This window comes from Lutra lutra, chromosome 15 (assembly GCF_902655055.1).
Source record: "Lutra lutra chromosome 15, mLutLut1.2, whole genome shotgun sequence".
Classification (NCBI taxonomy): domain Eukaryota; kingdom Metazoa; phylum Chordata; class Mammalia; order Carnivora; family Mustelidae; genus Lutra; species Lutra lutra.
This window is the reverse complement of record NC_062292.1, coordinates 40,470,785-40,720,921: the sequence shown is the minus strand read 5'-3', so window position 1 is coordinate 40,720,921 and position 250,137 is coordinate 40,470,785. Positions and strand designations below refer to the sequence as shown.

General features: G+C 53.8%; 6 protein-coding genes and 1 long non-coding RNA gene across 17 annotated transcripts; 5 read left to right on the top strand and 2 right to left on the bottom strand.

The window, feature by feature from the left end:
• The first annotated feature begins 20,590 nt into the window (after positions 1-20,590).
• Positions 20,591-40,071, top strand: TMEM9 (transmembrane protein 9). 4 transcript variants are annotated; one of them, XM_047705208.1, is made up of 6 exons: positions 20,591-20,708; positions 21,208-21,309; positions 22,423-22,514; positions 28,057-28,165; positions 30,523-30,654; positions 39,038-40,071. In XM_047705208.1, the coding sequence occupies exons 2-6, from the start codon at positions 21,244-21,246 to the stop codon at positions 39,188-39,190; spliced, it is 552 nt and encodes a 183-aa protein (XP_047561164.1). In that variant the 5' UTR covers positions 20,591-20,708; positions 21,208-21,243; the 3' UTR covers positions 39,191-40,071. The 4 variants fall into 4 exon arrangements, with proteins under 4 accessions (XP_047561164.1, XP_047561163.1, XP_047561165.1 ...); XM_047705207.1 differs by having other exon boundaries at positions 21,208-21,318; XM_047705209.1 differs by lacking the exon at positions 20,591-20,708 and adding an exon at positions 20,738-20,794.
• A 16,936-nt stretch (positions 40,072-57,007) lies between these two features.
• On the top strand, positions 57,008-57,936 carry ASCL5 (achaete-scute family bHLH transcription factor 5). The gene has a single exon (XM_047705082.1). It carries the CDS (start codon positions 57,334-57,336, stop codon positions 57,904-57,906), a length of 573 nt encoding a protein of 190 aa, XP_047561038.1. The 5' UTR covers positions 57,008-57,333; the 3' UTR covers positions 57,907-57,936.
• Positions 57,937-59,606: 1,670 nt separating this feature from the next.
• On the top strand, positions 59,607-128,811 carry CACNA1S (calcium voltage-gated channel subunit alpha1 S). 3 transcript variants are annotated; one of them, XM_047705016.1, is made up of 44 exons: positions 59,607-59,875; positions 61,561-61,666; positions 76,736-76,875; positions 78,573-78,715; positions 78,895-79,047; positions 81,675-81,880; positions 83,254-83,357; positions 85,211-85,356; positions 85,791-85,872; positions 87,775-87,935; positions 91,013-91,238; positions 92,008-92,215; positions 93,221-93,341; positions 94,202-94,316; positions 95,352-95,445; positions 96,105-96,174; positions 98,432-98,564; positions 99,204-99,333; positions 100,282-100,341; positions 101,953-102,059; positions 102,521-102,608; positions 102,856-102,963; positions 105,459-105,511; positions 105,798-105,944; positions 106,416-106,617; positions 107,093-107,251; positions 108,586-108,696; positions 109,423-109,506; positions 114,953-115,009; positions 115,860-115,988; positions 116,185-116,250; positions 116,828-116,919; positions 117,642-117,801; positions 118,737-118,864; positions 119,869-119,965; positions 120,294-120,396; positions 121,374-121,475; positions 121,775-121,899; positions 123,066-123,194; positions 124,027-124,262; positions 125,523-125,608; positions 126,389-126,480; positions 128,015-128,079; positions 128,640-128,811. In XM_047705016.1, exons 1-43 carry the CDS (start codon positions 59,724-59,726, stop codon positions 128,039-128,041), a joined length of 5,238 nt encoding a protein of 1,745 aa, XP_047560972.1. In that variant the 5' UTR covers positions 59,607-59,723; the 3' UTR covers positions 128,042-128,079; positions 128,640-128,811. The 3 variants fall into 3 exon arrangements, with proteins under 3 accessions (XP_047560972.1, XP_047560970.1, XP_047560971.1); XM_047705014.1 differs by lacking the exons at positions 128,015-128,079; positions 128,640-128,811 and adding exons at positions 126,689-126,832; positions 126,956-127,523 and having other exon boundaries at positions 59,609-59,875; XM_047705015.1 differs by lacking the exons at positions 114,953-115,009; positions 128,015-128,079; positions 128,640-128,811 and adding exons at positions 126,689-126,832; positions 126,956-127,523 and having other exon boundaries at positions 59,609-59,875.
• Positions 128,812-133,172: 4,361 nt separating this feature from the next.
• On the top strand, positions 133,173-138,686 carry LOC125085418 (uncharacterized). The gene is made up of 3 exons (XR_007122919.1): positions 133,173-134,029; positions 137,877-137,913; positions 138,399-138,686. It is a non-coding gene; the product is annotated as an uncharacterized LOC125085418 (long non-coding RNA).
• A 713-nt stretch (positions 138,687-139,399) lies between these two features.
• Positions 139,400-187,165, top strand: KIF21B (kinesin family member 21B). Of its 4 annotated transcripts, none has more exons than XM_047704915.1 (35): positions 139,400-139,751; positions 153,124-153,346; positions 153,676-153,858; positions 155,940-156,089; positions 156,173-156,307; positions 156,718-156,885; positions 157,220-157,335; positions 157,838-158,033; positions 159,169-159,358; positions 160,288-160,351; positions 160,467-160,685; positions 161,014-161,095; positions 161,531-161,648; positions 162,411-162,602; positions 164,382-164,581; positions 166,256-166,363; positions 166,848-166,916; positions 167,291-167,523; positions 167,895-168,042; positions 168,279-168,473; positions 168,575-168,676; positions 169,873-170,038; positions 170,243-170,294; positions 170,480-170,537; positions 171,234-171,439; positions 171,521-171,595; positions 173,269-173,382; positions 175,294-175,332; positions 177,273-177,409; positions 178,330-178,510; positions 179,678-179,842; positions 180,165-180,282; positions 181,069-181,239; positions 181,791-181,990; positions 182,511-182,740. In XM_047704915.1, the coding sequence occupies exons 1-35, from the start codon at positions 139,711-139,713 to the stop codon at positions 182,608-182,610; spliced, it is 4,914 nt and encodes a 1,637-aa protein (XP_047560871.1). In that variant the 5' UTR covers positions 139,400-139,710; the 3' UTR covers positions 182,611-182,740. The 4 variants fall into 4 exon arrangements, with proteins under 4 accessions (XP_047560871.1, XP_047560873.1, XP_047560874.1 ...); XM_047704917.1 differs by lacking the exon at positions 182,511-182,740 and adding an exon at positions 183,119-187,165 and having other exon boundaries at positions 139,401-139,751; XM_047704918.1 differs by lacking the exons at positions 175,294-175,332; positions 182,511-182,740 and adding an exon at positions 183,119-187,165 and having other exon boundaries at positions 139,401-139,751.
• A 3,824-nt stretch (positions 187,166-190,989) lies between these two features.
• Positions 190,990-222,419, bottom strand: LOC125086453 (maestro heat-like repeat-containing protein family member 7). Its single transcript, XM_047705819.1, has 22 exons — positions 222,241-222,419; positions 220,287-220,351; positions 219,489-219,611; positions 219,287-219,366; positions 218,750-218,879; positions 217,995-218,081; positions 216,337-216,444; positions 215,731-215,866; positions 214,891-214,979; positions 213,250-213,399; positions 211,074-211,228; positions 202,522-202,666; positions 201,867-202,039; positions 201,226-201,363; positions 201,013-201,127; positions 198,051-198,191; positions 197,318-197,494; positions 196,820-196,978; positions 195,804-195,905; positions 192,442-192,544; positions 192,077-192,136; positions 190,990-191,266 (listed from the first exon to the last, which is right to left on the bottom strand). Exons 1-22 carry the CDS (start codon positions 222,332-222,334, stop codon positions 191,133-191,135), a joined length of 2,664 nt encoding a protein of 887 aa, XP_047561775.1. The 5' UTR covers positions 222,335-222,419; the 3' UTR covers positions 190,990-191,132.
• Positions 222,420-224,067: 1,648 nt separating this feature from the next.
• On the bottom strand, positions 224,068-244,919 carry INAVA (innate immunity activator). Of its 3 annotated transcripts, none has more exons than XM_047705552.1 (10): positions 244,744-244,919; positions 238,511-238,659; positions 237,661-237,785; positions 237,013-237,129; positions 236,048-236,270; positions 231,291-231,344; positions 230,209-230,419; positions 229,809-229,982; positions 227,270-227,933; positions 224,068-225,997 (listed from the first exon to the last, which is right to left on the bottom strand). In XM_047705552.1, the coding sequence occupies exons 1-10, from the start codon at positions 244,902-244,904 to the stop codon at positions 225,905-225,907; spliced, it is 1,971 nt and encodes a 656-aa protein (XP_047561508.1). In that variant the 5' UTR covers positions 244,905-244,919; the 3' UTR covers positions 224,068-225,904. The 3 variants fall into 3 exon arrangements, with proteins under 3 accessions (XP_047561508.1, XP_047561510.1, XP_047561509.1); XM_047705554.1 differs by lacking the exon at positions 244,744-244,919 and adding an exon at positions 241,429-241,611 and having other exon boundaries at positions 229,809-229,979; XM_047705553.1 differs by lacking the exon at positions 244,744-244,919 and adding an exon at positions 241,429-241,610.
• Between the last annotated feature and the right edge of the window lie 5,218 nt (positions 244,920-250,137).

Genomic DNA, 250,137 nt, shown 5'->3' with positions numbered 1-250,137 from the left:
TCAGTCACTTTATATAAAGGCAGGACAAGAATTCTTTTTACAAGAATTTGTCCTTACAAGGCATTTGTCCCCACACAGGGTGGAAAAGCCAACCTTGTGAGTGAGATTTTATTTAGATAAACATCAAATTTTTGACTTCCTCCAAATATTTTCCCCACAATTGATCCCCCCTCATTTAATTTCCCAAACATGGCTCCAATACGTGTTTGATTTCTTTTCCAAAGATGAAATTCAACATTCCAGGAGGTATGAGCTGCTGTCAGAGTCCAGTGACTGACGGAGTAATCAGATGGATGTGAAGACCTTCACCAGGCTAGTGACCAAGAGCCTTGACTTAGTGACCCTGGACTCTTCCACCTATGGCCACCTTTAATCCCACAACTGTCTTATCCCCATTTTACCTGGAGGAGACCTGAAACATTGAGAAGGGAGTGAGTTGAGTTCACAGAGCAATAGTTAAGTGACGCAGTGGCAGAGCTGGGAAGGCAGCCAGGCAGGCAAGCCTATTTGCCCCTCAAAACTTGGGCTGCTCCATTTCTAAAACAAGAGAGAGATCTAGATCTGACTGCAACCCTGTCCAGTTTGCTCTGTGGAGCTTCCATGGAGAACCCAAAAAGACAAAAAAGAAAGAGCAGGAGGGAGGGAGGGAGGGAGGAAGGAAGACAGAAAAGAGAGAAAGAGAAAAGGGAATTCCACCAGAGAAATTCTTTAATATCAGTTACAAGGGAAGGTGACAGACCCTTTTGGTTTAGCTCAGTGTCATACTTTGGTGCTGTTCTTTCTAAAAGCCCAGGCTGCCTCAAGAGACTTCAGGACCCAGAGTGCGTGCCTCCCCATCCTGTCTCCACTTTCCTTTTCCTGAAGCTCTCATGCCTCCCACCCTCCCTGCAGTTAATTCTGGAAAATGCCCCGGGGAAGTCCCTGGTCTCTACTGTAGACCATATCCCAGGGGCCACCTGTCAGCCTAGGTTGTTAGATGCTTGCTCCTGGGAGATTGACAGGAGCCGGCTGGATCTCATTAATGCCTAAAGCGGAAGAGGGATTTATTGCCTGGTGACTGACTTGTGCCCCTGGAGGAACTCAATCAGGAACCACTTGACAGAGCACCAGCATCGTGGCTCCATGGACCCAAGAACCTGAAGACCTGAGGTCCCTTGGTCCAGTCTTGTGTCCATCCTGGAGATAGCAATGCTGGTGTTCATCTCTGTGCTGGATAAAGCTCTCTGGGACCCTCTGGTCTGTTTCTTCTCTTTGCACGGTTGCGATCTGACCCACAGGAGGGGAAGACAGTGCCCTGAGCCTCTTGGTTGTCCCCAGGGCTGATGGGATGTCTGGTGGGATTTCCTCTGTTCCTCCACAGCAGTTTCACTGTCTGTACAGTGAAGGGGTTCACTGGTTTCTCCTGAACCTGGCCCTGAGGACCTCTCCAAAGGAGGCTCTGGAGGGGAAGATAGGATCTCAGACTTCCTCAGCTTTATTTACAATAATTATGGGGATGAAAAATTATCCCTATGCTGTGGGTAGCATGAGAATTTAAAGGAAGAAAACTTCATTTCCTGGCTGACTTTCTGAGATAAATTTAATGATTTTTAGGATTAAAGGACCAAGAGCACAGCTCAGTAGAACTAAAAATTGAGGGGAATTTGTTATGGTGGAAGTGACTTGAATTGGAACAGTATTATTTCCCGGTCTACACTGGCGGACACTTATGGCCTCCCATGAGAAGTGCTAGGGGGTCTATCTTGGATTTGCCATTATGCAGATAATTACAGATTCAGTTTGCAGTAATAGTCACCTTTCTTAGTCACGTGACTCCAGCCTCATCTTAAACTTATTGCACGTCTGTTTCCTCATTTGCAAAAAGGGGATGATAATGTTGTTAGTGGAGGGGACATGGACTCTTGAATTCAACAGACGCAGGTTTAAATACCCCTTCTGCTGTCTGGAGGCTGTTGGCCTGGAGTGGCTTGAGCAGAGGGAGAGTGGGAGATTTTATCAAAGAGGCGAGGGGTCATCAGTCACACAGGGCCATCAGCCATGACAGTGACTTGCCTTTTACCCTCAGATGGGCGGCTGCTGCGGTGTTCTCAGCAGAGGCATCATAAGATCTGGCTCACGTGTGGAAAGGACCGCTCTGGCTGCTGGGTTGGTAACAGACTGCAGGGAGATAAGAGTGGAAGGAGGAAGACCAGACAGGTGGCCCCCACCATGACCCAGGGAGAAGAAGATGCCTTGGAGCCTCTTGGAACTGTGGGGCTGTGGGCAGTGGTCAGATTCTGGATGACTCTGCAGGGGGCCACGGTAGGATCTCCTGACTTGTCCTGGTTTATCATTATATATTCGAACAGTTATTTTTAAGTATTGTTGCAGTAGACTAGTCTCTATGGGGCACAAATCATACGTGTATTTTCTTTATTGATGGATTTCCCGGGTTGAGCCCAGTTTGGCAACATCTGAGGGAGAAATGGAGGATCTGGGGCCTCTCCTTGACGGCCTTTGCCTGTGGTACCCCCGACCAGATGACCTGCTGCCTACCCTCCCTACTCCTGCCAGCCATCCTCTGAGGCCGGGGAGGGGTTGCAGGCATCTGCGGAAGGGACTGGAGATGATGGAGCCCCTGGGAAGGGATGGGAGAAGGATGCCTGAAGAATCACAAGGCCGAAGAGAAGGAGTGGGCGATGAGAGAATGAGTCAGGAGGAAGGAGGAGAGAGATGGACCTTTCCCAGAGAGTCGCTTGTCTGTGCACATGCTCCTCTGAGATGGGCCCACCAGCGACATGGGGTTGGGGGCAAGGTGGGGATGGACTTCACAGCAGGAACCCCGCAAGCCATGGGCCTGGGGGCTGTGCTCCTCCCCCAGCGCCAGGGTCAAAAGTCTGCCCCTTCTGTAGCCCGGTGGCTCTTGGGTGGGATGGAAGGGGATGTGGGTGGCTGGAGATGTGGCAGGGGCCTAGGTGAGGGAAATGGGAGGTACCAGCGGAAGTGCAAGGAGGACAAGGGAGGGACCCGTGGTAGGAATCTGAAGAAGGCAGGAAAGGGGTTTGCAGGTCAGGGACCTGGAGGTCCAACACTGCCCCTCTCCTGGCTGACTTTCCATACTGTTGTCTTTTAAATTAGTGATCCTTCCGCGTGGTGCCAGGGTCATCACTTCTGGTCTCTGCCCTCCATGGCCATTCCCACAAGCTCACGATCTCGCTCTCCCCCTCGCTCTTCTTCCCACCCAGCTCACCTGTAGCACACATGTGCACCTGACTTGCTTCTTCCACTGCCCCACAGAAGAATCCATACATTGGATTGTCCAACATGCATGAGTGCCTGTGCGCGTGCACACACACACACACACACACACACACACACACACACACATCCTGGGCTCCAGGTCAACAGGCACCAGGCAAGTTAATCTTAATGATCCTAAGTCCTTCCCTGAGATGTGAAGTCTTTCTGGATCATTCTTCTAGCTCTGATCTAGAGAGGGAAAACTTTTGTGGTTCTGTAATTTTATCCTAGCCCCTATACATACTCCAAGGACTTGACTTTACTGGTCCTTCCCATCAAAGGCCCCCTCTGCTGCCTCTGAGCCTTGTGTTGAGGCCACGTGATCTGTCCTGACTCTGGATCTCTTTCTTTCTTTCAAGCGTTATTCAAAGCTGGTTGAAAGCCCTTCTCTGCCAGAAACTTTCCCGGCTTAATTCCTCTTGGCTCTTTCCCTCCTGCCCTCCCCTGTCATCTGCTGCCATCGTAGCATCCCACAAACGCAAGCAAGTTTGCCAAGGACTGGGCCTGTGTGTCTTTCTTGTGCCCCCTTCTCTCCCTCTATGTATTTATACACAATCTCCGTGAACTTCCTGAGGAGAGGACGACGTCTCCTTTTCCCTCTGGTTATCCCCGTACCACCCCATCCTGGGTTCTGCCCAGGAATTACTCAGCCTTGGGTGTTCTGCCAAGAGACGGGAGCCTTAAAGCGGAGACCTGAGCAGGCTCAGCATATCGCATGTTCACAAGTGACTGCATGAGGCATGGGGAGGCCGGGGTATGGGGGCGGGAGGGTAAGAGGCTGACTCGTTCAGGACTGTGGGTGCTGGGGTCAAGCTCCCCACCCAGCAAGGCCAGTCTCTGTACTTGAAAGAGATCTTTCCTATTGAACGACCTACAGGTTGCCCTTGACAAGTTGGAGAAAATTTAGCACCTGTCAGCTCTAGCATTTAATGAGCTGCCCAGGCTGTTAATTGCCTTGTCAGCTTTCCTGCCAGAGACATGCTCCCTGGTGAGGAGAGAAGGTGAGAAGAGCCTAGAACAACCTGGAACAGGGAGGGCAGGTGCCCTAAGGCAGGGAGTTGGGGAATCAAAGGGAATCTGGGCAAATCAATTCTCAGGAACGCCCCCCCCCCACCCAGAGGTGTGAGAGCAGAGGCGAAAGACCAAGAGTAGAAAGAGAATAATACATTTGCTTGCAATCTATTTTTAATAACACACAAGCATGACTTGCTTGTAACCAAGGCCCAGCTAAGTCAGGCAGGCTCATTCCAGTTGCCCCTCAAGAATACCTCAGAAGTTATCCCTTCGAAGGCACAAAATCCTGAAATCAAGAGAGGTAGCAAGTCCCCAGTCACAGGCCTGGCACGGCCCAAGGGCTGCGGCTCTGGCCGTTTACAGCTAACTCTAAAGCAAAGGGGGAAAGAGCAGAACGGGTTTTCTAAAGAGTTGGGGAGAGCTGGGCATGGACATGAGAAAACCATTAGGATGGAAACACAGCTCTCCTCCTCCCCTCCCCAGTGTTGGCGTCTGTCCAGCTGGGCAAGGGACGGCGAGGGAGGGGGCTGCTGTTTGGTTTCAGATTCTCTCTGGCTTTCTGACCTGATCTTCCTCCACCTGGGTCCTGGTTTCCCTGGCTTTACAACACCCATTTCTGTCTCTTCCCTCCATCTGGAGGGAATGGGGAAGGTTGGTATGGTGATATCTGGGAAGTTCTTCTCGTTCTTTGGGAGCTAGTTGCTGGGCCCAAGGGGTATTATCAAAACCTTAGACTGCAAATTTGGCCTGTGTTCCCCTAGCTGGCAGGGAGGAGGGGGTTTGCCGTTAATTTTCAGTTTTGTGAAAATCCCAATCCCAATTACAGTTGGAGTGTTCTGAAGAAAATGTGAGCTCAGAAACTCCCCTTTCCAAAGAAAGCCCCTCAACTGCTCTAGAGGTAAACATTCACTCTCTCAAGGGTTCCGTCCCTCATTTACCCCTCCCTCCCACAAACATGGCACCCTCCTATTTATAAAAAGTCATAGAGAAATAATAGGGTACATTATTTTAGCACAATATTTTATATTTAGCACATTTAGCACATTTATTTTATATTTATTTTAGTACATTATTATAGCATAGAGGAAGACAGGAAGTCCCCCTTCCAGAGACCAGGGAAATAGTCCTCCTGTCACTTCTCTCCCCAGACGAAGGCTAAGACAAGATGTCTGCCTCTGTTCAAACAACCCTTGGAATTTATGATGCACAAGTGTTCAGACTTAATGAACGGAAACAGAATCTCAGGGGGAAAGACCGTTTCTATGACCACAGGAAAGGACCTCAGCTCCCTCAAACTTCTCGGGAAGTTTATAGAGAATGTGATGGGCACATGTATTCCCACAGTAGTTAAGGGAAAGCCCAGCCCAGTGACATGGGTGCGATTATTCCTTTGATAAATATTTAATTGACCAGCTACTGTATGAATATTAACTGGGCAGCAGGTCTCACGCCGGGTGCGGGGGGCCCTCTAACAGAGGATTCAGGCAAGCCAGTGGTCACGATGAAACACAATAAAGGCTGTGCTCGGGGACTGTTAGCGTTTAACAGGAGCACAGGTGGTGAACCCAACCCAGAGCTGGGGAACAGGAGCAATCGGAGGAGGCTTCCTGGAGAAGGCGACAGGATGATCAGGCTAAGTGAAGAAGATGGAGGAAGAGTGTTCTGGGTAGAGAGAACAGCACATGTAGAGGTGCAGAGGTGGAAAAGAGAGGTGCCCGAGAGGCAGTGAAATAATTCTGTGACATCTGAGATGATTCTTCAAGGCCCATCCCCATCAAGGACTTCTCAAAGGCCATTGAGCACCAAGTCCCAGACAGGAAGCACCTCACAGCCACACACAGCTGTATGGGTTTGGGTTTTCTCCTAAGTGCATCAGCCTCGGGCCTCTGTAGCTCCAGCTGGAGAAGACAGAGGTGTTAGTCAATGAGAAGGCTTGTGGGAACCCCTCTCTTAGGAAAACACTGTCTGCGCAGGGCATAAGGACTGAATACATTGGTTAGAAGGCCAAGGGGGTTGGGAGGGCTCTTCCCTCTTAAGACAGGATCCCAGCGCCCCATTCCAGGCCGCTGCTGAGACAGCAGTCCTGACCCTTGGTCAGTGCTCTCCCTTGGCCTCTGTCTACACATGGCCTCTGGTGGGGTGGGTGAGGTAGGTGTCCCTGCTCGTGCACGTCAAGGGTGCTCCCTAGCCAGTGGGAGATATGACACAGAAGCTGCCCACTGCTGCCTTCTCTCAGGGATCAGCAAACCCTAGCCCATAGCCCGTTTTTGTCAATAAAGTTTTATTGGTAAGAGCCACACCTACTCATTTACTTATCCCCTTGAGGTGCTTTTGTGTTAAGACAGCGAAATTGAGAAGCTGCAACAGAATTTGTAGGGTCTGCATAAAAGGTATTCACCACCTGGCCCTTTGTGCATCCCTGGGCTAGAAGAACTGAATACTTTAAATCTTTGTGTGTGCCCCCAACAAATTCCTGGAAGCTTGCCCCCAGAAATTCCATCTCACCAAATGCCTTGGCCTCACAACTTGGTCAGTGCTGGGACATGTTGACAAAGAACATGAAGCATTTCCTCCCACAGAGATTTGGTTATCTCCGTGGGAGACTTGGGATACTGTCAGGTGGGCACGGAGAAGGGCATAGCCTGCCGAGAAGCAGGACGTGCCCTTCTGAACCTTCCAGCCTCCTCTGGGAGCTGAGACCGGAGGACAGAGGGATGGCTTTGAGGGTCTAACAAAAAATGACAAAAATAGCAGCTGTGAGGGAAGGGGGGGATGGCAACCAGAAGGGCTGGGTCACAGGGAGGCCAGGGCGACCTGAGGAGCAGGAAGAGGGCTCCAGGCTCCGCCCTTGTGACTGCTGACAGAGAGAGGGCTGTCAAGTGATGCTGTTCTCTGGTGGCTGCCTCATCGGCACCCCTAATCCTGCAGGGGTTTGCACGCTGCTCCCCTGGTCCCACGGCAACAGCTGAACTCAATCAGGAGACCCAGACCAGCCTGCTGGACTGGCCAGAAAGAAAAGCAAGTGAAGACCAAGAGGGAGGAATTCTCCAGGGAGAGCTGGAGGCCTGTTTGTGTGAAAGGACCTCCAGAGGTCATCTCGCTCTTCCCCTTCTGCAGGGAGGGCTGCACACACTGGGCTGGAGGGGGAGTCTTTCGAGGGCATGACATCTGGGTCTGACAAGCACACCTGCAAGGTTCTTCCTAGGTCCCTCCTTTCTAGGTGGTTAAGAGCATAGATTCTGGAGCCTGATGGCCTGGGTGTGAAACCCAGCTCCGTCACTTCCTTGCTCTGTGATGTTGGTCAAATAATTTAACCTCTCTTTCCGCACTTGGAAAATGGGGATAAAACCATATCCGCTTCACGGGGTTGTTGGGAGTTCTAAGTAAGGTAATATTTGAATAACGTGTAATGCATAGGTCAGTTCCACATACATGGTAGCCATTAGACTCAATCAAGTTATTAAATCCTTCCCCTCACTTACATTCACTTGGTCTTATTCTGGGCTCAAGCTTTAAAATAAGTAATTGACAAAAGACAACAGATACTTCCTCTGACTTAGACCTCAAGAGGCCTAACAGTATGTTGGGTCCTGATGATTCAGTGTTTGGCACCAGGGCACAATCTGAAACTGGGATAGAACATTCTGGAACGTGACAGCTGGCTTTTCTATCTCCTCAGCACTGAGCACCGAGAACTCTGTTAGGAGGCCTGCCTAGAATAGGGTAGTCCACCAGAATTCTGGTCTTGACCCTGAGTAAATCCAAGAGGGTCTAGAGTCTCCAGGTAGAGATGTTAGGGATGTCCGAGACTCCCAGCAGTATGGGCCCCACCAGAGGCCACAGAAAAAGAAGCAAGCTCTGAGACCTGAAGCTCACATCTTGAGCCCACTGACTGGGCTAGTGCCCCATCCCACTGCTCCCTTGCAAGGAAAACTCTGTCCCCAAGCTATGGACCCAGCAGCAGCTTCTACTGCCCTGGAGACTAAGCAGCAGGCTTCTGCTAACCCAGATGGCAGTGGACACCACTTAAACTTCTCCCTCCCTCTCTCCTGCTGTTTTGGGGCAAGGCCTCCCAAACACCAGACTCTTTCGAAGTACTCATGAAGTACCTAATGTGAGCCAGACACCAGGTCAGGGATTTGACTTGGGTTGGGCATTTGGGAAACTCAGCTGGAAAGATCGAGTCACTGAAGCTATGTGCCAGGGTCACCAGGGTGGGAGCCCTTAGTCCACTGCCTCCTTCCTGGGACAGATTTCTGGGCCTCAGGGGTAAGTGAAGGAGGCCCTGCCTGTGTCCTCCTGCCTGCCTGCCCCACCCGGGCATGGTGAGCCGTCCCTATCCCAGGCAGAGCCAGCTGCCCTTGGCTGTGATTAATGGCGTCTATTAACAGCAAGTTGTAAACTGAGCGACTGCCTGTGAACATCTCACCCCGGCTGAATCCCACACCAGGGAATGCTCTTTAACCCCTGGCACCTCCTGCCTCTTGCAGGTTGAGAGAGAGGATCCGAAAACGGCTTCATGGGGGCAGTTTAAGATGCTTTGGAATCACGAAACTATGCCACGATCCCTTTGGGGAAAAGGCCCACATCCTAAAACCTGAAGATAGGGGCAGGCAAGACTGAGGTCTGGGTCACGGAAGCTAGTTTTAAGAAGCTGCAAAGAAATTCCAAACCGACTCTAGTCAATACCCGGGTGCCCTTGGGCAAGTCCCTTCCCCTTGTCTGCGCCTCAGTTTCTTTATCTGTTACATGAGGAGTTTCCTGCTCTCATCAGCGGACTCGGTAGCATCCTGATTACAGGAATCTTTACAGAAGTCACAAGGCAGGCTTTCCTTTGGTTCCTTCATTCCTTGAGAGAATCCCTACAAATGAAGCAGCCCGTCCAACACCATCATCCCCCAAGCCACCTCCTGGCCTCATCTGGCCAAGCTATTAGCCTAATTTCCTTCAAGTCAATTAGAGACCCCTCCCCCCAAATTCGTGTTCTATGGTGACCAAACACACATGCCAGAGAAAGGGCTGTGAGATCCATAGACTTCTGTTATGTTTTAATTTTCAAACACTCTTTGTTTGGATCCTCTCTTTTGTTCTTAAAAGGCGGTAAGATGCATCAGGCTTAGTTTAACCCATTAAACAGGAGAGAAAACTGAGGTCCAGGGAGATGTTGTGAGTAAGCGGCAGTTTTGGGATCAGAGACGGGCCCCTGGTCCCTCCCTGGAAAGCTCTGGCCCACAGGGCCCCTGAGAACACGAGCTGAAACCTCTGAAACCACTAGTCCTTCCAGCGGTGAGTGCAATTTGAGGTACAGGTACTTAATCTTTCCTGTCTGAAGTGATTATGTGTAAAAACTGCGGATTAGTGTCTCCCATGCTGCCATGCCTCCTGGGATCTGCAGGACACAGCCTCCACCCCCCACCCCTGCAACCCCTCCCGTCCTGGGCGAGAACTCAGAGCCCTGACCTCAGAGCTCACTCAGTACATGCCACTGGCGCCGGGCAGCTCACCCCCGCTGTGGTCCAGGCTCACTTTCTTTGACCTCAGCCTCGTGCTTCTACCTCACCACCTGCTCTGGGCTGGAGCTGCTCTGCAGACCTGGATGTCCCCCCGCGGGCACCCGCACCCCGAGAAAGGGTAGGGTCTGCCCCTCCTCCCACCGGATTGCTCCCCGAAAGCTTCCAGGCTCCCGACCTGTCTAGGAGAGGTTGGAGTGAGCGGCCAGCCGGCTGGAGGGCGGCTGCACCAGAGATTTGTCACATTTTTCCCCCCCGGGGTTAATTACTTCGGGGAGGCAATCTGAGCTGTGCCTGTCCCGGCTACAACAAGCCTTGTCACCTGGTGGGCGGATCTCAGTCTTTCTCAGGTGACAGCTGCTGGCCCGGACTGAAATGTCCTCTGGGGGCGTCACCTCCTCCGGAGGGCTGCGGACGCCAGGGGCTGGCCAGACGGGGTGGGGTCCCTGGCGATTGGACTGACGGCGGGAGCCGGAGGGGGTGGAGCGAGCACGGGCCACCTCGTGACCAGACCGAAGGACTCCCTCCCTGGCCACCCCCACACCATTGAGCCCCAGCGCATGGCCCTCCTCCCCCTGTGCGTTGACACGGGGCAAATATTTAACCTTTCCATTTTTGCACTGGCTTAATAAGTGTTGGTGTCTAGTACAAGGCTTGACACATCGTAGGCATCTGATACCTGTTTGTTGATGTGCAAGCCCACATCAGCGTGTCTGTCTCCCCAGGAGCGTGGGGTTCGTAGGCTTCTAGCTTTTCACCACACAGTTAAAGCATGTGTCACATCTGCTCCTAGTAAAAAACGTAAGCATCCAGATGGGTGCATGTTTCCCTTTTAAAGATAAAGCCGAGTAGGTCGAAGATTGTTTTTCTCATAACATATCAAATACTCACTCTCTTGAGCTCTTGATGTACGATCCTAAGTAGGAGAGAAAGGGGCGATGTATACAGGGGGCACCGTTGGTTGCCCCTTTTGATAATAGCTTCTGATTTCATCTTGGGAGATGACCTTGGGGTGACAACCCATGTGTCCTGAGTTTTCTTGCCAAGGGGCAGGTCTAAGACCTAATTAGGTCCATAGCACCCTCCCTCTCCTGGACTTGGGATACCAAGTAGTGGCTAAGGATGGGGCTGGCAGGGACCATGCGTTGCCATTTCACCCCCGTGGTGAAGCTCTGCGAGGATGCACTACTTTTCTGCTCTCTTTATGCTGTATTCTTCAGCTCCCTCTTACAGTCTATAGATGTTCCCCTTCTTTCCAACAAACTCCCTTTTTTCCTTAAGTTAGCCAATCAGTTAACGTTGCTAACGACCAAAGACCCCTGACTGCTGGGGTCGCAGCTGATGATGGGGAGTGTGTATCATTCACCCACTAGCACTTGTGGGAAGTAGCTCACAAGGAAACGTGTTTGGTGTTGAAGAATCCTTAACCCATCCCCTGTTTTATAAAGACCTGGGGTTCCAGGAAATCCAAAGTCACATAGCCAGACTCACGGGACCTCAGAGCCAAAAGGGAACTTGGAGTCATATGTCAAACTTTTCATCAGATGCTTAAATTCCCTCTGAGGTAGCTTCAGCAAGTCGTTGACCAAAAGATACGTGAACACTGTCAGTGCTAGAACCATCTCCTCGGGCAATATATTCCTTCCTTAGCCAACCTTGGTAAACATCCTTCCTGTTGCCATACTAAAGGTTTTCTCTGTTAGTGCTGACCTTTTGGAGTCATGCACTGTGAATTCTATTCCTCTTCCACGTGACATTCCCTCAGATAGCCAAAGACAGCTGTCATACCTCTGCGGCTTCTCTTTCCCAGAACAATGTCCCATTTCCTACAGCTATTCCTTGCATGGCAGGGTTTCGAGGTCTCCAGTGTGCTGGCCACTGTGCTCTGAATGCCTCCTGTCTGTGCTCCTCATAAGTGTATATCTCCGAAATGGAACAGAACACCCCAGAAGTGGGCTTCTGGTAGAGAGCAGAGCAAAGATAAAATGCTCTCTTCTAATCAAAAGGATTTCGTAGGTCTGCTGCGAATTCAGCCTGAGTCAAATGAGTTTGCCGGTCACTTTACACTGCATTAGTGTAAAGTGCTAACATATCTTTGGCTACATTATATATCTCTCCCATCCTGTATTTGTGTAAGCGGGGAAACCTATCCAGCTTTCATTACAGTGTTACAAGATCTTTTAGACCCTGACTCACTCCACCAAAATATTGCTTTTTCTTGGACCGTCTTCCCCACTCCATCTCTACACAAACACACAGCTTTGTGGTCTCTATATTTTGCTAAGCATATGCTCTTCAAGTTCTTTACCCATATATGTCCCCTGTAAATTCTTCCCTCTAGGGCTGTGTTTACCAAGACACTAAACCCCCCCCCACCCCGAGTCAGAAGATCCCCGCAAAAATCTTAAAAGTTTTGAGATTGTCTCTGTTTCCCCCTCCATCCATGACCACTGTGCCTCCTCAGATTCACACAAGATATTATGTAATAACACTGAGTGTTGGCAACAATGCAGGTCACCTAAAACTCTCATCCGCTGATGGAGTGGGCACTGGTACGTCCAGTTCGGAAAACAAAAGTACTCTATCACTCAGCAATTTCACTCCTAGGAACATACCCAAGAGAGATGAGGACATACAGCCACCGAAAGACATCTACAATAAGAGCAGCTTTGATCACAATAGCCCCAAACTAGAAATAATCCGAGTACCCAGCTGCAATGACATAAATAAATTGTGATATATTCATCCAACGGGATACTCTTTGGCAATGCAAAGGAATGAACTACCACTACACGTGACAATGTGGGTGGTTTTCACAGACACAGTGGTGAACAAACAGCCAGGTAGAGATGAAGAGTAGATACTGTGTGATTTAATTATGTGATGTTCAAGGACAGTCAAAACCCAGTTAATATTGCTAGAACTCAGCGTGCTGGTTACCTTGGGAGCCAGAGATGCATGCTGACTGGGCTGGGGGCACAGAGAGCTTTCTGAGGAGCTGGAAGTGGTTTATATGCATTATTTGTTGTATACCTAGGTAAAAATCCACTGAACTGTTCAATAAAAATTTTGTGCATTTTCTTGTACGTGAAGTATAACTTCACATGGAAGTTTAAAAAAGAAACTGCATACCTAGCAAAGCAAAAAAACTATTCTTCTAGGTATACTTTGAATCATCCTGCCTATACACATCACACTTCAGGAAACACTGATCTAGTTTTTTTTTTTTTTTTAAAGATTTTATTTATTTTTGACAGACAGAGATCACAAGTAGGCAGAGAGGCAGGCAGAGAGAGAGAGGGAAGCAGGCTCCTTGCCAAGCAGAGAGCCCCATGCAGGGCTCGATCCCAGGACCCTGGGATCATGACCTGAGCCAAAGGCAGAGGCTTAGCCCACTGAGCCACCCAGGCGCCCCAATACTGATCTAGTTTAACACTGTTGCCTTATAGTTGGGGCGACTGGAATTCAGAGGAAGGGACATGCCCCCTTCAATCACACAGAGATTTAACAGAAGAGCTTGGGACAGGACCAGGACCCCTGACTCCCAGGCCTGAGTCTGACATAGTAAAAATTGATCAAAATGGACCCTTTATATACTTTACTAAAGATTTGTTTTACCCGCATTAAAAAAGTTAAAGAAAAAAAACAAAATATTTGTCAGGATGAGGTTTCCTTTTCTCCCTTTATGAGTGCTTCTGTGAACTATTGTATTTCTGTTAGACTGACTGATATGATTTTTCTAGGTCAAATTTTTCTAAGTCAAAACCAGTCCTACAAATACATATATATATATATGTATGTATATATATATATATACATACGTATATATGTGTGTGTGTGTGTGTGTGTGTGTATTACTATTCATATAATTGGTAACATTCTTCCTACTTAATTTTCAGCAACTTATCTAGAGGCCAAATTTTAGCAACCTGTGGTTCTCTAAGCCCTCGACATGACTATCATAAAGTATCTGTATTAAAAGAATCAAAAAGTGTGCATGCAGAATTTTGTTTAGAGAAAATGGATTCCAGATGATAGAATCTGATCTGTTAATACTCAGAACAAGTATCCAGGAGTCGCAGGAGCAGCCTTTCCCAAATTATGTTCCCTGTTACACTAGTCTTTAAAGATGCTTCTCAAAAAAAGAGTTTCTGGCTGAAACCAAAGGGAAATCCTATACATAGTCGTATTTTTAAAAGAGATTCATAACATGTATTACCATAACGAAGCATCTAAAAAGTCCTGCAGTAAAATCCATCCAGATAATTTACTTACCTTTTAAAGATTTTATTTCTTTGATAGAAAGAGAGAGCACAAGTAGGCAGAGCGGCAGACAGAGGCAGAGGGAGAAGCAGGCTCCCCACCGAGCAAGGAACCTGACATGAGGCTCCATCCCGGGCTCCATCCCAGGCCCCTGAATCATGACCCAAGCTGAAGGCAGATGCTTAACCGACTGAGCTCCCCAGGCGCCCCCAACATAATTTACTTTAAACCAAGCCTTCTCAAACTAATTTACTCACAGAAACCACAGTTCCCTACATAGGGTAACATCCCATGAAATTATTCCTGGGAGTGTGATCCTCAAAATGTATTCTGAAAAACACTACCACAGAGCGTTCTCAGAAAGACCACAGAATGTCAGATCTGGCAGACGTGTTAGGGTCTCTAGGCCATCAGTTTTCAAAGTGCGGTCTGAGAACCGAGTGGGCCCCCAAGACTCAGGGCAATCACTAGGTCAAATGATTTTCCTCATCACCTTTTCCACTCTCATTTTCTTCCAGGCATACGGGGTGTGGGGGGCAGGTTCCGGAGGCAGAGGCCATGTGCTGACACGTAATTCACAACTGTCTGAGTGCAGAAGCAGATGTGAGAATCCAACTGTCGTCTATAAAACCAGACAATAAGGCGATCGAGCAAAAAATGTAAAACAATACCAATTTCTTTCTCTTTTCTTTTCAATAATACCACTCTTCTCACTGTTCTTTTGAAAAATACAGTTTTTTTTTAATCAAAAGATGTTTATGCACCCCCATGAGTTTATTATTGTTATTTTAAAACAAAATGCTTTTAAAATTTCTCTGTTTTAATTTTAATACTGTAAATACTGATGGAGATGATAACATAAAGCGCTTCGGGGGTCCTCAATAACCTTGAATGTAAAGGGGACATGAAAATAGGGGGAAACTCCTGTTTCCCCTTCTCTGCTCACACTCACACATCAACACTTCAGATGCCAGAAGTGTGGGGCTTGCTCACGCCCAACAATTCTGCGACAATTCTATTCGATGCTGACACTAATCAGTATTAGCGCAGACCCCACAGACTGGGAACTCAGTCCCTCAAGACTGTCCTTTTTGTCCTACTTCAGATGCCAGTTGCAAGTCGCCTGATGTCCCTTGTGTTTCTGGCCAGCCAACTGTAAATCGGGGTTCCCATGACCCCCTCCTCAGGTTCAATAATTTGTTCCCAGAACTCAGGAAAGCACTTGCATTATTAGAGTACCAGTTTATTATAAAAGGACACAAGTGAGGAACAGCCAGATAGAAGAGATGCAGAAGGCAAGGTGTGGAGACATGGGCAGAGTTTTCTGGTCTTTTCAGGCACACGTCCTTCGCCAGTACCTCTATGGGTTCGGGAGCTCGAAAGCTTTCTGAACCTTATACTTTTGAGATTTTTATGGAGGCTTCATCGTGCCGGCATGACCAATTATTAACTCATTTTCCAGGCCCTCTTCCCTCTGCAGATGGTAGGGGATGAGGCCGAAAGTTCCAGTCTTCTAATCCTGGTTTGGTCTTCCTAGTGATCAGCCCTCACCCAGGAGTCCACCAAGAGTCCCTTCATTAGAACAAAAGATGCTCCTATCGTCCAGGAATCCCCAAGAGTTTAGTAATATATACGCCAGAGGTTGCTGACCTTCAGAAAACGAAAAGATTTGAGGAATTTTGTGCCAGGAACCATGGCAAAGACCGATATATATATTTCCTGTTATTTCCCAGGGCATGAGACCAGAAAGATTTAAGCTGCTATTCCAAACAAATCCAAACAAATTCCAAACTGAGACCCTGGCGGGCTAGTTCTTGGACAGGAGTGAGTTCAAATTAGAATCCAGATCTTGTGATTTCCGGTCCAAGGGACTTACCTGCATCCCATCCTGCCTCATGTCCTTTTGGGAGCTGATCAGATAGAATCCAAGATACTTGGTCTGGTTAAGAACATTGAAACCCCAAGTGAACTACCATTCCATACTTCCGTGATGCTGTCAGGCCTGTGTCCAGAAGAGGACATACAGTGGCAGAAGCTGAGCCAAGAAAGGTACGACAGAGCGAGAGGGACAACTTGATGCGAGATCACACACAGAACCGTGCCTCATTAATGACTTCTGGTAGAACGACTGGCATAAAGTGAGTCCAGAATTTAAATTTTACATTTAAATATTTGTGTACTACATACGTGTGTGTGTGTGTGTATGTGTGTATGACTGGACAAAGTTTGCATCATATATTACACTTTAGATGGAATCGTATTTTCATTCAGAGTTTTATTCAATTAAATATAATTCCTCTTTCACGAGCTGTCTTAATCGGTTGGTTTCTGGACAGCAGCCTGACCGTGACTCCGGGGGCCCAGACATAACAGAGTACACACGTTCAGGCTGCCGCCAGCTGGGAGAGTGTGCTACACAGCATGGCACCCTCCACCGTCAGCTCTGGGCCCCCTGCCGCCTGAGAAATCCTGCTGTGGTCAGAGAGAGCAGACCCCACTCAAGAGTGTGTAAGGATGGTTCCCACCCAGTCTCAAGGACATTCCTGGGCCCCTGACCTGCCATCTAGCGGCGGAGGGATGACTTCCCATTAGAGGGGGATCTAGGGCTTCTCTGTACTCCAAATCGCCAGTCACTGCCCCTTGGAGCCTGTTACGGGTGTCTGAATTCTAGCCCTTGAGCTGTATTCTCTGCTTGGGTTGGATGACACCTTAGTGCAGCTATTCCCTGGGTGGACTAAAACATGGGCGTTGGTGTACAAATTAGGAAGTTAATCTTCTCATGGGAGCTGGAGGCTGTAAGGCACTGGACAGATAAGCTTTGCTGGGGGGTAGAGGAAGAACAGGGGCACATTGCCAGTGCCAAGGACAGTAGGCACAGCTTGGGATCCAGTTCCTCTCCAGGAGAACCAAGAGTGGGGCAGGGAGTGAGGAGGACACCAGACCTTCAGTTCTGGCACAGATGTCAAGACCTGGCCTTTTCAGGCCAACTAATATTAGGGTTCTTGGGGTAAAGGCAGCTACCAGGAGGGAAACCAAGGCGCTGGGCTGTGGTCTAAGTTCCAGAGCTCCAAATCTGAGAGTAGGGAGCAAAGCGCATGATGGAGACCAAGATTCCCAGGAGGAAGCAGCAGGAAGCTCGAAGTTACCATTCAGCTTCATTCTGCTGGAAGCAGCACATTCCTGAGGTTGCCTAAGGTCCTAAGGTCCTCCCCCAAGCCAGGGGCCTGGGCTCATTCCCTGGATCACATCAACCCTCTGCTGTCATGAGGTTCTGGCCCCAGTTTATCTTTCTACTCTCCCTTCCCATTCATCTGCCCCGGGTTTGAGCCAAACTGAACTATTCACTCTTCTCCTCCTGTGTCTTCCCAGGGCCATCTCTTTTCTCCTCCTACCCCTGAGCTACTCAGAATATCCTTCCCCACCTTCACTGGGCTCCTGAATTCTGTTCCAAATCTTGTCCATCCTCCTGGCCATATTTGTTTTCTGTTGTTGTTGTAACAAATTACCATGAACTTAGTGGCTTCAAACAACACAAATTTATTAGCTTACAGTTCTGTAGGTCAGAAGTCCACACAGATATCCCTGAATTAAAGTGAAGTTCCTTCTGGAGGCTCTGGGAGTGGGGAGGGGGACAGAGCGAGGAATCCGATCCTTGTCCTTACCAGCTTTAAATGTCACCCTCATTCCTTGGCTCACGGCCCCTTCCATCTTCGACTTCTCCTTCACTGTGTCATCTTCTTCTCTGACCACAACCAGAAGACTTTTCTGACTTTTCTCCTTTTCTGACCACAACCAGAAAAGTCTTCTGGTTGTGGTCATCTGACCAGATTCAGCTCATCTGGATAATCCCAGCTGCTCTCCTCAGCCCAACAAACTTCATTTAACTACATCTGCAAAATCCCTTTTGCCATGGGAGGTACCCTAGTCACAGGTTCTAGGGATCAGATGTGGACACTTTGGGCAAGGCCACTCTTCTGCCTTCCATTCTGGCCCAGCCCCGGCAGATCTTCCCCACCATAGCTCAGATTACCTGGAATTGTAATTACGAGTGGACTTGTCATTTTCCTGCGATAAGCTTCAAGGTCCATGAGAGCAGGGACAGGGTGGTCTTGTCTACTGACACATCCCTGGCCACTAGCACATAGGCTGGCGCACGGTGCTCAACAGTATTCGGAGGGGAAAACTCTCCTGTGACACCTCACTTTCTATTTTAAGTTATATCCTGACCATATGATTTCTCCTCTGTGAGACTACTCACTTCTTGAAAGCAGGGTTCACATGTGGCTTATCTGTTGCATCTTGACATGCTGGGCACATGTTTGTGGAATTGAATCGAATAAATAGGTTCAGACTCATGTCAATGGTCTCATTCTTGAGCAAAGGGCACCGGGAGGAATGGGTAGGGATGGGGTACCCTGGGTCAACTTGAAAGTTTCTGGAAGAGAAACGCTTGGGACAATGGTTGGAAAGAAATGAAGGGTAAGGATGGGCAGGGCTGAGGGGATGAGGACATCCTATGGGAGGACAGGTGTGAGCCAAGTCAAATATGGGAAAGATGGCCGGTGGGGGGGGGGAGTAACCAGAGATGAGAGGGGTGGGGGGCAGCAATGACGGCCAGGGCTTGGATGCCAGGTGGCAAGATCTGGATTTGATGCGAGAGCGTGGTACTGGGATTACTGAGCAATGAGTGTTGTGCTGAAAACAGGGTTGGAGGAAGACGGGATGGAAGCAGGAGGACAGATGAAGGGAGCGTATTTCAGGGAGCGAAGTGCTGGCGGTGGCAGGATGTAGGCAGGGCAATGTAGCTGCCCCACGGGGACACCTAGACAGACTAGATGTGGAGACAGGAGATAGTGGAGTTAAAGATAATTTGACACCACAGTCTGAGGCCTGAGAAAAGCAGGATGAGGGAGACCTGGTTTCCAGTTGGCGAGCAAGATGGTGACTCAGCATTGGGCACCTTTCGTGTTGGATATCAGAAGGGCAGGCCTCGGACATGACGGAGACTCAGCCCCATTGCTGTTGTCCCCGTGAAGACCCTCACCTCCACAAAGCAGATGAAGTGGGAGAAGGAGGGTATTTTTCCAGGGCCTGAACTGTCCCTTCTGCTCCCATGTGGCAGGCACCCTGCCTTTGCCCCAGCCCATTCACCAAAGCAGACATTCTGACCCCCAGAATGAGCTCTCATTTCCATTTATAGATCCCTCCCCCACCTGGGGCTAGCCACTGTTCCTGGGGCTTTGCCAATATTGATTCATTATACTCGTATAACGACCCTGGAAGGTAGGTAATATTAGCCCCATTTTATGATGTGGAAACTGAAGCTCCCCTAGAGGAGAAGCAAACCACCCACATCTTTACAACTAGGAAGGAGTGCGGGGAACCAGGATTCATGCCCTAGTCATTGAGCTCACTGAGCTATGACTTTGTCACACCATTGTGACTCCTGCCTGCTGTCCAGTGAGGTTTAATTTAATTCTATTCAGTTCTGTTTAGCACACTTTTCCTGAACGCCCATGAAGAGTACGGTGGTCTGCCAGGTGGTGAGGAATTAAAGAGGCATGAGACATGAGTAGGAGAAACAAATATAAACCCAACTACCTCCACACAAGGAGCCCACCACAGTCCGCAGTGGCTGAGAGGGGTTTAATTCTGCCAGCACCCACCCCATATGCCGGTTCTAACCCCCAACAGCCGGTGTGGGCCACTCCCAGGAATCCCCACATTTCAAAGCTGAAAGGGACCTTCTATCCAACTGATTGATTTTACAGATAAGGGAACTGAGGCCCAGAAAGGGGCGATGGCTTTTCCAGGCTCACATAGCTGCTCAGTGGCCAAACCAGGGCCAAAGCCTGGGTGGCCTCATTCCACGTCTGGTACCCTGGACTCGGATGGCTCCTCTGTCCTCACGGCTGGCAAGAAGTTCACATCTGCCCCTCAGCACCCCAGACTTCCCTCCTTCCCTCCCCACCAGCTTCCCACTCCCCACTCCCCATGCCAGCCTTGCACACCTCGCCCCAGTCCTCCAGGTCCAGATAGCATTCAGGGGCAGGGAGACCAGGTAAGCAGCAGCTGAACCCGCTCCTAGCAGGCCCAGCGCACCACCTCATTGCCACCCCTGGTTTCCTTCTCTGGGCGCTAAGTGAGGGGAGAGCAGAGGTGGGGCCTAGTTAAAGTCCTCTGCAGCAAAGATCTGCATCCCTAACTAACATTTCCAAATTGGGAGCGAGGACAAAGCCCTTTACTGGGTTTTTAAGGTTATCGTTGTCGTTACTAGCTTATTGTGTATAAAGTGCTTTCTCTTTATAAAACAACACGATGAAACACACTTAGCCCCTCTCCGGACCCCCGAGTTGTGTAATACGAGAAGCGGCGGAGCACTGCTGTGGGGGTTTTACAGGCCTCACAAAGGCAAGACCCTTTCTTGTTTCCGTCTGGAAGATTGACGCTCCCTTTTCTTGTTTGGTCGGGTTTGAGAAATGCCTTCCTCTCCCTTGCGCGGGAGCCTCCAAGCCCAGGCGAAGGTGGGCCTTGTTACCTTGGCGATAGCGAGGTTGGGCTGAGAGGCCGCTTCGGCAGCCAATAGAGGCTGGGAAGGGGCGGGACCAGCTGGATCTTCTGCGGCTGCGGCGGGGCTCGCAGGTTAGCGGACTGGGCGTGGGGGGGTGGGGTACGGGGGTCCCGGGGGCACGCGGGGGGTCCCAGGCCGGCCCGAGACCCTTGATTAGGTGGGCACTGGCTATGGCGGTCGGATCAGGGCTCCCAGCCTGTACCCCGAAAGTTTTCATCGGGCCTTGAGTGGGGAGGAGCTGCTGGGCGAGCGGGCGGGCGGAGGCGGAGATGGCGGAGGGCGGTGGAACGCGCCGCGAGGGTCAGAGCAGGGCCTGGTCCTAGGAACACGAGGCCCCCGGCGGCCGTGGTCCTGGGAGGCCCCCTCTTCCCAGGCGCTCCAGGTGGACGATGGAGAACCGGAGACTTGGGGAGGAAAGGCAGTATTTGGCCACAGGGTTTTAGGAGGCCCTGGAATGCTGAATCCAGCCCCTCACTCCATTCCAACCTCCCGGCGGGAGGGCTCAAGGGCCGAGAGTGCCGGGTATGGTGTGGCCGCCTTCCCCTTCCCGACTTCCTGTCTCTTATGCAGGTGTCCGGTCTGGCTGGCCTCCCAAGCCCGATCAGCATGAAGCTCCTATGTTTGGTGGCCGTGGTCGGGTGCTTGCTGTTGCCCCCAGCGCAAGCCAACAAGGTGAGGGAGGTGAGCCAGCAGCACCTCCTGCGCGACCACCGTGCCTGAGGACAGGGCCTTCCCCCCCCCCCCCCGCCCCCAGAGGGGGCTGCTGCTCTGGCTCTGTCCCTCAGTCATCAGAGGACCATAGGTTCGGGAGTGTTCTCGCGGGTGCCAGACCGCAGGCCTTTGTAAGGGTGGAGTGAGGGGAGAGGGGTGGAGCCCAGAGCAAGGGTTCTGGATCAGACCAAACCTAGGTGGGATCCCAGCGAAGGAATTTGTGTTTGGAGGAGTTACCTAAGTTCCCCACACCTTCCTTTGCCCCTGGATAAAATCGGGGTGGTTATAATGTCTACTGGTCTACTTAAGGAGAGCCAAGTAATATAGTTTGTGGAAATGCTCCTTCAATGTGAAGTCCTACACAGCTGGGAGTTTCTGTTACAGGGAGGGTGACCAACCTAAGTGCTGGGACTCCTGAGAAATTTCCATTCTTTAGGGGTAAATGACCCGGAACTGGCCTTGGGTAGCTCTGTGGAATTTAAAATTCTGAAGGTAACCAAGGTTTTAAGTAAGGTTGAGTCTGAGGGTTTGCTTCCAGCCCCTCTGGGGGAATTCCTGATTGGAATGAAAGTATTTTGGTGGTGTCTTATACCCATTTCAGAGAGGAGGAATTTTCTAAGGGGTTGCTTGGGTATTCCCATGGAAATGATCCACTTTTTGTGTACCCCTGACCTTTACCTCCCCCCAGTCCCAAGCTCCGTAGTTGGAGATGGGATGGTGGTTGGGAAGGGGCTCACCTTTGCTGGACCAAGATGCACACAGCAGGTGTGGGGCCCGGTGTAGAGGGCTGTCACTTCCCTTGCCACACGCACATCCCCTGCTCTCAAGCACCCTGCTAGGGAATGGCATCCCTAGGCAGCTTTCTGTGAGTCTCATTTGCCACCTGGACAGTTTCTGTCTTGAGGGTCCTATGATACTAGCATCCTTTTTGCAGAAGTCCTTCCTTTCTGAACTTGGAGATGGGAGAGGTCAAGAGCATTTACATATGGAACAGGGAACTCAAAGTTGAAAGTCTTGCTAGAACCAGAAGCCAGGGACCCTGCCTACCTGCCTACCATGCACTTTCTCTTCCAGAGCTCTGAAGACATCCGTTGCAAATGCATCTGTCCGCCATACAGAAACATCAGTGGGCACATTTACAACCAGAATGTGTCACAGAAGGACTGGTAAGGCTCCATACAGATGGGCTCATGGTTGCTACCACTAGTTGAAGTTACAAGTGTTTAGTGGGATTCTTGGATCCCTGGAGGATAAGCTTGCTCCTTCATTCCCACGAGAGCATACAATGGACTGTTTTGTCCATGGTCACACAGCCAGTTGGGAACAGGACCCAGTTGTCTTGAATTCTAGCTGAGGGGTTCCTGATCAGAGAAGTGGATTTTGTTATTTTGCTTTGACTTGGGTGTTTCTTAGTAATGCAAAATGGTAACAGAAATTGGGCGAGGTAAATAGCATGCCCACATGCATAGGACCTTTGGTGTACTTTTGCAAAGCTCTGTTACGTGTGTTATTCTGTACCAGTGTCATTAATGCCTTGTAAGGTAGATGGGATAGACTGGGATAGGTAGTGTTTCCTTTTTATAATTGCAGAGACTAAAACTCAGAGAGGAAATTTCAGTTATACTTCTGGAGTCCTGAATTCATTTCTGGATGCTTCTCTTTAAAATGGAGAAAAAGAAGCTCAGATTCTTTCAGAGAAAGGAGACCAGCTTGGGGAAAGGAAGTTTCAGCACCATATCCTAGAAGGAGTGGCTTAAGGGAGGCTTGAAGAAGAAAGGGCTTGGAGACATCTGGTGGCTGACAAAGACCAGGAGCGGTGTTGGCATGCTCTGGGAAGTGGGGCGCATGGCAGTGGGCATCAGTTCTGTTCAATGTGGTTTTTTAGTGTAGAATTGGAGCCAGTAGAAACAGCTTCAGGGGTAGCTTCAGGGAAACAGATTTAAGTGTGAGGTGAGAAAGTGTTTCTAATCCAGGCTATTTTAAGAGCTGGGAAGCCCCATCCTTGGAGGGATCTGAGCACAGATGGGGTGATTCTTTGCTAAGGGCACTGTGGAAGGGATTCACATCACAGAGAGGGGGCGTCCCAGTCAGGTTCCCTGCTTGGTTGTGCGTTAATATCAGGTGGGCTTTGAGGAGATACAGATTCCCAGCACCACCTGCCCCCAAGATTGGGGGTTTCGTTGTTTTCTTTCTTCTCAGGTTTATTGAGATCCATTAGACATAGCACTGTAAGTTTAAGGTGTACAACTTGATGGTCTGATGGACATACGTATGGTGAAATGTTACTACGGTAAGGTTAGTGATTACCTCTGTCACCTCCAATAATTACTGCGTGCATGTGTGCATGTGTGCACGCGCATGTGTGGTGAGAACATTTAAGATCTGCTCTTTTCAGTTTCAAGTATATGATATGGTGTTAATTATGGTTTCCCTGCTGTACATTCAATCCCCTCCCCCTACGATTTGAATTCAGGAAATATCAGGGAGCAGGAGTAACATTTTCTTAAAGTTCCTTAGGTGGTTATGGGGTTGGTTCAGCACAGCCTTTGGGAAATTGGAACTTCTCCAATTCTGAGATAGTCAGTGATTTTCCGAGAGGCAGACTGGCTAGACGTGTGGACTCGGGATCTGGCCTGCCTGGCTTCAAATCCAGGTTGGCCCCTTGTTCATCGTGTGACAGGTGACTTCTTGATGTCCAGTGTACCTCAGTTTCCTCATCTGTAAGATGGATGGCAGTATTTTGAGTACTGAGAGAGTGTGTGTGTGTGTGTGTGTGTGCGCGTGCGCGCACTCGCGCGCTTGTACATGCCTGTGTCATTAGAGCACTTAGGACAATGTCTGGCACATAGTAAGTGCTGTATAAATGTTAGCTAATATTAATATATATTATCAGGCCTTGTTAGAGGTCACACAGATACTCATCATAAGACAGCCCAGCCCCAGAAAACTGGAGCTGCTCGCACAGCAGACTGTTTGCGTCTTGTTTGCCTGTCCTGATGGATTCACAAAGCCCTAAGACGTGAAGTCTTGGAAGGAGACCCTGTGACCTCCTTGTATGTTGCAGTTATAGCTCAAATGACACGAGTAAATAAATTGAGAGACTGTCTGAGCCCCACAGCAGATAGTAAGGCTGCCTCCCAGAGGCAACAGCAGATTTTAGTAGCCCTGTCTCTGGCCCCGGGGGATAGTATGGCCTGTAAACCCAGGCTTGGATGCCCGAGAGAAGGGAGTGCTGTCCAGATCTCTCAGGCTAGAGTTTATTTTCTAATCCTTACAAGTCAGAATCAGGGGATTCCCCCAAAGAACAATCTTCAATTGAGAACTTGGAGACAGTTCCATTAAGGATAGTAGGTAGAAACTGAGCCTGGGCAGGATTCTAGGACCCAGTGACAACATTGGTGACATCCCTGTAGCGGTGGGGTAGGGCTTGACCTGTGGTCTTCCAGCCCCCTGGCATGGGCCAGAAGAGACCAGTCTTCAGGTCTCTGCCACTGTCACTGCTCTGCTTCACTTGGGTCCATGGCTGGGAGAATACTTGCACCCTGTGTTGTGGAGAGCGAAGCCAGAACTGTCTGAGCTGTGGGCTTCACAGGTGACCTCATTTACGTTCCCGCGTTGCTGGTGTTCTACTGTCTAGTGCTGGGAGTTTATAACCACCCCTGCAGGAGGGCAGAAACCCTAACAGTGATGCTCTGTTGGTGGGTCTGCCCAGGAGAGACGTGGCAGAGGCATCCCAGAGTGGGAAGGAACCAAGTAGGTTAGTTCAGTGTCTTTCTGACTTATAGAGATCAAACCTTTCTAGAGACAATCTGCATTGGAAACATAATATGTGAAACAAAATCAGACCTGGCACTGAGAGAGACCGGTCCCTCAGCCCCTCCGTCCACCGCCTTCTTGCCCAGTGGCTCCTGCGGTACCTGAGGGAACACAGCCTGAAAGGCATTGATGAGTTCAGCCTCCGTTTGTAAAGGAGGAAATGGGGACCCAGTGAGTATAAGTAAATTTCTTGCCATCACAGAAGACGTGGCGGAGCAGAGAATTAAACCCAGTTTATCTTTCTCTGTAGACCTTGTCCTTAATGTCCTCTGACCAGTCCTTGAAGTCTTTCGGTACCACTGATCCCCCGGAAGGTAAATGAAATCCTTAGAGAGCAAGATCATGTGTAGGGTTTTACCGACTTGCAAGAGGCCAGAGACAGCAGAAAGATTTCAGCTTTCCATTTACTGTTCCCCGAACCCTTTTACAGCCTATTTCTATAACAGGATTCCAGTTTGAAGAACCTGGGTTCACTCCTCCCAGCTGCCGCTGCCACCCCACCTGGCTTGCCCTTGGGGAGTGCACTGCAGCAGTGGAGTGGCCTTCCAGACCAGAACCCCGTGTGGCTCAGAAAGGGAGGCATCTGGTCCTCAGAAGGCTTACAGGGACTTCCTGGAGAACAGAAGGTCCCAGCAGTGATCATCAGTGCTGTACATGAACCTGGCCTTGTCCATCAGCTCCTCCCAGAGGGGCAGCCTGCAGGGTCTAGAAATGCTGCAGTTAGTTACATAGGAGACCCACTCACGCAGCAGGGAGTGATGTGTTAAAGTTGTTATCCAGAGGTGGAACTGGAATCATCAGGGGTTTAGAGGAAATCATGGGTGCTACATACTGGACTTTTAAGGGGAACAGAGGCTTTTAGAGGACATCTCATTTTTATTTCCACACCTGATCTTCACATCACTTGTCTTTGATGCTTCTGCCAGCAACCCAGCCTGAGTCTGGAAGGACCCTGGGATAGCTCAGAACAGGCATGGTTGTTTGCAGAGACCTGAAGGACCTATTATGCGGTGCTGTTAACTGTAGTCACCTGGCTGTACATTCGACCTGCTGACCACAGGTCAAGGCCCCCGGCCACCACCAACTACAGGGGTGTTGCCAGTGTTGTCGCTGGGGCCTAGAATCCTGCCCAGCCTCAGTTTCCACCTACTACCCTTAATGGAACCATCTCCAGGTTCTCCCCACTGACCCTTGCAGGATTCCTGTCAGAGCTGGAAGGGCCCTAAAGGTCATCTGGTGCAACCCCTGCAACCCGGAGAGGAGGACATAGGCGCAGAGCCCCAGACCTGTCTGTCCTTTGCAGTGTGATGCCTGGTTTGCCTCTGCGAACCTCTGAGAGTGTGGTTGACTCGCGCCAGTGGTAATGGTCAAGGTGCATTCTTGAGGTCATTTGCTTACTGTGGTCTTGAACCGTACCTGTTGAAACCCACTGATCTGAAGAAGGCCGGGACCGATCGAGAGGCCCAACTAAAGAGCTGAGCACAGACACAGGCCCCCTGAGACAGAGTGTCACATGGAAGGATGAGCCGAGGATCGGGATTTGGGTCCTGACCTCATTGTGGTGGCAATGCCACTTTGCCTTCCTGAGCTCACTTCCCTCTTTCTAAATGTGGGGCTTACCTTGGTTGGGAGCACTGTTCGGTAAAGGTGGGCTAAGTGGCCGTGCCCTCAGAACACCCTTGGCAGTAGCTTGCTCACTGGGCCTCCTCCCCGAGCCCTGCTCTGCCAGCCCTGCGCTGGGTGCTGAGGCCTCTGGCCTCAAGGAACTTAGCATCTCCCCAGGGAGACCGTACAAATAAGGGTGGGATGACAGCACAGTTCGGTCAGTGCTGTGACAGGATGAGCATGGGGAGCTGGCCGCTGTGGGGAGAGGTCAGATCTCGGCTGGATCTTGAAGGACGGGACGTATAGGGATTCAGAGCGTGGGAAGGGGAGGTGGCAAAGCCACGGATTCCGGCAGGAGGCAGGAGACATGTCAAGGAGAGGAACATGGCTCATTCAGAGAAGAGTCCAGATCAGCAGAGCTGGAGGAGGGGGTGTGGGGTGAGGAGTGGCAGGGATGGTAGGGAGGGAGGAGATGGAGCCGTGGGCGCCCCAGGGGGAGCAGTTCAGTTGGCCTCAGCCTGGAGGCCCTGTGGAGGCCTTGACCAGATTTAGACTTTAAGCGGGGGTGACGTGACGGGAGTTTCGTTTGCTCACACCGCTCAGCTGCCGGGTGAAGAAGGTGATACAGGCGCAGGGCCAGATGAGAGGCGTGAAGGCGGTGGGGAGTCTGGGGCATTGGTCCGAGGACAGAACGATGAGACCTTGAGCTAAGACAGGACAGTGGGAGCCAATAGAGAAGGTGGGTCTTAGGAATTTTTAAGGAGGTAAAATCACGGGCATTTGGTGGATTCATAGGTGAGGGAGAACGGAGTGTCAGAGGTGGTTGCCAGTTTGGGCTTGGTCAGCGGAGTGGATGGTCGGGGTACTCTGTGCCATTGGGGACATAGCCCCGGGAGCTGGGCCGGAGCGATGGAAGGGTGGCTGGGGAGTATGAGGCCCCTGTGGGCCGTCTCTGTGGTGCCTGGTGGGCAGCTGGACGGAAGGGTGCCAGGGGGTGGTCCTGAGTAGGGATTCCAGTCTCTGACTCCACTCGAGGCCTCCCCAGCTCTGACTTGGAGATCTTGGGACTGGGTGAGCCCACGTGGAGTGGGCAGAGCACAGCATGGGACACAAAGGCAGCTGAGGGCGGCAGGTCCGCATGTAAGTGCACTTCTGAGAGCTGGTTCGGGTGGGCTGGTGGGTTGGGAACAGGGTTGGGAAGGGGGTTTTCACCTGGGCCTCCCCTCCCCTCCCGGGCTGCCGGCTGCTGGTGGCCCTGCTTCCACCACCCCGTCTGTCTCTTTCCAGCAACTGCCTGCACGTGGTGGAGCCCATGCCGGTGCCCGGCCATGACGTGGAGGCCTACTGCCTGCTGTGTGAGTGCAAGTACGAGGAGCGGAGCACCACCACCATCAAGGTAGCCCAGGGCTCGGGGCACGGGCCGTCCCACTCCCTAGCTGCCCGGCACCCTCAGTCTTTTCCTGTATCCTGGAACGTTCCAGTTGGCTGTGGGTCTGGCTTCTGGACTGGCTTGTCACAGACACAGGGGCCTGCTTCCCACACCTGCTTGGAGTCAGCTCTGTCCTCAGACATCTGTCCAGTGGCTCCTGTTACATGGGGGGCTGGGAACCTGGGAGCGGCGCTTCATGTCAGTTTTTTCCTCCTGTTCTTTCTGATTTCCCCCTTCTCTCTTCAATTCATTCAGTAAGCCTCTTTCGGTGCCTTTATGTTCCGGGCAACATGCCAGATGCCGCTAAAAGAGCAGTAAGGCCGCCCTCCCAGAACACCCCATCTAACTGAGCTTCCAGAATGGCCTCAGTCTCCCGAAAAGCTCCCCGAGAGCTGTGCACCAGGGCAAGGTGTCCACATGGTGGGACCTGGGCAGGAAGGGCTTCGGCCCCGAACCTCGTTCTTTCAGGCTGTTGGGTGAATTTGGGAGAGAAGCAGTAGACATGACCACAGTAGCGAGTGAGGGTGGGGAGCTTGTCCTTTCCTCTGCCTCTGGGCGGGCTCCACGGGACCATGGAAAGTGCTAGCAGAAGCTCATCCACCCAGAGCCTCCCCCGGGGTCTCCTAGTCTGGGTTCTAACTCCTGAGCCAGGTGCCACGTACTGATAACTTGAGCTCTTCCTGGCCAGGTTTTCAATTTACTTCTGCTGGTTCTATGGAGAGTTTAAAAATAGCATCCAGAAGGGAATTGAGGAGTTTAAGGCACTGCCTAATCCCTCAGGTTTCTCCTTCTGAGGCTCAGGAAGGGAGGTGATGCTCCCTGCTATTGTCCTGCCCAGACCAGGGAGCTGGCAGCTCCTTCCTTGTCTTGCGGTCCTCTGTGTTCTTGCCTTTCTAATGGGAAGCACCTGCCTGTCCCCCACCTCTCAGTCTTCACCTCATCAAGCTGTGCAGACTCAACTCTTTTTATCTTCCCTCCTGAGCCAGTCCCTCCTGGGGCGTCTTTCTCCTGCTCTGAACATGCTCCAGGGCCCACCCTCTGGGGACCAGATGGCTGAGACTGAATGCTGAGCCAAGTGTCGCCTCTCCCTGTTTGGCAGAAAGGGACTTCCCAATACAGGGACCTCAGCAGACACACCTCCTGATCCCCCAGGTTTCCCTCCAGTCCTCCTCCCTACGAGCCCCCACCATCCCCTAGCTTCAGCCTGCTAGAGACTCCCTTCCCCTTGCCCTTCTCAGGGTACTGGCAAGAGGTCTGACCTCGCCCTATTTAAAGAGGTGTGAACACGGAAGCCCCAGTCAGGAAGCTGGTGCAGTTGACCTTGACCTTTGAGCTGAGCTTTGACCTGAAAGTCCCAGGGTTTTTCTCTTCCTTTTATCGCTCATCACAGTCCCTTTGGGGCCAAGGCTGAAGTCACAAGCCAGTGATGGCCAGGTGTTGTGGAAGTAGAGAAAGCATATGAGCCAGAGTTAGTAAATCTGAGTTCAGGTTTAAAAACCTCTACCATTTGCTGACCTTGGGACCTAGGCTCCTGGTTCTCAGGCGAGTACTGGCCGCTCAATGGACACTTGGATACGAGCAAAGGTGCTTCTTTGGTCTCAGTAACAGGTGTATTCGTGATGCCACTGTAGGGGCTGTGGCGCTGAATGTCTTGGAGAGTTCTGTCTTAAGTGCCCAGAGCACCACACTGGGAAGCACTGAATTCGCCTCACTGACTCTGTCTTTTCTGTGAAATGGAAGTTACTCCAGCTTGTGGGACTCCACGTATGGAAGAGGTTTGCCACTCTGCTACTGCCTGTCACCTCCATCCAGGACCTCCAGCCTTTAGGGCACACCTTCTTGCCAGCCTGTCCCCCTCTGCCCATGGGTGTGTCCTCTCAGGACTGGAGCTCCCCACCCCATCCTGCTCCTGGCAGTGGGGAGTGAGCCCCCATGCCCTGGGGCTTGGTCTCAGGCCTCTCCCCCAGCGGGTACTTTCCTGTTCTTACTTTGTGTCCCTTTGCTTTCCCCCCTTCCTTAGAGATAGCCATGTAGGCCCCATTTCTGCACTCCCCATCCCAGGAGCATCTTGGGGTGTCAGGATCCAGATGCCTTCCTTCATGATCTATTTTTATGTCCGCTGTTCTTGTGGGATCCTCTCAGTTTAGGGCAGAGCTGATAAATATGTGAAATAGGGCACCCCATCCCTTCTTTCTTTGCCTCCAAGCCCACAGCCTCCAGGACCTTCCCCAGTGTGGCACTCGAGACAGCCACTGTCCCTGAATGCGTGTGGCCACCCTGGCCCAGGGCGTTGGTTCACAGGGCAAGCTGGCTCTCTCCCTTAGGTCATCATTGTCATCTACCTGTCAGTGGTGGGGGCCCTCTTGCTCTACATGGCCTTCCTGATGCTGGTGGACCCTCTCATTCGGAAGCCGGATGCGTACACTGAGCAGCTGCATAATGAGGAAGAGAATGAGGTAACCGGGTTTCTGGGTGCTGGGGCCCTGCCAGTCCCTCTGCCCACACACAAGGGAGTCCTGGGCTCCAAGCCTGCAGGTCCCCAGGGCAGAACCACAGTAGCATCGTGGAGGCCCATGCGGGGATCTGTGGCCCTCACCCCCACCATGCTCCAGTTGGCTCTTCTCCTGTTCAGTATCCTACACGTCACCCAGACTCCAGAGTTTTCCTCAGCAGGGAACGGATGAAGCAGGACATGGTCCTGCAGTGTTGCTGATGTCTGGCATCAGCCTCCATGGATACGTGGGGGGAGCCCTCTGTCCCTGTCATGCTGCCTTTCCAGGCTGAGGGGAGACAGACCGAGCTGGGCCAGTCACGCGTAGACAACCATATCCTGGGTGCTCAGACACTGGTGTTGAGTCGGTAGACATGGAGAGGGCAGGTTTGTTCTGTAGGGACTCCGTGGACGTCTGTTGAGCGCCTGCTTGAGGCAGAGTGCAGCCTGGGTGCCTTAAGGGAAAAGCCGGACTTTAAGGGCCAATAAGGAGTAAGGTCGACAGTGGTGCTAAGGTGCTTGAGGAATCTGGAGCATTTCGAGGCTAAGGTAGGCATGTAGGAGTAGTGGCCAACAGAGCCGGCCAGATTAGACCAGATTATTACTGGTCTCGAATGTCAGGCTGAGGAGTTCAGTGCGATTAGATAAAGAAGGTGGGGACCGATTGACTCTATCTAGGCCACCTGCAAATGCCTCAGGTCAGGGTTGCTGGGGGTCAGGCCAGGCCCGGCTAGCAGCCACTGTCACCCTCCTCCATCTGTCCCCAGGTTGAGGGGTTACAGGTGCCCTGCAGAGGAGGCCCTCGGTGGGACCAGGGAGGGGGGCGGTGGTGAATGGCTCTTGTTGGGAGCGAGAGGCGGTGTGCGTGCGCAGCTGGCCTGGCAGGGGTGCGATGAGCGGGCTGTGTGCCGCGTCCTCACCCTGTGTGCCCGGAGCTGTCCCCTTGTGGGACCACACAGCCCCCACAGTGGCCTCAGAGCGGAGGTACCCAGAGGCAGGGCAGGCCTCACTGTCCCGCTGCCCTGAGGACGGGCTCTGGGCAGTTGGGGAAAGCACCGAGCAATCTGTCAGCACCGACCGTAGTGCCTGCCTGCTGCGAGAAGATGCTGTGTGTCTCCAGGCTGAGGGATGGAGTGCGCGAACCTGCACACGTACAGCGGGGCTGATAGGGTGATGCATCTCAGCCACGTCCTGGGAGAATAAGTTGAAGCAACTGAGGCATGTTTAGCTTGAAAAAAAACCAAACCAAACTCCAGGAGGTTCATGATAGCAGCCTTCCGACTTGGTGGGAGAGAGCTTAGTCTTACCTCAATACAGCCAAGGGTACAAGGACCCACAGTTGGGAGCTAAGAGGGAGATTTAACAAGAGTCTTAGTGACTCCTTCTTAGTGACACAGTTAGCTTAGTGCCACTTAGTGACACAGTTGATGATGGGTTGGGTGGGCGAGTGTTTGGGGTCACTGGAAACCACCAGGCATCAGCTGAACTCACAGTTTAGACATGTCAAGCACGGGATTGGATATGGGGAAGGTCGGGTCTCCCACTGAGAGGGTCCTGGGCTCAGATCTCCGTGTGCAGCCACTGGGTGTCGTGGGTCTGGGCCGGCACAAGCAGGAGAACGCGGCTGGCGAGGAGAGAGGCCGGGCCGTCCCATGGGCTCTGTTGCTCGTCCTGGGTGTGTGGCCGGACTGTTCCTGGCCTGCCCCCAGTCACCTGCTGATGCGAGTTTGGCCAGAGCGGGAGCAGGGAGGATGGGCCTCACCCCTTGGAGCTGGGGCCTGGGGGGTTGGCGCTGGCAGTTGGGTGGTCTGTGTTCAAGAGGAAACCTTGCGTGCCTACCTGGTTATTAACGTGTGGTAATAGCAGCTCTGATGGGGAGGAGCTTCGCTAATAACACTCAGCGATTAGGGGTAAGGTGGTAATTGCAGTCCTGGCCGGGGGAGTAATTGAGAGATGCGGCCCGTGATTACACAGCCCATGCTGCGATTGTTCTGGAATGCATGGCTCTTGGGCATGGCCTTGTTGTGTCTCCTGCCGTCCTGGATGTGGTGCCAGAGGGGAGGGCAGCCTGCCGTCTCTGGGTCTGGGCCCTGGCCCCTCTCCCCCAGGAAACTCTGAGGCTTAAGCCAGAGCTGCCTCTGTTTGTGTGAGGGGGCACTCAGGGGAGAGGAAGGGTTGGATGTGGCCATCCGGTTCTGAGAGTAGATCCCCAATCCAAGGGTGTCCATTCCCTGGGTGCAGACTTTGGCTGAGTAAGGAGGATTGTCCTACCAGGAAGTGCTCTCGGGCCTCATATCCTCAGGGCCTGCAGGGGTGGTGGGGGCACCATAGGCAGCTCAAGCCGAAGCTGGCAAGCCCATGCTACCCACTGTGGGGGAGACTCCCGCCCTGGGAGTGGGGGGCGATGACACCCCCTCACCTGCTACCCTGATGTTCTAGAAGGAAATAAAAGGTGTTGAGTTCTGATGCCCCTGACCTGAGGCACAGCCATCTCTGCACAAATAGCGGTGGGCGGGGCAGAGCACAGCTCCCCAGTACCTGGAGGTGATTAAGGGAACCCCTCGGGGCAGCTGTGAGTGGGGTCTGCCTGCCAGCTCAGCACCCTTAGCAAGCGTTCCCCCCCAGCACTTGGCCCAGCTCTCCATCCCCTCACGTCATGATTCCGTGCAGGGCCCCCACCATGGGCATCCCTAGGTCATCCCTCCCGGGGGTTCAGCAGATCCATTTTTCTCCCATGCATGGGGCTTCTCCTCTTCCCGCTGGCCCCTCAACTCCACTATGTGGGTTTATGGAGCTCAGGTGTGCCCTGGGGGGTTGAAGGCCCCAAGACAGAGCCCAAGCCAAGTGAATGAGCCGGGACGCGACGGGCAAGATCAGGATTCCAGCCGTGGCCATTGGGGAGAAAGTGAGGGGCTTGGGAGGCTCTTTATTAGACAGGGACTGGGGATTTCTTCTCTTCTGGTTAGTCTGGGAGGGAAGGCTTCCTGGCAGGGGGGTCTTCCAAGCCAGCTCAGAGGGGGCATAGGGAGAGTGACAGCTCAGCTGCTCTGGGGACACTAGGATTAATAGATCTCATCTCTGCAGAGACCCAGTGGCCCTAACCTTGGATGGTCGGGGGGGAACTCTGCTGACCCACCTGTCTCGGTGCACATGGGGCAGTGGGGTGGGCTGGGGGGCAAGGAGAGCAGGTCCCAAGGCCACCTGGCCAAACAGCGGTAGAGCCAGGGCTGAAGCTGTGTCTTTGGGGTATTAGTGGTCTGGACAGTGTTTCCCTTAAGAAGGAAGCGAGAAGGATGGGGTCTGCCCTGGGGTGTAAGGGATCTAGCGTTCACTCCAAAAAGAAGAAAGTTGGAATGGGACCTCTCAGGTTCTTTGGAAGTTTGCCCAGGCCCGTGTAGTGTAACTCAGTGACCTTGAGGAGGAAACTGTCCAGGCTCCCTTGCCCCTGCCCCACCCCCTACCCCAAATCTGGGATCCAATCAGACATGAGATCTGGGGATTGGACCACTTCCCAGGTTTGGGGGCCCTTGGCTCCATTCCCCCAAATCCTGTAGCCAAGAGCTCTCCTGCCCTGGGGCAAGAGGTCTGGAAGAGGAAGGGAGGCCTCCCCCGCAGCCCCAGCCCCAGCGCCGAGGAGGGAGATGAAAGCCTGTCGTGTTCCCTTTGAAAGTGCTGGCAGGCCTCAGTGGGCCCTGATTGCTGAGCGCTGCCTCCCCTGGGATTCCCGCAGCATTAGGCTTAATCCCCAGGCTCAGACACCCTTTGAAAGGAGGAAGCAAGCGTGTTTGCTGGGACAGAAACGGCAAACAGAGCTTTTTAGATGTACAGGTTTGGCCCTCTTTGAAGAGCGAGAAGTAAGGTTTTCCATGAGGCTCTCAGTGTGTCTGCTACTTGCAGCGTGGGCCCCTTGAGCTCTCAGGGGTCCTCAGAGCTCTCAGCTCTCAGGGCTGGGTACGGTTCTGCCCCCCCACTGCCGGGGTGAGAGGGATGTGTGGAGAACCCAAAGAATGGTGGTGGTAACCTGGGGTCATGACGGAGCCGGGGTGACTAGAAGGCTCAGGGCTTCCGGGACGGCCTTCCTTCCTGTCCAGGAGTGGTCGGGCAGCACTGTGTGCCGAGGGCCCTCTCCCTGGGAGGCTGGCAGAGAACCCTGAAGGAGACACTGATGGGGACAGTTCTCTGGGGACAGACAGAAGTATGTGTGATTCAGTAGCCATTTCTAGAGCGTCCAGTGGGAGGCTCCCAGCACCGTTGTCAGGAGCAGGGCTTTAGAACCACAGCTCTGGGTCTGACTCCGACTCTGCCGTTACTGGCCGTGGCGCGTAATCTCTGAGTGTGCCTTTCCCCATGTGGATTGGCTGTAGTTGTTCTCACCGCGCCTCACCGTGAGGATGTGTCTGCCAGCTTGACAGGTGTTTGTTCGTCCTTAAGAATGAGAGATTCGGTGGGGTCCGAACACATCAGCAGCGCGGTGGTTACTGGAGGGGAGGCCTGGCGCAGCTTGAGCAAAGGCTGGGAGGTGAGGGGCTGCCTTGTGGACCCGGGGGGCTGCGGGGGCATTGAGGCCGGGGGTATGTGCTTCAGCCAGAGCAGGGGCCAGGATGCTGTGCCCACACGGGTTTTATCTGTGGTCGCCGAGTCAGCAAGCAGGATGTCTGCGTGGGGACATGGCATTGTGGGCTGTCCTAGGAGGATGGCTGGCAGGTGTGGGAGTCAGAGCTCTGCAGCAGAGAAACAGTGGGATTTGGCTGCAGCAGGAAGGATTTGGATTAAACTTGGAAAACTGAGGGAGGCCATGTAGTCCCCTTTCAAGAGGGCTTTGTGCCCGGGCCATTCCGAGCTGTGTGAGCGGGTGAGTGACGGCGCTGCCTGTCCTGCCCCCTCCCGGGACTGGGGAGCGGTGGGGGCGCCTCTAAGTGGTGGTTCTTTCCCTCCGTGCCCTTGTCCGCAGCCCGGTGCTGGGTGCTGACTCGGAGGCAGTGCTCCTGCATGGGAAGGCCAGCTGTCCTCCGGGCCGTGTTGATGGTGTTCGTCAACTCTGGCCTGTGCACACTAGGATTTGGGGCCTCCCAGGCCCAGAGAGGAGGGTCCCCGATCCCCGGGGCCTTTAACCAGCGCTTTGTGCTTACTCTGCCCTCGTGGAAAGATACTGGCTTGCTTCTTTGTTTTTGCATGTTGGCTCCCTCCTAGGAGCCACCAGCCAAAGAAGCAGCCAGCAGAGTGCTGGGGCGAGAGAACACAGACATGGGTTCCAGCTCCCACTCAGCTGCCACAGGGCCATGTGACTGGGGCAGCGAGGGGACTGCTCTCCCGTGGCCTCAGCTTCCTTGTCTGCAGACGGGAGTAGTGCCACCCAGTCCCCCCTCGCCTGGCGTAATCCACGTCAAGTACGTAACAGAGCCCCTGGCACACAGTGACACTTGTCCTCACCATGCTATTCTGGTCCCTTTGGGCACCCCTTGACACCCTGTCAGGACCCAGGTGCCTTCCTCCCCTCCGAACGGCCCTCCTGCTGCCCTGTGTTGCCCGGAGCCCCCGCCTCAGAGGGAAGGGGCTCGACGAGGTGTGATTTCTCTCCGGCCTCCAGCTGCCGTTCTGCAGCAGAGCAGGCACAGATGAGGCCCCGCTCTGGGCTTCTCTAGAACAGACGTGGAAGCTTTAATACCTTTTAATCAGACTATTAGCAATGGAAACACGGAGCCTCTCAGCAGCAGCTTTCCCCCACTTAGGAGTGTTTGTTAGGACTTTACATGAAGGGGAAACAAATGACGCTGTGGTCATGCGGTGAGTTTCAGCGTGTTCCCTAATGCTCTGCTCTTGGCTTCCCCTGCCTTCCCCTCCTCAAGACGTTCTCTTGAGCTGCAGAGCCTACAAGGAGGAGCTGGGCTGGAGCAGGCCCATTCCTCCCGGCCTGCCTCCCGGGCTCACACCCTGGGGCTGCTCGTGGGACCCGGAGGGACAGGATGAGAGGTGGGGAGGGAGAGAAGCCCCTCGGGCCCCCGAGGCCAGGACAGCCAGGTCCCGGTGGGCCCACAGCTTCCCCAGGGGGACTGCAGTGCCCACCTCCCCTCCCCGGGCACCCAGAGGCTTGTCCTTGACCCCTCGTAGCTCCCAGCTGGTGCATCCGAACCAGGAAGGGACGGGATCGACAAGTGGTGCAGGGCCGTAGTCCTTCTTCAAAGGTTGCTCCATCGGGCAGTGGTCTGCCAGCATCTTCCCCTTCCTCCCACCTCGGAGACCCCAGAGCTGGCGTGTGGCGGGAGGAGCTGCTGCTGGGAACTGAGCGCGTGCTGTGTGCCGGGCGCCGCGAGACGCTCTCCTTGCAGGGCCTGCTGGAGAGGCAGCCCCAGCTGTCCCCATCCCACCGACAGGGAAACAGCTCTGAGAATGAGCTAGCTCGCCCGGGGTCCTGTTCCAGCAGCTGTGAGACCAAGATTCAGAGCCGGGTTGGTTGGATTCCACAGGTTAGCCCCTGAGCTGAAGTGCAGGGAGGAAGAAAACAAAACCTTTTCTTGAGCTCCTGCTCCGCGATGGCCAGTATCCTGAGAACTTGGTGTATATGATTTTATTTAATCTTGTACCCATCTTCTCATCCTAAACCATGTTTTTCAAAGTACGGGTCGCAAGCCGTTAGGTCATGAGATCAGTTGTGAGTCATAACCAGTGTTTTTTTAAAAACAAAGGAGAGCCTCATATCAGAATGCCTCATACTAATTGTCTCACAAAACTTCTCTATCCTGTGTGCGTATGTGTGTGCACACCCACGGGGTCATAGGGTGCGTGTCGCGCCTGCGGACAGTGCAGTCAGAAAAGTCTGGAAAGACTGGCTATATTAAATTGAAGCTTGGAGAAACAGTCACTTGTCCAGGGACCCAAAGCCGCCAGTTGGCTAAGGCTATCCTTCTGAGATGGGCCCCCAGGGGGGCTGGAGTAGGGTGGGATCTGAGGCTGGGAGAAGTTGGCCCCTGGGAGCCGAGCCCCAGAACCCAGGAGTCCCGACTCTGGGCTCAGTGCGCCCCCTGCCTGACGCTGTGGGCACCTGCGTGCTTGGTGTCGCTGGGCTCCTCAGCTCTGCGGGGCCCAGGAAACCTTCCTCTGGGCCCTGGACCTGGGCCCCCAGGGAGGCAGTGTCCCTCACGAGACAGTGACTCAGAGCTCTACGGCAACAGTGAACTATCTCCCAGCCTCACCCCTAGCTGGCCACCTCTGCAAGTGCCAGCTCTCTCTGCCTTCCCTACCTCTGCCTACCTCCCCCCCAGTGCTCCCCAGCCTGGCAGCTGCAGGCCGACAGAAGCTGTGCCAGCGCGCGGCATCAGAAGCAGAGTTGCATTTACTGGGCGGCTCTGGGCTTAGAGAGGTGTGCTAATCCCTTAAGAGATGTGTGGCAGGAGATGAGAGGCAGGGAGAGCGAGGGAGGAAATCCCCACGGGGGTGTGGGCCTGGCCCTCGGCTCTAATTCCCCCCAAAGATCAGGTTGGGGTCCTGCAGGAAATGCACGGGCTCTGGAGCTTCAGAGGCAGCGAGGTGGTAATTAGGGGAGCTGCTGCTTTTTACAACGCGAGAGGTTCCGAGAGCAGAGGAGAAGGGGCTCAGCAGGGCACACAGAGAAGGAGCTGAGCCACCCTAACCCCTCTCAGAGGAGAGGGGCCAGGGCAGGCTCTGGAATGGGAGTGCTGGGGTTGAGTTCCAACCCTGTCCGACTCCCTGAGTGACATCCCTTCTTTTAGCTGGGTGAAAGTCAGGGGCAGTGAGCTGGGTGTCCCAGCCACTGGTGGAACAGGTCCCATGCATACTCCTCGGTGGGCCCGTCTTCCCCACTGGCACGCATGTGCTCCCTGCCCAGGCAGCTGGGCCCAAGCCCCTTGGCCTCCCAGCTGTCCCTGGGCCGTGGCTGGCAGGATGGGGGAGTTCTGCAGCCTGCTGCCCTCGCTGGGGCACACTGGTGCATTTCCTGGAGCCACAAAGGGCATCAGGCTTCTGCGCTGACCCAATGAGGTCCCGAGTCCCAACAGTCAGTGTTCCTCCTGAGGGTCAGAGCCAGTGGGGTGCAGCCGGGGACCCAGCTTGAACTACAGCCGTGTGGTAACTGGAGCCCCAGATCATACTCCCAGAGCACCCCTGTTTCCCAGGGCCTGCCCTGCACATTCTCCAGACGCCGAGCCTGCCACTGGCCTGGTGTGTGGGGCAAGGCCCTCCAGTAGCACGCAGCTGGCGAGAAGGTCCAGCCTCCCAGTCTGGGGGGGCTCAGCCTCTGGGATTGCTCTAAAGACATTTTTTCCGAGTCAGGCTTCCGAGACCTGCCCTGGCTCACAGAGCTGACTCTTCTGTCCTTTTTCTTCCCGCTGCAGGATGCCCGTTCTGCGGCGGCTGCCACTGCCTCCCTGGGGGGCCCTCGCGCAAACACCGTCCTGGAGCGCGTGGAAGGCGCACAGCAGCGGTGGAAGCTGCAGGTGCAGGAGCAGCGGAAGACAGTCTTCGATCGGCACAAGATGCTCAGCTAGGTGGGCCGCTGAGCTTGGGCCAAGGCCAGAGGCCACGGCCAGCTTCCTGCGCTGGACGGAGCCAGAGTTCCCTTCCCCACCCCTTGGTGCTGCCCTTCCCGGGATTTCGCTTTAGAAGCCCGTGGCCTTTTGCCTTCTCCTCCCTCTCTTTAGAAAAGGTACAGTCAGCTGGTTGAATCTGGGAAGAGTGCTGGGGTCCCTGATCTTGGCTTTGCTGGCTCCAGCACCTGGGCCTGAGGGGACGGGGGTGGCAGGCCCTAACGGAGCAGCGACGTGTCAGGTGGCCTCAGGATTGGAGCAGTCTGTACCTCCTTACTTGCCCCACTGCTACTCCTCCAGCTCCAAATCTTGGGAATGTCCTTACCCTTTGCCCGATGGAGCTGGGTCCTCAAGAGCTCAGTGTGCGGGAGGAAAGCAGTCACCATGTGCTCCGTCTCCGCCGTGGGTCTTCTGGCCACCTTCCTCCCGACCCCGATACCTCAGCCCCAGCTCAGCCTGGTTCCAGCCCTCAGGACGGCTCTGATGGGACAGCTGACGCCACTGAGCTGCACTGTCTTCAGGGCACACCCAGACACTTGTCCCCACCCCCCACACACACGCTGTTCCACCAATGCACGGCAGTGCCGCTGCACCTTGCTCCTGTGGCCCCTGGCCCCTCACTCCCCACCCAGGAGGCCGGGCCGGGTCTGTGGTTGTTGAGCCGGACAGTCAGTGGGAGCATGCGACCAGGAGGCGGAGCAGTGGCTCTGAACACCACGGCTCCCGTCCTGGCACTGCCACTCCTCTCTGAATTTCATTGTACCAGTGCATGGAGAGAAACGTTTGTCCTTCCGTTGTCTGTAAACCAAGGAAGCCATCATTAAATTGTCTTATTTCTCTCACTTTCTGGATTTCAAGAGATCTAGAGAGCTGGGAGTGTTTCGCAGGTCATCTGATAACATGCTGTGTCCCGGAGAGGGGACAGAGAACCTGGTCCTTACTAGGTCTGGGCAGAGAAGCAGAGCCTAGACAGTCCTGGGGACAGTGGCAGGGCCCACAGTGGGCTCCTGCAGAGGCCCGGGGCTCACCAGGATTCCCGCTTGCTTGTCGGGTGGGGACCGCTCCTCCCAAGTTCTCTCCACTGACCCTGGGGAGCTGCCCTGAGAGCTGACTTGTATCTCACAATTGTGGGAGATTCCCCCTTAAACTCTGAACAGTGCCTGCTGTCACTGTCTTACAGGCCCAGTAAAAAGGGCTCCCCTCAAAATCCATACATCTTCCCTAATGAAAGCCCACGGCTCTTCAGAGGAGCAGGGCAGCCAGGAAAGCAGAACTGCCCGCGAGCAGCAAGCGTGCGCACCATCAGGGCCCCCACCCCCGGCCCTCCCGGCAGGTGCCACACGGGCTGCGTCTAAGATGCCAGCAGAAACTGTGCACCTTGAGGGACCAGGCGGGTGTACCCGAAGTTTCTGCCCTTAGGTTGTGCGAGCAGACGGGTATGGAGAAGCTCCGTGTGTGGAGCCCTGTGCTGGGTTCTTGGTGAGGGGGGTACCGGGGGAACAATGTGAGGTGGGGATTTTAGTTTGTCAAGATTTGCCCAAGTTTAAAGTCTAGTACAAGTACTAAAGGGGATGGGAGGGGGTGACATGCAGATGGGGCTTCTGGGAAGAGCAGACACTTGGGAGATGGCCTTGGAAGTAAGCAAGGGACATAGCCGAGAAGGGCCAGAATGACTGTGGGATCCTGAGCAGATAGGCTGAGCGAGCGTGAAGGTTTATGGGGGGAGCTGACAGGAGCTCCATATGCCCCGGTTGGGACGCCAGGCAGAGGAGCCAGCCCTGGTTCCGTTTCCACCCTCTTCATGTGCCTGGCGGAGACCAGCGCCTGCTGGGGCCACCCGCTGCTCCAGAAGCCCAATGGGGGGGCGTTGTGATGCTTACAGAGCGGGGGCAGCGCGGTTTCCAGAGGCAGACAAAAGTGGGTCTTTTCAAAAGTGGGCAGATGGGTATGTTAACCTGTGGAGGATAACCCGTCCAGAAGTGGGTGTCTGACGCTGCCGGGTCCCTGCTAAATGGCACCGCCAAGGGAGACCCCGAGTTCTGCATGTGTCTGAGTTTTGGTTCAGTCCTGTGGTGGACCCAGCCAGTCCTTGGTGGTTTTAAGGATTCGATAGGAAGCAAGCAGCTGTCACCATGAATAAATATTTGAAGATAAATTAATATGAAAAATGAGAATGTTCACTTTCTATAAGAATTCCTGGTAGCCAAATGCCTAAATACACTTCACTTCACACGCATGAACTTGATTTTTAGACAACTTGTGCAGAGCGGGCCTCCTCTTTCTGTGGATGATGGGAGAACGAGGAGCCCAGCAAAGAAGAGTTTGCTGGTAACCCAGAACAGAGGTTAGGATCCCTTCCGTTGGGACAGGAAAGACCAGAAGTGACACCCTATCCCATCTCATGCAGTGCGACATGAATGTTAGTGTTGTACTCGGAAATCCTATGTCTCCGTCGAACCTATAATGGATCGGACCTACCTGGAAGACACTGGGCGGGTTTGGCCCTGGGGACTAGAGCCTTAGAATTGGTCGCCATGCTTTGAGGCTAGCACCCATCCTCGTGTGGCTCCAAGGGAGGTGACACGCAGGGAATGGACACGGAGAGGCCAGCACGCTTCCTGGTGGATTCTCCTCCATCCCTCCCTCAGACCCACTCCATCTCGCCTGTACTCTTGTTTCCATGACCCTACCATACTCCTCACCAGCAAAACCCCAGCCGTGGATCCATAGCCCAGCCTGACTGCTCCTCCCTGCAGCTCTGCCCTGCTTTTGAGAGACTAGAAGTATGTGGTTTCCACCCCCCACCTCCTCTCTACCTTTGGAGGGCCAGCATTAGTCCTTCGGCGGGAGTCCTTTCTCATGACCCACTCCTTCTGGAGGTCACTAGGTCACCTTCCTGTATTTCCCCTTCTCCATACCCCAGAAGAGCTTAACCTTGCTACTTCAAGAAAATCAAGACCAGTAGGTGTGATCTCTCAACTTCCTCACTCCCCCTTGAAAGTTTTTCTGCATACTTATCTTGGCCTCCTTTGCTGTGGTCTTGAGGATAGTATGTCCCTCCTGTTCAAAGCCAACACACCCATCCCCTTCTTCCTGGGGCCTCTGTCAGCTCTCCAACCTCACCTGATTTCCTGGTCCTTCTCAACCTATTAACAGGTGTGGGTCTCCTGCTCTACAAAGAAACTTCCATGGGCTCCACATCCACCTCTGACTACCATGGAGTCTACTGTCTGTCTCCGCGCCCTCCACATTCCCTTTCGGTCCTTCACCCTGAGCCCTCTGGAGGCAGGTCATTGATGACTAGTTGCCAGACCCAGAGGATGTCCTTGGTTCTTCTCTTTCTGCCCCTCTCTACTGTGTTTGATACCATGATCCTTCTTCCTTCATGAATTTCTCACTTGGCTTCTGGGACCTTGCCTCTTTGGTCCTCCTTGCCCCTTCTGACCATCCCTTCACTTCTCCCTAAATATTTGCTATTTCTCAGGCTTCCAGTCCCAGCTTACGTGACTCAATGTAATATTTCATGGCGGGGTGCTCTCTCTTAAAGTCTGTTCTCCTTTGTGATTCTCTGGTATTGACTCTAGAATCTGTTTAGCCCAGACCTGAGGCTTGAGCTCCAGGCGCATCTACCTGACTCTCTGCTGGACCCTCCAACGGGTGCGTCAAGCCTGCCAAAGGGGCATGTCCAAGACTAAGCTCCTCTTTAATTGGCTTTTAGACTAGTTATCTGAATCAGTTGTAGCCCCATCCACAAACTTGTTCAGACCAGAGACCTAGAGATCATTCAGATCTTGATTCTTCCCTTTTTCTGTGGCGCTCAACGCCCAGTCACTCACAGAGTCCCACTCACTTGACCTTCAAGTACATTGACTCTCAAACCGTTTGAACTGCTGTTGGGTCCACCTATATGTGGGTTTTTTACAGCATGGTACCTACTGTAAATGTATTTTCCTTACTATTTTCTTAATACTTTCTCCATCTTTACAGATAAGAATATAGTATATAATACATTTAACGTACCAAGTATGTGTTATCGACTGTTTATGTTACTAGTAAGGCTTCCAGTCAAAGGTAGGCGATTAGCAGCTAAGTTTTGGGGGAGTCAAAAGTTATATGCAGATTTTCAACCATGCAGGGGGTCAGTGCCGGTAACCCCCACATTGCACAAGGGTCAACTGTAGTTCAGGAATCTGTCCCCTTCCTCTACCCCCACTGCCACTCCCCAGTTCACACCGTCCTTTCTCTCAGAATCATGCTGCTTCCCTCCCTCAGAACCATAAAGGGCTCCCCCATCTCCTAAGGCTTGAGGCCACGATCTGCATGTCCCTTGGGCCTTTAGCTCCAAAACAAACTGGTGGAGTTGCCGGGTGGGGCCGTTGGTTGGGAGGAATTGCGGGGCCCTCCACCGACGGGCTCACGTAGCGGGGTACGGGCTGCAGGGGCCAGGGACACAGCTCATCCTGAGCCCCCTGCGAGGCTCTGCATTTTGGGCGGGAGGCACTGGCAGAAGCTCCCACCACCGGCCCCACCCACCCTGGGGGTCTGAGGCCGAAGCAGAGCTTGAAGTGGTTGAAGAACTCCAAGGGGGATGCCTGGACCTTTGCTTCCCTACCATTTCCTGAGCGTTGGCTTTCCAGGCGCGGGTGTCTCAGCCGGGCTCCGGGGAGCCATCAGGTGGGGTGGTCAGAGTGCAGGCCTAGAAGCCGGAATGCTACTGGCTGCTTTGGCCGCCCTCTCTCCCCTCTGAGCCAGTCCTGTCATCTGCAATGACGCCACGGCCCTGGGCCTCGCCCGCGGTAAGCGCTCCTCAGGAGGTGGCCGCCATTCTGAGGGGCTGGACCCAACTCGCCCCCTAAGATCTGGCCTCCACATAAGCAAGCGGGCAGTTAAGAGCACGAACTCAGCCAGTAACCTGGGTGCAGGTGCCGACTCCGCCACCCGCTGGTGAGGCGACTGAGCACGTTTTAAAGCCTTGCATGCCTTTGTTTCCTCACTGTGAGATGGGGGTAATTACATCCTTCCTTGGGTTACCGTGAGGAATAACTTGTTAATGTGTATAAAACACTTACAGCGAGCCTTGCACGTAAATAAGCACCTGGTATTGCCTCTTCTTACTTCATTGTCATTACTAGTACAGCATAACCTGCCCATGGGGTCAAGTTTGTAGATTCAACAGGGAACTCCCACTTAGCGTGATGGGGCCCCCAGGGCTCCAGGAAGCCCTGGCCCCTCAGCTAACCCCACTCTTGAAGTTCTCCTCAGAACTCTCTGGGGTGATTATTTGGTGGCTCCCTTGGCCAGTGACCTCTCTGCTCCCGAAGCACTGAGTCAAGGCCAGAGACAGGCCGACCCTGACTGCCCCGGCTGCTCTGATGACTGCATCCGGGCGGACACGGAGGGCAAGACTCCAGGCTGGGAGTCCAGAGCCCTGGTCCCACCCTGGCTCTGCTGCTACTTGCTGGGTCACCTCCAACAGCAGGCCTCCTTCCTGAGCCTGAGCATCTCCGGATGGAGTGAGGACACCCAGCCCATTGTCGCCCGAAGGGTGGTTCACATGAGCAGGGCGATTGTAGGGGTGCGCCGAAGAATACTTTTCATTCTAGTAGTTATGTAATTATTTTAATGAGCATTAGGGGAAAAAACGCCATCATCACATATACTTGTGATTTCAGGGAAACTGGTGCTAAGGACAAGTGAGAAGGGGAAAGCAAGTGCATATGAAGAAAATATTAGCAAAACAGTCTGAATGGCAGAAATTTGAAAGAAGCTGGGTGCTGACGATGCTGGTTTGGGCCCCCTGAAGTGGTCGCTCTCACAAGCACCATCGGACCTGACATCTGTAAACCACCCAGCCTCCCTAGATTTTGGTCTCCCACTGGCTAAAGGGGGTGCAGTGGGGTGGATGAGTAGTAAGGGAGCAGCGGGGCCAGGGGAGCTCAGAGCAGGCACCAAGGGAACCCACACCCGAAACCCTGGACCCGGCCCCCACCAAAGGACACTATAGTACAGTGGTCAGGGGCATAGACACCGGAGCCAGGTCCCCCAGGTCCCAGTCCCCGCGCTGGCTCTTCCGAGCCCTGTGAACTTGGGCAAATTAATCTGTCTTCGGTTCTTCCACCGAGCAGTGGGAATAGTGGCTTACCTCCCGGGGCATGGAAGGGGTCGGTGTGCGTGTGTGAGCGGAACAGAGCCCGGCAAGAAGTAAGTGCTCTGTGGTATAGTCTGTAACCATGTGAGGGAAAAGAGTGTCTTCCCCAGCTGTTGAGAGGGGCCGTGGGTCCCCAGTCACTTTGTGCAAGGAAACAGTGTGGAATTCACCGCAGGGGTAAGGGGGACGAGGCAGAGGCCAGAACACAGGTCCCCTTGCTTCTACCTCATCTAAGTCAGTGAGCTTTGCCAGAGCTGGGCTCTTGCTTTGCAGAAGGCTAAACCAGCGGACCGTGTGTCTCGGGTAAACCCTGCTGTCTCTGGGTGCCAGTTTCTGTGGCCTGGGTGGCCTCCAAGGGCCCCCTCCAGCTCTGGCACTAGGCAGTTGTGTGGAACAGCCCTCTGCTGGTCCCCAGCGGACGCACGGCAGCCCTGAGCCCAGCAGTGCGAGTAGGCGTCCTGCCCAGCCCTCGAACCGTGTCCCTGGAGGGCCACTGCACCCCGCTTGGTCCCCCATTCATCCCCAGGAGTGCCCAGTGATCACAACAGCTCCCAACACCCAAACTGGGGTTATAAAGCCGCTCGGAAGAGAGGGTTGTCTTCCCCTAAGCATAAGGACTGCCCCCACGAGAAGAGACTCCCTGCGCCTTCCTGGGCTTTGCACCCTGCACATTCAGGAGGCATTTCCTAAGCTCTAATCAAGTCCCTCCTGTGGCACCGATTTCCATTTTAGAGGCCCTCGGAGCCTCCTGGCCAGCCCAGGGCAGGTGTGCCGCTCCCCACCTTGGCCCTCAGCTGGGCAACAGCCCACGAGGACAGCAGCATCCCCACTCGCCCTTGGCTCCAGCTGGAGCTGCATTTCTCTTGCTTGGACTCCGGGCAGCCAATCACAGGAGGCCAAGAGTGGCCCTCTCTCCTCCTTGGGAGTGGATCCCAGATCAGAGGAGCCCCCCACCGCCACCGCCCTCCTCCCTCCCCTTCTGGGTGTGTCGCCGTTTGAAGCTTAATCAGGAAAGTGTACCTGGCTCTTGGTGCTGTGGCAGGGAAGCTGGGCCAGAGGCTGCTCAAGGCACCACAGGGCAGGTGGGCAGCACCGGAGATCCCTCTGTCCCCCGAAGGCCCACAAGCTGCAGATCGCTGTGAGCGGCAGCAGCGGTGCTGGCGGAGTGCTCCTGGGAGAGGTAACTGTGCAGGTCTGGGCTGAGGGATGTTTGAGTTTTGTCCTGAAACAGTGCTGGCCCCACCCGGCCTGGAGGAGTGAGGCTGGGAACAGTTTACTCAGGGCTTATTCACCCCCGAGGGCTTTCCTCCCCAAAGGACAGGAACGCCTGCTGGCTGGCATTAGGGCACCCATCTCTAAGGGGAGCAGGCAGGATTAGCTGTGCTGCCAAGGGCTTTGCTACCAACTGGGAATTTTTTCTGTGGACTTGGTCTTGGGAGAGTCCACTCCCACTGGGTTTAGCCCAATGCCTGATGCCTGCCAGTATACAGAGACTAAAGTATGGGTTTTCTGGGTGGAAAGCAGCTGGGGGAAAGGTCTTCTGGAAAGCAGCTAAAAATGGGAAGGGTCTGGGCAGGGGAGAGCTTGGTTCTGTTTCTGAACATGGGAACAGGCAGGAGGTGGTACAGGGCTGTGGCTGGAGGCACAGCCTCTGGAGCAGAATCAAATCCCAGCTGCATCACTTAGTAGCTGGGTGACCACAGGCCATTTGCTTCTCTGGGTCTCTGTCCCAACCCCTGTGAAGTGGATCAATAATACCTACCTCAGAGCACTGCTGTGAGAATCAAATGAGAGAAGTACTTAGACCAGCGCTTAGCACAGAGTAAGTTCTGTTTAAGTATTTCGTTGCTTTTTTTCATCCTGCTATTTCCCAGAAACATGATCTCACTGAAGCGCTCCCAGCCTCAGTTTCTGCATTTGCAACACGGGAAAAAAGTTAGTACGAGGGGCTTAACTACATTGCTAGCCCATGGTAGGTGTGTTGCAATAAATTGCAGACACTTTCCCTGTGAAGTAAGCCAGGATTCTGTCCCCATGAAAACACTGTCTTTCCTCCTATTCATTCGTATGCTTTTTACGCTGCTGTGAGAGGAAGTTTGGAATGAAAAGTTTTGTACCTTCAGGCCGGGAAGCTCTGTATAGCTGCTCCACCACGGCCATGAGACAAACTAGATGTGGCTCATGAGCGTCTGCGACCCCGCTGCATTCTGTGGATCACGTGGACAGGGCTCACGTAGGACCTCGCACTTGGCCACGGAATCGCCCCTCCACCTTTGGGCTCCTTCCGGGCACCTCCTGGGTGTCAGGGGCAGCACCTGTCCTGCAGGATCCTGAGGGCGTGAGGCATCATCCTGCCTTGCTCCTTGAGAGACCAAGATGCAAACATGTAGCAAAGTCATTGGCAAGGTCATTGGCAAGCCAAGAGAGAAAGGTCCCCAAACCAGTGATGGCAAATGCAAAGGCTTTAGGATTCAGGGGAGACAGAGAATAGAACAGAATGAGAGGGGCAGAGAAGTCTCCACGGACAAGGACAGACTCCAGCTGGTTCCAGAGGGGGAGCTGAGTTTGGATGTGTGGAAAGGCAGGGGCTGAGGCTCTGGGAGGGGAGTGACCTGGGCGTCATGGGGAGAAGGAAGAGGCTGGTGTGGAGAGACCCTGGAGGTAAGGGCTGATTTGGCAAGGTGCTGAGAGAGAAGGTCAGAGGAGGGGGAGGGCGGCATCCCGCTGAGGACCTTCAGGGCCGGCCAAGAAGGTGGACAGTTACAAGAAGAGTTATAAATTGTCTCGGTGGGGGACAACACGACCGAAGTCACACTGTAGCAGACGAGCAGTTCTGCGGAGCTGGAGGATTTGCATGGGGCAGTTCTAGAGCCTGGAGAGCGGCGCGGGGCCTCCCGGACCCGCACAGTGACCTTCGGGAGTGAGTGCCACTGCTGTCCCCCACCTACAGAAGAGAAAATAGAACAGGATGGCTCGGGCTGCATGAGCTGGGAGGTGGCAAAGCCAGGATCCCAAGCCACAGTTGGCCGGGAAGGGCCTCAGGGAACCTCAGACTTTTGTTCAGTGGCCTGGAGGGACTTTTTACCCATGAAATACCCATTGCCTATGAGGGCGACTTTCTTCTGTGACAAAGGGGCGAGAGTCTCTTTTTCCACTGTTCCCTGATTTGGCAATGATATGGGCCCCCAAACGCAGGTCTCTGCCTGAGGTGGGTGCTGGGCTCAGGGCAGGAGGCTCAGGGAGACAACTGCCTTACTCAGGGCTGAGGGGGTGGTTCATGAGAGCAGCACCCACAGTGTCATGTCCCATGGTGCCCCCCAGCCTGCGCACCCTGCCTGCATCCGACTGCTCCCCATTGGGGGAAGGTCAGGCCCAGCTCTAGTTTCCCGGTCCGAGCTCGCCTGCGGAACTTCTGGTTGGTCCTCCCCATGCCTTTAAGGCATCTGTAGGATGATTTTCCTTCCTTGTTTTTGTGTTTGAGACGAACACTGATTCATCACAGGAGTTCAGAGATGCTCTCGTGTGCCGGCTCTGCACAGGCACTGGTCCTAGCGGGCACCAGAGCAACTTGTGCTGGGTAGCTGTTGGTATTCCTTTGGCCAGGAGAATCGGGTGAAACACTGCACTCCCATCAGAATGTTAACCAGGTCCCTTCCCTTTGCCTTTCATTCGCCAGCCGTCCTCATGCAACCCTAACAGCACCCCCAGCCCCACTGTGAGGTTGTCGGGCTCCTGTGAGCTGTTTCTACTCACATGGCCTCTGAAGGCTGGGGAAGGAGCAGCCTTGTCTGACACTGAGATCGCATTAGTACTTACTGGTGGCTTTGGATCCAGAGGAGTCCAGATGTCCTCCTGGCTTCTAGACTATAGCGTCTTTCCTCCCCGTTTGGGGTGTCATTGACCACAGGGGCAAGGGTGGGAGTGTGGGTAGAAAGAGCAGCGACTGTAGTGGTCTTTCTCTCTTTTGAATTTCGGTTTTACTCGTTCTCTTAGTCTGTTAAAAAAGACTCACCCTTGGATGAAATGATGATGCCTAACGGGTCCCAAGGTGTATGCCAGTTTCTCTTAAATGCCAAGTTTGATATTTATCAGCTCTGTGACCTTAGGAAAGTTACTTTACCTCTCTGTGCTTCAGTTTCCTATATGCAAAATAAAGGTAATGAGAATACCAACCTTGTAGTAAGGATTAAATTACTGGCCGTGTGTGTGTGTGTGTGTGTGTGTGTGTGTGTGTGTGTAAGCACACCTATCTGTGTCACTTACAATAGTGGCCAACATGGAGGAAATCTTATATACAGGTTAGCTATTGTCCTCTGGTCTCTGAATTCCAAGCTCTTAATGGCCCCGAGCCAGCGGGTCACTGTTTCTGAAGGTGGTAAATGCAAGAATGAGTTTTTTCCCCCAAAGTTCATTACAGGCCTGAAGGGATATTTGAGAAATCTTCCCAACCCCTTAGCTGTCGTCCTTCCAACATGTATATAGAGATGGCCCCCATATGTGGCTCCTGCTTTTAAAAGGGTGATCACAAAATTAATAATTAGAATCCTTTTACATTTGTCTGGAACTTTATAGTTCACAAAGTGATTTTATGAACTTACCCATTTGATCACCAAACAGATCAGGCATGTGTTCCTGTCCCCCCGTCCCAGTTGTGGGAAGTCAGGAGCAGAGCTGGGACAGAAGCACAGTGCTTTCTCCTTCACATCATGCTGGGTGTCTTTTCCTTCTCTCAACTCCTTTTGGTTTTACTTCTCTGGTGGGGTTTCTCCCTGTAAGTACTATAGTGAGCAGTGCTTACTCCGGAGCCCAAATACCTGGATATGAATCTTAGCTCTGGCCTGAACCGGCTGTGTTACCTTGGGCAGGTTGCCTAACCTCTCTGAGCCTTCTTGTCCTCGCCTGTAACACAGGATACTGTCGGTGCTGCCCCCTACCCCCGACCCCCCGGGCTGTAAGGAGAGCACACTGAGAACCGTGTCCGGCGCATAAGAGGGCACTAGGTATGTGATGGGCACTGCTACCAACATGCAGTCCTTCCTTCCTTCGCCAAGCTGGGGACAGTGGTTGCAGCTGTCCTGTGCTGGGGCCCAGCTCACAGCAGTATCCTGGAAGGAGCTCAGGAGATGCCCGGCGGGTGACCTGACTGGGAGTAGGACCCCTGCCATACCAACCTGACCCGACCCTGGTAAATTGCACCCAAGCTGTGTGACGCTGAGCAGCGTTCTTTACCTCTCTGAGCCCCAGTTTCCTCTTCTGGAAGCAGAAGTGCGAGGGGCCGGTGAGGGTTGCACAAGACTGGGAGAGCAGAGCAGCAAGCAAAGCATCTGACATCAGAAGGCTCCTAATCCCCATTAGCTTCCTTTCTCGCTCCTTTCCTCTTCTTGGAGATGCTCCGCCAGCCCGCGCCAAAACTCTGCAGTGCTGTTCTCTTGCGGGAAGCGCCACAGACAGGCTGCTGGGCAGCCACCAGAGCTTTCCAGAACCTGAGGCAGGAAGGATGGCATGGCGGGCAGTGTGAGGCCAGTTGGCTCTGGGGCCGAGGCCACTGTAGCTCTGTCTGGTCCAGTGCAAGGGGGGAGGGAGGGGAGAGGGCAAGGGGCTGAAATCAACCTGCACAGGCCCTGTTTCTACCCAGAGGCTAAGGCCGTTTCTAACCCCCAAAAGGCACTCTGTGAGCGTGGGGTCCCTGGGCCTGGCGCCCCTTCTCCTTGGTCAGATCCAGCATGACATCCCCGAGATTCTGAGATGATTATGTATGTTACACATGCGTTTGGGGGTGTTGCACATGCCTATCTATGGTGGGAGTGGTGAGGTTATCCTTCCAGAAAGAGTTCCAGGCTACAAGACAGACTCCCAAGGGGGTTATGACATTTCTTACTTTAAAAAGTCAGTGTACGTGTTTATCGTGGACATTTAAGGTACGGCTCCCTGGAATGTATTCTATTTGATGTTAGCAGTCTTAAGGGGAAAAGAAGTGTTCTAAGGTCCATTGGGAATTTCTGAGTTAACCCAAAACAGCTTTCTTTACTCCAGGGCTTTCTCTGGGATGCGAATGGACCCTGTGAATCTCGCAGAAAGGGAGTAAAAGGGGCTGCACTTCTCAAAGTATTTGACTGTGAAGCTTTTGGGGAACAGTTTTATTGACCACCTTGCTGGAGCCCGGGGGATGTCCAAAGTGACAGCACAAAGCCAATGAGTTCTGTCATTAGAAACTTTTTTTTAAATTAACTAATCTCTACACTCAATGTGGGGCTCGAACTCATGACCCCGAGATCAAGAGTTGTGTGCTCCACCGACTGTGTCAGTCGAGCCCCCCACTCTGTCATTTTGAGTGCTTGGTTTCCTTATAAATCCTCCCAGGTTTTGGCAGCGGGGGATGGCGGGGCTGTGCAGGAAGTCCTGATTCAGGTGTTGAAAAGCCTCACCTTGCATCTGTCCACTGTGGGAATCTCTCAGAGAGGCAGGAGAAGCAGAGGACCATGAACTCCCTTTCCCCAAAGCCACTGCTGAAGCCATGCGGTCCATGTTCAGCCAGTTTCTGACCTCAGACACCCCCCTCCGGCTCCAGTCCCAGTGAAGACAGTGAGAGAAGCTACGAAAGTCGAAAATTATGTTACCTGCTCCTTAAGTGGTCCAGCCTGTTGGAAGTTCACGTCTCCGTTTGTTTGATAAATGATGGTTCAGCCCTCCCCAGGGACTCCCAATGTCAATCAACAAACATTTATTGAGCACATACCATTGTCTTAAAAATGAAGCCTAAGACAGGCATTTTTTCACTTAGAGTTGACAACCTGGTTAGGAGTCCGTGTCAGCAGGTGCTCTGGGGAGAGCACCTGCTGGCCACCTGGGGGCCACCAAGAGTATAGCAGGAGGCGAAGTGGGGAGACGGGGCTGAGTAGCCACTGGACACTTGGGAGAGGGCTGGGCCAGGGATTGGCAGGCAGGGCTCAAGAAACCGTCAGCAAGAAGTTATAATCCACAATTCCGGTGGTTGTGACGTTAGCGACTCTGGTAGCATGCGAAAACAAGGAGCTGGTATGGGTGGGCAAATGCTTCTCGCTGCACATTAGGAGCAGCAAGGCTTTGGGAAGGAAGCCCAGGACACCCCCACGGACAACTTACTCTCTCTGTTGCAAGTTGGACTGGGGGTTATGGAGTCCTTTGTATAATACTTCGATGACAGTCGGCCCTTCACAAAGCAGCTGTACGGGGTATCACAATCCTAAAAGGGGAAGCTCGAGGTCTTGCGTCATGACATGAGCTTCATGGAAGAACATCAGATACCTCTTGCCGAGCACATCTGCTCTGCCATGCCAGGGTGAAATTAAACCCGCGTGGGGCAGAACGGTGAGGAGTGGGGGGATGCTATGGGCAAGGAGTGCCCTCAGTCCCAGAGAGGAGCCAGGCCCCCTTTGGAAAGTGGACAGTGTTGCCCACGGGTGCTATTTTGTGGCTACTTAAAGCAATCTGTGGGTTGGTTGAACTTGACCCAGTCCGTAGCCACCACCACTGCTAACGTGTGTGGGAGTGGGGTGGGAGTGCAGGGGAAATCCTATACCTACTTCCGAACCACACTTCTCTCTAGTGAGTTGCCTAATACTGACACAATGTGCTATTTTCTCTTCAAAACAAATAACAAAATATGCTTGATTATACATACTTTATGTATCTGTATAATGAAAGTTTAAGGGATATGAATTGATTCACAAACTCAGGAAGAGAATTCGTGCATGTTAACAGAAAACTGAGTGACTCTTCATTGGGGAGGGTCTTCTTTCCCCCCCAGATTTCCAAAAGATCTGGAAACACGGTTCCCAGGGGGAGTTATAACCGGAAGTTTGTTAAAACTTCCACAGTCATGAGGTCCCAACCTGGAATTTCATTCGTCAACTACTGCCATTGCCTCTCATCGCCACACGGTGGCACTGTTAGCAAATGGTTCTGCCCAGTCCCCTGACCTGGGCGGGAGCTTTGGCAATTCTTGGCCGCTGATCAGATCCGGCCCAGGCTGCAGATCTTTGAGTGAGGACCATGCCACGATACAGGGTGTCTGAGCTCAGGCAAGGGGGCTCTTAATCAGGTTCCCTGGGATACAGATCTTGGTGCTTAACTCAGTCTGATTACATCCCAATTCTTGCCGTCCCACCAACAGAGCTCCGTGGACACTCCTGAGACTATCCTCAAGGGGGCGTTCCCTTCCCAAGGTTTGACCAAGGTGACCTGCGGAACCTCTCGCCAGAGCAGATGCTCAATCACAGCACGATTATTCGAATATGTAGGAGGACATCCCCTCCAACGAGAATCATAATTTAATAAGATGCTTGTGTTAGGCCAGAACAAGCCCCTCTGATCTTTGGTTCAGCTGTGAAGCTGCAGGGAGACATCCTGGGGGAAGGGGTGGGGGGAGAGGGTTCAAGGAGGATATGGCTGTTTAGGTTTGTTGCATTTTTTTTTTTTTTTTTAGTGAACCTCAGGTTCCTCACCTGTAAAACTGGGTGATTTTAGCATCGACTTCACGAGAATGGCATGGGAGTAAAATGGGGGTAGGTCCATGGAAAGCATGGAGCGCAGTGCCTCCCACATCATAAATAATAACTAACAGCTAGAATTATCTTTACTATTATTTCACTATTATTTCACTATTGTTTCGTTCACTGCTCTATCCCACTGCTCAGAGCGACCCCTCGTGTACACAAGGCCCCCAGTTAATAAGTGCTGGGTGAATGGTTCTCTTGCCTCTTGGTGATAACCTAGTGCACCGTGGCCCTAGGCTTCTGGTCTGGGGTGGGGGGTTCGATGGCAGAAGAAGGAACCCAAGGCAGCTGCGGGTGTGTCTTCCCCTGGGCTCCCGGCCAGGTTATCAGCTCTTTCCTCCCAGTAAAGAGAGAAGTGACTCGAGAGTTTGAAGGCTGTTTGTCACTTGTCTGAATAGTTTGATGAAAAAAATGGAAACAGTAAGTCTGGAACATAAATAAGTATTGAATATTGAGTCAACACAAATAGATATTAAATTACTTTTGTAAAATTGTCACTAAACTTCTGACTGTTATCAAATTAAATTTGAATAATTAAATCAAATTTGAATAGACAGGGGTCACACGGGAGAGGACAGGCTGGATCCCATGTTTTACCAAAACAGGGCACTGCTAGCGAATAATCCTCAGCAGAGTTATGTACCCAACACTGGGCAAGGGGCAGCAGGCATTACCTGAAAATGAAGGGCCAAGCCCTGGCCTCTGGTGGCTTACAATCTGGCTGAAGATTCAGAAGACCCTGGAAGTCCACGGTGGGAGCTACAGAGCTCAGGCAGTCAGCACAGGCGGGAACTCTCTCAAATGTTGGCAGGAGTGGGGAAAAGAAAACTATGTAAACTGTCCCAGGGCTTGTCAGTAGAAGCCAAGGAGAGAGGTAGGAATGAGCAGAGAGTGATGGGAGGAGACTGCTCCTGATGGAGCTGGGAGTCTGTTAGAGATTTTCTAGAACCTTCCCTCAAAAGCAGCAGGGAGCCCTGAAAGGCTGCTGAGCAGGGGCGGGTTATGTGAATTTGTCCTGATGTCTGGCACATTTGCTTCTGCTCTTGAGACCAGACGCAAGTCTCCGTGACACTTAGAATCACTGTTGATTGTTCCTGGCTTTCATTCAGCGTGGAGGGCGGAGCTAGCTGGTGACAGAGTGGGGACCCAGTTAAGGACAAAGAAGAGAAAGTGCAGAAGGAGTCACCCCCCCAAGAGTCTGAGTCACCAACCTTCCCCTGCCAGGGAGAGAGCTCACCCCTTTCTGTCTCACAGAAAGGCCTTCCCCAGTGTCCAAGGCCTCCCGCTGCCCCATCACTCCCCGTGTGGGTGCAGCTTGCTCAGTCACTCCATCTTCCATGAGGAGGACGATGGTAGAGTAGTGTAACAGGTGCTAAGATGGCATTTGTAGGACACTAGAGACACACACAAGTGGGGAGAACAGGGCCTGAGAGAATTTCTGGAGGAAATTATACCCAGACTGAATCTGCTCACCACGTGTAATGAGGGTTGGTGGCACTTAAATTCAGTGCGGGCCACTTAATTTCTGAGATAACAGCTTCCTAGAACCTGGGAAAGGCTGTGTGTAACTGAACCTGACCCTGACAAGCCCAACTTTCTGCTTGGACTTCTGGCCCATTCAACAAACATTTGCGCAGCAGCATCTGCTACAGGCCAGGAGCTGGGCCGGGCTCTGCGCACAAAGAGGTGAGAGAGTAGACACTTTCGTTAAGTGCCACAAAGGAGAAGCCCAGGCCAGGGTGGGAGAGCACAGCTGGGATCCACGGGCACTGGGGCAAGGAAGGCTTTGGTGTTGCTGCTCCGCTAGGCCGAGGCCTGGGAAAGTCCCAGCAACACCCGAGTCTCTCAGAATCGGATTCATTTCCTTTAGGAAAGAGTTACCCCCCCTTGGTGGACTCATGGTGGCCACTGTGCTAGTTCAATAAGTAGTCTTTGATGGAAGACTTTGGATGGAAGGCCCTAGAAGGTATCCATCATAAGACCTCATGATCCCCACTCTCAAAGGAAACAACATCATCAGGCACTTTTTGTTTGTTTGTTTTACTTTAAATTCCAGTAAGTTAACATACAGCGTAATTACTAGTTTCAGGTGTCAGATCTAGAAATCCAACACTTCCATATAATACAAGGTGCTCATCACATGTGCTCTCCTTAATCCTCATCCCCGTTTCCCCATCCCCCACCCCCTCCCCTCTGGTCACCAGCAATTCATTCTCTATAGTTAAGAGTCTCTTTCTTGGTTTGCCTCTTTCTCTCTCTCTTTTTCCCCCTTTGCTCATTTGTGTTTTTTCTTCAATTCTATGAGTGAAATCCTATGGTATTTGTCTTTCTCTGATTGGCTTATTTCGCTTGGCGTTATACTCGCAGCTGCATCCATGTTGTTTCAAATGGCAAGATTTCATCCTTTTTAATGGCTGAATAATACTCCAATGTAGATAATATACCGCCTCTTTTTTATCCATTCATCTATCAAAGGACAGACACTTGGGCAGGTTCCATAATTTGGCTATGGTAGAGAATGTTGCTATAAACTTTGGTACATATAGCCCTTTGGATTAGTATTTTTGTATTCTTAGGTAAATACCTAGTAGTGTGATTGTTAAATCGTAGGGTCACTGGGCACTTTTTATAAGCCAGGCCCACGAGGTGTTTTTTAGTATACTTTTTCTCATTTGATTCTCACATATTATTATTAATGTCCTGTGAGGGATGTTGAATTATCTCCCTTTGTGGAAACCAGGACACAGAGGGGTCCCCCAGCCATTAAAGGATGAACACAGATTTGAACCCGGCTCTGTCCCTGTCCTCCTCAGCGGCCACAATGCCTCCCCTCAGGTGCCTACAATTCCCTTGGAGGGTCGGGGTGGGGTGACACAGAAGAGTCCCTAATACAATTCCTAATTGATATGTTCACTCTCCCCTTTTTTAGAAACATTTCCCTGAGCCCAGTGGGCACACTCCTCACTACAGCCTGCGGTTTGTAGCCCAGCAGCCGGGGGGATCCCCAAGGCGGTAAGGAACAAGAACGGGGTGCCCATGGCCCCAAGTATGAAGTCCCAGGGTTAGTGCCCGTGGGAGATCCCATGTTGGGCTCAGGAGGAGGTGGGGTGCCAAGGCCTGCTGCCCTGCCCATGGGCGCCGCGGAAGAAGGCAGGGGTCCCGGGAGTCCTGCGGCACGACGGCTGGATCGGAGAGGGTGCCTCTGAGCCTCTGCCAGGAGCCACACTGGGCCACAGCGATGACTCCGGTCAGGGAGACCTCGGAGGCCATCCCAAAGGGCGAAGAGGAGTGCTGACCCATCCTGGTATCCCAGGGCTGCTGCTGGCGATGTGACTCGTCCCTGCGGTGGTCGGGACCGTGCAGACCCCAAGGAGGGGCGATTCGGGGAGGGTCTCACTCTGGGTCCAGCTCCACGCGGCACCATGAACAATAACTTCTGCCGGGCCCTGGTGGACCGGCGGCCCCTGGCACCCCCCAGCTGCATGCAGCTGGGCGTCGTGCCCCCTCCGCGCCGGGCGTCCTTGCCCCCCGCCGAGCCCCTGGGCAACGTGCCCTTATTGCTGTACCAGGGCCCGGCCGAGCCACAATACTATGACGCCTACGCGGGCGTGTTCCCCTACGTGCCCTTCCCCGGGGCCTTCGGGGTGTACGACTACCCCTTCGAGCCCGCCTTCATCCAGAAGCGCAACGAGCGCGAGCGGCAGCGGGTCAAGTGCGTCAACGAGGGCTACGCGCGCCTCCGCGGCCACCTCCCGGGCGCGCTGGCCGAGAAGCGGCTCAGCAAGGTGGAGACCCTGCGCGCCGCCATCCGCTACATCAAGTACCTGCAGGGGTTGCTGAGCGCGGCCCCCGACGGCGCGCCGCCCGCCGCCTCCCCGCCCGACTGCCCCCGCGACGGCGAGGCCCGGGCGCCCGCCTCCCAGGTGCCCGAGTCGTCCGAGTCCTCCTGCTTCTCCTCCTCGCCGTTCTTTGAGTCCGAGGAATCCAGCCACTGATCCGGACCGCGGCCGGGGGTGCGGGGGCGGGGAGCGGAGTCCGCCGGGGCCGTCCCACTCCTGAGAGCAGCCCCGGACTGCCAGGTCACGCATGGTGCGGCGCAGGCCCCTGGCATTTGCGGGGCCGCCGCGCTCGCGTGTCTGCGACTCCGTCCCTCCGCCACAGTCACCACCGACTCCGTTCCTTCCAGCCTGGGGCAGAGGGGCAGGGAGGGGGATAGAGGGGCACTGTAGAGACCGGAGGAGCCCCGTCGGTGCAGTGAGGGCGCAGGGCCTGGGGAAGTTCCGGGCGCGCGCCGTGCGCGCACCAGGCCGCAGCGGAGCAACCCAGGAAGGCCATCCCGGAGCCGGCCTCCGGCTCTGCTTCAGCCGCGCGCTGCGGAAAGTCGGAGCTCAGGTCCGGGTTGTGCACCACCCGTTGAGGTGGCCCTCTCCGACTCTGTCGCCACGGGTGCCCCCCCCCCCCCCCCCCCCCCCCCCCGCGCCCGTGTCTGCCACTTTCCAGGAGGCTGGCCGGTCTTTGGTTGGGATGAGCCATGCCCTTGCTGTCCACGAGATGGCCTCACATCCTAGCGTCCACTCGGGGAGCTTGTTTGCCACCGCCTCCCCCACTCCGCCCCCACCGCCCCCTCTCCCCAACCCTGAGGCCGGGACAGGAGGCCAGACCGAAGCTTGCACTCGCTGGCCCAGATCAGGCTTGGGAAGAGGCCACGTGTGTGCCTTGGTGGCGCCCCCTGGCTTCCTTGCTGGAGGGCGATTACCCACCCGCAGCCCTACTCTGGATCCGCAGTGTAACTTTTTCATCCCCTTTCCCCCCAGGTTGCTTGAGAACTGCGTTTTCCCCCCTCAGACCGTATCCCTCTGTGGGTAATGGGACCATATGGCACTGTCTTTGTACCAAGAGGTCAAATAAAAAATTTGTCAGGTTTTGTGATTCCAGATCGTTGTCTACCTCAATTGTCACTCCCACCTGCAGCTCAGGGCACTTCCTGCTGGCGGTGTGGGGTGTTCTGTTAGCTCTGCGTTCAGTTAAGGTTTCCAGGGAGCTTAGTGTACAGCATGGACCGTTGTCGGGCAGGGGCCGGAGTCCCAGGCAGGAGACAGGAGCTTTATGCAGTTAGGTGCTGGAGGGGTTGAGGGAGGAGAGTACATGCCTGAAGTGTGCACGTTCAAGTTTCTTCTGAGGGAGCCTTTCACCCCAGCGTGAAGAAGTTAGCTTTCCCTGACAGGGGTGCTCATGGGCGGCGAGGTTTGGCCTGGGAGCTGGCCGCAGGTTCTGAGATGGATGGGGGTGTGGTGTAGTTGTGCTGAACCAGGCCACCCGGCACCTTTTCTGGAGGGTGCCATAGGGCTAGGGACCAGGGGAAGCTCATCTTGGCATGAGGGAGCCCGTCCGCAGTTCAAGGCTCCATATCATAGATCACCCCCCTTCCTGAACTCTCTATGGTCCCAGCCTTGAAGACTTCCATCCTGCCTCCCACTGCCCCCACCCCAGGCCCATGTGAAATTTCCTTCCTCCACCCCCCTACCAACCTCCTCAGGGACATATTGGGATGTCACTGGCTGGGCTGGGAAGGAATGACAGCTGCCTGGCCCCAGGAGCTCAGGCCAGGCAGCAGGGAGCCAGTGGAGGCTAATTTTACTTGCTGGGAGCAGGGAAAGTAATCCTCCCGCCCCCGCCCCTGGGCTGGCTCAGCAGGGCACGCGTGGCCCAGCAGGCTCAGCCAGTCCAGTCCCCAAGGTGGGGGCACTGGGGACGCAGGGAGAAGAGGGCAGCGGGGTGGGGGACAGGAGACAGCAAGACTGCCAGGAAAACCATGGAGCCGTCCTCACCCCAGGATGAGGGCCTGAGGAAGAAACAGCCCAAGAAGCCGGTTCCGGAGATTCTGCCAAGGCCACCCCGGGCCTTGTTCTGCTTGACCCTCCAGAACCCCCTGAGGAAGGCCTGCATCAACATCGTGGAATGGAAGTATCCTTTGGGACCCCTGGGCTGTCGGGGAGAGCCTCTGTCATGTGAGAGAGGGAGGCAGGGCATGGTCACAGAACCCAGACTTTGGGGGCCCTGGGGTCCGGGGACTTGGAGATGGGGTGCACTGTCCCAGAAGAGGATAAGGAGCCTCTGGAAAGGAAAGCTTCAGCTGAGAGGGAGGGGAACAGCAGGAGGACCTGGCAGGGCCGCTGTGGCCTGAGTGCTCGGCCCCAGGCCTGGTGACAATCATCTGCGGAAGGGACCCGGATGTCCCACGGGGGCGGTTCACACGTGTGCCCAAATCCTGTTACCGTGGGGCTCCACTGAGGGGTGTGAGGCAACGGTCTCATTCTGATACAGGATAGGAGAGAAAGAAGTAGGGGCCTCTGCAAGAAAATTCCCTCCACCCTTGGTAGGAGGGTGTGAAGGCACAGAGACTGCAGAGCGAGGGGAGTCCGACTGAGGATGGAGTCAAGAGAGAAATGGCCCTGAACAAAGGGCTGCTGCGGGGGGCTCGGGGAACAGGCCGAGATGCCCGGCGGTTATAGCTCAGACATACCATGCTGGGGACAAGGACTCGCCAACCCTTTCTCTGTTTGCATTAGCTCTGAGAGGAAGACTGATGAAAATATCTGGGTTATTTGGGGAAGGAGACTGGGGGAAGGGCTGGTCAAGTGCCTTCTCAGAGAGAGAGGTCAGGAATATTTGAAATATTTCTGTAAGGTTCTGGAAGACTGGGCGCCCACCAGCTGTTCCCTAGACTATAGGGGGATAAGGGCTAATGGGAAGGATGAGAAAAACTTGGGACCAGTTGGAAAGGCTGGGGTCGGAGTTGCCCCCCCCCCCACACCTGGTGACGTGCAGCGCCCTGGGGATCGAGTTTCTCCCGGTGGGATCTCTCTCCTCCATCCTCTGTACCTCTGCGCCTTCTCCTCTGCAGCTTCCGCCCCTGTGGTCCACCTCTTTTCAAACCCTGGCAGGAAGAGAAGCTGGTGGTCGGTCCAAACCTTCTGTGCACTGTGCCTCCCATCCTGCAACCGGTCCCCCCCTCCACCACCCGCTTTCCAGTGGCTCAGCCTATGGGATGGGTTGTGGGGCTCGCCCACAAAGGAATGGGCCCCAGGGGTGCCCCCTGGGAAATGACTGTGAAGGGGACGGGTGTGCCTGGGAGGGAGTGGGTGTGGGATGCACACCCCAGGGTGTGAGCGTGGCTGGGGAGGAGGCGGGGTGGGCCTCTGACTCAGTCGGTTTAGCGGGTCCTTCCTCAGGTTGGGGGGGTGTTGATTCAGGTACCACCTCTGCAGGTTCCCCTTTCCCGTCCTGTCCTCTGGATATTCAGCCCCCAGCAGCCCTTGCCAGTTCTCTGAGTGAGTCCCCCATATTGTCTGGCCAGAATCTCAGAAAATCATGGCATCTCAGGAGAGGGGACAGGTCGGGTTGGGGGATGGGCAGGAGCTTGCTGGGAAGCATTGAGTCTTCCTGCCCTTGAAGCTGAGTAGCCCTCAGCCAGGAGCTGGTGCCTCAAGTTGCCATCACGGCTAAGTGGAAGTTACCTGTTCCCGAGGAGAACCTGGCCATTTCTGTAACCTGCAGGAGAGCAGGGAAGGAGCAACAGGTGCCCGTACCACACCACTCCCCTTAACGTTACCGATCCCACACCCCACTCTCCTTAACCCTGACACCAGACCCTTTGAGACCATCATCTTGCTCACCATCTTTGCCAACTGTGTGGCGCTGGCTGTGTACCTGCCCATGCCAGAAGATGACAACAACACTCTGAACCTTGGCCTGGTAAGAGAGGTCCTCCTGCCCCCCGCAACCCATGGGCCTGCGGCCCCAGGCTGAGGGAGGCCCCCTTGGTGGACTGCCTGCTAGTTTGGGGGGGGCGGCGGCTGGAGCTCCTGTCTCCTGAGGAGACAGACCCCACCCTCCCAGCCACCTGCATGGCTGAGCCACTTGACAGCTTTGCAGAGCAAGCCTGCTAACTCTGGATTCTGGAATATTACCAGCCAGCACTGAGCGAGGACTCCCCGTGCCCAAGCACTGTGCTAAGCATTTGATGAGGGGAAGCTCAGAAAATCCACACAACAACCCCATAAAGCGGTGCCATCTGACGGATGTGGAAACTGAGGCTTAGTAAGGTCAGCTACAGAGCAATGGAGGCCAAGGGCTACTTTCTCTTTCCTGGACCTCATCCAGAAGGAGCTTGCCTCCTGGGAGAGTGGGATCTAGGGATTCCGAGAGAGCATGTGTTCTAGAGCTCTAGACCACGTTCTCCTCGCCCTTTCACCGATAACATGGACACAGAAATGCCGGATCTGGAAGGGGTTTTCCAGGATCCCATTGTCCTATCTCCTCCCCACCTCACTGGCTTACAGATGAGAAGACTGAGCCCTGTGGAGGTGAAGGGCTGACTTGACGTAACAGCTAGTAAACATGGTTTAGTAAACAGTAGTAAACATGGTTACCATTTATGCTGTGCTTACTGGATGCCTTTGTGCTAAATATTTTATGTTATTGTCTTACTTAATTCTCTTAACTACCCCCTGTGAGGCAATACCGTTAAATCTATGTAAAAGACAAGGAAGTCTAGGCTCTGAGAGTTTGGGTAACTTGCCCAGGGTCACCCCACATGCAAATCCTGCCATAGGGTCTCAAACTCAGGCCTCTCTGACTTTAGGACCTGCTCTTATTATCACTGTGTTGCCCATGTAATGACAGTGAGAGAACTTCTAGGGGAAGCCCTCATAAGAAACTGAGCTCTCAGGCATTTACAGTCTAGGCCCCCGAGGAGACAGGACAATGGGCCCACCATCTCAACAGGCTTTGTCCTGCATTTGTACCACGGGGATGGGAGGGAGGAGGCCAATTAACATGCATCCGGGGCCTGAAAGAAAGATATTTATCTTTGCCTCTCTTTTATGCCCGTTTCCATGGGAATCTATCTTGAGCTGCTAAGAAGCTGGGATTTTAAGTGTGTGCTTGGCTATAAACAGAAAAAACTCTGAGTTCCTGAGTATGGACGGAGAGTGAGATGAACTGTGGGCAGGACCCATACGACCAAGTCTGGGAGGCGGCCCTGAGCCTTCCACAAGACAGGCTTTGTATTCAGTGTCCCTGAATCCAGGAGGGCTCTTGGTCCCCCACTCTTCAGGATTTCATATTTTGGGCCCTTTGTTCCATTTCAACTCCTTAAGAAGTTGACTACTTTCAAAAGAAATTGCTCTCTGGAGGGGGTTATGTTACTGGGTCTGTTATCTTCCATCTTGAAACAAAATGGCTGCCCTAAAAATTTCACAAGGTCCTGTGCACTTTCCTTTATTTTAACCTGTGGGCTGGAGTTACAAAGCCTTGGGCAGGTCTAGAGCTCACAGACACAGGATGATGAGTTTCTGGAAGAGGAAAACCTTACCAGAAACCTTTCCAAAGCAGTGAATATCACTTCAAATGTCAAGGTGGGACAGACTATTAACAGTCAATGGAGGGATCCTAATCTGATCCCTTTGGGGTGAAGCCCAGAGAGGGTAGGTGATACTCAGGGTCACAGAGCCAGCTTCCAGCTGTGGACTCTTTTTATTTATTTATTTATTTATTTATTTATATAGATTTTATTTATTTATTTGACAGACAGAGATCACAAATAGGCAGAGCGGCAGCAAGAGAGAGAGGAGGAAGCAGGCTCCCTGCCGAGCAGAGAACCCGATGCGGGGCTTGATCCCTGGACCCTGGGATCATGACCTGAGCCGAAGGCAGAGGCTTTAACCCACTGAGCCAGCCCCTAGCTGTGGACTCTTAATTCCTACTTGTCAATTCATCTCCATACAATCCAACAGGAGGAAAATTAGAATTAGACCAAAAGGAAGGGAAATCAGATATTTATCTCTCTCTTGTTCTATTGGCTGCTTTGTAGGTATCTGAAAAAGGTTAGGGACTTTCAGGTCATCCGAAACAACCCGTAGTTTTTAAGAAGGGAGGCCCAAGGACCAATCCTTCATTAACTTTCTCATTCATTTAATAAATTTTTATTTAGTGCCTATTATATCCCTGGCCCATTCTGGGGCCAGTAGACATAGTTCTAATCTTCCCAGGGCTTAATTAATTAAATCAATTAAACATAATATAATTAAACCAATTACACTTAAATTATAGATAAAATGAGATGGGAAGTGTGTAAGATTTGGGACACTATGAATACTGGAGGAGGACCTAGTCCTTCCCAGAGGATGAGATGGGAAGGATGAGGAAGGGGCCAACTTCATGGGCATTTGACCCATGTAGTTGTTCTGGGGCCCACACTCAGAAGAGTCCCATGCTTGGGGTTTAATGATCTGTGGTTACAGTACAGGAAATTTAAACGATTTCATCTCTGAATACTTATTTTGTGAGTGAAGACCAATGGGACAATGGTATATGAAGGTACATGGACCAGTAGCTTGGAGCCATGGCCCACTCCCAGCTCCCCTCCCCCCCCCCCCCCCCCCCCGGCCCCGCCACCTCCTATCAGCTTCCCACCTCAACGGACAGACACTGCTCAGTCTCTCCCTGCTGGTGTCCTGGGCCAGGGTCAGGGTTGGGTACACGAGGGTCTTGGGTGTCTTAAGATAGGATATGGCAAGGGCTGTCCCCACCCTAGGTTGACAAGGTCACAGCCCATTCCGTGAATGACTGCCAGGTGGAGCCAACGGCTCATCCCCCAACCAGATACTCCATGTTTCCTGGAGCAGAGGCCACCATACCCCTGTGTGCTGGCTGTCACCTTGGGTGGAGGCAGCAAGGCTGTGGGAAGGGAGAGGCCTGCCTCTACTTCCCCACCTCTAGCCAAGGGACAGGCTGCCTGGCTGCTGGATGGTGAGTGGGTCATGGAGGAGGATGGGGAGTGCCTCTGAGTGCGTCATGGAGGAGGGTGGGGGTCGCCCCCCCCACAGCAGTAAATAGGCAATTAAAAGCCCTATGACAGGTTGAAAAGGAAACCATGGAAGGAAGGAAAAGCTTTATATTTTAACACCAGGGGAGAGCTTGTAGATGCCTCCGCAGGGAGCCCCCTGAGCGAGGTGCTGGAAGCAAGAGGTTGAGGGATGAGTTTGGAACCTGGAAAAATCTCTCGAACCACCGCGTAGAGGGTGGACTGGGGGAGGGGGCGATGAGAAGGGGAAGCAGGCAGAGGAGGGAGGAGGCTATGAAGTTGCCCAGGCAGGAAATGGGGAAGACTGGAACTGAGGCATGATGGGAGAGAGGATGACGTGGAGAGATAGTGAGGAGATGGCTCAGCCGGACTTGGTGCCTGAGGGATGTGGGGAGGTGTGGGGGAAGGGAACAAGAGGCAAGGATGACGCTGGGCTTTCAGAGTAGGTGACAGAGCAGGTGGCGGTATCGCTTTACAAGATGAGATGCGCAGCACCCAGAGAGGAGCAGGCTGAGGTGGGAGGAGGGACAGTGATTTTCAGTTTCTGTCATGTTGACATGCAGGTGCCAGTGCTAGCCAGGCGATTGGCTTTGCAGGGCTGAGCATTTGATGAGTGAGAGGTAGGGGGCAGGGCTGGTCAGGAGGCAAGGAAGGCTTCCCACAGTTGCTTTGTGTGCGAACAGAGTCAGGAGGTGGCCGGCACCCTCCACTGTGGGAAAGAAGCCCGTCTGTGAGTCAGGCTCCCCTGAACAGTCTGGGTGCCCCCCTCCCCGGATCTTTCTCCTGCTGCCCATCTCCTTCCCTCCCCACCCCTAAGCTTTTGCTGCAGGTGATGGACGGTGCTGAGGGTCCCCCCTGTACCCCAACTCTCCCTGTTCTGTGTCAGTGGGGGGAAACGGGGTCTTCCCTGAACAGAAGAGGACACTGAGGCTCAGGGAGGGCAGGGGAGTTCTGGGGAGACATGGTGGGTCAGAGGATGGCAAGAAGAGGGTCGGGGACGCTAATGTCCTGGCCAGCTGTGTATCCTCATGGCAGAGTGGGAGAGGGGCTCTGAAATCAGCCAGGTTGGGGAAAAGTGGGTCCTGGAGCTACCGATGTATGCTTTTGAGTCTAGGACCATTGATATCCTAGCTGTGTGATCTTGGACATGTTATTTGACTTCTCCGTGCCCTCAGTCCCCTCGCTGGTAAGATGGGGGTAGTAACGTCATATACTTGAGAGAAGTTGCTGGATGAATCAAGACCAGGTGTGTTGTGGTTTCCCTTCTCCCAACATAAGGAGTTTTATTATACAGAAATCACAGTGTCTCAGAGCAGGCTCCCTAGTCACAAAGCCTTAATCACAGAGACCCTTGGGTTGTTCTAGATTCAAAGGCTGTGCCCAAAGGATTATTTATATATATATATATATATATATATATATATATATATATATATATATAATATTCCTCTTCACCCCACCCGCTATCTGTCCCTGATTTCTCTTAGATTTTTCATTTTCACTCCTTGAAACCTCCAACCTCTCTGAATGGCTTTCCTGGCCACGCCAACCCCCTTCTCCAGCAAATTATCCTCTTCTCCTTCCTTACCACCAACAGCACCCAGTGTTTGTTGAGCACCCACGATTGTGCAGGATCTATTCTAATGCTGTATATGCATGACCTCATTTATTGCCCACAACACCCCACAAGGCAGGTAGTATTATTTTTCTCATTTTTACAGAAGAGCAAACTGAGGAACTGGGAGGTTAAATCACTGCACATGCCCAGTGGGCTGTGTGGGCAGGACTGTACCCTGTGTTGGGCATCTTGACGTGGTTTTCTTGATATGAGGAGAGGATGACCATCCCTGCTTCCCTAGTGAGCGGCACAGGAAGGAGTCCCACGAGAGCAGACCCCAGTCCCTTGCCATAACCCTGTTTTCTCCTGATTGGAAAACTGCTGTGTGCCCAGGCCAGAACGGATGCTCAGAGCACCCAGCCCCAGCCTCTCCCTGGACCGGACTCCACTTGACCAAGAGAGAAGCCTGCCTTAAGCTTGGGAAGCCGGCCTCTAATACAGACCTGTCCTGGAATTCTCCCAAGAAAGTGAAGGCTGGGGTTGCAGGTCACAAAAGGCACCATTTGTCAGAGAAGCAGGAGGAGGGAATAGACACAGAGTCACCATGGGGGCCAGCAAAAGGGCAGTGAGATGTCCAAGGGCAGTTGGAAGCCAAGACCAGAACTCAGGGCCCTAGCCCCCAACCTAGACCAAGATGCTCCCAAGCCAGCTCTGCTCCTTGAAGGCCCCCTTGCTCCCTGAAGTCTGAAGGAATGCTGCTCCTAGGGGAGACCCCCGACTGAGTTAAAGGGGACTTTGGAAGCATCACCATTCCAACCTTGAGCAGCCCGAGGACAGTCATGTGGAAAAGCAACAAGGATCAGAGTTACTAATTATTGGGCACAGACTGGGAATTGATTGCTTTTGCTGCATTATCTCACTTCATCCTCAAAACAGCTCTGTGTCTGAGTATGCTTTTCAAACAGTGCAAACATGACTCTGATTAAAATAAAGAAGGAACACAGCTCAAAGATTAATGCAACCTAGAAGAGAACAAACGGGAGGGTAAAGCTGATTCTAAGAGAATTAGAGGAACAGAAGTGTATGATATTGGAGAAAGAAATGATGGAATAAGATTCCCAGGTTAGACACCAGGCTACCTGATATCCCATGGGGCAAAGAAACAGTCACCCATTGGGGTTATGTTTTCTAGCAGGCAGAAATCATTTGTATCTCTACAGGACAGAACTGTGAGAGTTGGACAGGTACCTTCCCCCAGGGGGAACCCCCCTCAGGGGTTTTCAAGGGCAGGGGAGGGAAAGGAAGTTTGGCAATGCTGGGAAACTGGTGGGGACTATTCCCACACTACTGGGATCTAGCAGGTAGAGGTCGGGCATGCTGCTAACATCCCACAATGCCTAGGAGGACGTCCTTCCACCAGAAAATTCTTCGGCTTACAATGTGAATAAGGCCGGGGCTGATAGACTTTGTCCTAGATGAAATAGTCCTTGGCCAGGCCTGTTATAAAATGCTCCAACATGACCTTATAAGGACATGATGACCTCCCTTTGTTTAACTTCTAAGTTCTGGATGATTTTTGGCACACCGGTTAGGTGGGCCTTGGTGGTCCCCGGGGCAAGGCCAGGCTAGGGGGATTCAGCCTTTCAGCTTGTCCCTGGCCCCCGCCTCCCCGGCTTCCCCAGTCCAGGCCCTCAGAGAGCGGTAGGCCCACCCCTGCCAGCCCGCCCATGTCAGCAGACTCGGCCATGCCCCAGTACATTCCTGGGGTTCAGGTTCCTGTGCAGTCGTCTGCACAAGGCTGCAGCCTAAGCCTCTGGCATCCAGCGCACTTGTCTTTTTATAGGGTCTGGAATGTGCCTGCGGACTCCTGCGGCCCACAGCCCACTCCACCTCACCATCTGGGGAGCCTCCGGCCTCGGATGGACCCCAGCTCTGGCCTTTTCTTTGGAGATCGGGGCGGGACCTGCCAGGCCCAGGTGATCGAGTCTGGGTCACCGTACAGGGTCTGGCAAAGTGAAATGAAAGCTGCCTCTCGGCCCCACCTTGAAGCCTGCCCTCTTTCACTGCAGGGACTCAGCTCCCCTTCTGGGGGCTTAGCGTTCCCCACCCCCACTCTGTGCCTCTCACACAGGGCACAGCTGCAGACCGGTGGGGGTGGGGGATAGTGAACAACTGAAGCCTGGAAGAACCCCTGGGCGCCCTGTCCAAGTTGTGCAGACTTTGGGGGAGTCGGGGGGAGGGGAACATGGGGCTTGCTCATCAGACAACCTGCCTCCAACCTGGATTTCTGGCAGCTTCCTGAACTCTCTGAGCCTCAGTCACCTCACAGGGGACCACGATAGCGGCCCTTGCAGAACTCTTACATCAATCAGGGCAATGACGTCACATCCCACCTGGCACACAGGGGTTGTGCGGTTTTCATTCTTTTCCTTCTCTGTCCGACCAGCACTCCCAGACCACAGCCATGGGGCCATGGCAGGCACGGGCAAGACCTGACAAAGCCCTCCAGGCGTCCCAGGCTTGCTGTTTTTCTCTCCCTCCCCGGCATGGCCTGCTGGCTGAGAACAGGGACCCTGGAAGCAAACCATCTAGGTTCATGTTATTGTTCTATTGCATAATAGCTGTGTGATCCCAGAGAAATCACTTAACTCCTCTGTGCTTCAGTTTCCTCCTCTGTAAGATGAGGGTAGGAGTACCTCCCTCACATGGTTCCGTGAGAATTAAATGTGTATATGTGGCTCGAGCAAAGCCTGGTATGTAAGTGGGTGCTGAATATATCTTAGCTAGCACTATGATCACCTAAGACAGTACTGGTCTCCCATGCCCTCCCAGCCTGGGCACCCCAGTCTCCCCTCATCCCACCTGTCACCACCACCACAAGTATGCAGACGCCTCCTGCTACCCTCTGCTCCACGGTCTTGCTTGGGTGGAAAGCCCTGGCATGTCTGACCTACCAAGACCTGGGAGAGTGCAGTTCTGTGTGGGAAGGGAAGGGGAAGCAGGATGGCAGGAGAGGCCCACTCAGATCACATCTATTTGGGTAAAAGTCCATCAGGCTAAATATAGCTACATTCCTCACTCCTGAACGGGTCATTTTCCAAACCTGGAGGCTGAGGTGGTCATGGAGATAGATGCCAGGACCCTGGTCACCCCGTGAATGGTGTGGCCACTGGACACCAGCCTGGTTTAGTAGAAAATTCTTCGTCTCAGTCACGGCAGGTGGGACAAACCCTCTTGGCCTCAGGCACCCTGGTTCCCTCTCTAAGCCCCATTCTCCTCAGCTGGGAAGTAGGAAAAACAGTGTATGTAGCAGGGCTGAACAATCATCTAGAATTGAGGTGCTCAGGAAAGATCATTTTTCCTAGAAATCAACGTTCTCTTGATTCTGAGTTGGGTCCCTCTGGATGAGGAGAACCTCAACATTGGTTATTCTCGCCGCTTTCTGTTAGCCTGCCTGCCCTGGGCTTGGGCCAGGCCCTGAGTCTCAGGCAGTGTTAAGGGTCCCGGGTCCCAGGTGCTCTGTTGATCCCACATGAGGCCATATTGTTCCAGTCCCCTGGCCCCCTCAGGCCGCCCTCCACTGTCTCCATGCAAAGCTGAAGGGGCAGGAATCCTTGGCAAGATGGGACCCTGCTTTCTTGGGGGGCCCCGAGGCCTTCTCCCAGACCCTGCTACATCTTTTGGGCATGATGAGGATGAAGACCCCCGACCCGATCTGCCCCAGAGGCTTCTCAACCCTGGGGTCATCTCTGTTTTGCTTGTGAAATAGACCCGTCTCTTCAACCCGTTCTCACATGGTGGGTTCAGGCTTTAGAAAATGAAAGCCTGAGGCCCTGGCACAATCTCTCCTGGGGCAGGAGGCCCAGCCTGGCTGTCTGCTTATGGGAGCAAGAAAGGGGCTGAATTAGGAGGAAAACAATCATTAATGTTAGCAAAGTATCTTATAATAGCAGTACCCAGCCAGCCTGCTTCGAGCCCTTGCTGTGCGGCCCACGAGCATGAAGGGCTGTGGGGAGATACCCATATGGAGTCCCCCACCAGCCAGCCTGAGCCCTCTCCACGCACCCTGGGTTCCTCCTCCCTCAGCCAAACTCACTTTGGCTCCTTGAAGCGAATGTGCCTTCAAGAGTTAACAACAAATATGAAAGAATGCCCTTCCACCAGGAGGATTTATGTGCTAACAGGTCACAAGGGGTTGGCCGTAAGGAAGGAGACCCAGGTCCAGGTGGTGGGGAGGGCACCGTGATGGCAAACCCCCTTCACAGGGAGCCCGTTGACTGAGCCATGCTGGCTCCTTTCTTAGCCCTGCTCTAGGCTCTTATGGTTCTTCCTGAGCCCTAAAGGGGGCTGCTGGGGGCCTGGCAGACGGGAGTCCAGTCCAGTCTTCCTGCAGGCTGCAGTGTGGGGGTGGGGATGAGGAGAAAGAGGATGTGGTAACAGCTGCCTCTCTGGTCCCAGACAGGGAGCAACCAGCTCCCGCCATCTTCCCTCAAGGCCAGTACAGGCCGGGGGTGGTGGGGGGTAGCAGACGGCAGGACTGACTGACCCTTAGGGCTGGAAGGCAGCCGGAAAATAGAGGCAGTAGGAGGGTGAGGGGAATGAAGTCTGAGCCTTGCCTTTTTCAGCCCAGCACTTCGGGAGTGTCCAACTTTAACACCCCCAGGAGCAGGGGCAAGGCCTGTGGGTCAGCGCCATACACCAGGCCTACCTCTGGCCAAGAGGTGCCCCTGGAAGCCCCGGGTTAGAGGTCTGTTTGTGGAGAGACAAGAACTCCCTGAAGGGGACACGTGGCAGCGAAGGCCCTTGAAGGAAGCTGATAACAACACTCTTCTCCCAAAGCCAGACTTCTCCCAAAGCTTCTCCCAAAACACGGTCCTCCCATGAGGTCGGGAGGGTCAGGGATCAGAGCTGTCTCCCCCTTTCAGAGCCTGCAGTGTAGTGTCCCTTCTTAGGAATAGAGACCCCGAGGCTACACCTGTGTTGATTCTGCACCCGGTTCCAGGGCGTATGGGGGGATTTCCCCCACACCACCAAGCAACGCTCTCACGCCAGCTGGGTGTCCGACAATTGGAACGAATTCTGACATTGTCTACCTGGACGGAACACTAGATCTCACAGGTTCAGGGCTCAGCCCTACCGGATTGACACCACCCCCAACTTCAGAAGCCAATAGCAAGTTCAGGTTATTATTATCTCTGCTTCTGACTGACAGGCTAAGGATGGGAGGTTCCTATGACCCTCCCCTTAGGTTTGATTCCTTTGCTAGAGTGGCTCACAGAACTCAGGGAAACATTTTACCGGCTCCATCACTGGCTCACTATAGAAGGGTGTAACTCAGAAACAGCCAGATGGAAGAGATGCATACGTTGGCCTCAGAGTATGGGGGAAAAGAGCATGAAGCTTCCATGCTTTCTGAGTGTTCCACACTCCCTGCATCTCCACTGTTCACCGACTCAGAAACTCTCTGAACCCTGTCCTTTTGGCTTTTCATGGAGGCTTTATTACATAGGCACGATGGGTTAAATCATTGTCCGTTGGTGATGGAGTCAACCTTCAGCCCCTTTCCTCTCCCTGGAGGATAAGGGGATGGGACTGAAAGTTCTAACCTTCTAATTCCATGGTTGGTTCCTCTGAAAGCCATTACCCCATTAAAATAACAAAAGACACCTTTGTCACTCTCATCACTTAGGAAATTCCAGGTGTTTTAGAAGCTCTGTGCCATTAACAAGGTGAAGCCCATAATCCATATTTCACAGTATAAATGCAGTATCGGCACCTCCCTTTAAATTATCCTGCAGGAGAGATGATGATTTTAGACTGTATTTTATTATTCATTCAACAAACATTTCTTGAGCACTTGCTCTGTGCCAGGCTGCACAATATGCTCTAAACAGAGATTCTCAGACAATTTGTGGGGAAAGACCAGTCTGTTCCTTTCAATTTACAGTCCACTGTGGACAGGTAGGGGGTCCTGCCCACTTCATGGGACGCGCACCCCATGAGACTCACTAAGCCCAGACTGAGCCTATAGTCCTGAGAACTTGTAGCGAGTTGCTGTCACGATTTCCAAATGCTTATTCTCCGTGGCTGCTCTTGTCTCAGAATGGTAACAACGGTTTGTGGACAGCCCCGCTCTCCAGTCTGGACCTGGAGAAGCAGCGCGCTAAGGACACTGGCTCACTTCCTCTGATCACAAAGATTGGTGTCAGTGGGGTACTGTTCTAGATGTGGGTGACAGGGCACTGGACAAAGCCAAGGCCTTGTTCTCATGGACCTTATATTCAGGCCAAGGGAAAGAGTTGAAGGAAAGAAAGAATTGTGTGGTACACTACGTGGTGATCACTGCTAAAGATGAAAACAAAGGAGAATAAGGAGATGAAGAGGGGCGAGGGAACAGGGAGTGACAGGTGCACCTCGGTGATAATGTGGCATTTGAATTGGGATCCAAAAGAAAGCAGACAGTGAGCCAAGAGGTTATCTGGGAAGAACGTTCCAGACAGAGAGAAAAGCAGGGACAAAAGCCCTGAGGTCAGCACATTTTCAGCTAGGCCTGGGGTCGGGGGAAGACTCTTGTGGGGGCAGGGAATCAGAAACACCAGTGGGGGGCGGGGGTCAGGCCACAAAATCTCCCCCAACCACCACCACCAGAGAGTCTGAGCAGCCTTCAGTGCAGGGAGACCCTTGACCACCCCCCAAATACCACTCCTGAGGGGGAAAGGTATGTCTCCCTTATCCACGCAGCAGAAAAACCATGGAGAATCCACAGCTGAGAACACACACGGTCTCAAGAAGGCTGCAGTTTGGTGAAAAGCACAGTATTAGAGGGGAAGGTGAGGACACCCAGGACTTCCTCTCCCTGTGCAGGGCCAGAAGGACCTTCTTAGGTGACAGGTCTTACTTGGGTGACAGGCCACAGGTACGTTCTGAGCAGAGGGGCCACTGTGAGCTAAGCTGGGGAGAGCTGGGGGACCCGAACGCCATTCCATGTGACTGGTGGGGAGCCAGCAGGCTACGGGGAAGTCAGGGGTGTCAGCAGGAGTTGGGTCATAGTGGGCCTTGGGTGCCATGGGAAGGCATTTGGATTTTTCTGGTAAGCTGTCTGGAGCTATTGGAGAAAGCAGGCCAGTGGGTGGTTGGATTCCTATGCACAGGGGACAACGGTGGCAGTGAGGGCAGCAGGGGTGGATTCGGGAGCATCAGGGAATTAAAAAGTCTGGACTTGACGGGCGGGGTCCAGGGGAAAGTGATGGGAAGAGCCCAGAAGGACCCTGGGCTCCTGGCTTGGGCAGCTAGGTGTCACTGACTGAGACAGGGACGAAGGAGGAAGTTCAGCTTTAAGCATGTTGGATTCAAGGCAGGACTGAGCCGAGACCCGGTGAGTCACCCACAGATGCGACCTCAGACCACAGCCCTGCGGAAACTGAGAGAACAGGGCGTGAGCAGAAAACAGACTTGCACGAGGGCACCCAGGTCTGTCTCTCTCATCAGAATGGCTTGATTTGCTGAGCATTTGGAACGTGCGAGGTCATTTGCTGGCACCCCTTGCAGGAGGCCCTTTACTCCTCACCATGGCTCTTCCGGGTAGTTGGCGGGTCTCAGTTTTACAGCGAGGAAGCCGAGATGCAAGAGGTTAGGAGGTTGTCCGAAAGAACAGAGCAGAAGAGACACTGCACGCCGGATCCCCGCGGCCTCCCGCCTGCTGATGGCGGCCTCTCAAGCGGGTGCTGAAGGGAACTGGGGTGGTTTAGGGAAGGCTGGTAACTTCGATCTTAGGGAGAGAGAGCCGGGTCTTGCCGGCCGCCTCCAGCCCTGCATTTAATAAACATCTGTGGCATGAATGTGCCTTATTCCTTGTGAAAGACTGAGCCCCGGTTGCTGGGGCTGCGGGGCAACCCCGTGTGACATGGACAGCACTGTCCCAGAACTCAAGAAGGGACATATCCTGCCTCCATCTCCTCCTGGCTGAGCGCCCATGTTGTGTGCACACATAGGGCTCCCACTGCAGTGCGTTAGAGCTCCAGGAGCCCCCGTTCCAGTGCTCGGAGGGGTGCTGCAGGGAGAGGTAACAGCCTGTGGAAGCCGAGTGACCCCATGTGAGGCTGGGGGCCCTCAGCCAGCGCCCTCGGGTCTGGTGGTTGCTAGACAGGCAGTGGCAGGTGCAGGCGGCTCTCCCGTGGACGTGGCTGGCCACCCAGCCTGTGAGCACTGTGACTATTTTGGGCCCTGTTTTCCCTCCCCCCATCCCCACTTCAACCATCTTGCCCCTGGGGCTGTAGCCACTTAAATACGTAAATGCTGACTTGACTTCACCCTCCTCCTTACTCTTGTCCCTCACAGTGTGCCTGACTCCCAGGAAGCCTGCTCAGCATAGGAACGGAAGGAGCCAGCCCATCCCAAGGAGACCCTTCATGGTTGCCCCCCACTCCACCTCGGCAGGGAGTGGCCCAGACGGCCCTTTGCGGCTCTTCACGGAGCAAGGCGTCCCGTGATTCCCCAGCTCATGTCGAGTTGAGCACGATTCCTATAAACAGGCCTGTTAGGGGCGCCGGGGTGGCTCAGTTGTTCAAGTGTCTGATTCTTGGCTTCAGCCCAGGTCATGATCTTGGGGTCTTGGGATCGAGCCCCATGGCAGGCTCCTTCCTCAGTGGGAGTCTGCTTGAAGGTTCTCTCCCTCTCCCTCTGTCCCTCCCCCTGCTCATGCTCTCTCTCTCTCTCAAATAAATAAGTCTTCAAACAAACAAATGAACAAACAAAGCCTGTTAGTAGAATGGCATTCCAGAAAAAGACTACAAGAGAAAGGAAGCTCTGGGATTACAAACTGGTGTGGTGAATTAGGGGTGAGGTTAAGGAAAGTAGGCTCAGTCCATATGCGTCTCAGTTTTCCTCTCTGTGTAGAAGGGGTAATTGTGCTCTCAGGAAAATTCTCTGAATGACAAGTTGGGAGGTTTCTAGGACCATATCCATATCAACGGACCATTTGGCGACTTGTTCCCTTGCTTCCCACACTTGCCACTCGGAAGTAAAAATAAATTATCTTCCAGATTATTAATAGGGTGATCTGTCTCCTGACCTGGCTCCATCCAGAATGAAGAAACTATGAATTCATAGTATGAGTTGTGCCTCCATAGTGTGCTGATGGAGAGGCCCTGGTAGGGGGGCTTTCCTGGGGTGGGTATTGGTGACTAAGGGTAAGAGTGGGCTTGGGGTGAGGCAGAGCCCCTTTGGTGGTCAGGTCCAGAGGGCCAACCAGCTTCTCTCTATGTGCCTCCTGGGGTTGTGCAGTGCTGGGTCCTGCCAGCAGCAGGCTGGGCGGACCCCCCCTCAGAAGACTGGGCTTGTTTGGGGAGACCTGGAGGGGTAGGGCGCTGGACTCTTGGAATTCCCCAAGCCAGGGTTTGGACGGCTGCAAGGAGAGCAGATTCAGCCCAGAGTCTTGGCAGAGGGGACTCTGCCTTGTCGTTTAGAAATAACTCTCTTGGGCTCAGAGAAGGGGGAAGGATGACTGGGTCCAGGAGGGGGTAACTGGGAGGATCAGAGGATTGGGCTCCAGGGTCAGAACCTGGAGGGGTCAGCAAGGCATTCTGCAGGGCAGGGCTAAGCTGAAGCCATTGGCGCTTACCTGCAGGGTCTCCTCCATTCCCAGTGTGCCCTGATTCCCTTCACCCTGAGTGCAAGCACCATGCCCATTACGTGGCCACCTGCAGGCAGCTGGTATGGGGCAGGAGGACATGCAGGGGAGGTCACAGACAAATCAGTTAAAGGTCAGACCCTGGTAACATCAGCCAGAGAGGGCCATCTGGGGTTCTGACAAACACTCCCCTTCTCTGCCACCATGCCTACCGTCAGTCCTCAGGATGGTGCCAGAAGAAAGATGTCCAAACCGGAAACGACCGGGAGCCTTCCCTTTGAGGGCTGCCCAGACCATTCATTGATCCATCTGAGTCTAGGCCCAGGAAGAGGCATAATGAAAGAAATGAACAAAAATCCACACACTTTATGGAGTTTGTGTTCAAGGGGGGTGAGATAGGAAATGAACAAGATAAAAATATATGTGGTATTTTTAGCTAGGAGTAAGTGCTAAGAAGACAAACGAAAACAGATCAGAGGAACAGAAAATGTCAGAGATCCCTCAAGTTGTACTTGTCAAGGTCCAGGCAAGGCCTGGGTGAGGGATGAATTTTGAGTAAAGGGCTGTAGGAAGGGAGGGAGCTGGTGAGTGGGGGTGTGTGGTGGTGATGTGGGGGATCAGGGTAGAGGAATTCCAGGCAGAAGCAACAACCAGTGCAAATGTCCTGAGGCAGGCGCATCAAAGGAACATTGCCTGGAGGGGAAGTCAGATCGGCTCAAGGGTGCACTCAGGATGCACAGAAGAGTGGTGTAACTGTGTTTGCTTCCATAGGAGAAACTGGAGTATTTCTTCCTCATTGTTTTCTCGATTGAAGCCGCCATGAAGATCATTGCCTATGGCTTCCTATTCCATCAGGATGCCTACCTGCGCAGTGGCTGGAACGTGCTAGACTTCATCATTGTCTTCCTGGGGTGAGGCCCCACTGTGGGGGGTGGAGGGGTTGGAAGTCAGAGGGGATCTCTGAGACCACTGTGCCCACCACCACCAGCCTCCCAGAGCAAGATGGAACCCCAGCACTGTACCAGGGGCAGCCTCTGGAAGGGCCAGCTCCCACTCAGATGCAGCCAGTGCTGGGGGAGAGTGAAGCACTCCCAGCTCACACACCCCTTCCCCAGCGAGACACTCCACGTTCCTTTGTTCTCACATCACACGCAGTTGGAAATGATGGACGTGGTTTCAGCGGTCAGCAATTTCTGGACGTTTATAAATTTCTCAACCTTTGTCATTTATTCATGTCTTCCATGGTCCTGTACTAAGCACCTGCTATCTGGGTTCACAAAGATGGACATTTAGGAACCTCTATTTGTCGGCTAGGGTTGCCATAACAAAGTCCCACCAACAGGGGGCCTCTAACGACAGTATTTGTCTTACCCCGGCTCTGGAGCCTGGAGGTCCAGAGATGAAGGTGTTACCAGGTTTGGCTGCAGCCTGGGACGGTGGGTGGCCCCCTCCTCCCCATGAGCCTGTGGTCTTTCCTCTGTGCGCACGCTCCCCCCGGGGCTTCTTCGCGCCTCCAAATCCCCTCTTCTTCCAACGACACCAGTCCGACAGGCTTGGCGTCGACCCTCACAGCCTCACTTCAGTCTTTAAAAAGGCCTCGTCTCCAAATATAGCCACATTCTGAGGGACTGAGGGTCAGGGCTTCGACATATGAATGAATGTGAGGGGCGCATAGTTCAGTCCATAACATAATAACCACCATTATAACAGGAGCATTTACCAAGCACTTACTATGTGTTTTACATGTAACATCTCATTGAGGATCTTCAACCATCTCAGTTTTCCCATTTAAGGAGGCTAAGGCTCAGAGAGGTCAAGCAACCAGCCCTCTGTCACAGAGCCAGCCAGCGGCAGTGCCAAGACTCAAACCAGGCGATCTTGGTTCCAGAGTTTGCTATTCAACCATGACACTGCCCTTCGGCACCCTGGGGAAAACAGAAGTCTGTGAATCAGCCTCCGCTCTTAATGAGCTGCCTTGGTGGGAGGCCAAGACCAATGTATACAGAATAATGGAGTGTCAGAAGACACTACCACACAGTGCCTCATTGTACTGACACAGGAGAGTGTCCCAGAGGTTCTGTCATCAAAGGAAGGATTCATAAAGAAGGGTTGGAGATGGCCTTTAAACAATAACGGGACTTGGAGTAAATTGAGAGGAGGAGCAGATGAGCAGGGAAGAAAATAAAAGGGCATTGTCGGAAAGCACAGCACGAGGAACCCTCACGGAGAGACCTAGCTTCTGGCTTTCTGCTCTGGGTCCCCACTGAGGGCACCGCTGCTGGTGACCTTCAACCCACCATGGGGTACACTCAACTCCCCAGCCGGGGACCGTGTGTCCCCATGGCACGTGGACTTCAACTCCCTTCGGCACCCAGACATCTCAGCGGGATCTAGTATTCTTTTCCCTGAGTCTGAACTTGGCCTCAGAATCTTTTCTAATGAAATTTTCCAGACAGGCATCACCAAATCTGAGTTAGTGGTAGATGAGAGTTATCACTTCCTGCTAGGCTTTTCCACAGTGTCCCCTGAGCACAGATGGGACACGGGGTTCCAGACCCACAGAACAAGGGCTTATCTGACCCTCTTCTCTCCCTCTTCTCCACTCTAGGGTTTTCACCGTGATTCTGGAACAGGTTAACGTCATCCAAAGCAACACAGCCCCGATGAGCAGCAAAGGGGCTGGTCTGGATGTCAAGGCCCTGAGAGCCTTCCGCGTGCTCAGACCCCTCCGGCTGGTGTCCGGGGTGCCGAGTGGGTGCCAGTGCCCCTCAGATGCCCTTCCTCCTCTCCCAGCCCATTCCCTTGCCCAGCCCTGGGCCCCCCTCCCACCTTGCTGTCCCCGAGGCTTCCCAGGATATAGAGAGAGGAAGGGCCAGGAGCCAAAGAGAGGAGATGACTCTCCTTTTCTCCTCCCTGCTCCCCCTCTGCAGGCCTGCAGGTGGTCCTCAATTCCATCTTCAAGGCCATGCTGCCCCTGTTCCACATCGCCCTGCTCGTCCTCTTCATGGTCATCATCTATGCCATCATCGGGCTGGAGCTCTTCAAAGGCAAGATGCATAAGACCTGCTACTTCATTGGGACAGGTGAGCTCGCAGGGCCGTGGGGAGGAGGGAGTGGCCCTAGGGCAACTCAAAAGGGACGGCCACCTCAGCCGTGAAGGACCCCGCAACTAGGTCATTGCTTCCCCCACCGGTTATCCTGAGGAATGGGTCGCTCTTGGACAAGGACAGGTCTGCTAAGGTCAATGATCAAGGGAAGTGGGCCAAGGACTGGGCCACGGTTTAATCTACAGCACGACCAGCCCGGACCAGCGTGGTATCCTTGGGCTTTCTGGGCCAGCTGTGGACTGAGATGCGGACTCGGGACAAGCCTGAATTTCTATTTGTACTTTTCTTTGCAGCCCTTTTTTTGCTTTGATCTGAGCGGCCCCTCCAAGCAGGGCCCCACAGATTGGTGTCTAAAGGGAATCCCAAGAAAACAACCAAGAGCCGAAGGGTCATTTGTAGGGTTATCAGAGAGAACATACCTTGAGGTTCAAATGAACTTGAGCCAAGCCTTCCAAAGCAGCCGTTCTCAAACTGTTTGTCCCAAGACTCCTTACACTCTTAAAAATTATTAGGGACCCCAAAGAGCCTTTGTTGATATGAACTTTAGTTTCTGATATTCATTGATATCCATAGATAGGAAAATTGAGGAAAATGTCATAATATTAATTTATGAATTCATTTTAAAAGAACAGTGATAAGCCCGTTACTTAGGAACATAGATATCGTATGAAAAATAACTATATTTTTCCAAACCAAGAATACTTAAAGAAAGGTACTTCTTACATTTTGTCTAAATCTCTTTAATGACTTGGCTTGATAGAATCTTCTAGATTCACACAGCTGCTTCTGTGTTCTGTCTGTCGTGAAATCGCACGTCATGTAGGCTCTAGAAAACTCCACTCTGCATTTGTTGAAAGACTGGGAGATGAAATAATGTCTTGGCATGCTTATAAAAATAATTTTGACCAGGGACACCTGGGTGGCTCAGTCGGTTAACTGTTTGCCTTCAACTCAGGTCATGATTCCAGGGTCCTGGGGTCGAGCCTGATGTCTGGCTCCCTGTTCAGTGAGGCGTCTGCTTCTCCTTTTGCCTGCAGCTCCCCCTGCTTGTGCTCTCTCTCCACCAAATAAATACATAAAATCTTTCTTTAAAAATTAAAAAAAAATTATTTTGACCAGGTAGGTGCCCTGAAAGGGTGTGGGTCCCCCACTCTAAGACTCAGTGCTGCCCGCCGGTGGTGTCAGTCTCTCTTGGTTAGGAGCCTAACTTCTACTGGGGTCTACAGGAACTGAACATGGCATAAGAAAGAGGGGACTTCTATTAGGACAATTCCTCCCACCGAAAGCCCAGACTCGAACTAACCAGAATAACCCAGGATGGACAAGATTGCCAAGATCCACAGTGTCGCAGGACACTCCTCACTTCCCCAGACCCACTGACAAGGGGACAGGCAGCCCGAGGTCCAAATCCAAGACAAGGCAGTGAACTCTGATAGAGCTTTTGGTGGTTCCATTCCTAGTTCTCTCCCAGCTCAGCCCCTACTTGTTCCTATAACAATCTAAGTCCTATAATGAGCCTTATCCAAACAGAGAGAAGAGACTTTTTTTTTTTTTTAAGATTTTATTTATTCGACAGACAGAGATCGCAAGTAGGGAGAGAGGCAGGCAGAGAGAGGAGGAAGCAGGCTCCCTGCTGAGCAGAGAGCCCAATGCGGGGCTCGATCCCAGGACCCCGGGATCATGACCTGAGCCGAAGGCAGAGGTTTTAACCCACTGAGCCACCCAGGTGCCCCGAGAAGGAGACTTTATCACAACCTTCAAATCTGAGACCTGGAGGTCTCACCTGGTGTCCTCATGCATTCTTGACCAGTGCTGGCCAGTGGTGCTCCAAAATCTTTCTGGGATGGGAGTTACCTGACTTGAGGGGTCAGGGACCCACTCAGAGCTCAGAATTCATCAATGTTCTCCTCTCCCATCTCTAGAAGACTGAGCCAACCTGGTAAATATGGGTGAGGTAGGGCATTCCAGCTCTGATGAGCTCATCGAATCTCTGAACACAATAGGAGACAAAAACATCCCAAGATAAAAGGGGACCCAGGATGTCATCGACACTGAAGGATTTTAGAGACAATATGAGCACCACCCAGGGACACAGAGGGGACTGCAGCTTGTTGGGAACGCCTGCTAGGAGCAGACCCCTGCCCCTAAAACTTCATGTCTCAGGGCAGCTCATCTCAGTCCCACTGGGACATCTCCATATGGCTTCCAGAAAGAACTCAAGTCAGAACATGGGTGGCCCCACCCTCACACCTCCACCCCAGCCACAATGCTGCCTCCTTTTTTAAAGTTCTGTGGGTAGACATGACATTCACGTTACCCTTGCTACACAAGTGGTACTTCATAGGAAATTAATCCTTGAAGACGACCCTCTAATGAGGGGCCGGAGGGCCCAAGATACCATCGCGGCTGCCTGTAGACACCCACCGCCGGCTGGGGCCCCAGCAGTCCTCCTCCTCCAGTTCCGTATGCTCCTGGGGAGCACTCCTTTGCATTTCCGGCTGAGTGAGCTCTAGACCTAGTCCTCAGTAATCGCAGATGACTCTTCTCCCATTCTTGTCCACCCACACTTCCAATCTGATGCCTGCACTGCCTTCTGCCTCCAGATATCGTGGCCACAGTGGAGAACGAGAAGCCCTCACCCTGCGCCAGGACGGGATCGGGGCGCCCGTGCACCATCAACGGCAGCGAGTGTCGGGGCGGCTGGCCAGGGCCCAACCACGGCATCACCCACTTCGACAACTTCGGCTTCTCCATGCTCACCGTGTACCAGTGCATCACCATGGAGGGCTGGACCGACGTTCTCTACTGGGTGGGTCTGGCCCCTGCGGCTGCAGAGCCCCCTACCTTCATCCCCAGGTTCTAGGGACGGCCGGGGTGGTGGTGGTGCTGTTCGTCTGACTCTAATGTCTGCTGCTCCTTCTCACCCCTCCCTGGGAAACCTACATAGGGTGCATGTCCCCAAGTGTGTGTTTCCCAGTATCCTCTGGGCAGTTCCCAAGGTACAACTTGTCTGTGCGGGACCTAAGAGGTGGGTGAGGAGAGGAAACCAGGAATCCAGGGGTTCTGTCTCAACTTTTCTAACTTTTCCCGAAAGCTGCCCATGGGTGGCTCATTCCTGATGACCTCGAATCTCAGATTTCCTGAGGGATGAAGGGCCCTTTGAGTCCGTTTTGCCCCAGAGCAAGACTGCTTTCTGATATAAATATCACTAGGTATCACTTTCCTTGCCTATAAAATAAAAATACCACTACATCACAGGGTAGTTACAGGTTACTAGGCAGATTAGCTGAATTGTAACAGTGCCAGCAACATGGTCAATGCTACATTAGTTTCCTTGTTGGAGTATATTATTTGTTTGGTGTTATCCGGAGCTAGTTTGCATTTCTTATTTAATCCTCCCACCACGGAAGGCATTGTTCCCACTTTATAGATGAATAAACTGAGGCTCAGAGAGGTTCAGTAACTTGCCAGCAGTTATGGAGCTAGCGAGCAGTAGATCCAAGAATTGAACTCATCCATCTGGCTCTGATCCCAGAACTCTTAACCACACGTGACACTGCCTGTTGAGGCAAAGGTTGTCAAACTGTCAGATGCTTTGCAAATAGAAAGGATTAGTACGAATAGTTCTTATAAGCTCATATTATGGGAGCAAATTATCAAACATTTCAAAGGCCTGTCACATGTGTTATTTCACCTCTGCTACAAGTCTGTGAGGGGCAAGCACATAGCATCATCCCCGTGGACAGATGGGATAATGCTCAGAGATGTTAGGTGACTTGTCTAGGGTCACAGAGCTTGTTCATGAACGAGCTGGCCACGCTCAGTCCAAGAATTCTTTGTGCTTCTTCTACTTTGAAAAGTCTTAGCTGTCAAGAAACCACCTGGGGGGAGAGTGTACGAGAGAGCTGAGCCAGGGACGTGGATGGCTGGAGGGAGAAATGGGTGAATCGTGTCTGGGCCAAGTGGACAATCAGCAAGGCTCCTTTTGAGAAGCCCTTCTAACTCCAGGCCCTAGGGCTTTGCAGGGAGGAGTGTCCCCTCACTGGGCCCAGATGGCCTCTCTCCTTCTCCCCCAGGGTCAGGTGGAGACTGAGAATCCTGAGTCCGGAAGGGGACGTGAGTCCTCAGGTCAGGATATGAGTCCTCAGGTGTGAATGGGACTCACACCTCTGTCTGGACCAGGTCAATGATGCCATCGGGAACGAGTGGCCCTGGATCTATTTTGTCACCCTCATTCTGCTGGGATCCTTCTTCATTCTCAACCTGGTGCTGGGTGTCCTGAGCGGGTAAGGAAGCTCACAGGCAGCTGGGAGGAAAGGGGAGATGGGAGAGGAGAAGAGGGAGGGAAGGTGGGAGGGAGAAGGGGCAGCAGGGTGGGGGGAGGAGGGGAGAGAAGAAGAGCCAGAGGGACAAAGAGAGTAGGGGGTAGAGAAGAAAGAGGAGTGAGAGGAGGAGGAGGACCAGGGCAGGGAGATGTGGGTTAGAACCTCCACTTATCCCTGTTGCCAAGAGCCTGCTCCCAGGTTAGCAAGGGGGATATTGAAGATAAAGGTAGGAGCCCCTTAATTTTTATTTTTTTCCTTCTGCTCCAGCCTTCTCCCATCCTTTCTTCCTTGGTCCCTCTGCACCCCCACTCCCTCTGAGTGAAGCCCCTGAGACCCCAGCCTCCTGCCCCTGGAGGCAGCTGATGCTTTGGCATCATGGGTCAGTGTAGCCTTCCGGTGAGGCGCCAGGCCCTGGAGCTTAAATCCTTACACTACTGCTTGAGGGCTGTGTGACTTTTAGCTAATTACCTAACCTCTCTGTGCCTCAGGTCCACATCCTTCCAATGTGAATAATCTCATAGGGTTGTTGGGAGGAGAAAATGAGCTAATACATACAAAGCACTTAGAATTGAGAACATAACGAGCACTAAGTACTGACAGTCATTATTAATGAGAGAGGTATTCTCTGTGAGGGCTCCTGCCTCCCGCCCGCCAACCACAGTGGACAGTCTGGAAGTGACCATGTGCCCACTTCCCCACTGCCATCACCCCACCCCAGAAGCTTCCCCCCAGGCATTGTGTAGGCAGAATTCAGGGGGTTCCATGAACTTGAATAAGAAGAACTTGTCTTTGCTTTTTATTAACTCTAATTGAAGTTCAGTGTTTCCTTTTATCAGGCTTGGAGACCACATGCCACAGTAGTGTTATTAGCAGTGACTCTGACTTGTCCCAGTAGAAACCACGTGTCCCATTACAAATGTTGCAAAGAGTGCTTACACTCCCTACTACTTTGAAACTGTAATGGTTGTTAGGTTGGCAACCAGACCTTGCTAGTTAATGAGTTAATAAAGAAACATATGTGGTATTTTATCACGATTTCCTTATAGTTCAGTAACTGTATTTTAATATAATCGATTCCTTTGCAGTGAGAATGTTTTATGTTGTGTATTTTACAACATTATTCTGAGGAGGGACCCATACGTTTTGTGGAACTACCCAAGGATCCACAGCATGGAAAGGTCCAGAGCCCCTGCCTGTGCTCATCCCCTGGGGGCCAGTGCTGAGGGCTGAGGTGCTCATGTCACAAGCCCAGCACCGTGCTCCAGTCTCCCCCTCCCCCGACCCTGCTTAGAGGCCAAGGGCTGCCTCTGCTGGTCAGAAGACTGCTCACTGGCCCTCAGGTCCCTTCCTTCCAGTGGTGCCACATGGTTTCTTCTAGACTCAGGAGAATTCCCTCCAGGGTTTGGGTCTATAAGCCCAGCTACATTTCTCAGGTAGCTTCAAGGTTGGGCAGCATGGAGAATGTGAAGGTTCGTGGCTGATTCTGTGAGGGCAATGGGCTGTCATGTCATTAACGCTTAATATCCAAGGAAACCCCAAGATGATATACGATAAAATATCAGATGGGAGGAGCAGAAAGCAATGAGAAAGGCAGGCTGCCTGGTGGTGGGGGGGGGAGGGATGGTGAGGGGGCGGGAGAGTGGCTGCCCCTCCACCGCCTGGAAGGACACCTGGACCCCAGGTGACCCCCTGGACCAGAAGGCGGGGGCACACCCAGCCACAGAATGTGCTCTCTCTGTCCTTGGGACACTCAGTCCTCCTCCACCCCCTTTCCCTTTTCTCCTCCCTCCCTCGTCTCCCCTGTTCCACTTTAGGGAATTCACCAAGGAGCGGGAGAAGGCCAAGTCCAGGGGAACCTTCCAAAAGCTCCGGGAGAAGCAGCAGCTGGAGGAGGACCTGCGGGGCTACATGAGCTGGATCACGCAGGGCGAGGTCATGGATGTTGAGGACTTGAGAGAAGGTTTGGGCCCAAAGGCATGGTCAGCATGCCCTCCTCACCCCTAAGCTGCCCCACGCAGTCAGTGCCCACTGGGAGCACTGAGTCAGGGAATGTCCTGCAAGCCTGGGAGGCCCACGGAGCGGTATAACGTTGCCATGCTGCAGGTAAGAGAACTCAGGCCCTTAAAGGGCGAGTGACTTGCCTAAAGCCTTACACCTGGAAATGATGGCATCCGGGTGTGCCCGGGGCTCTTCCTAGAGTACAAAGCACCATACTACCTGTCCATAACTACCCCCTGCCCAGGTGTGGGCTCTTTCTTGGGCCCAAACACACAGGGATCCAGGCCTGCCTAGGGTCCGTTGTCACAGATGTCTCCAGTCAATGGCCCCTTTTCCAGGTGTGTCTAGCGCAGAGGGGCCCAGAAGACTGGTCCACTCTTTCTCTCTTGTTCCCAGGGAAGTTGTCTTTGGATGAAGGAGGCTCTGACACAGAGAGCTTGTATGAAATCGAGGGCTTGAACAAAATCATTCAGTTTGTGTGAGTATCCCCTTCTCCCCAGAGTCTTCCCATCCTCAGAACTTCCAGAGATAGGGAGTTAGAACCCATTTACTGGTCCCCATTTACTGGACCTTAGAGTCACGTTCGCCGTACTTTAGGGCAACCAGAGGCCACTCAGCAGATGACCTAATTATATACTACATTGGGAAGAAAGTGGGAGCCTGCCAGGGGGCAAGGGAGAGAATTTGGCTGTTACCCTGTGATCAGAGTGGCGTTGGTGGGACAATTAGTCCTAGAAAGCTCTGCTCAGGAGGAGGGAAGTTGTGTGCTGCAAAGAGGGAGCACAGAGAGGTGTTCAGGAAGGACGCTGGCCGCCCCAGGACTCTGGAGACAAGGGGAGGCTCCAGACTCAAGTGTCTTTGTCTCAAGAGGAAGGTGTGTTTGTTTGGTTGGCTGCTTCCTCTTCCAAATTCATACCCACTTGTGAGTTTGGAAGATCAAACAGAGAAATACATCAAAGAAAAGATGATGGTCCCCACTGCCCTTCAAAGAGGTAACCATGGTAACAGATGCATATCCCTTCAAGACCTTTGCTATGCTTTTCTCTCTCTTACACACACACACACACACACACACACACACACACTCTCTAGGTTTTTTTGTTTGGCTTGGCTTTTTACATGCAGGGTTCCTTATGCTAACTACCCTTGCTACAGAGCCTAGAACAGTGCCCAGCATACAGGAGGTCCTGGCAAACACTTGATGAAGAAGATATACATAGTATCAAGTAACATATTTTTAACTTAAAAAATATCTATTTAGGGCAACTTTTATACATACGCACGTGTCTTTTTTTTTTTTTAAGACTTTAATTTTTTTAGAGCAGTTTTAGGTTCACAGCAGAATGGAACAGAAGGTTCCAGAGATTTCTCATATCCCCCTGTCAGCACACAGGCACCGCCCATTAATCAACATCGCCCACCAGAAAGCTGTGGTGTACCTTGGGGCTCCCTCTGGGTGCTGTCCCCTCTGTGGGTTTGGGCAAATGTGTAATGACATGGATTCATCATTCTAATATCATTCAGAGTATTTTCGCTGCCCTAAAAATGCTCTGTGCTCCGCGTACTCATCCCTCCTCCCCCAGCCTGAGGTTGTTATCGTTTCTGTAGTTTTGCTTTTTCCAGAATGTCATATATTTGGAATCGTACAGCACGTAGCCTGTCCAGACCGGCTTCTTTCAACTAGTGATAGACCTTTAAGTTTCCTCCATGCCTGTCCGTGGCTGGATGGCTTAACTTGTCTGGTGTATCTTTGAGTGTTAGTCCACAGGATGAATATACCACAAAATATTAATCTTTGCTGGTTTTGGCAATGCCAACAGCACTGTAGGAACAGTCCTGCATAAGTATGAACATTTCCAGCAGGCAGATTCCTAGAAATGGAATTTCTGGATCAAAGCACATATATTTTTAAACCTTGGTCAATGCTGCCAAATTGTTCTCCAAAAAATGTTGCAATGATCGTGGCAGTGCCCTTTCCACACACCCTCACCAACACCAGATATGACTAATCCATTACACAATTGTTTTTCTAATGAACAAAATGCACCCCCCCACCCCGTGTGCTTTTTTTAAAATGCAAGCGTGTGGGGCCCCTGTTCCATGGCGGGCACTGTGCTAAGCATTCTGCTTGCATTATCTCTAATTCCTGGGATCATTGTTTTTCTCCTTTGAAAGAGGAAGAGCTTCACAAGTAGGAAGCAAGATTTTAAATCAGTCTGGCCCTGCGGCTCACGCCCTTAGCGTCTCCCATGTGGCCAGAGGAGAGAGTGGGCAATCGGATGGAGTCAGTCTGGAGCCTGTCGGAAAGCAATCCCAGAAAGGGGGGGAGCTCAGAGCAAAGCAGCTCTTTGCCTCCCCCATCCCGTGTCTCCTCTCCCAGTCGCCACTGGAGGCAGTGGAACCGCATCTTTCGCTGGAAGTGCCATGACGTGATCAAGTCCAAAGTCTTCTACTGGCTGGTGATCCTGGTCGTTGCCCTCAACACCCTGTCAATTGCCTCTGAGCACCACAACCAGCCTCTGTGGCTGACCCACTTGCAAGGTGAGACACAACCGAGTGAAGCCAGAAAGGGGACAGATGTGGGGACAGATGTGGCCAATGGCCAAAGCCAGCCAGTAGCACCTCAGGTTTGGCAGAAGACGTCATGGAGATATTGACATTGTTTTCTAGAAATTAGAGGCTGGTAATACTATTTTCCTCATGGCATCACCAGGGGCAATAACAGCAACCAGTTGGGAAGCCCAGGTATCTGGGTAAATGATTACAATTTCAGATACTGAGCATAAGGATTACCAGCAATCTAGAACTCCAAACATCCAAGTTCAAATTCTACTGCCGAAACAGCAGTCTTTCACCAACTATTTATTGCATGCATGGTATATGTAAGGCATAGACAGTGAATTCAGATGCAGAGAGAATTAATAGGCTCTTGCCTTCCAGGAGTGTATTTAGAGGAGAAGATAGATGCTCATGAAGAATGTCAAGTCCACATAGGGAGGGCAACCATACAAGCAAATATGGGACAGTAAGAGGATTATAGGGGAGGAATGTTGGAGCTCCATGGACCTTAAAGAATCAGTAGATGAGCCCCCAGCAGTCAAAGGGAAGGGAGGATTCCCCCAGAAGGAACAGCATATGCAAAGACATGAGGATATAGAATAGTATGGTGAATTCAGGGAGCTGTAAGAACTTCGTATGTGACTGAGAGCAGCGGGAGGGGTGTTTGCGTGTCGAGGCCCTTAAATACTTGAGCAAAATATTGGGACTTTAAACTTTGGGTGATGGGAAGCTAATGAAAAGTTGTCAGCAGACATATAACACGATCAGACCAGAATTTCTGAAGGATCAGTTTTGGTGGAAGTCAAGTCAGCCTCATCCCCACGATAGATGTTCCTCTGCCTGTGGAGCTCTGAACTACGAAAAGGCAGAGACTAAGAGAACAAGGAGACCAGTCCCAACATGGCGGACCAAACTAAGTGCCCTCCAAGTGTAGACACGTGTCAGTGCTGCTTAAGTCATAATAACAATATTTCAAAGAAAGACAAGGAAGTCTCTAGATGGCAGAAATGAAGAAACCACTGAAAGCCAGAGGCAATGAGCTCATGAATTGATTTCCAGGAACATTCTAGACCTAGAGCTAAACCCTAAAGAGTGGCAGTTGGGTTCTTAATGACCGGGCAGGGACAGGAGATGGGGGCCCAGAGCCTGGGTCAGGTGAGGAACAGAACTGACCCCCTGGATAGAGCCAGAGCTTAGGGTTACCCCTCTGTGAGGGAAGCAAAAATCTCACCGCATCGGGCTGGGGAAAGAAGGTGGAAGTTTATCCATGCTGGAGGCTCTGGGAATAAGGAAAAATGTCTCAGGTGAAAAAATTGAAATCCAATCTGTGCCCTATATGTATGGGCTCCAATTTGTACTGTTCCAGATGGTGTAGGGATCCTAAGCTAAGACAGTAACATAAAAAACTAGTCAGAGGCAAGGGAAAACCCTGTGGTGCCCAGCAGAAGCAAACATACGCCATCCTTTAGGGATGCTTCTCAAACCAAGGCATACAGAATTCCTGCAGGGAAAAAGCATTTCCCAAAGAAGAGCTTACAACAAAACAATTGCAAAACAGATAAGGAAGAGGTCCAGCTGGAGGAAGAAGTATCAAGCCCAACCAACAGGAAGGAGCAACCCTGGGAGCCTGAGGTAGTAGGACAACACAAAAGACACTATGTTTAAAATGATGAAAAAGATTAAAGAAGGAATATAAGTAGAAAAGAAGACTGTCTTTTTCTATGGGAAGGAGGTAGGGAGAAATTTGCCACCAGTCTTCTTGAGAGCTCTTTGAATGTGTCAGGCGTTGCCAACGCATTGTCTGAGTACCGCCCACCCAAAGGAGTCAGAGACTTGAGGTTCCTGGCCTCCGCAGATAAATGGATGGTAGTGCCACTTACTGAGATGGGGAAGGCAATCAATGGCTGAGTATATTTGGAGGTGGAGGAGGATGGGTACTACTCCATTACTCATCAACTTAGTCTTAGGCATGTTGAGTTTCAGGTACCTTTGAGATATCCCAATGGAAATGTCAAGGAGGCAGATGGCAAAATAGGTCTGGAACTCAATGGAGAGGTCTATGTTGAAGAATTAAAATCTGGGAGTCATTGGCAGGGATGGCCACTGAAGCTACAGTCTTAGAAGACATCCCCAGATCATCAGAAGATATATATACTAAATGTATAGCTCAAGGCCAGCATCCAATGGTTAGGTAAAGAATTACATCTGCAGAGGAAGCTTGGGAAAAGCAGGAGAAGTAGAAGAAATCCAGAAGGATATAGGGTTACAGAAGCTAAGGAAAGAGAATATTTGAAAAAGCAAGAGTGGTCAACAGTGCCTAGGGCTTCTGTGAGATCAGGTAAAATGAGGGTTAAATTAGTGCTCCTTGGATTTAGTGACCTGGAAGTCATTGGTGACCTTGAGAGAGTCTGTTGGTGGAGTGATCAGGTAGACCTAGTTAGGTATGACTTAGAGAGCAAATGGAGCAGGGCAGGGTAGGAAGAAATGAAGGGATCCAAGTCAATAGCTCTCTAGGAAGTCTGGCCGTGATAGGGAGGAGAGAGCTGGGGCAGGAGCTACGGGGACAATCGGAAAGACTTCGGCATTTAAAAATGGTGATGGGAGAATCCAGTTGAAAGGAGAAGTTAAACACATAGGAAAGAGAAGTGATCATTGGCAGTGGATTTCATGAGAGAGGGGTTGGGGGGTGCTGGTGAGCAAAGCACAGGTGGACAGGTTGGCTTTGATAGGAGGAGGACCCCCTCCTCCAACAGGAGAGAAGGACATGTACAGTAATGAAACTATGGCAGGGCTTAATGAACTTAAGCCAAAATGAAAATAATGAAACTCCCTTATGATAAACATGGTATGGCTTAGCATTTGAGAAACTTACATCAGCATTCCCTCAATGGGCATTCGCCAGGTTTTACGGATTTTGAGAGTGGAAAAGGGATGATGCTTTGGAAACTCAGCGAGGGGGGTTGGGGCGGAGGGCTCAGCCAAGGTCGTGGCCTGGAGACAGGGCAGGGGGAGAGAGAGCGAGTGATGCTGAGGCTGGCCCCCCCACCCCTACCCCGCAGATGTAGCCAACCGCGTGCTGCTGGCCCTCTTCACCATCGAGATGCTGATGAAGATGTATGGGCTGGGTCTGCGCCAGTACTTCATGTCCATCTTCAACCGCTTCGACTGCTTCGTCGTGTGCAGCGGCATCCTGGAGATCCTGCTGGTGGAATCGGGCGCCATGAGCCCCCTGGGCATCTCCGTGCTGCGCTGTATCCGCCTCCTCAGGATCTTCAAGATCACCAAGTGAGCGCCGGGAGGGTGGGCGCGGCTCCAGCGGCCCCACACCCACAGCGTAACCTGGTTTGCTCTGCAGGGGCTCCGTCTCCGTGGTCTGGGGTCTGGGCAAGTTCACGGGTGGCCTCTTCCCCAGGACGTCCCTCTTTCCCTGAAAGAAATGTCTTTCCCCTTTTGACCTCTTTCCTTAATTTTTTTCCCTCTTACCTCTTACCATCCGGGCAGGGATACAGGGCAGGGGTGCAGCACGTGGCATGGAGGGAGGAAAGAGGACAAGAAGAGTATGGGAAAAGGAGGAAGGGGAGGAAGATGAGAGGAAAGGAGAGGTGGGGAAAGGGGATGGAAATGAGGAGGGAGAATAAAGAATAAAGAGGGAGGGAGCAGAGACGGGCTCATCGGCTTCCCAGGGTTTATTGAGCAGCTGCCTGAGCTGGGGACTGTGCTAGGCACAGGGGGTGCAGGGGTGCAAGGGTGCAAGGGAGAGAGGTGGTCCTTACTCTCCTGGGGTCCACATTCTGGTGGGGTGGCCGGAAATTAGCCGGCAATCGCACAAAGGAACATGAAACGACAAACCATGACAAATGCTAGGACGGACAGAAAGAGTGGGTGCCTGGCCTCCGTCCCGGAGCCTCCCGGAGGCCCAGAGGCTGCCCCTTCTCCCTCTGCGTCCCCTCAGGCCTGAGCCTTTGCCTTGGCCTGGCCAGACCTCAGGGGCTCCGCGGAGGGGGACGCGGGGAGGGGGCGCGGCTCCTCTGCACCTGCGACCCTCTGCCCTCAGGTACTGGACGTCTCTGAGCAACCTGGTGGCGTCCCTGCTCAACTCCATCCGCTCCATCGCCTCACTGCTGCTGCTGCTCTTCCTCTTCATCATCATCTTCGCGTTGCTGGGCATGCAGCTCTTCGGGGGAAGGTACGACTTCGAGGACACGGAGGTTCGGCGCAGCAACTTCGACAACTTTCCGCAGGCCCTCATCAGCGTCTTCCAGGTATTCAAGATTCAGGATTCCAGGATTCAACACTGCAGGTGCTGAATCCCACTTGTCCTCCAAGAGCAGGGGAGGCATCACCTCCTCCAGGAAGCCTTCTCAGATCTGCTGACATGAGTTCGGGGTCCCTCTGCAGGCTGTCCTCTTCCCCTGTGTCCTCTCCATTGTAATAGCTGCTGTTGGTCTCCTGCACCCTCCGGAGGCTGGGAGCTCTGCCCGGTTTGTCCTATTTGTTTTTGTCCCTGGTACCTAGCAGGGCGCTGGCCCATGGCAGGGTCACTGATACTGACTGAGTGCAGTCTAGCGGCCCACTTTCTCTCCCGTGCCCTACTCCCGTCTCTGAGCACAGAGTCAGCCAGTGAGCTCTCCCCCAACAAGACTGAAAAAGCCCCAGAGAAATGCCAACCATTTCTCACCGCAAAGATATGGCTCGGTTCATGTTCGCGAGAAACCGCCCAGAGGAGCGTGGCTGGGATGTACCTGAGGCCTTCAGAGCCCTGGGCCTCCCCGGAGGAGCTTCCTCAGTGTAGAGCCGAGAAACGCTCCTCTGTGCGGGGCCGGCACTCACCAGGGAACCTCAGTCCGTACCCGTGAGAAGGGCCGTGTGTGGCCATTGGCGGGTCTTCCAGATGACTCTACCCTCTCTTCCAATCACCCTGTGGCTGGTTGGGCATCACATGTGACGAGGCACCTGACATTTCACGCTAGCTCTGGAGGCTGGGATGCCAGGAGGCCTGGGTGGGGGCCGTACGGTTAAGCCTAGGCATTAGGAACAGAGCACAGGGAGGTGGTGACCCCACAGACAGACCCCTTGGCTCTGGAGAGGCAACAGTAGGATTTCTGACCATTGGAAGAGGTTCCAGGAGGGGAACAGGGGCCTTTCATCCTGGTCGTGGATGAAGAGAGAGGATAGGTCTAGGGGCCTTTGGGACCACACAGTCCTGAGAGAGGACTCTGGAGACCCTCTGCGACCCCCTCCCCTCACTGTGCTCCCTCTCCCCCTAGGTCCTGACCGGTGAAGACTGGAACTCCATGATGTACAATGGGATCATGGCCTACGGCGGACCGTCCTACCCCGGGGTGCTCGTGTGTGTTTATTTCATCATCCTTTTCGTCTGTGGCAATTGTATCCCCTTGGGGGCAGGGCTCAGAAAAGAGCTATGGGTGGGGGCGGGCGAGGCCCTGAAAACGGGGGTCCTGGGCACGCACATGCCAAGCAACAGGCCCTCTGGCTGGAGGGGAGCCCCCAGACTCATGGGGCAGGGTGGGTAGGCTAGGACATGGCGAATAGCAATTGCAGGGAGAGCTGTAGGAGAATTCCCCTCTCCCCCCCAGGAATGTTCAAGAATCACAGAGGTGACTGGTTACAGGTGGGCAGATTTCTTCCTAGAGAGGCTGGTGAGCCTGGAGCAGGTAGGAAGGACAAGGTTTGGCTGTAGGGCCATGAGGTTGGTAGGCAGCCTGGTCCGAAGGTTTGGGAGGTAGGCAGGGAGGAATGAGGGAAGAGGAGCTGGAGAATGAGACAAGCAAATGGAAGGGTGGGGTGGTTGGGGCAGAGAGAGCCAGCAGGCCCCGGGGGTTCTGAGGTCTATACATGGCATTTGTTAGGTATTATGAGTTGGGGGCTGGGGAGGGAGGGAGCCAGTGTTCCTGGAGCTCATGGGTGCCGAGCATGACTCTCTCAGACAGTGCCTCATAGGCTCCCCACTCAGCCCCGTGTGGAAGCTGGGATCAGTCGTGGATGGGAAATGGGGGGGCACTCGAGGCCCATCATGGGTACCCCCATGCAGCCAGGCTGCCCTGCGGATGCTCGTCCGTGTCCTCGGGCCCATGCCATCCCGTGTGGTAACTCTGGCAAGAGACCCTCTCACAGGCCCACCAAGGCAGTGGGGTTAAGCCCTAACAACCACTGGACAGGGTGGGACTATGACCCCAGAGTCTTCCTTTTCATCCACAACCCAAGACTCCTTAGCAGGATGACCTCAGATATCCTGCTCAATGTCTTCCTGGCCATCGCTGTGGACAATCTGGCTGAGGCGGAGAGCCTGACTTCTGCCCAGAAGGCCAAGGCTGAGGAGAGAAAGCGCAGAAAGATGTCCAAGTGAGTGCTGCCTCCCCAGCAGGGAGGGGCCTGGCATGCTTGGCGGTGGCCTCCCCGCACTGGAGCCCGATGAGCAAGGGCTGTGCCACGGTGACCCCCGTCCCAATGGGCAGACTTCTGCACCCACACGTTTAGGGATGGCTGACGTCCTCTGAGCTGTCCCTGGGCACAGAATTGGAGGTGGCCCCAGGAAATGGGACAGCAGAGCCAGGCAGGATCCCACCAGGGAATCCAGGTGGGGAGTTCTGGGAACTTGCCTTCTTGAAAGGAGTCCTTTCCCTCTGCTGAGCCATGCACACGTCCTAGTGGTGGTTGGTTTCTCGGGGCTGTACTGTTCTCTCCGTCAGTGAGTTTGGCATGTAACTCTCCATAGCCTGAGACCCTCCTCTAGGAGTAGAAGCAGGACTGGTCTGCCAGTCTAACTGGAAACGCGTCACTGCAAATGAGTCACCTGGGGATCTTGTTAAAATACTGGTTCTGATTCAGAAAGTCTGGGCTGGGGTTGATGGTCAGCAGGTCTAACAAGCCCCCAGGGGGCGCCGATGCTGCTGGCTGGAGAACCACACTGAGTGGTTCTAGACAAAGTCCTGCTTCCTTCGATGCACGTGTCTGCAGGAATGGTATGCCCATCCCTGGGAGACAGGATGGGAGGAGAAAGACAGAAAGACCAGCAATGAAATCCAGATACTTCCAAAGAGTTGAGTCCCATCTTGGACCAAACCATGCTCCCACACTGTGAATTCTTGATGAACCAGGTGCAAAGCCCCTTTCCACCCATCTACCTGTCAGTGAACACTGAGTGTGGTTGACCAGTGAGCCATGTTTAGCCACGGGCCCAAGGTGGGCATCATGCCTTCTCGTCAGAGACTCAGGCCTATAGCCTTTCCCTCTTGGCAGCCTGCACTGTTCCATCGTCCACAGAGCTCCCTGAGCCCTTGGTGTGAGATCCCTCTGAGGATACCATCAGACTAAGCAGATCCCTGAGACCTGTCTAGTCGGGCTTCTACCGTGGGCTTACTTGGTTTTTTAACTCAGGGGTCTCCTAGACAAGTCAGAGGAGGAGAAGTCAGTGATGGCCAAGAAGCTGGAACAGAAACCCAAGGGCGAGGGCATCCCTACCACCGCCAAGGTGAGCATATCACATGGAGTGTTTTCAGAGGCAGGATGGGGAGGGACTCTGCAAGTCCTCTGGGTCACCCCCATGACTTAGGGTGCTGGGGGTGGGTAGGGAGGTGGAGAGGGCCTATCTGCCTGATTATCACCCAGGAGACAGAGGGCATCTGTCTCCACTCTCCTAGGGAGAAAGTCGATGGCTACACTCCCACAAGGAATCCATTGTACTGAGAGGCACAGACACCCCAGTCTGGGAACCAGACTTCCTCAGAGTCCCAGCTTCCTACCCCAGTCAGGTGTCTCCCGCCCCATTGGACACCCCCATTCCATTGCGAGGCCCAGACTGGTTCCTCCCCCCACTTCCTGCTTGTTCTAGCCTGGCCCTGCTCAACCCTTCTGGAAGCTGAGGAAGCGGAGGTCAAAGGGTTCAGGAGTTGGGCCCCAGACAACTAAGCCAGGGTTGCCTTGCACAGGCTCAGACAGGCTGAGGTCTTGGCAACTCGTCTGACCTTTCTGGGCCTGGCTTCTTGTTCGTAAAAAAAAGAATGATCCTACTATTACCTACCCCCAGGCTGGAGGGAGGATTGAGCTAAGGCCTACCCTACCCCTCCCGTAAGTGCTCGGTAAGTAGAAACTGCAGCTTTTGTTTTCATCATCTTCATCGTATTCCTACAGCTGAAAATCGATGAGTTTGAATCTAACGTCAATGAAGTAAAGGATCCTTACCCTTCGGCTGACTTCCCAGGTGAAGGTCTTGGGACTGTTAGGGGGTATGCTAGGGAGTTGATTTCTCCCCAGGGACAATCTCTTGCACGTCCCCTACCTGGATCCTTCCACGAGGGGATCACGCCAGAGACATCCCTTCTGACCTAGTCCCGCATATGAGCCACCACAAGCCTGCCTCTCCCTACAATACACACAATAGAAAAAACCACACATTCTGTTTTCATTTAATTCAGCTAGTATTTACTGAGTGCCCGTTATGTACTTCAGTGCTGAGGACTCCGTTTTCAAGTTTTCCATTCTGGCCACGTGGAGCAGACCACAGACGTCTGTCTGTGTGGTGTAGGAGACGGACAGGTTGCTCACCCCTCAGTGTCCATCAGGTCTGGGGGCTGGACTGAAACAGGAATAAATAGAACCTTGACTTGCACTGTGGGAAAAATCGAAATGAAAGAGACAAGGGTAGGGCAGGCAGGAGGGTGATACACAGCCACAGAGAAACCATGAACGTCTCGCAAATGCAAATCACCAGTGGCTCCCACAGAGAGCCATTCATATGTGTCAAGGAGAGAACACCTTGGCAAGAGCGGGGCCAGGCTGGGTTCCTGTGAACAAGCCACCTGGAAGAGGCTGGAGCCCCAGAGCTCTGAGGTTCCCTGTTAGCTCCCTCACAGGTCCTGGGAGCACGGGGTCACTGGTGCAACGTCATGGCTCTTTGTGGGATCCGCTGATTAGCATCTGTCTACCTCAGTGACTCAAGTTCCAGGGGGACTTTCTGTGCCCCAAATGGCACAGCGTAGGCCCTCAATAAATAGATTGAATGAACACATGAAATGATTTTGCCTAGTGATGTGTGGGGAGCACAGAGCTGATAGAGACAGGACTAATAATATTTCTTTATACATCTGCCAGTAATGAATATTTGGGTTTTAAAGTAATTCATCCCAAGCTGTTTCATCTAACAACCATGACCTAGCAGATGAGCGTGGCTGGTATGCCGGGGAAGGGGGCTGACCCAGGAAATGGGAGGTTAAGGAAAGGGTAAGGGTTGGAAAGAAGTGGGGAGGGTAGAGGGTCGAGGGGTTGTGAGGTAGGCAATTGGAAGGGAGTTCTTACTAAGGAGGTTGAATATGTTTATCCTGCTTCTTTCCAAAAGACAATTTGAAATGCCTTAGGCTTAGGACAAAAGATACATACAATGAAATGAACAAAATGGGCACAAACAGGGAAAAAAGAAAGCAGATATGCTGACTTTAAGAATTAACAGTTTCTTCCATTAAGCATAAGATGTGTTTTGGGGTCCTTGGCAGCCAGGGCAAGATGGGCAGTGTCACATTAGGACGCTCGTTGTGAGGCAGGAGAAAAGGGGGTGACGCTGAGAGCCGGTGCAGAGAGCAGAATCGAGTGGAGAGAGCAGAATATAGTGGCTCTTTCTGGGCTTCCCCAAAGGGCCAGGAGGAGTAGCGGTGAGGTGGCTATGGGGTGAGGTCAATAGGAGACTGGGCAAGACCTGGACAGTGAGGGGCACCCCGACTTTGACAGCGCCCTCCAGTCTGATCACTGGATCCTTGCCTCCCCGCTCACCCCAGCTGAGGAGCTCAGGGAGTGTGCTGTCTCGTGAGGCTGTGAGACTTAGCCAATAAACCTAGAGGGTCCGTCTCTTCTTCCTCTACCCCTCCCACCCCAGGATCCACCTCAGTACTGGCGACTGGCTGAAATTCAAGGAAATTGATTTTTTTTTTTTTCCATGCTGGCAGTTCCTCTCTGAAATGATTATTTTTAGAATCCTAGCCCAGGAGAGGAACTCAGAGTCTATTTCAATAAGCCTCCTGCCCCTAATCAATTTCACAAATTGGGAAGCTGAAACCCAAGAAGGACAGGGTCTTGCCTAGTCAGCACAGCAAGTTAGGGGCAGAGCCTGGACCACAACTCACGTCTCCTCCGGAGCACGGTCCCCCCTCTACTTCCCAACTGTGAGCATTTGAGATGGTGTGAGTCCAGCCCTGAGACAGAAGATGAAACAGCAAGGCTCCTCGACTTTGCTCCTGGCCCCACTTCTGGAGGGTTCTGGGACCCACAGTTTTCCCTGACCTATTCCCCAAGGGGAAAGGGAGATGCCTGGGCTGGACTCTGCTGACACCCTTGTGGCCTGCACTAGCCTGCTCCCACCCTCACTTGTTTGTGGGTTGGGGGTTCGTGGTTGCATTCAGAGCACAGAACCTGGGGAGCAGGAAAGTATGTAAAGATGCCTCCAACTTCTCTCTCTCCCCTCCGCACAGGCGATGATGAAGAAGATGAGCCTGAGATCCCCGTGAGCCCCCGACCACGGCCCCTGGCTGAGCTGCAGCTGAAAGAGAAGGCGGTGCCCATTCCAGAAGCCAGCTCCTTCTTCATCTTCAGCCCCACCAACAAGTGGGTGGCCCCTCAGCTGCTGTGCAGGGTGCTTGTTGGGGCTCTCAGAAGGGGCTGGTTTCTGCTCTAAAAGGACCCCCTTCTCCTGATTCTCTGGGCCTACCATGACACTGTGAGAAACTGACGTCCTTATCTTCAGATCTTGTACCCTGCTTAAAACGCTAGTATCTCTGGGAGAAGGAGTGCTCGAAACCTTAGCGGTTACTTACAGCTAAGAGGGTTTGTATATTTTGCTACCTTTTTGAGGGCGATTTTAGACAGGACGGGGGATGAGAACCAGGTGAAGCTGTAGTTCTTACTGGCTTCACAGTCCTAAACCTTTAACATATGCACAGACTATAGTCTTCACGGAGTTTCATCTGTCTGCTTCCAGGATGGGGATCAGCCTGCCCTGTTCGCTTGGCTGGAAACCACAGGGTGGCCGGGGAGTGCTGGGGTGGGTGGGGGCAGGGATTTGGCTGGGGGAGGGGACTGAGGCTGCAGAAACAGCAGGAGGGGTGGGGTGGACCAGCCCCGGCATGTCCAGCCAGAGGGCCTTTCAGATGCAGGCTCCAGGGTCTCTCTGTCCTACAGAGGCTGGAGAGGCCTGAGTGCCCAAGGGCTCACAGTTCTCCTGGTCCCCTCACTGTTCCCCCACAGGATCCGTGTCCTGTGTCACCGCATTGTCAATGCCACCTGGTTCACCAACTTCATCCTGCTCTTCATCCTGCTCAGCAGTGCCGCCCTGGCCGCCGAGGACCCCATCCGGGCCGAGTCTGTGAGGAATCAGGTGATGGCGGATCCCCACTTTCTGCCAGTTCAGCACCCCTCCCCACCCGGCTTCAGCCACCTGCACACCTCACTGCTGCTCAGAGCTCGGTATGCTCTATGCAGCTGCAGGCATCAGAGTCTCTTAAAGTTCAAGTCCCTGGAGGACCAAGATGCCCAAGCCACTCCTTCGGAACAGTGTTGCCACAGCACATAGCACAGACAGGCTCTTGGTGCCTAGTTTTAATGATGATGGGGATGGTGGCAATGGTGGTAGTCGTGGTGGTAGTGGTGATGGTGATATTAATGGAGGTAGTGATGGTGGTGGTGGTAGTGATGGTGGTGATGATGGTGATGGTGGTAATGGTAGTGATGTTAATGGCAATGAGGGTAGTGGTGATGGTGATACTGGTGGGGGTAGTGATGGTGGTGGTGGTAGCGATGACGGTAGTGGTGGTAGCGATGATGATAGTGGTGGTGGTGGTGGTGATAATGATAGTGATGATGATGGTGGTAATGGTGCTGATGGTAATAGCAATGATGGTAGTGGTGGTGGACATGATGGTGGTAGTGGTGATGATGGTGATGGTAGATGGTGATGGTAATGGTCATGATGGTGATGATGATGGTGATGGTGGTGATAGTAATGGTCATGACAGCAGTGGTGGTAGTGATGAAGATAGTGGTAATGGTGGTGATAATAATGCCGATGATGGCAGTGGTGATGATTATGGTGATGATGATAGTGGTAGTAGTGGTGATAGTAATGGTGATGATGGTGGTGGTGATGGTGACAACCATGATGATAGTAGTGGTGGTGGTGGTGGTGGTGACGATGATGATGGTGATGATGATGGTGGTGGTAATTATGGTGGTGGTGATGATGGTGGTGATGGCATTGAAGATAATAATGATATCATTGTTCAGCCCTCCCTTTCACTGACTTCTGTCTCCTCTGCTCTGTCACTAGATCCTTGGGTATTTTGACATTGCATTCACCTCTGTCTTCACTGTGGAGATTGTCCTCAAGGTGAGTGAAGGCTGTAGGAGAGCCTGGGTCTGTCTACAGAGCGATGTCTGCAGGCCAGGATATCAGACCTGATGTGGCTCCAACTCACATGGTGCACCCACTCAGAGGCTGGGTTGCAGGGATGCGGGAAAAGCAAGAGGAGAGCAGAGAACATCAGGGAAGGACTCACCAGATCTAGGAGAGCAGATGGGGTTGCTGCTCATAAGCTGGGGCAAACAGGTGAGCAGGTGGCCAGGTGGGGACGTGAAGTACAACCAGCCCACAGGCTGTGTGTCTCTGCACCTCTCAGTGAGCGCAACCCTTCTCTCTGGAGCCTCGGGTGTTTTTCCTGCAGAAGGAAGGCGCGGTTAGCCTAAGAATAGACCCAGGGAGCTATGATTTGTTCCTAGACCTTCGTGACACGTGATTGAAAGACCTCTCTCCGGAGGTCCTCAGAGAAGTGACCTCTGCCCTGGATGGATTTCTGGCAGCTCTGCCCTATCGTGGCCCTCCCCCTCCTTACCCATAGCACATCACTGCTCTCCCCTTCTCAGGCCGACCCACGGATTTCACACCATCACCATCCCTGTGGAGGGTCTGAGAGGCAGAGGGAGGGCCCATCTATAACTGAGACCCAGCAGCCCCAGCCTTCACTTTCATGAATAAGGAGGGGAGAGGGGAGCTTTGCAGGAGGAATAGCCCAGAGCAGGTTGCAATAAGAATTCAGAACAATTCCTTATATCAGGGCCCTTGACTACTAAAGGAGTTGAGCAGGGGAATGGTGGCTTCCCTGACATCCCAGAGGGCTTCCTGGAGGTGGTGGCTTAGAGTTAACCCTTGAGATTGGACAGGACTTCATTAGGGAGAGATAGCAGGGCCAGTCCAGGAGGACAAAACAACAGCACATGCATTGTGAGAAGGTGTTTGGGATGTGCTCAGAGGGGAGGAAGTGGTCCCTTTGGGCTGGGACATAGCACAGACCAAAAGGAGGCCTGGCTTCAGAAGCCAGGAAGGCGAGTTGAGACGAAATCACTGTCAATGCCAGGAAAGGCTTCAGGCCCATCAGACTTCAAGGGTGTTTGTGCAAAGGGCCTCGGAGATTATCACAGAGCACAGGAAAGAAGCTGAGAGACCAGCAAGAAGGTGAGGCAACAGGGAGGGGAAGGGTCAGGGGCCTGGTGAAGGTCTTCCCGTCCTCCGCGGGCTGTTCAGCCTGACTCAGCAATCCTCAGGGCAGAGCCGACTTCTGAAGAAGACCTCCGGGAGGAGGAAGATGAGTTTCCTCATGTTTTGTCAGGGAGAGGAGGGCCGGGGCTTCCCCAGTCTGTGGCCTCAGGGGAAAGGAGACTGGGGCTCCCTATAGCATGTGAGCAGAGATGAGCTCAGAGAGCAAAGTGTGGCATAGCTGCCTGTAAGAAGTCCTGTTTCCAGAACCGGGAACAGAGGATGGGAGAAACAGCACTGAGGACGCAGCAAGGCGCAGAGTGAAGGATAGAGCCTCTGGCAGCTCTCTGCCTCAGCGAGTGCCTTGCGAGCAGACTGAGGCAAATCTTGCCTAGAAAAGCCCTACTTCGTGGGGACAGGTGTGTTCCCAAGCCCCGCCCCCACCCAGGGTGCTGCCTCTCCCCCCAGATGACGACCTATGGTGCCTTCCTGCACAAGGGCTCCTTCTGCCGCAACTACTTCAACATCCTGGACCTGCTGGTGGTGGCCGTGTCCCTCATCTCCATGGGACTTGAGTGAGCAATGACAGGGGTGACCCCCACGTGGTCCCCTCCTCAGAGCGGAGCCCCACCCACTGTGTGTTGGTAGACACCAAGCTGCAAGGGGAGGGATTCTTGGGGCCGTGGATCAGGGTCCAGGGTCCCCTGGGGTGTCACAAACTGGACCAAAGGGACCATGCTAAGTGGCCAGAGCAGTGTCCTGGAAGTAGGAGGGGACGCGGAGAGGAGAAGGCAGTCCTCCAGCTACACTGAGGGAGCATAGCCCCTAGCTTTGGGTCACCCCCTTACTGTGCTACATGGCTCGGCACCCATTAGCAGGAGGTGGTTTTAACCTGGGTTAGAGCACACACACAGCTTACGGGAGCTGGGAAAGACTGGAGGGCTTCCAGGCAGAGAGGCGGCAGATGTGGCGGGCTAGCGGCAGGAGGCCGGAGCAGGCGGCCGGCTGTGCCCACTCCTCGACTGCCCTCCCCCAGGTCCAGTGCCATCTCCGTGGTGAAAATCCTGAGGGTGCTGAGGGTGCTCCGACCCCTCCGGGCCATCAACAGAGCCAAAGGGCTGAAGGTGAGAGGGCGTGTGCAGGACCCCAGGAGCAAGAAAGAGGGGCTGCAGGGGCCCAACGCAAGAGACCTCGGCCCAGCCATTGCGGGGACGTGTGTTCTGTCCCCTTTGCCAAACGGGGTGGGAGGCACAGGAAGGATGAGGCTGGGCAGCCCTGCATCCCCCGCAGACGTCTCCCTCCCTCCCGCTAGCGGCGAGGCAGCAAGGGATGGCGAGGGCGGGCCGGGGCCGACCGGCTCTCCCTCCGCAGCATGTGGTGCAGTGCGTGTTTGTGGCCGTCCGCACCATCGGGAATATCGTCCTGGTCACCACGCTCCTGCAGTTCATGTTCGCCTGCATCGGCGTCCAGCTCTTCAAGGTGAGCCCCGCCCGCCCGAGCAGTCCGCCTCCTCGCCCCAGCTCCGGGGCCAACTGTCAGGCCAAGGTTGCAGCCGGTCCGTTCCCTGCCTGTAAGCACAGGGAGCCCCAAAGTGTGCCAACGATGTCCTTGGGTGCGCTGGGCTGTGAGGTTCAGCCGTCTGGAGTCTGGATGTGGTTTCCTGATGCCCCTCCCTGGCCCCTTTGGCTCTGCTGACCGCCGTGGCCGTGGCACCTGCTGTCTTCTTGGCTCTCCGAGAAGCTTCTCCTTAAGGATGGAGGTCCCTCCCCCTCCTGCTGGCCCTGTGAGCACCGCTCCCAACTCTCCCATCCAGCCAGGCTTGTCTAAACATGCTCCCCACTCCAGCCCTGCCCACTCCACTTGCTTCAGTCCGCTGCACCCCACGCTCCCCGCTGGAATGTCTGGCATCATTCACATCTACCAGGAGCCTCTGAGGGAGGGAGGCCGTCATTCTAGTCCAGGAGCTGCCTCATTCTGTTTTCACCTTACTGGGAGGACACAGCTCGGCAGTTCCTCTCTAGAAATTACCCGGCAAGGTTTCCCCTCCCACCAGCTGATTTCTGGATGCCTCTGCCTGTCACACAGAAATCGGTATCGAAGTATATCCCCCAACACCCTTGACACTGCCTCTCACGACCCAATCTGCTCCTGACTCCCAGCGTGACAATCACGGTGATATCACCTCCGTCAGACTTAGGCAGTGGTGTCATCTTACAGTCATTCGTTCATTCAACATTTATGGAGCATTTTCTCTGGGCCAGGGCCTCTGCTAAGGCTGAGAAGGGGTCATGAAGCAAGCCCAAGTCTCTCCCAGTGGGCAGGGAGCAGGCTTTGGGGAGAGCAGTCAGGGTGGAGAGCAGCAGTCCAGATGACGTGAAGGAAGATGGGTCCTGTTGGTTACTGTCCTGGGCGGTGGCGGTGGGAGGAGGGCATCACCTAGGAGACCACATCGAGATTGAGATAGCTTAGCCTCGAAACAGTGCTCACTGTGATCTGCATGGGACCTTCTCCTGGCACCAGCGGAGGGCTGCCCCCTTCCCTCTCCCCCTGCCCCCTCCACTGCCAGGCCAGGGGCCCTGGGGCCTCCTGAGGGCAGAGTCTGTATCTAACTCATCCCTGACTCTGGCACCCAGCCTGGGTCTGGAGTGTGTTTGGCCCACACAACATGCTGCTTTCAAGAATGAATGAGCAACCCCTTCCTGTGTCCCTTCCAAGCAAGAGCAGCTGTCCCACAACCCCAAACTCTCCTGTGCTTTAGTCTTTTAGCAAAAGGCTGCCCATTCTGGGTGGCTCAGTCGGTTAAGCGGCTGCCTTCAGCTCAGGTCATGATCCCAGGGTCCTGGGATCAAGCCCCACATTGGGTTTCCTGCTTGGCAGAGAGCCTGCCTCTCCCTCTCCCTCTGCCTGCTGCTCTGCCTACTTGTGCTCTCTACCTCTCTGGCAAAGTTAAAAAAAAAAAAAAGAAAAGGCTGCCCATTCCGATAATGGTCAGACATCAGTGACAAGTGGCATTTTACCTCTCGTTTTACAGAGCGGACACTTGTGCATACATTCCATATTACATCAAGAGTTTTCTTTCTGTATTAAATTGAGTGTTTGGTTTCAAGTCCCCACAAAACTGCCCAGTGGCAGCTGTGTCCTCTCCCCTCTTCTCCCCCGATGTCACCCGCCTCCCCTGTGCCCCTCTGCTCTGGCAACTGGAAAGGAGGATGTGTCTGGAACAGCAAGCACCTGCGGTGGGTAGGACGGCTGTGCCTTCGACTAGCCCCATATCCTGGACTGAAGCATTTCCCTCTGGGGGACTTTTAGGGAACCCAATGAGATTCCGTGGATTTCAAACTTAATTTAACCACATGAAGACCTAGCAATCAACCTCTTTTCTCCAGAGAAACTCTTCCGTGGGTGCCCAGTCTGTGGTGTAGATAAAAAAAAAAGAAACGGGTCTGCCTGAAATCAGTCTGGGGGGCACAGTGCTGGGACCTGTTCAGGCCCTCGGGATCCCATGCTGGGATCCCTGTTCCACTTTGAGACAATGTGCACCTTCACGGCCCTGTTGGGCTCCATTCCTGTGGCTTTTATTCCCACGGCAGCCCTGTGGCCACCCCACCGGCAGGAGAGTGTCCTATAGCAGTAGAAGGAAAGGGGTTGACTGAGGGAGGAGCCGGGCCAAGCGTGTTTGTATTTTCTTCCCCTCAGACCCAGCCTGGGGCTTGCAGCAAAGGCTCCTGCTAAGGAACTGGCTTCTCAGCCTTGGCAGCCTCAGGCCTGGTGGGGAAGCCCACGGGGTAGCTGAGGGAATGGAGAAGGAGAAAGACCCTTCTGGGGCCCTGGCCCCTCTTTAAGGAACAGACAAGCTCCTCCTTCCCCATGTCCTGCCTTCCCCTCTCACTCCCACTATTTACGTCCATTGCCCACTGAACGCTGTTTCTGTGACAACGTGTGTCTCTCTCCCTCCTTCCTCCTCGGGGACACAGGGGAAGTTCTTCAGCTGCAATGACTTATCCAAGATGACAGAGAAGGAGTGCAGGTGGGCTGAGTGCTACTGGCTGAGGACACACGGTGGGATGGCCACTGGACAGGGGACCTTGTGTGAGAGGGACCTGGGGAACCCGAGCTCCTAGGCCCAGTAAGAATGTTCTAAAGTGCATTTTCCTTGGGTAGCTGCAGGGAGGGAGGACCCAGCAGTGTCTCCTTTGGTCCCCAGTCTGGGCCTTTTTTCTCCAGCATGCTCACTGCCCAGGGCCCAGAGGATTCAGGTGGGAAGGAGGAGGCCAGGCCTTGTCCAGGGGAGTGACTGAGCCTCCCCCCGTCAGGGGCTATTACTATGTGTACAAGGACGGGGACCCCACGCAGATGGAGCTGCGCCCACGCCAGTGGGTACACAGTGATTTCCACTTCGACAACGTGCTCTCGGCCATGATGTCACTCTTCACAGTCTCCACCTTTGAGGGATGGCCTCAGTGAGTGAGGGTTGGGGACTGGGTCCCACACGGGCATGGTGGGGGCAGGGCTGGGGAGCCACTCGGCCTGCTGCAGCCCTTGCTGCTCTGTGCCAGGCCTGTGGTAAGCGCTCAACAGACCCACCAGCTTGGAGGGTTTGAAGGACTAGTGTGTTGACTGGCCCTCCGAAGATATCCTGACCTGGGAATGCTGATAAAATGTCCCTAGTCCCCCAGCAGGTGTGGGCTTCTCAGCCCGCATGGGGAGCCCTAGTGATTGATCTGGGTAGATGAGCCATCCCATGGAAAAATGGGCCCTTTCCAGGACCTGTTCCAGCATTTTCTGGAAGTCCTCACTTCCCTCCTGTCGCTTGCTGGTTTAGAAAGCTCTCTTGGCTCCCCATGGCCAGTGGGATAAAACCCACCCTTCCTGGCCTAACCCTCTGCCTCATCACCCCAGTCCAGCCCAGGCTTTTCTCTGCCCTTCCCAAGGCTACTTTACCAGGCCATAGACTCATACAAGGAGGACATGGGCCCCATCTACAACAACAGAGTGGAGATGGCCATCTTCTTCATCATCTACATCATCCTCATTGCCTTCTTCATGATGAACATCTTTGTGGGCTTCGTCATTGTCACCTTCCAGGAGCAGGGAGAGACTGAGTACAAGAACTGTGAGCTGGACAAGAACCAGGTGCCTGGGCTGAGGTGGGGAGCAGAGCCCCAGCCGGCCTTCTGCTGGCCTGAGCCCTAGGCTCTGGCTAGTGAAAGTCCCAGGGCTAAGGATGACCCTAGAATTTCCATTTCATGCCCAGACCCAGCCTCCACGCACTCCACCCCATCTCTGACCCATTCTCTAACATGAAGCAACACGAGTTGGTGGTGTGGGAGTCTGCTCACGGAACCCTAACTGTGCCCAGAGGAGACCCTTCAGAACCCTGGCTGGGACGAGAGCCATGTTTGAAATAGGCTGGGGAAGTGCAGGGGGAGCCCACAGGCCCACTGGACCCCCCCCCCCAACAGGCCTGCAGAGCCCATCCGCCATGAGCTCCTGGCCTCAGCGGCTCCTGGCTGACCAGAAGGCAGGGTGCCCTCGAGCCCACGCATGAGAGTGTGAGAACAAGGAGGGGGCCCTCCTCGCTCACCCGCCCTATGGCGTTGTGTCCCAGCGCCAGTGTGTGCAGTACGCCCTGAAGGCCCGCCCGCTGAGGTGCTATATCCCCAAGAACCCGTACCAGTATCAAGTGTGGTATGTCGTCACCTCGTCCTACTTCGAGTATCTGATGTTTGCCCTCATCATGCTCAACACCATCTGCTTGGGCATGCAGGTAAGGGCCCCCCGGGAGACAAGGGCCTGTGGGACAGGTGCCGGGGCAGGGCAGGTGGGGAGGGCAGGGTTCCTGGCTCCTGCCCCGTCCCCCATACTTTTCCTGGCACCTGCCAGGTGCTGGGCATGGTGCGGTGAGGTGCGAAGGGGGACAGAGGAGTGCCCTGGGCCCAGGCCTTGTTGCCAGGCACCCACTGGTTTATTAGGAGGAATTCACACATATAAATAACAACAGAGTCAGTCAACAGGAGATGGCTAAGCAGAAGCACAAGGCTGCGTAGGAAGGAGAAAGCGCCTTCTCGGTTTATGTTCCGCTGTTGCAAATGTGGCTGATGGAGTTGGTTGGAATTTTGGCTCCGGTCTCAAGAAAAATGGCTTTAATATTCACAGAACAGGTGTCTCTTAGGAGTTGAGCATACTTTATAGACACTCTCGTAATCAGCAGCATCGTTAGCAAAACTTAAAGAAGACTCAGCTCCTGTCAGGCCTGTATAAGTAGAATGGTGCCGCCAGGCAGCCTGAGACACCCCCAGCCGCAGGACCCCACGTGGCCGGGTGATGAGGACATGGAAGAGGAGTCACGGGGCCGGCAGTCCCAGGTCCCACTGAGGGCCTTGAGCAGTGGCTCAAGTTTGAGTCTGAACTGAGCCCAGACTTAGGCCATCCTGCAAGACCAGGTAGGGCAGAGGCCAGCAGATCCTTCTGAACTAACTACCTGGGAAGGTTTTGTTGGAAAAGTGGGATTTCGTCAGCTTTCCAAAAAGAGTAAGAGATTCCTGGCAAATATTATAAGGAAATAGATTGAAGGAAGATCACAGGGGTGGAGCAAGGGGGCTAACTTTCTTGTTTCAATCATCTCGCTGTCACGGGGTGGGGGGCTGCGGGGGCAGTGTGAATACAGTCCATCTGGTGAGCTCGGTGGCCCACCAGTATACCTGTGGCTGCTGATCATACCAGCGCTAGAGCCAGCGATCTTCTCTCCTGGTCCTGTGCTCCAGTGACTAGGTGGAACTTGTCCCCAAGCCCTGCTGGGGGGCCTCCCCTCCCGGTCATCCCGTAACTGATCTGGAAGAGAGCTCTGGCCTTGTAGCCCACAGGTGGACCGGCAGGACCCTCACCTCCTCCTTTCACCATCTCTGTGGGATCCATCAGACTTGGTGGAGTTCAGGGGGTAGCTAAAGCAGGCACCCAGTCTTCTGAGATTTAAAAGAAAATGGGCAGGAAACCCAACGAAGAGGACTGGGGCGGTCTGGGAAGAGCACAGAGCTCTGGGATGCCCCCTGCAGGGCAGAGAAGCCGGGCCCTCCCAGCCCCCTCTCCTGTGCCTCTCCATAGCACTACAACCAGTCGGAGGAGATGAACCACATCTCAGACATCCTCAATGTGGCCTTCACCATCATCTTCACCCTAGAGATGGTCCTCAAGCTCATGGCGTTCAAGGCCAGGGTGAGTGCCGGGGAGACAGGGGGCAGGTGGAGCCTGGAGGGAAGGGGACCTTCTCATGGAGCACCACCACACCGGTCTTGTTCTACTGAAGGGCCCCCTCGTCCAGCACTTCTGCTCCCACCCTGCTCACTCTTCTGCGCATTTCCTCCTTCGGACACAGGGCACGAGAGATATTCAGGCTGCCGGAACTGGCGATGGCCATAAGTGTTGGCTGCCTCTTCCCAGCGCCCTTTGTTGAGGGTTTCTTATGTTCCCTGCCTCCCCTTAAGCTTCTGAAGAGGAAGCCCAGGGCTGGGGGAGTATTTTGCTGTGTCTTTGGTTCCCCAGTCCACTCCCACCGTGCCCAGCCCTGCCCGGCCACCCCCCTCCCACCCCATCTGCTGTTCTGCACTATGGAGCCCCAGACAGGACTTCAATCTGGGGCAGATGAAAAAGAGTTCCCCATCCGGACCAGGAACCCAGATTCTGAGTTCTCAAGCATTCTCTCTCTCCCCTCCAACCATATCATGCTCTGGAGGAGGAGAAATACAGAGCCAGAGGGAGAGGGAGTAGTGGGTTGTGTGGTCACGCAGGACCCTTAGTGGAAAGTAGAGCCACAGGCACCCCACCTTGGCCCGGCTTGGCCGTTCTGCATTACCTCAGCTGTGGGCCACCACTGCGTGCTGGGCACCCAAACTCCTTTCCGCTAAAGCTCACCCTCAGATTCTCCCATGCTGTCCTTCCCAGGGCTATTTTGGTGACCCCTGGAATGTGTTTGACTTCTTGATTGTCATCGGCAGCATCATCGACGTCATCCTCAGTGAAATTGACGTGAGTATCGGGCACACAGAGCCATCACCGGGGTGGGGTGCGAGCACTTGTTCGCTCCCCAGAAATGTGTGGGGTACCCGCTGGTGTGTGTAGCATGGCACCCTGGGGATTTACAAAGATGGAAATGCCGGGAGCCACAAGTTCACAGGGCAGATAACTCAGATTCCAGGTGGACATAATCCATATGCCAGGCTGCCCAGGGCTAGAGCAGTTGTGGATGGGAAAGGTGGAGTGGTCAGGGAAAGCTTCATGGAGGTGGCGCAAACTGAAGTGGGTCCTGAGGAGGTGGGCAAACTGAAGTGGGTCCTGAGGAAAGGGGAGCTCGTGATTGGAGGCAGAGGGACAAGTAAGCCACACAAGCAGGCTGCAGTAGGAGAGACACGGAGAAGGAGACGAATGATAGAAGATTCAGGGCACTGAGGTCTGGTTTAGCAGATCATGTGAGCATGTGGAGGAGGCCCTGTGGAGGTGGGGGGTACGGCAAGAAAGGGAAGGGGGGCAAGGAAGGCCTTGAATTTTACGTAGCAGGGAAGTCACGGGAGGTTTCTGAAGAGAGCAGTAGAAGGATTAAAGCTGTTCTTCTAGAAAGTTGATCTGGAGGCGAGGGGTGAGAGGTGAGAATGACTAAAATGAGAACACCAGTTAGGGAGTATGTCATTTCTTTACTTAGTACATAATGCTCATTGAGTACCTCCCGCCCGAGCTAGGGATACAGCAGGGAACAGGAGCACTGGGGCAAGTGGACAGTAAACCTCCAGCATGAGGTAGGCCCGGTGGGTATTACAAAGCCAGATAAAGCAAGATGAAAGCTTAGAAGAGAAGGGAATGAAGGGTTGGTGTCACCAGGTGACACCAGGTGAGTGACAACCCGAATAAAAGGAGGGAGAGTTGGAACAGAAAAACGGGTGAGTGCAAAGGCTCTGAGTTGGAAGTATAGTAGGAGGCCCTTGTGGCTGGAATGAAGGATGGTGGAAATGAGGTCAGAGACAGAAGGCCAAGGGCTAGCTCTCTTAGTTTCTTGAAGGCCATGGTTACGATCTTGCTTTTTATTCTGAGAGCGATGAGAGCTGCTTGGAGGGCTTAAACCTGGTCTGACTTTAGTTCTAAAAGGATCCCCTTAGCGGCTGCATTGAGAGCAAGCTGTGGGGGACATGGGGCCGGCCGAGGGAAGGCAGTCAGGAGGCTGCTGTGATTACCACGAGAGCTGATGGTGGTGAGGGGGGTAGCTGTGGATGTAGCAAGAATTAGACACATCTAATCTGGTCACGAGAGTGAGCTGACAGAATTTGCACATGGCATTGATTTAGAGTAAGAGAGAAAAAAACAAACTGAAGGTGACTACAAGGATTTTTGTCTAAGGAACTGAGCTTCTGTTTACTGAGATATGGAAGCTGCTAGAAAAGCGGGTGGGTGTGGGGTAAAAACCAAGATTTCTGTTGTAGATGTGGTAATCTAGGGTGCTCATGAGGCACCTGGATAGAGACACCAAGTAGGCTGGGATTTATGAGTCTGGATGGAGCTCCAAGTTTAGGGCAGGTGGGGGTATCTAAATTTGAAGATGGTATTTAAAGTTGTGGGGGAGGGATGACAACTGCTGAGAAGGGAGGAGGTATCTAGAGAGAAAGGGTCTGAAGGCTGAGCCTGGAATGCTCCCATGTTTAGTGATTGGAGAGATGAGGAGGAACCAGTGAACAGATTGAGGAAGGCTTGGCCCCTGAGGCAGGGGAACCAGAAGACAGTGGTGTCCTGAGACACCACCAGGAGAACAAAAACAGTTGAAAAAGATGGGAGCTGAGTGTTGACTTGATTTTGGCAATGAGGAGATCAGCAGGGACCTTGGCAGGAACAGTTTCATTGGAATTATGGTGAAGAATCTCTGCTTACAGTGGACCAGAAAGGGAGAACAAAGACTGCAAGGAGGGGCAATTCCTTTCAGGTGTTTTACTACAGAGAGAAATAGGGTAGAGGCTGGGAGGAGAATGTGGAGCCAAGGAGGGTTTCCTTGAAAGTGGGAGAAATGACAGCCTAGCCTCAGGCTCTGCAAACTATAGGAGCAAAGACTGTGAATAAATGAAAGGGCTTAAGACCCAGTGTCCCAGGGGAGAAGCTGGATTTAAGAAAGCCCCAGTACATCCCTGTTAGCAAGAGGGGACAGAAAGCAAATGGGCATGAAGCCATGAGAGTTAGGGCTCAGAGCAGGAGAGGAACAGAAAGGCTCAGAGGCAACAGGATTTGGTGACTTGGGGCCACAGGAAGGAAGGAGTCCAGAGAGACTCAGCACCGCCCGAAAAGAAAGACTTGGGGGGATGCACTCACCATGATTCTGTGGGCTTGGGTGCCAGGTGCCCAAGTGGAAATGGGTAGCGAGTCATTGGAAACGCGGGCGAGGAACGGAGGGTCACTCTGTATCCGGGGGAGTAGCAGCTCCATCGAAAGGAGCAGGACCCTGATGCACAGAGGTGATGGTCGAAGCCTTGGGTGGGACGAACCGGCTGCAAAGGAGTTGAGATCCCGCAGAGTTGGAGGCAGCAGAGCCACTCGGTTTGTGATGAGGATGTTGTCTGTGGAGCAGGGTAGACTGTGGGCTTGAGCCAACGATAAGCAGGGAGCAGTGACCAGAAAGTGAGAAAAAAATGTCCATGCGTATAGGAAACAGTCTGGAACTTGCAAGGAGTTCAGTAGAGGTAGTAGCTGGAAAGTGGTGGGTGCTGAGTTTAGGGCAAGGGAGACTACAGGCGGAGCCCGTGCACAGGAGAAATTCACAGCATGAGAAGAGACTGCTGAGGAAGGGATTATTTTCAGAGGTGACAGCCAAGGACATGAGTCAGACCACTGGAAGAGGAAGAGCGTAAGCAGAGGTCATGAGAATTGTGAAGGATGCAAGGGAGCCGGGGCATGGTCCATGGCGTTCATCCTGGGCAGCCACGGGAGTGTCTGAGGCAGTAGGCAGAATCTTCCATTGGGAGGGAGGACAGGACAATGGGCATGAGGGTGGGAACTGACTCTTGAGGACTAGCCAATGTGATGAGTCCACCTGCAGGAAGAATGATGGGGCTGGGGTGGGCCTAGTGAGCTCAGATGCACCCTAGAGTCAGGCCCTGCTCGGTGGCCCGGGAGATTGGGGAAAGGGACCGGACCTCAGGTGTGGTCTGGAGGGCTGGCACGTTGGGTGGAGCGTCTCAGTGCAAGCAAGGGGGTTGTCGAAATGACAAGACAAGGGTCCAGGCTGAGCGGAGAGGCGTATGGCCCCAGGAGCTGGACCAACAAAAGTGGGGGGAGGGGATGCAGGGTGGAGTGAGAAAGAGCACGGGGCCAGGCCGGAGGCTTCAGCCAGAGAGATCCATGTTTGAGATCTTCAAAGTCGAGAGCTCTCCAGGCTGGCCTCTCTGTAGATTTGAAGCTGGGGATGGTGCAGGGGGAGGGGGGTCACTGCAGGGTGGAAGAGGGGAGCAGGGGACAGGGAAGAGAGGCTGAAATCAAGAGACGACTGTCCTCTGGGCAGGGTGCCTACTGAGGGGCGTAGAGAAGAGCCTTCTGAGCCCCCTAACCATGGCCATGCTGGGCTTCTGTTCAGGGGCTGCTGTGGACTAGCCCCAAAGCCAGAGGCCTCCCCCATGTGCAGGGCTTCTTCCTGAACTTCTTGCTGCCCGTCAGTGAGCCCTTTAGAGTCTGCCAACCCAGGGGTGAATTCTATGCTGAGTGGAGAGGTAGAGGAGAGGACTGGCCCTAGAGACACCTCGGAGGTGGGCAGCTGAGGAAAAGTCTGGAGCCTGTGAGGAAGGAGCTCTCAGCCTGAGATTCCTTGAGGCCCAGCCCTGGCAGGCAGCACCTTCTGGGGACTTGGCTGCCTCGCAGACTGTCTGGGGGAGGGCTTGGCCTGGGAATCCTGTTCACCCCCATATACTGAAAGACAATGACAGAACTCTGTCTGCTCAGATCCCAAGAGGGTGGGGCAGACGAAGGGCAGGTTGGGTCCTAGGCAAAACCAGTGTGCACGTGTACACGTGTGGGTGTGTGGGTGTTGTATATTTCCATCTATGTTCAGTTTCCACTGGGGAACAACACCCCAAAGGCCCCAGGGTTTGAAAGCCAAGTTAGAAGAGAGAACTCTAAAGAGCTAAAATAAACAGCCCCAAATAAAGGTAATTACTTCTGGAGGTTTGGGGTCAAGAGAATTCTTTGATGTCAGAGGACCCAGAGGGTGTCGGTCATTATTTGATTTTTAGGAGCAGATTTACCAAAAATGAATGTTTTCTTGGAGTCATGTTAAGGCTTTACATTTAAATATTGATTTCTATTCCTGACATACAAACCAGGGAGCGGACCAGGGCAACACTGTCTGTTAGAACTTTTGGCAGTGATAGAAATCTTCTGCCCCATGTGGTACAGTTGCCGCTAGGCACTCGTGTCTATTGGTCACCTGAAATGTGACTGGTGCAAATGAGGAAATAAATTTCTCACTTGATTTAATCGCCACTGTAACTCAGAGAGCTGCATGGGCCTGGAAGCTCCCATAAGGGCCACGCAAGTCGAACACTGGTGGTCATCCTTAGCTTCGTATTAAAACCCCTGGGGTGCACTGAAACATCTGAAGCCAGACCCACCCCCTTGAAGCTGACTTCCTTGGCCTGGGTGGGGAACCCAGGGAAGGAATCTATTCAGTTCTCCATGGGATCCAATATGGCGGCAGGTGTGAGAACCAGTGTCCCAGGGGAAGGGGAATGTTGCCTGGCGGGGAAACCGGTGTACTGGGAACCAGTTCACCCACAAATAATGGGAAGACTCAACAATGACTCCCCCTGTCCCGTGACTCCAGGGCAAGGGTTTCTCATGAAAGGTGGCCTAAGAAAGATGCTGAACACATAGGAAAAACTTAAGAACCTGGCCACTGGGGTGGAAGCCTTGGTCGTGCTCATGGGCCAGGGGCAGAGAGACGTCTGCTGTGGGCGGCTCAGACACCCCACAGAGGGCCTTTGCCCCCAAAGGGTGGGACTTCCATAAGGGCCTCGGAGGCACAAGGGAGCTGGGGAGATACAGGGGTGGGAGTCCACTTGGAGTGAAGGGCCGACACTGCAATGTGTCCCCTCAGGGATGTCCCCAGCATGTCATAACCCAGACACACAGGAAGAACCTGGGCCCCTTGTCAGCTGTAGGCACGTCCCGGAGACGGGCAGGGACCCGTCCCCGTCTGGTCTTCCCTCTTGTTCTTGCTCCCTTGTTCCCAGCCTGTTGCCTCACTGTCCCCACAGCTTCATCCTCACACCCACCCACCCCACCCACCCTTGATTGGCAACCACTTGGGGTCTTCGTCCCCTGCCGCTCTTTTTCTCTCTTTAACTCTTCTGTGTGTCCTTTCTGATGCCTCTCCTCACCTGCCCCCTCCCCCTGTGTCCCTCCTCCTCTCTCTTTCCTCCCCTGCCCTCCCCCTGGTGTCTTCTCTCCACAGACTTTCCTGGCCTCCAGCGGAGGACTGTATTGCCTGGGTGGAGGCTGCGGGAACGTTGTAATTCCGGGCTGCATGAGCCTGCCCAGCACGCCCGCCAGCTCTCCGCCCCGCAGCTTGCATGCTCGGGCCTGGCTGTGGCTTTGCATGGGGTGGATCCGGCCCCAAGGGCTTCCTTCCCTAAGAGCAGGCGCCCTGGAGGGTCAGGGAGGGGGGGTGCGTGGGCTCTGCAGCAGAAGGCGCATGGCTGCAGTGGCTTTCCTCAGAGCCCTGGGAAACAGGGTAAGGGGTCTCTCTGGCGCCCTCCATCCAGACGGCAGCATCCAGAGAGGACTGTGACTGCTAGCTGGCGCAGGACCTTAGTGACAGCTCGCTGGCACAAGGTCTCTGGGGACACAGGAAGCCTGGCAGGGCTCTCCCCTTCCAGAGTTGTCCGGGTGTCTGAGGCTAGCCTGGCTTAGGACAGCCTTGTGCTCGGTGGGGTGGTGGAGTGGCCGTGGTGAATGGATGGGGACAGAGCAGTCGTGCTTTAGGAAACCTGCACTGAAAGTGTCCTCCGCTCAGTGGCAGCTTGAGGAGAAGGTGCGAAGAGGCAGGAGGCCCCAGGAGGACAGGCAGTGGGCCTGGCTGCAGCCTCACAGGGCCCGGGGCCGAGTCCCCGCTGCCTCTCCTGAGAATGGGCTTAGCGCCCTGCAGGGGCCACCTCCCTCCTTTTGGCTCCCCAAGCCCAGAGCCCTAAGCCTGAGGAGGACCGGGTGCTAGGGTCCGGCAGGGGACACGAGCTGGGGCTGGAACTCCTGTCTGCCGCGGATGTCTCCCCAGCACACACACATTGCCCCTCCCGCCCCGCCTGCTCCTTCCTCTTCTGAGGTGCCACCTCCAGACTGACCTCTGGGGCGCTGGCCCGCAGGACCCGGACGAGAGCGCCCGTATCTCCAGTGCCTTCTTTCGCCTGTTCCGGGTCATGAGGCTGATCAAGCTGCTGAGCCGGGCGGAGGGAGTTCGCACTCTGCTGTGGACCTTCATCAAGTCCTTCCAGGTGTGCCTGCCCAGCCCACCTGAGCGGGGCCCAGGTCAGGTGGACATGGGGGACTTGGAGGGGCTGTGACGGGTATCTGTGTGGCCCGGGGTAGAGCCCCGGTGTGACCATGGGTGCACAGTAGAGCTCGGGGAGGGGCAGGGCTGCAGAGCAGGTGCGTGGAGCCCTGCGCCCTGACCCCCCTCCTCACCTCCAGGCCCTTCCCTACGTGGCCCTCCTCATCGTCATGCTCTTCTTCATCTACGCGGTCATCGGCATGCAGGTGAGAGCAGGAGGGCCCAGCTCAAAGCGGGGATCTGGGCCACGTGGTGGGGGGCATCTGTGGACCCTTGAGGGAGGCCTAATCAGCACGGAGGCTGGACCCTCCACCCTTCCTGCCTCTTCTATCCCGGCCACCATGGGGTCAGATGCGGGACTGAGGAAGGATGCTGGGCACCTTACCCCTGGTGGCTGCACGACTGGTCGGCTGGGAGCCATCCAGGAGGAACCTTGGCACGCTGGTGGACAGCAGGGGCCACCTGAGGAGGGAATCCGGTGTCTCAGTCTACCCCTCTGTGAACCCTGTCCCCCCATTCCCCACATGGAGTCCCTAAGTTGGCTTGTGCTGGGAAAACGTGGTCCTCTCTCCCGCTTCCCTTTGGCTCCGTGGGAAGAACTTCTCCCAATCTTGAAAATAATCTGATTAATTTGGCTTTAGGTCTGCTGTGGCTTGTGGTGAAGGGGATTTGGAGGAAATAGAGGTGAAGGAGGGGAGTAGTGAGGTGGGAGAGGCCAGCAGGGCCTGGGCTGAGGGGAGGCTGCAATCTAGGTCACAAGTGGGGGCCTTTTGTGATTTGCAGATGTTTGGTAAGATCGCCATGGTGGACGGGACCCAGATAAACCGTAACAACAACTTCCAGACCTTCCCGCAAGCTGTGCTGCTGCTCTTCAGGTGTGAGGCTCCCGCTGCCCTGTACCCCTACGTCCCCATCCGCACCCCTGCCCTTGGCAAAGGGCTATACTCTGCCCCTAGGCAGGACCTTGTCTTCTTGGCCCTAGGCCCTGTGCTCTGACAAGATGAGGCTCTCCTATCCTGGTCTTGAAATGTTTAATCCTTTTAGAAGTCAGCTCTGCTCCCCATTGCATGACCCATGCCATTTTTAAAATCCATTTTGAACAAATGGCCCCATATACTCATTTTGCACCGGGCCTCCAAAATGACGTAGCTGGTCCTGGTGGGACCTCATCCCAGTGCAGCAGGAGACAGAGGCCAAATGTCCCTACACGGGAGTGGTGGGGCCTCAGTGGCCTGTGACCTTGCCCCACGTCGGTCAGCACGGTCAGCACGGCGCTCTCCCTTGCGGTCCCCCACCAGAGACTTGAATCACGGATTGACTTTACCCCTGCAGCCAAGAGACCCCTTTTCTTTAGTTCAGTTCCTGCTCATAGTACCCCATAAGGAGCAGCGGAGCCCCGGCACAGAGGGGAAACTGAGGCCCGCCTCACACTGAGCTACTTGGTGAACCTAGGGGTCTAAACTGCCTCTTTTGGTGATGTGGGGATGAGGGGGAAGCCCCAGTCTGCCCACCTGTCCACACCCTGCACCCGCAGGCTGCTGGCCTCCTGAGGGGCCACCCACGAGCAGACAGGCCAACGGGACCCCGTCTCTTCCAGGTGTGCAACGGGTGAGGCATGGCAGGAGATCCTGTTGGCCTGCAGCTACGGCAAGTTGTGTGACCCCGAGTCAGATTATGGCCCGGGTGAGGAGTACACGTGTGGCACCAACTTCGCCTACTACTACTTCATCAGCTTCTACATGCTCTGTGCCTTCCTGGTGAGATGCCCGGAGATGAGCCTGCCCTCCCTTTCCCTGGCAGCTCCTGTCCATCGGGGGTGGGCTTCGGGGACATAAGACACAGGAGACTCTGGTCAGATGGCCCCTTGTTCCACTCAGCCTGGGGGGGGGACTTGATTTTCTGAGAGCTTTATCATGTCCAGAGGGGTTGTTGAAAGTTTTACCCTTTTTGGTTAGCAATTAGTGATCAAAAGAAGAAGTTAAAGGGGTTCTGTCCTGCATAGATAGGGGCCCCCAATAAAGCCACTTGGCCTCCCTACTCCTGTGAAGAGAAAGTTGCCCCATGGCTGAGGCTCTGGAAACAGGGTCCCAGAGGAGGCCTTAATGGGGTTAGAAACAGTGCAGATTGTTCTGGAATCCCGGGTCTGCTGTCTGTTCATGTGGAAGGTGAAGAGCCAGCGCCGTCTGTGGGCTGTCGTTCCTTCACTCTTTCTTCTTTTTCTATATTCAGTTAAAAACTGTTGTATGAGCATCCTGGGCTCCGTGCAGAGGGTAGAAACATGCTAAGACCCAGTCTGGCCCTGGAGGAGCTCCCTGGTTACTGGGGAACCCATGTGGGAGCAAGTCTCGCCTTTCAAAGGGACGGTCACTATACACAGACAAGGCAGGAGCAGTAATAGGGCATGGTCCAGTGAGGACACTGATGGGGTCATCCCTCTGGGCTGGGGGTAAGTGGCTGAGATTGGAAGAGCTTGAGCTGGGCTTTTAAGGTTGAGCACAAAGACCCCCATCAGAGGACACTACCCGTGCGGGAGCACAAGGGTGTGACACGGGTTGCTCGTGTCGGGGAGGTAGGTCATTCAGAAGGTCTGCAAGAAAGGACCCCCTTACCCACTGGATACCCCCCAGCCCCCACCCCTCTCCCCATTATCACCTGCCTTTCCAGGTGGGAACCCTCTGTTCTCGCCTTACAGATCATCAACCTCTTTGTTGCTGTCATCATGGACAACTTTGACTACCTTACACGGGACTGGTCCATTCTGGGCCCTCATCACCTGGATGAGTTCAAGGCCATTTGGGCAGAGTATGACCCAGAGGCTAAGTGAGTCCTATCTATAGGCTCTGGGCGGGGCCATCCATCAGCTGTCCCCCCTTCCATCCTAGACTGCGTCCTGGTGTCCCTACAGGGAGTCACTCTCCAGTTTTATAAGAATGAGTGGCCTCCCTCTCCTTTCATTATCTGATGTTCCAGATCAGAAAATTGGAGTTTCTTAGGGTTGGAAGGGATCCCACAGGCTCCCAGGGCAGAAAACCCCTTGACTTTATCGGGAAATGGTCATCCAGCTTTTGCCTGGACACATCCAGGAGCAAGGAACTCAGTGCCTCAGTTGGCCCTGGCTAGGCAGTTGTAGTCCAGGAACCAATAGCATCCTAGCTTCATTAAAATACAGAGCTCTGGCTCCCTGCCCCCCTACCATGCCGACTTACTGAATCAGAACCCTCATTAATTATTAGCCTCATCCTCAGGGCGTTTGTGTGCTTGTTAACCCTTGGGAAGTACTACTGCTTTACATTCTTTCTAGAAAGATAATAAGCTCATATTTGACCAATGTTGCCCAGGCATCAGGCCCTGTGCTAACCACTGCAAACATCATCTCATTTAATCCTTACCACAACAACCTGTGACACAGCTCTCCAGCTCTCTACAAGTCTTGGGAAGTGGGCTTCCACCTCCCGTGATCCACACCCTCTACATCTATTAATATAACCCAAGAGCCCCCAGTCAGCTCAAACAGAGCCCAAGGAAAGCTCTGCCGTGGTGCAAATGAAGTCCAGGTTCCAGACCTGGAGATCCCACATCTGAGGATGTTCTGTTCTCAAAAGGACATCTGCCCCCCCACAAAGGACAGCCCATTCCTGGTGGTGGGCAATAGTGAACCCAAACATTGTTTCTTCTTTAAAGAGGGAGCACAGCTTCTACTTCCTTGGACAATAGGAAGCATTGCCCTGTGGCCTGGCTCTCTTGCCCTTGGTCCCTTGTCTGAGCAGCTGGAGGGAGCTTCTGGGTGGGGCTGCAGGGAGACAAGTCCATGTGTCCTCCTGCAGGGGCAGAATCAAACACCTGGATGTGGTGACCCTGTTGAGACGGATCCAGCCCCCTCTGGGCTTCGGGAAGTTCTGTCCCCACCGGGTGGCCTGTAAGGTAAACAGCGCTGCTAAGGAGGGGTGGCCTCCAGGAAAGAAAGAGGCTTAGGCACCTTGGGACAGGGAAGCTGGTGAGGGAGGGCCTGATTGGATGAGTCATTTCACAGCAATCATCTCCTTCATCCCCAAGTTCCTCCCTGAGGACCTCAGGTCTCAGCAGTGTCCCCCCAACTCATCTTTCCATTCCCTTGTGAAGGGCGTCCTGAATCACCCACACCCCCAGCCTTCATGTTCCCCCCTCCCCCGGTCCACAGACCAGGCTGGAATGACCCGCCACACCTGGCCTGGTCCCAGCTTGGCAGTCAGCCACTGCCCTCCCTTCACAGCGGCTGGTGGGCATGAACATGCCCTTGAACAGCGATGGCACGGTCACCTTCAACGCCACCCTCTTCGCCCTGGTCCGCACGGCACTCAAGATCAAGACGGAAGGTGAGGGCTTTCTAGCGTGCGGCCCCCCTCCCTTCTCTCAGAGGATGAGTTTTCTGGTGCAGATTCTGCCAGATTCTCAGAGCTAAAAGTTGGAGCAAAGAGCCATGTGGAAAAGTAGAAGGAGGACCCCGACCATGACCACAACATTCTCATGCCTTTCAGGGCTTAGATAGAGCTCGAAAATTCTCTACAGGCCAAGGTCCCTAAGGATCTATTCCCAAGCAGCCATGTCTGAACGGGGCCAGAGAAGTGGCAGTGTTAGCACAGAGGGGAGGGTCACCTGAGGTTTGGCTCTGGGCAGGAGCAGAGGAGCTCCTCAGGTTGCAGTGGGTGGGCAGTCCACACTCAGCTCCACTAACCCCACAGGTTCCCCCCGCACCCCGCCAGGAAGGCAGACATGGAGGAAGCTGGGAAAGGAGGCGGGGTGGGGGAGCTTGGTATTATTCCTGAGCCCTCTCTCAGGGCTCGGCTCTATCAGAGCCATCCCCCAAGGGCATCAGAACCTCTGCCAACATCTAGGACAGCCCCAGGGAACGTTTTCTCAGAGGGCAAGGAGAGGAGGGCCAAGAGTCAAGAATTGGAGAAAGGAAGTTAGGGCAGCAGGAAGGCTGCAGGGGTCTTTGGAAAGACCACAGGGCATGGGGATTTGGGGGCTTTTGAGGGGAAAGGGAAAAGAGTAGGAGATGTCAGACAGCTTTCAAAGGCAGCCACTTTGAGCAGTGGAAGCCAAGGCTTGTGGGGAGTGAATACATGACCCAAGGTTTGGGCTGCCCCAGGGGGACGGTGATGCCCTCCCGCCATGCCCAGTGCTCAGCCCAATAGCTGCCCAAACCAATCAACCAACCAATGAACAAACAAACAAGACCTCAGCCAACATTTGTTGAGTGAGGTGTTCGGAGAATCCCAGGCGATTTGTCAAGTGCCGTTGACTTGGGCTGGGTGACTTTAGGACTGCCTCCACCCGTCCCTTGCCCCAGGTAACTTTGAGCAGGCCAATGAGGAGCTGAGGGCCATCATCAAGAAGATCTGGAAGAGAACCAGCATGAAGCTCCTGGACCAGGTCATTCCTCCAATAGGAGGTGCGTGCTGCTTTGGGAGACCAGAGTCCAGAAGCAGCTGAGGAGAGGGGATAAGGGACATCTCCAGGAAGCCCTGTGAGAATCTGAAAATGGCCCAGACACTTTGTAAATACCTTGGATAGACCCCGTGGTGGCCATCAGGACTGGTGCTAGACTTAGGATGGGAATTGCCCACTGTCCAAGTCAGCAAGGAGAGGCATGTCCTGAATGTCCCAGTCCTGGCTATCCCCGGCTCCCACTCCAAACCTGGTTCAGATTCTTACCCACCTTCAGGACATCCCTTTTTGGCTCCTCTGCAGATGATGAGGTGACTGTGGGGAAGTTTTACGCCACGTTTCTGATCCAGGAGCACTTCCGCAAGTTCATGAAGCGCCAGGAAGAGTATTATGGGTATCGGCCCAAGAAGGACATCATACAGATCCAGGTAAGGCCTGGATGGACCTGAAGTCCCAGGGACTCCAGTGAGCCAGGTCTCCAGGCTCCAGCTCCCTCTTCATGTCCTTGAAGGCCAGTGATGGAGGCCCAGAGGGAAGGATGATGGGACCAAAAGAAATGGGATTTTTTTCAAAAGAGAGATTTGAGTGCTTAAAATGATCCACTGGTAGGCAAAGAAATTTAAAACTTTGTTTCATCTCATCTGTTTTTTATTTCTATTTTTTGGTGTTAACCAGACACACAATTTACAAATTCAAAAATATGCATGCATTTGGGCTGTGTGCTTGAAAACATTTCAATTGCAATTTTTACTTTAAAACAATTTCAAAATTTTAGAAGTCGCATGTACAACGGTACAACTTTTTTCCTGAACCATTTGAGAGTAATTCCCAACATAATGTTTCATCAACCCAGAACATTTTCACATGCAGCAAGGGCATTCTCCGTAATTCTCCTACATAATCACAATGTAACCACTAGAATCAGGAAATTAACACTGAGACTTTATGATCATCAAATCCTCGGGCCTCATGCCAATTTCACCAGTTGTCCCAGTGATGTCCTTTATAGTAAAAGGATCCACTCCAGAATTGTACACAGCATTTAGTTTCTATATCTCTTTAGACTCTTCTACCCAGAACAGTTTCCCAGTCTTTCCTTGACTGACCTTGACACTTTGGAAGATTGCCAGGATATCCTTCAGTTTGAGTTCACGTGTTGTTTTTTCATGATAGGGTTAAGATACACTGATCCTGGACAGGAATGTCACAGAAATGATGTTGTGTTCTCGTTGCAAGCTATCAGATGATAGCAATCTTGGTTCATCCCATTGCTTTGATCAACTCAAAAAATGATATGAATGATATGTTCATTCAAAAGAGATCATTTGTCTAGGAGATTGTACTGAGTAAAAAGATTTTTCCACCTGGAGGCCTGGGAGGGTATGAAATCACCCATGAGGTTGAGAGAAGACTCCTTGGGAGCCATTAGGATTTGGGCCATCCCGGTGGTCAGAGCAGGGCCTCCCGGAGCCTTGGGATGTTGAATGTCCAGGAGAGGGTGGGGCTGGAGTTGGGGCTAGAAATGAGCGAGGCCATGGGAAGCAGTCTGGTCTCTCTCACTAGACTGGAGGGGTCACTGAGCTTCTGTCCCCAGGCTGGACTGCGGACCATTGAGGAAGAGGCCGCCCCAGAGATCCGCCGTACCATCTCAGGAGACCTGACGGCAGAAGAGGAACTGGAGAGAGCCATGGTGGAGGCTGCGATGGAGGAAGGGATATTCCGGGTAAGTGAAGACTGTGGCCACCCCGTGTGTTCTAGGCACGGGAAGCAGCAACATCTCATAGTGACGAGGGCCAGGAGCCCCACCATACCGGAGGAGAATTTGGAAGCTGAAGACATCTATAGCCCACATCTCTTGGGACTCAGAATCCTACTGGACCCAACCTCCTGGAGTTGTCAAATATGACACATACTCTTTTCGTTTCCTCTACCAAACCTCACTCCTGTCCTCACCTCCCCAAGAGCCCTAGTTTACATTCATCTCTTGGAATCCCTTCATTATCAAATGGCGTGCCTGTTTCCCGTTACACTGGTCCTCAATCCTTAGCCTTCTAGAATTTTTTATGACACTATAGAATTAAAAGGTCCTTAATGACCACCTAGTTAAAACTTTTTGAGTTATTCCTGAGGAAATTGTGACCCAAAGAGATGATATGGGATAGCCAATATCACTTCAGCAAGTTAGTTTTAGACATGGGACTAGAACCAGTTCTCCAGACTCCCAATCCAGTGATCTTTCCATGACAATGTATTTCCCCATCTGGATGTCTGTAGTTTGTACAGATGTCTGTAGTCTGTAGTCTGTAGGCTCCTACGTAGTTCCTTAGTTGTGTCCTATCTACCCCCATTTAATTGAAAACTCTCTGAAGAGGGAGATCGTGAGCTCTTCTCTGCCCTCACAGCCCAGTCCATTCTCCTCTGGCCTTACAGGATTTGTCTTCCAATGCCATCATTTGTTCCCAGGATGTTATTCCAGGATGGCAGTCCCCATGCACTCTCAGCTCCCATCCCCCCATCACGGCTCTCAGCCCTTACACTCTTCTCCTTGACCCTAGAGGACTGGAGGCCTCTTTGGACAGGTGGACAACTTCCTGGAAAGGACCAACTCCCTGCCCCCTGTCATGGCCAACCAGAGACCGCTCCAGTTTGCTGAGATAGAGATGGAAGAACTGGAATCACCTGTCTTCTTGGAGGATTTCCCTCAAGATCCACACACCAACCCTCTGGCTCATGCCAATACCAACAATGCCAATGCCAACATTGCCTATGGCAACAGCAACCATAGCAACAGGCAGGTGTTTTCAAAGTAGTGGCAGCAACTGACAGCTTTGGATGTAGGGGCCCTCGGGTAGGGCTGGGAAGACATATTTAGTGGGTTCCAGGTCCTTTAGGAGGAGGACATCCTGAAATGTATAGATTGTCTTTTGCTTACCTCTGTGTCCTTTGGGATCCCTCCACCTTAAAGCAAGAGGAGGGCCTGGGCTTCAGAGACTCCTTTGGCCAGCAGAGGGCAGCATTGGCACAAATGCCCTGTGGTTCCTTCTTTCCGTCCTCTGGTCTAAGGTCTAAGGTCTAACCTCTTGAACATAGCAGGTTAGGAAGAGAGAGAATTACTACAAAAAGCTGCAGAAAATTAAACTGTTGGATTTAGGTTCTGGGAGATGTCATTGCTAAGTGGGTCTTCTCTCTCCCACCCTGAGCTGCAAACTAAATATAATAGACAATTACGTAAGTGTCACGAAAAACAGCAGGATGAGGGGGAGAGCTTCTCGGAAATCGTCACCTGTGGGCTGATGTCCAAGCAGAGCTTCTGTTCTAGGTAGGAGGACCTGGCAAGGCTGTCACACACCGTCAGAAATGGGCAGGAGAGGGCAGATGCCCGGTGAGCAGCTACTCCCGCCGGGGCTAGGGCTGCCTACACCCCCTTCCATTCAGAGCCCCACAGGCCCGGAAGTGCGCCTGGGTCACCATGGTGCTGGATGTTCCGGGGCTACAGAAGCATGAGACCTGGACCTTGACCTGAAAGGACTGTAGTCTCCTTGGGACATGTGTCCTGTGTGCCCTGAGAATGCAGGCGTCCTGATCACCAGGGGCTGGAAAGGCCTAGAACAGAGCTAAGCAATGTTTCTCAGCCTCCATGTGCCAGCCTCCACTCCACCACTGTCTCTCGGCCTTCCAAAATAGCAGTGCCTGGGGCCTCACCACAGACTCTGGGGATGGGACACGGCCACTACTGGTTGATCCAATGTGCCACCGAGGATAAGAACCAGTGTCCGAGAGGGTGTGAGGCTGGGGCTGGGCCTCAAAAGGTGAACAGAATGTGGAAAGGGTAGAAGAATGGCATCCCTTGGGCAAAGGAGAGGAGGTGGGGACGCATTTGGCTTCTTTCTCTTAGCTGGCCAGGACTGGCCGACCAGAGAGCGGAGTGATCCCCAGCCCTGGAGTCAGGACAACACCAGTGATAGGTCCAGACCCTGAGGGGCCACGGAGGGACGGAATGGTGGGAGGACCAGCAGCCTGCTCTCACTCAGCAGCTTTGCTTCCATTTCAGCCTCCACTATGAAAGGGAGTTCCCTGAAGAGACAGAGACGCCTGCTGCCAGAGGAGGAGCTTTTGGTCAACCCCGAAGGGTCCTGGGTCAGTCTTTTCTGGGTGCTCTAGAAGCTGAGCAATCTGCCAGAGAGGGTTGGGGAGCCTGGCTCTCTCCTTACACTAGGGGAATCTGGCTGGGAGCCTGTCGCTATGGGAGCCAGCTGGGCCTGGGGTGGACGAGCTGTCAGCTCCTCATCCGGGTGGGGGAGAAGGGTACCAACTAGGTAACTGAGTGAGGCGTGAAGGGGGCAGGCCAGGAAACTCACACCCTCCGTACTCCCCTCTCTGAAGGACAGCCCCTGGCCACATTGACCCCTTGGCCCTGGGGTCCTTCAGGAGATAGTTTGGCGACCTCCCAGCAGGTCCTAGACCACTGTGTGTGACATCAGGAGCCTTGAGGATGCCCAAGTTCGATGGAGATGAGGGCACTTGCCCTGCTCCTCAGAGCACGCGCGCGCAAACACACACACACACACACACAACACATACACACACTTTTACATGCAAACACACATGGAAATACTGAAGAAGATCTTGACCAGATCTGGTCAAACTCTGGCCCTGATCCCTCCCCCTTTTCAAACCCACAAGGACAGAGACCAGGGCAAGTAGAGGGGCAAGGAGACAACACAGGGTCCTACCCAGGCTGGACTTGGTTGGATCTTAGCATGTGCACCCCCTCCCCACACAGGACGCCCTCCACAGCCCCAGGGCTCTCAGGGAGCTCTCAGGGTCTGGCTGTCTGGCTGAGCAGAGCTCCCCTGACTCCGGGCCCCTGGCAGGAGTCAGAAGCCCCTCTTGCCCTTGGTCTGTCTTGCCCCACAGGACCCCACAGCAAATCCTGTGTGGAAAAGCTAAAAGAACAGCTGACCCAGAGAGAAATGCCCAGATCCCAAGCATCTCCTGCCCCTTCCCAGGTAATGGGGCAGAGGCTTGGGAAGAAACTCTATACAGAGGAAGGGGGCCACCATTATTTCCCCATTAATAACAGAAAGGGTCAGCCTCCTGGGTCCTTCCCTCTCTGTGGGTCTTGGCTGAGGCTCCCTCGGAAGAGCTGCAGTTTCACGGGATCCCAGGGGCCCCAGCATCCCCGTTGGGGGTCTCTGCTGTTTGCATTTGGAACAGCGTGCCAGCACCGAGCCTCCCCTGCCTGAGGAGAGGAGGAGGCACAGCCCAGGGTCTCTGCCCGAGCAAGCATCCCACAGCAGTAGGACCAAGCACAGTAGTTCCCAGTGCCAGACTCCAGCGACAGCCCAGCTGATTCAAGAGGTGAGGTGGCGGCGGGCCCAGAGCAGTGGGCGGCATTCAGGGTGGCTCTGGGCTGGCCAATAGAGGCAGACCCCTGAGGCGGTGCCCCAGGAGAACCCACCTGGCCTTCTGTCCTCCCTGCAGGCTCTGGTTCGAGGCGGCCTAGACACCTTGGCGGTTGATGCTAACTTTGTCATGGCGACCGGCCAGGCCCTGGCAGACGCCTGCCAGATGGCACCAGAGGACATGGAGGTGGCAGCCACGGAACTGCTGAAAAGACAAGAGTCCCCAGAGGGCCTGACCATGGCCCGGGGACGCTGGAGCCTCAGGTCCTCGCTGGGCAGCCTTGACCAGCATCAGGGCTCCCAGGAGACCCTGATCCCCCCCAGGCTGTGAAGACCCTCACAGCAGGGGCTTAGAGCTAGCATCCCCCACGGTGAGGGTGGGGTGGCTGGGGCAGAAAAGGGCTAGCCCCCTGCAGAGACCCCTCTCTCTCCGAGTCTCAGTGGATAGGCTGAGTAGGGGTAGTCAGGAACCACTGAAAAAAGATCAGGAAGAAGTTGACTGACGGGCTGTTCTTCTCACCAGCAAGAGGCACGGTTGGATGGAGCTTCCAACGTCATTCAAATAGACCCACCAGTGCCAGTGTCTGGCTGGCAGAAGGCCACTCCCCCCAGCAGGACATTAAAGTCTCAGGCCTATGACATTGGCACCTGGTGCCTGCTCGTCTCCTTTTTTGGAAACGTTTCCTACTGTTCTCCTCACTCTTCCCTCTTCCCCATTCCATTTCCCAGGAGCCCCGCTCAAGGGCTTGGGGGCCTGGGCCTGGGAGGACAGAGTCCCCAGAGGGCCTGGCTAGGGCCTGGGGACGCTGGAGCCTCAGGTCCTCGCTGGGCAGCCTCTGGCTGCAGAACTGTGGTCCCAGGCCATCTCAGTGCTCCTCTCCTCCCACCTCAACACCAGTGGCTTCCCCCACACCTCCCCTCAACAGCCTGGTGTCCTCCTCCGCAGAGACACAGGCCACCACAGGGTCCCTCCCCCAGCTCCTCTCACCAAGCTGATGGACTTGTCTGCCTTTGTCTCTTGCTCCCCTCCCTCCCTCCTGACCCTGAGGAAGCCTGGAATCTCCTCCAGCCAACTCCTGGGATTCTTCCCCAGCCAGTCTCCCATCTCCCCCTCACCCACTCCTCCCTCTGTCTGTAGGACACATTCGAGATGTTTCCATCTTAACAACATGTCCTTGCTGCTGTTCTGGTTACCTACATGAGGTCAGTTGGGCTATCTGTCTGTCTGTCTGTCTAGTGCATTCCTGAAGACCGGAGTTCTTACCTGGGTTGTCTCCTCCTCCACATTTTCATTCCTAGTTCCCATTTCTCATCCCCCATGCAGCCTGACTGCTGCCCATCAGTCACCAGTATCTCCCACAACCTTGTTGCCAATCTAGGAGGCCCAAGTCCTTACCTTCCTTGATTTCTAGGCAGTGTTAGGAACAACTTACCTCTCTCTCTTTCCTGACATGCCTATACCCCTGGATCTCCCAAATTTCCCCCTACCCTTCAAGTGCTCCAACCCCACGCTTCCCTGCGAGCTCTCGCCGGGCCCACCTACCTCTCTGGTGGGGGATGGATCCCTCAGGGCTCTGTGTTCTGGATCCTTCTTTCCACTTGGGAAGTGTCCCTGGATGCTCTTAGCGACTCGCATTTCAGCTGCATCTGTTGATAATTCCCAATTCCATACGGCTAGAGCGAATCCCCATATCCTTCTCCCCGACAACTCACGTATGTCCTACCTATCGTGTCCAAACTCAGGCTTGCTGTCCTTTCCCCAGAGGCTGTGGCTACTCCGGTGTTGCTGATCTCAAGGAAACCCACCCTGTTCAATCCAGAAGCCTGTGTGTTGTCTGGGCTCCCAGCTTGCCCCCACAGACTCAGCCTCCTAAGTCTGTCTTTGTGTCCACAGTGACTTCCCTAATATGTTCAATCAATGATTCATGCCTCCTCTTTTTTCTTTAAGATCTTTATTTATTTATTTTTTTTGAGATAGAGGGTGCATGGGGGTGGGGGGGTCTGCGGAGGGAAAGGGATAGAGGGAGAGGGAGAAGCAGGCTCCCTGCTGAGCAGGGAGCCCAACATGGGGCTTGATCCCAAGACCCTGAGATCATGTGCTGAGCTGAAGGCAGACTTTTAACCAACTGAACCACCCAGGCAGCCCCATTTCTTGCTTCTTCTATTGCAAGAGCCTCTGGCCTTCCGTCTTGGCCTCCTCTCTTCTCTTCCCCCCGTCTGTCTCTGATCTTTCTAAAAGAAGAACCTGTTATCTTATTCCTTCGCTTAAAAGCCTTAAAGGCACCCCCAAATCCTCAGAATATCGTGCAAACCCTTGCCTCTGCTTACAGGCCTCCCCTGGGCCCCTGCCCTGCCTCCTGCTCTCCTGCAGACCCGCCAGGGGGAGCTGCCCTCACCTCTGAGTTCCACCACGCCTTCATCTCTGGAAAACCATAGGAAGCCTCAGCCCCACGGACCCCTCCCTAGTCGTCTTTCAATTCTCAGCTGTGCTATTGCTTCCTGCAGAAAGCTTTCCCCGAACGACCTTCCGAAGTCTGGCCCAGAAACATGGCACCTGCCCCCCCACCCCCAGTACAGCAGGGGGTCATAACTGCTGGTTTACTGTTACCCCAGCCAAAGCAGGTCCACTTTGTTTGAAGTTATGCCCCCAAAGCTGAGCACTTTTCAACCCAGACCAGTGGCTCCATAACTGTGAATAAGTACAGGACAAGGGCAAGAAGCACGGACCCTTCCCTCCACCCGCTGCCTGCCCTGCGTCCCCCACCTGGGCTCCGTAGCCTCCGCCATCTTGGCTGTCTGTCCAGGCCCAGGGGAGGCAGGGAGGAGGCGCTCTGCTTCCAGGGGCAACGAGCATGTGGCACTTCACCTCAGCCCTACACACACACACACATACACACACATACACACGCACGCACAGCTGCCAGGCTGCTCCCATAAAGCCCTAAAGGAACAGTATGGAAGGAGGAGAGCTGAGACGGGAGCAAGGGGAACAGGCTGGTGTGGAGGGGAGGCAGACCCCTCTACTCAGCAGGACTGTCAGAGACAGTGCGCCCGTAGGGGCTGGTGGGGCCACCTTCTGTCACAAGGGGGAGGGGGGGAGCAGGCCAGAGGCAGTGTCTGCTGGACCCTGTCTTCTCCTTGCTGATTGCCTGCAGACTTGGAGCCCAGCTGCTGGGTGTGGGGTGTGCCAAAAGGGACGGGGGTGCAGCTGGTGGGAGGGGACGGGCACAAAGCCTCATGCAGAGCCCTCCCATCTGGAAGGTGTGAAGCTCAGAGGGACGGTCTCTGGAAAGCCAGTGGGGGGGTGCCCCCCTGCTCCAATGTATCTTCAGAGTAGGGAGGAGCTCCAGGGCCCTGCTCTCCAGCGGCGGCGAGTGTGGTGGTGTGGAGGCCAGGCTCTCCATGGGGCTGAGTGATGCTTAAAGGAAACAGACAGGTACTCTCGGCGCCGTGTTTCAGAGCCTCGACTAGGAAGCCAGACGCATTCGGACCTGAATCCCCTTCACCTACCTTCATGCAGTGGTGTCAGGCAGTTCACACAGCCCTCTTAAGCTTCTACCCCTCCGTCCGTAAAATGGGACTAATTCCTACTTCCAGGGTGCTGGATGGTACAACAGTGGCCAGGTAAAGACCTGCTTGGTAAGAAGCTGTTGCTTTCTGTTTGATGCTGGCTAGTGAGAGAGCCAGACCCTTAAACTGGGGGGACAATGAGCTCAGGGGCATGCAGGACCTCTTAGGGAAGGCTGGGCCACATGACTATCAGCCCAGGGGTCTCTGGATCCTGCCGCATCCCCCACGGGCCCTGCCGGCTCCCAGGATAGCCCGGGGTTGGAGAGGCCAGCTCCTGCCTCTGGAGAAGCCACTATGGAAGGCATTGCCAACCCAGAGCTGACCTTGACCCCCATTTTCCTGGCATCGGATCCCAATAACGTGTCACTCCTGCCGTGGGGCTGACAGCTTGTGGAGCCAGGTGACTCTCTCTTGTATTGTGTGACGCCTTTTATTACGGCATTTATCACCTTGCAGTGAAAGTCGGAGTATTATGGCATTTATTACCTTGCAGTGACACTTGGAGTTTACACTTTGTTTTTTCTACTAAGAGTTCCTCAAGGACAGTGAGTTTCTTTATCAAGTCTGTATCCCCAGCAAGGAGCAAAGGAAGGAAGGGAGGAAGGAAGGAGGGGAGGGAGGGACAGATGAGCAGGGGAGGGAGGGTGGGTAAGGGAACAACAGCACAGTCACTGGCTAAATGACATGTATTAGATTGGATTGTTTGAAATTGTTGATATTCAGTCCCTTTTGTCTATGAAACAGCAATTTTATCATCCCTGACCTACTGTAACGAGGATGGTTGCCTCCCTGTCCAGGGGGACCCAAGTAACAGCACTGCCTTTTGGGGGGGCAGAGACCCCACCTTTGGCTTTGGGGCAGTTGAGACAAATTGGTCTGGATAAGGGCTCCCTGAGGTGGGTGTCCCCATGTGGGACTGTTCTTGGGCAGCGTGCAGACCGAGGTTGATGGAGCAGGGAGCGTTGGGGGCTTTCAGCACTTATCATTGCTGAGATGTCCCCCCTGAGAGGGGAGGTGAGGGTTCACCATAACCACCACAAGGAGGGGTCTGTAGGTGGGTGCCCAGCAGCCCTTGTACCAGCCACTATCGGAGGTCGACTATCTCTCCAGGTACCCCCACGTCTGGCCTTCTGGTCTTGGAGTTTGACCTTCCCCCCCACCCCCACCGACCAGGCCTGGGCCTCCCATCTCCTCCTCATTCTCCTTGGCCAGCCCTAGGGCCACTGTTCAGCCTAGGGTGGGGAAGGGTGGGGGACAGGGGAGACAGATTACGGCCTCTCCCTCTGAGTTCATTCTAATTTGGGTTATGACTTCAAACTCTTCTTTGGATCCTCCAACTTAGTTTGGAAGTTCAAGAGGAAGAAAAAGTTCTTTTCATGCTCTTTGCATCCACCCCAGTTCTGGCTAATTCTTCTCCCAGCAAAGTGTCTTCTCTGTCAGCTGGACAAGTGTCAGGAAGCACATGGGTGGGGGAGAGGACATAGAGTAATTTTTCAAGAGATTATGTCACCTCAGGCCAGTGCAGGCTGTTATGGTCAAAGGGCCTTTGAAATTCTCCTAAAATCATCCCATGAGATTCAGTGCGTGCACACACACACACACACACACACACACACACACACAGCCCGGGGTGCCGGCATTCATCACGGTCCCATGAAATGCGCGACCTGGTATATTTTTGTAACGGCCTATTACAGAGGTTAATCCCGTGTGATCTCCCCCACCACCTCCCTCCAAGTCTCCAACACCCACCGCCATCTCCTATATTTAAAGTGTTAAATGCTTGTTTGCTGGTAATTTGCTCTGCAGGGTCTGGCTGAGGAAAATATCTATTGAAACCCGAGGCAATGCTACATCCGTGGGGACTGGAAATCACTAGCTCCTAGGCAGGGTGGGGCTTATTTGGCAACTTAAGCAGAGGGAAGGGGCTTATGAGGGTGGCATCTGAAGCAAGGGGACAGTGGCTTCTCTGGGGTCCTGGCTAGGACTGCCCCGGAGGTCCCCTCCTCACCACTAGGTTTGGGACAGGGGGTTCTGCCCCCTCCTTCCTCCTTCCTTGGCACCATCTCTTTTCTCCACTCTCTCTTTGGCTTTCCCTGCTTGGCCCCCTGCTTGCTCTTTTTGCAACTGCTTCCCCCACCTCTGTGCTTTCTAATTCCCCCCCCACTGTGCCTTCTGGGGGAAAGGGGGCCCTCCGTGAGCCCACAGGCCTCCTAGGGCAGGGCAGAGGGCTCAAATGCCGTTCAGGCACCCAGGACTGTAGTTCATTGGCCCCGGGACCCAGGACAAGTTACCAGCTGCTCTGCTCGCCAGTTGAAATTAGAGCAAGTACCTTTTTTTAAAAGTTTGTTGATTTATAACTAATATATAATAAACTGCACATAGTCTATGTGCCCAATTTGATTATTTCTAAAAGATGTATACACAGCCGTGGAACCAACATCACCACCAAGATAATAGACCTCTCCACCACCCCCAGATTTCTTGGTGTTCATTAGTAATCCCCCCTTTGCCGCTCACTGCTCTGTTCACTGCCCCTGCCTCCCTCCTCTCTGCACCCCACTGTCCCCACGCCCAGGTCTGCCTTCTTTCACTCAGCATTTTTTGGGGGTTCATCCATGCTGTACCATTTTTTTCCTTTAAGATTTATTAATGTATTTGCCAGAGAGAGAGAGTGTACAAGCAGAGGAAGCAGCAGACGGAGAGGGAGAAGCAGACTCCCCACTCAGCAGGGAGCCCAATGCGGGACTCGGTCCCAGGACCCTGGGATCATGACCTGTGCTGAAGGTGACTGAGCCACCCAGGCGTCTCCAATATTGTCCTTCTTATTGCTGATAGTGTTCTATTATCCGACCTGCATCAGTTGATCCATTCATTTGCTGATGGACATTGGCGTTGTTTCCAGTCTGGGGCTATGACACAGAAAGCTTCTAGGAACATCTGTGTGCTGGTCACCGCGCGGACCAGTGAAGCAGGTGGCGTCTCAGGGTGCTATACTTGCTTTCTTAGCTCAGCAGCCGCCAAGGCCTTCATCCATCCTTATTCTTCACCTTAACCCAACATGGGATGATATGGGACATCAGCTTGCTTGGGTGGGTTCGGCCCCCGCTGCATCTCTCTCGTGGTGTGACTCAGGCAACTCTTGGTGTCCTTTGTTAATAAGGGGATGACAGCTGTTCCTTCCTCCTAGAGTCGTTGTGAGCACTACATGAAGCATTTAAACAACCCCCGGCACCATGTTCAGAAATGCTAGCTCTCATCACCCAGCTTGGGCCCTGACTGCATCTATCCACTCCACGATCCGCTTCCTCCAGGCGTTCTGAGCTGGAGCTCACACAGGGGCGTCCTGATACCCAACTTGAGAACAGTTTCCCAGGCAAGCGATGGGCAGCAGCACTGGAAGTCCCTTGGATTTTTTTCTAATTACTTCTCAGAGTGGATCCTGACCCCCGACGGACAGCTGGGCACAGCTGCCAGAAGACCCCGCCCGAGCCCCCAGGCGGTTTAATACAGAACCATGCTCTTTTGGGACGCAGTGATCTGGAAACGTGGCAAAAGCTTAGTCAAATCATAGGGAATCAAGGTGAGTGGAGGCAGAAAAGGCTGCCTGCCCCTCCTACTTCCCCATAGGTTGTCCAGATCAGAATCCAAAAGGGGCTGCTGGGGGTCCTGGACAGGCAGGTAGAATCCTAGAAGGTACTAGAGCTCTTTGAGATCTTCACAGACCAGGGCTCTGAATTCTGGCTCTGCCCCTTTCCTGACTTTATCAACTACAGTAGGGCCAGCGAAGCTATGCCAAGGTAACACGAAGTAATTTCAGGGGTTTAACACAACAGAAGTTTATTTCTCACTTAAACTCCATATACAACACTCAGTGGTGTGAGGGTGCAGGGAGCTCCTTATGCTTCTGCTTAGAGGGGACACGTGTCAGTTTGGCCCCCCTCGTCAGTGGTCGAAGTCAGTCACCTGGTCCCCAGCTAACACCAGAGGACATGCAGTCCTGCCTTGTGACAGAAGGCAGAGGGCCGGAAATATTTGGTGCACGGCACTAATGATGACCACGCTAGCCAAGTGACCTCTGAGCCCATTTCCTCTTCTGCAAAATGGGGACAATAACCGTATTTACCTTGGAGATTGTTTGGGAGCATTAAATGAGAAAGCTTATGCAACCTCCTTGGCACAGCGTAGCACGTGCGGCGAGTGAAATTAAGCTGAGATGCCCTCCAGATAACCCCCAGCGATGCTGAGACCAGGACTGTTTGTGTACAGAAGGCATCCAGCATGCTAGGCTCCTTCCTGCGTTCTGCAACACTTACCCTGCCCCCTCTCCAGCCCGCACCCTCCGGGGGCCAGGGGAGGCTGAGTAACTCTCCCACTTCCCTAGACCACCAAGGAGCCCTTGGGCCAGCCAAACCTCATCACCCTGTCCACACCAGCCTCATCCTCACTCATCTTGGAGGTTCCCTGTCTTTTTTTATGTCCATGTGGAGGACAGAGGCCCACTGAAGAAGGGGCCGAGAATCCACGGGCAACGAGAAGGAAATTACTCTCTGTTTTGTGCTGAGCATAGTACTGGGTGCTCAATCCAGGTTGCCTTATCTAAACCTCATCACAGTCCTGCCATGAAGTGAGGGCAATTACCCTCATTTTGAGACAAGGAAATGGATGTTTGCAGTAGCTCCATAACTTGCCAAAGTTTACATACCTTGCGAGTGGCGGAGCCGACATCTGAACCCAGATCTCCCAACTCGGAGCACCACCCCTGGGCTTCCAAGTTGTCTATTATTTTGTACAGTCTTAGCTTTTATCCAGACTGTAAACTCCCATGCAGCCCAGTCCTGAGTGTTTAGCCTCCGGGTCCTTCCCCACTGTTGTGGGCGCTGCCTGCTCTGGGACCATGGGGACCATGCTTTTAGTCCCATGGTCCCCACTGGTCCACAACTGCGGACCAGTCTCTTTACCTGTCCGGGCCTCGGTTTCTTCACTTGAAAACGAAGCTGTAAAACTAGATGATCTTAGGGTTCTTTTCAACTAGAGGGTTCTGGGACATTGAGAATTGCCCCCACCGGCTGGCTCCTCCTGCCTTTGGCCTTCATGGGCAGCGTGGCAAAGTTGAAAGTGGATGAAGAGTGACGTCTGAGGTTATATGGGGTATTAATTAAACTGTCATTAACATTTGAAACCAAAAATAGTTGGGGGTTTTAGGACTGATAGGGTGTTTCTTTCTTTTCTTTCTTTTTTTTTTTTTTTAAAGATTTTATTTATTTGACAGAGATCAAGTAGGAAGAGAGGCAGGCAGAGAGAGAGAAAGGGAAGCAGGCTTCCTGCTGAGCAGAAAGGCCCGATGCAGGGTTCGATCCCAGGACCCTGGGATCATGACCCTAGCCAAAGGCAGAGGCTTAACCCACTGAACCACCCACGCGCCCCTGATAGGGTGTTTCTAATCCACAGCAGTTTTCTCTCTCTCTCCCTTCTATTTATAACAAATTCTGGTTTCCTCTAAGGCTAGGTCTGTCTCCATCTGTAACAGAGGAAGTCAGGCTGAGCCCGCGCCTGAGCAAAGACCTCCGAATCCGCACCCCAGTAGACCCTTTCTGGGGTTCTGAGCTCCGGTTGGCAGGTGGAGCTGGGCTCTCTGTCCAGGTCTCAGTGGTTGTGTGGCTGGACTAGCGGATGGGCTCATGCGCTTCTCCGTGGAACCAAGGACCGCTGCTGGGGTGGGGCTGGCAGTTAGGCCTGGAGGTCCAGGAACTCTGTACTCTCCACCCCAGTCCTTTAGGACAATAATCGGTTTCTGCAAATGCCAATGCCTAGTGCTAATCTTAAAGAAGATAAAAGGGAACAGGACTCAAGTTCAGGCTACCTCTGGAGACATTTCTAGAGCTAAGGTTATCTCTTAGGTACAATGATTTGTTACTGTAGGGTTGCTGCTGAGAGCTAGGTCGTGCCTGAGCGATCTGGGCCAGATGGCTTCCTCAAGTTGCTGCTCGAGTATTTTAACTACAGGAGTGGGAGCTTCCTGCCTCGGAGAGGGTCCTCCTCAGCTCCCCCACATTCCCATCTGCCCAGACGCCCACAGCTCCTGTCAAGAGAAATGATGGAAGCTCCTAGACGCCCAGTGGGGAAAGGCCTCAGCTCAGGGAGAGAACTGGGGCTCAAACCCCAGTCCAAATAGGGGATTCGGGGCCAAACCCGGGATAGTGTGTCTGTGTGTGTGCTTGTTTCTGTCAGGCGGAGAGGAAAGGGGTGGGGGTTGGGGGAGATATGCATATAGGGAGCTCTTTGAGAAACTTCAGGGTTAGGGAAGGAAAGGAGAGCAGCTGGGAGGAGGGAGAAGCGGTAGGAAAGGGTGGGAGCCAACCAGAGAGAGGAAGCACAGGCTGAGCTAAAACTGCAGAGAGACTGAGGAGGGCAGGGATTGTCCCCGGCCTCCCGTCACCCATCTAATCTAAATCTCCCCAAGTTACAGTTTAAGCCATTTCCTGCCACTGGGATCCCTGTCTGACCTCTGTGCCCAGTTTCCCTCCTCACCTCTGGGCAGCAGCGTCCAGGAGTCCGGGTCTGGTCATCTAGATGCGCTCTGCTCCCCGGTGGTCCAGGAAGGAGCTGCTGAGGTGGCCTGAGTTTCCAGGCCGATGTGCCTTCCTGCTCCTTCAGACCTGACATCCTTCAGCCTGGAGGGATGGGCGTGGGGGAGGGGTAGTTGGTGCAGCAGCTCTGGCGCCATTTCCCAGCAGTGGAGCCCTGAGTCAGAAGGGTCATCTACTCTCGGAAGTCAGAGGGGACCTCCTAGAGGCAGGAAACCAGAGATGAGCCCCAGAGTCGTCCAGGGTCTGGTGGGCGGGAGAGCAGCTTTGCAAAACACAGCACTATCATCCAGGAGGGCTAAACCTGGAGTGAAAGCCTGGGTCAACCCAGCTTCCTTCCCTCTGGGCAGTTGCCTGGAGGTGATCTGGGAAGTCTGGAATAAGACAAAGGGGTTCAAATCCTGGGTCTGTTGCTTTTATGTTGGGTGAAACTCATTCTCCCCTTCTGCAAAATTAAAAAATATAATAAAGCCCAGCTCATAGGTTAGGAGGTGAAAGTAGAATATGCGTAGAAAGTAACTGGTTCTCATAGATGGTCCATACATGTTAGCTACCTCCCACCTCTTATTTTGGTGGGAAGATGGGGAGAGACTGTCCAGGATCTGACTCAACACTCTGCGGGCCTGCTGCTCTGGGAAGGGTGAACTACTGGCCCCAGAGAGAGCTTCCTCTAGGTGCAAATACTAATAAAAGATGCAGGATCCCACCAGCCGCCTCCTCCCTCTCCTCCACCCTTGGGGCACTGCTGGTGGTGCCCTGTTTTCCATCAGGTTGGGGAGGGGGGGTGATTTGCCCTTGAAATTTGCCCTTGAAGTTATCATTGTTTTGGTTTGACTTTAACAGTGATCTGGACTACTGGATGGAGCAGTTATCTGTGCGGGTGAGTAGGGGAGGGAAGGGAGGAGAATGGCACCAACAGATACATCCTCAGACCCTAACCACACCCTTGCCAAAATCTCTGACACAGTTCATCATCACTGGAGGGTGATGCAAGAGGCTTGCAGTCTGGCTCGCCTTTCCCCTCTCCCCCAGAGAGCATCATCCACATCTGGAGCTGCAGCTGGGTCCTCCCCTTGGGCTCTTTCCAGTGAAGGGAGCTGGTTGAAGTGTGGGAAGGGAGGGCAGCTGGTGAGGGCCCTGTGAATGGCCCCAGTGTTGGGAGTTGGGGAGGGGGGAGCAGGGAGAAGGTGTCTGGGCTCAGAGGGAGGGTAGGTGGAGTGGAAAGGGAATTGTGACTTCTCAGAGCACTGTTCTTCTCCATGTCTGCCCTGTGCTTAAAGGCTCCAGGGCCCCCCTTGTCCTTTATATCCCTGTAAAGGCAGCTGCACTGCTTCATCCCCTTCCCCACCCACCTCGCCTACCCAGGTGCCTGGAGTTGAGTGCCTCCTTTGTTCCCGTATCTCCCAGAGCATTTCAGGCCTTCAACACTGACCCTCTGCCCCCACAGTCAAGACAGACTGCAAGCTAGGCTCAGAAGGGTCATCTTGTGGGTCATAAAGGTCAGTGGAACCGCCTGGTGGAGCAGAGGGAGGGGCCCATCTGGTCGAGGAGCCCAGCCAGGAATCAACCAAAAAATGAACTTTAAAGTGCTGTAGGGTGGGGGGTACCTGGTTGGCTCAGTCAGTTAAGTGGCTGCCTTTGGCTTGGGTCATGATCCCAGGGTCCTGTGATCGAGCCCCCCATCAGGCTCCCTGCATGGCGGGGAGTCTGCTTCTCCCTCTCTCTCTGCCTGCTGCTCTGCCTACTTGTGCTCTCTATCTCTCTATCAAATAAATAAATAAAATTTAAAAAAAAAGGAAAAAATGCTGTAGCGTGGAGGTGGAGGGAATTTTAGTCACCAGCAAGAATCTCCTTCAATAAAAGTTGACAAATTCACTATTATAAATTAGAAGAGAAGCTTTCAGGGCGCTTTCAAAATATAAACCGCTAATCGCCGTGCGATGGTTTGAAGCGAAGCACTCCGCTGGGGAGACCTGGGTTCTTACCCTTTCTTAGCCACCAAATCTGTGTGACCTTGGGTAGTTCCCCTCTCTGCGTCCCAGTGGCCTCAGTTATGAAACGGAGGTCGCATCGAGGCTGAGATTCTGCAACTCTGGGGGGCCGAGGCTCCAGCGTGGTCAGCTTCTGAGCCCTCCTCCTCCCCGAACCTCCAATCCCGCCTGCCCCCCAGCGAGCGGGTGGACGCGAGCCAAGACGTCCCTTTAAAGGCTCAAGTCCCGCCCCTACTGCTGCCTCGAGCTTTCGATTGGTGACTGCGGGAGCGGGGCGGGGCCCGGCGCGGGCCCGGCGGGGCTGGGGGGCGGGTCCTGAGCCGGGCCGGCCCCCGCCCCCTTTGTTCGCGCTGCGGCGGGAGGTGGCTGCGAGGGTGGGAGGTGTGTGCGCGCGTGTGCCGCGCCGTGGGGAGCGGCGGGTCGCGCCGCGGGCTGTCAGCTAGCTGCGCGCCGCCGCCCGATGGCGAGAGGAGGCGCGCGGGCCAAGCCCCGTGAGGCCTCCCCCGGCCGCGGGTGAGCCCCTCGGCTTGCCGCCCGCTAGCATGTCACCTCCAGCCGCCGCGGCAGACTTCGCCAGCAGTGCCCGCGCCCCCGCCTCCCGCAGCCGCAGCCGCTGCCGCTGCCTGGGGCATCGGCCCCCAGACCCCCGCCCCTGATCCACGCCCAGACCCTAGAGCCGGAGGACCATGGCCGGCCAGGGGGACTGCTGCGTCAAGGTGGCCGTCAGGTAGGGACCGGTGGCAGGGCGGGGGGTGTGCGCGGAGGGCTCGGCTTTGTCTCGCGTGGGCGTGGAGCCGGGGGGCCACTCTGGAGCCCGCACCCCGGGAGGAGAGGCCGGCATGGGCCGGGCAGGAGGGCACCGTGCACTGGACGGGCTGCCGCAGGAGATCGGCGGCCCGCGGGCTGCTGGAAGGTGGCTTTGTTTGGGTGGTAATTTCGGGCCCCACTTGGGAGCCCTTAATGATCAGAAAATCGAATAAACAAGGAAATCCGGTATTTCACACCCAGCCCTGGCCCAGGCCGGAGCGTCTGTGTGTTTCCTCTTCGCCTCCCCTTGGGGCTGCTGTCTCATATGGGATATTGGAGGGGGGGAAATTTTCCCTTCATCCACCCCAGTCGTCTAGTTCTGTGCTCTTGGTCCAGCTAGGAAGGCAGCACACCCGCCCTGGTAACTGGTTCTGCAGACAAAGATCGACTGAGAGCAGGGAGGAATGGAAGGGCTGGGGTGGTGCCTTGGCCTTTCATGGGGAGTCAAGGGCTTTTGGAGAGAGTACGGGCCCTGTCCCAAGAGGACATGGAGCTAGGGCAAGGAGAAAGCCGTATATCTGAGCCGTGTATCTACCTCTGAGAGGGCAGGAGGGTATGACGCTGACACCCCATCTTCGGGCTCCCATATAAAATGGAGGTAGGGTGGTGCATGGACTTATATGGGACTTGCAGTGACATCCTGACAGAATTGAGGTGGGGAGAGGACATGGCTGGGGGGCTTCTATTGGGAGGGGCACACAGAGGTGTGAACCCCGAAATCGTGCAAAGTCGATCCATACATGTCCTTTGTGTTGGGTGGAGATGCTTATACCACATCACCTCTCCTTGGTTTTGTTTTAGGTTTTCTCTTTCAGAGGGGTCTGTTGCTGGGAGAGTGCCAATCTGAGACTGGTCTCCAAGGCAGGAAGGATGGAGAAATACAACCATCTCTGCCCCAGGCCTATATGTTGGGGGTGGGGGGATTGGGTCCAGGGCTAGGGTGGGTCTCTGACACCAGTCTCTGGATTCCCTGGGTTGTAGGTGACCCAGATACCAAGAGTCCATGGAAGTCACTCGAGACAGGGCCAGAGAGGACTATGGCAGAGCTTTCCCCTCTTGCCCTAGAGCAGATGCCCCCCCCCCATCATCTGGCCCGTCCTCTGGAGCTCAGAGAGGAGGAGAGGATGGCTGATCGAAGCTCAGGGGTCAAGGAAGGGAGACTGAGGTGCCTCCCACTCATGCATCAGGCAGCCTCAGCAACACTTGAACACAGCCTTGCTGGCCCTGAGCAGCCTGAGAGACAAAGAGGAGCCCTGCAGGTGCCTGGTGGGCTGGCGGGGGCGGGGCCAGGCTGCAGCTTAGACTGACATTGCAGCAGGATCCTGTGGAGGTCGAGGGAGGGAGGTATGAGTGGTGGGGGGTGGGGGGAGTGAGAAATGTAAATATGACATCTGCAGCAGACTGGGAGAGTCCAAGTGCATCATAAAAGGGAAATGAAGCCCTGGCCCCACTGACTGTGAACCAGGGCTGAGAAGGAAGGGACTTAGGGTGCTTGTTCCTCCCATGGGGGCTTTCCTTTAGCCTCCGTCTTATAGGAGCGAGCCAAACAAAGCCCCCTCTACTACCACCACGGTCAGCGCCCCCCAGGCTAGATGGGGGCATGGTAAAGTGTGGGAAAGCCCCTTGGAATTGGTACTCAGTGCAGAGTGGTGAGGAGAAGCTGGTGTGGCCTTCCCAGCACCACCAACAGAAGGTTTTTGACACCCTTTCCAGGGAAGGAATTGTGCCTGCCCACTGCACCCAGTTCTTTGAGGGCGGTGGGTATCATCTCTGCTTCCCACTCAGATTGCTCTAGCAGGGTCCGGATGCCCCCACTCCTTGCCTCCCGTTGCTGATCTTGGATGGAGGGGTGGGGAGATTTGAACATCAAAAGAGCCAGACTTGAGGGGGCTTCTGGAAGGTGAGGGCCCAGCCCACTTGTCCCTTCCCACTCCAGCCTGAGCGCCTAGCCTGACACACGCCAGACCTCAATGGGCAGCCGGCCGTGGAAGACAGACAATGCCTGGACAGAGCCCAGTTTCTAATCAAAGAGCTGAGGACAGGACAAGACCAGGGCTGGGGCTGGGACAGGGAGCAGATGGTGCTACAGAGGACTGTAGGGGAGTACCCATGATTTTGGATTCCCATTGACCCCCTGTCCCCACCTCTGGAAGTCACTTGTCCCACCTCAAGGACCGGGTGGCGGGCTGGAGTGGGGTATTGGAGTAGAGCATTGCTGGGAAAGGCCCAGGCTTTGGAATGGCCAAGGGCCCAACCCGGTATCAGGCTCAGCTTTCTGACTTCCTGGAAGTCCTTTCTTATATCTAACTGAAGTGTTCTCTGAGCTCCCATGAGAATAACATGGCGAACCCTGGGTCCAACTCTTGGGAAAGGGAGGCCAGGAATGAGACGGACTTTGTTTGGGGTGTGTGTATGTGCGTGTGTGTGCACGCGTGTGCACATGCATGCCTGTGTAAGGGAGGACATCCTGGTGGGGACTGCTAGACTAGGTGAGAAGTGCCAGCCCAGGGCTCTTGGCCCTATAATCTCCTTGGGAAGAGGATCAAAGCTGTCAGTCTGCAAATCTCCACAGGGCAGGCTGGGGCTGGGGGAGAGCCAGGGGACGAAACTTTCAGAACCTGGGGCTGTAGGATAAAGGGAGAAGGTCTCGGAGTGAGCAGACCCTAAAAGCCCCACCCCAGGCTAACCTGAAGTCTGGCCCATCTGGCCCTAAACCCCAGCTAGTTGTCTTTGCACGGAAATTCCCAGGCCAGCCGCTCTCCAGCCTGCCCTGTGATCCCTTTATCCATTAATCCCCTGTAGATAGGGACTCAGCTCCCTGGGCCCAAGGTTGGCCTGGAACCAGCCTCTCACTACCTGGGGATGGGTGGGGGATAGGGGAAAGGAGCTTTAAAGGCTGAGTTGTGCCGGGCCCAGGCTGCAACACAGGCCCAACTAATGGGGTGAGAAGGGGAAGGGGTGGCTGTTAAGAAAGGCAAGTTGGCAAAGTTGAAATTGGGGAAGGAAGCCAAGACACATGGTACATTTCTTTAAGACCCTTCAAGCCCCAGTTCTGAGTCCCCCACCATGAGAGGAGCCTTCCATAGGTCCTCACACCCCCACACCCCTATTATCTTTGCCTGGTTTCCTTAAGCTTCCTTCCTTTCTTCGGCTGGGGCGGGGAGGTCCCTCCACAGGTCCCACATCCATCCGCAGACACTCCAGAGTAGATCAGGGGCTGGGAGGGGATGGAGGGGACACTAGCTAGGGACCTAGGGGACAGTGTTAGATCGTATTCCCACACTCCCTCCTTTGGGCTCTCTGGCTGTAGTTATTTCTGGAGCTTCCAGCTACTCTGAAATCCTGGTCAATGTCTGTCTACATTTTGAATCCCAAGAACTGGTGTCTTGGGAGAAAGATACCAGAGAAGACAGAGAAAACTGCATGCGGGTGGTATATGGGTGCCTTCAGAGTCCCTCCTCTGCTCTGGTAGCCCAAGGGCAGCCAGAGCCAATCAATGCCAACCGTGGCCCATGCTGCCATCTGGGAAATCGAGGCCCAGACGGGACCTCCTGTGCCTGGAGACCTGAGAATCTTAGCAGTGGCCTCCTGCTGCAGAAATAGGGCTTATGTCATCACAAGGAAGTGGAGTGTAGTAACCACAGGCCCCGGAAACCGTCCCCCCTCCACCACCCAGCCAGCCTGCCTGCCTAGCCTGAAGCTGATTGGATCTCCGCTTTTGAAACCCTCAGAGTGGGGCTGGGGTGGGGCGGGGGCTGAGGAAGTGGCTGGGGTGACAGGAGCCTGGGGCCCTTACTCTTACAGCTCTGGGGGCAAAGGGCAGGGCTGAGGCCAATGCAGTTCACCCATTGGCTGGGTCATGGTGCTTCCTTTCTGTTTGTCCTGCTGGGCCTCCGATTTACCGGCTGGAGAATGGGACAGCTGGTTTGTTCTCGTTTGTTCATTTGTGAAGAGCCGTGGTGTGGATGAAGTAGAAGGGATATAGCCCATAAAGTGTTGGCTCCTGAGGAATTGATGTGTAAAATGTTTTAAAAGTGAGCCCTAACTTGCAGTGTTTCGAAGCAGTGTCTGTCTGGTTGAGCTACAGTGAGTGTTAGGTACAGGGAAGAGTTTCCTTCCTTCCCTCCCCTCCCCTCCCCCTCCCCTCTTTTCCTCCCCTTCCTTCCTTCCTTCCTTCCCTCCTCTTCTCTCCTCTTCCCTCCACTCCTTCTTCCCTCCCTCCCTCCCTTCCCTTCCCCTTCCTTCCTTCCTTCCCTCCCTTTCCCTCCCCTCCTTTCTCCCTCCCTTCCCCCTTCCTTCCTTCCTTCCCTCCCCTCTCCTCCTCTCCCCTCCACCCCTTCTTCCCTCCCTCTTTTCCCCTCCCCTCCCCTTCCTTCCTTCCTTCCTTCCTCCCCTCCCCTCCCTTCCCCTCCCCTCCCATCCCCTTCCTTCCCTCCTCTTATTTATAGCAGAAAGTATCCCAGGATGGAAAGAAGACTGAACTTGGGGGTCACTAAGCACTGTGACTTCTTGAACACTTGCCCTGTGCCAGGCAGCATGTCTACACTGCCCCGTTCCACCCCACCCTACCCCCACTGGAGCCCTACCAGCTAACTGATGTTTTTCCATTGTATGGATGAGCAATCACTCACAGCCAGTAAATGGAGGAGTTTGGATCAGAACCCAGGGCACTCTCCCTCCAGGCACATGCTCCTCAGACTGCTGTCAACCACCTCCCGTTACTGCTTTAATTAGCTCTTTGCTGTGAGTCTCTTTGCCTCAGTTTCTCCATATGCCACACTGCACTGGTTGCCGTAATGGCAATGCGGGAAAGTACTTAGGAAGGCGTCCAGTGCTCTGCAGTGGGGGAATGTGTCTGAATTTCCTTTTCTGGGATTGCTTAGCATGGAGCTGCCTGTTCCCCCCCTCCAGCCATGCTGTTTGCTCTTGTGTTTGGGGAACTTCTCCCTTGCCACTGGGTAGAAGTCCGCCTGTTATCTCTTTCCTTAGCTCCATGCTGCTGCCCCTGGAATTGATTTTCCTGCCTGAGTCCCGTCTTGCCACTCTCTAGGAAAGGAAATTCTGGGGGCAGCCCAGTCTCCTCTTGCTATCCCTACAAGCCCCCACACCAGTCACAGGGCAGAGCCCCGGGTGTTCTGGGTCTCCTCGACTCTCATTTTACCCTCTAGACATGGCTGCCCCTTGGGGAAAGCTCAGGAGGGGTACTGAGAGGCCGCCGGGCTGGGGAGAAGAGGAGGCTTCTGCGCCCTGGAGGGGAGCCAGGCTGGGGCTGGTCGGCCTCGGCTCCAGAGAGTTACCCTTCCATCCCTATGGGCTGGGGGTGGTGGAGATCTGTGGGAAGGGCTGTGAATCCCCATGGCGGGTGGGGGACCTGTGGGTGGCAGTGTCCTGAGCCCTGAAATACTCCCTCTTTACCTCTGGCTGCTCTGGGTGTGGAAGGGAGGCAGTGCGTGGTCCCCTGGTCCCAGATACCTGAGTCCCTATCCCTCCACCTTGTGCGGTGGAAGTCCACCATCAGAGCAGTGGTGGAGGCCACTTGTCCTCTCTCTAGGCTGGCTGGTCCTGCCTGACCCTGGAGTTAAGGTGCCTTGAGGAGAGCCTGGGAGTGGGCACTGAGGACTGAGGACTAAGGACCAGGGCCAGGGTGCTGGGGGAGAGGCTCGCTGCCCTCCCTAACCAGCTGCTTGGAGGTCAGCCGCCTGTTGCTCTGCATTCCTCAGCAGGGGAGCGTCCCCAGGGCCCCGTTCCCACTGAGCTGTCCTCCACATGAAGCACATGCCACCACAGCTCTGGGCTCTGGAGACTCTGCAGAGTCTCCAGTCTCCTGGGAGGTCATGGGAAACCCCTGCCAGATGCCCTGAGAAGGGAGTGGGACCAGAGAGCCAAGCTGGAACACAGCTGAGCCGAGCTTCCCTGAGCCAGGCTCGCCCCTCTCCCCGGGCCCCTGCAGCCCAGGAGTCAGACCCACAGGAGTCAGACCAGTGGCTCAGGCAGCTCCTGGCTACTGCTCACAGCAGGGCGAGCCTGTCTCTCTAGTTTAGGATGGGGCCTGGCCCCCTCCCTCAGCTTCTCCTAGCTCTGCTCCCCAGCCTCTGACCCCTCGCCCTACTCTGCTGGGCCTGCTTCCTCCTGTGCCTGTTTCAGCCTCTCAGGGGGTGTCGTGGGGCACAGCTGAGATCGTGATACCCCAGGGGCCATGAAGAAGACTCTACCACGGGTTCCCTCCCCTGGTGGCCTGCCTGTCCCTGGTTGTGACGCAGAAGCTAGTGGTCATGACTTGGATAAACTGAAAGAGAAGGTCAAGGACTTCTGAGGAAGGAGTGGGGGCTGAACCCCAGGTGCCCTGAATCGACACCCCAAGGCATTGTCTTGGAGTGTCCGCACCCTTGCGCTATGCACTTGAGAATGTGTTTGGGGGCAGAAGTCAAGCACAGGGGGTTGACAGACCCATTTCCCCAGATCTGCTAGGGCCTCATAAACCCATGCTTTCCGACCCCACAATACAAAGCCTCCTTGTTTGGGGTCTTTTCCCTGAGGGCAGTCTCAGGAGGACTGTGCTGGGGGGAGTGTCTTAGAGGCCAGGAGAAGGTCCAGTGACAGGGCGACAAGACCTTCTGGCTACCCCAGGGCTCCGGTGTCTCCCCACTGTATCCCTGCAGCTAAAAGACCCAGCGCCCCACACTGGGTCTCCCCACTAGAGAGGAGTCGCCTCTCTGGGAAGATGCCTTCTCTGGGCTAAGTCAGCTAAAAGGCCCCGGGTGTCTGGGAGCCAGACTCCCCTGAGAGAGCCGGGATTTTGCTTCCAGCCGCCTTCCCCAGAGCTGGCAGGCTGCCAGTGGGGAGGAGGAGGAAAGGATGCTCATTAGAGTGGGGGTGTAGACGCCCTCTTTCTGCTGCTGGGGAGAGTTGCCTTCCTCTGGCAGGCAAGCAGCCTCCTGGGTTCTTGGCTCCGTGCTTCTCCATGCTCTGGGCCTCCGCTCTCAATTCTACAAAACGGGGGAAATGCTTTCCCAACAGAGTGCTCGTGGCGCTGCTGGCAGCTGTCGGTAGGATCAGTCCAGGGATTCTCCGAGGGGATCATTTTTCCCCAGTGCAACCTCCCTCCTGCCCTGGTGTGGGGCTGCTCAGTGGAGGCAGCCGGATTGGGCAGGGGCAGGCTTGGCTTGCGTTTCATTTACACCATTACGAATGGCGTGACTTTGGGCTGGTGAAATTTCACCTTTCCCAGCCTCAGTAAAATGAGGCGAATGCCCCTTGCTACCCAGGGCTGTCATAACCCATTACATGTGTTCCTGTATGCAAATGAGCTTGACACATAGGTTCTCAAAACGTGTTAGTGTTGTCCTGATCAGGGGTGGAAAAAGCACAGAAGAAGCAAGAATGGTACCGGTGACGATGATTTCTCAGGAAAAAGATTCCCAAGAATCCCAGGCTCCCCTTGCCCCCAGCTTAGTGAGCTTTGCAGGCAGGAAGTTCTTTTTGCTGGCTTATCTAAATCCCTCCTGCTGTAGCTGAGTTCCCCTTTGATCTGTCACTGATGAGGAAGAGCTGGTCCCTGGCAGGTCACAGCGTGGCTCAGTGACTCAGTGTGCCAGGCAGACTGGAGGTCATGGCTCTCCTCTGTGTCCCCTGCTCCTCTGCCCACCCCCACTTGCGCACAACAGCTCAGCTCCAGTCAAGCCTGGGAGGCTGGAGCCAGGCAAACCACCTGGGGTTGGGCAGAAGGAAGGTCATGGAATCTGGCCAACCTCAGGCTTGGGGGCAGCGCACTTAGGGACCAGGGAGGGGATGAACTTCCTCATTTCTCTGTTTCTCCTTGGGGCCGTTACACTAGCCTGTGGGGGCTCCTTTTCAGGATTCCAGAAAGGTATCAAGGGTCCTGTAGGAGAAAAGGGCAGAGAGGCTTCTCCTCCCCCCCCCCCCCCACCCCCGCCGGGCTTCTTCCAAAGGGGCTGGTTATGGTGGTGTTTTTGGCCATTGGAGGGGTGATTCCAGCCTAAGTCCCTGGTTTTCTCAAAGCCTTTGAGGGAGAGTCTGGTAAGAGGTTGTCTCCCAGCCTGGAAGTCCCCAAAGTGCAGATTACTCACGAGTGGGCCGCTGTGCATGCTAGTTCTCTCCAGCTCTCCGGGATTGAATCTTTAGGGCTGATGGCTGGTAGAGGTAGTCTTCCTAGAAGACCTTCTTATTTATTACCTATGTGACCTTGAGCCCAGTTAATTCCCTCTGAACTCTCCTTTGTAAACTAGGAACAAGAACACCCCCATTAGAACGAAATGATTTGTGTAATGATGTAGCATGCAAAGCTTCGTAGGCACAGAGTCTGGCAAAAAGGCAGTCTTGTTCTGTATGTGTGGGAACTTACTAACTGGAGAAGTTGAGTAAGCAGAGATGTGAAGGGGTTCCAGGTGCTAGCAAAGAAAGGCGCCAGGAATCACAGACCTCTGGAACAGTTCTTGGGTGTAATGATACCATTATTTTAATATCACAGCTTGTGACCTCTCAGTGACAAAACTCTTCTCTTCGAAGAGGAAAGGCCTGTGGTTGCACCCTTAGAGCACTAATTGGGGGGCAACTCAAGAGCCCCGGGAGGGGCCCTAGTGGGCTGATTGGGTGGGACTAACTTCACCTGAGACGCTGTATCAACCCTTAGGAGCCCAAGGTCATTGAGCGGAGCCCCTCGGGGATAGTGATTGGCTGGCTTTCTGTGACGTCACTGAGGAGGGGGTGGGGTGAGGGAGCTAGCCCCATCCTCCTCCGTCCCCCGCCCTCCAACCCGCCCGGCGCGGGTAGGGTTTGGGGCTCTGGGCACGTTACCCTCGCAGAGGGAGTTGTTCTCCTTGGCAGACCTTCAGCGTCCCGCAGGGCCTGCCTCCTCCCGGTCTGCTCTGTCCTCCCCTTCTGCCCCGTCCTCCTGGCTTCCCAAAGAGCTGTGGAAGCGCTGAGCTCAGCTCTTCCCGCAGCGCCCGGCTCGGGTTCGCGGCCTTTGTCCCGCCGCCGCCGGGGCACCGACGGGTGCGGGGCCGGGCCCGGGCCCGAGCCCGAGCCGTCTGAGTGTCTCTCGGCCCGGGTGCCCGCTTCTCCGGCGGTGGGGGAGGGATAGGAAAATACCCACATCACACCAGCTCCCGCTCAATTGTGGGCAGAGGAAGCTCAGCGGCCACGCGCCGTGCCAGATCCTGCCTCTGAAAAGCCCTGGGCCCTTTCTCCTCGCTCTCGAGCCCGCTCCCACCGCCGCTCGGGCTGCGGGTTGCCAAGTGGCAAATAGACCGGGCTCTGTTCAGGGAGATTCCGGGAGCCTTTCTGCGCGGGGCTGGCCGGCCCGCCCCCTTCGCTCCCGGCTGAAGAGACGGAGGGTGGCTTTGCAGGCGTGAGGCTTGGGGTGAGATTCTGGAGGTCCCTGAACAGAAATGATACTGGATGTGTGATCGAGCTGGCCCACGGGGCCACAGTTTGCTGATTTGAGTTTTTCCAATATTAAATTATAATTTATCTTGATTACTGAGTGTCTTTGTACCCCGTGAAGTTTTGCACCTGTGGCAAATACCTCACCTCCTCGTAGTCCTGGGTCTGGTCCATGGCTCCTGGGGTCTGTGGTTTATTTGCAAGACCCTAGAAACTGGTTTCCAACCCTGACCGCCCCTGCACCGCCCCCCCCCCCCCCCCCCCCCCCGCCAGGCCCCCAGGAAGGACCAGGGCTGTAGTGGCTCCCATCCCTGCCGCCATGCCCTAATTTAAAAGGAAGCGGCCACCTTCCCCGTATCCTCTTATCTGGGATGGAGTTGGGCTGGCTGAGGCCTCTGCTACTTTGAGGGCAACCCACAGAAGTGACCTCACCCAGGGTGGGGCCAGGAGAGGAAGCTACTGGAGGGGAAGGTGATGGAATTCTTAGAAAGTTAGAACTGGGAAGACATCATCCAGAGGACTTAGGAGGATGCAGCAGTTTCTCAACAAGAAGAGGGTGGGGGCAGAGGCTTGTCCAGGACCCCGGACTTGATCTCCCAGCCCTCTGGTCTCCTACCTGTGGAGTGTGGGTTTGAATGCTTGCTGGGCAGGGTGTGATGGAGTGAGCCCCAGGGCACACTGTCTGCCCCTGCTGAATGGCAAACCCTGAGCAGATAGAGCAGGATTCCTTCCAGAATGCCTCCCTGGCTCTGGCGGTGGTTCTGTGGGAGGAAGCTTATCTGTCGATGTGGGGATGAAGAGTGTCCTGGGCGGGAGGTAGCTGGAGAAGCAGAAGAGCCTGTAGGTTTCATAGGCAGACCAGGAATGGATGCCCACCTTCACAGTATTTACCGTGTGTGTGTGAATTTAACCACTTCAGGCCTCAACTTTCCTCTCTGAAAAATGGGCATTGAAAGCCCTAGCTCACTGCTAACTTAACTCACTTAAGTGAGTTAGTCTATGGCAGGTGCCTGGCCCAGCTAGCCCATGGAAAGCACACATAAAATCTTAATTCTCCTTTTCTTCTACCTCCAGTAACCTCTAGTTACTCATTCAAGTCCCATTCCTGGGACTAACACTCTCCCTCATCCAGGTCAGTTGCTTTGGGAATTAGTAACTCTTAGCTGAGCCCATGTCCTCTGTCTCCCAGTGGGTACCCATCTCTCTGAGTAAGCACCCTGGTGCTTTGCCAGCATGGGGTGGGGGGGCTGGCTCTCTCTGACCACAGAGGACCCCCGCCACAAGATGTGCTAGGCCTCACGCCCCAGGATGAGAGCCCCAAGATGCATGCCTAACTGACTGCACAATTCTCTGACCCTAAAGCTCTGGAGCCCCTCTTCTCCATCTTCCTTCCCAGACTGCTCTTCTCCCACTCTTTTGATCCCGGCGGGTGGGCTCCCCTTATTCTTGGGGCTGGCTGTTGCAGGAGAAGCAGCCCCTCTCACAGACGGACTCTGCCAGGCAGGGCTGCTGCTCCCCCTCCCCTGCTCCACTGTCTCCAGGATCTTGATTTGATTTCCTCCAATCACCAGCACTGCCATCTGCCTAGGGTAATTAAATGGTATTTGAATTGGATCCAGAAATCCTATCACAAGCAGCCCACATGGTAGGGAGGGTGTCTTCTGGAGTTGGTGCTGGCCAGCAATGCTGGAAGCTCCTCAGAGCCTTCCCTGGCCAGACCCTTGGTTCACCTGGGAGCACCTGGATACCCTGGGCAGTGAGTATTTGGTCCTGGGTCCCGGAGGCCCCGGGGGCAGAGCCGGCTCCGAGGACCAGAGCTCCAGCTTCCTACCTGGTGCCTAGTGTGCAGGGCCACGCCCCCTCTGGAGTTGCTGCCTGCTGTCTCCCTGTGTCTGTGAGCCGTTCTGTCCCCCCAGGCCCCCTGAGCCCTGCCCTTACTGACACAGTAGCATAGAAATAGCAGAGAGGTCGTGCACACGCTGTTTGAGCCCCACTCTGCCCCTTACCATCTATGACTGGCTGGGCACTGCCTCATTTCCTCCCCTACAAACCGGGATCGTAGTATTCACCACAGGTGTTCTCTTGAGGATCAAGAGTTAGTATATGTCAGTGCTTAGACACCCCCGGGTATGTAGGAGTGTGAATTTGTGTCAGTTGCCACTATTAGAGGTCGAAGTAGAACTGCTGGCCCAGACCTCTTACTGGTGAGTCAAGTTTCTGGTCTGTAGGTTCTAGAGAGGATGAGCAAGAATCAGCTGCTCCCTTCCCAGTCAGAAACCAGTTCAAGGGGACACCGAAAGGCTGCGTTCTAATTTCAACTTGATCCAGAACAGCTGGATAGTGTGGATGAAGGTGGTGACCCTCCATTCCTGTCAGCCTTAATGAGAGAGAGACACTGACCTGTGAGGACCCATTGACACCTAAGGGAAAACACTCGTGAAGAAAACCCAGACTACCATCTACGGTGTGGACTTGGCCTGGTGCAGCCAACTCCCCCCACACGATCCCCTGGGACTTACCCCCCTCCTCAGTCCCCTTTGGCCCTCTTGCAGCAAAGTGCAGGCAACAGCCTGAGGGGAGCACCTCTCCTGGCCTGAAGCTCTGAGTGGGCCTTGGGGGCTGGGGCAGCCCCAGACAGGGACAGGATGGCGACTTGGTGGCCCTTGCTCTGTGGCGAGGTCCCCCTCAGCCCTGGATGCATGCTGGCCTGGCCCTCTCACTCTTTTCTTCTCTTGGTAAATGTTGGCTTTGGGAAAGGGAGCCTGACAAGCAGCTCATTGTGAGTGCCTGGCTGATAGGGCTGGCTTGTGTGAGCCCATGAGCATTACTGCCTAGTACCCCCCTCCCCTTTTACTTTAGGCATTTGGGAAGTGCTTTTCTGCCTGTCACTACAGCGCATGCTCACTGGCTCACACTTGGTTGCCATGGGAACCTTGTCATGGCAATGGCTGCTTAGCAGAGAGAGAAGAGGTGGCTGGATGGAGATAGCCCTATCTATGGCCGGCTCCCACTCAGCCCTGGTGCCATTTTCCTTCCTCTTGTAAGGGAGCCCCCCGGGAGCTGGGATCGGGCCCCTCCCATGGCAGACCTTGTGTCCCTTGTCCAGGTCTCCGCCCTTCTCAGCTGACTTTTTGGCTTGACCTGGTCTGGCCCCCTTGGCTCTTGGAGAGGAACGAGAGCTGGTGCCTGAGAATGTTCTGCCAGGTTCTGGCATCTGACAGGGGGCTCCGCAGCTGCCCATCCTTCTGGAGTACTCTTGCTGCCCCTGAAGGCCTTGGCAGAAGCTGTGGTCTGCTCTTTAATTCAGTACCAGGCCTATCCCTCCTGTCTGCACCCTGGTGTTAAGCCTTACCTCCCAGAAGGGGGCAAGCTGTCTTCTCTTCCTGATCTTTGGGACACTGATTTCTAGGGCTCTCCATTCAATCAGGTGTGTGGGGCACTCTGATGTCAGACCAGGGGGGTGGGTTCTGTCACACCCCCCGGTACAATCTTGGGCAAGTCACTTAAACTCTGTCAGCCTCCATTCTCTCATCTGTAAAATTGGGCAAATAATATGTACCTCACAGATTTATAGTGGAGAATACATGAATTCCTTTACGTAAAATGCTTTTAACCCAGGTCCCCCATATGTAGAGCACTTGAAAAACGTTAGCAACTCAGTAAATGTTTGGGTGGAGTAGATATTAGTCTTACTCTTATTATTATTGTATTGTTACAAAAGTTGCCTTTGTCCTCTGGGGAGGCTCCTAAGCTTCCTTCCTTCTCTCCAGCTCGTGGGGGCTGGAGGGGGCCTGGGGAAGTGGAAGCTTGGCAGGCAGCGTGAGGGTGGAGGGCTGCGGCGGTCCTCGGCTGGCCGGGTCTGACCTAGTGCTCTCCCCTTCGCCGGGCAGGATTCGGCCCCAGCTGTCAAAGGAGAAGATTGAGGGCTGTCACATCTGTACCTCTGTCACCCCCGGGGAGCCCCAGGTCCTTCTGGGGAAGGACAAGGCCTTCACCTATGACTTTGTCTTCGACCTGGACACCTGGCAGGAACAGATCTATTCGACCTGTGTGAGCAAGCTCATTGAGGGCTGCTTCGAGGGCTACAATGCCACAGTGCTGGCCTATGGGCAGGTAAGCCGCCTCCGCTCCCACAGGGGGCCCCTCCAACCCTTGTCTCCCCAGCTGGTGGGAGAGAGCGCCCCGTCCCCTTTCAGACCTGTTGAGATGGAGCTGCGTTTCCGGTTCTGTCTGTTGTCCCAGCGTGTGTCACGCTGCTAGTTATCGGAGGAAGGCTGTCCCTCCCAGGAGACTCCCCCAGGGTGTGGCTTTGGGACCAGAAGGGGTTGGTGACCTTGGAGGGGAGGTACATGGTAAGGGAAGTCCACCTGACCTGGGGTCCTGGGCTCGCTGGTGGCCCCCCCGAGGGTGCTGACCCCCTCCTTCCATCCTTGCCAATGCAGACAGGGGCCGGGAAGACATACACGATGGGCACCGGCTTCGATACGGTGACATCGGAGGAGGAGCAAGGCATCATTCCAAGGGCCATAGCACACCTCTTTGGGGGCATTGCTGAGCGCAAGCGGCGGGCGCAGGAGAAGGGTGTGGCCGGGCCTGAGTTCAAAGTCAGCGCTCAGTTTCTGGAGGTACTGTGGCCTTGTGGTGGGGGCAGGAGGGAGATTTGCGGGACAGCAAGACCATGGAGGTTGGGCTTACCCCCAGGACAGTGGAATGAGCCTAGGAGAGCCCCAGCAACTTCTCCAGCTGCTGAGTATCCTGCTTCTGGAAATACCCAAGCAAGAGCTAGAAGACCTCTGGGTGGGACACTCTGAGGAGGCTTCCTATGTCAGAGGGGGCTTGAGTTACTGAGAATCGTCAAGATCTCTTCAACCCTGACTGACTGTCAGCTCTGACACTTATTAGCTGTCTGTCCTCAGGCCACTGCACGATGGCTGTAATATCTATTTCCTTACAGGTATTGTGAGAATGGCACGGAAGCTCGTGCCTGGCACACATTGAGAACTCTGGTTCCTGCCCATCCTTCTGGCCTCGGCCAGTTTGCCTCTGAGCAGCCTGCCCCTACCCCTTTCTGGCTGAGGTCCTTACTGACCCTCGGAGTCTTCTCTGACCTCAGGGCAGGGAGGTCCTCCAGAAGGCAACTGGTCCTGCCTCTCTCTGGGAGAACGTCTTTGTGCCACGGCCAGGCTTTTGACATCTGGGGACTTTGGGGGTAGAGGGAGGAGTCTTTGACCTATCATGGGGTCTCTCAAAAAGGTCTCTAAAAAAGCAGGTTTTCCTGGCTACTTCTCATGAGTGCCTGACTTGACCAGGCTCCTCCTTTAGGACACTCGAACCAGGTGGCTTCAGTTCTCAGCATCTGAAACCCCAACCCAGTGACTCCCCTGGTTCTGGGCCATTTGCTGGGTATAGGACTGTCCTGAGCTCTGACTATACCCAGGTTGTCCTCAGAGGGAGAGGTGTGGCTCCAGCCCTCTCTAGGGCTTCCATGGCCCACCCTGCCCACTGCCCCACTATGACTCCTTCCTGGGCCCTCAGAGTGGCTTCTTTCCCCTTAGGGGACCCTGTATTTCAGATTGGAGAGTTTTTTCTTGTCCTCCTGGACTTTTGCTTCTGATAAAGTGACTTCCTTTGTGTGTGTGTGTGTGCGTGTGTGCGCGTGCACGCGCGTGCACATGTCCTAGTGCTGTGTATCTCTATAAGCTTTTCCATCCCTTTGTTTTCTTCTTTTCTCTATCCTGCTGCCATGGGGATCCCCAAAAAGTAGCAGTGCCTAGAAAACTCATTCTGAAGGGTGAATCACAAGGGGTTAAATGATGCCGGTGCGTCTCTCTCAACAGACAGACAGACACCGTGGCACCCACATCTGCACCAGTCCCTTCCGTTTCCCCTTCCCCTTCCAGTGGAGTATTTCTGTCCCTTTGAGGCATCAAAGCCTCGGATGTCGGATGTCGGAGGGCTGCAGCCCGCCCCTCCCCCACAGGATTCTGCTGGCCACTGACCAAGCTGCTCGGTCCCTTTTCCCCACTCCCGAGCCTCTGCTCTCTGCCTGGGGAGTATCCCAGCCCTTCAGCAGGTGAAGCTGTCCCTGCTGGTGATTCCACACAGGAATCTCCAAGGCTGAGACCATGTGATATAAGGTGACTACTCCTGGCCAAGCCACCTCCCCCACCATCCAAGTGATCTCTCCAGACTCTCCCCAGGATACCAGGCCCCAGTGGCATGCTCTCAGTGCCCACATTGCTCCCCTACTGGGAGATTGTCCTCACCTCAACCCCCAGGGAGCATCAGGATTGAAACATGGTCTCTACTGAGCTCAGCTTGTCCCCTCCCTCATCCAAAACCATGTCCCCACCCCCTTTCCCAGCCTAGCAACAAACATAATAGAGTCTGCCTGATCTATGGTCCTATGTTCCTCATCTACATCTAGGACCTGAGTCCCCTTGTCCCTTTAGGTTGTTAGTCCCCTGACAAGACCAAAAGCTGCTGAATGCTGGTTCTTTGGGGAGGGAGTGGAAGCATAACCTCACTATAGTTCGGCCCAGGACCCAGCTGTCCCCCAAGGGGACCAGGGTCTGCAAGTTCGTTTCCCAGATCCTCAGTTTCCACATCTGCAAAACAGAGCTTGTTTATAAACCTGGGAAAGCCCCCTTGGAGGCCCTGCGCCACGTGTCACATGCACCCAGCAGCCATTTTCGCCCCCGCACAGCTCTACAATGAGGAGATCCTTGACCTGTTTGACAGCACCCGTGACCCTGATGCCCGCCACCGCAGGTCCAACATCAAGATTCACGAGGATGGGAATGGTGGCATCTACACCACGGGTGTCACTTCCCGCCTCATCAACTCCCAGGAGGAGGTGAGCACCCACCGGAAGTCCAGGCCAGGCAGGGCCCGGCTCCAAGGTTCAGCTCATGCCCTTACTTGTGCCCTCTTCTGCAGCTGATCCAGTGCCTAAAGCAGGGGGCCCTGTCCCGCACCACGGCCAGCACCCAGATGAACGTGCAGAGCTCGCGCTCACACGCCATCTTCACCATCCATGTGTGCCAGATGCGCGTGTGCACCCAGCTGGACCCCGTAAGGAACCCATGGAGGCTCAGGAGCTGGTGTCGTGGTGCAGGGGGGCTTCTCTGAGGGAGGCAAGAAGAGGAGGGGGCCATGGATCCAAAGTTAGCAAATCAGGGGTTGGGGTTTGCTTTTGCCCCTCGTGGATTTTTCTTTCTCTTTTTTCTTAAGCCTCAGTCCTCCAACCTGTACAATGGGATAACCATACCCCTATGGTTGTGAGGCTTGCATGAGAATCGGGCATGTGCAAGTACTGTGCACACTGTCAGATGCTGTCACGTGCCGGGGAGGGGGAGGGGCAGCCTGCTCTCCCAGCCCCAAATCCCCCCCCAGACGGCATTCCTGAGGGACCAGGACTGAGAGCCGAGGAGCCGCAAGGCCAGGTGAGGGCCAAGTACATCAGTTGCCAACTTCTGCTGCAGGTGAACGAGGTGGTGACCGGCCTTCCTGAGGGCACCGCTCCCACCAGTGAGTATGAGACGCTCACTGCTAAGTTTCACTTTGTGGACCTGGCCGGCTCAGAGCGGCTGAAACGGACGGGGGCCACCGGCGAGCGGGCCAAGGAGGGCATCTCCATCAACTGCGGCCTGGTAGGCACTCGGCAGGTCACCAGCCCCAGCGGCCTACACAGCTCAGACCCTTTCCAGACCCTCCAGGCCCACGGCTGCCCCGTCCTCCCTATGCCTCTTGCTGGCTGCTAGCCAGGACACCCACATGTCCCTATTATTAGGCATTTGGTCCTCTGTCCTCCCCCTTGCCCCCAACCTCTTGACTTCTCAAACGATCACATCTGCACATAAACCCTCTCAGGGAATTTGAGGGCTGCTGGGTCATCGAGGCACGTAAAGATGGCTCAGGGGCTGTCCTGTGTACACTCCCCCTGTCCCTGAGTATCTCTCAAGTGCCAGGGTCTGTCTCCCACAGCTGGCCTTGGGCAACGTGATCAGCGCCTTGGGGGACCAGAGCAAGAAGGTGGTGCACGTGCCATACAGGGACTCGAAGCTCACTCGGCTCCTCCAGGACTCGCTGGGGGGCAACAGGTACCCACAGCCAACATCCAGGGAAGGGGCAGGGGAGGTGAGACCCTGCTGGAAAATCCTGATGAGGGCCTGGTGGAAGAGGAGGCCTTCCTACTGCAGGCTGTGGGCTTGGGAGACAGGGGACTTGAGATGCCGTATGACCTTTGGCTAGTATGGTCAGACTCAGTTTCCCTGTCTGCACAGAAGGGAGAGATAGTCTTGAAGTGACAGAGCCCAAATGAAGTAATGGATGGAAGCCACTAAGAAAATACAGAGCTGTGACCAGCAGGGACGTATCACACTGCCGGCTGCCTTCACTGTGGGTTACCGCAGTTGGAAGGAGCCCTGTGGCCAGGTGATAGAGAGTCCCATGTCCCAGGTGCTTGCCCTGGTGAATGCCCAGGTCCTTAGGGCATTAAGGCAGTATGGGAATGGGTTGGGAGCAGGAGCTGTACCCTGGAGTGATGCTTCTGGGGGCTGGGCTGAGCCCCTCGCACCTCACTCTCCTACCGCACCCCTCCAGCCAGACCATCATGATTGCCTGTGTGAGCCCCTCAGACCGGGACTTCATGGAGACGCTCAACACACTCAAGTATGCCAACCGGGCCCGCAACATCAAGAACAAGGTGGTGGTGAACCAGGACAAGACGAGCCAGCAGATCAGCGCCCTGCGGGCCGAGATTGCTCGCCTGCAGATGGAGCTGATGGAATATAAGGCGGTGAGCATGGTCCCAGGCATGGTGGGCCCCAGTTCTTCGGTGCCCCCCCCTTCCTCCCCCTCCCCTCCTCCCATTTGCTGCTTCCTGCGTATTGGCTGTATGTCAGCCATGATGGGGGGCTCACCTGAGTGAGTTGAACACAGTCAGAGCCCCCAGGGTTTTAGCACCCTAAGAGAAAGGAGGGCACGCAGCTGTTCCTTAGCTCTGATGCAGAGGACAAATGCCTTGCCTGGTGTTTTCATGTCTGCTGAATATGCTGCATTGGACCACATGAGATTCCTAGGCTGGGGTGCAGAATCAGAATAATCAGTGGGGACCACATGAGTCATCCAGTGTGTCTGGGGGCAGGGCAGAGGAGAGAGCTGGCCCTCTTCACTCAGATGCTCTGTCAGGGGAGACCTCACAAAGGAGGGGACCTTTTATATAGATCTTGGAAAATGAATGAGATAGCATCAAAAGCAAGTGGGGCAGGAATTCTAGGGTGCAAACACTCCCTGCACCTGGAAACAAAGATGGGAAAAACAGGTGCTTCTGGGGAAGTGTCTAATTCCATATGACTTAGGCAGAAGTCAATGGCTGCTGGTTGCCAGGGTATGAATCTGATACACAAATGGGTTTTGGTTTGCTTGTCCTTTGTTTTAAAAGAATGCAACTTAGTTGCCTACCTTTCTAAAAATCAAAGAATTTCAGTTTTCCCTGAAAAATGTGAAGACCTAACAATATATAGTACTACACTGGCTGGAGTGGCATAGTTGCTGACCCTTTGAGACTGAGTCTGTGACTCTGTTAGCTCCAGTCCCCACCACTCCCTATTGTCTTGTACTCAGACTCATTTATGCCCATTGCCAGGGCCTCTTAGGGTTTTGGCCCTTGGGTTAGTACTTGTGGTGATGTGAAGGAGGCGGTGGAAAGGTAAGTCAAGGTAAGATTGGGGGGGTGGCTGGAATGGCTGGTGATAGAATTTGGAGTTCCTGGTTGTCAGGGAGAGCCCTGGGAGACAGGAGCTGTGTTTTAGGAGATGTGGGGTTGGGGGGGGCAGTTTGGCGGTGCTGCCAGAAGCATCATCAACCCTTCCCCACCCTGCATGCTCTTACCCCTGACTGCTCCCTGCCTGCCCTGCCCCTCCTCTTCCCAGGGCAAGAGAGTGATTGGGGAGGACGGTGCCGAGGGCTACAGTGACCTGTTCCGGGAGAATGCCATGCTGCAGAAGGAGAATGGGGCCCTGCGTCTGCGGGTGAAGGCCATGCAGGAGGCCATCGATGCCATCAACAACCGCGTCACTCATCTCATGAGCCAGGAAGCCAATCTGCTTCTGGCCAAGGCCGGTGAGTTGGGTGCACCAGGCCAGCTCGGACACCCAATGGGCTGGGACCCCCTCTCCCCATACCCACCCTAGGATATTAGGCAAGCTGGGCCAGCCAATCAATTCACAGATCAATGCATTTATGAATTTTTTTCTAACTGACTTTTTTAAAAGATTTATTTATTTTAGAGAGAGAGAGAGAGAGAGACACCAGGGGTTGGGGGGAGCAGCAGAGGAACTGAGCACAGAGCCCATGCAGGGCTCAGTCTCACAACCCTGAGATCATGACCTGAGCCAAAATCAGGAGTCAGATGCTTAACTGACTGAGCTCTCCAGGGGCCCCCCAGCTGATTTTAAACCTTTTTTTATGCCCACAAGCAATACATGAATACATCCTCCTTGCTTACATGGGTGTATAAAGATGAAATCCCCTCTTGCTAAACTGTCCACTCCACATCCTCTCTACTTAGAAGCTCCATGCATGTCTTCCCACGCCTTTCTCAGTCCCTTTGCTCCGAGTGTGACTATGTATTCATGGGTACCTATGCACATAGGTGTGTGGGAATATATACTGCCCTTTCTTTTTCTGTGTATGGGACCATACGTATTGCCCTGTGACTTCCCATTTTCACTTAGCGTTATGCTTTGGAGATTTTTCCACATTAAAACATACAAATCTACTTAATTCTCATAAACTGCACAGTGTTCCCCGTGGGAGGAGGGCAAACACTGTCTGACAGCTGCCCTCTCTGGACGGAGCTTCATTGTTCCTCCAGCAGCGCTGGCGTATACCCGTCCCATGGACGGGTGCTGCTTTGATGTAGATTCCTTTTGGGGAAAGTCCCATGTGTGCTACCCTACTGGGGCCCTGGTACAGGACCACCAGTTCCAAGCTGCAGGTCCTCGAGTGCCTTATCTTCTGTATTGCCCTCTGCTGTCTTCCCTCTCCAGGTGATGGCAACGAGGCCATTGGTGCCCTGATCCAGAACTACATCCGGGAAATCGAGGAGCTGCGGTGAGCACCACGGCCTATCTGGGAGCAGTGGAAGAGGGCCTGGGCCGGGCAGAGCCCCGGGCAGTGCAGGCAGTGCCAGCTCTGTTGGCCCCAACTGCTGGCTCTCCCCACGCAGGACGAAGCTGCTGGAGAGCGAGGCCATGAACGAGTCCCTGCGCCGCAGCCTCTCCCGGGCCTCCGCTCGGAGCCCCTACTCCCTGGGCGCGTCTCCAGGCGCTCCCACCTTCGGGGGCAGCCCGGCCAGCTCCATGGAGGATGCCTCAGAGGTGATCCGCAGGGCCAAGCAGGACCTGGAGCGGCTCAAGAAGAAGGAGGTCAGGCAGCGGAGAAAGAGGTGAGCGGAGTGTGCCCGCGCCCTGCGGGCTTTCTGGGAGCTTGGCTGCCCGTCTGCCTGTAGCCAGGAGCTGCCCCGGGGCTATTTGGGAGCTCAGCCCATTTGCTCAGCCTTTTGGGCAGCAGTGGCCCACCTTTCTCTAATGCTGCTCCTTCCCCCGAGGGGAGGGAGGGAGGATGGAGCCTACCCAGGTTAGTTCTAGATTGGGGGTAGAGAGGGGCAGCCAGATTCTCTGCAGAACAGGAAGGCAGCCCCATCCTCCTGCCCTCCCTGTCACTCCCTGCCACATGTGCAAAGCTAACCTGGCCTGCCCTTCCCTCCTGGGCAGCCCGGAGAAGGAGGCCTTCAAAAAGAGGGCAAAACTCCAACAGGAAAACAGTGAGGAGACCGACGAGAATGAGGCTGAGGAGGTGAGGGACTGTCCCTGTCCCCTCCCCTCTACATGCTTACCTTCCCCCACCCCCACCTCGTGTCCCTGCCAAGTGGGGGGAGCCCCATGACCACCTTGGCAGGGCAGGGGAGGGACTTAGGTCTGCCTCCAGTGTGGCTGACTTGTGGTCGTGGTGATGTCCACCCCTCAGATCCCCCACCTCATCCCAAATGGGTGAGGCTGGGAGGGCGGCTCTCCCAGAGCGGCTTTGCCCTGGCTACTGGGGGAGTCAGGCGGTTACTCTTTTGGGACTGGGAATGGGCACAAGGGGCCCTGACTGCCCCGTACCCTACCCTCTTGACACACCTGAGGCCTTGCCCAGTTTCCCTCTGCTTCTGGGCTCCCCTCCCTGAGGCCAGGCCCAGCCTGAGTGAGGAGGGCCCACTGGCCACCCCTAATGGTGCTTGGTGCCCAGGAGGAGGAAGAGCGAGACGAGAGTGGCTGTGAGGAAGAGGAGGGCCGTGAGGATGAAGACGAGGACTCGGGCAGTGAGGAGAGCCTGGTGGACTCGGACTCGGACCCTGATGAGAAGGGTGCGTGTGCCCAGGCCAGGGCAGGGGGAGGTGACACGCCAAGTGGCAGGTGCCCGGGGCGGGCTGTCAGTCAGCACTGGGCCCAGAGCAACAGCTCAGACCTTCCAGTTACAAGACCCTGAGCCACATGCCGCTTGGCTGGAGTCAGGCCTTATTTGCGTTCTCAAAGAATGTGGATGTCCAGGGCCTGGGACTCCCAGTCATGACACCACCACCAACAACAACAACAGTGGTGATACGGACGGCAGTGCTCATCATAGGCCACATGGCCTGGGGTCTTCCGTTCTCTCTACAACCCTGTGCATAGGTATTTGGAGCTCCCCCAATCCCAGAGAAGTCTAGTGACTTTCCCCAGTGTGGCAGGTACAGAGCCGGGCCTTGAATGCTGCTGAAACCCACTCCTCTGAATGGGGGCACCTGCCCTGTCCCTTCCGCCCTGCCACCATTTCTGACCCACAGCCCTCCTCCCCCTAGGCTGGGTCCCATACCATCTACGGCAGGTGGACATTGGCCTCTGAGGCACAGCAGGGGTAGTGGGATGCCTAGACAACCCCTGCCAGCTCCTGGGCCAGCCTCCAGTTCCTGAGGCCAGTCTTCTCATGTGTCGCCCCACCTGCCAGCCCTTACCCACCGTGGGACTTACCATTGCCTCCAGTCTCCGGTCACTGGTCAGTCAGCTGTGGCTGACCAACGGAAAGCCCCCAGCGCCCCGCTCCCACCCTAAGCCCTGGGCGCTGGATTGAGCCTGTCTCTGCCCCACAGAGGTGAACTTCCAGGCCGACCTGGCCGACCTAACGTGTGAGATCGAGATCAAGCAGAAGCTGATCGATGAGCTGGAGAACAGCCAGCGGCGGCTGCAGACCCTGAAGCACCAGTACGAGGAGAAGCTGATTCTGCTTCAGAACAAGATCCGGGACACACAGCTGGAGCGTGACCGTGTGCTGCAGAACCTCAGTGAGGACCCCTCCTCCCCGCCCTCCCCGGGCCCTCACTTTCCCCTGAGGGCCCTCCGCTGTCACAGGCCCTGGCAGCTGGCACTTTGGGGATTTCCCTGGTCCTCTGATGCTTGGACTCTGGTCCTCTGACCCACTGTCAATAATGTCTATGTCTAAGCCCGCTTCTATGCTACATTTTACATCTTAAGTATTATTAGCATCTTAAGTATTAGAATTCTTTATTTCCCTAGGCACACGGGCGTGACGCCCCGCCGCTGCTTTTCTACATTCAGTACCTTGAGTATTCTCCTTTAAAACCATTTACAAACTAACTCGTCCCATTTGATCTTCTTTACACTTGCTCTTTAGCACATTCATCCAATCACTGTTTCATTCATTTACTGACTCAGCAAACATTTGTCAACCTGGTCTTACAGAGCTGACCTTATTCCAGGCGCTAGAGACACTGAGGTGAGCAAACTCCTTGTCTCATGACAGGGACGTTCTGATGGAGAGAGACACATAAATAAGATAAATGAGCAGAGTCTGTGACATGCCCCATGGGGATCAGTGCCTTAAAAAGAAAAAACAGCAGGGAGGGAGAACAGGGGACAAGGTGTGGCGGGGAGTGGTGTGATGTCTTGTAAAGAGCGTGTTGCGGAGAAGGTGACATGTGAGGTGACCCAAAGGACGTGAGAGAAGGTTCAGGGAGAGGGAGCACAGGCTGAGCACTGCAGGCAGAGAAGATGCTGAGCCTGGGAGGCAGGAGTGTACCTGGCAGGTTGGTGGAGTGGTCAGGGGCAGGCAGCTGGAACACAGTGAAAGGGGACAGTAGCAAGAGGGGTGGTAATGGAAGAACTATAGGACCAGTCACACCCATCATTATAAGGACATCGCTTTCTTCTCTGAGGGAGACGGGAAGGTGTGGAGTTTTGAGAGAGGGATGTGATGCAGCTTTTAAAAGCATGTGGGGGAGGGGGGAAGAGCCTGGCTGCTCCGTAGGGGGATGAATGCAAGTGGTGGTGTGAGTGCAGTTAGAAAAGTGTTAACCAAGATCCTGGTGACTGATTAGGGAAAAAGTTTTAAAAAAGAAAAGAAAAGATCCTGGTGAAAGAGGATTTAGGCCAGAGGTGGTGAGGAGTGGTCCCGTTCTGGATACATTTGGAAGGTAGAGACAAAAGGTTTTGTTGATTGACTGGGTGGAGGGTGTAAGGGGAGCCAAGGATGTCTCCAGTCTACGAGCTTCTGGAAGTGTGGTGGTGACATCTATGGAGACAGGGGAGCCTGCTGGGGTGACGGAGACGGCGATTGGGAGTCTGGTTTTGTGCCTGTTAAGTCGGAGATGTCTGCCACACATCTCCATGGAGATGCCTGTTGGCATTTCAGATAGCAAAGGTCAGGAATAGAGAATCTGCCTATTCCTTCTGCTCTGGCCTGCATCACTGTCTGCTTACAGCTCTTTCCTTCCCGCTGTCCTGGCCCTTTCCTGCAGTCATGGGTCCCAACCCAGCCAGCAGGGGTGGCCCACAGGACCCTCACAGGAAGCTGTTGACGGGGGGCTCGTGGATCTTGAGATGAAAACACCCCGCTCAAAGTCCAATACAATGTCAGAGCAGGAAGGGGAGCCTGATCCTCTCATTGTGTAAATAAGAAACAGGTACACAGAGGGTGCGACCTGCTCACGGTCCTGCGGGGAGACTAGCGCCCAGGTTCCCCCTCCTGCCACACACCCCCTGATCTTGAAGCTGAGAACACCTGGGCACGCGTGGCACTGACAGCCACCTCTTGCCGCTCTCAGGCACCATGGAGTGCTACACGGAGGAGAAGGCCAACAAGATCAAGGCGGATTACGAGAAGCGGCTTCGGGAGATGAACCGGGACCTGCAGAAGCTCCAGGCCGCGCAGAAGGAGCACGCGCGGCTGCTCAAGAACCAGTCCCGCTATGAGAGGGAGCTGAAGAAGTTGCAGGCCGAGGTGGCCGAGATGAAGAAGGCCAAGGTAGGCGATGAGGGGGTGGCCCAGGATGACACTGTCCTCTGAGCCCTGCGCCTCCCCCAGGAGGAGCCGCCTCTCCAGTAGAGGGGCAGGGGAGGAGCTCCGGGGGTGCTGCTCAACACTGCCCCCCGTGGTAGGAAGGTGTACTACAGTTGCGGCCAGGCGGCCCTAGGACCTGTTGAGGCCTCTCGCGGGGGCGGGGACGGGGCAGGGGGCGGTGGGGGGCCCTGCGTCTAATAATAACAGTAATCACCACTGTTCGCATGCTGACTGTGGCCAGCCTCTAGGCTAGTCGCCTAATGTGCATGAGCGTAGGTACTAAAGTCCTGAGGAGAACCTCATGAAGGAGGTCTGGTTATTATTCCCATTTTGTGCATGGGAAAGGGAGGCATGCGACTTTGGGCGGTTGGCTCTCCATCTGGGGGACACAGCTTCTCCCCAGGAAGCCTCTAACCCCTGTCCCCAGCAGATACCACCATCTCGGGTCAGGCTTGGGCTGCCCTGCCCGTGCCCATCCTTGGGGAAAATACTCATTCTGGACCCTGAAGACCCAGCAGCAGCAAGCCCTCCTCCTCTCTGTAGATTCACCCCTGCAGAGCCTGCTCTTTGAGAGAGAAGCCAACCCCCCCTCCCCCCAGCCCCTTTAGAGCCTTGCCTCCCTCCCTCTCAGGCCATTTCCTCTCAAGACTGTCCTCAGGGCAGGGCAGGCTGGTGATATTTCTGGTCATGTCTGAGGCCTCAGTGGCAGAAGGATCGACCTCCGCGTGACTCTCATTTCCCTGTTACTTGGAAAGTGTCTAAAACCCTGTGTACACTGCACTGTCATGCTTCAGGCCCCAGGACGTGGCGGGAGGGGACCCCAGGTACACGGCTCTCTAGCCGGTCAAGTTGTCTCAGGCTACACCAAGGGTGCTCTCTGTGCCTTTGCCACAGCTCTGACGACTCCAGGTTCCAGAATTAATACGCTTGATCACTGGTTTTGCTCTGAACTGGCATGCTGTCTTCCATGGGGCTATAGTAAGAGCTAGACTGGGGGCAGGGGCAAAATGACCTGGGCCAAAAGTCTGACCGTTCATGCCCAGCTTTATAACTCTAAGTCATTTGTCTCTCTGAGGTTCATTTCCTTGTTTATAAAACGAGAATGGTAATGCCTCACTCATGTGACTGTCACAAGAACAATGCTTGGTGTGTAGCATGTTTTTGATAAATGGTGGTGGCTTTTATTGTGACTGTGAGCCTGGCCCTAGAATGTGGCTTGGACTTTCACCTCATCCCTGTCTCCTGCTCAGCTATCCATGGGACAGAGGACAGTGCTGCCTCGAGCATCCCCAGGCTGGTCCTCGATCGGCCAAACCCAGGATGGTGGCTCAGGGAGGAGGCCACTGGGGGCCGTGACATTTGAAAGTGGGGGTCAGGGTTAAACTTTGCAGAGTGGTCACACCTGCACAGCTGGGCTGGCAGGAAGGCCACTCCTTCCAGCAGGGCGCCCAGGCACTTGGCAGCTTCAGCTCCCATGGAGGAGTGGGAGCAGACCCCTCACTCCAGACCCCTGAGCCCCAAGCCAGGGGCCTGGCAGGCTGTCGCCCCTGCCCAGCATCCTCAGAGCCAGGCCTCCCTGGAGGGTGTGGGTCCCCACTGCCCAGTGCACCTCACCCCCACCACCCCTGCCCATCCCAGGTGGCCCTGATGAAGCAAATGCGTGAGGAGCAGCAGCGGCGGCGGCTGGTGGAGACTAAGAGGAACCGGGAGATTGCTCAGCTCAAGAAGGAACAGCGACGACAGGAGGTGAGGGGCAGCCCTTGGGGACCGCTACCTCCCTGTGTGCCTGGCTGCCTCTCGGCTCCCATGACCCTGAGCAATAACAGTCACACTTGCGGCAGGACGCAGCCTAGCATGGGATGGAACCTGCACGGCAGGCTCCTGGTCCACCCCATCTAGTGCAGGGTGGGGGGTGGGGAGACTTGAGCCCCAGAGAGGGCAGGCCCTTGCCCAGGGTCACCAGCAAGCAAGAGCTGGGACTGTGCAACTCCTGTCCCTGAGCCCACTGGTCACGGGTTCCCTGTCATGGTGTGGATGAGATCTTGCCCTGCTCCCAGAGAACAGTTTGCGTGGTGACCTCTGCAATGGGGGCCAGACTTGGGGTCACATATGATCAATAAATTCAGGCTAAACAAGAATCCGCCCAAAAGCCAGGCTTTTGCCTACAGAGCTGGGCAGACCAGGCCGTGAGGCCTAAGTGTGGACGCCAACTCCCTTCCCTCACCCATAGTTTCAGATCCGAGCGCTCGAGTCCCAGAAGCGGCAGCAGGAAATTGTCCTGAGGAGGAAAACCCAGGAGGTGAGCGAGACATGGCTCCCTTTCTCCTGAGTTCTTCTGGAGTGGGGAGGGGACAATCCCATTGGTGGCTCTAGCTCTCTCTTGTCACACAGCACACACAGGGGAGCAGAGCCCACGTGAGGCCCGTCACAAGGGCCTTACTCAACAAGAGGGCTGAGGCATGAAGGTAGGCTGCAGGCTCCGGTCCCAGAGGCCTGAGACCTTAATGAGAAAGGTAGAACTCTCTCGTGTTCATTTCACATCAGAGAGCCCTTGGCTGTCTCTCAGTCCCCAGCTCAGGCAAGGACAGAGCCTCCCCCTGGATTCATCCTATCCGGCAACCCCCAGTCCAGAGCCACGCCCCCCTCACTGAGTTCCTCTGTTCTCTGCCCCAGGTTTCTGCACTGAGGCGCCTGGCTAAGCCCATGTCCGAGCGGGTGGCGGGGCGTGTGGGACTGAAGCCTCCCATGCTGGACTCGGGGGCTGAGGTGTCAGCCAGCACCACATCATCTGAGGCTGAATCAGGGGCGCGTTCCGTCTCCAGCATCGTGCGCCAGTGGAACCGCCAAATCAACCACTTCTTGGGGGACCACCCTGCACCTGCTGTCAATGGCACCCGCCCTGCTAGGTGAGGCGGACGGTCAGGGGTAGGGGGAGGAGAGCCTGGGGGACATGGGGTCCTGTGATGGGTCCCCACGGATGTCACCTACGGGGCTGGGGGGTGCAGGGGTGCCCGTGGAGTTACAGAGCTCGAGTGTGCTCCTAACCAGGTGGGTAGGGTGTTGGGGGAAATAAGGAATAGGGATTAAAGAGTACACTTGTTATGCTGAAAAAAAAAAATGATAAAATACAACAAGATGATTTTAAAAATGCATTTCCCCCCAAAAACATGTTATTAACAGTGTTAAATGACCAAATACATACAGAAAACCTGAAAGAGAAAGAAAACTTTATAAAAGGGAGCCCTCCCAACCAATTCCCTTTGCATCTGTCTCCCAGAAAGAAGTTCCAGAAGAAGGGGGCCAGCCAGAGCTTCAGTAAGGCTGCAAGGCTCAAGTGGCAGTCCCTGGAACGGAGGATTATTGACATCGTCATGCAGAGGATGACCATTGTCAACCTAGAGGCTGACATGGAGCGGCTCATCAAGGTGGGCCTGAGCACAGGGGTCCCGGGGCTCCTGCCTCTGCTTCCTTCCCATCTCCCCTCCTCTGCCACTTCTGATGGCTCTGGCTCATCAGACTGCCTCATCCCCTTTCCACCCACTCCTTGTGCCTGCTTTGGAATCCAGAGGTGCAGGGGGGACCCAGAGACTGGGCCTGAAGGGAACAGTGGGTGGAGCTGGGCAGCAGCGAACCTGAAGCTTTTCCATCACCCTCCCTGCAGAAAAGGGAGGAGCTGTTCCTCCTGCAGGAGGCGCTGCGGAGGAAGCGGGAACGGCTGCAGGCTGAGAGCCCGGAGGAGGAGAAGGGCCTGCAGGAGCTGGCCGAAGAGATCGAGGTGCTGGCGGCCAACATCGACTATATCAATGACAGCATCACTGACTGCCAGGCCACCATCGTGCAGCTGGAGGAGACCAAGGTGCCCACGGGGCCTGGCCCGGTGGCCGGGGAAGAGGCAGGAGAGACGCGGAGGGTAGGGGGCAGTCTCGGTGACAGGGGGTCTCTGCCTCTCCATCTTAGGAGGAGCTGGACTCCACAGACACATCCGTGGTCATCAGCTCCTGCTCCCTGGCCGAAGCCCGCCTCCTGCTGGACAATTTCCTCAAGGCATCCATCGACAAGGTGGGCCAGCTGCTCTCCTGGGCGGGGGGCGGCGTGGGAGCTGCAGTCACAGCATCTCTGTCATCCCCCCGTTGTGGGGCGGTACACAGGCCCGGATCCTGACCCATCACTTACAGGCTAGAGCAAGCTCTTCACTCCCAGCCTCTGATTCCCAAAAGCTCTAAAACTGGGGCAAGGACAGCACCAAGCTCCTCGTTTGCTGTGTGCCTTTCACAAGGTGACGCGTGCTTGGGGCTTGGCACAATGCCGGTCACAAAGCAGGCCCTCCCTTAGAAGTGACCCTCATGTCTGGTCCAGGCGCGTCCCCAGCAGGGCTCGGGTGTGTTGGGAGAAGTGTGTATGCCAGGGCTGGGGCAGCGGGAAGCAGAAAGCCCCCGTTCCCATCAGATGGGCTCTGTCCCCGACAGAGAGCTGGCTGGAGGATGGGCCACCTTCCTGCTGGGGCCTGTGGTCTTTGAGGACAGACACCGCCCAGTATCCACGCAGCGTAACTCTGGCGAGGGGCCGGGGAGACATCCCCTGTCTGCGGGAAGCTCCCAGCTCTCCTCCAGGTTACAGGGGACTGAGTTCCTTGGGGGCTGCTTGATGAAATACCACAGACCGGGGCACCAAACAGCACAGACTGATTTTCTCGGTTCTGAGCTGGAAGTCCACAGTTAAGGGCGCCAGCAGGACTAGTTGCCTCTGAGGCCTTTCTCCTCGGCTTGTAAAAGGACTCGCTTCCCGCTTCATGCTGTGTTCCCTCTGTGTGTGCCTGCGTCCTGACTTCTTCTAAGGCCACCGGTGATAGGGGATTGGGGCCCACTCTAAGAACCCCATTTTAACATAATTACCTCTCTCAAGACCCTGTCTCCAAATATAGTCACGTGCTGGGGTACTGGGGGTTAGAGGGTCAACATGGGAATTTGGGAGGGTGGGGACATAGTTCAGCCCATAACAAGGAATTGTAGCCTAAGGCAACCTCCACCAACCTGTGGATGTGAGTAAAGTTAAGGAGGGGAGTGGTGCGTCTCTGGTCTGGGGCAGCACGCGGGTGATGTCAGGGAGTTAGTCCGACTCCGGGCAGGCACAGGGCTGATGTCGGGGCGGGGCACCCCCCGTGGTGTCTTGGGAGAAGATTGTGTGAGGGTGGTGATGAGGGTCCCCAGGATTCCAGGCTGGGGAGGGTAAACACAGGCCTGTCTCCCTGCGCGCAGGGGCTGCAAGTGGCACAGAAGGAGGCCCAGATCCGGCTGCTGGAGGGGCGGCTGAGGCAGACCGACATAGCAGGCTCCTCTCAGAACCACCTGCTCCTGGACGCCCTGCGAGAGAAGGCGGAGGCGCACCCCGAGCTGCAGGCCCTCATCAACAACGTGCAACAGGGTATGGAGGCTGTGGGCGAGGCCTTGAAGCTCCGGCATTCTCCCAGTGCGGCCTAGCTCCAACCCCCCCGGGGGGGGGACCCTCACCGTCCCCAGAACTCCCTCAGGAGCCCCAGTCTGATGCCACTGGATGAGATATGGGAGGGAGACCATCCCCCCTCCCCTCACTCTGTTGGGGCCTCTCAACCCTCCTCTCCTCCCACAGAGAACGGCTATGCCAGCACGGATGAGGAGATCTCCGAGTTCTCTGAGGGGAGGTGAGTTTCTAAGTTGGGAGGGAGCGGTTGGCTCACAGCATGAACCTGGGGCTGGTTGGGGGGCGGGTTGCCATAGGGTCCCAGGGCTAGGCCTATTTGGGGGCTCTTTGGAACCCAGGGCCTAAGGCTCAGAGAGCCAGTGTGTAGGCTCTCAGGAGCCTGAACTCCCTCTGTTTCTTCCTTAGCTTCTCCCAGTCATTTACCATGAAAGGTTCCACCAGCCATGATGATTTCAAGTTCAAGGTGAGCGCCACTGCCTCAGGGCCTGGTCTCCCCTTCCTGTGGCTCTGCCCTCACCCCCCAGCCCTGACTCAGTATTGCCTCCAGCTGGGAGGAATTGGGAGGTCCCCAGATGTGTAACTGGTTACAACCCATTCTTTTTGAGGTGGGTGGAAGGTGGGAGAAGTGGCTGGAGTCACTGCCCAGTGATGTCACCGGAGCCAGAGGCCCTGCTTTCAAAAATCTCCCCATTCCTGCCTAAGACTCTGCCTTATGCTCTGGGTCAAAGACTAAGTCTAGACCTTCAGTTATTCTCCATGCAGATTACTGATTCAACAGTATGGGAATCAGCACCCACAAACGAGGGATCAGTTACTAGTCTGAACTAAGAAACAGGATTTATTAAACAGAGAAGGGGGGAGCTGCATACAGGGAACAATGAATTGTGCATAGTTTTTTGGATAAGCTGATTCGGTGGTGACGTGCAAAGAGGTCATCCTGGGCATTCTGTATGTGCAGAGTCTGGATAAGGGCCGTAAAACCCATTTAGTGCTTTGGCTTCTCTAGAAGCCTTGAGAGAGGGTCTTTGGGTGCTACTCACCTGGCTCTTCCATTGGTGGTTCTACCGTAGGCCAAGAGGCATTATTTCCTTCGTTAGAATTCTCCCAGCCCCCCTTTATGTTTGGGCAAGTTGGTTCACCCCAGTCCTTCCATTCCCAGGGTGAGCCCAAACTGTCTGCCCAAATGAAGGCTGTGTCAGCTGAGTGCCTGGGTCCCCCGCTGGATAGCTCCACCAAGAACATCACCAAGTCCCTGGCCTCCCTTGTTGAGATCAAAGAGGATGGAGTCGGCCTCTCCGTCCGAGACCCATACTACCGGGACAAGGTCTCGCGCACCATCAGCCTGCCCAGCAGAGGCAGTACTTTGTAAGGAGGGGAGCCAGGGGTATGGGTCAGCAGGGTGGGCAAGGAGTCAGGTCTGGGCCTCACGGGACCCTTCTGTTCTAGCCCCCGGCAGTCTCGAGGCACGGAGACATCCCCTCTGACCCGAAGGAAGTCATATGACCGAGGGCAGCCCATTAGGTGAGAGCACGTTTCCGAACCTGCACCAGAGTCCGGGCCATCACGGGGTGTGTGAGTCACTGTGATGGTCTACTCTGGAGGTCGTCATGCATACTTGAATCTGGGCCAATCTCACTAAGTCATTCCGCTGCCCCTAATGGTCCCTTCCCCATCCTACCAGGCATGGGCTTAGCAAACATAATCTCCATAAGCACCTTGAACTGGATGGCTAAGCCCGCTGCCAGTTGGCTGATGCGGGCTCAATGTTGATGGCTCTGCAGTCATTGTCCTGATGTGCTTCAGCTCCTTTTCATGACCAGGGCTCCTTGGGAGGTCTCAGCCCTTTCTAAGATCTTGTCATGCTGAGGTCTCACATGAGCTTTCTATGGTCTTGTCATGTGAGAGTCGCGTAGATGTTTAAAGAAAAACCGGGAGATGATTGCAAACAGTGGACAAGTCTCTAATTGGTCTGGGACCCGCAGAGCTTCTACAGGTCACCAGGTGATCTCCAGATCACCTGCCTCCTAGGGTCGTCTGGTCCATGCACTAATTTTCGGAGAGGTCTGATGGCTTTCTCCAGGTCCCACAACTAGGTAGTAGCAGAGCAGGGGATCAAGATGACCTCTTGCCACCCGACCTGGTAAGTGACGGGAGCACTTGCTCAGGCTCCCAGCCTTCCCGTCTGTCCAAAGCCTGAGCAGATGCCCATGCCGGTGGCTTGTGGTGGGGACTTTGGCAGGTAGGTGGATGGGTGGTAACCATCCCTTCACCTGTGCATTCTGAGAACACACTTAGGTGGCAGTCCAAGGGACTTAGGCCGAACTCATGAAGACTCTTCAAAGGAAGGGAGGGTTTAGACCAAAGCTGATGACAACTTTCCAAAGAGAGGGATGTTCCGCTGCTGGAATGGGGCAGAGCAGTGGTCTTCGACTCTCCCCTGACGACAGGGTGAATCCTCCGTATTCCCCTCAATTCACTTAAGTTCTTCCAAGCACCGTGAACACTGAGTCAGCCTCTGCTCCTGGGGAAATGCGGGGGTGGGTTCCTGACAGCTTCTGGTCACAATATTTCATCAGCCAATCAACACAGACCTTTGCTTCATGTGTGTTTCTGTTTAAAGGCAGCTTAATTAATACATATTGTTGGTTCCTTAACATTGAACTTATAACCAACAGCATCATAACTCCCCCTGAATGAAGCTTGTGTAACATGTGTATTTTCTCCGTAAGACACAGCACAGCCTGCCTGTGCTTAGACACGTGTCAGGCAGCCTGTCGGCACTATGCTTTGGGGGCGTTTTAAACCATGAATCACCAACGAAAAGCACAAAAATGCAAAAAACATGGCCCTAAATAGACCACAGGAAAGGCCACAGGCAGGCAGAGAAGCGCCTCATTTGACCTCCACTGGGAATACGTGGGGACTTGGATTTTTTGCTGCTCTGCTTGATGTCTGGGAATGACCCCCACAGCAGTGCGAGAGCTCATTTGAGGTCACTAATACACTGTAATGAGCAGGTGAATTCCCAAGCATGGCATCCATGAATAATGACGACGGGCGGTCTGCTGGGCTCTGGGATCACTGCACAGCCAGCCCCGCCCTGCGGGCCTTCCAAACCGGACAGAAGGTGGTGCTGGAAGCTGTGAGCCGGGGCTGTGCTCACTGACAGATGCCGCTCTGTCCCCGCTCCCCAGGTCCACGGATGTGGGATTCACGCCCCCCTCGTCCCCTCCTACTCGACCCCGCAACGACCGGAACGTCTTCTCTCGTCTCACCAGTAATCAGAGCCAAGGCTCAGCACTGGACAAGTAAGAGCCAGGGCAGGCCGGGGAAGGTGCAGAGGAGGTGGGCTGGTCCTTGCCGCAGGCGGGTCCGGGGCAGCCGGGTAGCTCCTGACCATGCTGTCCCAGCCCCTCCAAGAGATGAGGCTCTGGAGCTCCTCCGGGCATCTCCGCCCTTTCTGTTCTAACCGCGGACCCTTCCTTTCCCCCAGCATGCTGTGACCTCAGGAGAGGGCAAGACGGAGGCCACGGGGATGGGGGGGCAGTCAGGTGGGGCTGTGCGTGCAGATCCGGCCCCCTGTGGAGACTCACTCACTGCACCTTGAGTCCTCCTCCGCTGACGCTTGCTAAAGCCCCTTTCTTGAACTTCAGCCACCCCCTCCCTGCTGCCCATGCTCAGACGAGGCCCAGGGGCCCTTCTGTCCCTGTGGAAAGGGACCTCCCAATTGCCTTCCTGCGGCAGGTTCAGCCCACTATAAATACAGCTCCGGTGGGGCCACTGGGGCTCTGGCAAGTATGGCCAGGGCGAAGGGTGGTCCCGCATTTAGGGGGTTTTCATATGTGTGATTCACGTGGACCACAGATCAGCCGTGAGAACTGTTTTCCCTGTTTCACAGAAAAGGAAACAAAGCTTAGAGAGGTCTGAGGATATTCATGTAGAGAGTGGAGGACTTGGGCCCAGACCCTGGGGCTGCTGCTGCTGCTTTTTTTTTTTTTTTTTCTAAGATTTTACTTATGTATTTGAGAGGGAAAGAGAGAGAATGAGAGGAGAGAGGTCAACAGGAGAAGCAGACTCCCTGCTGAGCAGAGAGCCCAATGCAGGACTCAATCCCGGGACTCCAGGATCATGACCTGAGCTGAAGACAGTCGCCCAACCAACTGAGCCAGCCAGGCGCCCCCAGAACCCGGGGCTTCTGACATGCTCCATCATATGTTCCAAACAGTGGGACTCTGCTCTGGGTTGGGGGGGGAATCCTAGCCTTCGTGTGCCCTTCTCCATGCTTCCTACACTCTGGACCCCCCTCTGGCTTCTCCCATCTCTAAAGCCTCTGAGAGGGGCTCCTCTCTTGGCTCCCTAAAAGCTTCTCCAGCCTGGCAGGGAGGAGGGGTGCAGTGCTGTTGTTCCGGGGAGCCCAGGCTAGAAAGTGCTAGTTCCTGTACCTGGCACCTGACATCAGCCCTTCCCCACAGAAAACCCCTTGTTGGGTCAAAATACTGCTCCTTCCCCAGACCCGCCTTGGCTCAGTTCCCATTTCGGGAGGCGGATACCAAACCTGGACCACACCAGCCGGGGCACTGCCTCCCCACCACACGTTTGCAATCAATAGGCCCCTTTTCCAGAAGCACTGACGTGGGACTCGGGCCCTTCCAGCCTGGTGGTCTCGCAGACCTTAGTCCTATCCGGTGGGCTAGGTCTTGGGGCCCATGTGTGGTGTAGGCCCGGCTCCTAGGTATAGCCCCAGTGGGTTCACTGGGGCAGTGGGCTTTGTGAATTAGTAAGTCCCTGAAGAATTGCTGCAAGAGGCCAGCTCCCAGGGAGAGGTAGCAGCAAGCATGGCTTCATCTGGCCTTAGGCATGGAGGAGCATTGCTGGGGCAAGGCAGAGAGTCCCTCGCTTGTACAATGGGGCAGCCAGGGGCTTGGAACCAGCAAACGGCCCACAAGCTGAGATGTCTCTCCAGAGTGTGGGGCTGGCACTCCCACAGCTCCCATGGTCCCCTCCTCACTCCTGCCCTGGTAGCAGAGGGGACCCCCCCCCGCGGCCCGCCCTTCCCCACCTCCTCTCCTGCTGTCCCTTAGTGCCCTGACCCCTGCCTCTCCCCGCTGCCCTTGAAGAGCATAACCCGACCTCTGACCCCCCACGCTGCTGCTGCCTCTGCCATCCCTTCGTGTGTTTTCCTCTCTCCCCTAATCCAGCTAATTTTCTGCCCTCCCCAGGTCTGATGACAGCGACTCCTCTTTGTCGGAGGTCCTGAGGTACACACAGAATGTCTCCCGTGTTGGCTCCCCAGCTCTCACTCTCTACTCTCCCCTCTCTGCCTTTTGCTGCACCGTCCTCCCGCCTGCACACCCCAGTCCTCAGCATGCAGCCCTCCTCCCTGGCCTGCCTCCCCCCTACCCCCCTCCACCCGTGGTTCCTCCCTCTCAGGGTCACTGCATGGCCTCATACTGGCCAGGCCCGGCTGGAGCTGGGGGCTTGGGGAGGGGGGCATATTTGCTTGCCACAGGCGCTGTTCTCTCCTTGTCTCCTGGGCAGGCACGGGGAAAGCCTGGGAGCCTGGGGTGGGCTGGGGCTGGGACTGAGTGCTGCTGAGGGCTTGGGGGAGGGGCAGGGGTGCAGACAGCCCTGGGGCCTGCAGGGCCCAGCTAGCGGGGTGTTGGTGGCTGTCTCCAGCATCCCTGTGATTTGCTCAGCTTGTGCCCGGTGAGGTGTGCTTTTCAGCTCCTCTGAAAGGAGCACGAAGGGATCCTGCTGCCCACACCTCCTGGCACATGGCCCAGGACTGCCAGGAGACCTCCTCCCTTCCCAGATTTTGGGGTGACCAGGGGACAGTTTCCCCAGCCCCCCCCAGCACAGCACCACACAACAAGGAGCACTTCCTGGGACCTGGTGGGCCTGAGCTCCTGACGGGCCGGTGGTCAGCACTAGGCTCTGAGCTCCCTCCAGCTCGCCCAGAGCGCCCCCTGCTCACCGCACCTCCTGGCCTGCAAGCCTGCCTGCGGGGGGCAAGGCTTTGCCATGACCAGAAGCTAGCCAGCCTCCTAGCCTCTCTCAGTGACAAGGGTTATCCTGGTGACATACTTCCCACAACGGTTTGGGCTCTTTCCACAGCCACACAGCTGGGCCCAAACCAGGGTTGAAAGCAGGGAGCTGGGCCAGCTTGGGGGCTGGTCACTTGTGACACCTGTCTGGCAGCTGGCCTCTGACTGCCGTCCTCGCAGGGGGCGTGGCTGTGTCCATGGGGGCCGTGAAAGGCACTATGGCCGGAACACGGTTCATTTTAGCAGACCGTGGGCCACATAGCATCACTGGGAGGAACAGCATTGTCTTTGGGAAGGAACTAGAACATATTTTCAGACCTGCACATAATTTAGCCAGGGCCTCATTCCCAAAGACGCTCACTCAGAAAAGATCACTCTCCAGAACCTCCAGGAGGCTGGCTTTTAACAAAATGCTCCCGCCTGCCGGGGGGGGGGGGGGGTGGTGCTCGTGCTCCCTCCCAGACTGTGGATGGGAAGTGAGGCGCTGCTTCCCCAGGTGCATTCCCCAGGGACCCTGGACATCCCTAACTCAGAGCTGAGCTGGGGCCCCCTAGAGGGATTTTGGCCTTTGTAAGTGACAGTCACAGGTCTGACTCTGCAGGTCCCAAAGGGGCTTGAGGGTGGGTGGGAGTGAACGTGTGTCTCTGCTTGGGAGAGGCCGGCCCCGGAAGAAGTTCCTGACAGAGGGCTGTCCCGGCACCACCAAGGTGCTGGGAGGTGGACAGCCTAAGCACCACCGCGCCCTGCACCCCTCGCTGCACCCTGGGTTAACTGAAGCAGTGTGCGGCCCCTTTCTAGCCCTCGGGCCTCTGGGGCCTGCGCACATTTAGGCCTCGGGATCTGGGTCAGGCAGGCATCAGATGGGAGCTCCCCCTGGGCAGTGTCCATGTCTCCTCCTTCCTGCCTACAGCTCGCGCCCCTGGATGTGCTCAGGGCGGTGACTGACAGGTTCTCGTACAGACCAGCCCTCCCCGCCCCCATAGACTGTCCCCAGGTCTCAGACATCAACGGCATTGAGCTTGAGTCTCAGGGGTTGCCTTCATCTGCCCTAGTCCCCTGTCGGTTCTGTCCCCCTCTTACCTGCATACCTTGCTCAGCCTGGCCTCAGTCTCCCTGGCTGACAGGTGCACCCTTTCTCCCTCTCTCCTGGGAAGGGGCGTCATCACCCCCGTTGGAGGAGCCAAGGGTGCGAGGACAGCCCCACTGCAGTGTGTCTCCATGGCCGAGGGCCACACCAGGCCCATCCTCTGCCTAGACGCCACAGACGAGCTACTGTTCACAGGATCCAAAGGTGGGTGGAACCCAGACTGGCCAGTAAGATTAGGGTCTCATCCATCCCTGCTTCCCGTGCCAGAGTGGGCTGTGAAGATGAAATCCCAGAGCCCCCATGAGTTGAGGATGTGGGCTCAGCTTGTCTACTACCTTGTCTCATGTCTCTTACTTTGGCTTACGGCTTCCCATCTTGGGTACCCCCAACCAAGCCTTCCCTCATAGCTGACCCTGGTCTCCATCCAGCACTTCCTTCCAAACCTTCCTCAGAAACTTCAGGAAGTCTTTTCAGGTTCTCCATCTTGTCTACTCATCCCAGTCCCACAACACTACTACCCTCCACCGATGTCTACCCCAGCACTTCCAGCTAAGAAATCCCTATGACCCCTCAAAGTCATGATTACTTAGTCTCAGCAACAAAATCAGAAAAATTTGACCAGCAGAAAGGACAGCTCTACAGTAGACATGCTATTGGAAAGACAACTATATCTTTATTTGCAGGGCGAGAGGGGGCTAACTGTCATTCTGGGTGTGGTTGATTGATTCCAGATTCTCACCCTCAAAGGTGCTTGCCACTTGTTCCTTAATTTTGTCAGCTATTAGCAGTTGTAGGAACAGACAGCAGAACCTGAAGAATTTCATTTTAGCCCAGGTACCTTGGCAATACATGCAGAGAACTCTGGTGTCTGCGGAGTTTGCTTGAGAAACCCAGGACTGAAGCTCCGACCAGCTCCTCTCCTGAGTCTCTCCGCACACACACGCAGCACTCAATAGAGCTGGTCTGGGTGCATCTTCCTGTCCCTCAGACATGAGGCCCCTCCCACTCAATGTCTCTGGACTGTCTCCCCCACCCTCCACAGCCCCTGTGGGGGGAAGCGTGTGTTATGGGCCCATGATGATTGGCATCTGTTGTCCCCGTGGCTCTCTCCCTGCCTCCCACAGACCGCAGCTGTAAGATGTGGAACTTGGTCACAGGCCAGGAGATTGCGGCCCTGAAGGGCCACCCCAACAACGTGGTGTCCCTCAAGTACTGTAGCCACTCCGGGCTTGTGTTCTCCGTGTCTGCCTCTTACATCAAGGTGTGGGACATCCGGGACTCAGCCAAGTGCATCCGGACCCTCACGTAGGTACTCCCCGAGCTGGCCCTCGGTGGTGGGCTGGGTACCCATGCCCAGCCCACGTGACCTACTCAGTAGAGCCTGGTCTGGCCACATGAGTGCAGAGGCCCTTAGGGGACTCGACCTGACTCTGAGGGACGAGGTGGGGGTCCCTGGGATGGGGTACAGAGTCTGGGGCAGCAGCCTGGGTGAGCCTTTGGTCTGCTTGGCCCCCGTGCTCCATCTCAGCCTCCCAGGCCCTGGGCTGAGCCGGGTATCCCCCTGTGAGCCCAGACGGGGAGCTGGGAACCTGCGTGGGGACAGCAGGTGACTGTTGGCTGACCGCCACCGCGCTGGCCACCTGTCTGCGTCAGTGGGCCACCCAAGCCTTTTCTCAGCCCTGCCCCTGACGGTCTCAGGCTGATGGACATGTGGGAGACAGAAGTGAGACGAGGGCCCCTGCAGAACCAAACTGTCCCAGCGGGAGCTGCGCTTCGTCCTGGCACCGCCATTATAAACCATCGTCCGTTCTTTAACTTGATCCTTAAAAGAGAGTAAACACGGGATTCCGAGGGCGGCGAAGCTCCCTGAGACTGTACTGGTGCATGTGGGTCACCACGCGTTGGTCCAGACCCACGGAGTGTCCAGCATGAGCGCGTCCTTGTGTTGCCTGGTGGCCCACGGTGACGATGCTGTGTCAGGGTGGGCTCACCACTGTAACAAAGGCTCCCCTCTGCTGGGGATGATGATGGGGGGGCTGTGCATGTGGGGGGCAGGGCGATAGGGGAAACCATCCCCTTCAGTTTTGCTGTGATCCTGTAACTGCTCTAAAAAAATAGTCTTTTATTTAAAAAAAAAAACAAAAAACTGAAGAAGCGGAGTAAACGGAATGGGTGTAATCACCTCTCTCTACAGAGGAGGAAACTGGGACTCAGAGAGATTAAGTGGTTTCCACAAGCCCCGTTCAGGGACAGGGACTTTTCTGCTGGCTGCAGAGAGGTGCTGCCACCCTTGGTCTCTCCCTCGTCAGACCAGAAACTTCCAGGAGGAGTTTGGCTCCCCTGCATCAGCCAGAGGAGGTTTCCTGGAAGAGCTGTGGTATTAGGCCTGGTCTGAGTGAGGTTTGAGAGCTTTCCTGGCCTGTATGGATGGACCGCTTTGATCTCTGACCTTGCCTTCCTCGATCACGGCAGGTCCTCTGGCCAGGTGACCTCTGGGGACGCCTGTGCCGCCGCTTCCACCCGTGCCATCACCAGTGCTCAGGGGGAGCATCAGATCAACCAGATCGCCCTCAGCCCCTCAGGCACCATGCTGTATGCCGCCTCGGGCAACGCCGTCCGCATCTGGGAGCTGAGCAGGTCAGGGGGATGTGGGGCACGCCGTGGAGGGCCCCTGGGTCTTTACTGTGGGCACCACCCATTGGGGCTGGCAGAACCCCATGCTGCTCTATTCCCATCTGCTCCTGGGCTCGGGTCTCTGCTCTGAGATATGGGATCCTTGTCCTCCGAGGCCCCCAGGACACCGGGCAGCTGATGTCTAGGTTCTTGGTCTTGCATTGAGGGAGGGAGAGTGCCCTGGCCGGACCAACTCACTCCAGGGCAGACTTCCCCACCAGCCCCCACAAGCCAGGGTTCCCTCTGATCTGTGTCCCTCCAACTGGCGGGCTTCTGTCCATTACAGGTTCCAGCCGGTTGGCAAGCTGACTGGCCACATCGGCCCTGTGATGTGCCTGACAGTCACCCAGACCGCCAGCCAGCACGACCTGGTGGTGACCGGCTCCAAGGACCACTACGTGAAGGTACCTGAGAAGGCCTCCCTCTGGGACAGGGGGTGGGGGTGGGGAGCATTCTCTGCATTCCTCCTGTCCTCCCCCACCCCTTCCCTCTGGGGCCTTGCGAGCCCTCATGAAAAATAATGAGACCACTGGGGATTTATGCTGAAGAAAATCACCCCAAAGAGGCAAGGAGGTGTGTGCAGAAAGTAGACGCAGCGCTATTTTGTAAGTGGTGCGGAATTGAAAGTGACCCAGATGTCTAAGCCTGGAATAGCAGTCCCGTCGGTTAGGGAGAAGCCGTGGAACAGGCTGTAGTGCGTCTACCGAACTAAGAAAATGCGAACAGAACACAAAGGATAGCAAACAACACTAATTTTGTTTGCTCGCCAATTATGTCATTGCACACCGTGGGTACACAGTCAGAAACTGGGAAGCAGAGGGTGGTTGGTATGATCATGTTTTTATTCCAAGGGCAAGTAATATTATATTAATTTAAAAATAAAAGAAATCGAAAAGGAGGTTCACACCCCAAACCCACCTTTCTCCATAAGAGCTGCTTGTTGAGCTGTGGGGTCGCCCCCTGCGTTCACCTATTAACCCAGTCTGCCCCAGTCCCCTTGGGAAGGGTCAAGACCCACGCCTTCAGTGTCCTCTATCCCTGTAAGAAGCGGTGCCCCTCCCGCAGCCCTCTCCTGCTGGGGAAGCTCCTCTCCCCCAGGGCCACTGGGTCTGCTGGCTCCTGGGGACCACCGTGCTGTGTGAGATTGGGTGGGTGCTCCTGGCGTGCCCTACCGGTCTTTCTTCCCACAGATGTTCGAGTTGGGTGAGTGTGTGACGGGCACCATTGGTCCCACGCACAACTTTGAACCCCCACACTATGACGGTATCGAGTGTCTTGCCATCCAGGGAGATGTCCTATTCAGTGGCTCCCGGGATAATGGCATCAAGAAGTGGGACCTAGAGCAGCAGGAGCTCATTCAGGTGCAGTGGGCGAAAGGGGAGGGGTGGGCTAGGGTGAGGCCATTCCCTAGTCCAGGCAGGGCCTTGGGGACCTAGGGTCTTGGGCCGGAGCTCCCCCAGCCTGCCTGTTCCCCACCTCTTCCCCTTTGTGTCCACTCCCCTGCCTCCCCTGTCCTCTACTCCTCCCTGTCCTCTACCCTCCCGTGTACAGCTGCTTTTAAGAAAGGGGCTGCTTTTAGCCCCTAGGTTTGACTTGAAAGCTCAGCCACTCACTGTGTTCCCTTTCTTGGAGCGTTTACCCCTGAGAAGGCTGAAGGGTTCTCTACCAGTGCCGATCTTAGGTTTGCCTTGGAGTGGGAGGCCAAAGGACCTATCTCAGGGCCCCTACAATCCCCAGTGTGGGCTCACCCAGCCCACCTCCTGGACAGGGCTGCTAGCCTGCCTGGCCAGGGACCCCACAGGCAGAGGGGAACCCGGTGACCGCAGTGTCCTCTGCCAGCTTCTTCCCACTCTGCGGGCTTCTCCCCCCTCAGCACTGCCTCCAAGCCTCACTGGCTCTGCTCCTCCCACAGCAAATCCCCAATGCACACAAGGACTGGGTGTGTGCCCTGGCCTTTGTCCCGGGCCGCCCCATGCTGCTGAGCGCCTGCCGCGCGGGCGTCATCAAGGTCTGGAACGTGGACAACTTCACGCCCATTGGCGAGATCAGGGGCCACGACAGCCCCATCAATGCCATCTGCACCAACACCAAGCACATCTTCACTGCTTCCAGGTGGGTGCCAGGCAAAGAGGTCTGCGTGCGCTCCCCGCCCCTCTCCCTGGTGTGGGCAGGGTAAGATGGGGGGCCTCGGAGCCCCTGCGGTTGTCCCAACAGACTCGGTTCCTGGAGCAGACCCCCACAGTGCTCGCTAGCCTCTGCTAGCCCTCCAGGAGTGCCCACCAGGGGCAGGGGAGCAGGAAGGTGCTGGGCCCCAGGTCAGGACTCACCCACTTGTCTTCAAGCCTTTCCTCCCCTCCCACAGCAGCCCCCACCCCGGCTGTCTTTACTCCCATCCATGTATGTCAGACCACAGAGCAGCTGTCTGCCACGCCCCCCACCCCGGACCCGCCTCTCTCCTGCCCCAGCTCTGGTCCCCATCCAGGGGATGCCCAGGCCTCTGTCCCACCGGGGAGCTCCTCAGAGGGGTCTCATCTTTTTCCTTCACGTCCGACCATGTCCCTTCTCTCCCCTCTCTCCCTCCCCATCTCCTCCTGTCTCTCCTCTCTGCCTCTCTACCTCTCTCCCCCAACAGTGACTGCCGGGTAAAGGTGTGGAATTACGTCCCCGGACTCACCCCCTGCCTTCCTCGCCGAGTCCTGGCCATAAAGGGCCGAGCCACCACCCTGCCCTGACCCTCCCCTCCCGCCTCCTCTGTCACTCTCCCCTCTTTCCTCTTCCCTCTCTTTCTCCACTTCGGTCTGAGCTGCTTCTCAACGGTATGAGATTGTTTTACTCCTCCTCCCTACTCTCCCTTCACACCCTGCCTGGCCCGGAGTGAACGCCCCGCCTGCCGCTCTTCTCCCACCCTCCTCCGAGCATGACTAGTGGGGCAGACCCCAGGAGAGGGACACCAGGTGGCAGAAGGCAGAGGGGGAGAACCCAGGCCTGGGCCAAACAAAACAACACCAACGAAAACCCACAAGGAGAATTCTGTTGGGGACTTGGAGACCCCAGGCCCTCTCCCTCTGCCCAGCATCCACCCCTCCGCCCCTGCAGTCTGCCCTCCTCCTCGGTGATGCTTGCCCCTGGGCCCCAACCACATGTGGGGAGTTTGGAGAAGCCGGTCCATGCTTTACTTTGGGGGTTGCCAGCCAGGCCCGCTTCAAGAGCTGACCAGTCCCTCTCTGTCCTCCACCCCAGCGACCTGACGGTGAAGTTCTGGAGCGTGCGGCGGTTACCCCGAGGGCCACCCTAGGAGCACGCAGCTGAGCTCACCCCAGCTGCCTTTCCGAGGATGGCCCCCAGACCCTCGGCCCCCCCCCCGGCAGCCTGGACAGCACAGAAGGGAAGCTGTGGTCTGACGGGGCCAACTGCCCTGGGGACAGAGGTTGTGGGCCTCGGGTATGGCCCCTCTCCTGCTCTCCTGCCTCTCCCTTGACCTTCCTACAGGATACTATTCCCCTTGCCTCTTGGGGGAGAGAGAGAGGCTGAGGAGGAATTTAAGCTGTGAAGCCAAAGGGCATTTTCCCGTCTCATCTCTCTCCCTGCAGCCCCTCGGGCTCCCCTTGCCCTCCCTCTGGCCACATTCTCTCCTGCTGAGCTGGCCGAGCCCTTCCTTAACCTCTGGCCCAGTCATGGGGACCTGTAGGGGGAGGCAAAGCAGCCCCAGCCCCTGCCGTGCCCCCCGATGAACAGGCCTCCCCTTCTGTCCCCTAATCCATCCTCTGGAGCCACTGCACCTGTGTCTGAGCCCAAAATGATAGTCCTCAGGTAACCATGGAAACCAGGTGTTGGCAGCTGGTCCCTGCAGCTGACCCTTAGCCCCTTGGCCACCAACAGCCATTTCCCATTGTTGACCCCAGCCATCCCTTGGGGTCCCTTTCCAATGGGGCCAAGGTAGAGCTGCTAGAAAAATTCCTCTGGGGAGATGGTCAGAAATACTTCCGCTATTTATTTTATTTTATTTTATTTTTTTGCGGTTGCCTCCTGGAAACTGACTTGAAGTTTCTCCCCCAAATGTTCTTTTCCTCAGCACTCGGGGGCCAGGAATCCCAAAGGGAATCTGCCCGACCAGCCCTCCAGGGCCACCTCCTCTGTTCGCTTTGCAGCTCGGGCCCGTCCCAAACTTTACCCCCAGGGACCATTCTAGTGCACCCCTGACCTCTAGGCCGCCTGACGCTTCAGTGCCTTCCTCCACCCCGGGGCCTGGCCCCCATGCTGGGCAGCCTTACACCAGCCATGCCCGCGGCACCACATGTGTCTTTGCACTAGCAGGGCCCCGTGCCCGCTGCTCCCAGAAGGCAGGGGAGCTCCACCCCACAGCCCAGGGCCAGGGGCCCCCCTTCCCAGAGTCCTGTGTGGGCCACGTAGGAAGCAGCTCAGAGGATCATGTCTACCAGGGGGTGGCTTGGATGGTGAGGATGGCCCAGCCCGTCCCCAGCTCACCTGTGTTTTCACCCCGACAGGGACGGGAGTCCTTCTGGCTTTTTCTGTCTGGTTATTCAGGAGACACGTTTTCAAGCCTTAAAACTGGCATGGGGCAAGAGGCCCTCCCCTTTTAGATTAGCAGCGAAGAAGAAATTCATTGAGTTCCTTTTTGCCTTGGGGCTGTGGGCTCACGGCTCTGGGGATGTGGTTAAAGCCGTGTTCCAGCGCCCCCTGTTGGGGCAATTCTGAATTTACAGGACCCGACCTTGGGAGGAGTCCCGGGACTTCCCTCCACCCCAACCTATCCACAGTGGTTTCTCCTGTGCTTCCTCTCCTCAGTCTGGGAGTCAGGAGCCCCGACTCTCTTCGGAGATAATGCAGTGACTTTTAGACCTTCCAGAGGTAGCTCTGTGTTTGTCCTCTGTGACCCTGTGCATTTGGCCAGGCGATCAGAGCCCGCTCTGTGCGGCTCTGGTGGGGCACACTGGGCAGAGGAGGCCGTCCTAGCAGCAAAAGGGAAAAACCCCTGCAGGGCCTGAATCCCCAGCCCTGCTTCCCCCCCCTGTCCTGGGAGGTCCCTGCCTGCCCCAGGGGTGGAGTCTGGGTAAGCTAGTGTATGCAAGAAGGGCCCACCCCGGAACACTAGCCTCCTGGAGCCTGGGACAGTCCGCCTGCACCCCGGAAGTCCCTCCTCCTCCAGCCAGTGCAGGGGGCCCCCCGCTGCTCCCTCGGCCACGTGGAAGCAGGCGCCTCTTCCCTTGCCATCCTTCTCCCCACCTGATCGGAAAGCTTCAACCTTGCAACCTGTAAGAAAGACTCCATCTGCATGACTGTTTACAAACTGAAGAAACACAAAAGACTGTGCTGCCCCCACGGACGGGGCGGCCCCAGCCCAGAACGGTACTGTAGCTGCAAAGGCCCGTTCTTGCGGGAGACATGACCTTAGGGCCTGCGAGAGGTGCTCAGCAGCATTGCCCACTTCCTGCTGTTTCTGTTGGGTCAGCTACCTCATGGCAGGCCGGCTCTGCTGTCCTGGCGACTATCATTGACTCTAAACTTGAAGTCCCTCGGGAGCCCTGAGTCCTTCTGAAATCTGTGCTCCAAGAGCTCGGAGTCTCTGTCCACTCCTCCAGGGATGTCCAAGGTACATAGTCAGGGGGCAGGCCCCCAGCATCCTAAAGGTTGGAAGCACAAAATGGTTGTGGTTTGAGCACAAATAGCAGGGCTGGTGGTGGGTGGCCTGGGCAGACCTGGGTCCAGGGGGTTCACCCAGCTTGGTTCTGTCTGCAGTTAGACTGTATGTCTGCATCTGTGTGGGCATTTCCTCGCTCAGGCCAGGGCTCAGCCCAGGGCTTGTCCTGCTTCTGGGGGGCTCGTCCTACTCCTTACTTTGCCCATCTGCAGACCTGAGTTGGGGCCAGTGCCAGCCCAGCCACAGCAGAAGGCCCAGGAGTTAGCTCCCTCTCTCGACCCCACACCCCAAGTCTTTAAATGCCTGAGCCCACGCTGGGTCCCAGCCCTGTTGAGCCTAAGGAGCCCAGAGCCACATTCCCTGTCCCCGGGGCTGAGCCCCCCTCGAATGCTTTTGAAGCTGACTGCCTATGGGCCTTCTGGACACAGTCCTGGAATTCTAAGTATTAATCAGTTCAGTGTTTGCTGTCACTTGAGTAGCCGATCCCTCCATGGCAGCCACAGTTCCCCAAGGTAGCATCTGGAGTTGCCTTTGGAGATTGCCAAGGAAGAGGAAAGGCACACCCAAGCCTTTGAGGTGGTCAGGGTACCCCAGTGGGTCTGGGAAGGGCCATCTGCGGATCTGGGAGTGGTTTCCCTACCCACCTCCCGTCACTACAGTTCTAGCCCTCGCTTGTCCAGCCCTGCTGCCCGCCTGGGGCAGTGTCACCTGGGCAGAGGGCAAGCTAAAGCACAAAGCCATTGTAGGGAAGACCGTGGTGGGGACTTTCTCACGCCACCCACTGTGGTGGCGACGTGGGCAGACTGTGGAGATGGAGTTAGAAGTGGCCCACTCTCTCCCCTCACGTAGACCAGCCCAGCTCCCGGGGGCATCTTCTGATGCAATCTGGGGTGGGTGTGGGCACAGCCCCTGGCGTGTCCAGCCCCAGCCTGAGCCCAGCATCTTTGCCATCATGTGGGGGGCGGGCAGGGCCTGCCCGGCGAAGGGGGGAATTTCTCCCTGCCCCCCTGGGGCCTGAACGTGTGGCATCTGTCTGTTTGCCATCCCAAACAGGAAACTGCTTCCTGCTCTCTTAGCTTAGCCCAGCGTCCTGGCCCAGCCTCAGGAGCTGGGGCTTGGCCAGTGGCCCCACAGGCCTCCATGGGCCTGGCCCTACTTTCCTGGCTCCCAGGATCCCTTACTGCCCTCTTATGTGCAAGGACAGAATCGACAAGGAAAATTCCGTTTTCTATGGCATCTTCGTTCTAGTCCCCACACCCTGCCCAGCCCCAGCACTCCAGCGAGCCCCCAACCCTTCTCGTACCCAGTCCAGTTCTTTGAACCCTTGTCCCGAGGGCTTTGCAGGGAAGTGGGAACTACTCCAAGAAGACCCCTGAAGTGAAGGGCCCCGCCCTGCCCACCAGCTCTTTTCTAGGGATCACCCCCTGCCCAGGCTGCAGGGTCTCGTTTGGCTTACGCCCTCCTCGCTATGCGGCTATAGCACAAGATGTAAATATGTTTTGTACCTCTGCCGGTGACTGTACATAGTGTATGAAAGTTATTTAAGCCCTCATGCTGTACATTTCCGTTCCTAGACTGGACGTGTGTGTTCTAAGAAGTTGTCATAAATAAAACCCGAATGACCATTATCTGTCGTGGTGTGTCCCCTGAGAGCTGCCAGCTTTGGGCTGGTGGCCCCTCTCGGGTGGGGGGGGTTGGTGCTGGGGCGGGTGGGGTGGGCCTCTGGGGCTGGGCCCAGCCTGAGGGGACTCTCCTGAGCTGTGAGTGTGGGGCTTGCCCAACAAGAAAGCCGTGTTGAGAGTGTTGCCTTCCCTGCAGACTCTCTGCTGTCTCCTGGGACAGGTACGTGAGCTGGAAGAGGGCCCCAGCACTTAATGAGCACCCACTGTGTTCCAAGCACTATTTCAGGCATCTTTCCCTGGATCTTCACTCCCTCTGTGTGATTGGTGGTGCTCTCATTTTCGGAAATGGGCAAAGTCTCAGAAAGGAAGGGACAAGTTCAGGGTCAGCCCTAGGGAGGCCAGAGCCATGACTGAAAGCCCGACCTGCCCGGCCACAGCACTGGTCTTGCACGAACATAGCCAGTGCCTTTTCCAGAGCCTGGAGGACACCGTGTGTGATGCATTCAAGATGTAGTTCCTTCCTGTGCCACGTAGTATATTTGGCCTGTTCCCACTACGTTTCAGGAATCTGTGGCTCCCACATAACTTTATTTTATTTTTTTAAAGATTTTATTTATTTATTTGACAGACAGAGATCACAAGTAGGCAGAGAGGCAGGTAGAGAGAGATGGAGAAGCAGGCTCCCTGCTGAGCAGAGAGCCCAATGCGGGGCTTGATCCAAGGACCCTGGGATCATGACCCAAGCCGAAGGCAGAGGCTTTAACCCACCGAGCCACCCAGGCGCCCTCCCCCATAATTTTAGATTGTGCTTCATTCAGAAGTCACTGTGTCCCGGAGGCATCAGTGGCCCAGCGTTAGCTCTGTGTGCACATATCCCGTTTGTCTGGTTTCGCTCTCAAGAAAAGATTTTTATTTATTTTTTATTTTTTAAAAGATTTTATCTGTTTATTTGACAGAGAGGCATGGAGAGAGGGAACACAGGCAGAGGGAGTGGGAGAGGGAGAAGCAGGCTCCCCACTGAGCAGGGAGCCCAGTGTGGGGCTCGATCCTAGGACCCTGGGATCAGGACTGAGCCAAAGGCAGATGCCCAACAACTGAGCCACCCAGGCACCCCTCAAGAAAACATGTTTAATAAAAGTTTTATGAAGATATCATTTCTGTACCATAAAGCCCACCCTCTTTTCTTTTTTAGACTAATGATTTTATTCTGGCTAGTTCTGTATCCCCTCAGATGCTGACCAGACACTGAAAGAGTGCATGTGTGAGTGAGGGAAGGAAAGACTGGGCATGTTTGGGGGCGTTGAGTTGTGAAATGTCACTAAATAGCTCAACAAAGTTTTCCTGTAGGGAAGCTGTCACCCTCCCTTTTGATAACCCCAGCTCATGTCCCCAGCTCCCAGAGATTCTGGCCCATCCCTGAGCATCTTGGCCTCTGGGGGACCATCACCAGCCAGGACCACCTTGAAAGCATTTACTTCCTGATTTTTGTAATGTGAAGATAATAGGATCTCTCTCTGCTGTGTTTTCCAAATATGAAACCAAGTTTCACTGTCAACCTGCACAGTCATTGCTGTTTAGCTAGACCTACGGCTCTTGGCTATGGACAGGTGACCCAGCCTGTGAGTTCCATGGGAGGCAGACCATCATGGGCTGGAGATGGGAGGGCTCCGAGGGAGGCTGAGAGGCTCCTGGTCCTCAAACAGAAGGGTCTTAGCAACTGAAAGGGGGCCCTGAGCCGCAAAGGGGGACGCAGGTGGGTGGAATTGCCCTAATCCCCCCGACGCCCTCCAGCAGGTGCTGGAGCTTCCCTGCCCTGGGAAGCAGGGGTGGCTTCTGAGGGCGGTTGTTTTTGGCTGGCTGGCTGAGCCTTACCCATGCGGCTCTCCCTGCCCCACCTTCCCGCCTGGTCTGGTCCCACGCCTGCTCCCCATAGGTCCTTTTACATAGGATCCCACCCTATGGGACAGAGCCCATGGCTGACCGTGAGAAGTGACAGTTGGGCGTGGCCAGCTGCAGGCGTGTAGGGTGTGTGAGTAAAACCAGAAAATAGTGTCCCAGGAGCTGTTGACCTTGTCAGGAGCGGGCCCTGGGCTGCACTCCAGCCGGCTGGTTCTACCCCTGGTGCCCCTCCCCTTGCCTTGCAGTTTTTGGCATAGAAGGTGGTTTTTCCAAACTCAGGTCACTCTGTGTCTTAAAGATGCCAAAGCCCTGAGGGGTAGGGACGCAGGAACACTGGGTTAAAGGGCCTTGTTCTTTTGTGGGATTTGGTTTTCTTCCCCAAATTATCACAGTGATATCTGCTTATTACAGGAAATTTGGAAACAGAACAGTGTGTAGGAGAGAAATTAGACTGTAATAGCCCCTCTCAGAATCTGATGGGAGTCATTTCACTGTCAACCTGGGTGGCATCATCAAAGATGGTTTTTCCCAACCCTGTCGGTTTACAGATGAGAGGAACGGAGGCCCAGAAAAGACGGAAGACTTGGCCATGTTCCTTCCAGGACAGAAATTCCTTCCCCCACGTGGTCTCTTCCCATCATGCCTCTTAAACTTGGCTTGACCAACGTGAGTGGGGTGATCTGTGGGGGGAACCAGAACAGTCTCCGAAGTGGGTCCAATCCCAACATATTGACCTGGTTGTGCTTCGGAGGGCAGGGAAGGGACCATGCGCCCACCACTGTCCTGTGCTCTTCCCCACTCACCTCCATGGCGAGGCCCCCAGCTGCTGTGGGGGACCCAGAGACCAGGCCGAGGGGAGTGCGTGAGCAGCGGCTTCTGGCCAACGCAGACCTCCGTGTGGGCTGGAGCACCACCTGCTGTGAGGAGTGTGTGTGCGGGTCCAAGAGATGCTGGCTGTGGCCCCCAGTGGACATAACGCTGGGAGGAGTGTGGCCGCCCCGGCAAGGGAGGCGTGCGGGGGCGGAGAGAGTGAGCGAGGGGAGGACTCCACACGTTCCTGGGGGCTTGGATGCAGGCGACAGAGGCTGGGCACTACAGGGCAACAGCCCAAGCGAGCCTGAGTGTCTCCTTCACCATGGCCCTCGCTCGGTCCCAAGTCAGAGCAGGTTTGACCGTGGGGGAGCCTACCTTTTAGGACATTGGTTACTGTCCCTGTCCACCAAGCTTTGGGGCCTGGCTGACTCCAAAGGCAGGTGGGGGTGGGCATGGGGGCGTGGGGGCAGCAAATAAGCCTGCGTAGACCTGAGGGTAAACTTCCAGGACTGTCCGAGGGCCCCCGGGTTAGACGGATTCCAACAGGAGCCCCGGGAGAGAATGGGCTCCTAGCTCAGCTGCAGGAGTGGGAGGAGGAAACCTCTGGCTCTCCGGACACATGGGACCGAGTTTCTGATGTCCCCGCCCAAATGCTGTCACCCGGGCTGCGGTCTCGGCTGCGCAAAGGGACAACCACACGGGCGTTTTTGCAGAACTGCCCTGTTCCTGACGCGTGATATCCAAACTCTCTGATCTCCCGGGATATTTTATGAGCCGACTAACGCCCTCCTGTCACTCTCCGCCTTGCTTCAAGCTGCCAGAGTGGACTCCGTGCTCACCACCGGGAACCCGCCCAGCGCCACTAAGGTCTAGAACACCTCCCGTGTCCCAGCATGCCCTTTCCTCCCAGTCTGTAGTTCAAGCTGATGGCCAGCGTCTCCAGCTCCAGCCTCCCATCACCTGGTCATGTGGGCGAAGGGCATGGTGGGGGCCAGGGAGCTGGGAGAGGCCAGCCTGGACCAGATGGTCCCCGCCAAGGAGGCAGCCCATGGCGAATGGTCTGCCCCGCAGAACAAAGTGGAAAGGCCAGGAGACACCAACTCCACAGAAGTTCATGCTTCTTCCTTTTATTACAAAGGGTCTGCGGGGGCACACAGCCACTTCTAGGGTGGGGCTCGGGAGCCAGGCCCCCCTGTTGCGGTTGTCACAGTCACAGCCGCCCTGGCCAGGTCCCAAGGACGCAGGCTCAGGAGTGGCCCTTTCAAGGCCTCCGGCTGCAGAAGCAGGAGGTAGGGGTGTTGGCCAGCTGCTTCTCCTTGGCTTCCAGGATGTAAAGGGTCTGAGTGGCGAGGCAGCTGACCATGGGGTCGGGGTCTTCTTGCATGGACCTTAGGGCTGCAACACGGAGACTGCTAAGGTGCTTGGAACAAAGTCAGGCTGCTGGGCTGGGCACCAGGTCTGGGCCCCTCACAGCTGGCAGACAGGGGCAGTGCAGCGGGACGGGGACTGGCGGCTTTTAAAATATGAGTGAGAATCCCCACCAGGAAGCCACCCTTCTCAGTCACAAGCAGGGGGACATACTTGCCCCAGGCTCAGGGAGATGTGAGGCCGGCTTGTTCTTGTCCTGCCTCCACAACCAACCTTCTCGGCCCCCTCCACCACCCCCCTCCTGCCCCCTCTGGCCCTCCTCTTTTCCAGAGAATAGCTACAAGCAAAGTCCTCTGACTTCACAGAGAGTACAGCCAGAGATTTGGGCGGCCCCAGGGGACGCAGCAGTGCGGGGATAGGGTGCTTGAGACAAGACAGAGGAAAAGGGACAAGCGGGGCGTTGGGGGGTGCGTGGCAGGTCTCAGAGGGATGGGCAGAGAAGGTGTGGACAATGGCTAGGAAGGGCTGGGAACCCTTGTGTTCCCCAGGTGAGAAAAAGTTGGATGGCCTTTCTCTCGAGAGTTCTAGCAACGGTCCTGGATGCTGAACAACTTGGAGTTCAGCGGGGGTGAGGGTCAGTCAGTGATGGAAAATGAGGGGCAGGGGGCTCTGGCTGACGCCCCAAAGCCAGAGGCCTTAAAGGCAAGCCTCCCTCTTCATTCTTTCCAAGGATCATTTTTGCCTGCCACGTGCCCATCTTCCCTCATTTCTGAGATTTCCCCGATAACAGTGGTGCCCTTAAAAGCTACAAGGAGCTGTGCCTGGGTTCCCACTCACCTGCGTATACGTCCTCGATATCACCGACCTCTCTCCTGTCAAGGGTTTGGATGATCTGGCCTACGGGAGCGCACAGAGCACCTCAGGGGCCCACAAAGGACCACAGGTCCCCGGCTGGACCTGCGCTGTAGGAAAGGTCACCCAACCCACCCAGGAGCCTGCTGCAGGGGGAGGAGCAGGAGGGGCAGAGGGGATGGGTGGGGAGTATGTGGACTATCGCCAGAACGGTCCTGGGGGCTGCACAGGGAGCCCCTCCACCCTCCAGGGTTAGCTCGGGCCCTTATACCCTTGTGCCCCAAGTCCTCCGGCTGCTTGAAGGACGCCAGGACAAGGACACAGTGGCTCCAAGAAGAGAGAAAGGGTACCTGCAAACCGTACTGCTGTCTGGCGGATGGGGGCCTGTGGGCTCTTGAAGAAGGCCACACACTGCTTCAGAAACCAGGGGGCCTTGTTTGCCTTCTGCTTCAGCTGCAGGAAGACGAGCTGGTTTAGGTAAGGTGCCCACCGCCAGTTCTTCTGCCCCCCTCACACAGTCTGGAGACATCCTCTCAGTGCAAAACCTGATTGGAACGTTCTAGAGGTGCCTAGCTGGTTCATTGGGGGAGCATGCAACTCTTGATCTTGGGGTCACAAGTTTGAGCCCCCATTAAGTATAGAGATGACTTAAAAAAATAAATTATTTTTAAAAATGCAACATCACCCATCCCCTCCCACCCTGAAGGGATGGGAGCTCCTGAAGTCTTATTTCCTCCATGAAGCCTTCCTGGATTGACAGGACCTCTTTCCAAAAGATTTACCCCAATCATTCACTCACACATTCCTCCTACTGCCAACCATAGGGGAGTGAACCCAGTTGTTTCAATATTGTTTATGTACATCTTGGCTTAAAATCTTCCATCTCAAGGTCATCTGCTCTAGGCTACAATAGAATCAATTATATCTACACCCTTCTATTTAAACAGAGCCTAGTGTGGTTACATGTAATTAAGTGTTTTAATACCTTCCTTTCTCTGTCTAGGGGCACCCACTTCTGCGTTCATCCAGACGCCCTCCCTTGAAGGTTCTGGGGGATGACATGTTCTGCCTTTTGCAAATACCTAACCCCATCTCCTATGCGTCCTTTCCAGTGACTCTCCTACTCCCCCTTTACACTGCAGCCTGAGTATAATAAAAATCCTCACAGGATATCTCAGGTTCTGAACCAACAGAAGGGGGACTGCTCCTGTCGAAGGGGGTGTGAAGGCAGAGCCCCACCCGCTGCTTATCTCCCCCAGGTTTCTGATTACCCTGAGAATCCCTTGGATTCTGGCAACCTGGTCTCCTTGCACCACACCGCTGATCCAGACCTGGCTTCCATGGTCCAAAGCCACCACGCGTGTCCACTCCCGCTACAGTCACCACCCACTGCTGACCTCTCATCACTTCCTGAAACTGTCTTTTGCCTAAGGGACCACCACCCTCCTCTCTTCTTGTTCCCCTTCTGTTTCTTGGCCTGGTTTCCTTTCCTGGTCTCCTTCATGGGAAACTTGGAACCGAGGTTTCCTGGGATCCTGATGTCAAACCGGACGCTTCCCCCGCTATGCAATTCCCCTGAGCTCAGGGTCCACATATCCATATCTCCAGTGCAGCTCTGTTCTCCAAGCCTCAGTGATTCGGTGATTATATCTATTTCCAGTGGGATAGATCTCCCCAGCTCTACAAACTTGACATGTACAAAATCAATCCTCTCCACCCCTACTCCTCCCTCTGTATACCTGACACCAGCATAGCATTCACCCAAGTCAGAAACCCAAGAGCTGACCTTTACCTTCACACTCCACATCAATTAGCTCTCCAGTCCTGGCTAATCCCTCCATGTCTTTGTCTTCATGACCTCATCTTCTCTCCTTGGATCCTCTCAACCACGGACCCCAGTCCTGTCCCATGTGAACTTATCCTCCAATCTGCAACAGCTTATCTGTCTAAAGCACACAGCTCTCTAACCATGGTACCGCTTCCTTAGAGCACTTCAGTAGCTCCCTGCTGCCTATAGCGTGAAGTCCTGCTCCTTATTGTGCCCAAACCTTCACTGTACAGTACAGCTCCAGCTCCTGCTTCCTGTTTCCCATGCCAAGACTGCACACCTCCAGTTCATGAGCCAAAACCGGCCTGCAGATTTTTTCATTTGCTCCACTCAAATATTGTAAATTGTTTGCCAAGAGAGTGTGGCAAATTTCACTTAAAATCAGGATCTCCTGCTTGTCTTAACAAAGTGGAAAACCAAGCAACACTGAGCCCACTCTATATCATAGACCCAATAGGTTGGTTTTCTTTCTTTTTTTTTCTTTCTTTCTTTCTTTTTTTTCAGGTTGGTTTTCAATAGGTCCTCTCAGCTGGAGACCGTACTGTCCCAGGGGAATTGTAGAACTGTGGGGATGTTTTGGTGGGCAAAATGATGAGAGGGAGTATCCTAATTTCTAATGTCCCACTGCATATTTGTATCAAAAACTCTATTTCTAATTATCTGGGCCCAGAACCTGACCCTGTCTTTTACATAGACACAGAATATTTTTTTCACAGTTCAAACACACACTGGGTTTCCTGGAGATGCATCTACAATATGAAGCAAAGAAAGACTGCACATCATTCTGTGTAGCCTTTCACCAAACATTGTCCATCGCTCTGGAAGTCCCACCACCAAGGGCCACAATTCTCATGGCATTGGAGTCCCCAACACAGCAGCCCAGTACCATTCCACATTTGTAAGAGGTCAGGTCAAAGAGGTTCCACAGAGAGGGTCAAGGAGTCAACCACTTCATCGTGTCCTCCAGAGGAGTGGGTCCCAGGTCCTCCCATCTATTATTTATGTTATGTTTTATCACTTTCCATTATGTCATGTTATAGCATATCATGTCATGTAGTCACGTCATTTATGTTATATTGTGTTACATACATACTTACACATTATTTGATTTAAAATTATGTTCATTTCTCCTTTGGAGTTAGGGCATTATATTAATTTTGGGATATACGTGAATTTCATTTCAGGATAGTAAAGGAGGAGTTACTGAGAATGAACTAGAACAAGGCTGTCTGGTGTCTGACCGTGCTGAGAGGCGCTGCCTTCACCGGACCCCAGGATCTTCGATTCCCCTCCAGGGCCACCCAGTTTGCTTGTCTGATTAATGTTCTCTTCTTGGCCTTGTAGGCATTTGAGTTTTCTGCTTGTGCTCGCATGATTCCAAACCACTAATAGCTCCCTCCACGCCAGGCTCTTCTGCCCTTATTTCTCAGGATCAAATTACAGAAAACAACCTATGCAAAGGCCCTGGAACATAGTGAGGGCTTTGCTATGATCCCTGGGTGCAGCAGCACCTCAGCCTGCACTCCTGAGACCTTCTCTTTGCCTAAGTGATATCCTGTTTTCCATTTCCCTTCCTCACACATGACATCTCCTCCAGGAAGCCATCCTTCAACTCCCAGACTGGGCTGGGCACCCTTCCTTTGTGCTATGAAGTACATTCCTCTGTTTTAGTTCTGAATTTGTCTAGTTGGATGTCGAGTTCCCCAACTTAGACAGGGAGCAATGGGAGGGCAGGAACCAGGGCCAGGTGCTGGGCACAAAGCAGGTGCTCACTGAGCCCCTTATTGTTGAACTGTAGCAAACCCCAGACAGCTCAGGAAACAGACTGTCGGCCACCCCATCCTCCCTGCGTGGAGCAGGATGGTGAGGGAGCTGCTGCCTTACCAGGGCTCTGAGGATAGTCCATACATCTTTCTCGGCAAAAATCACTTCAAGCCTTGACCAGCCCAGTATGACGGCCGTGTGGCAGAGCGCAGGCCGGCAGATCTGGAGAGACAGGAAGGCCCAGCATGAGGAGCTATGGGGACAGGGCGGGGAGAAGACAAAGAAGGGCACGAGGAGGGGAGACAGGTGGCAGTGAGTCCAGTCCTGGAGGGAGGGAAGACTCCAGTGAACCCAGATGGACCCAGGGGTGCAGAGAGAGGCAGGGTCCTCAAGGCAGCTTGACTGTGCCTACAATTGTTTCCCACTAATGAGCAGGTCAAGACGCCTGCTTGTAATGACTTTCTCAGCTGCTGGGAAATTCTCTACGTCCCAGCCTTGTGCACCCACAGCATGGCTTCCCACACCTCAAAACAGACTCTCTGAAACAGATTTCCCCAAAGTCTTCCAGCAGCTTCGGCACCTTTGCCCAACAGAGGCCTTGCCATGGCTAAGTGGCCTCATCTGGAAACCCAGCGTCCTGTTACCAACCGCATCAGCCACTTTCCAACTTTCCCCAGCTGCCATTCACATCCCTGGCCCCCCAAAACATGGACCAATGCCAGGCTCTCTGTCCTGCCTCATGGGAACCTCTGTGCTGCTGCTGCTGGTGTGTGGGGGGGGGTCTCAATTCAACGCAAGGGAGTATGCAGGGAACAACTTGGAGGGAAGGCCAAGGGCAGAGAACAGGAGAGAGGCACTATGCCAGGTGCTGCGATTTTCCTCCTTGGAGTCTTCCCACCCAGGGCATTCCATGGTGTGCTGGTGGCCAGCTGGAGAGATCCAGGAAGGAGAGAAACCCCTGGTGCAAGCATCTGGTCACACCTGGCCCCTCCCTGCAACTCTCCAAGGTCAAAGACAAAGCGACTCCTCCAGCATCTTTCAATTTCTCTACAGCCTCTTCCTTAGCACCTAACACCTGTTAGCATCTACCTCCTGTGACCGGCGACAGAAGACCGGGCTCCGGGACAGCCTCTCACCTGAGCCACACTGACATTCACATCCTCCAGGTGGAGCAAGAGGGGGACTATCAAGTTGAGGACCTGGTGCTTCAAGGGGAAGACAAGCACTCTCCTCTTGACCTTAGCCAAGAGAGCCCTGTAGGTCTCAAAGGCCATCAGGCGCAGGTGCTCTGACTCCTGGGGGAGAAGACACACACAGACACAGAGAAGACACCTCCAATTGTGTCCACCCAGTGGGGACAAGTGGCCCCCAAGCTCCCGCTCCCAGCACACACTGCCATGCACACTTCCTTCTCCGGTGATCTGCTGTGATCCTACCACATCCTCGTTCTCCCTGGTCACTGTTGTCTGCTCTCGATACGTCTCCCGCCTTTCACAGCCATTACCCAAGAGGACATACACAAGCAGACCTTTCCAGAACAGCCTCCCATTCAGGCGACAGGGGCCTTTCCAGATAATTCTGCCCATTTCCCTTGGACGCCCAGAGAAGGGAAATGACCCCGCTAAGGTCTTCACCTCCTCAAAGAAGGGCCCAAGCGTGAAGGAGAGCTGAACGAAGAAAGAGGCGTTCTGCCGCCAGCTGAGGAGCTGCGTGAGACACTTGAGCACCGCGAATGTCTCCGTGACGATGTCGCTGTCCAGGGAGTAGCAGCAGTTCAGCACATAGGGCTGGAGGACACGGAGCTGTCGCACCTGCAGAGTGACGGCTGCTCAGGAAAAGAGGTGTCCAGGGAACGACTCCTGCCACGTCAAGGGACTCGCATTTCTATTCAAGAGGCTCCACAAATGAAAGTCAGAACTGCGACACTCTACCCCGTTTCATTCTGGGACGGGGACGGGGCTGGTAAATGGGTGGCCTTCGGTGGGGAGCTGCCCAGGAGGACTTCTGTCCTCATGGGAAAAGGGGAGAAGGCAGAGGAGAGCCCTCCTCCCACTATACCCAGAAGTTCTCAGCTCCATTGCCCTTAGCGTCCCTGGTCCCTGGGACACCTGGATGGCCTGGGCTCTTGGAATTGGCTTGGCCTTAACTCCGAAATGACCCATGGGAAAACCTCCTCTTTTGAGCATGAATGGCTCAGGTCCTCAACCCCTGTATCCAGTGCTGGCTTCAGGAGGGTTCCCTCCGCCCAGTCCCAAGAGTGTGGTCTACCTCATCTATAATGACACACCAGAACTCCAGGCCTTTCACTTGCTTCTCTGGGTGACAAGATCTCTTGAGAGCATACCCTTGACCCCCGCTCCATCTTACCATGTTCCCGTGCTTTGCAAAGATCACCACCATCCGCAGCAAGAGCTTCACCGTGGTGGGCTCCTCATGTTGGAACCAGTTTGCCAAGATGCGGAGAGTGGCTTCATCTGCTATGGCCGCCACCCCTGGGCACTGGAGCAGCTGGCCAAAGAAGACCAAGAAAACTGAAATGATGGCCAAGGAGAACAAAAATTCCCAGTGACCTTGAATCTAGGTTTCTATTTATAAAGAAATGTTCTTGGGGCGCTTGGGTGGCTCCGTTGGTTGGGTGACGGCCTTCAGCTCAGGTCATGATCCCGGAGTCCTGGGATCGAGTCCCACATCGGGCTCCCAGCTCCATTGGGGAGTCTGTTTCTCTCTCTGACCTTCTTCCTTCTCATGCTCTCTCTCTCTCTCAAATAAATAAATAATCTAAATAAATAAATAATCTAAAAAAGAGAGATGTTCCTAAGGATTTGGAAGGACAGATAAAGAGGCCAAAGCATATTTGAGAGATAACTTCACACTCCATCATTCCAGAAGTCATTCATCCATGCTACAGGTTTTCCTCAGGCATCTTTGATGAGGGGAGCTGTAGAGGAGAAAAGTAAGAAATGCACCCAGATATTTATCCAGAGCTGTGTATAGCTTATTTGACCATGGAGAAAAATACGGAAGGATACATATTTGGTTGCTTGCCTCTGAAATACCTCGGAGAGGAAGAGGTGGCAGGTAGAAATGATACAGCAGAAGGGAGAGAAGCAAAAATAGGAAAGATTTTTTTTTAAGGCTACAATTTAAAAAAATAGCACAACGTGGGGCGCCTGGGTGGCTCAGTGGGTTAAATCCTCTGCTTTCGGCTCAGGTCATGATCTCAGGGTCCTGGGATCGAGCCCCGCATCGGGCTCTCTGCTCAGCGGGGAGCCTGCTTCCTCCTGTCTCTCTGCCTGCCTCTCTGCCTACTAGTGATCTATCTCTCTCTCTCTCTGTCAAATAAGTAAATAAAATCTTAAAAAAATTATTTAAAAAAAAAGCACAACGTGATTTCATTTGTATATTTACGTAAAATTTATGTGGGTCTCTATGTCATTTGAAATAAAAATTTTAAAAGACAAAAAAGCGAATCAGATACGTTTAAACCAGAGGAACTTGCTTTTGTGTGTGTGCATACACGAACAAATGTATGTCTGTGTTCGTGGGTGCGATTCTACTGGCAAAAACGTTCCCGCGGACACAGCGGCATTTCCACCTGTCTTTGACTGACAGCCCCCAGGGACCCGTGTAATTTATGCGCTAGCCCAGCATGGTTCTCAAACTCTGAGCTTCAGTTTCATCCTCTACAAAACAGAAATATTAACGTCTTTTTCAGAATTGCCGTGAAAATCAGTGTCAGTGAGCTCACCTGTTCCTTGAGCGCCCTGAAGGAAAGTACACGGCCCTGTTTTCAGTGTTTCTACTTGGGGTCATCCGCGCGTAAGGAAACAGGGACGTTGCAAGGGGCTGTGAAATATTAGAAAGCATTTCGAGCTTGTGCCTCTTGTTTATAGGTTGTGCTCAGCTGTCTTAGCTGCTACATAAAACCCCATTGGTTCTCCACTTTAAAACTGGCTCTGGGGTGAACAGCTCGGAGCAAGGCTCCCTCATCTCCTTTGGTGGGGTCTCAGCCTTCTCCCCCGCCTGCCGACGCCTCCCTCCAAGCTCCTCAGCCTGCAAATCCAGTAACGGTAGCAGATGAATAATTGCTATCCACACGGCCGCTTGCTTCAGTTGGGTTTTATGCATTGGGGGGAGCTTCTAGAGCAGATGTCGATCCTAGCTGTGTTTCCCACATCCCTAGCAGGGGTTCTGCCAACACAACATCATCCTTGAATGCGTATACCAGCAACCCTTGCCAGTGCACGTGTACTTGCTCACGGCCATGGGCACCTTCCAGCAAGACCACGGCCTACAACCCAGGTCAGGGCAATATCTGCTTAGATTCCAGTATCAGCCCTGCATTGTCTTCTGTCATGGTCTAATGTAGTCCTGCTCCATGTTAAAAAAAAAAAAAAAATCAGGTGGCTTGAATCTTAAAGGGAGCCTACTTAAAGTTACAGTGAGCCAAAAAATCCCAAAACTTTCCCAGACACTGCTGGTGGAAGAATAATTTGGTACAATTTTACTGGAAAATAATTTGGCATTAATGTAAAAAAAATCCTAGAAGACATATTTTTTTTCAATCAACGCTTCTACTTATAGTCAACATTTAAAGAAATAATCTGGAATATGGGCAAAGTCTTTTGCACAGAGATGTCCCCTACAGTGTTATTTATAATAGTAAATAGTAAAATTATAAATAGTAAAACCAGAAAAAAATGTCCAATAAATTATAGAACTTCTTTGTGATGAAATATTACATTACCGTTATAATTTATGTTTGAAGATGCTTAAAGAGAGCAAGATACAGTATTAGTAGAGAATGATATTAGATATGAAACACACACACACACAGAAATACACACACACACAAAGCCCCCCTCCAAACAGGCCAAAACCTAAAAGTGGTTTCCCCCAGGTATTGTGCCCATTAATGGTTTTATAATTTTTAAAGTTCGTTTTCACATGTTCTAAATTTTCTACACCTTTTTTTCTGTCAAATGGCTGAAATACATTGAGTCAATCAGTAGTACTGAGTAAAGATTCACTTCAAAGGCTAATGAAGGTCAAGGTGGCTGAAGGAAAGATCTAGGACTTCCCATGAGGTTGGGACAGAGCTAAGCTGCCTTAAGATTCAAGGAGGAATTACATCAGGTACTTTCCAAGCCTGTGACTCAAGGTGCCTAACTGTCATTAACCGTGTCCCCCGGCCCTTATATGGGACAGGGAGCCACAGTGAAGTAGGCCACCCTTCCTCCACCAGCCATCCCTGGAGGTGTCCCTTGGGTAGAGCTGCCTTCCAGAGGAACCACTCTCACCCACCCTCCTCCCACCAAGAACCACTCACTTCCGTCATGAACACGAAGGCCGTTAAGTGATTCGTGTAGTTCAGGTCTTGGAGCATGCTGATGATGAAACTGAAGATGGGGCTGTTGTGCCAACAGTTCTTGATGACCATGGTCCTGCCGATGAGAGTAGAGAGCTCAGGAGCAGGCCTGGGCCCCAGGAGAGAACCAACAGGATGGGAGGTCGTCTGGCCAGGGACAAGAGTGAGGCCTACCTGGCCAGCAGAGTGACCCCCTCATAGTGTCTTTCGGGACTGCTGAGCAGCTCCCAGCCCCCAAGTTTCTGAAGATAAGACACGTGGTCTCCATACCCGGTACTTAGCATCAAGGTCTTCAGGGCCTCTATGCTGCAACTGGAGAAAAGGCAGAAAGCAGACCGGAAGTCCTCCCCACCATCTGTGCTCCTCTCCCTCACATGCACCTGCCTGTCTATGCAAATCATGAACCACTGGTAGTGGCACAGCCCTGAGAGACACGGGCTAACATTTCACAAATGAGAAACCAAGGCCAAGAGAGATGTGGGGGTCCCTGAGGTGGTGCAGGAAGCCGACAGAAGGTGGAGAGTAGAGCTCAGAGGTGCTGTTTTATCTGTTATACTGATTTTACTTGGGTACAGAATCTTGGCATCAGCTCAGGAAGTCAGAAATAAAGAGCCTTTTCTAAAAAGTCCAGTAAGACTTGTTGAAATGATGAATGGGGAGCACACACTGTCCCCTACACGGGAGGTGTGACAAGGGTGTCCCAAACCAGCAGCCTGGGACCAGGGCAGGCAAGTAGTAGGGGAATAACCAGACATGGCTGCCAGATGGGCCTGGAGCACGGTCACTAGGAACTCTGGCCCAGAGGCCAAAGGTACCTGACAGGATCCACCCATCCGGTTATATGCTGCTCATCCTGGATGTCCGTGTCCCCTTCAAGCACGAGAAAGGAGATCCGGAAGAGCAAGGCCATAAACAGGGAGGAGAAGAAGGTATGAATCTCCATCCGCCGACTTGGTTCAAGCAGGAGCTCTTGGATGGCCCTGGTGGCCTGAGGGTGGGGAGGAGAGCAGGGGCATCATCGACTTCATGTCTCAGGTCTTGTCCCCATGAAATCTCTGCCCATAACCTATCACCATGATGGCCTGGCCAAGAAAAGCCCACGCTGCCAGAGCAAGTCAAAACTGAATTATTGTGAGCCAAGAAAATAAGGAGAAATTTCTAGAATGTTAGAATAGTCTCATCATTGTGGTGGTTTTATTCTCTCATAGGCTTGGAGAGTTAAGGCATGCTGGGGTGTTTGTCTTACCTAAGCTCACCAAGGGAGATGGAGAAGCTAGTTCTTCTGTCCCCTACAAGGCAGAGACAACTAGAAAACCCTCCCTCCAACCACCATAAGACTCTGTCATTAGGATGTTCAACCAAACATGGATATGTAAAAGGGAGAAGCCCAAAGAGCTCAAGACAGCGTGGGGCAGGACACCAGGAGGCTCCCCACCCAGCACCCACCACCCTCTATGGGCCCCTCCATACAATCAATGGAGAGATCTCCATCCCGTGGCTGGTCTCCTGTTCCTTTGATTTCTGGTATGGAGTCAGTTTCTGCATCAGAAATTCCATGATCACTTCATAGCCTTTGGGGAATGAAGCCAGGATTTCCCAGGGCTTATGAACCACTCTGTAGAGGCAGAACCCCATCAACATGGTCACCTTCCATTGATTCCACAGGGCTTCTAGGGAAAGGGATTCTGAGCTCCTTTGCCCAGTGTTCTAGCCCCTCTCCTTTTCTCCTTTCACTGTCATCATCTCCAGACCTCCCCATCTTCTGTCCTCTCACACAGAGCTAGACCCGGAGATGTTCACTTGACCTGCGAGCCTGATATGAGAGAATCTCTCAGGCCATACTTCAAAGCTGCAGACCAGTCAGAAGAGCCTCCTGTACTGTCCTCTCTATTGCCTTGTCCAAGCTCTCCTTACCTACCTGATACTTATTAGACATTAAAATCTTAATTTCCCTAAGATTAAGGTTCTCTTAATTTTCTTAATTTCTTTTTTTTTAAGATTTTATTTATTTATTTGACAGATGGAGATCGCAAGTAGGCAGAGAGGCAGGCAGATGGGGCCGGCGGGGGAGCAGGCTCCCCGCCGAGCAGAGAGTCCAATGTGGGGCTCGATCCCAGGACCCTGAGATCATGACCTGAGCTAAAGGCAGAGGCTTAACCCACTGAGCCACCCAGGCGCCCCTCTTAATTTCTTTACAAAGAAGTGATTTTCTTTCAGTGCCGTGCTGGCCGAGACCAAACAAACACATTCCTTTCCCTCACTTCCCCTGACTGATGCAAAAAACATGGGTCAATTATGAAAACCAACTACTTGTTTTTGAAAATTATTAACAGCAGATGGATTGGGGAAGAAAGCAACATATTTTTAAAGATTTTTATTTATTTGACAGAGAGAGAGACAGGCAGAAAGGGAACACAAGCAGGGGGAGTGGGGGAGGGAGAAGCAGTTCCCCTAAAGAGCACGGAGCCCGGGACCCCTGGGTGGCTCAGTTGGTTGGGCCGCTGCCTTCGGCTCAGGTCATGATCCCAGGGTCCTGGGATCGAGTCCCGCATCGGGCTCTCTGCTCGGCGAGAAGCCTGCTTCCCTCTCTCTCTCTCTCTGCCTGCCTCTCCGTCTGCTTGTGATCTCTCTCTGTCAAATAAATAAATAAAATCTTTAAAAAAAAAAAAAAAAAAAAAAGAGCACGGAGCCCAATTCGGGGCTCGATCCCAGGGTCCTGGGATCATGACCTGAACTGAAGGCAGACATTTAACTACTGAGCCACCCAGGCACCCCAGAAAGCATCAATTTAAAAAGCAACTCTTACTGGATGAGTTTCCCAGATTTCTTTTCTCTTTCATCTCCCAACTTTGACCTGAAGCTTGTCCTGGTGTTAAACTAAGCAGCAGGCACATTACACAAAATCTGAGTAAAACTCTCTCATTCTGGCAGAAGGTCTAGGAAAAGGGACCCTAGGACTTGTGACTTTATGAGAGAATGGGTAGAATCTTCATCTCTTTCCTCTCCCAACCCTGTCTGAGGATGACTCCAGAAGTCCACTTTGTGGTGGAAATGGAGGTGGCAACTGCAAGAACACAGGGAACTTATGCCCCAGAGGACATGTGTGTGTGTGTGTGTGTGTGGAAGAGAGAAACCCCTTTTCTCTCTACCTCTATTCTCATGTTACTGCCCTAAACATGGACCCAGTTGTACAATTGTATTGGCACAAGCAGTAAATTGTGAGAGAAAACCCAACTTTCTAGATAGAGGACTTGGAAAAGGTGTTCCTGGAAGCCAGAAGGTGGGAGAAATCCAAAGAGAAAGCGAGAGACAGAGACATTCCTAATTCTGTAAATGAGCCAACACATAAGTAAGTTCTGGGATCACTCCTGAGCTGCACATGCACAGGGTGGACCTAAATGACCCTTGAGAAGCAAGGGTCTACATGTAGACTCAAAACAAAGCAGCATGGCAGAAGATTTTAAGGACTTAACAGACATTGAAATTACATCCAAGAGAAGGTGAGGCAGAACTTGCAGTCTAACCCATACACCAGGTTGATTGTTTAAAAAAAAAAAAAAAAATATATATATATATATATATATATATATTCAGGAGAATTTAATAAGACCAAGAGCCTCAAAACATCATATTAAAAATGTCCAGACTACAATCCAAATTTACTTGACATACAAAAAACAGGATAATGTGATCAATTCTCAAGGAAAAAAATAATCAACAGATGCCAATCCTGAGGTTACCAAGATGTTGAAATTAGCAACTGAAGACATTTTTTTTCCCCCAGATAAAGACTTTATGTAGACATTTTAAACGTGTTCCATGAGGTAAAGATGAACACTGTTGGGATGAATGAAAAGATAGATGTTCTTAGCAAAACTATTAAAAGTGATTTAAAAAAAAAAAAACAGTATGAAACGGGAATTTTATTTTATTTTTTTAAAGATTTTATTTATTTTTTTGACAGAGAGAGAGATCACAAGTAGGCAGAGAGTCAGGCAGAGAGAGGGAGAGAGAGAGAGAGAGAAGCAGGCTCCCCGCTGAGCAAAGAGCCTGATGCGGGGCTTGATCCCAGGACACTGAGATCATGACCTGAGCAGAAGGCAGCGGCTTAATCCACTGAGCCACCCAGGCGCCCCTGAAACGGGAATTTTAGAATTGAAAAATAAAATACCTGAAATAAAAATTAACTGTCTGGGACCAATAGGAAATTGGAGATGATAGAGAAAAGAGTTTGTGAACTTGCAGCTATGTTAACAAAAATTACACAATCTGAAAAAAACAAATAAAAAAAATTAACAGGGTTTCAGGTAGTTGTGAGACACCATCAAAAAGTCAAATATTCGGGGTACCTGGGTGGCTTAGTGGGTTAAAGGCTCTGCCTTCAGCGCAGGTCATGATCCCAGGGTCCTGGGATCAAGTCCCACATTGGGCTGTCTGCTCAGCAGGGAGCCTGCTTCCCCCCCCCCCGCCTGCCTGCCTCTCTGCCTACTTGTGATCTCTGTCTGCCAAATAAATAAATAAAATCTTAAAAAAAAAGTCTAATATTCATGTCATTAGAATCCCAGAGAAGAAAGATACTGGTGCAGAAATTGTATCTGAAGAAATAATGGTTTAAAATGCCCCCAAATTTGGTGTGATACCAGACTCAAGAAGTTCAGTGAAGCTCAAACAGGATAAACTCAAAGAAACCATGCCCTGACACAACATAATCAAACTTCTGAAAACCAAGATTAAAAAAAAAAATCTTGTGGGGCGCCTGGGTGGCTCAGTGGGTTGAAGCTTCTGCCTTCAGCTCAGGTCATGATCCCAGGGTCCTGGGATCAAGCACCGCATCAGGCTTTCTGCTCAGTGGGGAGCCTGCTTCCTCCTCTCTCTCTCTGCCTGCCTCTGCCTACTTGTGATCTCTCTCTGTCAAATAAATAAATAAAATCTTTTAAAAAAATATTGAAAGCAGCAAGGAAAAAAATAGCACATTGCATATTGGAAAAATTGTTTGAATTATTGCAGATTTCTCATCAGAGACCATACAGTCCAGAAGACAATGGAATAACATATTTAAAGTGATAAGGGGGGAAAAAAGCTATCAACCGAGAATTCTATATCCAATAAAAATATTCTTTAGAAATTAAGGTAAAATCAAGCCATTCCCAGATGAAAAAACTAAGGGAATTTGTCACCTGCAGACCTGTTCTGAATGACATGCTACAAGAACTTTTTCAAGCTGAGGAGAAATTTTATCAGAAGAAAACTTGGAACTTCAATAATGAAGGAAGAGCAAAAAAAATGGGTAAATATTGGGGTAAATGTAATGGACTGTTTTTCTCTCAAGTTTAAAAATAAGTATGATTATTGAAAGCAAAAATTGTGACATTTTTTGGTGTGTTTCTTTAATGTGCTAGATATAATACATATCATAACTGAGAGACAAAGTAGGGAAGGAAAAGGAACTGGTATGCTGAAAGCTTCGACATTTTCTTGAAGTTGTAAAGTATCAACTTTACATAGACTATGAAAATTTAGGTATATTAAGAATCCTAAGACCCACTAAAATCAAGAACATTGGGACAAAACAGAGGAGACAAACTGAAAACAAATCATAAAGTGGTAGACTTAAATCCAACCTATCTATATATCCATTCTCATTACAAGGAAAAAAAATTTTTTTTGCTTTCTCTTTTTTTTTTCTGTATGAGATGATGATGCTAACCAAACTTACTACAGTAATCATTTCAAAATATATGTAAGTCAAACCATTATATTGTACAACTGAAATTTATACAGTGATGTATGTCAACTCTAGCTCAATAAAATTTTAAAAAATCTAACCACATCATTAATTACACTAAATGTAATTGTCTAAACATACCAACTGAAAGGTAGAGATAGTTAAATCAGATAAAAATACAGGACACAACTATATGCTGTATACAAAAAACCCATTATAGATAAAATAATAAAGGAATGAAAAAAGATATTCCATGCAAAGGCAAATCAAAGGAAAGAAAAACTAGCCATATTAATGTTAAACAAAGTAAAGTTTAGGACAGTGAATACTACTAGTTTGAAGAGGGACATTAACTAATGCTAAAAGAGTCAATTCATCAAGATGTAGAAATCCTAAATGTGTATACACCTAACAAAATATATGAAGTAAAAAGTGGTAGGACTGAAGGAACAAATAGACAAATCCATAATTATACTTAGAGATTTCAACACTCCTTTCTCAGGAATTGAAAGACTAAGTAGACAAAATCAGCAAGGATATTAAAGTCTTGAACAATACTAATCTAATACAACCAATTAGACCTAATTTATAGAATACTCCCCCCAACAACAGGATGCATATTCTTTTGGGACAGTTTTGAACCATTCCCCAAAATATATGGGGTCATTCTGAGCTATAAAAGCAACGTTAGCAGATTTTAAAGAATAGAAATCACATAAAATATATTTTCTAGCCATAATGGACTTACACTGGAAATCAATAGCAGAAAGATATCTGGAAAATTATCAAGTATTTGTAAATTAAACAACACTTCTAAGTAGAATCTTAGAAAAGATTTTTGAACTGAATGAAAATGAAAATACAACATATCAAAAATTGTTGGATGCAGCTAAAGCTATGCTTAGAGGGAAATTCATCATATTAAGATGTTTGTTTAAAAAAAGTTCTCAAATCAGGGGCGCCTGGGTGGCTCAGTGGGTTAAGCCTCTGCCTTCAGCTCAGGTCATGATCTCAGGGTCCTGGGATGGAGCTCCGCATCCGGCTCTCTGCTCAGTGGGGAGTCTGCTTCCTTCTATCTCTCTGCCTGCCTCTCTGCCTAGTTGTGATCGGCCTGTCAAATAAATAAACTCTTTAAGAAAAAAAAAAATTCTCAAATCACTAATCTACGTTTCCACCTTAGGAAACTATAAAAGATGACGAAATTAAATTCAAAACAGGCAGAACAAAGGAAATTATCAAGAGCAGAAATAAATAAAATGGAAGCAGAAAAACAACAGAGGGAAAGATCAATAAAACCTGGTTGTTAGAAATCATCAATAACATTAGCAAACTGCTTTTGGTCAGCAAACTGACCAAAAAGCAAAGAGAAGACACAAAGTACCAATATCAGTAATGAAAGAGGGGAAATCATTAGTGACATTCAGTTAATGAAAGAATACTACGACCTACTCCTTGATCATAAATAAGAGAACTTAGATGAAATAGACCAATTCCCTGAAACACATGAACTAACAACACTCACTGAAGAAGACATAATCTCAATGGCCCTACGCCTGCTGAATAAATTGAATCCACCGTTTAAAAACTTCCAAGAAATGAAACTCTAGATTCACATGTTTCTATGCAATAAGCTGAACTAGACTCGATCCTCACACCTAAATTAACCAAAACTGAACCACACACTTACATATAACACATAAAAGTGCAAACCTCCTAGAAGAAAACATGGGAGAAAATCTGTGACCTTAAACACAATCCATAGCAGGAAGAAAAAAAAGATAAAATGGACTCCATCAGATTTAGAACTTTGCCAAAGACACTCCAGAGAATGAAAAATAATCCACAAAATGAGAGAAATATTTGAAAATTGTATAACTGGCAAAAAGACTTATAGCCAGAATATATAAAGGACTGTCAAAACTCAATGATAAGAAGACAAACATCTCAGTTAAGAAAGGAGTATGAGATTTGGGTACTTGAACAAAGAAGTTCTGCGGATGGCAAGTAAAAACATGAAATCAGGCTCAGCATCATTCGTGGCAATTAAATTAGGGCAAGGGCACCTGGGTGGCTCAGTGGGTTAAGCCTCTGCCTTCAGCTCAAATCATGATCTCAGGGTCCTGGGATCAAGCCCTGCATCAGGCTCTCTGCTCAGCAGGGACCTGCTTTCCCCGCACCCCCCTCGTTGCCTGCCTCTCTGCCTACTTATGATCTCTCTCTCAGTCAAATAAATAAGTAAAACCTTTAAAATTTTTTTAAATAAATAAATTAGGGCAATGTAAATTAAAATGACAATGAGATGTCACTACACACTTGGTAGAATGACTAATTTTTTTTTTTCAGTGTAAATACCAAGTGTGAACAAGGATGGGAGCAACTGGAACTTCCCTATGTTGCTGGTGGGAATGGGAAATCTACACATGAGAAATGGTCTGGCAGTTTCTTTTCAAGTTAAACATACAGACTTCCCATATTACCCAGCAATGCAGTTCCTAGGAATTTATTCAAGAAAAATGAAAGCTGATATCCACACAAAGAAAAACTGTACACAAATATTTATAGCAGCATTATAATTATCAAAAATTGGAAACCACCTAAAAGGTAAATGGATTTTTAAAAAAAGCCCTGTGGGATATCCATATAAGACTATTCAACTATTCTTTTAAAGATTTTATTTCTTTATTTGATGGACAGAGATCACAAGTAGGCAGAGAGAGAAATGGGGGGAAGCAGGCTCCCTGCCGAGCAGAGAGCCCAATGCAGGGCTCGATCCCAGGACCCTGGGATCATGACCTGAGCCAAAGGCAGAGGCTTTACCCACTGAGCCACCCAGGCACCCCAAGACTATTGGATGAATCCCAAATGCCTCATGCAGGGTGGAAGGATCCAGATTCAAAAGCATGATTCTGTTTTGTACTGTATGATTTGTGCTGTATGAGTCTCTTTACCATATTCTGGTAAAGGCTCAATGAGAGGGATAGAGAACAGACAGTGGTTGCCAGGGGTTGGGTTTGGAGGAGGGAGTTGACTCCAGATGGGTAGTACAGGGGAATTTTGGTTGGGGATGGAAATGTTCTCTATCTTGATAACGGGGGTGATGACTGCAACTGTACATTTGAGAAAACTTATAGACCTGTATGGCCAAAGGGTGAATTTTACTACATGTAAGTTAAAAAATCTTTTAAGTTAAAAAAAAGAAATTCTAGGGGCGCTTGGGTGGCTCAGTGGGTTAAGCCGCTGCCTTCGGCTCAGGTCATGATCTCGGAGTCCTGGGATCGAGCCCCGCATCGGGCTCTCTGTTCTCTCGGGGAGCCTGCTTCCTCCTCTCTCTCTGCCTGCCTCTCTGCCTGCTTGTGATCTCTCTGTCAAATAAAAAAAAAAAAAAAAAGAAAAAAAAAGAAATTCTAGTGTAGTAGATTCATACAATATAATATTGTATTATAGAATATATAATATTATACAGCTATTAAGTTATGTTTACAGAAAGGTTTTAACTTAGGAAAATGCTATGATAAAATGTTAAATGAAAAATATGCAAATTGGTATGTACAGTATGAGCTTGATAATACATTTTTAAAAAAACATTTTTAGGGCACCTGGGTGACTCAGTGGGTTAAAGCTTCTGCCTTCAGCTCAGGTCATGATCCCAGGGTCCCAGGATCGAGCCCCACTTTGGGCTCTCTGCTGAGCGGGGAGCCTGCTCCCCCCTCTCCCTGTCTCTGCCTGCCTCTCTGCCTATTTGTGATCTCTCTCGCTCTCTGTCAAATAAATAAATAAATAAATCTTTAAAAAAATTTTTTTTTTAATGTAGATAAATTAGGAGTGCCTGGGAGGTTCAGTCAAGTGGCCAACTCTTAATTCCAGCTCAGGTCATGATCTCAGGATCACGGGACCAAGTCCTGCACTGGGCTCTGCACTCAGTAGTGCCGTGGGGAGTCTGCCTGAGTCTGCCTGGGATTCTCTATTTCCCTCACCTTCTGCCCCTCCCCCCCACTCACGCATGCTCTCTGTCTCTCTCTCTCTCTCTCTCAAATAAATAAATCTTTAAAAAATAAAAATAAATAAAAGGTAGGCATTATAAATTATACTTGGTGAGAACCAATATGACTTTTTTTTTTTTACTTTTTCAAAATTTTGCATGCTTTCAAATTTGCTGCAATAAGCCTATATTACTTTGACAATCACCCTGTCCCCAAATAAGTAAGGAACCTGCTTGTATTAAAAATTGGGTACATTTTAAGAGTAAGCAAATTAGAAGACTGTCGGTGGCTGGTGGGTGGAATTGATGGTCACCTACCTTTGTGACTGATCCTCCATCTTAAATAGTGTCAAGATAACTTCATCAGTGTAGGTCTGGGCCAGCAGGTAAAGGATCTTCTCTATGGTCCCTTGGGCTGTGGTTTCGGTAATGTTGTTCACATTGTGGTAAATGTACTGGATGATTTCTGGCACCTGAAGTGGGGGAAGGAGGAGCAAGTTTCATTCTGGACGCAGCCCCAGCTCATCAAGAGGCATGTAACCAGGCACCTTCCGTATAAAGTGTGTGTATAGTCACACACCAATGCAAACCAGTCCCCAGCCGTCAGTGCCCAACTCTGGTCTGGCCACACCTGTGTGGTTGGGGGCTCTCCTGTCCCCCATATTTTAAGAGGGACAAAATAAAGAGCAACAGGGAAGGGTCACTGAAGTCATGCCTGGAAACCATGTCATGAGGAATGAAGCAAGTGTCTGGAGATGAGTAACTCAGAGATGTGGGGATAGGAGACATCAAGCCTATTATAGGGGAAGGCCAGGGCTCAGGCCTTATGGTTTACTAGCCATGTGCACTCAGCAGGGTGCCTACTGGTGAACAGCACAGGCCCTGGAGTCACACTGCCTGAATTTGAACTTCACTTCCTTGCTTACCAGTTGTGTGACCTTGGCAAGTTTTTCATCCTCTCTGTGCATTACTTCCTCATATAGAAAATGAGAACAACTTTACCCACCTCAATGGCTCTGAGCTAATACACCTACATTGGTTGGAACAGTGTCCATTACACAAGAAGTGTTCAAGAAACTTCAGTTACTAAGGCTCTTAGCCTCCTTGAGCCTTTTCCCCATTTCTAAAAAGAAAACCGTTCCTTCCTTGCAGACCTGCTGTAAGAATTCAGTAGAATAACATGTGAACAAGGAAGGCTAGCAGAGTGCATGGCACCCAGTTTTAATAAAACCTGAATATTAATTGATTTCTGCATAAGTCCAAAATGCAAACTTGGGCCAAGGACTAGAAACTGTGGAGATGAATATTTCAGTTCACAATAAGGTAGAACTTTCTAATAATGAAAATGATTCACAAATTAGAATGAGTTATCGTTTAAGGTCATGAGCTTCCCACAAATGCTTTCAGGAAAGTCTGACTATTTTCAAGAGTCAGGAATGTTCCAGAAGGGGTTACAGGCATTGTGTGGGAGGTTGCAGTGGTTGACATTGGGGGTGGCCTTCAGCTCAAAGAGCTTACTCCTGGTCTGCTCTGAGGCATTCAGATGGCTCTCCAGGCCAGAGAGGGTGGCAAGGCTAAGACTTGAGATAATAACTGGACCTATTGTAGAGATGTCATGACCAAGATAGAGGAGTAGGTTAGGCCAATGAGATGAGAGTGAATCTATCAATCCATAAGACCTTTAAAAATGGGATATTAAGGGTGCCTGAGTGGCTCAGTGGGTTAAAGCCTCTGCCTTCAACGCAGGTCATGATCCCAGGGTCCTGAGATCAAGCCCCACATCGGGCTCTCTGTTCATTGGGGAGCCTGCTTCCTCCTCTCTCTGCTTGCCTCTCTACCTACTTGTGATCTCTGTCTGTCAATTAAATAAATAAATAAATCTTTTTAAAAAATGAGATATTAAGGGACCAAGATAAACTATGCTATCTTGATTTCATGGAGAACCAGTCCCACCTCTGACAAAAGAGCCCCTGTATTCCATCTCTGATTCATGTCAATGTCTCACAAATTCATATGTATATATGAAATACAGATATATGAGATAGATTGATAGATCAATAGATAGATGGATAGATTGATCAATAGATAGATAGACTGATCTCTGTCTTGACTGTACATTCTCCCACCTGAATGAAGAAGGCACCCACAGACCTAACATACTGTTTGGAAATAGAAGGGATAACAGTTCTCTCTTGGTCCTGGGACCCCACAGTAGTCTCCTGCTATAGATTTGACTCTATTCTTCCCTTTCTGGTAGATGTGGAGGTATCTTTTCCCATGGAAAGGCATCTTTTCCCATGGAAAGGCATCCTTTCCCATGGAAGGGTCTTTCACACAATTGCAAACAACTCCTCATTTAACTCTCTCTCCTCTGAGTTACAGGATTTCAAGTCCTTAAACCCCAACCAGTAGGAAATAAAACAGAACAAGATCCAAAACAGAGAGGAAGAATCTTCAATTGACCTTGAACCATTAAGCCCTTCAGAGCTGGTACCTTCCCAATTTCTGGCATAGAGTACTTCAGGATCATCTTTAGCATCTTGGAAGCCGCGAAGGCGTCTTTCCTGTTGGCACTGGTCATGGCCTCCATTGACACCATTAGCACATCTGCTCTCTCTTCAGGTGTCAGGTATTTCTGGAAGAACTGACGAAAGAGAAGCAACAGCTATCTCTGCAATGTCAGCATCCCACTCTGGGACTGCACAAAACCCCCGGACTCCAAAGAGACCAGTCAACCTGGGTCCAGTGGAGACACCCCTGGCCCGTATCTGGTTATTCTATGGTGTGAGGCCAGGATCCCCAGGTAAGAACAAGGGTCCAGACAACACGGTACAAGAGAACAATGAAAAGGCATTTCTATTTTGGGTTTGGAATGTAATTAGGTGATCCCATTTGGAAATGAGTTCTGATGTGTGGTGAGTTGACAGCATTCCAAGGGAAATAGTGACTACTGTGGTCTACACCAGGTGTGCCTCGTGTCTCTGGATCTACACACCCCAGGGACGCTTATTCACCCAAACAAGAAAGAGAATTCCGACTCTGCCTGGTTCTATGCCGGGAGCTGGGGAGGAAGCCCACACACAAGACACCCCCTGCCTTTACCCTCAAGGAAATTACTGTCTGGTCAGGGCAGGTAAATAGATATTCATGGTGCCATGTGAGAAAGGCCAGTAAGGGACACAGTGGGGACACTGAAGCTAGACTTGCAAGATTAGATGAGTCTTCCTAGAAGAAGTACCTTTGAAGTCCATACTTGGTGAAAATGGGGGAAAGAGTTCCAGGCAGGGAACAGACTGTACAAAGTCCTAGAGAGAGAGGAGTTCAGTCCAGTCACTGTGCCCTGCAAGGAACCTGAACCGGGTGGGGAAGGGGAATCCAGACAAGATGAGGCGAGGGAGCTGGGCAGGAGCCACATTGGGCCGGGCCTCCCTGGCTGCGTGAAGTTAGGCCTTTAGGATAAGAACCATGGAGAATCCGGGCAAAGTCCGAAGGGGAATAATATGATGATATGTGTGTTTGAGAAATCTCTGAGGACAGTGCAGAAAATGGTGTGGTGAGGAGCACGGTTAGAAACAGGGCGATGGGCAGGAGGCCCAAGACTGGTGGTGGATGGAGTCAGAAGAGCGGCAGTGGCGCCGGGGGAGCATGGATGAAATCTCTTCCCAACCAGGATGACAATGGACAGACAGGGGATGGAACTGGATGTGGAACGTGAGGGGAGGGAAAGAAGGAAGAAGGATTCTTGGATATCTAGCTGCCATGGCTGAAGTAGACTAAGCTTGGAGACACCATTGCTGAGACCAGCAATACGCCTATAGAATTAAAGCTAGGCCACAGCTAAAGGGCCAGGAGCACAATCTGCGGTTGGGGGATGGGGTTGACTGTGCCCCTATTTTACAAACTCTCTCAATGACCCTCCAGCTTCAGTCAACTCAAGTGAAGCTAGGGAAGTGGGCCTTATCCCTCCAGCATGCTGTCCATGAGATCTTAAATTTTAGGGGCCGTTCCCTGTGTCAGTGTGGCAGTCCTCTGTGGTCCCAGCCAGGCCCTCTGTAATCACTACTCAGCCATCTTTCTCTTCCCTCTGGACGCTCCCCATCTGGACACCCCACACACGGTGGAAGGCAAGGGTTACCATAGTGAGACTCTGCATGTTGGCAAACCATCCTCCCCGGAAATGCTTCTGCAAGTCCTTCAGGACGACCTCTGTCTTCTGTTTCACACCTCCAGTCCAAAAACAACAATTACAGGGCAGGGCCTTAACAGGGAGAAAGCAACACACCCTCCCTCCCTTCCCCTCCAAACCTCAGAGATCAACAGGATTCAACAGGCGGAGTAACGTTTGCCCAGCAGAATGGGGAGAGCTCCCTAGTGCCAGGCTGATGGGTGGAGGGAGACTGTCTCTGGGGAGGCGGTCTGGTCCACTGGCCCTGCTGTTCCTGTACCCATGCCACCATGTAGACTGTCCCCACCCCTCACCCTGACAGCTGAGCAAAACAGGAAGCACATTTTAATGAATCATAAAAAGCCAAGGTTTCTGAAACTCCCATTAGGGCATACTTGCAAATCCCTCTAGCACCTCTCTAAGTGTGCATGGCTGTCTGTATCTTTGTTTTTTTTTCTGGGGCAGAGAAGGTCTAGAACAAAGATTCCCAAGTTTGTTCCCTGCGAAAGGATGCCCATTTTCTCAGTCAGACACCCAGCCGGAGTGATGGGATCTCATGGGGGGCTGTGAACCTAGCTCCCCCTTTTTTCCAAGGATCTTCTAGAATCTTTTAAAACAGGGTGTTGCATCAGCATGGCTTTGGCGTTCTTTTAGATAAAGCTTGTTTGCTCCAGTGCCCCTGCAGGAGAGAACTGCCCTCCGCTGTGCCAGACACAAGGCAGGCACTCAGGGACCCATACTGGTTTGCTCCTGTCGCTCAGAGGGTCCCCACAGAGGCAGCCACGCAACGGCCCAACTCGTATCACTTACTTCTATGAAGCACGAGGATTTTGAACAAGTAATGCAATGCCTCTGAGGCCCCTGTGCTGATCTCATGGTTGGCGTTCATGCAGAACAGGCCTAAGATGCCGATTAGCTTCCCACTCATGGAGAACTCCGTCATGTCCTGCCAGGAAGAGGAAACTTACCTCCCCGCCATCCCGCAAGGAGCTCCTCCCCACCATGACCGTCGTCCCCCTCCAACCTGCCCTTTCTTCCCACATCACTAAGGTACGTGCTTGTGTGTGGCCCCTGGCCCCACCAACTCCACACTCCGTCCTGGAGTCGGGGAGCATTCCGAATCAACACCCAGGGAAACGGGGCAGTCAGACACCTCAAATATGTCAGCCGACGGAAAGCTACGGGCCCAACCCAGCTCTCCAGGCCAAGGTCTCCCACCGAGACTGAGCTATGTCTGCACAATAGAGTTTACTAGCTAAGGGCACTATCCCATAGAAGCAGAAAAGGCACTCACACTAAATAAATAGACCAATAAATAAGGCACTCAGCCCTGCCGAGACTCAGGCTTTGCCAGGTGGCCCATGTTCAGAGAGGCAAGGCCCATGGGTTGGTCTCCTCCCAACCCCAGGCACTCACCGACAGCTCCGGGAAATTGCAAATAAACCTCAGCATCCGGGCAATGGCGCCCAAGGCCCGGGTCTGTTCGTGCACTTTCTCTGACAGTGTTAACCAAGGCAAGATGATCTGGAAAGGCAGCATAGGGACAGCACCAGTGTCTTCCATGGGAACACTGCCCTCATCCCTCCTTGCTTTGAATCTACCTCCCAACTGCCAGAAAGACAAACAGGTGCTCGCTCTGGCAGCTCATATGCCGAAGAGAAGAACAGATCATCTACTGTCAGGGGTTGGGGTGGACAGAGGAGTTGACTCCAGAGTCGTGAGGGGATGTGGGGGGATGGTAGAACAGCTCTGTAGCTTGAGTCTAGTTGTGTAGATATGGCTGAGTTTGTAAAAAAAATTGTGGAACTACAGACTAAGAGGGGACATTATATTGTATGTAAATTATGCCTTAATAAAAATATGGGGGGAAAAACAAGGCAAGAGAGAGAGAGAGAGAGAGAGAGAGAGAGGCGTCCTTCAAAAAAGTAAATGGACCTTAAATATTTTTTTCAAAATTAACCCTCTTTCTGATCCCACTGAGCAAAGTCTAATATGAAATAAATGAGGCATTATGTGATCATATAGTTTTTGTAGGAAAAATTGTGTCTGAATTTTTTTGTTTCAGAATTAACTCAAGGTAGCAAATATAATCTAAATGTTGTTGCATGTAAAAATCTTACTTTCATCATTTTAATTTCAGTTATCGAGATAAATCAATAAATGAAGTTTTAGAAACAATTTCAAGTGGTCCCTTTGGAGAGCACCATTTACTTTTGAATAGTGAGGACCCCCGTAGTGGATTTCCTGAGGACCCCATCCTGATGGAGAACCAAAGCTCTGCATCTTTGTTCCCTAGAAACTCAAATTATAATAATGCGTTTCCTAGTCCACTTACAATGCAGGTACCTACAAAGCACAGAAATGCTTCTCAACAAATGTACCAGAAATGAGACCTTCCAAAAAAACCGTGTCACTAATCCCAATATGGATAGGTTTCCTCTCTAGATATGGCCCTCATCAAAGTTTTTTTTTGTTTTTTTGGGTTTTCTTTGTTTGGTTGGTTGCTTTTTAAAAATATTTTCTTTATTTGATAGAGACACAGTGAGAGAGAGAACACAAGCAGGGGGAGTGGATGAGGGAGAAGCTCAGCAGGGACCCCGATTCAAGGCTTAATCCCAGGACCCTGGGATCATGACCTGAGCCAAAGGCAGACACTTAATGACTGAACCACCTAGGCGCCCCCCAATTTTTTTTTAAAGACACCCAGGTGATCCTGTCTCCGTATTGGTAGTCCCATGTCATGTTTTATCCAAAATTATATTATCCTCAGGCATCATCATCATGTTGAGGAAAGTTGGTTTCAAGTGACTCGGCTATTTCCCAATTCAGCTTCACCCCAGCGAGATGACAGCACGTCATCACTACGAATATTGGAAAGGCTCTAAAGACAGAGAGAGGGCAATACAAGAAGTGGTGTCCAAGTCACTGTGATGCTTGAGAGGTTTGAGAGCCAAGGACCTCTGGGCTAGAAAGACCCCCCCACACACCGATTGTCTTAATATTCCTTGTCTTTCCCCCAAAAAGACTAGATTTAACACAGGGCTCCAGTGTGGCTGATTTTGACAGACACTTACCTCCAGGAAGTCCTGTAGTAATGCCATGCTGGGGTCCAGACCCTCCATTACGAGAGCTTGCAACAGGTCATCTAAGGCTTGGATCGTCTGACAAGTGAGGAGGCGTGGCATGTAGGAGGACCGACAGCCACCAGGCCAGCTGGGTTCCCTGAGGCACTCCCCCATGTCCCTCAGACCCCTCCTCAGGAGGAAGGAGAGTGGGGATCAGTCCAGCTGTGCCACCACAGTCCAATCTTCCCAAGTGCTGACCTCCGTTGACCTCATGGGAGACTAGACTGGGACCCGTCCAAATCGTAGGCCAAATAGTAAAATGTAGGCATCAGGCAGGTGTCCCCAACAAATACAGTCCCTGTGAGGTTCTCACCATTAGGGACTCATGCTGTTAGATTAAGGAAAGCTCTATTTTTAAAACTGAAAATACTTGAGATTTGACAGTCTGCTTGGTCAGTTATTCCATAAAATCTATGGGTTTTATCATCATATGGTCTCTTCGTAAGACAGAATCTGCCATGGAACCAGAGAAACGAGAGCCTTTGTGAGAGAGGACACAGGCAGTGTGGGAACACGAGTCACTCCCTAGGGAGACAGGTGGTGAGGGTGAGGTCGAGGGGTTACTCCTGGGCAGAGTGAGGACCGTGGGGCTCCGAGCTCCTGAAGGAGGGGCCAGAGAGGAGGGGAGAAGGGCCCAGGAGCTCAGAGGACAGAGCAAGCCTCAGAAGAGGAACCCTCCACCGGGAGGCGATGCTGGGGATTACCTGGAGGTAGAGACTAGCACTCTCCTTTCGGTCTAGACTGGGCGCGATGAGGGGCAGAGAGAATGTGCTAGAGATGCAGGAATTTACCAGGTCCAGTTTCTGGGGTAAGTAGAATGGTGGATTCACCTGGCTGGGGTGAGAGGGGAGGAAAGACAAGAGAGCTTTGGAGGATATTAGTGACAAGCTGGGTTAGGCTTCTAGGTCCCTAAGGTAGAACCTGGTCTCCTAAACCTTTTCTGAGGCACAGGAAACAGTGTAGACCTGAGCCCCCAGACAATTGTCAATGACCTCCTTGCCAGGGAGGGAGGTCACAGTCTTGGGAAGACCTCCCTACACTGGGCGTCCTAACAGGCTTCTAATAATGAAATCGGGGGTACCGCTACCACCCCTGGATGCTGGTAGACGAGATGGTAATCATGGGGGCCTACCACCCACAGCCCAAAACTCAAGTCCCCCAACTTTCCCATTCCTCCCAACCCGAATGCTCTCAGCATCAGAGACCCAGGGGCTCAGAGGAGGAAACAGCAAGGAAGGAACCTCAGGGCCACGATGCAGAGCATGGCTTGCTGACGCACATTGCTGACCAAGACCTCGGTGGATTCTTCAAGGATTAGCACCTAGAAGGACCAGGAGGAAATAAGAATTTCCCTCAGAGAGCGGTGCCAGCTCTTGGCTCTGGGAGCTGGTCATCCTCCTCCCCGGAAGACCAACTCCCAGAAGAGCTCAGGGTCTTTCTCACCTCAATTTTCTTGGCCAGAATGGATTTGGGAAAGTAATCATTCATACTGCCATTTGGCTGGGAGCGAACAGCGCTGCTCAGGGTATCCACAGCCCTCAGGAACTTCAGCTTGTCTGACTGGGACTAGGAAAGTACACAGAAATGGCCTGCCTATGAGCCAGACCTCAGCCCTTAGTCCCTCCTACAGGCCGGACCTGCAGCTTATACCCCCAGACCCCTGCCCCTCGCCGTCAGCCCAGCCCTCAGGGCAGCTGGGATGCAGGGATGGATAGCTCCCTTGATTTCCTCATCAGTTCCCTCATCGTCTAGACTGACACTCATCAATGTCCTGGCCCCCTCAGAGCCCTCTGGGGACTGTAGAGCTAGGGGTCCATAAGAAAGGTTTTTTTGCGCAGATCCTGTCTGCTGACTTGACTTAAGATTGTTCGGGTCAGAAGGCAAAAAAGGGCTGAATTTTGGGGTGCTTGGAGTCACGTAGGCAACTCCATCAGTTAAGAATCTGACTCTTGATTTCAGCTTAGATCTCAGGGTTGTGAGATGGAGTCCTTCATGGGGCTCCATGTTGGGCTTAGAGCCTGGGTAAGATTCTCTCTCTTCCTCTTCTTCTGCCCTTCCCCACCTTCTTTAACTCTCTCTATTTTCCCTCCTCTATATTTAAAAAAAAAAAAAAAAGCTGAATTTCAGGTGAATTCCAAGACAGGGCTAGTATTCAAAACCCAAGGAAGCATGAGTCGTCATTTCCTCACTCTTTTCTTCTTTCCTCCTCAGCTCTCAAAACGGTTCAGAGGATTTCCTTACCACTTGTCCTTGTTCTAGAAATTCCAAAATGAATTCACAGGCATCTCTTTCTGACTGGCGCAATCCTGCAAAGGGACGTAGTCGGAAGGAGTTTGGCTGATTATCTCAGATGGAATAGGAAAGCAGGGCCATTCTAGCCCCTACCCTCTACCAGGAAGGCTCAGAAACCATCAGAGCCTGGGTGTGTGTCCCAGCTCTAAGAACCAGCTTCTCCAGGCCTGTGACCTAGTGGGGACCTCTGAAGCCTGAGTGGAGAGGCAGTTAGTGGGAACATAGGTAAGAGTTCTGCATCACGAATGGCCAGGGACGGAAGGACAATTGTAAAGAGAGAGAACTTTAAGTCACCCCCAGTGGCCGCACATTATTGGAGCTGTCCTACACAGGCTTTTAAAATCCTGATATGAATGAACTTGAAACCTCAAATCAGCCTTGGAAGCTTCATTGTCAACTGGGCTGGTAAAGGCCTCTGGGAGAGCCTCCCTGAGTAGGAATCCAGGTGTAGACACAGAGGCTGGGGAGTAACGCTAAGAACAGAGCCTGTCCATCCCAAGGGCTGTCAGACCTTGGAGATGGTCTAGATGAATCAAGACCTTGGAGATGGTAGCAATGCTAGGGCCAGAGCAACAGAAGCAAGCAGCCCCGATTCAGGCCCCTACAGGTCGTCCAGCCGGCAGAGGGCTCTGGGGGTGGGGCTTAAAGCCATGGCTCAGCGATTAAACGTCCTTCTGCCTGAGTTCAAAGCTCAGCTTTTCTATTTTATTGGCCCTGTGAGCTTCAGCAAGGTAAGTCTCTCAACAACGGTGAAGATGATAGCATTATTGTTGTGATAATTCAATGACTGAATGCATGTCAGGAGCAATCTTGAGCAGATTAAATGTCCCCTAGCTCCAGTCCTATCACTTGAATATGGGGACCGTAATAATCACAGTATGTATGTATTATTATGAGGTTTGAGTTAATTAATTCATAATTAATTTGAATTAATGCATTTGTTAATTCATTTATAATTAATTAATTCATAATTAATTCACTCATGTAAAAAAAATAGGATAATCCCTGGCACATAGCAGGAAATTAATAAATTCATTCTTGGGCATTCATTTATTGAGCACCTTCTATGTAAAAGGCACTCTTCTAAGCCCAGCTTATAGATATAGAGCTTACATACCAAGTGGTTCCTTCACAGAAACTACTGTTACTATTGTTCTAAAGGTATTCTTTTTGCATGTGTTCATATAGATTAGTATATATACACAGGAGGTCAGAGAAAATGTCATTGATTAAATTTGAGTAGTCTTCAAGGGTTGGTCCTTCAAATGAGGACCAAACCATATAAGATATCTAGGGAAAGAGCACTCTAGGCCAAAGGAACAGCACATGCAAAGGCCCGGAGGCAGGATCATGCTGCCATGGTCAGGGAACAGCAAGGAGTGTGTACCTGGAGCAGGAGGAGCGGGGAGAATGGCAGAAGACAAAAGCAGAGCAGTGATGGGACAGGTCATGAGGGCCTTGCAGGGCCCATGGCAAGGACTACTGTAAGGACTCGGGCTTTTGCTCTGAATGGGATGGGGGCCCTGGGGAGGCTTTGCATTAAAGAGTGGCATGGTCTGACTTTTGTTTAACAAGATCACTCTGGTTGTTCAATTGAGAAAAGATAGGCATGGAAACAGAACATGGCAGGGGACAGGGACGTTGGCTCCCCCTGAGTAACTGTGAGCTGGGTGAGATTGAATTCAAAGCCCCAGTGTCCTCTTCCCTGCCCAGCTCCTGGCTTTTCATGGAGGCAGGTCTGCAAGCGGACAAGTACCCAGAGCCTAGAGCTGTGAAGGGAGCAGCCAGAAGGGGGCTGACTCGCGTCCATGAAGTGACACCTCAAGCCAGGGCTGGGCAATCACCATCACCTCTGAGATTGAAATGAGTTGAAACACAGCCCGGTCCAGGGCCAGCTGCTCACCCGTTAAGGTAGGATTCCAAGAGACTTGGCCAGTTGATTGTGAAAAAGTTACTCTGTTTGGCTTTTGCTTGTTAGGGTATGGGTTCATCTGCATGCTTGGGGCGGTAGCCTGCAGCTGGTGATGAGGACTGTAGGAAGGATGGGTGTCAGACGCTTCTTCCTAGGGAGGCGGTCTCACCACCGGCGGGTGAAGCTGCAGGAGGAGGGCCATTTATAAGAAAAGGAACTGGTGGGGCGATGCCAGTGCCTGGCCCCACCATCAGCTTTCCTTTCCCTCCCCATGGGAAGATAGGGGCCCCTCGGAAGGGCCCTGATTCACCCCGACTTGCCTACGAGTCTTCCATTCAGGGCTCTCCCTGCATGGGCAAATTTCAGATTCAGAAGGGTCTCCCGAGGCCTCATTACTAATGTCTAAAATACAGGATCAGGGACCTGCAGTGTCCCTCCATCTGCCTCTGGGCCGAATTGCCTCTGGGAGTCTTGCTGCTAAAATCCTCCATCTCCCTTGTACCAGAGGCTTCTGTCCCCATTCTCCAATTATGAATCCCATTCTGCCCTGTGGTAGGGGAGCTAAGAACCTGTAAATGTCCCCCCCCCCAGACAATGCCCAGGGACACCTGCTTGTGGGCCAGGAGACCAGTGCCCCACACCTTGGGTCCCCAAACTCGCGTATCCTATTGTTGGCTGTTCTTAGCAGAGCCTCGACACACGGCCCTGCCCCCTGCTTTCTTTTGTTCCCCCACATGTTAGCTGGTCTCCGCTGGTCCTTTTCTGGGGAGCTTCCACCTCTGACAGGGGGTCCCCTCAGCACCCCCAGCACCTGGTCAGCTTCCCTGAGCCTAAGGCATCAAGTTGTCTACAGCACAGGATCAAGAACCCCGTTATCAGCAGCTCAGCCAAGTTGAAGATGCTTAGGTCCATGATCGGGGTGCTCTGTCCTCCAGAGACCCCTGGAGTCCCCTTCCCTCCACCAGCCCACCTCCAAGAGGAATGCAGCACTACCCCCCACCCCCGCAGGCCTAAGAAAGCCAAGCCCCTGAAGCCCACAGATTCCCACCGTCCCCAGGGCTCAGCACCCAGGGCCAGCCTGGAGTCACCCCTACCCGCAGCCATCGGCCCTTTGCCGTGGAGGACGACAGGCAGGCGGGGACCATTTACCTGACACACCGGGCACCTCAAATCCGGGGCTCACGCTTCTCCTGGGCCTTGTGGCTCCAGGGGGCGCTGCGCTCCAGGGTCCTATAGCGGCCCCTGCAGGCCCGGCCAGGAGGTGGTCCAAGCTGGAACTTTCCGTCCCTGCGCCTCCCTATGGTCCCTGGGTAGAACGAGGGGCTGAGGGCGATCCTGCCCCATATGGGAAAGGAAACCTTGTGGAGAATGCCCCCTCCTGCCGACCCCAAGGAAACTCCCCCGTTGTCCAGCTTTGGAGAAGGGGTTGCTTCTCGTGGGAACCTCCACTCTGGGCAGCCAAGAACTCCTAGAACAGCTTCAGGGAGCAGAAGACTCCTAGTCACACGCCATCACTAACCATGGTCCAGCCTGGCTCAGGGGAAGCCTTCAGACCTCCTGAAGCTGCCATAAAGTCCCCTGCCCTTGAGAAAGCGACTCCCAGAGCCCATCTCCTCAAGCCCTGGAGACCTAGGGTGCTTTGGCCGGGATTGTTCCCCATTCCATCCTGTGAGGGAGGCAAAGAACCGGAGAGCCTCCCTCTACCACCACAGCCGTCTCACCTGGCCAGACTGGCTGGAGACCAGCCTCCCTGGGCAGGCATCTGGGGCAAATCCTCTGCTCAGACAACTTGGGACAAAAGAACCCTTCATCATCAGCTCAACCAATCACAAAGAACAGACTTTATTGACATATTTGGCACTAAAACCCACACAGTTCCAGCCCCACAGCGAAGTACCAGGCATCATACAGGACCAATAAGTTAACATAAAGGACGCTCATGTGTGTGGGGGTGCTTGGATGTCTCCTGGCTCAGCCTAGGGAGCTCTGGGCTCCCAGGAGGGCACGGGGAAGGGAAATAGCTGTACATTAGTGAAAGGGGCTTCGAGACAAAACAAGAGAATAAGAATCCAAAGTAGGAGATTCAAATGTCATGGGGCCGGCATCCACCCAAAAAGTGGGGGAGTTGCAGGATGTGGTCAGAGTGTAGTGACAGGTATGCAGGTGCTTGTCCCCAGGCTCTCCTCCCCTCCCCCAGATTCCTGATGGGCCACCTAAGCTCCTCCCTTGGCAACCTTGCACAGTTGGCCACACCACCTTCTGTCCAGGAGGGGGAGAACTGGGCTTCTTTGGGGTCAGGCACCAAAGTTCTTGGAGGTTTAAGCTCTATTTGTAGTTTCTGTCCAAGTCCAGGGCACTCAGAGGGGAAAAGGTTCTGCATGGACAGAATCTGAACTTAGCTCTCCCTCACCTCGCCTCTGCTCTGTGCTTTCTCTTTGGAGCAGGAGATCTGAGGGCAAAGAGGCCCAAGGATGAGGACCCAGGGTCTACAGGATGGTCTTAGCACAGGCCGTTTCCAGGCCTGCTCAGGTTTTAGCACATGGGACAATGAATGAATGCTCTTGAGAGTGAGTAAAAATATCTGTAAAAATAAGGACTTGCCCTCTTTCAAGGAAATCCAGTCTCAGAGCAGAAGCACAGCTGGGTGGGGAGCAGCAGGGCAGGGACCCCCACCCCCGCCTATAAGAACACACCACAGACATGGGGCCTTTCCAAAAACACCTGGAAGGCACTGCTTTTTAGGACTATAATGAAAAGGTGACAGAAGGAAGGGTGGGGTTGCCAGTCTTCACGACGCCCAGAGAAGCTGGTCAGAATATGAGCTGCCCTCCGCCAAACACCACAGGCCAGCCCCCAGCCTGGGCCTCCGAATGCTACAATCTGGCGAAGCCCCAAATTCAAGGCTCAGAAGTCTGAGTCGATGTGGGAGCCCAGAGGGCACAGACAGCACATGGTGAATGACTGGGGCCCCTACAGGGTGGGGGTTGGGGGTTACGGGGTGAGGAAAAGACAGGGTCCATCCTGGAAGACAATACTCCACCAGGACATAGAATCTTGAACCTACCGCTTCGTGTGTGCATCACAGAGCACATTATAAAGGGGGAAGAAGACTCTCCCCCTGCTCAGACACCCCTACAGTACCCAGAGAGCTAGGAAATTGTGGGGTGGGGGAGGCACACTAGTATGCCTCTAGCTGCAGTCCCAGGGACAGGAGCTGTTCCCTGGGGATGTTCTTGGAGCCCAAGGGTCGAGTCTGTGAGGAATCCCAAGTCCGTGAGGAATCCCAACGTGACCTCTGCCTCACGCATCTCCTGCCGCTTGCAGAAGGAGACAGAAGCCGTCAGTCAGACAGGCAAGGCCTCAAGTCCAGTAGACCAAGCTCTGGGGAATAATGCATCATCATATTATAGGGATTTTGAGGACATATCACAAATATAAATCCTAAAGTCAGGGTTTCTGGAAAAAAAAATTAAAAAAAAAAAAAAAAAAAAAAAAAAAAAAAGGCTCAGCCCCGGCTCATCGACCTGCGATGGGGGTCAAGGAGCTGAAGAAGGCACTCAAGGCTGGGAGGGCTCGGCTCCGGTCCTGTTGTGGACAAGTCTTTTCCAGTAGGAGGGCCGGGGTGTGGGGGGTACACGGTAACACCAGGCCTTGGTTACACCTGGCTGACAATCTCGCCATTCTCAGGCACAAAGACTTGCACGGGGGCCCCTTCGGGTGATCTCCGGGGCACATACACTGTGGCCACCTGCCAGGGTCAGGAAGAAAGGAGAGATCTGTGAGCAAACCAGGTAGAAATGTCCAGAGAGCAAATGCAGGCATGCCATCCCCGTCCCTATGGACGCTGACTGGCAGCAACACGGGCCCAGCCTCTCAGCCCCTGCCCCACCCCAGGAGGTTCAATGTCCCCCGTTGATCACCCTTTATCTATTTTCCACTCCAGGGGTGTGACAGGCACCTTGACCTCCTACTCCCTGCCTTTCCTGGGCTCACTTCTTGTCATCCTCCCTGTTGGGCAGGTTGGGATGGGCTGGGCCTGGGCTGAGGGCAGGTTCAAGCTGGCAGGAAGGGAAAAGCAAAAGCGCGTCAGCTGGAGGGTGCGGCCCGGGACAGGGGCCAGGCTGCTGCCCGGCCAGGATGCCAGCTGCAGCCCAGAGAACTGGGGGTGGGTGGGGGAGGGACGTGCAGCTGGGCCTGCTAGGAATCGTGGGTCTCAAAGGAGCAGCCTGTTGGTAACTTCTGGAGCACACCCCCTGCAGAGCCCTCCGTACCAGAGAGAAAGAAGACAGGACTCCTGTGTTACCCCCACTTCCGGAATGAAGGTCAGGGCCACTGAATCCACAGTTGACACCCTTACGTCATGTCAGAGTGCTCTATCTTACCAGTCTGGCCCCTGGCCAATAAGAGAACCACTGACTAGTACTTACTTATACACGACTCTGATCATTTTACACACAGTAACTCATGTGAAGGTCCTGGCCCTCTGAGATAGACGCCTGGCCAATCAATATTACTCCCACCCCCCCAAGCCTAACTTCAGAGTCTGTGCCCTTAACCTTCAGCTACCCTGCTTCTCAGCCCCCAGGTGTAGAGGGCTGTCAGAGAAAGATGACACACAGGCAATCACAGGTTCTGGCTTCTGCGAACACGTTTTCAGACTCCCTTTGTCCTGAGCCTTCAGGTCAGGAAATTTGGGGGTTAATTCGGCTTGGACTTCCGATTATGAATAGAGGCTTATCTGCTTTGCGGACCATCTATGGAGCCATTAAGGAAAAACGTCTCTGCTCTCTTCCAGGATTACCTCCACCAGCGCAGGTGGGTATGCGTTCTGGAGCCAGAGGCAAAATTAGGAGAGGCCCCAGGGAGGCCTTGCGAAGCCAGGGGGAAACGTTTTAGTGGTCTGTCCTTCCTGGCTGCAGGTGGTGCTGCAGGCATGCCGCCTCTCTGCTCCGGACCCGCTAGAGCGGCAGCCCTTCCCCCAGCGGCAGGCCCCCTCCCCGGAAGCCCGGAGCCGTCGTACCTGTGTCCGGGGACCCAGGGCTCGCCCAAAGCCCTCTCTCCCGGGGGGCAGGCTCCGGACGCGGAAGGCCCCCTGGCGGTCCAGCGAGTGTGGGCGGCCGCTCCGGAGGCGCGCGCGCTCGTGCCACGACTTGAGCTCCTCTGAGACGGCCGCCTTGCTGAGCGCACGGCCCGCGGGGTTGTCCTTGAGCGAGGGGGTCCGCAGCACGCGGCCGCGGGGGGCCACCAGGCGCTGCCAGCGCAGGTCCTCCTCGTAGGCGGGGCCCGAGGCGGCGCGGCCCAGCTCCCACTCGGCGGGCGGCGGCAGGGCGCTCTCGGCCACCAGCACGTAGCGCCCGGGCGCCAAATGCCCGGGGGGCAGCAGCAGCTTCGGGTAGAGCGCGCCGGCCGGGCCCCAGGCCCCGCGGTGGCGAAGCGGCTGGGGCGGGGACAGTGGCCGCAGGAAGGAGATGTCGGGGCTGCTGCTGCCGGGCGACGTGGGGTGCGAGATGCTGGAGACGTCGGAGCCGCTGTCCTCCGAGCAGGAGTGGTAGGCGGGGTGGGGCAGCGGGGGCTTGGTCGGGGGGAAGCAGGAGTCGGGCACCGTCACAGTGTAGTAAGTGGGGCGGCGGCGGGGGAAGGCGCTGCGACCTCGGCCCTCGGGGCCCGCCCGGAAGGAATCCGTCCTGGGGGAGGAAGGGGAGACGCACTGAGTCTGGGAGTCTGGGAGGCCCAGGCTCTTCCCGTGGGCCTTGGGGGGCGGTGGGGTTGGGGGCGGTGAAGATAAAACGGCAAGGCCGAGGCCTTCCTCGCAGGAAGCATGGCTCACAGGCCGGGGTCTTGGGTCAAACCTCCCCAAAATAAACACCCAGATCCCCCCCCCCCCCCCCCCCCCCGCCGCCCTCCTGTGCCAGGTTCCTGCTGCATTCACACTTGCGCTGTTTGTGGCAAGGATGCCCCAGCGATGTCTCCTATTTTCTGCCACTTTAGGGACCCTGTGTCCAGCTGCATGACACCCACAGAAACGTGCAGGGAGACATGGCCGGGTGTCTAAGCTGGACTTGTAAAGCTGTGTGGGGCACAGACCATGGGAAGGAAGTAGATGGCCCGCCATCCACAAGCCAAGGAGAGAAGCCTTAGAAGAAACCAACCCTAGCCTGATCTTGGTCTTCCGGCCTCCAGAATTGTGAGGCAGTAAAATTCTCTTATTTAAGCCACCCATATGGCCGGGCTACCAAACTAATATAGAGATAGCCGCCTTCACCGTGTTCCTTCCTAAGGGCGGCAGCCCAGGACCTATAGGGGCTGAAATCCAGCCCTCACTGTTAATAGGCGCTACAGTGGGGCTGTGTCTGCCCACAGGGGGCGCCTCTCACCCCTCTGCACAAAGGCACCGTTTGTAAACTAGCCCGGGAAGTATGTAAAATATAAAATTCATTGCTTGACTTGAGAGCAGTTGTCCCAAGCCGCACCCCGCCTAGCAATGCCTGACAAGCACATTTCAACCCACAGAAGAACCCAGCAGTCGTGCCCAGGGCGTTCGTGTGCTGCCTGTCCTAGCTTTGTAAAACATTGGAAAATAACATCCGACTGATTGTCATTATTTGCGGATTCAGTCTTTGCAAAAATCTCCCCCAGCAAAAATGTATTTGTAACCTCCAATCGACACTCACAACACTTGCGGTCATGTGTGGACGTGCAGAGAATCGTGAAAATTTGGGGATGCCCACGAGGCACATTCTCCGCTGAGGCGGAACAAGGCAATGCTCTGAGCTCTTGTTGTGGCTTTTATACTACAAACGAGTATCCTCTCCACAGTCTAGTTAGTGCGATGTGTTTCGTATTTTTGTGCTCTTTCTTGGCGACTTTACTGTTTAAAACGGCTCCAAGTGCGGGAAGGCTCTAGATATGTCTTCTTGCAGAATATTAAGTATTACTTGAGCTTTATTTGGGCATGACCTAGAGTGCTATCGGCCAGGAATTCAAGGTTAATGGGTCAATAATATATATTAAATAAGGTGTCTTTAAACAGAAGCACACATGAAACAAGGTCATGTACTGATCAGTTGACAACAATGTTGTGACCAGAAGCTCTCAGGAGCCTACCGCACTATCTGCCCTAGGAGCAATGGTTCAGTATTGCTCACTCAGTGTTTGCTGTGATGTCATGGGATGCAAAACTACCGCAAATAATGAGAATCGACTGCACATCAGTTAAGAAAGTGAATCGTCCACTGCCAGCCACCAATAATAAAACAATCTTAAACAATTGCAAAAGTGTCTACCAAGTTCCATATTCTCTTGCCGTAAAAGAATCTGGCTAAGGGGACGAACCATGAATCGCATTGTGCAGTAAACAGCCTGCTTCACAAATGACGCCCTGCTTGTGCGTGGCATGGCCTCTACTGAGAGGTGCCCCAAGAAGGGATCCTAGGGAGAAGCCACAGCACGAGGCATGTGCCATCCACAGTCCCACCTACATCCTAGAAGCCACCAACACCCAAATGTAAGCTCTCAAGAGTGGGTCCCCCTCTCCCTGCACCTCTGGGGTGACCTCTTACCTCAGAGACTGCGACTGGCCCCTCCTGCCTTGGATCTCGGGGGTGGCTGGGGCACTGATGCGGCCCTGCCGCTGGCCAGGAAGGCTGCGAATGGGAACCACATGGTAGGAGGCAGGCTCCAGCAGCCAGAGGCTGGAGGTGCTGGGCCCATCCTGGGGTGTGGTGGCTGGGCTGCTGAAAAAGGATTAGAGACAGGTCAGTGGCAAGAATGCCTCCATTGTGGGGCTCGAGTTGTGCAGAGGAAGGGGGGCACAGTGGAAGGGGATCGCCAAAACTCATGCCTCCCACCATCACACAATTAAGGAGAGGGGCAGTCTCCCAGACCTTCCCCTGTTGCACCCCTCCTCCAGCCAAGCACAGTTCCCACCTACTCCCCGCCCTCCTTCCTCCCCGTCCTGACCTGGACTCGCTGTTGGGTTCAGAAGACTTTCTGGGCTTCTCGTAGGGGTGGTCCAGGCTAGTCTCTTTCCAGGGGCTGTTCTGGATTGGGGCCCGCTCCGGGCCCCCAGTCTCAGGCCCCGCGGGTTCCAAGCCCTCGAGGCTCTGGGGTGGGAGAGGCCGGGAAGGTGGAGCTGGGGACTCCGGGGGAGCTTTTGGCATCTGGGACTCCTCTGCAGAGGTAGAAGAACCTGGTGAAGTCAGTGGCTGACAAATAGGCCCAAATTGGCCTGTGCCTTGCTCTCCCTCCCAAGGCCGCTTGGCTGACTACTCCAGGCTGTGGCTCCAGGCCCAGATGCTCGAAGATGTTTTCTTCTCCTTTGGGACTGCCTCTCTCACAGCTGTTTTACACCTGCCTCCTTCAAGAAGCCTCCCCGGGTTGACTCTGCTTAACTCACATTATTCTACCTTCTAACCTTTGCTCCCACTACCCTGTCTGCAGCTAACTTTCCACGTACCGATTTTTCTTGTTCATGCTGTGCCCATGTGTGCTATTCCCTTATTGACCTGGGCACTCCCCTAGGCAGGGCTGTGCTACCCTCTTGGTCCACCTTGACCCCCAACATCCTTAGGGTTTATAAACAGGGTTTTTAATCTATTGACTGTTGTTTCCATCCCCAGTGCTACCCTCTGTTCAAAAGGGACAATGATTATGGCCAGATGGCTTTTAGGGTCTGACAGGTGCATATTGAATTAATGTCCCAGGGCAAAGGCAGGGACACCACCACCCCCCGCACTCTACAGGCTCTGCTAGAATTCACTTTTTATTTCCCTGTCAAACTGATTGAACTTCTAGAATGGGAAAAAGTCGGCACATTCCCACCCTCAAATGAACATGCGCAGGGGGACACAGAAATGATCTTCAAGCAAGAGCACAGACCCTGAGCCCAGCCTGGCACCCCGCCTTCACTAGGTCACTAAATTTCCACTTCCCACTTGAAGGCCTCACTAGTGAACTCTGCCAAAGTCCCCCCCCTCCACCCCCATCCCCGTCTTCCAGTAGGAGCCCAGCCCTAACAACAATCCCTAAACTACCCCTCTCACCTTCCTCCAGGAGCAGCCCATCTGATAGAGAGCTGTCATCTGAGGCACTGAGCTCTGGGAAAGTCAAACAGGAGAGAAGGAGGTGAGGAAATCAACCCATAGATCTGGATTAACAGGCAGTATGGACCCCACCCCTTCCTGATAACATCCCTTATCAGGAAATACCAACTGTGTACTAAATACTATATTGGATATGAATATATTACTTGAAAGTAGAAAAGAATCAGAAGTTAGGAGCAAGAAGACAGTAAACCTGATTTTAATCCTGGCTCTGCCATTAGCTATGCAACCTTGAATAAGCAATTTTAATGCTCTGGGCCTCAGTTTCCCCATCTGTCAAAAAAGCCAGAGCTTCCTCTGGGTTTCCTGACAGTGGGAGGGAAAGGCAAAGGGTCATTTTGGAAGGCCCTCAGGATGAAAATTATTTCCCTAACTCTTCCAGTGTTCTGAGATCATAAATACAACTCAAGGACCCCAAATCTGAGAAATCCTGCATTACCAGCACCAAGAGCAGTGCAAAGTGGGAATCTGAGCTATGGGGTTGGCCTGGCCGGATACGGAAGGCTCTTCAGTTGGTGATATGGCGGGTCACCTGAAGGAAATGGGAGTGTGACATTTCTGCATGGTATGGCAGCAGCTTGACCCAAGAAATCTGAGGGAACGTCTATTTGCCATCGCCCTTGGACAAACTGAAACTTCAGACCTTGTGAATACTCCTAAAATGACCTGGATGGAATTCACAAGGTATTTTCAACTATGATAACAATAATGAGGGGACATTAACAATAGCTAAAATTTCTGTGGGTGCCTGGGTGGCTCAGTGCATTAAAGCCTCTGCCTTCGGCTCAGATCATGATCCCAGGGTCCTGGGATCGAGCCCCACATCGGGCTCCCTGCTCAGTAGGGAGCCTGCTTCCCTTCCTCTCTCTCTGCCTTTCTCTCTGCCTACTTGTGATCTCTGTTGGTCAAATAAATAAATAAAAATCTTCAAAAAAAAAGATAAAAACAATAGCTAAAATTTCTGTTGTGCCAATACTTTCCTAAGTACTTCATATATATTAACTCATGTAATCATCAAAACCACCACGTAGGGTAAATACTATTATCATCATGTAACAGCTAAAAAAAAAAAAACAAGGCTTGGAGAAATTGAGGAACGTGGCTTAGGTGAATCCACCAAAAGGTGACGGAGTCAGAATTCATACCCAGACAGTCTGACCAGACTCTGGCTCGTCACCATGACCATTTATTGGCTCTCCTGTTAGCTGGCATCTAATGCATAAGTCATTCTCCAGAAAGTTCTAAGTAAACAATTCCAGCTATCTTGAAATCTTTTATAACAGGGATTGGCAAGCTGGGGGTCCTTGAGCCAAATCCAGTTAAATAAAGTTTTATTGAAACACAGCTACAGCTTTGCTTATGTAATGTCTGGCTGCTTTTGAGCCACAGTGGCAGAGTTGAGTGGTTGTGACAGAGACTATAAAGCCCATGAAGCCCATAAAATATTTACTCTCTGAGCCTCTACAGAAGTTTGTCAACCTTTGCTCCACAATTTAAATGAAATAAAAACTCTACCGAGAGTCGTTCTTAAACCCTGTAGGGCATACTGCCCAAGAAGCTGGGCCGACTCCCAAGCAGCCAGCTATCCCAAGGTGCGCTTGGCTCATACTGGCCTTTGCTTTGGGGTTCAAATGAGGAGACACCCTTTCATTGAATTCTGGTTCTCTGCCTCTGATCTTTTCCAAAACCCTGGAGAATAAAGAGTTTTATTTTTCACGGATGCTAAGCTGAAGAAATTGGGGGATTGTTACTATCATGGCCCCCCGCTGCCCCTGGGGTTAGTCGTGTGTTCTGGTTTGACTATATGGCCTGGGAAGAAAGACATCATGTCTCATCATCCCTAATCTTCATAAAAACAAGCAGATCATTGGCCAGATTCACTGGCCAAAAAAAAAGTTCACTGCCAAAAAAGTGCACTGGCCAAAAAAAAGTGCACAAGGGTCATCTGGGGACCCATTGCCTTTGTAGAGGTAAGGTACAGGTGGGTCACATCTATCTGCAAACACAAGCCATTGCTGAAGGCTGCTCCCTGTCTTGGCCACACTGCCCCAACCCAGCCCTGGATCAACCTCGCCCTGCCCTCGGTCCAGCAGTGGCCGCGGGACTCCCCAGGTGGGGCGGTAACTTTGGAGATCATACCCACAACGTGAGCCTTCTCAAAGGTTGCACTGTTCCACAGGCTGCCCCTAGCTACATGGGGCTGTGTTAATTAAAATGAAATAAAATAAAAAATTCAGGTCCTCAGTCACATCGGGCACATTTCAAATGCTCAGGGGCTCCTCGAGCGGCTACCATATTGGACAGCACAGGTATAGAACATTCCCACCATTATGGAAATTCTAGGAGGCAGCTTGGCTGAAGGCAGGTGTTGTCAGTCAAGAAACACATTCAGAGCACCTACTACAACTGGAGGTTGGGTCCTGGGGAACTTCTCCTCCAGTTCACCATGGTAAATTAGCTTAACACCTGACTGCTCCCCGCCACCTGCAGGGTACTAGCTAATTACTCCCACCTGGCATAATTAGTAATTATCCTAAACTGAATGAGCCTTGAGCAGAAACCAAGGGAGCAGGTGGGCTTCCCCCCCCCCCTTTTTTTTGGTTGCTATTGTTTGTTTGCTTTTTCTTTTTAATTTCAAACACCTTTCAGCTACTAACTAATTATTAATCCCTTTCTACTTCCTCCTTCCAGGGAAAGCAGGGCTGGGCAGGGGAGCCATAGAGCAGGAATTACTTGCTCAAGCCACTGGGCTCCCAAGGAACGACATTAGAGCCCAGGACCTCATGCCCACGGTCAAGGCAGGGTTTGAAGGTAGAGAATGCAGGGTCTTTCTCTGGTTTGGAGGCTGAAAGGCAGCCACTTCACCCTGTTTCCTCTCTACAGCTCCGTCTTCACCTGAGCTAAGGGCCTGGAGAAGGCTTCAGAACGTCCTGCCTCCCACGGTGGGTTAACCAAAGCCCCAGGCAAGTCCTGACCCCCTCCCCGCCCCCAACAAGGAGCATCATGGGTAGCAATGGCAGCAGCACAGGGACAGCACCCCCACCCTCTGCCACCCCACCACCTGCAGGCTTGTGAGCAGAGGGGGCTGTGGGATAGTACCAGCTGGAGGGGGACACAGGCAGGGCTGAGACAAACCGCAACAGGGACACGGAGTAAGTGAGTCCTCAGGGACCTTCCTGCCTGAGTCCATAGCTTCCTTTCAGGGGGGCAGAGGGTGGGCGGTACTATCAAGTGTGTGGACCCTGTTGGAGTAGAGGGAGGATGGAGAACTTTTTTTCCATCTGTGCCTTGGAGACATGGAGTGCTACCTTACAGCCAGGCCAGGCCAGAACCAGGTGACCCAGAAGAGTCTGGCCATCTGAGCCTGTGTCAGGTGCACTGGTCTCCTGTGTTTCCTGGGCCAGCTGTCCCACAGAGGCCCCTCTTGCCTCCTCTGCTTCTACTGGAGGTGACCTGGGAGGTGTTTGGTCCCATCCTTTCTCCCTACATTAGAGGGAGATGTGTGGCAATGGAGACCTCCGTGACCTGGGCTGAGAGCATCCCCTAGTCCAAGGCATGGGCCACCAGGCATGAGGGACTCTAAATACAAGTGTCCCCAACCAGGGGAGGAGAACAGCCTCAGCAAAAAGCCAACCCAAGGTGCAGGGTAGGAGCCTGATGGTGGGAGAAGTAAACAATTCCCCGTGCCCAGACCGAGGCGTTGGCATCCAATTCTGCCCCGGGCCACTGCTCCCCACCCCACCCTGGTTCTCTCCCCTGGAGCTGGGGAGCTCTGGGCTACCCACGAGAGGCCCGGGGTCAGGGCAAGCAGGACGCCCTAAGAACCAGCAGGGAGGGCTGCAGTTCAGCCTGACAAGCTGGATTTGGTCCGGGGAGAGCGACAGCCACACCGAAGGGCTCAGAACCACTTGTCGGCAGGTAACCGGAGTTAGACGCACGGGGCTCCAGTAATGGCAGGCCTGTGCAGGGACACCTTCCGAGGTATCCCCACAGCCCCAAGTCTCCAGGCCATGGGGCTCAGGACTAGACCAGAGGCCCCGTGAGAGCGGAGAACAGAAGTGGAGGCCTCCCTGTGACTAGGGTGGTTCTAGATACTTAAGCGACGGTCGGGTGTGGCATTTGTGGGGCTGGATTTCCACCTACACATCCCACGAGCAGCTCTGGCCCCTGAAACAATTCACGGAGCAGCTGTGAGTAGCAATAGTAGGGCCCTGAGCGGCCTGACACAGGCCAGGGGACAGTTCCTCAGGTCAGAGCCCGAGCTCACGGAAGCCTCCCATTTCCCAAACCATATATGCCAGCCCTGGGGCCTGGAGGGCAGGAGGGGAGCCCTGCCCACTGCTGCTGAGCAGACCCTAGGACTAAGCTCGAAGTCACCCTGAGGAGCACCTTTCTGCCCAGGAGGCCTTCTTGAGGGCAGAGGACGTTGAGAAGGATGAGGAAGGAGTGGACTGCTTTCTAAGGAGATGGGGGAGAGGATCTCATAGGATGGAGAAGCCCTTTGCCACGGCCTGTCGGGGCTGCAGCAGGTCAGGGTGGGGTAGTGGGGGACCGAGGAAGCGGGTTTCGAGCTAAAACCAAGCTAGAACATTGACACGGTGCTGGGCACAAAGGCAAATGCAATGGCCCCGAGTCCTGGCCCTTGCCATCGCAGGCAGCTCGCACGTGGCCCGGGGCTCTGGGGGCGGCTGGCTCACCTCGGCCCAGGGGCAGGGCAGCGGTGGAAGGGGGCCCGCTGGCGCGCCGCTGCTCGCCCAGGCAGCGCTCCAGCTCCTTGAGCTTCTTCTCCTCCTGCAGCATGGCGTGCTTGCGCTGCCGCCGGGCCTGCCTGCTGAGGTTCTCCTCCCGGCACAGGCGCCGGGCCGCCTCGGCGATCTGCAGCTGCAGGGCCAGCTCCCGCTCCAGGCTGCTCAGGGGGTCCTGGGGAGGGGGGAGAGGCAGGGGTCCTCACTCGGGGACCCAGAGAACGGCCCTGACCCCGGGGCCCTGAATCCTGACCCTAAGCCCAGGAAGCAGGGACGCAGATAGCTGCGGCGGAGGCCACGGGGCAGAGGGTGGGGTAGTGGGAGGTGGCCGAGAGCAGATCTGTTGCCCTGAGAAGTGGGCAGGGGGACCCACCCACTAGCCTGCCCCCGGAGCTCCCTGAGCCAGGCAGCGTGGGAACCAAAGTGGGACACTTTCCCTCCTGACCCCAAGGGCTGGTCAGGCAGGCCCAGAGAAACTTGCTGCCTTTCACACCACAGGGAAGGGATCCTAGGGCCCGAGCCACCCCCGCCGCCTGCCTGCCTGCCGTGTGGAGAAGGAGGACAGCCCTAGGGGCCAGAATAACCTGTTTAAACAGGCCATTGCCTCTCTGGGCTGGTGGTTGAGCGCGTAACTGATCTTCTGCCTACTGGCAACCAAACCCAGCATCTTCTCGAGGTCCCAGTTCTTCCAGCTCCTGTGGTGGCACCCCTTCCCACAGCCACCCGGGCTACAGGTTAGTGGGTGCCCCTCATCAGCACAGAGCCAAACTCCCTGACGGGGTGTGCTGGGGTGAAACGGAGATGGCCAGGTTCTGGCTGAGCGCACTGTGTCTTAGGAGCTAACCCCTCCACATGGCGTGGCCTTGGCTAAGTGAGCAACACTTGTGGGGGCAAGATGGCCCACTCGGGCTCCTCACCTCTCTGTGCAAGGCCCGCTCGTCCAGTTTGTAAGCTGCTCCGATCCTACGGCGGACCTTAGGGGCCTTCTCCCCTGGTTTGAGGGGATACTCTGCTGGCAAGATACCCGTCAGCTCCTGTGGGGAAACAAAGTCATCCAGGCCCCTCTCCATGTACGCAGCCCTTGGCCAACCAGGAATCGCCAATCCCACGAGCTCTGCATGGCCTGTGCCTGCCCTTCCCAGGAGGCCCCTGCCCATGCCTCACCTTACCCCATAACCCGGAGTACCCCATAACCCTCACTGGACTCTTCAGGGCACCCCCTACCTTCCATCCTCTTTTCCTTCAAACTTCAGGTCCCCCCTCCTTCAGAGATCGACTCTGGCCCTGGTTACAGTCACACGCACGCCTCTGTCCACTCCCGCTCCAGCCCTTCTGTCCTTCCCTCCCTGTGCCAGGGGCCCCACCTGGGCTAATTCCTTCTCCCCCCAAGCTGTCCGGTGCCCACGCCAAGTGCTGCACACGGGACTCCAGGCCCCACCCCCTCTTCTGATTTCCAGAATTCCCTCCCAAGCAGGGTTCCCTTTCCACAGCCCCAGCATCCCAAACTGTGGCTCAGATTAACCCTAGGTTTGCTGGGGGCCCGGGGGGCTGGCCGGGGCTCTCACCGCCTCCCGGAGGCAGAGTCTCTTCAGCTCCTCCAGTCGTGCCTCCAGCCGTGCCTCCAGGGCCCTCTGCTGCTTGCGCACCGCGTGCGTCAGCTCCTTCATGGGGGAGACAGGGCTGTCGGGGCCTAAGGGGTGGCAGGGCACAGCTCAGCAAGGTGGGGGAGACCCTCTCAGACACTTGTTAACTATCCCCGGGGTGGTGGGGGGGATGTGCTCCCATGTACAAAGACACACACACACACACACACACACTCATGTACACACACAGCCTCATCCCTGCCCACAGATGACAGGTCAGCTGCTGCCGCCGGTGTCATAACCACAAACACATCTCCTGGCCGTCCCAGGTGGCAACATGACAGCTCACGGGAAAGGGCTGGCCCCCAACCCCAAGGCAATCTGCAGTGATAGGCGGGCTACAGGTCTGAGCTCTGTTCTTCCCCTTCCCACCCTCCACCCCTACAATTTACTTCTGCCTCTACTACTTCTTCCTTCTCTTTCCCTCTCTCTCTCACATATGTGCTTCTTTCTTCTCTTCTGTCAGGACGACAGACTCAGGCCGACCAGAGAGACAGGACCTTTCCAGTAGCCAGATAAGATTTTTCAGCTTCTTAGTAATCACTAGGGCCAGAGCTGCAGAGACCTGTTCCAGATAGGATCAGACCTCCAGGCCAGACCATCCGGGAAAACTGCAGCCCCTCGGGTATCTAGCCCCCAGCTGAGGCCTCTCCCACCCCTCCCACCTTCTCCCACTCATCTTCCAGCCACTCACCCTAGCCAGCCCTGGGGCTTGGGGCCTCGGAGAGTCAGGCTGGGGGCCCACAGGGCGGGATTCCCCCAAACCACTCACCAGATTGCAGGATGATGCCACTGTCGGTGTCGCTGACCTCATCCTTATTCTCCATGATGGATGTCGGGGAGGAGGGGGCACAGAGTAGGGAGGGGTGATGCCGTTCCCAACCTGAGCCAGGATGTGGCGACAGCCTGCAGGTTCCCCAGCTTCGAAGAGATAAATAAATAAACTAAAACCAGCTGTAGGTAAAACCCCTTGGTTCTACACAGACCTTAAGTAAGGATCCGATATTTGAGGGCAGGGGGAGAGGATGCGAGGACTGGGTTTCTGGGAGTCTGGGGTTGGGAGGTCCTTGGCGCTGGGGCTGCTGCAGAGAAAGCTCGTCGGGCCTCACCAGCAAACCCGTTCTCGGAGGGGCCCTCTGAACCCACCCTAGCCTCCTGCTGCCTCCTGAGTGGCCACAGGAACCACTGCGACTGGGGAGAAGGATGAGGAAAAGAGCAAGAAAGAGGAGGAAAGGAAAGGGGTAATAAAAATGGGTGGGAACACGAAGCAAGGAGGAAAGGAAAGCAGAAGGGAGAAGAAGTCTTCTTGGGGCACAGCGGTCCCCATGGGGCTGACTATCCTCAGCCTGAGAACCCAGGAGGCATGAGGCCTGTCCCGCTGCCCAGTGGGTGACAGACAGTACTGGGTACTTGGCCAAGCCCTCAAAGCCCGTGCTGCCCTCAAAGCCCGTGCTGCCCAGCCCTCTGGACCAGGGTCTTCATCCAAAGGCAGGTGCCAGAGAGCTGGCTGGAAGCAAACCACTATGTGTAGGAGACCCCTCAAGGAGGAGTCGGCCAAGATCCCTATACCCCACAGCCAGGGAGACCCAGCGCGTGTGTGTGTGCGCGCGCGCGCGCGCGTGTGTGTCAGGGTCACGGGTGGGGTGGGATTTGTGACTAAAGTGGAAGCTGCTGGAGGACAAGGAGGAGCCGAGATCACCCACTCCTCTGCCTCCCTGGGCTTGAGCACACTTGGTGGCACAGGTACACTCTCCGAATGCGTCGGCCCAGCTGGGCTCCCTCCCGTCGCCAAAACAACACCTGCTGCTCGCCCCCTCTCTCCTCCCTGAGTTCACACCCCTGCTCAGGGTCCCCACCAGCCAGGGTTCTGGCAGCTGTTGGCTGGAGCAGGGAAGGGGAGAGGCGGGCGGAGCCCAGGCAGGCGGGCTGGAAGGAGAGCCCAGCCACCTCCTCACTGAGTCAGCCCATTGAGCAACAGTCCAAAAGTCCTTCTGAGTTTCTGTCTGGAGCTTATCCTGCCGGCCTACGGCACAGGGCCATGGGGTGGAGGAGGTGGGCTCCGCCCTCCACCATCAGCCCAGGGCCGAGGAAAGCAGGCCTTGGGAAAACTGAGCGCAAAGCAAGGCCGCAAAGCAAGGCGAGAGGGAGAGGGCTGCGGGCAGCCCAGTCCCCAGGAGGGCCTCTGCCTCTCGAGACTGGAAGAGCAGGAAGGATGATGGGGCTCTTTTATCGACCTCCATCAAGCACTCAGCCCATCAAAGGACCGTTGAGCAACAGCAATAAAAACACAGCCCTGAAAACAGTAGGTACCTGCACTTTGGAATTCCAATTCTCCAGGAAAGTCTAGAGAATGGATGGTAGGATTAAAAAAAGAAAGACGTTTATGTGGAGCCTTTGCAAACATACCAAAGAGAGAGAATGGCCCATGTTCTGGAAACCCAGAACAGGACATGCAGTGGGAGAGCCACCCGTGCACGACCCATCCCTCTGGAAGATGAGAGCAGGCCTAAGGGGCAGGCGGCTGACCCAGCCCCCACCCACCACAGGCAGCCTCTACCGGTCCCCAGCAGCCAGGGGCAGGGCCCGGCCAGAGCTAGAAAGCAAGGCCCTCACAGCTGGGACGGAGAGGGCATTTTGCTTTGGACAAGGAAGGAGGTGATGTGGGAGTGAAGCCATTAATTAGTCACACTTGCTAATTAATTATTAACCACGAAGGCGTTGCCTTGGGAAGTTGTGATACCTCCGCCTGGCTTCCCTCCTTGACTGTTGCCGTGTGTAGTAGGGTCACCGGGGCAGAGGGGAGGATGTGAGAGGAGACCCCCACCTCCTGACATACCCCACTCCTCCAGTGTTCACTGCCAGGGTCAAGAGGCTGGCCCTGGCATTCACAGTGGCCCCAGTCGGACGCTGGGCGCACTTGGGGCTAACGCGCGGCTCCAAGTAGAGCAAAGAGCACAGGACCTGAAGTTGGGAGATTCAAGTTCAGCCACGGCCCATGCTGTCCTGAGAGAGTTGCCTGGCCTGGATGGGCCTGCTTTCCTCATAGACACAAAGATTAGATAGTGTGTAGGAAAGGCCCGGTCAGCCTCCCTCTCTGAATCTCGGACAACGTCGCCCTCCTCGCTGTATGGACCCTGCCGGGGTCCCACCTCCACCAGCAGGGCAGAAGACTCTGGAGCCTGATGTTTCAGGCATTGCTTTCCCATAAAGGCAGTTCAGGGCACACGCCGAACCCCTTCCCAAGGCAGGAATCCCTCCCTGCCCTCCAGACCCTCAGCACCCCCCCCCCCCCCCAGCAAACCCAGTCCTGGGTCCTAGGAAACAGGTCACCTGACCAAACAAGGTCCCCAGGAAAAGGCGAAGGAAAGAAGAGGCAAAGACGGAGGAAGGGAAACACCAGCGTCCTTCAGGCTGAGCCACTGAGGACCCTCCCCCATCACAGATGTGCCCCCAAAGCCAGCTCCTGGGCCTCTCCCTTTCTCCCCTAGAGACTGAGGTCTGGGAACTACAGCAGAACAAGGGGCTCCTCATCTGGGCCCACCAGCACCCCCCATCATCCTGTGCCCAAGACACAAGGAGGAAGGGGGTGTTGGTGCTGGCCACCGCAGGGGCTCCCCGCCACTCCCCCTCCCCCCGGAGCCAGTCTGCCCCTCAGCCCCAAAGACCTGCTCCACCCCGCCCCGCCCTCACCTGCTTCTGGGGTCTAGTCTAGGATTCCGGAAACACCCCTTGTTCTCAGGTCAGGGGGCTGAGGGGTGTCGCATGCCGTCTCAGGGTGTCCCAGGACACAGGCAGGCCTCCCTGTCCTCTTTCTCTGACCTGGCTCCCGCACTCGGCTCGCTGCTGGTGGCCGCCCCTCCCTCTGGTCCCGCCTGCTGGCCCGCCTGCCTTTCCTCCTAGGCTGCCTGCCGGCCAGGGGAACCAGGTTACTTGTTGTGACTTGAGTCAGAGGGGAGGAGCAGGTGAGCAAGTCCTTCCCTGAACTAATCCTGCCGTGGCTGTTGCCAGCGGGCAGCTCCTGGGCCTCTGCACTTCCGGGGGCAGGGAGGGGGCGGGGAGTGGGGAGAAAGGGGCTCCCCAAAGAGGAACCCCAGAAGAAGGCAAGAGGGGTCACGTTTTCATGGCCTCAAGGGACTCTAATGCAACACGGTGAGCTGTTAATTGCACAACTGCCCTCCTGACCCTCAGTTTCCCTTTCCAGAAATCAAGGTCTACAAGACCCCCAGAAGGAGGGTGAAGGTCCACAGTCCATGGGGATACCAGCAAGAAACTGACAAAGTGACAAGAAGAGCTCATTGCTCTTTCCGTACACTGGAAGGGAAACCAAGGCCCGAGTTTCATCTCTCCCAAATCAGGTTTTAAAAAGCTTCAGGCAAGGGAGTAACTATGGAACACCATATGGGAAGGTGCTAGGATCCTAAAGACAGCAAGGGTGTTCTCTCCTTCCATCCTAGACATTGCCCCCCAGGATCATCAAGGCCTATTTGTTACTTACAGCCATCCCTCAGCAGGGTCCACGAACACTAAGCTGAACCCCAGCCCTGTCCCCTGCTCCACAGGAGGCATGCTGGAACCCCAGCATCTAATCAAGGGACCAGAGACCAAAATGCAACCTGTTCTCTACAGAAAATACACCTCCAGGTCTCCCACCCCACTGAGCCTCAAGCAAACCAAAAACTGTTCACAACTTAGCCCATTTCACTGCGAGAAGCAAGGGCTAAGGCCGCCTGTTGCTACACCATGGAACACACAGAGACATACTGTAGGTTAAGGACTGCACCCCTCGACGTGTCATCCCACCACCTCCCTTTCTCCCACTCTCTGATACTCCCACGGTGCCTCTCAACCCTGGGGTATAGGCACCTCTACCTCTTTCTGGATTGCTTCCCTCCTCCATCCCCACCTCCAAACCCCATCCCCCTCCCCATTCCTCAGGGCCAGGATGATGGAAGTCTGCTCCACCAAGCAGCTTCTGGGGGCCTGAGCTCTGTTGCTGATGTCCCCAGAGTCCCTACACACATACCCTGCTCCCCCCTCACGTTCCTATACACACCTTCTTTCCAAACAATGCTAGCCCTAGAGTCCTCTGGGCTGACCACCTCCCTCTCTCCAGGCTGAGGCTGAGGGGCCCCAAGCGGGGGGGGGGGGGTGCGTGGGGGGGGACCCCTCCTGTGAAGTGGAGCCAGCTTTCAGTCTGGTCTCCCAAAGAACCCACAGCCCTTCCCTCCCCCTAGTCCTCCCCATCCCCCAATAGACTTGTCACATTCTTTCAATGACAAACAGAGAGAGATTGACTCATTGTAACTGGTCCCCTTCCTCCACCTTGCCCATCCCCCAGCTCCAGGTGGGGGTGATAGAAGTTTCTAGAACTAGCTGATAGCATGTATTTTAACTCACAAAATGAAATTAAGACAATCACTAAGAGAACCAACTATATGGAAATACAGTTCTAAATACAGAAAAACATGGTAATATATATGCCTCTTTATTAACATTAAACAGGATCCAGCAGTGGATAATTTCACAGAGGAGATGAACAGTGAACAATACTTCAAGACAGTTAAACAACTGTAATGGGTATAAAACTATCTGTGAATTCTATTAATGGCGAAGTCACAAGTACTGCCTGTGGTTTCTTGCCATTGTAATTGAAGGCAATGCTAAATTTTGTTAAAGGTTGGTGTGAAATAAAAAAAAAATTTTTCCCATCTAAGTTCATAAACCCTCTGAATTCTATCCACAGATGCTTTGGTGCCCAGGACCCAGTTAAGAACACCACCATCAGGGACCCTCCCATCTCTGAGCTCAGAGGAGAGAAACACAGATAATCCACTCACTGCACTGATCCCCTGGAACTCTCGAAAACCCCCTTGTTCCCTCAAATTCACATGCAGCATTTTCTGCCCAGCAAAACGTGAGGTTTGGGATGGGACTAGCAAACCAACTCTCCCAAGAACACCAGATTCAATGGGTCAGCCATGCCTGTGAACTCAAAACACCAAAAGGGAGGTGGGCACCCCAGAAACTGGCTGGGAATTTTGGGGTTCACTGCCTCCCTCCCAGTCAGCCTAGGGGATTGGGGGACTGACTAATCAATGCCCTGCCCCAAACCCCAGGGCATCCACACCAGGACCACCACTTGGCAGTGGAGGAAGTGGTTTCCCTAAGCAGAGTTAAAGGACTTGGAATCTGATTGTTGAAAGGAGAAACACTGAATCTCTTTCGGGTTTTCAGTTCCCAACCACAAGTCCCAAATCAGGAAACTTCCACACTCTGTAGCCATCCTCTCCAACATTGTTTTGAAGTCCCTTCTTTAAGTTGCCTCTAATACATGAGATTGGAAGTTGTTCAAAGCAAGGGCCTCCTCCTACCACCCTCACATTGCCACCAGCACCCAGCCGAGCGCGGCCTCGGGTGCTCGGAAAATCCCACTTAATGAATTAACAAAGCAATGGTCAGCTGCCGGAGTCAACAGAGCAGAAAAAGGCCAAGGAGCCCGGGACCCTCTAGGCGAAGGCGGATGGGAGAGGGCTCCTGAATCGTTTTCTTACTGCACTCTTCTCTCTTCCCACTGGGAAAGGTGTTCTCCAGCAGGCGATGGTGGAGTGGGCTAGGACAGGAGAACTCCATTCTAGCCTGGAATGTGCCCTGAAATCAGACCTCTAGGCTTTCTTAAAAAGCCCCTTTGTCCGTCCACCCTGCTCCCCTCCCCCACCGCGCCCTCCGCATCCAGGCGGCCCCAGACTTTGCTCCTTTTGTTAGGCTGTTTTCTGGCTTGCCGGAACCTGGCCAGGGGATCCACAGGCATGGGGAAGGTCGAAGAAGGGTTGAGGAGTCGGAAATGTGCACTTTGGGTAGGACCTTGAAATTCCCACCCCTTTTGTAAATTACTCCATTCCTTTTAGGGCCAGATCCGTTAAGGCCGAAGACCATGGGTTTAGGAGCTTGAACTCCCCCCACCCCTCAGTTCACCCGCGCCGCTTCCCCCTAAGTTTTCCCCCTTACCTGTCCCATGGAGCTCTGGCGCCGCCCGCCTGTCCCCGCGCCCCCCGATCCTGCCTCGCAGCTTCAGGACCTGCTTGTCCAGGCCATCTCCTCTCTCCCCGAGTCTCCCCCCGGCCTTCCCTCCCGGGAGGTATTTCATTTAACTTCGGCATTTGCAGCATCCCAAATGTTAAAGATCCCAAGACATCTGTCCCCTGGGGCATACCAAGGCCCATTGGAAAGAGGGGAAAGACTCAAGAAGGGATTCAAGATTCCGAGCCAAGAGTCGGGGCGGGGCCCCCTGTCGGGGTGGCAAGATGCCAGCAGGAATGGGTTTTCTTGGGAGACCCCGTTCGAGGAGGCGAGGCTACCCCCTTCTCCCGCTTTGGGACGCGGGCGTGGCGGGACACCCCCCGCGCTGCCAGTTTCCGCCGCCCGGGCGGGAGGAGGCTCGGCTCTCCGGCCGAGGGCCGCCTTTCATCCGCGCGCTCCGGCCTGGCCGGGGGCGGTTTCCATTCCCCGAGACCCCGGGGTGAAAGAATGAGAGAAGCCGGCAAGAGGGCGCCGCGCCCCTCCCTCTCAGGCCCCCTCCCCCTCCTCGCCGGTCCCCTTCTCCCTCGCGGTGCACCGCGCTGGCTACGGAGCCACCGCGCGCTGGCGCCGCAGGAATTGCCTCCCCTCCTCCGGCCCCAGCTCAGTGCTCCTGGGCGCCGGCTGGCCGCACTCCGGCCGGGCCAAGAGAGGAGCCCACTCCTGGTGAGCGCCTCCTACTGTTCCCGCTAGCCCCGCGCCCCTCCAGCCATCCTTCATTCACTCTTCCCTGCTTTCGTCTGTCCAGGAATCTTACTGAGCACCTACTAGCTCAGCACGGTGGATCACAGTTCAAATTCTTCCCTGGATGATTCCGCAGTAGAAAGGCGAGTAATCAAGTAGCAATAGTATGAATGAAGTAAGGGCTAGAACCCAGGGTCGAGAGAGACAGAGACAGGAGAGGGGAAGAGGCTGGGCCAGAAGGAGGGTCGCAAAAGCGGGAGAAGGCAGCGCCAGGGGAATTGGGGAGGTATAAGGAGGATTTTGAGGCAGCAATGACGGGATATCCAAAAGCATAATGGCAAAGAAGCACAGTAGGTTCTAGGAGCTACAGGGAACTTAGGGTGTAGGATGAGGCGGAAGGAAAAAAATGAAAACAAAGAAAGACAAGCCTAAAGTGGCAGGCAGAGGCTCATCAGGAAGAAGGGTAGCTCTGTGCGGTTGTCCAGGTTGTGCACCATACTAATAAGGAGGGCTCATCGGTGTTCCACCTACCAAACTGTGTGCCCTGGTTCTGCCTAGAGAGGGCGACTTTCTCTCATTCATACAAAAGCACTGTCTGAACTAAGTTGACTGAAGAGCTGCGTGGGCTAGCTAAGGCTTAAGATTTTTATCCTGAAATTGAAGAGAGGCTACTTGTACTAGTCAAGGTTCTCCAGAAAAACATAATCAATAGGTATAAATATGTGTGTGTGTGTACATATATATTAGAAAGAGAAAGATGCAGAGAAAAAGAGATTTATTTTAAGGAATGCTATTGGAATTGCTGACAAGCCAAAATCTGCAGGGTGGCCTGACATGCTGAAGACCCAGAGAAGACTGCAGTTCAAGTCCAAAGGCACTCTGCTTACAGAATTCCTTCTTCATCAGAGAAGGTCAGTCTTTATCCTATTAAGGCCTTCAACTGATTGGATGAGGTCCACCCGTATTATGGAGAATAATGTTTTACTCAGAGTCCACTGTTCCCTTAAATGTTAATCCCTTTTAAAAATACCTTCACAGGGCGCCTGGGTGGCTCAGTGTGTTAAAGCCTCTGCCTTAGGCTCAGATCATGATCCCAGGGCTCGAGTCCCGCATCGGGCTCCCTGCTCAGCAGGGAGCCTGCTTCCCTTCCTCTCTCTGCCTGCCTCTCTGCCTACTTGTGATCTCTTTCTCTGTCAAATAAATAAACAAAATCCTTTTTTAAAAAAAATACCTTTACAGAGGGGTGCCAGGTGTAACTTTTGGCTTGTGAGTTTGAGCTCCATGTTGGGTGGAGAGACTACTTAAAAGTAATAAATAAATAAATAAATAAATAAATAAATTAAATAAATAAATAAATAAATAAATAAATAAAATACCTTCACAGAAACATCCTGGGTAATATTTGACCAAATATCTGGAAACCACAGGCCTAGCCAAGTTGACACGTAAAATTATCCATCACGATATTGAAAACTGTCAATCCAGAACCTAGGCAGACTCATTGTTAGATCAATGAGCAAATGGACTGGGGAGAGTTTAGAAACAGCCATACAGGATGGTAGATCTTGCTTGACTTCACAACTGACTGACTAAAGACATGGCAGGTAGGAATAGGGAAGAGTCGAGGGTTTCCCAGATTTCTAGCTTGAGAGTTCAGCATAAGATGTATTCACCTGAGGGCGCCTGGTTGGCTCAGTGGGTTAAGCCGCTGCCTTCAGCTCAGGTCATGATCTCAGGGTCCTGGGATCGAGTCCCGCATCGGGCTCTCTGCTCAGCAGGGAGCCTGCTTCCCTCTCTCTCTCTCTCTCTCTGCCTGCCTCTCTGTCTACTTGTGATCTCTCTCTGTCAAATAAATAAATAAAATCTAAAAAAAAAAAAAAAAAAAGATGTATTCACCTGAGGACATTGAAGGTAATGTCCAGTCAGCGGCCCAGTAGTGTTGGCAGGAGGTGGAGCTCTAAACCACAAGGAAGGTTGGAGAGTGGGGTTTAGGAGACACTAGAGAGCTGGAGATCTGGGAGTGGGTGAAATCACCCAGGTAGGGTGTGTAAGATGAGAAAAAGACATTGCGGGGGGGGGGGGTGCGTGGAATTCTGGGAGTATTTAAGGATAGAGGGTAATGTGCCTTTGAAGGTAAACATTATTATATTATTATATTACTCATGGAATGGCACAGTTTGTTGAAGCATTGATTTGCATTCCTTCTCCCTTTCCATTCACTGCTGCCTTTTCTCTGGGAGGAAAGCAGAACCTTCCTGAAGGCCTTAGCCCCAAGGCTCCTGAGACAATGCCAGGGGTCCTGAGGTTCAAGGGCAGAGATGTGGCTTTTGGAGGCCAGGAAAAAGAGGTGTGATGACCTGGGAATGTGAAGGAAAATAGTGTGTGTCCTGGGCAGCCAGGACCCTGAACACTACTTCACGCAGTGCCCATAAGTGGTAGCGGGGCCTTACCTGGTCTGGGAGGTGGGATGCTCAGGCCCAAGTTTCTGGCCTCAACATAACTGTGCACTGCACATACCCAGGAAGCAGGAGCTCAGGCTATAAGAGACCCCAGGGGGCTAGAGCAGCTAGCTGCCAGCCCTTACCCTGCTCTCTGGTGCTCCCCTAAACCTTCAGGATCCTGCTTGAGAAAATACCACTTTTTGTCACCCCAGAGGCCCAGAACAGAATCAAATTGATTTATGGACCTGGCCTTGGCATATGTTGGGGGAGAGGGGCACAGAAGGGCATGGTGGAGACTATGGCAAATTCCAACACTGAGGCTCTGTCTCAGGGCAGCCGTCACTGCAAATGTCACAAGAAAAGGGCTTCTATTTTTAAAACAAAATCTGGAAACCCAGATTTTGTGTGAAATGTGAGATCTAATTTGTACACATTTGATTCTTTTATTAAACATTTAAAAGCAGTCAAGCAAAATGTATCTGCAGTCCTTGGGCCATAGCTTGATTTGCTGCTGCACAGCTCTGAGCACAAAGCCTGGGACTGGTTTGAGCAGGGTCTGAAGAAGCCAGGGCTGGGGAAGCAGATGTTCGTTCTGGAAGCAGAAACCAGAGCCCTTAAAGGGAACTGACTAGCCCAGACTATGGAAGGAGGGGGGAGTGCTCATTGGGAGAGTCCACCAAGCACCCAACAGGTTTCTGTCCTTCTCACTTTGGCTGAAGGGGGCCAGAGTTCTTTTCCATTGGATGGTTAGTCCTGGGAAGTGGTGGAGCAGTCTTGAGAAAAGCTTTCTGAGTTCCTGCCAGAGAGGAGAAGGGGCACAAGCTGGAAACTCCACAGCTTGGCTTCTGAAAGCCTCGTGGTGGCTGAGCAGCTGCCCGTCTGTGCTGGGAACAGCCCTTCCCCACATACTGTGGGGAGGGGGTGCCCCAGAACTCTCCCTGCCCATGGGAGCTGCCCTGGTCCTGCTGACTCAGGTGTCCTCAGGCCCTTGGGCCTAGCAGAGGATGAGGCTCACTCACCTTGCCCACCCTCCTCTCCCCCTCCCTCCGTGGGCTGGGTGAAAAGAATGAGTCGATTCTCAGTGGTGCAGACAGTGCCCTGTCGATGCCCTCGGCAAGAAGCCTTTTGGAAACCCCAGAATGACTCGGAGCCCGAGGCCCTGTTTCCTCTCCTGACCGCATCCTGCAGCTCACAGCTGAGGGCAGGTGCAGGAGGGGCACTGCCCGTTGGCATCTGCCTCTGTGGCGCAGAACCCTCTCGACGGGGCACAGGCTGGTGGCAGGAGGTAAGTAGCTGTGGGAAATGCATATGACCACCTTAGGGGGCCAAGGCTGGGGGTTTCACTGCCCCAAGGGAAGGGCAACTTGGGCAAAGACATTGCGTTTAGAGAGCTGCTTGGAATGCAGGACAGAGCCCTCCATGGGGCTCCGACTCCTGAGTTGCATGAGGTGGAAAAGGAGCCCACTTCACCAAGACAAAGCAGCATCCAGCAGGCTGGCAATTCTCAGCTGCTTTCTGGATACCACCAGATCCTCTCCACGGTGCTTACCCTTCCCACCTTCTCTCTCTTCCTTTGCATGTTTCCTTCCCCTTTCTCTCGTTCTTCCTACCTCTTCCTCTCCACCTCCTCCATCCGAGCCACCAGGGCTCCCATAGGATTCCAGGGGCCACGGCCCTGTGTCTGAGTGCCTCCTGCCCAGAGCCCTGGCCCCTGAGACTGGCGCCATCCTCCCCTCTTACGTACTGCGCCGGCCTCAGTTATAGCATGCGCTCCCTGGTGCGGCCACCAGGGGGCGAGAGTTGATCGCTCTTGGATCTGGACCAATGATGCTCTGGTCTTTCTTCCCTGTGCCTTGGAGGAAAAAAATCCTGAGAGTGAAAGTGATGAGGGTGGAGTGGAGTTGTCCTAGGCTCTAATCTAGCCTGAGAATTCCTTGCTTCCGATAGCCCAGCTGATGGAGGACGCGGATCCTTCCTCTCCTGAGGGGTGAACGGGCCCCTCCCTCATTGCAAGCCCCAAGCCCCCAGCCTACCTTCCCTTGCTCTGGGATCACGGCCCAGCATCCCCTCAGGCCCTGGTCTCTAGCTATCCTCTCTTCTGTGTCTAGAGACCCAGAGAATTTGAAACTTTAAAAAAAAATTTTAAGAGATTATTTATTCATGTGTTTATTTATATGAGCAAGAGAGTAAGAGGGCAAGC

What these genes read in the sequence shown, in the direction of transcription:
- KIF21B (XM_047704915.1), top strand. Translation starts at nt 139,711, where the DNA reads ATGGCCGGCCAGGGGGACTGCTGCGTCAAGGTGGCCGTCAG. An exon ending in GACTCGCTGGGGGGCAACAG is followed by an intron (nt 157,336 to 157,837) that starts GTACCCACAGCC and finishes GCACCCCTCCAG; the next exon opens with CCAGACCATCATGATTGCCT. An exon ending in CCGTGTGCTGCAGAACCTCA is followed by an intron (nt 162,603 to 164,381) that starts GTGAGGACCCCT and finishes TGCCGCTCTCAG; the next exon opens with GCACCATGGAGTGCTACACG.
- LOC125086453 (XM_047705819.1), bottom strand. Translation starts at nt 222,334, where the DNA reads ATGCAGATGAACCCATACCCTAACAAGCAAAAGCCAAACAGAGTAACT. An exon ending in TTCTGGCCAAGAAAATTGAG is followed by an intron (nt 219,367 to 219,488) that starts GTGAGAAAGACC and finishes TGGTCCTTCTAG; the next exon opens with GTGCTAATCCTTGAAGAATC. An exon ending in ATGGAGGATCAGTCACAAAG is followed by an intron (nt 202,667 to 211,073) that starts GTAGGTGACCAT and finishes CTGCCTCTACAG; the next exon opens with AGTGGTTCATAAGCCCTGGG.
- ASCL5 (XM_047705082.1), top strand. Translation starts at nt 57,334, where the DNA reads ATGAACAATAACTTCTGCCGGGCCCTGGTGGACCGGCGGCCCCTGGCA.
- INAVA (XM_047705552.1), bottom strand. Translation starts at nt 244,904, where the DNA reads ATGCTGCAAATGCCGAAGTTAAATGAAATACCTCCCGGGAGGGAAGGC. An exon ending in AGCGGGCCTTGCACAGAGAG is followed by an intron (nt 236,271 to 237,012) that starts GTGAGGAGCCCG and finishes CCCCCTCCCCAG; the next exon opens with GACCCCCTGAGCAGCCTGGA. An exon ending in GGCCAGTCGCAGTCTCTGAG is followed by an intron (nt 227,934 to 229,808) that starts GTAAGAGGTCAC and finishes TTCCTCCCCCAG; the next exon opens with GACGGATTCCTTCCGGGCGG.
- CACNA1S (XM_047705014.1), top strand. Translation starts at nt 59,724, where the DNA reads ATGGAGCCGTCCTCACCCCAGGATGAGGGCCTGAGGAAGAAACAGCCC. An exon ending in TCATCCTCAGTGAAATTGAC is followed by an intron (nt 109,507 to 114,952) that starts GTGAGTATCGGG and finishes TTCTCTCCACAG; the next exon opens with ACTTTCCTGGCCTCCAGCGG. An exon ending in GGTCATTCCTCCAATAGGAG is followed by an intron (nt 121,476 to 121,774) that starts GTGCGTGCTGCT and finishes GCTCCTCTGCAG; the next exon opens with ATGATGAGGTGACTGTGGGG.
- TMEM9 (XM_047705207.1), top strand. Translation starts at nt 21,244, where the DNA reads ATGAAGCTCCTATGTTTGGTGGCCGTGGTCGGGTGCTTGCTGTTGCCC. An exon ending in AAGCCAACAAGGTGAGGGAG is followed by an intron (nt 21,319 to 22,422) that starts GTGAGCCAGCAG and finishes TTTCTCTTCCAG; the next exon opens with AGCTCTGAAGACATCCGTTG. An exon ending in GGAGCACCACCACCATCAAG is followed by an intron (nt 28,166 to 30,522) that starts GTAGCCCAGGGC and finishes TCTCTCCCTTAG; the next exon opens with GTCATCATTGTCATCTACCT.